Here is a 288,358-nt window from a genome sequence, read left to right as displayed (position 1 = left end):
ACATTCAAATTCTGTAACACATTTTCATATAGGTACCTCTTGCAATGTTCTCTAATGCAGTTAGCTCATTCCTTACATACATATCATTCAATGAAAGTTATCTAGGCTTAAACAAGGTACGTCTGTCATATTAAAATCAATACAACTATGGTAATGTCATGTTCATATATATAACACTAGCAATGTTCTATACTGCAGTTAGCTCATTCCTTACGTACATATGGTCCAATGAAAGTTATCTAGCTTTAAACTAGGTAAACTATCAACATCTACCTTTATTAGTGTTAGTGTTAGTGTTAGTGTTAGTGTTAGTAATATTAGTAGTGTTAGTGTTAGTATTAGTATTAGGCTTAAACAAGGTACGTCTGTCACATTAAAATCAATACATCTATGGTAATGTCATGTTCATATATATAACACTAGCAATGTTGTCTAATGATGGTAGTTCATTGCTTCCATACATATGTTTATATATTGGATATAATTTCTACTTAAACATGGCACCAATGATATTCAAAGCAATACAACTATGGTAAGTTCATTTTACATAACTTTTCTAATAATGAATACTATAAACATCTACCTTTATAAGTATTAGTATTAGTATTAGTATTAGTATTAGTATTAGTATTAGTATTAGTATTAGTATTAGTATTAGTATTAGTATTAGTATTAGTATTAGTATTAGTATTAGTATTAGTATTAGTATTAGTATTAGTATTAGTATTATTGTTAGTCTTAATCTTAGTCTTAGTCTTAGTCTCAGTCTTAGTCTTAGTCTTAGTCTTTTTCTTAGTATTTGTATTAGTATTAATGTTAGTAGTGTTAGTAGGGTTAGTATTAGTATTATATTTATTTATTCTTGTGGATGCACTGATGTTCAGCTAACATTTTTGGATACTAAAGTTATCTCAAATTCTGTAACACATACTTTGGATATATATACGACAAGCTGTTAGCTCCTTCCTTACATACATATGGTTATATATCGAAAGTCATATAACTAACAGTATTTATGACTACCAATGTTGTATAGTGCAGTTAGCTCATTCCTTACATTCTTATGGTTCACTGAAATTAATCTAGGCTTAATCATGGCACATATGTTAAACTATGGTAAGTTCATGGTTATGTAAATAACACTAGCAATGTTGTCAAATGACGGTAGCTCATTCCTTACATACATATGGTTCTATTTCAGAAGTAATTTCTACTTAAACATGGCACCAATGTTATATTCAAAGCAATACCACTATAGTAAGTTCATTTTACATATTTCTCACAATGAAAACTATCAGCATCTACCTTTATTAGTATCAGTATCAGTATCAGTATCAGTATCAGAGTATCAGTAGCAGTATCAGATTTATATATTCCTGTGGATGCAAAAGGCAAGGTATCATTATTGAATACTGAACATTCAAATTCTGTAACACACATTTTCATATATATACCTCTTGCAATGTTCTCTAATGCAGTTAGCTCATTCCTTACATACATATCGTTCAATGAAAGTTATCTAGGCTTAAACAAGGTACGTCTGTCATATTAATATCAATACAACTATGGTAATGTCATGTTCATATATATAACACTAGCAATGTTCTATACTGCAGTTAGCGCCTTCCATACATACATATGGTTCTATATCGAAAGTCATATAACTAACTTAGGATGTATGACTACCAATGTTGTATAGTGAAGGTAGCTCATTGTTTACATTCTTATGGTTCAATGAAATTTATCTAAGCTTAATAATGGCAAATATGTTAAATTAAAAGCAATACTAAGTTCATGGTCATGTATATAACACTAGCAATGTTGTCACATGATGGTAGCTCATTCCTTACATACATATGGTTCAATTTCAGAAGTAATTTCTACTTAAACATGGCACCAATGTTATATTCAAAACAATACCACTATAGTAAGTTAATTTTACATATTTCTCACAATGAAAACTATCAGCATCTACCTTTATTAGTATCAGTATCAGTATGAGATTTATTTATTCCTGTGGATGCACAAGGCAAAGTACCATTTTTGAATACTGAACGGTCAAATTCTGTAACACATTTTCATATAGATACCTCTTCCAATGTTCTCTAATGCAGTTAGCTCATTCCTTACATACATATCGTTCAATAAAAGTTATCTAGGCTTAAACAAGGTACGTCTGTCATATTAAAATCAATACAACTATGGTAATGTCATGTTCATATATATAACACTAGCAATGTTCTATACTGCAGTTAGCTCATTCCTTACATACATATGGTCCAATGAAAGTTTAGATAATACTAGCCTTAAACTAGGTAAACTATCAACATCTACCTTTATTAGTGTTAGTGTTAGTGTTAGTAATATTAGTAGTGTTAGTGTTAGTATTAGTATTAGGCTTAAACAAGGTACGTCTGTCACATTAAAATCAATACATCTATGGTAATGTCATGTTCATATATATAACACTAGCAATATTGTCTAATGATGGTAGCTCATTGCTTCCATACATATGTTTATATATTGGATATAATTTCTACTTAAACATGGCACCAATGATATATTCAAAGCAACACAACTATGGTAAGTTCATTTTACATAACTTTTCTAATAATGAATACTATAAACATCTACCTTTATAAGTATTAGTATTAGTATTAGTATTAGTATTAGTATTAGTATTAGTATTAGTATTAGTCTTTTTCTTAGTATTTGTATTAGTATTAGTATTAGTATTACTGTTAGTAGTGTTAGTAGTGTTAGTATTAGTATTATATTTATTTATTCTTGTGGATGCACTGATGTTCAGCTAACATTTTTGGATACTAAAGTTATCTCAAATTCTGTAACACACATACTTTGGATATATATACGACAAGCAATATAATGAGCTGTTAGCTCCTTCCTTACGTACATATGGTTATATATCGAAAGTCATATAACTAACTTAGGATTTATGACTACCAATGTTGTATAGTGCAGTTAGCTCATTCCTTACATTCTTATGGTTCACTGAAATTAATCTAGAATTAATCATGGCAAATATGTAAAACTATGGTAAGTTCATGGTCATGTAAATAACACTAGCAATGTTGTCAAAGGACGGTAGCTCATTCCTTACATACATATGGTTCTATTTCAGAAGTAATTTCTACTTAAACATGGCACCAATGTTATATTCAAAGCAATACCACTATAGTAAGTTCATTTTACATATTTCTCACAATGAAAACTATCAGCATCTACCTTTATTAGTATCAGTATCAGTATCAGTATCAGAGTATCAGTATCAGATTTATTTATTCCTGTGGATGCAAAAGGCAAGGTACCATTATTGAATACTGAACATTCAAATTCTGTAACACACATTTTCATATATATAACTCTTGCAATGTTCTCTAATGCAGTTAGCTCATTCCTTACATACATATCGTTCAATGAAAGTTATCTAGGCTTAAACAAGGTACGTCTGTCATTAAAATCAATACATCTATGGTAATGTCATGTTCATATATATAACACTAGCAATGTTGTCTAATGATGGTAGCTCATTGCTTCCATACATATCTTTATATATTGGATGTAATTTCTACTTAAACATGGCACCAATGATATATTCAAAGCAATACAACTATGGTAAGTTTTTTTACATAACTTTTCTAATAATGAATACTATAAACATCTACCTTTATTAGTATTAGTATTAGTATTAGTATTAGTATTATTGTTAGTCTTAGTCTTAGTGTTAGTCTTTTTCTTAGTATTTGTATTAGTATTAGTATTACTGTTAGTAGTGTTAGTAGGGTTAGTATTAGTATTATATTTATTTATTCTTGTGGATGCACTGATGTTCAGCTAACATGTTTGGATACTAAAGTTATCTCAAATTCTGTAACACACATACTTTGGATATATATACAATATAATGAGCTGTTAGCTCCTTCCTTACATATGGTTATATATCGAAAGTCATATAACTAACTTAGGATTTATGACTACCAATGTTGTATAGTGCAGTTAGCTCATTCCTTACATTCTTATGGTTCACTGAAATTAATCTAGGCTTAATCATGGCACATATGTAAAACTATGGTAAGTTCATGGTTATGTAAATACACTAGCAATGTTGTCAAATGACGGTAGCTCATTCCTTACATACATATGGTTCTATTTCAGAAGTAATTTCTACTTAAACATGGCACCAATGTTATATTAAAAACAATACAACTACAGTAAGTTCATTTTACATATTTCTTACAATGAAAACTATCAGCATCTACCTTTATTAGTATAGTATCAGTATCAGTATCAGTATCAGTATCAGTATCAGTATCAGTATCAGTATCAGTATCAGTATCAGTATCAGTATCAGTATCAGTATCAGTACCAGTATCAGTATCAGTATCAGATTTATTTATTCATGTGGATGCACATGGCAAGCTAACATTTTTTAATACTGAACATTCAAATTCTGTAACACATTTTCATATAGGTACCTCTTGCAATGTTCTCTAATGCAGTTAGCTCATTCCTTACATACATATCATTCAATGAAAGTTATCTAGGCTTAAACAAGGTACGTCTGTCATATTAAAATCAATACAACTATGGTAATGTCATGTTCATATATATAACACTAGCAATGTTCTATACTGCAGTTAGCTCATTCCTTACGTACATATGGTCCAATGAAAGTTATCTAGCTTTAAACTAGGTAAACTATCAACATCTACCTTTATTAGTGTTAGTGTTAGTGTTAGTGTTAGTGTTAGTAATATTAGTAGTGTTAGTGTTAGTATTAGTATTAGGCTTAAACAAGGTACGTCTGTCACATTAAAATCAATACATCTATGGTAATGTCATGTTCATATATATAACACTAGCAATGTTGTCTAATGATGGTAGCTCATTGCTTCCATACATATGTTTATATATTGGATATAATTTCTACTTAAACATGGCACCAATGATATTCAAAGCAATACAACTATGGTAAGTTCATTTTACATAACTTTTCTAATAATGAATACTATAAACATCTACCTTTATAAGTATTAGTATTAGTATTAGTATTAGTATTAGTATTAGTATTAGTATTAGTATTAGTATTATTGTTAGTCTTAATCTTAGTCTTAGTCTTAGTCTCAGTCTTAGTCTTAGTCTTAGTCTTTTTCTTAGTATTTGTATTAGTATTAATGTTAGTAGTGTTAGTAGGGTTAGTATTAGTATTATATTTATTTATTCTTGTGGATGCACTGATGTTCAGCTAACATTTTTGGATACTAAAGTTATCTCAAATTCTGTAACACATACTTTGGATATATATACGACAAGCTGTTAGCTCCTTCCTTACATACATATGGTTATATATCGAAAGTCATATAACTAACAGTATTTATGACTACCAATGTTGTATAGTGCAGTTAGCTCATTCCTTACATTCTTATGGTTCACTGAAATTAATCTAGGCTTAATCATGGCACATATGTTAAACTATGGTAAGTTCATGGTTATGTAAATAACACTAGCAATGTTGTCAAATGACGGTAGCTCATTCCTTACATACATATGGTTCTATTTCAGAAGTAATTTCTACTTAAACATGGCACCAATGTTATATTCAAAGCAATACCACTAGTAAGTTCATTTTACATATTTCTCACAATGAAAACTATCAGCATCTACCTTTATTAGTATCAGTATCAGTATCAGTATCAGTATCAGAGTATCAGTATCAGTATCAGATTTATATATTCCTGTGGATGCAAAAGGCAAGGTATCATTATTGAATACTGAACATTCAAATTCTGTAACACACATTTTCATATATATACCTCTTGCAATGTTCTCTAATGCAGTTAGCTCATTCCTTACATACATATCGTTCAATGAAAGTTATCTAGGCTTAAACAAGGTACGTCTGTCATATTAATATCAATACAACTATGGTAATGTCATGTTCATATATATAACACTAGCAATGTTCTATACTGCAGTTAGCGCCTTCCATACATACATATGGTTCTATATCGAAAGTCATATAACTAACTTAGGATGTATGACTACCAATGTTGTATAGTGAAGGTAGCTCATTGTTTACATTCTTATGGTTCAATGAAATTTATCTAAGCTTAATAATGGCAAATATGTTAAATTAAAAGCAATACTAAGTTCATGGTCATGTATATAACACTAGCAATGTTGTCACATGATGGTAGCTCATTCCTTACATACATATGGTTCAATTTCAGAAGTAATTTCTACTTAAACATGGCACCAATGTTATATTCAAAACAATACCACTATAGTAAGTTAATTTTACATATTTCTCACAATGAAAACTATCAGCATCTACCTTTATTAGTATCAGTATCAGTATGAGATTTATTTATTCCTGTGGATGCACAAGGCAAAGTACCATTTTTGAATACTGAACGGTCAAATTCTGTAACACATTTTCATATAGATACCTCTTCCAATGTTCTCTAATGCAGTTAGCTCATTCCTTACATACATATCGTTCAATAAAAGTTATCTAGGCTTAAACAAGGTATGTCTGTCATATTAAAATCAATACAACTATGGTAATGTCATGTTCATATATATAACACTAGCAATGTTCTATACTGCAGTTAGCTCATTCCTTACATACATATGGTCCAATGAAAGTTTAGATAATACTAGCCTTAAACTAGGTAAACTATCAACATCTACCTTTATTAGTGTTAGTGTTAGTGTTAGTAATATTAGTAGTGTTAGTGTTAGTATTAGTATTAGGCTTAAACAAGGTACGTCTGTCACATTAAAATCAATACATCTATGGTAATGTCATGTTCATATATATAACACTAGCAATATTGTCTAATGATGGTAGCTCATTGCTTCCATACATATGTTTATATATTGGATATAATTTCTACTTAAACATGGCACCAATGATATATTCAAAGCAACACAACTATGGTAAGTTCATTTTACATAACTTTTCTAATAATGAATACTATAAACATCTACCTTTATAAGTATTAGTATTAGTATTAGTATTAGTATTAGTATTAGTATTAGTATTAGTCTTTTTCTTAGTATTTGTATTAGTATTAGTATTAGTATTACTGTTAGTAGTGTTAGTAGTGTTAGTATTAGTATTATATTTATTTATTCTTGTGGATGCACTGATGTTCAGCTAACATTTTTGGATACTAAAGATCTCAAATTCTGTAACACACATACTTTGGATATATATATGACAAGCAATATAATGAGCTGTTAGCTCCTTCCTTACGTACATATGGTTATATATCGAAAGTCATATAACTAACTTAGGATTTATGACTACCAATGTTGTATAGTGCAGTTAGCTCATTCCTTACATTCTTATGGTTCACTGAAATTAATCTAGAATTAATCATGGCACATATGTAAAACTATGGTAAGTTCATGGTCATGTAAATAACACTAGCAATGTTGTCAAAGGACGGTAGCTCATTCCTTACATACATATGGTTCTATTTCAGAAGTAATTTCTACTTAAACATGGCACCAATGTTATATTCAAAGCAATACCACTATAGTAAGTTCATTTTACATATTTCTAACAATGAAAACTATCAGCATCTACCTTTATTAGTATCAGTATCAGTATCAGTATCAGAGTATCAGTATCAGATTTATTTATTCCTGTGGATGCAAAAGGCAAGGTACCATTATTGAATACTGAACATTCAAATTCTGTAACACACATTTTCATATATATAACTCTTGCAATGTTCTCTAATGCAGTTAGCTCATTCCTTACATACATATCGTTCAATGAAAGTTATCTAGGCTTAAACAAGGTACGTCTGTCATTAAAATCAATACATCTATGGTAATGTCATGTTCATATATATAACACTAGCAATGTTGTCTAATGATGGTAGCTCATTGCTTCCATACATATCTTTATATATTGGATGTAATTTCTACTTAAACATGGCACCAATGATATATTCAAAGCAATACAACTATGGTAAGTTTTTTTACATAACTTTTCTAATAATGAATACTATAAACTACCTTTATTAGTATTAGTATTAGTATTAGTATTATTGTTAGTCTTAGTCTTAGTGTTAGTCTTTTTCTTAGTATTTGTATTAGTATTAGTATTACTGTTAGTAGTGTTAGTAGGGTTAGTATTAGTATTATATTTATTTATTCTTGTGGATGCACTGATGTTCAGCTAACATGTTTGGATACTAAAGTTATCTCAAATTCTGTAACACACATACTTTGGATATATATACAATATAATGAGCTGTTAGCTCCTTCCTTACATATGGTTATATATCGAAAGTCATATAACTAACTTAGGATTTATGACTACCAATGTTGTATAGTGCAGTTAGCTCATTCCTTACATTCTTATGGTTCACTGAAATTAATCTAGGCTTAATCATGGCACATATGTAAAACTATGGTAAGTTCATGGTTATGTAAATACACTAGCAATGTTGTCAAATGACGGTAGCTCATTCCTTACATACATATGGTTCTATTTCAGAAGTAATTTCTACTTAAACATGGCACCAATGTTATATTAAAAACAATACAACTACAGTAAGTTCATTTTACATATTTCTTACAATGAAAACTATCAGCATCTACCTTTATTAGTATAGTATCAGTATCAGTATCAGTATCAGTATCAGTATCAGTATCAGTATCAGTATCAGTACCAGTATCAGTATCAGTATCAGATTTATTTATTCATGTGGATGCACATGGCAAGCTAACATTTTTTAATACTGAACATTCAAATTCTGTAACACATTTTCATATAGGTACCTCTTGCAATGTTCTCTAATGCAGTTAGCTCATTCCTTACATACATATCCTTCAATGAAAGTTATCTAGGCTTAAACAAGGTACGTCTGTCATATTAAAATCAATACAACTATGGTAATGTCATGTTCATATATATAACACTAGCAATGTTCTATACTGCAGTTAGCTCATTCCTTACGTACATATGGTCCAATGAAAGTTATCTAGCTTTAAACTAGGTAAACTATCAACATCTACCTTTATTAGTGTTAGTGTTAGTGTTAGTGTTAGTGTTAGTAATATTAGTAGTGTTAGTGTTAGTATTAGTATTAGGCTTAAACAAGGTACGTCTGTCACATTAAAATCAATACATCTATGGTAATGTCATGTTCATATATATAACACTAGCAATGTTGTCTAATGATGGTAGCTCATTGCTTCCATACATATGTTTATATATTGGATATAATTTCTACTTAAACATGGCACCAATGATATTCAAAGCAATACAACTATGGTAAGTTCATTTTACATAACTTTTCTAATAATGAATACTATAAACATCTACCTTTATAAGTATTAGTATTAGTATTAGTATTAGTATTAGTATTAGTATTAGTATTAGTATTAGTATTAGTCTTTTTCTTAGTATTTGTATTAGTATTAGTATTAGTATTACTGTTAGTAGTGTTAGTAGTGTTAGTATTAGTATTATATTTATTTATTCTTGTGGATGCACTGATGTTCAGCTAACATTTTTGGATACTAAAGTTATCTCAAATTCTGTAACACACATACTTTGGATATATATATGACAAGCAATATAATGAGCTGTTAGCTCCTTCCTTACGTACATATGGTTATATATCGAAAGTCATATAACTAACTTAGGATTTATGACTACCAATGTTGTATAGTGCAGTTAGCTCATTCCTTACATTCTTATGGTTCACTGAAATTAATCTAGAATTAATCATGGCACATATGTAAAACTATGGTAAGTTCATGGTCATGTAAATAACACTAGCAATGTTGTCAAAGGACGGTAGCTCATTCCTTACATACATATGGTTCTATTTCAGAAGTAATTTCTACTTAAACATGGCACCAATGTTATATTCAAAGCAATACCACTATAGTAAGTTCATTTTACATATTTCTAACAATGAAAACTATCAGCATCTACCTTTATTAGTATCAGTATCAGTATCAGTATCAGAGTATCAGTATCAGATTTATTTATTCCTGTGGATGCAAAAGGCAAGGTACCATTATTGAATACTGAACATTCAAATTCTGTAACACACATTTTCATATATATAACTCTTGCAATGTTCTCTAATGCAGTTAGCTCATTCCTTACATACATATCGTTCAATGAAAGTTATCTAGGCTTAAACAAGGTACGTCTGTCATTAAAATCAATACATCTATGGTAATGTCATGTTCATATATATAACACTAGCAATGTTGTCTAATGATGGTAGCTCATTGCTTCCATACATATCTTTATATATTGGATGTAATTTCTACTTAAACATGGCACCAATGATATATTCAAAGCAATACAACTATGGTAAGTTTTTTTACATAACTTTTCTAATAATGAATACTATAAACATCTACCTTTATAAGTATTAGTATTAGTATTAGTATTAGTATTAGTATTAGTATTAGTATTAGTATTAGTATTAGTATTAGTATTAGTATTAGTATTAGTCTTTTTCTTAGTATTTGTATTAGTATTAGTATTAGTATTACTGTTAGTAGTGTTAGTAGTGTTAGTATTAGTATTATATTTATTTATTCTTGTGGATGCACTGATGTTCAGCTAACATTTTTGGATACTAAAGTTATCTCAAATTCTGTAACACACATACTTTGGATATATATACGACAAGCAATATAATGAGCTGTTAGCTCCTTCCTTACATACATATGGTTATATATCGAAAGTCATATAACTAGCTTAGGATTTATGACTACAAATGTTGTATAGTGCAGTTAGCTCATTCCTTACATTCTTATGGTTCACTGAAATTAATCTAGGCTTAATCATGGCACATATGTAAAACTATGGTAAAGGTATCCCCTGTGCAAGCACCGAGTCATGTCTGACCCTTGGGGTGACGCCCTCTAGCGTTTTCATGGCAGACTCAATACGGGGTGGTTTGCCAGTGCCTTCCCCAGCCATTACCATTTACCCCCCAGCAAGCTGGGTACTCATTTTACCGACCTCGGAAGGATGGAAGGCTGAGTCAACCTTGAGCCGGCCGCTGGGATTGAACTCCCAACCTCATGGGCAAAGCTTTCAGGCGGCTGCCTTACCACTCTGCGCCACAAGAGGCTCTTAAAATTATGGTAAGTTCATGGTTATGTAAATAACACTAGCAATGTTGTCAAATGACGGTAGCTCATTCCTTACATACATATGGTTCTATTTCAGAAGTAATTTCTACTTAAACATGGCACCAATGTTATATTCAAAGCAATAGCACTATAGTAAGTTCATTTTACATATTTCTCACAATGAAAACTATCAGCATCTACCTTTATTAGTATCAGAGTATCAGTATCAGTATCAGATTTATTTATTCCTGTGGATGCAAAAGGCAAGGTACCATTATTGAATACTGAATATTCAAATTCTGTAACACACATTTTCATATATATACCTCTTGCAATGTTCTCTAATGCAGTTAGCTCATTCCTTACATACATATCGTTCAATGAAAGTTATCTAGGCTTAAACAAGGTACGTCTGTCACATTAAAATCTATACATATATGATAATGTCATGTTCATATATATAACACTAGCAATGTTGTCTAATGATGGTAGCTCATTGCTTCCATACATATCTTTATATATTGGATATAATTTCTACTTAAACATGGCACCAATTATATATTCAAAGCAATACAACTATGGTAAGTTCATTTTACATAACTTTTCTAATAATGAATACTATAAACATCTACCTTTATTAGTATTAGTATTAGTATTAGTATTAGTATTAGTATTAGTATTAGTATTAGTATTAGTATTAGTATTAGTATTAGTATTAGTATTAGTATTAGTATTAGTATTAGTATTAGTATTAGTATTAGTATTAGTATTAGTATTAGTATTAGTATTAGTATTATTGTTAGTCTTAGTCTTAGTCTCAGTCTTAGTCTTTTTCTTAGTATTTGTATTAGTATTAGTATTACTGTTAGTAGTGTTAGTAGGGTTAGTATTAGTATTATATTTATTTATTCTTGTGGATGCACTGATGTTCAGCTAACATTTTTGGATACTAAAGTTATCTCAAATTCTGTAACACACATACTTTGTATATACAATATAATGAGCTGTTAGCTCCTTCCTTACATATGGTTATATATCGAAAGTCATATAACTAACTTAGGATTTATGACTACCAATGTTGTATAGTGCAGTTAGCTCATTCCTTACATTCTTATGGTTCACTGAAATTAATCTAGGCTTAATCATGGCACATATGTTAAACTATGGTAAGTTCATGGTCATGTAAATAACACTAGCAATGTTGTCAAATGACGGTAGCTCATTCCTTACATACATATGGTTATATTTCAGAAGTAATTTCTACTTAAACATGGCACCAATGTTATATTCAAAGCAATACCACTATAGTAAGTCCATTTTACATATTTCTCACAATGAAAACTATCAGCATCTACTTTTATTAGTATCAGTATCAGAGTATCAGTATCAATATCAGATTTATTTATTCCTGTGGAAGCAAAAAGCAAGGAACCATTATTGAATACTGTACATTCACATTCTGTAACACACATTATCATATATATAGCTCTTGCAATGTTCTCTAATGCAGTTAGCTCATTCCTTACATACATATCGTTCAATGAAAGTTATCTAGGCTTAAACAAGGTACGTCTGTCATATTAATATCAATACAACGATGGTAATGTCATGTTCATATATATAACACTAGCAATGTTCTATACTGCAGTTAGCTCATTCCTTCCATACATATGGTCCAATGAAAGTTATCTAGCCTTAATCTAGGTAAACTATCAACATCTACCTTTATTAGTGTTAGTGTTAGTGTTAGTAATATTAGTATTAGTGTTAGTATTAGTATTAGGCTTAAACAAGGTACGTCTGTCACATTAAAATCAATACAACTATGGTAATGTCATGTTCATATATATAACACTAGCAATGTTCTATACTGCAGTTAGCGCCTTCCATACATACATATGGTTCTATATCGAAAGTCATATAACAGGATGTATGACTACCAATGTTGTATAGTGAAGGTAGCTCATTGTTTACATTCTGATGGTTCACTGAAATTTATCTAAGCTTAATAATGGCAAATATGTTAAATTAAAAGCAATCCTAAGTTCATGGTCATGTATATAACACTAGCAATGTTGTCAAATGATGGTAGCTCATTCCTTACATAAATATGGTTCTATTTCAGAAGTAATTTAAACATGGCATCAATGTTATATTCAAAGCAATACAACTATGGTAAGTTGTAACTATAAGGATCTACCTTTATTTTAGTATTAATATTAGTATTAGTATTAGTATTAGTATTGGTATTGGTATTGGTATTGGTATTGGTATTGGTATTGGTATTGGTATTGGTATTGGTATTGGTATTGGTATTAGTAAGCATCAGCATCACTATCAGTATCAGTATCAGTATTAGTATCAGCATTAGTATTAGTATTAGATATATTTATTCATGTGGATGCACATGGCAAGCTAACATTTTTTAATACTGAAGTTCGCTCAAATTCTTTAACACATATTGGATGTATATATGACTAGCAATGTTATTATAAGCAATATAATGAGGTGTTAGCTCCTTCCTTACATACATATGGTTCTATATCGAAAGTCATATAACTAACTTAGGATTTATGACTACCAATGTTGTATAGTGCAGTTAGCTCATTCCTTACATTCTTATGGTTCACTGAAATTAATCTAGGCTTAATCATGGCACATATGTAAAACTATGGTAAGTTCATGGTTATGTAAATACACTAGCAATGTTGTCAAATGACGGTGGCTCATTCCTTACATACATATGGTTCTATTTCAGAAGTAATTTCTACTTAAACATGGCACCAATGTTATATTAAAAACAGTACAACTACAGTAAGTTCATTTTACATATTTCTTACAATGAAAACTATCAGCATCTACCTTTATTAGTATAGTATCAGTATCAGTATCAGTATCAGTATCAGTATCAGTATCAGTACCAGTATCAGTATCAGTATCAGATTTATTTATTCATGTGGATGCACATGGCAAGCTAACATTTTTTAATACTGAACATTCAAATTCTGTAACACATTTTCATATAGGTACCTCTTGCAATGTTCTCTAATGCAGTTAGCTCATTCCTTACATACATATCATTCAATGAAAGTTATCTAGGCTTAAACAAGGTACGTCTGTCATATTAAAATCAATACAACTATGGTAATGTCATGTTCATATATATAACACTAGCAATGTTCTATACTGCAGTTAGCTCATTCCTTACGTACATATGGTCCAATGAAAGTTATCTAGCTTTAAACTAGGTAAACTATCAACATCTACCTTTATTAGTGTTAGTGTTAGTGTTAGTGTTAGTAATATTAGTAGTGTTAGTGTTAGTATTAGTATTAGGCTTAAACAAGGTACGTCTGTCACATTAAAATCAATACATCTATGGTAATGTCATGTTCATATATATAACACTAGCAATGTTGTCTAATGATGGTAGCTCATTGCTTCCATACATATGTTTATATATTGGATATAATTTCTACTTAAACATGGCACCAATGATATATTCAAAGCAATACAACTATGGTAAGTTCATTTTACATAACTTTTCTAATAATGAATACTATAAACATCTACCTTTATAAGTATTAGTATGTATTAGTATTAGTATTATTGTTAGTCTTAGTCTTAGTGTTAGTCTTTTTCTTAGTATTTGTATTAGTATTAGTATTACTGTTAGTAGTGTTAGTAGGGTTAGTATTAGTATTATATTTATTTATTCTTGTGGATGCACTGATGTTCAGCTAACATGTTTGGATACTAAAGTTATCTCAAATTCTGTAACACACATACTTTGGATATATATACAATATAATGAGCTGTTAGCTCCTTCCTTACATATGGTTATATATCGAAAGTCATATAACTAACTTAGGATTTATGACTACCAATGTTGTATAGTGCAGTTAGCTCATTCCTTACATTCTTATGGTTCACTGAAATTAATCTAGGCTTAATCAGGGCACATATGTAAAACTATGGTAAGTTCATGGTTATGTAAATACACTAGCAATGTTGTCAAATGACGTTAGCTCATTCCTTACATACATATGGTTCTATTTCAGAAGTAATTTCTACTTAAACATGGCACCAATGTTATATTAAAAACAATACAACTACAGTAAGTTCATTTTACATATTTCTTACAATGAAAACTATCAGCATCTACCTTTATTAGTATAGTATCAGTATCAGTATCAGTATCAGTATCAGTATCAGTATCAGTATCAGTACCAGTATCAGTATCAGTATCAGATTTATTTATTCACGTGGATGCACATGGCAAGCTAACATTTTTTAATACTGAACATTCAAATTCTGTAACACATTTTCATATAGGTACCTCTTGCAATGTTCTCTAATGCAGTTAGCTCAATCTTTACATACATATCATTCAATGAAAGTTATCTAGGCTTAAACAAGGTACGTCTGTCATATTAAAATCAATACAAGTATGGTAATGTCATGTTCATATATATAACACTAGCAATGTTCTATACTGCAGTTAGCTCATTCCTTACGTACATATGGTCCAATGAAAGTTATCTAGCTTTAAACTAGGTAAACTATCAACATCTACCTTTATTAGTGTTAGTGTTAGTGTTAGTGTTAGTAATATTAGTAGTGTTAGTGTTAGTATTAGTATTAGGCTTAAACAAGGTACGTCTGTCACATTAAAATCAATACATCTATGGTAATGTCATGTTCATATATATAACACTAGCAATGTTGTCTAATGATGGTAGCTCATTGCTTCCATACATATGTTTATATATTGGATATAATTTCTACTTAAACATGGCACCAATGATATATTCAAAGCAATACAACTATGATAAGTTCATTTTACATAACTTTTCTAATAATGAATATAGTATTCATTATTAGAAAAGTTATGTAAAATGAACTTACCATAGTTGTATTGCTACCTTTATAAGTATTAGTCTACCTTTTAGTCTACATCTACCTTTATAAGTATTAGTATGTATTAGTATTAGTATGTATTAGTATTAGTATTATTGTTAGTCTTAGTCTTAGTGTTAGGCTTTTTCTTAGTATTTGTATTAGTATTAGTATTACTGTTAGTAGTGTTAGTAGGGTTAGTATTAGTATTATATTTATTTATTCTTGTGGATGCACTGATGTTAGCTAACATTTTTAGATACTAAAGTTATCTCAAATTCTGTAACACACATACTTTGGATATATATACAATATAATGAGCTGTTAGCTCCTTCCTTACATATGGTTATATATCGAAAGTCATATAACTAACTTAGGATTTATGACTACCAATGTTGTATAGTGCAGTTAGCTCATTCCTTACATTCTTATGGTTCACTGAAATTAATCTAGGCTTAATCATGGCACATATGTTAAACTATGGTAAGTTCATGGTCATGTAAATAACACTAGCAATGTTGTCAAATGACGGTAGCTCATTCCTTACATACATATGGTTATATTTCAGAAGTAATTTCTACTTAAATATAGCACCAATGTTATATTCAAAGCAATATCACTATAGTACGTTCATTTTACATATTTCTAACAATGAAAACTATCAGTATCTACCTTTATTAGTATCAGTATCAGTATCAGTATCAGTATCAGTATCAGTATCAGAGTATCAGTATCAGATTTATTTATTCCTGTGGATGCAAAAGGCAAGGTACCATTATTGAATACTGAACATTCAAATTCTGTAACACACATTTTCATATATATACCTCTTGCAATGTTCTCTAATGCTCATTCCTTACATACATATCGTTCAATGAAAGTTATCTAGGCTTAAACAAGGTACGTCTGTCATATTAATATCAATACAACTATGGTAATGTCATGTTCATATATATAACACTAGCAATGTTAGCGCCTTCCATACATACGTATGGTTCTATATCGAAAGTCATATAACTCTTAGGATGTATGACTACCAATGTTGTATAGTGAAGGTAGCTCATTGTTTACATTCTTATGGTTCAATGAAATTTATCTAAGCTTAATAATGGCAAATATGTTAAATTAAAAGCAATACTACGTTCATGGTCATGTATATAACACTAGCAATGTTGTCAAATGATGGTAGCTCATTCCTTACATACATATGGTTCTATTTCAGAAGTAATTTCTACTTAAACATGGCACTAATGTTATATTCAAAGGAATACAACTATGGTAAGTTGTAACTATCAGGATCTACCTTTATTAGTTTAAGTATTAGTATTAGTATTAGTTTTAGTATTGGTATTGGTATTAGTAAGCATCAGCATCACTATCAGTCTCAGTATCATTATTAGTCTTAGTATCAGCATTAGTATTAGTATTAGATTTATATATTCATGTGGATGCACATGGCAAGCTAACATTTTTTAATACTGAAATTCGCTCAAATACTTTAACACATATTGGATGTATATATTAGCAATGTTATTATAAGACAAGCAATGTAATGAGGTGTTAGCTCCTTCCTTATATACATATGGTTCTATATCGAAAGTCATATAACTAACTTAGGATTTATGACTACCAATGTTGTATAGTGCAATTAGCTCATTCCTTACATTCTTATGGTTCAATGAAATTAATCTAGGCTTAATCATGGCACATATGTAAAACTATGGTAAGTTCATGGTTATGTAAATAACACTAGCAATGTTGTCAAATGATGGTAGCTCATTCCTTACATACATATGGTTCTATTTCAGAAGTAATTTCTACTTAAACATGGCACCAATGTTATATTCAAAACAATACCACTATAGTAAGTTCATTTTACATATTTCTCACAATGAAAACTATCAGCATCTACCTTTATTAGTATAAGTATGTATCAGTATGAGATTTATTTATTCCTGTGGATGCACAAGGCAAAGTACCATTTTTGAATACTGAACGGTCAAATTCTGTAACACATTTTCATATAGATACCTGTTCCAATGTTCTCTAATGCAGTCAGCTCATTCCTTACATACATATCGTTCAATGAAAGTTATCTAGGCTTAAACAAGGTACGTCTGTCATATTAAAATCAATACAACTATGGTAATGTCATGTTCATATATATAACACTAGCAATGTTCTATACTGCAGTTAGCTCATTCCTTACATACATATGGTCCAATGAAAGTTATCTAGCCTTAAACTAGGTAAACTATCAACATCTACCTTTATTAGTAGTGTTAGTGTTAGTGTTAGTAATATTAGTAGTGTTAGTGTTAGTATTAGTATTAGGCTTAAACAAAGTACGTCTGTCACATTAAAATCAATACATCTATGGTAATGTCATGTTCATATATATAACACTAGCAATGTTGTCTAATGATGGTAGCTCATTGCTTCCATACATATGTTTATATATTGGATATAATTTCTACTTAAACATGGCACCAATGATATATTCAAAGCAATACAAGTATGGTAAGTTCATTTTACATACCTTTTTTTAAAAATGAATACTATAAACATCTACCTTTATAAGTATTAGTAAGTATTAGTATTAGTATTAGTATTAGTATTAATGTTAGTCTTAGTCTTAGTGTTAGTCTTTTTCTTAGTATTTGTATTAGTATTAGTATTACTGTTAGTAGTGTTAGTAGTGTTAGTATTAGTATTATATTTATTTATTCTTGTGGATACACTGATGTTAGCTAACATTTTTAGATACAAGTTATCTCAAATTCTGTAACACACATACTTTGGATATATATACGACAAGCAATATAAAGAGCTGTTAGCTCCTTCCTTACATACATATGGTTCTATATCGAAAGTCATATAACTAACTTAGGATTTATGACTACCAATGTTGTATAGTGCAGTTAGCTCATTCCTTACATTCTTATGGTTCACTGAAATTAATCTAGGCTTAATCATGGCACATATGTTAAACTATGGTAAGTTCATGGTCATGTAAATAACACTAGCAATGTTGTCAAATGACGGTAGCTCATTCCTTACATACATATGGTTCTATTTCAGAAGTAATTTCTACTTAAACATAGCACCAATGTTATATTCAAAGCAATATCACTATAGTAAGTTCATTTTACATATTTCTAACAATGAAAACTATCAGCATCTACCTTTATTAGTATCAGTATTAGTATCAGTATCAGTATCAGAGTATCAGTATCAGTATCAGATTTATATATTCCTGTGGATGCAAAAGGCAAGGTACCATTATTGAATACTGAACATTCAAATTCTGTAACACACATTTTCATATATATACCTCTTGCAATGTTCTCTAATGCAGTTAGCTCATTCCTTACATACATATCATTCAATGAAAGTTATCTAGGCTTAAACAAGGTACGTCTGTCACATTAAAATCAATACATCTATGGTAATGTCATGTTCATATATATAACACTAGCAATGTTGTCTAATGATGGTAGCTCATTGCTTCCATACATATGTTTATATATTGGATATAATTTCTACTTAAACATGGCACCAATGATATATTCAAAGCAATACAACTATGGTAAGTTCATTTTACATAACTTTTCTAATAATGAATACTATAAACATCTACCTTTATAAGTATTAGTATGTATTAGTATTAGTATGTATTAGTATTAGTATTATTGTTAGTCTTAGTCTTAGTCTTTTTCTTAGTATTTGTATTAGTATTAGTATTACTGTTAGTAGTGTTAGTAGGGTTAGTATTAGTATTATATTTATTTATTCTTGTGGATGCACTGATGTTCAGCTAACATTTTTGGATACTAAAGTTATCTCAAATTCTGTAACACACATACTTTGGATATATATACAATATAATGAGCTGTTAGCTCCTTCCTTACATATGGTTATATATCGAAAGTCATATAACTAACTTAGGATTTATGACTACCAATGTTGTATAGTGCAGTTAGCTCATTCCTTACATTCTTATGGTTCACTGAAATTAATCTAGGCTTAATCATGGCACATATGTTAAACTATGGTAAGTTCATGGTCATGTAAATAACACTAGCAATGTTGTCAAATGACGGTAGCTCATTCCTTACATACATATGGTTATATTTCAGAAGTAATTTCTACTTAAATATAGCACCAATGTTATATTCAAAGCAATATCACTATAGTACGTTCATTTTACATATTTCTAACAATGAAAACTATCAGCATCTACCTTTATTAGTATCAGTATCAGTATCAGTATCAGTATCAGTATCAGTATCAGAGTATCAGTATCAGATTTATTTATTCCTGTGGATGCAAAAGGCAAGGTACCATTATTGAATACTGAACATTCAAATTCTGTAACACACATTTTCATATATATACCTCTTGCAATGTTCTCTAATGCAGTTAGCTCATTCCTTACATACATATCGTTCAATGAAAGTTATCTAGGCTTAAACAAGGCACGTCTGTCATATTAATATCAATACAACTATGGTAATGTCATGTTCATATATATAACACTAGCAATGTTAGCGCCTTCCATACATACATATGGTTCTATATCGAAAGTCATATAACTAACTTAGGATGTATGACTACCAATGTTGTATAGTGAAGGTAGCTCATTGTTTACATTCTTATGGTTCAATGAAATTTATCTAAGCTTAATACTACGTTCATGGTCATGTATATAACACTAGCAATGTTGTCAAATGATGGTAGCTCATTCCTTACATACATATGGTTCTATTTCAGAAGTAATTTCTACTTAAACATGGCACTAATGTTATATTCAAAGCAATACAACTATGGTAAGTTGTAACTATCAGGATCTACCTTTATTAGTTTAAGTATTAGTATTAGTATTAGTTTTAGTATTGGTATTGGTATTAGTAAGCATCAGCATCACTATCAGTATCAGTATCATTATTAGTCTTAGTATCAGCATTAGTATTAGTATTAGATTTATATATTCATGTGGATGCACATGGCAAGCTAACATTTTTTAATACTGAAATTCGCTCAAATACTTTAACACATATTGGATGTATATATTAGCAATGTTATTATAAGACAAGCAATGTAATGAGGTGTTAGCTCCTTCCTTATATACATATGGTTCTATATCGAAAGTCATATAACTCTTAGGATTTATGACTACCAATGTTGTATAGTGCAATTAGCTCATTCCTTACATTCTTATGGTTCAATGAAATTAATCTAGGCTTAATCATGGCACATATGTAAAACTATGGTAAGTTCATGGTTATGTAAATAACACTAGCAATGTTGTCAAATGATGGTAGCTCATTCCTTACATACATATGGTTCTATTTCAGAAGTAATTTCTACTTAAACATGGCACCAATGTTATATTCAAAACAATACCACTATAGTAAGTTCATTTTACATATTTCTCACAATGAAAACTATCAGCATCTACCTTTATTAGTATAAGTATGTATCAGTATGAGATTTATTTATTCCTGTGGATGCACAAGGCAAAGTACCATTTTTGAATACTGAACGGTCAAATTCTGTAACACATTTTCATATAGATACCTGTTCCAATGTTCTCTAATGCAGTCAGCTCATTCCTTACATACATATCGTTCAATGAAAGTTATCTAGGCTTAAACAAGGTACGTCTGTCATATTAAAATCAATACAACTATGGTAATGTCATGTTCATATATATAACACTAGCAATGTTCTATACTGCAGTTAGCTCATTCCTTACATACATATGGTCCAATGAAAGTTATCTAGCCTTAAACTAGGTAAACTATCAACATCTACCTTTATTAGTAGTGTTAGTGTTAGTGTTAGTAATATTAGTAGTGTTAGTGTTAGTATTAGTATTAGGCTTAAACAAAGTACGTCTGTCACATTAAAATCAATACGTCTATGGTAATGTCATGTTCATATATATAACACTAGCAATGTTGTCTAATGATGGTAGCTCATTGATTCCATACATATGTTTATATATTGGATATAATTTCTACTTAAACATGGCACCAATGATATATTCAAAGCAATACAAGTATGGTAAGTTCATTTTACATACCTTTTTTTAAAAATGAATACTATAAACATCTACCTTTATAAGTATTAGTAAGTATTAGTATTAGTATTAGTATTAGTATTAATGTTAGTCTTAGTCTTAGTGTTAGTCTTTTTCTTAGTATTTGTATTAGTATTAGTATTACTGTTAGTAGTGTTAGTAGTGTTAGTATTAGTATTATATTTATTTATTCTTGTGGATACACTGATGTTAGCTAACATTTTTAGATACAAGTTATCTCAAATTCTGTAACACACATACTTTGGATATATATACGACAAGCAATATAAAGAGCTGTTAGCTCCTTCCTTACATACATATGGTTCTATATCGAAAGTCATATAACTAACTTAGGATTTATGACTACCAATGTTGTATAGTGCAGTTAGCTCATTCCTTACATTCTTATGGTTCACTGAAATTAATCTAGGCTTAATCATGGCACATATGTTAAACTATGGTAAGTTCATGGTCATGTAAATAACACTAGCAATGTTGTCAAATGACGGTAGCTCATTCCTTACATACATATGGTTCTATTTCAGAAGTAATTTCTACTTAAACATAGCACCAATGTTATATTCAAAGCAATATCACTATAGTAAGTTCATTTTACATATTTCTAACAATGAAAACTATCAGCATCTACCTTTATTAGTATCAGTATTAGTATCAGTATCAGTATCAGAGTATCAGTATCAGTATCAGATTTATATATTCCTGTGGATGCAAAAGGCAAGGTACCATTATTGAATACTGAACATTCAAATTCTGTAACACACATTTTCATATATATACCTCTTGCAATGTTCTCTAATGCAGTTAGCTCATTCCTTACATACATATCATTCAATGAAAGTTATCTAGGCTTAAACAAGGTACGTCTGTCACATTAAAATCAATACATCTATGGTAATGTCATGTTCATATATATAACACTAGCAATGTTGTCTAATGATGGTAGCTCATTGCTTCCATACATATGTTTATATATTGGATATAATTTCTACTTAAACATGGCACCAATGATATATTCAAAGCAATACAACTATGGTAAGTTCATTTTACATAACTTTTCTAATAATGAATACTATAAACATCTACCTTTATAAGTATTAGTATGTATTAGTATTAGTATGTATTAGTATTAGTATTATTGTTAGTCTTAGTCTTAGTCTTTTTCTTAGTATTTGTATTAGTATTAGTATTACTGTTAGTAGTGTTAGTAGGGTTAGTATTAGTATTATATTTATTTATTCTTGTGGATGCACTGATGTTCAGCTAACATTTTTGGATACTAAAGTTATCTCAAATTCTGTAACACACATACTTTGGATATATATACAATATAATGAGCTGTTAGCTCCTTCCTTACATATGGTTATATATCGAAAGTCATATAACTAACTTAGGATTTATGACTACCAATGTTGTATAGTGCAGTTAGCTCATTCCTTACATTCTTATGGTTCACTGAAATTAATCTAGGCTTAATCATGGCACATATTGTTAAACTATGGTAAGTTCATGGTCATGTAAATAACACTAGCAATGTTGTCAAATGACGGTAGCTCATTCCTTACATACATATGGTTATATTTCAGAAGTAATTTCTACTTAAATATAGCACCAATGTTATATTCAAAGCAATATCACTATAGTACGTTCATTTTACATATTTCTAACAATGAAAACTATCAGCATCTACCTTTATTAGTATCAGTATCAGTATCAGTATCAGTATCAGTATCAGTATCAGAGTATCAGTATCAGATTTATTTATTCCTGTGGATGCAAAAGGCAAGGTACCATTATTGAATACTGAACATTCAAATTCTGTAACACACATTTTCATATATATACCTCTTGCAATGTTCTCTAATGCAGTTAGCTCATTCCTTACATACATATCGTTCAATGAAAGTTATCTAGGCTTAAACAAGGCACGTCTGTCATATTAATATCAATACAACTATGGTAATGTCATGTTCATATATATAACACTAGCAATGTTAGCGCCTTCCATACATACATATGGTTCTATATCGAAAGTCATATAACTAACTTAGGATGTATGACTACCAATGTTGTATAGTGAAGGTAGCTCATTGTTTACATTCTTATGGTTCAATGAAATTTATCTAAGCTTAATACTACGTTCATGGTCATGTATATAACACTAGCAATGTTGTCAAATGATGGTAGCTCATTCCTTACATACATATGGTTCTATTTCAGAAGTAATTTCTACTTAAACATGGCACTAATGTTATATTCAAAGCAATACAACTATGGTAAGTTGTAACTATCAGGATCTACCTTTATTAGTTTAAGTATTAGTATTAGTATTAGTTTTAGTATTGGTATTGGTATTAGTAAGCATCAGCATCACTATCAGTATCAGTATCATTATTAGTCTTAGTATCAGCATTAGTATTAGTATTAGATTTATATATTCATGTGGATGCACATGGCAAGCTAACATTTTTTAATACTGAAATTCGCTCAAATACTTTAACACATATTGGATGTATATATTAGCAATGTTATTATAAGACAAGCAATGTAATGAGGTGTTAGCTCCTTCCTTATATACATATGGTTCTATATCGAAAGTCATATAACTAACTTAGGATTTATGACTACCAATGTTGTATAGTGCAATTAGCTCATTCCTTACATTCTTATGGTTCACTGAAATTAATCTAGGCTTAATCATGGCACATATGTAAAACTATGGTAAGTTCATGGTTATGTAAATAACACTAGCAATGTTGTCAAATGATGGTAGCTCATTCCTTACATACATATGGTTCTATTTCAGAAGTAATTTCTACTTAAACATGGCACCAATGTTATATTCAAAACAATACCACTATAGTAAGTTCATTTTACATATTTCTCACAATGAAAACTATCAGCATCTACCTTTATTAGTATCAGTATCAGTATCAGTATGAGATTTATTTATTCCTGTGGATGCACAAGGCAAAGTACCATTTTTGAATACTGAACGGTCAAATTCTGTAACACATTTTCATATAGATACCTCTTCCAATGTTCTCTAATGCAGTCAGCTCATTTCTTACATACATATCGTTCAATGAAAGTTATCTAGGCTTAAACAAGGTACGTCTGTCATATTAAAATCAATACAACTATGGTAATGTCATGTTCATATATATAACACTAGCAATGTTCTATACTGCAGTTAGCTCATGCCTTACATACATATGGTCCAATGAAAGTTATCTAGCCTTAAACTAGGTAAAAAATCAACATCTACCTTTATTAGTAGTGTTAGTGTTAGTGTTAGTAATATTAGTAGTGTTAGTGTTAGTATTAGTATTAGGCTTAAACAAGGTACGTCTGTCACATTAAAATCAATACGTCTATGGTAATGTCATGTTCATATATATAACACTAGCAATGTTGTCTAATGATGGTAGCTCATTGCTTCCATACATATGTTTATATATTGGATATAATTTCTACTTAAACATGGCACCAATGATATATTCAAAGCAATACAAGTATGGTAAGTTCATTTTACATACCTTTTTTTAAAAATGAATACTATAAACATCTACCTTTATAAGTATTAGTAAGTATTAGTATTAGTATTAGTATTAATGTTAGTCTTAGTCTTAGTCTTAGTCTTTTTCTTAGTATTTGTATTAGTATTAGTATTACTGTTAGTAGTGTTAGTAGTGTTAGTATTAGTATTATATTTATTTATTCTTGTGGATACACTGATGTTAGCTAACATTTTTAGATACTAAAGTTATCTCAAATTCTGTAACACACATACTTTGGATATATATACGACAAGCAATATAATGAGCTGTTAGCTCCTTCCTTACATACATATGGTTCTATATCGAAAGTCATATAACTAACTTAGGATTTATGACTACCAATGTTGCATAGTGCAGTTAGCTCATTCCTTACATTCTTATGGTTCACTGAAATTAATCTAGGCTTAATCATGGCACATATGTTAAACTATGGTAAGTACATGGTCATGTAAATAACACTAGCAATGTTGTCAAATGACGGTAGCTCATTCCTTACATACATATGGTTCTATTTCAGAAGTAATTTCTACTTAAACATAGCACCAATGTTATATTCAAAGCAATATCACTATAGTAAGTTCATTTTACATATTTCTAACAATGAAAACTATCAGCATCTACCTTTATTAGTATCAGTATTAGTATCAGTATCAGTATCAGAGTATCAGTATCAGTATCAGATTTATATATTCCTGTGGATGCAAAAGGCAAGGTACCATTATTGAATACTGAACATTCAAATTCTGTAACACACATTTTCATATATATACCTCTTGCAATGTTCTCTAATGCAGTTAGTTCATTCCTTACATACATATCGTTCAATGAAAGTTATCTAGGCTTAAACAAGGTACGTCTGTCATATTAATATCAATACAACTATGGTAATGTCATGTTCATATATATAACACTAGCAATGTTCTATACTGCAGTTAGCGCCTTCCATACATACATATGGTTCTATATCGAAAGTCATATAACTAACTTAGGATGTATGACTACCAATGTTGTATAGTGAAGGTAGCTCATTGTTTACATTCTTATGGTTCAATGAAATTTATCTAAGCTTAATAATGGCAAATATGTTAAATTAAAAGCAATACTACGTTCATGGTCTTGTATATAACACTAGCAATGTTGTCAAATGATGGTAGCTCATTCCTTACATACATATGGTTCTATTTCAGAAGTAATTTCTACTTAAACATGGCACTAATGTTATATTCAAAGCAATACAAGTATGGTAAGTTCATTTTACATACCTTTTTTTAAAAATGAATACTATAAACATCTACCTTTATAAGTATTAGTAAGTATTAGTATTAGTATTAGTATTAATGTTAGTCTTAGTCTTAGTCTTAGTCTTTTTCTTAGTATTTGTATTAGTATTAGTATTACTGTTAGTAGTGTTAGTAGTGTTAGTATTAGTATTATATTTATTTATTCTTGTGGATACACTGATGTTAGCTAACATTTTTAGATACTAAAGTTATCTCAAATTCTGTAACACACATACTTTGGATATATATACGACAAGCAATATAATGAGCTGTTAGCTCCTTCCTTACATACATATGGTTCTATATCGAAAGTCATATAACTAACTTAGGATTTATGACTACCAATGTTGCATAGTGCAGTTAGCTCATTCCTTACATTCTTATGGTTCACTGAAATTAATCTAGGCTTAATCATGGCACATATGTTAAACTATGGTAAGTACATGGTCATGTAAATAACACTAGCAATGTTGTCAAATGACGGTAGCTCATTCCTTACATACATATGGTTCTATTTCAGAAGTAATTTCTACTTAAACATAGCACCAATGTTATATTCAAAGCAATATCACTATAGTAAGTTCATTTTACATATTTCTAACAATGAAAACTATCAGCATCTACCTTTATTAGTATCAGTATTAGTATCAGTATCAGTATCAGAGTATCAGTATCAGTATCAGATTTATATATTCCTGTGGATGCAAAAGGCAAGGTACCATTATTGAATACTGAACATTCAAATTCTGTAACACACATTTTCATATATATACCTCTTGCAATGTTCTCTAATGCAGTTAGTTCATTCCTTACATACATATCGTTCAATGAAAGTTATCTAGGCTTAAACAAGGTACGTCTGTCATATTAATATCAATACAACTATGGTAATGTCATGTTCATATATATAACACTAGCAATGTTCTATACTGCAGTTAGCGCCTTCCATACATACATATGGTTCTATATCGAAAGTCATATAACTAACTTAGGATGTATGACTACCAATGTTGTATAGTGAAGGTAGCTCATTGTTTACATTCTTATGGTTCAATGAAATTTATCTAAGCTTAATAATGGCAAATATGTTAAATTAAAAGCAATACTACGTTCATGGTCTTGTATATAACACTAGCAATGTTGTCAAATGATGGTAGCTCATTCCTTACATACATATGGTTCTATTTCAGAAGTAATTTCTACTTAAACATGGCACTAATGTTATATTCAAAGCAATACAAGTATGGTAAGTTCATTTTACATACCTTTTTTTAAAAATGAATACTATAAACATCTACCTTTATAAGTATTAGTAAGTATTAGTATTAGTATTAGTATTAATGTTAGTCTTAGTCTTAGTCTTAGTCTTTTTCTTAGTATTTGTATTAGTATTAGTATTACTGTTAGTAGTGTTAGTAGTGTTAGTATTAGTATTATATTTATTTATTCTTGTGGATACACTGATGTTAGCTAACATTTTTAGATACTAAAGTTATCTCAAATTCTGTAACACACATACTTTGGATATATATACGACAAGCAATATAATGAGCTGTTAGCTCCTTCCTTACATACATATGGTTCTATATCGAAAGTCATATAACTAACTTAGGATTTATGACTACCAATGTTGCATAGTGCAGTTAGCTCATTCCTTACATTCTTATGGTTCACTGAAATTAATCTAGGCTTAATCATGGCACATATGTTAAACTATGGTAAGTACATGGTCATGTAAATAACACTAGCAATGTTGTCAAATGACGGTAGCTCATTCCTTACATACATATGGTTCTATTTCAGAAGTAATTTCTACTTAAACATAGCACCAATGTTATATTCAAAGCAATATCACTATAGTAAGTTCATTTTACATATTTCTAACAATGAAAACTATCAGCATCTACCTTTATTAGTATCAGTATTAGTATCAGTATCAGTATCAGAGTATCAGTATCAGTATCAGATTTATATATTCCTGTGGATGCAAAAGGCAAGGTACCATTATTGAATACTGAACATTCAAATTCTGTAACACACATTTTCATATATATACCTCTTGCAATGTTCTCTAATGCAGTTAGTTCATTCCTTACATACATATCGTTCAATGAAAGTTATCTAGGCTTAAACAAGGTACGTCTGTCATATTAATATCAATACAACTATGGTAATGTCATGTTCATATATATAACACTAGCAATGTTCTATACTGCAGTTAGCGCCTTCCATACATACATATGGTTCTATATCGAAAGTCATATAACTAACTTAGGATGTATGACTACCAATGTTGTATAGTGAAGGTAGCTCATTGTTTACATTCTTATGGTTCAATGAAATTTATCTAAGCTTAATAATGGCAAATATGTTAAATTAAAAGCAATACTACGTTCATGGTCTTGTATATAACACTAGCAATGTTGTCAAATGATGGTAGCTCATTCCTTACATACATATGGTTCTATTTCAGAAGTAATTTCTACTTAAACATGGCACTAATGTTATATTCAAAGCAATACAACTATGGTAAGTTGTAACTATCAGGATCTACCTTTATTAGTTTAAGTATTAGTATTAGTATTAGTATTAGTTTTAGTATTGGTATTGGTATTAGTAAGCATCAGCATCACTATCAGTATCAGTATCATTATTAGTCTTAGTATCAGCATTAGTATTAGTATTAGATTTATATATTCATGTGGATGCACATGGCAAGCTAACATTTTTTAATACTGAAATTCGCTCAAATACTTTAACACATATTGGATGTATATATTAGCAATGTTATTATAAGACAAGCAATGTAATGAGGTGTTAGCTCCTTCCTTACATACATATGGTTCTATATCGAAAGTCATATAACTAACTTAGGATTTATGACTACCAATGTTGTATAGTGCAGTTAGCTCATTCCTTACATACATATGGTCCAATGAAAGTTATCTAGCCTTAAACTAGGTAAACTATCAACATCTACCTTTATTAGTAGTGTTAGTGTTAGTGTTAGTAATATTAGTAGTGTTAGTGTTACTATTAGTATTAGGCTTAAACAAGGTACGTCTGTCACATTAAAATCAATACGTCTATGGTAATGTCATGTTCATATATATAACACTAGCAATGTTGTCTAATGATGGTAGCTCATTGCTTCCATACATATGTTTATATATTGGATATAATTTCTACTTAAACATGGCACCAATTATATATTCAAAGCAATACAAGTATGGTAAGTTCATTTTACATAACTTTTCTAATAATGAATACTATAAACATCTACCTTTATAAGTATTAGTAAGTATTAGTATTAGTATTAGTATTAGTATTAGTATTAATGTTAGTCTTAGTCTTAGTCTTAGTCTTCTTCTTAGTATTTGTATTAGTATTAGTATTACTGTTAGTAGTGTTAGTATTAGTATTAGTATTATATTTATTTATTCTTGTGGATGCACTGATGTTAGCTAACATTTTTAGATACTAAAGTTATCTCAAATTCTGTAACACACATACTTTGGATATATATACGACAAGCAATATAATGAGCTCCTTTCTTACATACATATGGTTCTATATCGAAAGTCATATAACTAACTTAGGATTTATGACTACCAATGTTGTATAGTGCAGTTAGCTCATTCCTTACATTCTTATGGTTCACTGAAATTAATCTAGGCTTAATCATGGCACATATGTTAAACTATGGTAAGTTCATGGTCATGTAAATAACACTAGTAATGTTGTCAAATGACGGTAGCTCATTCCTTACATACATATGGTTATATTTCAGAAGTAATTTCTACTTAAACATAGCACCAATGTTATATTCAAAGCAATACCACTATAGTAAGTTCATTTTACATATTTCTAACAATGAAAACTATCAGCATCTACCTTTATTAGTATCAGTATCAGTATCAGTATCAGTATCAGTATCAGTATCAGTATCAGTATCAGATTTATTTATTCCTGTGGATGCAAAAGGCAAGGTACCATTATTGAATACTGAACATTCAAATTCTGTAACACACATTTTCATATATATACCTCTTGCAATGTTCTCTAATGCAGTTAGCTCATTCCTTACATACATATCTTTCAATGAAAGTTATCTAGGCTTAAACAAGGTACGTCTGTCATATTAAAATCAATACAACTATGGTAATGTCATGTTCATATATGTTCATATATGTTCACTAGCAATGATCTATACTGCAGTTAGCTCATTCCTTACATACATATGGTCCAATGAAAGTTATCTAGCCTTAAACTAGGTAAACTATCAACATCTACCTTTATTAGTGTTAGTGTTAGTAGTGTTAGTAATAGTAGTGTTAGTGTTAGTATTAGTATTAGGCTTAAACAAGGTACGTCTGTCACATTAAAATCAATACATCTATGGTAATGTCATCTTCGTATATATAACACTAGCAATGTGTCTAATGTAGCTCATTGCTTCCATACATATGTTTATATATTGGATATAATTTCTACTTAAACATGGCACCAATGATATATTCAAAGCAATACAACTATGGTAAGTTCATTTTACATAACTTTTCTAATAATGAATACTATAAACATCTACCTTTATAAGTATTAGTAAGTATTAGTATTAGTATTAGTATTAGATTTATATATTCATGTGGATGCACATGGCAAGCTAACATTTTTTAATACTGAAATTCGCTCAAATACTTTAACACATATTGGATGTATATATTAGCAATGTTATTATAAGACAAGCAATATAATGAGGTGTTAGCTCCTTCCTTACATACATATGGTTCTATATCAAAAGTCATATAACTAACTTAGGATTTATGACTACCAATGTTGTATAGTGCAATTAGCTCATTCCTTACATTCTTATGGTTCACTGAAATTAATCTAGGCTTAATCATGGCACATGTTAAACTATGGTAAGTTCATGGTTATGTAAATAACACTAGCAATGTTGTCAAATGATGGTAGCTCATTCCTTACATACATATGGTTCTATTTCAGAAGTAATTTCTACTTAAACATGGCACCAATGTTATATTCAAAACAATACCACTATAGTAAGTTCATTTTACATATTTCTCACAATGAAAACTATCAGCATCTACCTTTATTAGTATCAGTATCAGTATCAGTATGAGATTTATTTATTCCTGTGGATGCACAAGGCAAAGTACCATTTTTGAATACTGAACGGTCAAATTCTGTAACACATTTTCATATAGATACCTGTTCCAATGTTCTCTAATGCAGTCAGCTCATTCCTTACATACATATCGTTCAATGAAAGTTATCTAGGCTTAAACAAGGTACGTCTGTCACATTAAAATCAATACGTCTATGGTAATGTCATGTTCATATATATAACACTAGCAATGTTGTCTAATGATGGTAGCTCATTGCTTCCATACATATGTTTATATATTGGATATAATTTCTACTTAAACATGGCACCAATGATATATTCAAAGCAATACAACTATGGTAAGTTCATTTTACATAACTTTACTAATAATGAATACTATAAACTTATATTAGTAAGTATTAGTATTATTATTAGTATTAATGTTAGTCTTAGTCTTAGTCTTAGTCTTTTTCTTAGTATTTGTATTAGTATTAGTATTACTGTTAGTAGTGTTAGTAGTTTTAGTATTAGTATTATATTTATTTATTCTTGTGGATGCACTGATGTTAGCTAACATTTTTAGATACTAAAGTTATCTCAAATTCTGTAACACACATACTTTGGATATATATACGACAAGCAATATAATGAGCTGTTAGCTCCTTCCTTACATACATATGGTTATATATCGAAAGTCATATAACTAACTTAGGATTTATGACTACCAATGTTGTATAGTGCAGTTAGCTCATTCCTTACATTCTTATGGTTCACTGAAATTAATCTAGGCTTAATCATGGCACATATGTTAAACTATGGTAAGTTCATGGTCATGTAAATAACACTAGTAATGTTGTCAAATGACGGTAGCTCATTCCTTACATACATATGGTTATATTTCAGAAGTAATTTCTACTTATAGCACCAATGTTATATTCAAAGCAATATCACTATAGTGTTCATTTTACATATTTCTCACAATGAAAACTATCAGCATCTACCTTTATTAGTATCAGTATCAGTATCAGTATGAGATTTATTTATTCCTGTGGATGCACAAGGCAAAGTACCATTTTTGAATACTGAACGGTCAAATTCTGTAACACATTTTCATATAGATACCTCTTCCAATGTTCTCTAATGCAGTTAGCTCATTCCTTACATACATATCGTTCAATGAAAGTTATCTAGGCTTAAACAAGGTACGTCTGTCATATTAAAATCAATACAACTATGGTAATGTCATGTTCATATATGTTCATATATGTTCACTAGCAATGTTCTATACTGCAGTTAGCTCATTCCTTACATACATATGGTCCAATGAAAGTTATCTAGCCTTAAACTAGGTAAACTATCAACATCTACCTTTATTAGTGTTAGTGTTAGTGTTAGTAGTGTTAGTAATAGTAGTGTTAGTGTTAGTATTAGTATTAGGCTTAAACAAGGTATGTCTGTCACATTAAAATCAATACATCTATGGTAATGTCATGTTCATATATATAACACTAGCAATTGTGTCTAATGATGGTAGCTCATTGCTTCCATACATATGTTTATATATTGGATATAATTTCTACTTAAACATGGCACCAATGATATATTCAAAGCAATACAACTATGGTAAGTTCATTTTACATAACTTTTCTAATAATGAGTACTATAAACATCTACCTTTATAAGTATTAGTATTAGTATTAGTATTAGTATTAGATTTATATATTCATGTGGATGCACATGGCAAGCTAACATTTTTTAATACTGAAATTCGCTCAAATACTTTAACACATATTGGATGTATATATTAGCAATGTTATTATAAGACAAGCAATGTAATGAGGTGTTAGCTCCTTCCTTACATACATATGGTTCTATATCAAAAGTCATATAACTAACTTAGGATTTATGACTACCAATGTTGTATAGTGCAATTAGCTCATTCCTTACATTCTTATGGTTCACTGAAATTAATCTAGGCTTAATCATGGCACCTATGTAAAACTATGGCAAGTTCATGGTTATGTAAATAACACTAGCAATGTTGTCAAATGATGGTAGCTTATTGTTTACATTCTTATGGTTCAATGAAATTTATCTAAGCTTAATAATGGCAAATATGTTAAATTAAAAGCAATACTACGTTCATGGTCATATATATAACACTAGCAATGTTGTCAAATGATGGTAGCTCATTCCTTACATACATATGGTTCTATTTAAGAAGTAATTTCTGCTTAAACATGGCACTAATGTTATATTCAAAGCAATAGAACTATGGTAAGTTGTAACTATCAGGATCTACCTTTATTAGTTTAAGTATTAGTATTAGTATTAGTTTTAGTATTGGTATTGGTATTGGTATTAGTAAGCATCAGCATTACTATCAGTATCAGTATCATTATTAGTATTAGTATCAGCATTAGTATTAGTGTTAGATTTATATATTCATGTGGATGCACATGGCAAGCTAACATTTTTTAATACTGAAATTCGCTCAAATACTTTAACACATATTGGATGTATATATTAGCAATTGGATGTATATATTAGCAATAAGACAAGCAATGTAATGAGGTGTTAGCTCCTTCCTTACATACATATGGTTCTATATCGAAAGTCATATAACTAACAGGATTTATGACTACCAATGTTGTATAGTGCATAGCTCATTCCTTACATTCTTATGGTTCACTGAAATTAATCTAGACTTAATCATGGTACATATGTTAAACTATGGTAAGTTCATGGTTATGTAAATAACTAGCAATGTTGTCAAATGGTAGCTCATTCCTTACATACATATGGTTCTATTTCAGAAGTAATTTCTACTTAAACATGGCACCAATGTTATATTCAAAACAATACCACTATAGTAAGTTCATTTTACATATTTCTCACAATGAAAACTATCAGCATCTACCTTTATTAGTATCAGTATCAGTATCAGTATGAGATTTATTTATTCCTGTGGATGCACAAGGCAAAGTACCATTTTTGAATACTGAACGGTCAAATTCTGTAACACATTTTCATATAGATACCTCTTCCAATGTTCTCTAATGCAGTCAGCTCATTCCTTACATACATATCGTTCAATGAAAGTTATCTAGGCTTAAACAAGGTAAACTATCAACATCTACCTTTATTAGTAGTGTTAGTGTTAGTGTTAGTAATATTAGTAGTGTTAGTGTTAGTATTAGTATTAGGCTTAAACAAGGTACGTCTGTCACATTAAAATCAATACGTCTATGGTAATGTCATGTTCATATATATAACACTAGCAATGTTCTATACTGCAGTTAGCTCATTCCTTACATACATATGGTCCAATGAAAGTTATCTAGCCTTAAACTAGGTAAACTATCAACATCTACCTTTATTAGTAGTGTTAGTGTTAGTGTTAGTAATATTAGTAGTGTTAGTGTTAGTATTAGTATTAGGCTTAAACAAGGTACGTCTGTCACATTAAAATCAATACGTCTATGGTAATGTCATGTTCATATATATAACACTAGCAATGTTGTCTAATGATGGTAGCTCATTGCTTCCATACATATGTTTATATATTGGATATAATTTCTACTTAAACATGGCACCAATGATATATTCAAAGCAATACAACTATGGTAAGTTCATTTTACATAACTTTTCTAATAATGAATACTATAAACATCTACCTTTATAAGTATTAGTAAGTATTAGTATTAGTAGTATTAGTATTAGTATTAGTATTAGTATTAATGTTAGTCTTAGTCTTAGTCTTAGTCTTTTTCTTAGTATTTGTATTAGTATTAGTATTACTGTTAGTGTTAGTAGTGTTAGTATTAGTATTATATTTATTTATTCTTGTGGATGCACTGATGTTAGCTAACATTTTTAGATACTAAAGTTATCTCAAATTCTGTAACACACATACTTTGGATATATATACGACAAGCAATATACTGAGCTGTTAGCTCCTTCCTTAGATACATATGGTTATATATCGAAAGTCATATAACTAACTTAGGATTTATGAATACCAATGTTGTATAGTGCAGTTAGCTCATTCCTTACATTCTTATGGTTCACTGAAATTAATCTAGGCTTAATCATGGCACATATGTTAAACTATGGTAAGTTCATGGTCATGTAAATAACACTAGTAATGTTGTCAAATGACGGTAGCTCATTCCTTACATACATATGGTTATATTTCAGAAGTAATTTCTACTTAAACATAGCACCAATGTTATATTCAAAGCAATACCACTATAGTAAGTTCATTTTACATATTTCTAAAAATGAAAACTATCAGCATCTACCTTTATTATTATCAGTATCAGTATCAGTATCAGTATCAGTATCAGTATCAGTATCAGTATCAGTATCAGTATCAGATTTATTTATTCCTGTGGATGCAAAAGGCAAGGTACCATTATTGAATACTGAACATTCAAATTCTGTAACACACATTTTCATATATATACCTCTTGCAATGTTCTCTAATGCAGTTAGCTCATTCCTTACATACATATCTTTCAATGAAAGTTATCTAGGCTTAAACAAGGTACGTCTGTCATATTAAAATCAATACAACTATGGTAATGTCATGTTCATATATGTTCATATATGTTCACTAGCAATGATCTATACTGCAGTTAGCTCATTCCTTACATACATATGGTCCAATGAAAGTTATCTAGCCTTAAACTAGGTAAACTATCAACATCTACCTTTATTAGTGTTAGTGTTAGTAGTGTTAGTAATAGTAGTGTTAGTGTTAGTATTAGTATTAGGCTTAAACAAGGTACGTCTGTCACATTAAAATCAATACATCTATGGTAATGTCATCTTCGTATATATAACACTAGCAATGTGTCTAATGTAGCTCATTGCTTCCATACATATGTTTATATATTGGATATAATTTCTACTTAAACATGGCACCAATGATATATTCAAAGCAATACAACTATGGTAAGTTAATTTTACATAACTTTTCTAATAATGAATACTATAAACATCTACCTTTATAAGTATTAGTAAGTATTAGTATTAGTATTAGTATTAGATTTATATATTCATGTGGATGCACATGGCAAGCTAACATTTTTTAATACTGAAATTCGCTCAAATACTTTAACACATATTGGATGTATATATTAGCAATGTTATTATAAGACAAGCAATATAATGAGGTGTTAGCTCCTTCCTTACATACATATGGTTCTATATCAAAAGTCATATAACTAACTTAGGATTTATGACTACCAATGTTGTATAGTGCAATTAGCTCATTCCTTACATTCTTATGGTTCACTGAAATTAATCTAGGCTTAATCATGGCACATGTTAAACTATGGTAAGTTCATGGTTATGTAAATAACACTAGCAATGTTGTCAAATGATGGTAGCTCATTCCTTACATACATATGGTTCTATTTCAGAAGTAATTTCTACTTAAACATGGCACCAATGTTATATTCAAAACAATACCACTATAGTAAGTTCATTTTACATATTTCTCACAATGAAAACTATCAGCATCTACCTTTATTAGTATCAGTATCAGTATCAGTATGAGATTTATTTATTCCTGTGGATGCACAAGGCAAAGTACCATTTTTGAATACTGAACGGTCAAATTCTGTAACACATTTTCATATAGATACCTGTTCCAATGTTCTCTAATGCAGTCAGCTCATTCCTTACATACATATCGTTCAATGAAAGTTATCTAGGCTTAAACAAGGTACGTCTGTCACATTAAAATCAATACGTCTATGGTAATGTCATGTTCATATATATAACACTAGCAATGTTGTCTAATGATGGTAGCTCATTGCTTCCATACATATGTTTATATATTGGATATAATTTCTACTTAAACATGGCACCAATGATATATTCAAAGCAATACAACTATGGTAAGTTCATTTTACATAACTTTACTAATAATGAATACTATAAACTTATATTAGTAAGTATTAGTATTATTATTAGTATTAATGTTAGTCTTAGTCTTAGTCTTAGTCTTTTTCTTAGTATTTGTATTAGTATTAGTATTACTGTTAGTAGTGTTAGTAGTTTTAGTATTAGTATTATATTTATTTATTCTTGTGGATGCACTGATGTTAGCTAACATTTTTAGATACTAAAGTTATCTCAAATTCTGTAACACACATACTTTGGATATATATACGACAAGCAATATAATGAGCTGTTAGCTCCTTCCTTACATACATATGGTTATATATCGAAAGTCATATAACTAACTTAGGATTTATGACTACCAATGTTGTATAGTGCAGTTAGCTCATTCCTTACATTCTTATGGTTCACTGAAATTAATCTAGGCTTAATCATGGCACATATGTTAAACTATGGTAAGTTCATGGTCATGTAAATAACACTAGTAATGTTGTCAAATGACGGTAGCTCATTCCTTACATACATATGGTTATATTTCAGAAGTAATTTCTACTTATAGCACCAATGTTATATTCAAAGCAATATCACTATAGTGTTCATTTTACATATTTCTCACAATGAAAACTATCAGCATCTACCTTTATTAGTATCAGTATCAGTATCAGTATGAGATTTATTTATTCCTGTGGATGCACAAGGCAAAGTACCATTTTTGAATACTGAACGGTCAAATTCTGTAACACATTTTCATATAGATACCTCTTCCAATGTTCTCTAATGCAGTTAGCTCATTCCTTACATACATATCGTTCAATGAAAGTTATCTAGGCTTAAACAAGGTACGTCTGTCATATTAAAATCAATACAACTATGGTAATGTCATGTTCATATATGTTCATATATGTTCACTAGCAATGTTCTATACTGCAGTTAGCTCATTCCTTACATACATATGGTCCAATGAAAGTTATCTAGCCTTAAACTAGGTAAACTATCAACATCTACCTTTATTAGTGTTAGTGTTAGTGTTAGTAGTGTTAGTAATAGTAGTGTTAGTGTTAGTATTAGTATTAGGCTTAAACAAGGTATGTCTGTCACATTAAAATCAATACATCTATGGTAATGTCATGTTCATATATATAACACTAGCAATGTTGTCTAATGATGGTAGCTCATTGCTTCCATACATATGTTTATATATTGGATATAATTTCTACTTAAACATGGCACCAATGATATATTCAAAGCAATACAACTATGGTAAGTTCATTTTACATAACTTTTCTAATAATGAGTACTATAAACATCTACCTTTATAAGTATTAGTATTAGTATTAGTATTAGATTTATATATTCATGTGGATGCACATGGCAAGCTAACATTTTTTAATACTGAAATTCGCTCAAATACTTTAACACATATTGGATGTATATATTAGCAATGTTATTATAAGACAAGCAATGTAATGAGGTGTTAGCTCCTTCCTTACATACATATGGTTCTATATCAAAAGTCATATAACTAACTTAGGATTTATGACTACCAATGTTGTATAGTGCAATTAGCTCATTCCTTACATTCTTATGGTTCACTGAAATTAATCTAGGCTTAATCATGGCACCTATGTAAAACTATGGCAAGTTCATGGTTATGTAAATAACACTAGCAATGTTGTCAAATGATGGTAGCTTATTGTTTACATTCTTATGGTTCAATGAAATTTATCTAAGCTTAATAATGGCAAATATGTTAAATTAAAAGCAATACTACGTTCATGGTCATATATATAACACTAGCAATGTTGTCAAATGATGGTAGCTCATTCCTTACATACATATGGTTCTATTTAAGAAGTAATTTCTGCTTAAACATGGCACTAATGTTATATTCAAAGCAATAGAACTATGGTAAGTTGTAACTATCAGGATCTACCTTTATTAGTTTAAGTATTAGTATTAGTATTAGTTTTAGTATTGGTATTGGTATTGGTATTAGTAAGCATCAGCATTACTATCAGTATCAGTATCATTATTAGTATTAGTATCAGCATTAGTATTAGTGTTAGATTTATATATTCATGTGGATGCACATGGCAAGCTAACATTTTTTAATACTGAAATTCGCTCAAATACTTTAACACATATTGGATGTATATATTAGCAATTGGATGTATATATTAGCAATAAGACAAGCAATGTAATGAGGTGTTAGCTCCTTCCTTACATACATATGGTTCTATATCGAAAGTCATATAACTAACAGGATTTATGACTACCAATGTTGTATAGTGCATAGCTCATTCCTTACATTCTTATGGTTCACTGAAATTAATCTAGACTTAATCATGGTACATATGTTAAACTATGGTAAGTTCATGGTTATGTAAATAACTAGCAATGTTGTCAAATGGTAGCTCATTCCTTACATACATATGGTTCTATTTCAGAAGTAATTTCTACTTAAACATGGCACCAATGTTATATTCAAAACAATACCACTATAGTAAGTTCATTTTACATATTTCTCACAATGAAAACTATCAGCATCTACCTTTATTAGTATCAGTATCAGTATCAGTATGAGATTTATTTATTCCTGTGGATGCACAAGGCAAAGTACCATTTTTGAATACTGAACGGTCAAATTCTGTAACACATTTTCATATAGATACCTCTTCCAATGTTCTCTAATGCAGTCAGCTCATTCCTTACATACATATCGTTCAATGAAAGTTATCTAGGCTTAAACAAGGTAAACTATCAACATCTACCTTTATTAGTAGTGTTAGTGTTAGTGTTAGTAATATTAGTAGTGTTAGTGTTAGTATTAGTATTAGGCTTAAACAAGGTACGTCTGTCACATTAAAATCAATACGTCTATGGTAATGTCATGTTCATATATATAACACTAGCAATGTTCTATACTGCAGTTAGCTCATTCCTTACATACATATGGTCCAATGAAAGTTATCTAGCCTTAAACTAGGTAAACTATCAACATCTACCTTTATTAGTAGTGTTAGTGTTAGTGTTAGTAATATTAGTAGTGTTAGTGTTAGTATTAGTATTAGGCTTAAACAAGGTACGTCTGTCACATTAAAATCAATACGTCTATGGTAATGTCATGTTCATATATATAACACTAGCAATGTTGTCTAATGATGGTAGCTCATTGCTTCCATACATATGTTTATATATTGGATATAATTTCTACTTAAACATGGCACCAATGATATATTCAAAGCAATACAACTATGGTAAGTTCATTTTACATAACTTTTCTAATAATGAATACTATAAACATCTACCTTTATAAGTATTAGTAAGTATTAGTATTAGTAGTATTAGTATTAGTATTAGTATTAGTATTAATGTTAGTCTTAGTCTTAGTCTTAGTCTTTTTCTTAGTATTTGTATTAGTATTAGTATTACTGTTAGTGTTAGTAGTGTTAGTATTAGTATTATATTTATTTATTCTTGTGGATGCACTGATGTTAGCTAACATTTTTAGATACTAAAGTTATCTCAAATTCTGTAACACACATACTTTGGATATATATACGACAAGCAATATACTGAGCTGTTAGCTCCTTCCTTAGATACATATGGTTATATATCGAAAGTCATATAACTAACTTAGGATTTATGAATACCAATGTTGTATAGTGCAGTTAGCTCATTCCTTACATTCTTATGGTTCACTGAAATTAATCTAGGCTTAATCATGGCACATATGTTAAACTATGGTAAGTTCATGGTCATGTAAATAACACTAGTAATGTTGTCAAATGACGGTAGCTCATTCCTTACATACATATGGTTATATTTCAGAAGTAATTTCTACTTAAACATAGCACCAATGTTATATTCAAAGCAATATCACTATAGTAAGTTCATTTTACATATTTCTAACAATGAAAACTATCAGCATCTACCTTTATTAGTATCAATATCAGAGTATCAGTATCAGTATCAGTATCAGAGTATCAGTATCAGTATCAGATTTATTTATTCCTGTGGATGCAAAAGGCAAGGTACCATTATTGAATACTGAACATTCAAATTCTGTAACACACATTTTCATATATATACCTCTTGCAATGTTCTCTAATGCAGTTAGCTCATTCCTTACATACATATCGTTCAATGAAAGTTATCTAGGCTTAAACAAGGTACGTCTGTCATATTAATATCTATACAACTATGGTAATGTCATGTTCATATATATAACACGAGCAATGTTCTATAATGCAGTTAGCTCCTTCCTTACATACATATGGTTATATATCGAAAGTCATATAACTCTTAGGATTTATGACTACCAATGTTGTATAGTGCATAGCTCATTCCTTACATTCTTATGGTTCACTGAAATTAATCTAGACTTAATCATGGTACATATGTTAAACTATGGTAAGTTCATGGTTATGTAAATAACAATGTTGTCAAATGGTAGCTCATTCCTTACATACATATGGTTCTATTTCAGAAGTAATTTCTACTTAAACATGGCACCAATGTTATATTCAAAACAATACCACTATAGTAAGTTCATTTTACATATTTCTCACAATGAAAACTATCAGCATCTACCTTTATTAGTATCAGTATCAGTATCAGTATGAGATTTATTTATTCCTGTGGATGCACAAGGCAAAGTTCCATTTTTGAATACTGAACGGTCAAATTCTGTAACAAATTTTCATATAGATACCTCTTCCAATGTTCTCTAATGCAGTCAGCTCATTCCTTACATACATATCGTTCAATGAAAGTTATCTAGGCTTAAACAAGGTAAACTATCAACATCTACCTTTATTAGTAGTGTTAGTGTTAGTGTTAGTAATATTAGTAGTGTTAGTGTTAGTATTAGTATTAGGCTTAAACAAGGTACGTCTGTCACATTAAAATCAATACGTCTATGGTAATGTCATGTTCATATATATAACACTAGCAATGTTCTATACTGCAGTTAGCTCATTCCTTACATACATATGGTCCAATGAAAGTTATCTAGCCTTAAACTAGGTAAACTATCAACATCTACCTTTATTAGTAGTGTTAGTGTTAGTGTTAGTAATATTAGTAGTGTTAGTGTTAGTATTAGTATTAGGCTTAAACAAGGTACGTCTGTCACATTAAAATCAATACGTCTATGGTAATGTCATGTTCATATATATAACACTAGCAATGTTGTCTAATGATGGTAGCTCATTGCTTCCATACATATGTTTATATATTGGATATAATTTCTACTTAAACATGGCACCAATGATATATTCAAAGCAATACAACTATGGTAAGTTCATTTTACATAACTTTAATAATAATGAATACTATAAACATCTACCTTTATAAGTATTAGTAAGTATTAGTATTAGTATTAGTAGTATTAGTATTAGTATTAGTATTAGTATTAATGTTAGTCTTAGTCTTAGTCTTAGTCTTTTTCTTAGTATTTGTATTAGTATTAGTATTACTGTTAGTGTTAGTAGTGTTAGTATTAGTATTATATTTATTTATTCTTGTGGATGCACTGATGTTAGCTAACATTTTTAGATACTAAAGTTATCTCAAATTCTGTAACACACATACTTTGGATATATATACGACAAGCAATATACTGAGCTGTTAGCTCCTTCCTTAGATACATATGGTTATATATCGAAAGTCATATAACTAACTTAGGATTTATGACTACCAATGTTGTATAGTGCAGTTAGCTCATTCCTTACATTCTTATGGTTCACTGAAATTAATCTAGGCTTAATCATGGCACATATGTTAAACTATGGTAAGTTCATGGTCATGTAAATAACACTAGTAATGTTGTCAAATGACGGTAGCTCATTCCTTACATACATATGGTTATATTTCAGAAGTAATTTCTACTTAAACATAGCACCAATGTTATATTCAAAGCAATATCACTATAGTAAGTTCATTTTACATATTTCTAACAATGAAAACTATCAGCATCTACCTTTATTAGTATCAATATCAGAGTATCAGTATCAGTATCAGTATCAGAGTATCAGTATCAGTATCAGATTTATTTATTCCTGTGGATGCAAAAGGCAAGGTACCATTATTGAATACTGAACATTCAAATTCTGTAACACACATTTTCATATATATACCTCTTGCAATGTTCTCTAATGCAGTTAGCTCATTCCTTACATACATATCGTTCAATGAAAGTTATCTAGGCTTAAACAAGGTACGTCTGTCATATTAATATCTATACAACTATGGTAATGTCATGGTCATATATATAACACGAGCAATGTTCTATAATGCAGTTAGCTCCTTCCTTACATACATATGGTTATATATCGAAAGTCATATAACTCTTAGGATTTATGACTACCAATGTTGTATAGTGCATAGCTCATTCCTTACATTCTTATGGTTCAGTGAAATTAATCTAGGCTTAATCATGGTACATATGTTAAACTATGGTAAGTTCATGGTTATGTAAATAACAATGTTGTCAAATGGTAGCTCATTCCTTACATACATATGGTTCTATTTCAGAAGTAATTTCTACTTAAACATGGCACCAATGTTATATTCAAAACAATACCACTATAGTAAGTTCATTTTACATATTTCTCACAATGAAAACTATCAGCATCTACCTTTATTAGTATCAGTATCAGTATCAGTATCAGTATGAGATTTATTTATTCCTGTGGATGCACAAGGCAAAGTACCATTTTTGAATACTGAACGGTCAAATTCTGTAACACATTTTCATATAGATACCTCTTCCAATGTTCTCTAATGCAGTCAGCTCATTCCTTACATACATATCGTTCAATGAAAGTTATCTAGGCTTAAACAAGGTACGTCTGTCATATTAAAATCAATACAACTATGGTAATGTCATGTTCATATATATATAACACTAGCAATGTTCTATACTGCAGTTAGCTCATTCCTTACATACATATGGTCCAATGAAAGTTATCTAGCCTTAAACTAGGTAAACTATCAACATCTACCTTTATTAGTAGTGTTAGTGTTAGTGTTAGTAATATTAGTAGTGTTAGTGTTAGTATTAGTATTAGGCTTAAACAAGGTACGTCTGTCACATTAAAATCAATACGTCTATGGTAATGTCATGTTCATATATATAACACTAGCAATGTTGTCTAATGATGGTAGCTCATTGCTTCCATACATATGTTTATATATTGGATATAATTTCTACTTAAACATGGCACCAATGATATATTCAAAGCAATACAACTATGGTAAGTTCATTTTACATAACTTTTCTAATAATGAATAGTATAAACATCTACCTTTATAAGTATTAGTAAGTATTAGTATTAGTATTAATGTTAGTCTTAGTCTTAGTCTTAGTCTTTTTCTTAGTATTTGTATTAGTATTACTGTTAGTAGTGTTAGTAGTGTTAGTATTAGTATTATATTTATTTATTCTTGTGGATGCACTGATGTTAGCTAACATTTTTAGATACTAAAGTTATCTCAAATTCTGTAACACACATACTTTGGATATATATACGACAAGCAATATACTGAGCTGTTAGCTCCTTCCTTACATACATATGGTTCTATATCGAAAGTCATATAACTAACTTAGGATTTATGACTACCAATGTTGTATAGTGCAGTTAGCTCATTCCTTACATTCTTATGGGTCACTGAAATTAATCTAGGCTTAATCATGGCACATATGTTAAACTATGGTAAGTTCATGGTCATGTAAATAACACTAGTAATGTTGTCAAATGACGGTAGCTCATTCCTTACATACATATGGTTATATTTCAGAAGTAATTTCTACTTAAACATAGCACCAATGTTATATTCAAAGCAATATCACTATAGTAAGTTCATTTTACATATTTCTAACAATGAAAACTATCAGCATCTACCTTTATTAGTATCAGTATCAGAGTATCAGTATCAGTATCAGTATCAGTATCAGAGTATCAGTATCAGTATCAGATTTATTTATTCCTGTGGATGCAAAAGGCAAGGTACCATTATTGAATACTGAACATTCAAATTCTGTAACACACATTTTCATATATATACCTCTTGCAATGTTCTCTAATGCAGTTAGCTCATTCCTTACATACATATCGTTCAATGAAAGTTATCTAGGCTTAAACAAGGTACGTCTGTCATATTAATATCTATACAACTATGGTAATGTCATGTTCATATATATAACACGAGCAATGTTCTATAATGCAGTTAGCTCCTTCCTTACATACATATGGTTATATATCGAAAGTCATATAACTCTTAGGATTTATGACTACCAATGTTGTATAGTGCATAGCTCATTCCTTACATTCTTATGGTTCACTGAAATTAATCATGGTACATATGTTAAACTATGGTAAGTTCTGGTTATGTAAATAACACTAGCAATGTTGTCAAATGATGGTAGCTCATTGTTTACATTCTTATGGTTCAATGAAATTTATCTCTTAATAATGGCAAATATGTTAAATTAAAAGCAATACTACGTTCATGGTCATGTATATAACACTAGCAATGTTGTCAAATGATGGTAGCTCATTCCTTACATACATATGGTTCTATTTCAGAAGTAATTTCTACTTAAACATGGCACTAATGTTATATTCAAAGCAATACAACTATGGTAAGTTGTAACTATCAGGATCTACCTTTATTTAAGTATTAGTATTAGTATTAGTATTAGTTTTAGTATTGGTATTGGTATTGGTATTAGTAAGCATCAGCATCACTATCAGTATCAGTATCATTATTAGTATTAGTATCAGCAGTAGTATTAGTATTAGATTTATATATTCATGTGGATGCACATGGCAAGCTAACATTTTTTAATACTGAAATTCGCTCAAATACTTTAACACATATTGGATGTATATATTAGCAATGTTATTATAAGACAAGCAAGGTACGTCTGTCACATTAAAATCAATACAACTATGGTAATGTCATGTTCATATATATAACACTAGCAATGTTCTATACTGCAGTTAGCGCCTTCCATACATACATATGGTTCTATATCTAAAGTCATATAACTAACTTAGTATGTATAACTACCAATGTTGTATAGTGAAGGTAGCTCATTGTTTACATTCTTATGGTTCAATGAAATTTATCTAAGCTTAATAATGGCAAATATGTTAAATTAAAAGCAATACTACGTTCATGGTCATGTATATAACACTAGCAATGTTGTCAAATGATGGTAGCTCATTCCTTACATACATATGGTTCTATTTCAGAAGTAATTTCTACTTAAACATGGCACTAATGTTATATTCAAAGCAATACAACTATGGTAAGTTGTAACTATCAGGATCTACCTTTATTAGTTTAAGTATTAGTATTAGGTTTAGTATTGGTATTAGTAAGCATCAGCATCACTATCAGTATCAGTATCATTATTAGTATTAGTATCAGCATTAGTATTAGTATTAGATTTATATATTCATGTGGATGCACATTGCAAGCTAACATTTTTTAATACTGAAATTCGCTCAAATACTTTAACACATATTGGATGTATATATTAGCAATGTTATTATAAGACAAGCAATGTAATGAGGTGTTAGCTCCTTCCTTACATACATATGGTTCTATATCAAAAGTCATATAACTAACTTAGGATTTATGACTACCAATGTTGTATAGTGCAATTAGCTCATTCCTTCCATTCTTATGGTTCACTGAAATTAATCTAGGCTTAATCATGGCACATATGTAAAACTATGGTAAGTTCATGGTTATGTAAATAACACTAGCAATGTTGTCAAATGACGGTAGCTTACATACATATGGTTCTATTTCAGAAGTAATTTCTACTTAAACATAGCACCAATGTTATATTCAAAGCAATATCACTATAGTAAGTTCATTTTACATATTTCTGACAATGAAAACTATCAGCATCTACCTTTATTAGTATCAGTATCAGTATCAGTATCAGTATCAGTATCAGTATCAGTATCAGTATCAGAGTATCAGTATCAGTATCAGATTTATTTATTCCTGTGGATGCAAAAGGCAAGGTACCATTATTGAATACTGAACATTCAAATTCTGTAACACACATATTCATATATATACCTCTTGCAATGTTCTCTAATGCAGTTAGCTCATTCCTTACATACATATCGTTCAATGAAAGTTATCTAGGCTTAAACAAGGTACGTCTGTCATATTAATATCAATACAACTATGGTAATGTCATGTTCATATATATAACACTAGCAATGTTCTATACTGCAGTTAGATCATTCCTTACATACATATGGTCCAATGAAAGTTATCTAGCCTTAAACTAGGTAAACTATCAACATCTACCTTTATTAGTGTTAGTGTTAGTATTAGTATTAGGCTTAAACGTCTGTCACATTAAAATCAATACATCTATGGTAATGTCATGTTCATATATATAACACTAGCAATGTTGTCTAATGATGGTAGCTCATTGCTTCCATACATATGTTTATATATTGGATATAATTTCTACTTAAACATGGCACCAATGATATATTCAAAGCAATACAACTATGGTAAGTTCATTTTATATAACTTTTCTAATAATGAATACTATAAACATCTACCTTTATAAGTATTAGTAAGTATTAGTATTAGTATTAGTATTAGTAATAGTATTAATGTTAGTCTTAGTCTTAGTCTTTTTCTTAGTATTTGTATTAGTTTTAGTATTACTGTTAGTAGTGTTAATATTAGTATTATATTTATTTATTCTTGTGGATGCACTGATGTTCAGCTAACATTTTTGGATACTAAAGTTATCTCAAATTCTGTAACACATACTTTGGATATATATACGACAAGCAATATAATGAGCTGTTAGCTCTTTCCTTACATACATATGGTTATATATCGAAAGTCATATAACTAACTTAGGATTTATGACTACCAATGTTGTATAGTGCAGTTAGCTCATTCCTTACATTCTTATGGTTCACTGAAATTAATCTAGGCTTAATCATGGCACATATGTTAAACTATGGTATGTTCATGGTCATGTAAATAACACTAGCAATGTTGTCAAATGACGGTAGCTCATTCCTTACATACATATGGCTATATTTCAGAAGTAATTTCTACTTAAACATAGCACCAATGTTATATTCAAAGCAATACCACTATAGTAAGTTCATATTACATATTTCTAACAATGAAAACTATCAGCATCTACCTTTATTAGTAGTATCAGTATCAGTATCAGTAGTATCAGTATCAGTATCAGTATCAGATTTATTTATTCCTGTGGATGCAAAAGGCAAGGTACCATTATTGAATACTGAACATTCAAATTCTGTAACACACATTTTCATATATATACCTCTTGCAATGTTCTCTAATGCAGTTAGCTCATTCCTTACATACATATCGTTCAATGAAAGTTATCTAGGCTTAAACAAGGTACGTCATATTAATATCTATACAACTATGGTAATGTCATGTTCATATATATAACACGAGCAATGTTCTATAATGCAGTTAGCTCCTTCCTTACATACATATGGTTATATATCGAAAGTCATATAACTCTTAGGATTTATGACTACCAATGTTGTATAGTGCATAGCTCATTCCTTACATTCTTATGGTTCACTGAAATTAATCTAGACTTAATTATGGTACATATGTTAAACTATGGTAAGTTCTGGTTATGTAAATAACACTAGCAATGTTGTCAAATGATGGTAGCTCATTGTTTACATTCTTATGGTTCAATGAAATTTATCTTTAATAATGTTAAATTAAAAGCAATACTACGTTCATGGTCATGTATATAACACTAGCAATGTTGTCAAATGACGGTAGCTCATTCCTTACATACATATGGCTATATTTCAGAAGTAATTTCTACTTAAACATAGCACCAATGTTATATTCAAAGCAATACCACTATAGTAAGTTCATATTACATATTTCTAACAATGAAAACTATCAGCATCTACCTTTATTAGTAGTATCAGTATCAGTATAATTTCTACTTAAACATAGCACCAATGTTATATTCAAAGCAATACAACTATGGTAAGTTGTAACTATCAGGATCTACCTTTATTAGTTTAAGTATTAGTATTAGTATTAGGTTTAGTATTGGTATTAGTAAGCATCAGCATCACTATCAGTATCAGTATCATTATTAGTATTAGTATCAGCATTAGTATTAGTATTAGATTTATATATTCATGTGGATGCACATTGCAAGCTAACATTTTTTAATACTGAAATTCGCTCAAATACTTTAACACATATTGGATGTATATATTAGCAATGTTATTATAAGACAAGCAAGGTACGTCTGTCACATTAAAATCAATACAACTATGGTAATGTCATGTTCATATATATAACACTAGCAATGTTCTATACTGCAGTTAGCGCCTTCCATACATACATATGGTTCTATATCGAAAGTCATATAACTAACTTAGGATGTATGACTACCAATGTGGTATAGTGAAGGTAGCTCATTGTTTACATTCTTATGGTTCAATGAAATTTATCTAAGCTTAATAATGGCAAATATGTTAAATTAAAAGCAATACTACGTTCATGGTCATGTATATAACACTAGAAATGTTGTCAAATGGTAGCTCATTCCTTACATACATATGGTTCTATTTCAGAAGTAATTTCTACTTAAACATAGCACTAATGTTATATAAAAGCAATACAACTATGGTAAGTTGTAACTATCAGGATCTACCTTTATTAGTTTAAGTATTAGTATTAGTATTAGTTTTAGTATTGGTATTAGTAAGCATCAGCATCACTATCAGTATCAGTATCATTATTAGTATTAGTATCAGCATTAGTATTAGTATTAGATTTATATATTCATGTGGATGCACATGGCAAGCTAACATTTTTTAATACTGAAATTCGCTCAAATACTTTAACACATATGGGTTGTATATATTAGCAATGTTATTATAAGACAAGCAATGTAATGAGGTGTTAGCTCCTTCCTTACATACATATGGTTCTATATCGAAAGTCATATAACTAACAGGATTTATGACTACCAGTGTTGTATAGTGCAATTAGCTCATTCCTTACATTCTTATGGTTCACTGAAATTAATCTAGGCTTAATCATGGCACATATGTTAAACTATGGTAAGTTCATGGTTATGTAAATAACACTAGCAATGTTGTCAAATGATGGTAGCTCATTCCTTACATACATATGGTTATATTTCAGAAGTAATTTCTACTTAAACATTATTAGTATCAGTATCAGTATCAGTATGAGATTTATTTATTCCTGTGGATGCACAAGGCAAAGTACCACTTTTGAATACTGGTCAAATTCTGTAACGCATTTTCATATAGATACCTCTTCCAATGTTCTCTAATGCAGTTAGCTCATTCCTTACATTCTAATGCAGTTAGCTCATTCCTTACATTCTAATGCAGTTAGCTCATTCCTTATCGTTCAATGAAAGTTATCTAGGCTTAAACAAGGTACGTCTGTCATATTAAAATCAATACAACTATGGTAATGTCATGTTCATATATATAACACTAGCAATCTTCTATACTGCAGTTAGCTCATTCCTTACATACATATGGTCCAATGAAAGTTATCTAGCCTTAAACTAGGTAAACTATCAACATCTACCTTTATTAGTGTTAGTGTTAGTATTCGTATTAGGCTTAAACGTCTGTCACATTAAAATCAATACATCTATGGTAATGTCATGTTCATATATATAACACTAGCAATGTTGTCTAATGATGGTAGCTCATTGCTTCCATACATATGTTTATATATTGGATATAATTTCTACTTAAACATGGCACCAATGATATATTCAAAGCAATACAACTATGGTAAGTTCATTTTATATAACTTTTCTAATAATGAATACTATAAACATCTACCTTTATAAGTATTAGTAAGTATTAGTATTAGTATTAGTATTAGTAATAGTATTAATGTTAGTCTTAGTCTTAGTCTTTTTCTTAGTATTTGTATTAGTTTTAGTATTACTGTTAGTAGTGTTAATATTAGTATTATATTTATTTATTCTTGTGGATGCACTGATGTTCAGCTAACATTTTTGGATACTAAAGTTATCTCAAATTCTGTAACACATACTTTGGATATATATACGACAAGCAATATAATGAGCTGTTAGCTCCTTCCTTACATACATATGGTTATATATCGAAAGTCATATAACTAACAGGATTTATGACTACCAATGTTGTATAGTGCAGTTAGCTCATTCCTTACATTCTTATGGTTCACTGAAATTAATCTAGGCTTAATCATGGCACATATGTTAAACTATGGTAAGTTCATGGTCATGTAAATAACACTAGCAATGTTGTCAAATGACGGTAGCTCATTCCTTACATACATATGGTTCTATTTCAGAAGTAATTTCTACTTAAAATGGCACTAATGTTATATTCAAAGCAATACAACTATGGTAAGTTGTAACTATCAGGATCTACCTTTATTAGTTTAAGTATTAGTATTAGTATTAGGTTTAGTATTGGTATTAGTAAGCATCAGCATCACTATCAGTATCAGTATCATTATTAGTATTAGTATCAGCATTAGTATTAGTATTAGATTTATATATTCATGTGGATGCACATTGCAAGCTAACATTTTTTAATACTGAAATTCGCTCAAATACTTTAACACATATTGGATGTATATATTAGCAATGTTATTATAAGACAAGCAAGGTACGTCTGTCACATTAAAATCAATACAACTATGGTAATGTCATGTTCATATATATAACACTAGCAATGTTCTATACTGCAGTTAGCGCCTTCCATACATACATATGGTTCTATATCGAAAGTCATATAACTAACTTAGTATGTATAACTACCAATGTTGTATAGTGAAGGTAGCTCATTGTTTACATTCTTATGGTTCAATGAAATTTATCTAAGCTTAATAATGGCAAATATGTTAAATTAAAAGCAATACTACGTTCATGGTCATGTATATAACACTAGCAATGTTGTCAAATGATGGTAGCTCATTCCTTACATACATATGGTTCTATTTCAGAAGTAATTTCTACTTAAACATGGCACTAATGTTATATTCAAAGCAATACAACTATGGTAAGTTGTAACTATCAGGATCTACCTTTATTAGTTTAAGTATTAGTATTAGTATTAGGTTTAGTATTGGTATTAGTAAGCATCAGCATCACTATCAGTATCAGTATCATTATTAGTATTAGTATCAGCATTAGCATTAGTATTAGATTTATATATTCATGTGGATGCACATTGCAAGCTAACATTTTTTAATACTGAAATTCGCTCAAATACTTTAACACATATTGGATGTATATATTAGCAATGTTATTATAAGACAAGCAATGTAATGAGGTGTTAGCTCCTTCCTTACATACATATGGTTCTATATCAAAAGTCATATAACTAACTTAGGATTTATGACTACCAATGTTGTATAGTGCAATTAGCTCATTCCTTCCATTCTTATGGTTCACTGAAATTAATCTAGGCTTAATCATGGCACATATGTAAAACTATGGTAAGTTCATGGTTATGTAAATAACACTAGCAATGTTGTCAAATGACGGTAGATTACATACATATGGTTCTATTTCAGAAGTAATTTCTACTTAAACATAGCACCAATGTTATATTCAAAGCAATATCACTATAGTAAGTTCATTTTACATATTTCTGACAATGAAAACTATCAGCATCTACCTTTATCAGTATCAGTATCAGTATCAGTATCAGTATCAGTATCAGTATCAGTATCAGAGTATCAGTATCAGTATCAGATTTATTTATTCCTGTGGATGCAAAAGGCAAGGTACCATTATTGAATACTGAACATTCAAATTCTGTAACACACATATTCATATATATACCTCTTGCAATGTTCTCTAATGCAGTTAGCTCATTCCTTACATACATATCGTTCAATGAAAGTTATCTAGGCTTAAACAAGGTACAACTATGGTAATGTCATGTTCATATATATAACACTAGCAATGTTCTATACTGCAGTTAGCGCCTTCCATACATACATATGGTTCTATATCGAAAGTCATATAACTAACAGGATGTATGACTACCAATGTGGTATAGTGAAGGTAGCTCATTGTTTACATTCTTATGGTTCAATGAAATTTATCTAAGCTTAATAATGGCAAATATGTTAAATTAAAAGCAATACTACGTTCATGGTCATGTATATAACACTAGAAATGTTGTCAAATGGTAGCTCATTCCTTACATACATATGGTTCTATTTCAGAAGTAATTTCTACTTAAACATAGCACTAATGTTATATAAAAGCAATACAACTATGGTAAGTTGTAACTATCAGGATCTACCTTTATTAGTTTAAGTATTAGTATTAGTATTAGTTTTAGTATTGGTATTAGTAAGCATCAGCATCACTATCAGTATCAGTATCATTATTAGTATTAGTATCAGCATTAGTATTAGTATTAGATTTATATATTCATGTGGATGCACATGGCAAGCTAACATTTTTTAATACTGAAATTCGCTCAAATACTTTAACACATATGGGTTGTATATATTAGCAATGTTATTATAAGACAAGCAATGTAATGAGGTGTTAGCTCCTTCCTTACATACATATGGTTCTATATCGAAAGTCATATAACTAACAGGATTTATGACTACCAGTGTTGTATAGTGCAATTAGCTCATTCCTTACATTCTTATGGTTCACTGAAATTAATCTAGGCTTAATCATGGCACATATGTTAAACTATGGTAAGTTCATGGTTATGTAAATAACACTAGCAATGTTGTCAAATGATGGTAGCTCATTCCTTACATACATATGGTTATATTTCAGAAGTAATTTCTACTTAAACATTATTAGTATCAGTATCAGTATCAGTATGAGATTTATTTATTCCTGTGGATGCACAAGGCAAAGTACCACTTTTGAATACTGGTCAAATTCTGTAACGCATTTTCATATAGATACCTCTTCCAATGTTCTCTAATGCAGTTAGCTCATTCCTTACATTCTAATGCAGTTAGCTCATTCCTTACATTCTAATGCAGTTAGCTCATTCCTTATCGTTCAATGAAAGTTATCTAGGCTTAAACAAGGTACGTCTGTCATATTAAAATCAATACAACTATGGTAATGTCATGTTCATATATATAACACTAGCAATCTTCTATACTGCAGTTAGCTCATTCCTTACATACATATGGTCCAATGAAAGTTATCTAGCCTTAAACTAGGTAAACTATCAACATCTACCTTTATTAGTGTTAGTGTTAGTATTAGTATTAGGCTTAAACGTCTGTCACATTAAAATCAATACATCTATGGTAATGTCATGTTCATATACATAACACTAGCAATGTTGTCTAATGATGGTAGCTCATTGCTTCCATACATATGTTTATATATTGGATATAATTTCTACTTAAACATGGCACCAATGATATATTCAAAGCAATACAACTATGGTAAGTTCATTTTATATAACTTTTCTAATAATGAATACTATAAACATCTACCTTTATAAGTATTAGTAAGTATTAGTATTAGTATTAGTATTAGTAATAGTATTAATGTTAGTCTTAGTCTTAGTCTTTTTCTTAGTATTTGTATTAGTTTTAGTATTACTGTTAGTAGTGTTAATATTAGTATTATATTTATTTATTCTTGTGGATGCACTGATGTTCAGCTAACATTTTTGGATACTAAAGTTATCTCAAATTCTGTAACACATACTTTGGATATATATACGACAAGCAATATAATGAGCTGTTAGCTCCTTCCTTACATACATATGGTTATATATCGAAAGTCATATAACTAACAGGATTTATGACTACCAATGTTATATAGTGCAGTTAGCTCATTCCTTACATTCTTATGGTTCACTGAAATTAATCTAGGCTTAATCATGGCACATATGTTAAACTATGGTAAGTTCATGGTCATGTAAATAACACTAGCAATGTTGTCAAATGACGGTAGCTCATTCCTTACATACATATGGCTATATTTCAGAAGTAATTTCTACTTAAACATAGCACCAATGTTATATTCAAAGCAATACCACTATAGTAAGTTCATATTACATATTTCTAACAATGAAAACTATCAGCATCTACCTTTATTAGTAGTATCAGTATCAGTATCAGTAGTATCAGTATCAGTATCAGTATCAGATTTATTTATTCCTGTGGATGCAAAAGGCAAGGTACCATTATTGAATACTGAACATTCAAATTCTGTAACACACATTTTCATATATATACCTCTTGCAATGTTCTCTAATGCAGTTAGCTCATTCCTTACATACATATCGTTCAATGAAAGTTATCTAGGCTTAAACAAGGTACGTCATATTAATATCTATACAACTATGGTAATGTCATGTTCATATATATAACACGAGCAATGTTCTATAATGCAGTTAGCTCCTTCCTTACATACATATGGTTATATATCTAAAGTCATATAACTAACTTAGGATTTATGACTACCAATGTTGTATAGTGCAGTTAGCTCATTCCTTACATTCTAATGCAGTTAGCTCATTCCTTATCGTTCAATGAAAGTTATCTAGGCTTAAACAAGGTACGTCTGTCATATTAAAATCAATACAACTATGGTAATGTCATGTTCATATATATAACACTAGCAATCTTCTATACTGCAGTTAGCTCATTCCTTACATACATATGGTCCAATGAAAGTTATCTAGCCTTAAACTAGGTAAACTATCAACATCTACCTTTATTAGTGTTAGTGTTAGTATTAGTATTAGGCTTAAACGTCTGTCACATTAAATCAATACATCTATGGTAATGTCATGTTCATATATATAACACTAGCAATGTTGTCTAATGATGGTAGCTCATTGCTTCCATACATATGTTTATATATTGGATATAATTTCTACTTAAACATGGCACCAATGATATATTCAAAGCAATACAACTATGGTAAGTTCATTTTATATAACTTTTCTAATAATGAATACTATAAACATCTACCTTTATAAGTATTAGTAAGTATTAGTATTAGTATTAGTAATAGTATTAATGTTAGTCTTAGTCTTAGTCTTTTTCTTAGTATTTGTATTAGTTTTAGTATTACTGTTAGTAGTGTTAATATTAGTATTATATTTATTTATTCTTGTGGATGCACTGATGTTCACCTAACATTTTTGGATACTAAAGTTATCTCAAATTCTGTAACACATACTTTGGATATATATACGACAAGCAATATAATGAGCTGTTAGCTCCTTCCTTACATACATATGGTTATATATCGAAATTCATATAACTAACAGGATTTATGACTACCAATGTTGTATAGTGCAGTTAGCTCATTCCTTACATTCTTATGGTTCACTGAAATTAATCTAGGCTTAATCATGGCACATATGTTAAACTATGGTAAGTTCATGGTCATGTAAATAACACTAGCAATGTTGTCAAACGAGGGTAGCTCATTCCTTACATACATATGGTTCTATTTCAGAAGTAATTTCTACTTAAACATGGCACCAATGTTATATTCAAAACAATACCACTATAGTAAGTTCATTTTACATATTTCTTACAATGAAAACTATCAGCATCTACCCTTATTAGTATCAGTATCAGTATCAGTATCAGTATCAGAGTATCAGTATCAGTATCAGAATTATTTATTCCTGTGAATGCAAAAGGCAAGGTATCATTATTGAATACTGAACATTCAAATTCTGTAACACACATTTTCATATATATACCTCTTGCTAATGCAGTTAGCTCATTCCTTACATACATATCGTTCAATGAAAGTTATCTAGGCTTAAACAAGGTACAACTATGGTAATGTCATGTTCATATATATAACACTAGTAATGTTCTATACTGCAGTTAGCGCCTTCCATACATACATATGGTTCTATATCGAAAGTCATATAACTAACTTAGGATGTATGACTACCAATGTTGTATAGTGAAGGTAGCTCATTGTTTACATTCTTATGTTTCAATGAAATTTATCTAAGCTTAATAATGGCAAATATGTTAAATTAAAAGCAATACTAAGTTCATGGTCATGTATATAACACTAGCAATGTTGTCAAATGGTAGCTCATTCCTTACATACATATGGTTGTATTTCAGAAGTAATTTCTACTTAAACATGGCACCAATGTTATATTCAAAGCAATACAACTATGGTAAGTTGTAACTATCAGGATCTAACTTTATTAGTTTTAGTATTAGTATTAGTTTTAGTATTGGTATTGGTATTGGTATTAGTAAGCATCAGCATCACTATCAGTATCAGTATCAGTATTAGTATCAGCATTAGTATTAGTATTAGATTTATTTATTCATGTGGATGCACATGGCAAGCTAACATTTTTAATACTGAAGTTCGCTCAAATTCTTAAACACATATTGGATGTATATATTAGCAATGTTATTATAAGACAAGCAATAAAATGAGGTGTTAGCTCCTTCCTTACATTCTATATCGAAAGTCATATAACTAACAGGATTTATGACTACCAATGTTGTATAGTGCAGTTAGCTCATTCCTTACATTCTTATGGTTCACTGAAATTAATCTAGGCTTAATCATGGCACATATGTAAAACTATGGTAAGTTCATGGTTATGTAAATAACACTAGCAATGTTGTCAAATGATGGTAGCTCATTCCTTACATACATATGGTTCTATTTCAGAAGTAATTTCTACTTAAACATGGCACCAATGTTATTTTAAAAACAATACAACTATAATAAGTTCATTTTACATATTTCTTACAATGAAAACTATCAGCATCTACCTTTATTAGTATCAGTATCAGTATATTTATTTATTCCTGTGGATGCACAAGGCAAAGTACCATTTTTGAATACTGAACAGTCAAATTCTGTAACACATTTTCATATAGATACCTCTTCCAATGTTCTCTAATGCAGTTAGCTCATTCCTTACATACATATCGTTCAATGAAAGTTATCTAGGCTTAAACAAGGTACGTCTGTCATAGTAAAATCAATACAACTATGGTAATGTCATGTTCATATATATAACACTAGCAATGTTCTATACTGCAGTTAGCTCATTCCTTACATACATATGGTCCAATGAATGTTATCTAGCCTTAATGTAGGTACCTTAAAGTATCAACATCTACCTTTATTAGTGTTAGTGTTAGTAATATTAGTAGTGTTACGTCTGCCACATTAAAATCAATACATCTATGGTAATGTCATGTTCATATATCAATATATCAGCTAACATTTTTGGATACTAAAGTTATCTCAAATTCTGTAACACACATACTTTGGATATATATATGACAAGCAATATAATGAGCTGTTAGCTCCTTCCTTACATACATATGGTTATATATCGAAAGTCATATAACTAACTTAGGATTTATGACTACCAATGTTGTATAGTGCAGTTAGCTCATTCCTTACATTCTTATGGTTCACTGAAATTAATCTAGAATTAATCATGGCACATATGTAAAACTATGGTAAGTTCATGGTCATGTAAATAACACTAGCAATGTTGTCAAAGGACGGTAGCTCATTCCTTACATACATATGGTTCTATTTCAGAAGTAATTTCTACTTAAACATGGCACCAATGTTATATTCAAAGCAATACCACTATAGTAAGTTCATTTTACATATTTCTGACAATGAAAACTATCTACATCTACCTTTATTAGTATCAGTATCAGTATCTGTATCAGAGTATCAGTATCAATATCAGATTTATTTATTCCTGTGGATGCAAAAGGCAAGGTACCATTATTGAATACTGAACATTCAAATTCTGTAAGACACATTTTCATATATATACCTCTTGCAATGTTCTCTAATGCAGTTAGCTCATTCCTTACACACATATCGTTCAATGAAAGTTATCTAGGCTTAAACAAGGTACGTCTGTCACATTAAAATCAATACATCTATGGTAATGTCATGTTCATATATATAACACTAGCAATGTTGTCTAATGATGGTAGCTCATTGCTTCCATACATATCTTTATATATTGGAAATAATTTCTACTTAATCATGGCACCAATGATATATTCAAAGCAATACAACTATGGTAAGTTCATTTTACATAACTTTTCTAATAATGAATACTATAAACATCTACCTTTATTAGTATTGGTATTAGTATTAGTATTAGTATTATTGTTAGTCTTAGCCTTAGTCTTAGTCTTACTTAGTCTTAGTCTTTTTCTTAGTATTTGTATTAGTATTAGTATTACTGTTAGTAGTGTTAGTAGTGTTAGTATTAGTATTATATTTATTTATTCTTGTGGATGCACTGATGTTCAGCTAACAATTTTGGATACTAAAGTTATCTCAAATTCTGTAACACATATACTTTGGATATATATACGACAAGCAATATAATGAGCTGTTAGCTCCTTCCTTACATACATATGGTTATATATCGAAAGTCATATAACTAACTTAGGATGTATGACTACCAATGTTGTATAGTGAAGGTAGCTCATTGTTTACATTCTTATGGTTCAGTGAAATTTATCTAAGCTTAATAATGGCAAATATGTTAAATTAAAAGCAATACTAAGTTCATGGTCATGTATATAACACTAGCAATGTTGTCAAATGATGGTAGCTCATTCCTTACATACATATGGTTCTATTTCAGAAGTAATTTCTACTTAAACATGGCACCAATGATATATTCAAAGCAATACAACTATGGTAAGTTCATTTTACATAACTTTTCTAATAATGAATACTATAAACATCTACCTTTATAAGTATTAGTAAGTATTAGTATTAGTATTAGTATTAATGTTAGTCTTTTTCTTAGTATTTGTATTAGTATTAGTATTACTGTTAGTAGTGTTAGTAGTGTTAGTATTAGTATTATATTTATTTATTCTTGTGGATGCACTGATGTTCAGCTAACATTTTTGGATACTAAAATCTCAAATTCTGTAACACACATACTTTGGATATATATACGACAAGCAATATAATGAGCTGTTAGCTCCTTCCCTACATACATATGGTTATATATCGAAAGTCATATAACTAACTTAGGATTTATGACTACCAATGTTGTATAGTGCAGTTAGCTCAGTCCTTACATTCTTATGGTTCACTGAAATTAATCTGGGCTTAATCATGGCACATATGTTAAACTATGGTAAGTTCATGGTCATGTAAATAACACTAGCAATGTTGTCAAATGACGGTAGCTCATTCCTTACATACATATGGTTCTATTTCAGAAGTAATTTCTACTTAAACATGGCACCAATGTTATATTCAAAACAATACCACTATAGTAAGTTCATTTTACATATTTCTGACAATGAAAACTATCAGCATCTACCTTTATTTGTATCAGAATCAGTATCAGTATCAGTATCAGTATATCAGTATCAGTATCAGTATCAGTATCAGTATCAGTATCAGATTTATTTATTCCTGTGGATGCAAAAGGCAAGGTACCATTATTGAATACTGAACATTCAAATTCTGTAACACACATTTTCATATATATACCTCTTGCAATGTTCTCTAATGCAGTTAGCTCATTCCTTACATACATATCGTTCAATGAAAGTTATCTAGGCTTAAACAAGGTACGTCTGTCATATTAATATCAATACAACTATGGTAATGTTCATATATATAACACTAGCAATGTTCTATAATGCAGTTAGCTCCTTCCTTACATACATATGGTTATATATCGAAAGTCATATAACTAACAGGATTTATGACTACCAATGTTGTATAGTGCATAGCTCATTCCTTACCTTATGGTTCACTGAAATTAATCTAGACAATCATGGTACATATGTTAAACTATGGTAAGTTCATGGTCATGTAAATAACACTAGCAATGTTGTCAAATGACGGTAGCTCATTCCTTACATACATATGGCTATATTTCAGAATTTCTACTTAAACATATCACCAATGTTATATTCAAAGCAATACCACTATAGTAAGTTCATTTTACATATTTCTAACAATTAAAACTATCAGCATCTACCTTTATTAGTAGTATCAGTATCAGTAGTATCAGTATCAGTATCAGTATCAGATTTATTTATTCCTGTGGATGCAAAAGGCAAGGTACCATTATTGAATACTGAACATTCAAATTCTGTAACACACATTTTCATATATATACCTCTTGCAATGTTCTCTAATGCAGTTAGCTCATTCCTTACATACATATCGTTCAATGAATGTTATCTAGGCTTAAACAAGGTACGTCTGTCATATTAATATCTATACAACTATGGTAATGTCATGTTCATATATATAACACGAGCAATGTTCTATAATGCAGTTAGCTCCTTCCTCACATACATATGGTTATATATCGAAAGTCATATAACTAACTTAGGATTTATGACTACCAATGTTGTATAGTGCAGTTAGCTCATTCCTTACATTCTTATGGTTCACTGAAATTAATCTAGGCTTAATCATTGCACATATGTTAAACTATGGTAAGTTCATGCTAGTGTAAATAACACTAGCAATGTTGTCAAAGGACGGTAGCTCATTCCTTACATACATATGGTTCTATTTCAGAAGTACATCCAATATGTGTTAAAGAATTTGAGCGAACTTCAGTATTAAAAAATGTTAGCTTGCCATATGCATCCACATGAATAAATAAATCTAATACTAATACTAATGCTGATACTAATACTAATACTGATACTGATACTGATAGTTAGTATTAGTATTATATTTATTTATTCTTGTGGATGCACTGATGTTCAGCTAACATATATTATGTTCAGCTAACATTTATTAGTTTTAGTATTCGTATTCGTATTCGTATTCGTATTCGTATTCGTATTCGTATTCGTATTCGTATTCGTATTCGTATTCGTATTCGTATTCGTATTCGTATACGTATTCGTATTCGTATTAGTATTAGTATTAGTTTTAGTATTGGTATTGGTATTGGTATTGGTATTGGTATTGGTATTAGTAAGCATCAGCATCACTATCAGTATCAGTATCAGTATCAGCATTAGTATTAGTATTAGTATTAGTATTAGTATTAGTATTAGTATTAGTATGTATTTGAGTATCAGCATTAGTATTAGTATTAGATTTATTTATTCATGTGGATGCACATGGCAAGCTAACATTTTTTAATACTGAAGTTCGCTCAAATTCTTTAACACATAAGAAGTAATTTCTACTTAAAAATGTCACCAATGTTATATTCAAAGGAATAAAACTATAGTAAGTTGTAACTATCTGTAACTTTCAAGATCTACCTTTATTAGTATTAGTATTAGTATTAGTATTCGTATTAGTATTAGTAGTGTTAGTGTTATTGTTAGTGTTAGTTTTAGTGTTAGTGTAAGTTTTAGTATTAGTATTAGTATATCAACATCAGCATCAGTATCAGCATCGGCATCGGCATCAGCATCGGCATCAGCATCAGTATCAGTATCAGTATCAGTATTACTATTAATAGTAGTATTAGTGTTAGTGTTAGTGTTAATGTTAGTAGTATTAGGCTCATTCCTTACATACCTATGGTTCAAAAGTTATCTAACCTTAAACAAGGTACGTTTGTTATATCAAAATCAATACAACTATGGTACTGTCATGTTCATATATATACCTCTACCAATGTTGTCTAATGCAGTTAGCTCATTCCTTACATACATATGGTTCAATGAAAGTTATCTAGGCGTACAAAGTACGTCTGTCATATTAGGCTTAAACAAGGTTTGTCTGTCTCAAGACATCAAGGTACTATAGTAAGTTGTAACTATCTGTAACTATCAAGATCTACTTTTATTAGTATTAGTATTAGTATTAGTATTAGTATTAGTATCAGTATCAGTATCAGCATCAGCATCAGCATCAGCATCAGTAGCAGTAGCAGTAGCAGTATTAGTATTAGTATATCCTAACTAACTTAGGATGTCTTACTACCAATGTTGTCTAATGCAGTTAGCTCATTCCTTACATACATATGGTTCAATGAAAGTTCAATGTTTCAATAATATCAAAATCAGTACAACTACGGTACTGTCATGTTTATATATATACCCCTTCCAATGTTCTATAATGCAGTTAGCTCATTCCTTACATACATATCGTTCAATGAAAGTTATCTAGGCTTAAACATCTGTCATATTAAAATCTGTACAACTATGGTAATGTTATGTTCATATATATGACACTAGCAATGTTGTCTAATGCAGTTAGCTCATTCCTTAAATACATATAGTTCAATGAAAGTTATCTAGGCTTAAACATATATGACTAGCAATGTTGTTTATAAGCAATTTAATGAGTTGTTAGCGCCTTCCTTACATACATATGGTTCTATATCGAAAGTCATATAACTAACTTAGGATGTATGACTACCAATGTTTTATAGTGTAGTTAGCTCATTGTTTACATTCTTATGGTTCTTACAAGAGTAAGAGTAAGAGTATTATTAGTATTAGTATTACATACAAGAGTAAGAGTATTATTAGTATTAGATATATGAGGAAAGAACGGTGGCAGGAGTACGGCAGCAGGAGGAGGCGGGAACTCCTTCTACTTTTATCTTATTTTATTTTCATTCCCACTGCCCTTATCCTTTTGTCTGAAATACAGAGGAGTTTGTTTTTTACAATTTGTGCCTGGACTGAGCCAAGCCAGCTGCAAAATAAGAAAATAAGAAAGGAGCATTCATTTAATTGCTTGTAAGGGAAACTCCCTAAGATCGGGGCAAAAAAATGGCCATGCTCCCTTTTTGAGCAGTCAGAATGTAGAGCTGAGAAACAATTAGACCATTTCCTGAAGACAAAGAGTCTGGAATCTACAGAATCTGCTCCCCTCAGTAACAGGTATTTGTTATTGGAGCAAGAAGCCCTCTCGTCGGATAGTGAAGTTGTTGCCAGCCCCTCGAGACTCTCTAATGAGGGAGTAACCTGCTTGGAGCCTCTGAAAACTTGGTCGGAACAGGCAAGTGATTTGGACCTTCTTATCAGACAGTCCTCCTTGATAACCAAAACCATACTAAATCTGTATACGAAAATTGATGAAATAAACATAAAACTTTCTGATTTAAAGGAAACCCTAAACAATCTTACTACTGACTTCTTAAAGGGACAGAGGGTCATAGTTAGCCAAAAGAACTCACCAGCCGGAGTGCTTAACTCACAAAACATCATCCTCAGCTCTGATACTAACTTCAAAAGTAACTCCAAACTGAACCAAACGAGTTATCTTTGGTCTCATTCCAGAAATGGGAAAAACTCCCGCGTGTCACAACAAAACCAGCTGGCATTCCTGGTAGGAAATTACGGTGCTAACTACAACAAGTGGAATAGTAAACCAGCTGTGATTAATTCCCTCAAGCAAATTCTTCAATGTAACCTCTCAGCTATTGACATTGCTAATCTTCACTGGTTGCAAAGTATGAACTTCTATAAAAGGTTAATAATTACCTTTTGTGGGGGTGTGGCCAAGATGTCGTTCTGAGAGGGTTGCAGGGCATCTGCTCTGCTATCTCTGAGGCTTGATAGGGGTCAATTGCGGAATCAATTGGCAGAAAAGAGGAGGGGTACGCAAACCCCACCTCACCTTTCTACCCAGGAGGTTCTTGGGGCCGTCTCCAATCCTTTAGGGAGTATATCTCCCTGGATTATAGGCTGTCAGCGTTCCAGGTCCAGAGGACGACTGCCATATTCAATCTCGGACTTTCTTTTCTCTCTTTAATCTTAAATCTTAAATCTTCAACCCTACACGATTTACTGCAAATGAATGTTGTGAACTGAGGGAAGGACATCGGCTGAGTTCCAAAACATCATTTACTGCAAGTGTCTCTTGTTTTTTTTTTTCTCCATCTCTCTTCCTGCATCAAAGCCCTTTGTTTCCCCCCTCCTTTTACTCTGCTCTGCCTGAAGCCACCTTGTTATGAGGCAGGCTAACTCTCCTAACTAAGCAGAAGAAGGACTCAAATCAACTCAAACTAATTGGCAAAAGCTCTTACTGCAATTGTTTTGGTTTTCGGAGATAAGAGATAAGAGCTGTGAATGGGAAGATCTCACGAGAACTCTGTTCCAGCACGAGAATATCTGCCTTACTGACTTCAATACGTCATATGCCTGTGCCGGAACGTTAGAGGATAAAACAGAGGACCTCTACTGGCCACTTGTAAAATTGTTTGAGGCTGGCTGTTGATTTTTAAGTCAAAAACATGTCTATGTTAAAAAGATTGTCTCATCTAATAGAGAAACAAACCCAAGATTTCAAAGCATTTACAGAAGGATTGGTCAAAAATATCTTCAAGGAGATCCAAGATGGCAAGGAAGAAGTCTCCAACAGGAATGATGGATCAATAACAGTGGCTGATGACAGCTCTAAACAAGGTGGAAAATCAACAGTAGAAGAGAAATCTGAAATTCTGGAGATGGAAAAGGGGATGTCAGAGTTCTGCAGCCCAGATAAGGACACCCTTTTTAAAAAGACATACAGCCATCTCAAAGCAACAGTGTACAAAAATCAATCAAAAGATATATGGATCTGTAGTGAAAGTAACCGATTTAAAGGAGCTATTTGGGGAAAAAATTGTATTGATACTGGAGTCCAGGAGGTGCAACGGCCTCAAGATTTCTCGATGCATATTCTGCGGGAAAGAGTACAACTGCACTTTCTACACCAAAGGCCAATGGGACAGAATATAAGTCTACGGGAACGACAAGATGTAGCAAGCCTCAATATGAGACCGCCTTAAGAAGATCGAAAGCTCATATTGTTCTGTGTTTAATGTTAAGCATTTAATCTAAACCTGGAAACTTTACTATTCTCTGTATTAATAACTTATACTGTATTCTATATTTCTATTTTTATGAAAAAGGGGAAGCAGTGTTTTTTTTCTCGTTTCTTTTCTTTTGTAGGCATATAGGTAATATAATCGTTAGTGCTGGAAATATAAAACGGGGTTTCCCCCCCCTTATTTTTTCTTTCTTAGTGTATTGTTATAGGGCCAAAGCTCACACTGATCTGTAGAAAACGTTTAATGTTAAGCTCTCAACTTAAATCTGAAAATATACCTGTCAGGATGGCTCTTAGAATGGGTCAAGTATAAATTGTTTTGTAGATGTATCTGTATTAAGCTATGAAATCCTCTTGTAACTTTTTTTTTTTGTACATCTTTAAGGCAAAGCCCTACTTTCTTTTCCCTTCATTAGGGTATTGATATAGGGCCAAAACTCATACTGTTTAATGTTAAGCATCTAACTTAAACCTAGAAATATCTGTCAGGACAGCTCTTAGATTGTATCAAGCAGTTAACTTGAGGTCTACGATCTCTCAAGTAAATTGATTATTAACAACTTCTCTTTTGTATATCTAAATAGGCCTTCTTTTTTAAATGCAGTGGAAATGTGGATGGCTCTTAGACTCAGCTTTGGACAAAAGTTTATATCATTGTGTAGTTAATCTGGGATCGTACATTTTCAAATGATGATTATATTTTACTGTTCTTTGTATTAATAACTTGTACTGCATCTTTATATTTCTATCTTTATGAAAATAAAAAAAAACCTTGTATATAAAAAAAAAATTACCTTTCGTCAGCACAGGACCAAAGCCCTACTTCTGCGTAAAAGAGAACTCTTTGCCCAGTTTCAAATTTCACTGTCAAGAGTTTTTAAAGACTCCATTTGCCTTCCCTTATGCAAAGAGAAAGCAAAGCAATTGCCTGGGAGAAACAAGGGAGAAACAAGATGCCACTAGCATCTCGAATAGTGAAAGAAACTACAAACAACACTGTTCCGGACTCTCTGCCCCGTTAGGCAGTTCTCAAGGAGTAAGTGCCAAAATGAGACAAACAACATCAAAGGCAAAAAGCCCTAAAGAGTCAACTATTAACCAAGTACTCGATATGTTGTCTGATCTACTCATGATATGTTAAGTCTGATCTACTCTCCTCCCTCATGTGAATCCATGCCACCATTAGAATCCTCATTAGAATAAATGGTGAAGGAAACAGTTCCCTCCACTATTTTTGCTCCAGTCCAAGACATTCTTCTAGGTACTCCCCACTACTCCTAATCTCCTAGCCAACGTGAATGTTGGTGTTCCTGACAATAGGCTTCAACCTATGCAACTTCAACAGGACATAGAACTGTACTCTCCCGCTTTGCACAAACTATAAGAGAGGGACGCTCAAACCCAGGACCACTCAAAACACTTAGCACAAGAAATCTATGAAATAGGAATGCAGGACATTGCCTCACAAGAACTGACCAGAGCACAACATCCTAGTGCAAATAAAAGCATGGTAGCATTCCCCTCAGAGGATCTCAGCCTCCAACCTCCAGTCTATTTGATGCCAGGATAGTTTATCCAATCTGAGACCATGTCCTGCCGACACCATTCTGAATCTAATTTCTTGGAACATTGCGGGGTGGAACCATAAACTGGGGGATTCAGACTTTCTCTTCTTCTTCCAAAAATATAATTTGGTCTTTCTGCAAGAAACTTGGTCCGAGGCCAAACCTTCACTCCCTGGTTATGCTTCTTTTCACCTTCTGGCTGAAAAAGCCATTCAGGGTAGAAACAAGGCGGGTCTTGTAACGTTTGTCAAATTGAACCTTCTTGTATCCATAACCCTGCTTAGGGACTGTCCACCACAAGCCCAGGCCTTGCTGTTAAGAACTGATCCCCTCTAATACTGATAAACGCATACATTTCGCCAGCCAAAAATCCAGAAGGACTCTTGAAGTGGGAACATTTAATATACTTTTTATCCCTCTTAAAAATGGACTATCCTGCTTCTAACTTTATACTGGTGGATGACTTTAATGCACGCATTGGTCACAAATCTCTTGTTGTTCCCCCTATTACGTTTATTGATTCTAGTTCAAATAGCGCCTCTGGACCATTCCTGGATCTCTGTAGTACAGTGGTCCCCAACCTTTCTGAGGCTGGGGACCGGCAGGGCATCGGGCCGCGCCCACACGGGCCATGCCCACACATCGGGCTGTGCCCCCGTGGGCCACGCCCGTGCATCGGGCCGTGCCCGCGGGCCGCACCCGTACGGGCCACGCGATGCGCGTCCCGGCCCTGATTCCCTCTCCCTACCCTCTTGCAGTAAGAAGCTTGTGGCCTGGGAAGTTTTTTACTGCAGGGGGGGTGGGGAGAGGGAGCCGTGGCCCGGCACCATGGCCTTTGCGGCCCGGCATCGGGCCGCAACCCGCAGGTTGGGGACCACTGCTGTAGTAAATTCAACTTAAAAATTCTAAACAGGTCGGTCAAGTTTCCTAGCTCAAACTATTACACTCATTATTCTAGTTTAGGCCACAGTGTTATTGACTACATGTACGCCTCTAAGGAATTTGTAAATAATATATGCAACTTAGAAGTCGGTTATAGGACAGAAAGTGATCACATGCCCTTGTTGTTATCTTTCTAGGCTAAGCTTTCCCTAGTACCACCCATCGCTATACCACCCACTGTACCACCCACTGCTAAAGAGTAGTCTGCTGAAAAAAATTTCCTGGTCCCCAAAGGTTGCCTTACAGATCAAATACTTTTTAAAGAATCCATCTATTAGTTCAATAAGGGATCAAATATGTAAAACAAAGTCTCCGACTTCTCTATTCATTTCTATGATGATTTAATATTCACTGGCCCAATTTGGGAAAGTATCTACTAAGCCTTCAAACTATCCATCCTCATGGTTTGACAAAGAATATCTATTGAAAAAAAGAGAATTAAGGGCTCTTTTCAAAGTAGCGGTCAACTCAGGGCTATGGTCCTGTATATAACACTAGCAATGTTGTCAAATGATGGTAGCTCCTTCTTTACATACATCGGAAGTAATTTCTATATCGGAAGTAATTTCTACTTAAACATGGCACTAATGTTATATTAAAAGCAATAGAACTATGGTAAGTTCATTTTACATATCTTTTCTAATAATGAAAAGAATCAGCATCTACCTATATTAGTATTAGTATTAGTATTAGTATTAGTATTAGTATTAGTATTAGTATTAGTATTAGTATTAGTATTAGTATTAGTATTAGTATTAGTATTAGTATTAGTATTAGTATTAGTATTAGTATTAGTATTAGTATTAGTATTAGTATTAGATTTATTCTTGTGGATGCACTTATGTTAAGCTAACATTTTTGGATACTGAAGTTTGCTCAAATTCTGTAACACTCACATACTTTGGATGTATATATGACTAGCAATGTTGTTCATAAGAAAAGGAATGTAATGAGCTGTTAGCGCCTTCCTTATAGGAAGACGCGAGAACTCTTCCCCCACCTGCAACCCTCTGAGTCCGGTTCTGGAGAAAGGAGCGTATCCAGCGCAAGGCTGTGCTCCGTATCCCCGTGCCGGCGAGGCGATGGATCAGAAGGTCCACGATGTCAAAGGCCGCCGATAGATCCAAAAGGACCAACACGGCCGACCCGCCTCTGTCCAGCTGGCGACGGAGATCATCCAAAAGGGCGACCAACACCGTCTCCACCCCGTGGCCAGGACGGAAGCTCGACTGATATGGATCGAGTGCCGAAGTTTCCTCCAAGAATGCCGAGAGCTGGTCAGCTGCAGCCCTCTCCACCACCTTGCCCAGGAACGCCAGATGCGATACTGGGCGGTAGTTGGCAGGGTCCTGCGGGTCCAGCGTTGATTTTTTTAGGAGAGGGCAAACCACTGCCCCCTTTAGCCACTCAGGAAACTCCCCCGAACTTAGGGAGGAGTTGATGATGTCTCTGAGCTGGCCTCCTATCCCCTGACCGCCTCCCTTGAGGAGCCAGGAAGGGCAGGGATCAAGGGGGTAAGTGGTTGCCCTGACCGAACGCAGCAACTTGTCCACTTTGGAAAGAGAGAGCCGCCTGAAGCCATCAAACCTCACTACCAAAGGCGGCCAACAGGTCTCCAGTTCATTTACTGTATTAATTGTGGCGGGAAGGTCGCGACGGAGTGACAAGACTTTATCCACAAAATGGCTCGCAGCCGAGTGCCAATTGTCTAGTATTTTGGCGCCCCTCAAGGGCGGTGAGTGATCTAACTACCCTGAATAATTGGGCCGGGCGAGAGCTTGCAGACGTGATTTCCGTGGCAAAAAACTCTCGTTTAGCCACTTTCACCGCCATCTCTACCATTCCCAGGAAGGGCTTTAAGCTTGCACCTACTGCTTCAGTGACTCCATCCAGCCACCTCATTCTCTGTCGTCCCCTTCTTCTTTTGCCCTCGATCACTCCCAGCTTTAGGCTCTTCTCCAGGGAGTCCTTCCTTCTCATGAGGTGGCCAAAGTATTTGAGTTTCATCTTCAGGATCTGGCCGTCTAAAGAGCAGTCAGGGCTGATCTCCTCTAGGACTGACTGGTTTGTTCGCCTTGCAGTCCAAGGGACTCACAAGAGTCTTCTCCAGCACCAGAGTTTAAAAGCCTCAATTCTTTGATGCTCGGCCTTCCTTATGGTCCAAATTTTGCAGCCATACATTGCAACTGGGAAGACCATAAAAAAGGTGTCCCCTGTGCAAGCACCAAGTCATGTCTGACCCTTGGGGTGACGCCCTCTAGCGTTTTCATGGCAGACTCAATACGGGGTGGTTTGCCAGTGCCTTCCCCAGTCATTACCGTTTACCCCCCAGCAAGCTGGGTACTCATTTTACCGACCTCGGAAGGATGGAAGGCTGAGTCAACCTTGAGCCGGCTGCTGGGATTGAACTCTCAGCCTCATGGGCAAAGCTTTCAGATGGATGCCTTACCACTCTTCGCCACAAGAGGCTCTATGGGAAGACCATAGCCTTGACTAAACGTACTTTTGTTGGCAGGGTGACGTCTCTGCTTTTTAGGATGCTATCTAGATTTGCCATAGCTTTCCTCCCCAGGAGCAAGCGTCTTTTAATTTCTTTGCTGCAGTCCCCATCTGCAGTGATCTTGGAGCCCAGGAAAATAAAATCTGTCACTATCTCCATTTCTTCCCCATCTATTTGCCTGGAATTCAGAGGGCCGGATGCCATGATCTTTGTTTTCTTGATGTTGAGTTTCAAGCCAACTTTTGCACTCTCCTCCTTCACCCGCATCAACAGGCTCTTTAGTTCCTCTTCACTTTCTGCCATTAGAGTGGTATCATCTGCTTATCTGAGGTTGTTGATATTTCTCCCTGCAATCTTGATCCCAATTTGTGACTCCTCTAATCCTGCCTTTCTCATGATGTGCTCCGCATACAAGTTGAATAGGCAAGGCGACAGTATACAGCCTTGCCGAACTCCTTTCTCAATTTTGAACCAATCAGTGATTTCATGTTCAGTTCTCACTGTTGCTTCTTGACCTGCATATAAATTTCTTAAGAGACAAATAAGATGCTCTGGTATTCCCATTTCTTTAAGAACTTGCCACAATTTGTTGTGCTCCACACAATCAAAGGCTGTAGCATAGTCAATGAAGCAGAAGTAGATGTTCTTCTGGAACTCCCTAGCTTTCTCCATGATCCAGCGTATGTTGGCAATTTGATCTCTAGTTCCTCTGCCTCTTCGAAATCCTGCCTGTACTTCTGGACGTTCTCGGTCCACATATTGCTGGAGCCTAGCTTGTAGGATTTTGAGCATAACTTTGCTAGCATGAGAAATGAGTGCAATGGTGCGGTAGTTTGAACATTCTTTGGCATTGCCCTTCTTTGGGATTGGAATGTAAACTGACCTTTTCCAATCCTGTGGCCATTGTTGAGTTTTCCAAATTTGCTGGCATATTGAGTGTAGCACTTTTACTGCATCGTCCTTTAAGATTTTGAATAGTTCAACTGGAATGCTGTCACCACCACTAGCTTTATTGTTGCTCGGACTTCCTAAGGCCCATTTGACTTCACATTCCAGGATGTCTGGCTCCAGGTCAGTAACTACCCCATTGTGGTCATCAGGGATGTTAAGCTCGCTCTTGTATAGTTCTTCTGTATAATTTTGCCACCTTTGTTTAATCTCTTCTGCTTCTGTGAGGTCCCTACCATTTTGGTCCCTTATCATACCCATCTTTGCATGAAACGTTCTCTTCATATCTCCAGTTTTCTTGAAAAGATCTCTGGACCTCCCCATTCTATTGTTTTCTTCTATTTCTTTGCACTGTTCATTTAAGAAGGCATTCTTATATCTTCTAGCTTTTCTCTGGAATTCTGCATTCAATTGGGTGTATCTTTCTCTTTCTCCCTTGCCTTTCACTTCCCTTCTCTCCTTAGCTATTTGTAAAGCTTCCTCAGACAGCCATTTTGATTTCTTGCATTTCTTTTTCTTTGGGATGGTTTTAGTTGCTACCTCTTGTACAATGTCGCGAACCTCCGTCCATAGTTCTTCAGGCACTCTGTCTATCAGATCTAATTCCTTAAATCTATTTGTCACCTCTACTGTATATTCGTCGGGGATATGATTTAGTTCATACCTGAGTGGCCTAGTGCTTTTCCCTACTTTCTTCAATTTAAGCCTACATTTTGCAACAAGAAGCTCATGATCTGAACCACAATCAGCTCCTGGTCTTGTTTTTATTGACTGTATAGAACTTTTCCATCTTTGGCTGCAGAGCACATAGTCAATCTGATTTCTGTGTTGACCGTCTGGTGATGTCCACATGTAGAGTCGTCTCTTGGGTTGTTGGAAAAGAGTGGGCCATTTCGCACGGCTTCAAAATAGCACAATGGTTGCTAATTGGAAACGCTACTAATTTGCCATAACCCACGACGTTGTAGACAATCTGCAACAATCCTGAAACCGACCCGCCAAAAGCGCTTCGTTGTGGCACTTTCAGGGGAATCCAGAAAAGTGGATTCACCCTCCGGATAGCAATACACTCCTGCAACCAATCTGCAACACTAGCGCTAAAGACCTGTGCGTTACCATTGTTGCTGGTTCTTCAAAGTCCCTCCCCCTGGCTCTCTCCTCCAAACTTCCGGCGAAGCGATCGCCATTTTTTTTTCTCCGAGCGAGCGGGGATAAACGCACCGGCGAGCCTCTTTCTGTTTAGAGGCTTCCCTGGCTTCAGTCCTTCACCTTTAGTCACTAAGCACAAACCACTTAAAAGCCCGTTTGCTGAAATAAAGTCCCTTTATTTTTTACACATAAATTCAGCCGAAAATCGAGCCCGTGAGAAGGGGGGGGGAATTTTTTTTTATCACTCGAGGCAGCGTGCAAACGATCATACAATCAAACGACAGCTCACATTAGGCAGCTGGATGGGTCTCTCCGTAGCAACGAATCTACCTAGATTCGTTGCTATGGGTCTGTTTTTTTTTTTAAAACCTTTCTTAAAGGGAAAGGGGCTGTTTGGGAGCATGCTAACGGCTGCCCATTGGCTGCTTGACGGCCAGGGGCGGGACGAGCTTGGCAATAGCGCTTCCTTTCTAGCGATTTCTGCCGAGACCGGAAGCCTGTGGGAAACGCTAAAAAACGCAACTGATTCCACTACAAAGCCAGGTGTGCAAAATGACGAATTCCACTATTTTAAATGGCGATTTTTCATTCAGTGACCAATTTGCAACAAAGATCCCCGTGCGAAATTTGCTATGACCATTGTATTCTCTTGACAAAATTCTATTGTATTCTCTTAACAAAATGCAACAAATGCAACAAAGATCCCCGTGCGAAATTTGCTATGACCATTGTATTCTCTTGACAAAATTCTACCAGCCTGTGCCCTGCTTCATTTTGTACTCCAAGGCCAAACTTGCCTGTTATCCCGGTTATCTTTTGGCTTCCTACTTTAGCATTCCAATCCCCCATGATGATAAGCACGTCATTTTTTGGCGTTGCTTCTAGAAGGTGTTGTAGGGCTTCATAGAACTGATCAACTTCATCCTCTTCAGCAGCAGTGGTTGGGGCATAGACTAGGATCACTGTGATGTTGAATGGTTTGCCTTGGATTCGAACTGAGATCATTCTGTCATTTTGGGGATTGTATCCTAAGACTGCTTTTCCTACTCTCTTATTGATTATGAAGGCTACTCCATTTCTTCTGCGAGATTCTTGTCCACAGTAGTATACCTGATGGTCATCTGAATTAAATTCACCCATTCCTATCCATTTTAGTTCACTGATTCCTAAAATGTCGATGTTCAGTCTTGTCATTTCTTGTTTAACCACGTCCAGCTTGCCTTGGATGCACTTATGGTAAGCTAACATTTTTGAATACTGAAGTTCGCTCAAATTCTGTAACACACATTGGATGTATATATGACTAGCAATGTTGTTTATAAGACAAGCAATGTAATGAGCTGTTAGAGCCTTCCTTACATATATATGGTTCTATATCGAAAGTCATATAACTAACTTAGGATGTCTGACTATCAATGTTGTCCAATGCAGTTAGCTCATTCCTTGGTATTGGTATTGGTATTGGTATTGGTATTGGTATTGGTATTGGTATTGGTATTGGTATTGGTATTGGTATTGGTATTGGTATTAGACTGGAATGTAATGGTGGATGGATATGAACTGTTCAGAAAAAACAGAATAGATCGAAGAGGTGGAGGAGTGGCACTGTATGTGAGGAAAGGGCTTACCTGTCAGGAAATTCTAGTGAAGGAGAGCATATCTACAATGGAAAGCATCTGGGTGAAAATAAGCAAGGGGAAAACAAACAGTGTGGTGGTTGGTGTCTGCTACCGACCGCCTGACCAACGAGAGGATGTGGATGCTGCAGTTTGTGAGCAGCTTGAGAAAATATCCAAGCGGCAGGACCTTGTCATCATGGGTGACTTCAATTTCCCAGATGTGTGCTGGGAAACAAACTCTGTGAAGCGTCCTCAGTCATGCAAGTTTCTGACCTGCCTGGCTGACAATTTCATTTATCAAATGGTAGATGAACCCACAAGAGGTTCAGCCATATGGACTTAATACTGACCAACAGGCAAGAGTTGGTGGATGAGGTGACGGAGGTGGGGACCCTAGGGGGAAGTGACCATGTCCTCATAGAATTCCTTTTGAGATGGGGAGCCAAGGAAGCTTGTAGCCAGATGCGGATGTTGGATTTTCGTAGGGCAAACTTTAGTAAACTCAGAGACATGATGAGTGTCATACCATGGACGAGAATGCTGGAAGGGAAGGGAGCATGTGAAGGGTGGGCGCTACTCAAACAGGAGCTATTGCATGCTCAATCAATGACTATCCCAGAAAGATGAAAACACTGCAGGAGCTCTAAGAAGCCTATTTGGATGAACAGAGAACTTCAAGAGGAACTAAGAAAGAAAAGAAAAATGTTCAGGAAATGGAGGGAAGGACAGAGCTCTAAAGAAGAGTACCTACATATTACTAGGCACTGTAGATCAAGCATCTTCGCCATCCCTAACGGTTCCAATAATCCAAAACCCTACCCACCCTGAGGCATACTTTCCCTCACCCTAAACCTAATTTGAGAACTTGACCACTTGAATATTCGTATTTTTATATAATTTGTACAAGTAAAATAATGTGAAAACATATTTATAGACTTCTTGGCCTTTCCCAAGCATGTCACAGCAAGTTCCCCAGCCCTAACGCTTCCACTAAACCAAAAACCTACCCATCCCGAAGCATTCTTTCCTTAACCATAACCCTACATTGAGAACTTAACTGGGTGAATTCACATTTTTTACATAAGATTTACAGGTAGAATAATGGGAAAAAATACTTAGACACTCCTTGGCCTTCCCAACAACGTGAAAGCATCTTCCCCAGACCTAACGCTTCCAATAAATCAAAAACCTACCCAGCCTGAAGCATAATTTCCCTAACCCTACCGCTAAGTTGAGAACTTAACCGGGTGCAAATTCCTATTTTTTACATAATTTTTACAGGTTAAATAATGGAAAAAATATTTATAGAATCCTTGGCCTTTCCCAACCAAGTCACAGCAACTTCCCCATCTCTAACACTTCCTTGAAGCCAAAAAGAAACCCACCCTGAAGCATATTTTCCCTAACCCTAACCCTAAGTTGAGAACTTAACTAGGTGAAAATTCATATTTTTACATAGTTTTTTAGGTAAAATAATGTGAAAAAATACTTATACACTCCATGGCCTTTCCCAACCACGTCACAGCATCTTCCCCATCTCTAACGGTTCCAATAATCCAAAAACCTACCCACCCTGAGGCATACTTTCCCTCACCCTAAACCTAATTTGAGAACTTGACCACTTGAATATTCATATTTTTTATATAATTTGTACAAGTAAAATAATGTGAAAACATATTTATAGACTCCTTGGCCTTTCCCAACCACATCACAGCATCTTCCCCAGCTCTAACGCTTCTAATAATCCAAGAACCTACCCACCCTGAAGCATAGTTTCCCTAACCCTAGCCCTAAGTTGAGAACTTTAACCAGGTAAAAATTCACATTTTTTACATAAGATTTACAGGTAGAATAATGGGAAGAAATACTTAGACACTCGTTGGCCTTCCCAACGATGTCAAAGCATCTTCCCCAACCCTAATGCTTCCAATAAACCAAAAACCAACCCACCCTGAAGCATACTTTCCCTAACCCTAACCCTAAGTTGAGAACTTGACCGGGTGCAAATTCGTATATTTTACATAATTTTTCAGGTAAAATAATGTGAAAAAATACTTAGACACTCCTTGGTGTTTCCCAACCATGTCACGGGATCTTCCCCAGCCCTAACACGTCCAATAATCCAAAAACCTACCCATCCTGAAGCATACTTTCTCAAACCATAACCCTAAGTTGAGAACTTAAGCAGGTGCAAATTCGTATTTTTTACATAATTTTTACAGGTAAAATAATGGGAAGAAATATTTATAGAATTCTTGGCCTTTCCCAACCACATCACAGCATCTTCCCCATCTTCAACACTTCCAACTTAACTGGGTGAAAATTCGTATTTTTTATGTTTTTGCCACATCGATCACTATTTCCCTCACAAGAGAAGACCGAGGAGAAATAAGAGTTAAGCAGTTCAGCCCTCTCTTTATCATCTGTTATAATTTCACTTTCCTGTCCTCGCAGAAATATAAAGATTCTTAACATATATTGCTTCTTAACATTCTTAACATATATAAACGGTAATGACTGGGGAAGGCACTGGCAAACCACCCCGTACTGAATCTGCCATGAAAACGCTAGAGGGCGTCACCCCAAGGGTCAGACATGACTCGGTGCTTGCACAGGGGATACCTTTACCTTTAACATATATTGCTACACCCCCCCTTCTTTTATTGTCGGCCCCACACCGTTGACTCATGTTCAATGTGTCATCTACTAAGACCCTTAGATCCTTTTGGCACTTGCTACTGCCAAGACACGTCTCCCCCATCCTATATTGGTGTGTTTGGTTTTTCCTGCCTAAATGCAGAACTTTACATTTGTCCCTATTGAACTTCATTTTATTCAGTTTAGCCCACTTCTTGAGCCCATACATCTTCAGCCCCCACCCACTCCTTATCCCCCATGGGGAATTCTTTCCAGTTTGGTGTAGTGGTTAGGAGTGCGGACTTCTAATCTTGGCATGCCGGGTTCGATTCTGCGCTCCCCCACATGCAGCCAGCTGGGTGACCTTGGGCTCGCCACAGCACTGATAAAACTGTTCTGAGCGAGCAGTGATATCAGCGCTCTCTCAGCCTCACCCACCCCACAGGGTGTCTGTTGTGGGGAGAGGAAAGGGAAGGCAACTGTAAGCCGCTTTGAGCCTCCTTCGGGTAGGGAAAAGCGGCATATAAGAACCAATTCTTCTTCTTCTTCTTCTTCTTTCCAGTCCACCAAATATTGCAGTCTGCCATGATGCCAATGGGAGTCCAAGATTTGCGGAACTTAACACATTTGCTTATTCACAAAGATGGAGATGGGGCTTTCTTCAGTAGGCTGGAATGAAATATAGTGTGGACATTTTTGTAGGCCTTTGGCAAGCCCAGTTCCACAGTAACATCACGAATCACCTTGATCACTTTAAAGGGACCTACAAACTGTGGGCCTAGTTTGCGGGAGGGTTGCTGGCACTGGAGATTCTTAGTGGACAGGTAAGCCTCATCTCCCACTTTCCACACTGGCACAGGGCTCCGTTCCTTATCTGCTTGCTGCTTATAATTGTCCTTTGCTAACTCAAGGGTTTGGACAATACCTGGCTAAGCTTCCACAATGCGCTCAGCCCATGCTTTCACATAGGGTGCTCTCAGGAGCAGGAGTCCAAGTGGGTGCTGCCAATAAATCCGTCCCATAGACAACCTGGAATGGATACATTCCCGTGGCAGAATGCACCCCATATAGGCGAACTCAGCTAGGGGGAACAATGACAACCAGTCTGTTCATTGGTAATTAGAAAAAACAATGCAAGTATTGTTCCAGCACCTGATTAATCCTCTCAGTCTGTCCACTGGACTTGGGATGGTAACCTGATGTCAGTGCCTGTTCTACTCCCAGCGTTTTTAACAATTCCTTCCAAAATGTCGCAATGAACTATGGGCCCCAATTGGACAGACAGTGTTTTGGCAATCCATGCAATTTGTACACATGTTGAACAAACAGACCAGCCAGTTTTTGGGCTGAGGGGATGGTGGCACAGGGAATGAAATGAGCTTGCTTAGAAAACTCATCCACTATCACCTATATCACAGTCTTTCCTTGGCTAGGGGTTGGTACATGATAAAGTCCATAGATATTTCCTTCCAGGGCCCATTCGAAGTCTGGAGGGGTTGTAAGAGCCCTTTTGGTTTACCCCCAGGATTTTTTGCAGTAATACGAGTGGAGCAACCTTTTAACATAGTTCTCCACATCAGTATGTAAGGTGGACCACCAATAATGACGTCTGACCAGATGTAATGTTTTCACAAACCCCAAATGCCCTGCCGGCTTTGAATCATGGCATAACTGTAAAACCTCCCCCCGTGCCGCTGTGGGAACATACAGCTGATTGCCTTTGCAAAACACTCCAGGGCTTTTCGCACGCCTTCAAAATTGCACAATGGTTGCCAATTGAAAACGCTACTGATTTGCCATTATGCACAACGTCGTTGACAATCTGCCACACACCTGAAACCGATCCGCAAAAAACGCTTCCTTGTAGCGCTTTCAGGGAAATCCCCAAAAGTGGATTCACCCTCCGGAAAGCGCTACACTCCTGCAACCAATCTGCAACACTAGTGGGAAAGTTCTGTGTGTTACCATTGTTGTGGTTTCTACAAAAGTCCCCCCCCCCTGGCTCTCTCCTCTGATCTTCCGGCGAAGCGATCGCCATTTTTTTTTCTCCGAGCGAGCAGAGTTCAACCCACCAGCGAGCCTCTGTTTAGAGGCTTCCCCGGCTTCAGTCCCTCCCCAGAGCTGTTTAGTCACTAAGCACAAACAACAGAGAAGCCCGTTTGCTGATGTATTTTCCCTTTATTTTTACACTGTTTTCGGCCGAAAATCGGGCCCGTGAGGGGGGGGGATTTTTTTTTTCACTTGGGGGGAGCGTGGCAACGATGAAACAACAGCTCAAACACACCTGCCAGCTGGATGGGTCTCTCCGTTGCAACGAATCAACACAGATTAGTTGCAATGGGTGTGTTTAAAAAAAAAACCCTTTCTTAAAGGGAAAGGGGCTGTTTGGGAGCATGCTAATGGCTGCCCATTGGCTACTTGACGGCCAGGGGCGGGACGAGCTCGGCAATAGCGCTTCCTTTCTAGCGATTTTTGCTGAGACCGGAAGCTTGTGGGAAACGATGGAAACGCAACTGGATTCCACTACAAAGTCAGGTATGCATAATGACGAATTCCACTATTTTAAATGGCGATTTTTCGTTCAGCAAACAATTTGCTACAAGGATCCCGGTGCGGAAAGCCCCTCCCTCTTTTTCCTGGAGGGAGGAACAGAGCTTAGCGAATTCACTGTCATCTGACAAGTCTTTTTGGATCCAGCTGATGCTTTGCTGTGTGTCACTGCAGCCAATCCCAACTGGGCGGGACTGAACACCGAATCTATCAATGGTTCTTTTTTACTTTCTTACTGTGGGAGGCGTGACAGGGCATTGGCCAAAAAGTTCAGTTTGCCTAGCAGATGTTTCAGGTTGAACAAGAAGCGTGAAAAGGATTAATCCCGCTGAATCTGTTTGGCAGTCAATTTGTGCAGCTGCTGCAGGGCTTGCAGATTTTTGTGATCAGTTGAAAGGAGTGGGGGCCCCTTCCAATCAATGACGCCAAGTAGACAATGCCAATTTAACCACGGCAGCCTCTTTCTCCCAGATTGCCCAATTATGTTTGGTAACATTATATTTCTTGAAAATATACGTGAGGTGTTGTAAATGCCCATCCTCTCCATTCTGTAGGATCACCGTCCCCATAGCCACATCCCTAGAATCTACTTGGATCACAAAGGGTTTTGCTGGGACCATGTGCTGGAGCATGGGCTCTGAGGTGAACAGCCTCTTTAATTCCTCAAACGCTCTTTGGCGCTCCTCACTCCACAGTAAAGGAATGCTCAGCTTTACAGCCCTGGTTTGTTTTTAAACAAGTCAGTTACGGGGAGCTTCACTCAGATGAAATTCGGGATGAAGGTCTTATAGAAATTAACGAAGCCTATAAAACTTTGCAATTGTTTATGATATTCCTGGCTGATGAGTCTTTTATATTTGCTTAACCTCCAGGTAGCTGTTGGAGATCTTCGGAGATTATAACTGATCTCCAGGCAATAGGGCAATGGGAGGATGTGATGAAAGGGATAAAGGTGGAAGTGCTGAATAGTAATGCTGTGCTTCCTAGTCGTGTATACTGGATTGCTTCTGTTGTTAAGATTGCAAGCTACAAGGCACTGATACGTTATGAAGACTTTGAAAATGATTCATCTGGGAGAAAATGGGAGAAAATGGCCCATTTCCAAGCAGATTGTATGACATTATACCTCATTGAAGTCTGTCCCTTCCCTAAACCCAACCATTCTTAAACTCCACGCTTAAATTGCTAGGTATTTTGCAACCCAGAACTAGCAACCCTGGTTTTGACTTGATGGCACAATTATTATTAAAAGTCCTTATCTGTCTGTAGTTGTTACAGCCTGGGCTACATTATCATATGTGAGCCTTAGAACAAAGTAAACCTCTGGTTAATTTTACCACAGCGCTATTTATATGCAAGCCTGTGAAATTCAAATGGATGGCAAATTGAATTTGATTGCCTTTATGGGTTACACAGATGTGTCCTCAAGTGGCCACCAGAGGGCAGGCAGATCACCCTGTTTCTCTTCCTCCCTCCCTCCCTGTCCTCCCTCCCCCAATTCCAAACCTTGCTCAGCTGAGATTTGGCAGTTCTTTACTGCAGCCTTCAAATGCTGAATTTTTTGCCAGTCCAATTCTACTACAGAATAAGGACCTAGTTCCTGACTATCAGACCTGAGGGGACAACTACTGAGAAAGGGGGCCAGGAAGCTCTGAGGCTAAAACTACCAAGGAGGCACAGCAGATAAAGTTAGTGTCAAGAAAAAAAATAAAATTAGGGATGCACCCTGAATTGCTGAAGATTTTGCGGGGAGCTGTTGTTTTGTTCTACTTGCTTCAGAAGGAGGCTGTAGGATCGGCGAGGGAGAGACCACAAACAGGTATCATTCACCTCCAGTGGTACTACTGTCTCATGAAAAATATGTGCAAAACGTGTGAGTGATTGTCAGGATCTGCTGGACAGAAAGCATGTATCAGTAAGTGTAGCTGTATGTGGGAGCAGGCATGCTCGGACAGCATGAAAGGGGGCTAGGAAGTGGAAGCATGAAAGGGTATGATATGTGTGAGGGGTCATAGGCAGGTATGCCTTGAGTGCAAATGAGGTTCAAATGTGACAAAGGCATTGGGGATAAAGTTCTATCAGATAATTCGTCTAGAGTTCTGAAATTAAGGATTTGGTGTGGATGCATTATTGCAAAATTTCATCTGTAAATTGAAAGATTTAGTCTGTTCTCACAGATTAACTGTATCTATCAAACAAAGATCAAGTATGTACCTGTCAGAAAAGCAGCTGTTAGTTCTGACATCTTTAACCGCTCCTATGGAGCACATAAAATAAAGCCCTAAGGGCTATTGGGGAGTTAGGGTGGGCTCTGTCCCTGATAACAACTTGGAGGGGTGAATCAGGAGCCGCAAAGCGGCTCCTGATTCGACCCTCCAAGTGCCACTCAAGGGCCAAGAGGCCAATGGGGAGGCGCGCGAAGCGCCTTCCCATTGGCCCCTCACCAGGACAGACCAAAATTCCATTCACCCAGCCCAGTCTGGCTGCCAGTCTGCTCCTGACCACCGCAGGGATAGGAGGGATAAGGGGGATAAGAACACAGGCTGCGCCAGCCCTTTTTGCCCCAAGGCTGTCCTAACTGTCATGTCGAACTGCAAATTGCCTCAGAACCCTGACAGAACTGGCAGGAGGTCCCCCCCCCCCCTTCAGGCATGCTGCGAAGGAGCCTCTGACAGGCCCTGACTGAGGGGAGGGAGGCATTTTCCTTCAGAGAGCAACGCAGGGGAGCCTGAGGGCCTTCCTTTTGATGGGTGGGGGGACTTTCCCCTTCTGCCAAACAGTTGCCTGACAGGGAGGCCACAGAAAAGCCCCTTCTCACTTAAAATACTACTCTGCCCGGAGGTTAGACACAGCCAAGCCATGTGTTTCTTCTTTGCAACTCTCAGCAGATTTGAGGCCACTGCACAGCGTTATTCTGCAGAAGAAACTGGCTGTTTTGTCTCCTGTTTCATCTGCACAACAACCCTGTACAGTAGGCCTCAAGTCTTTCAATTCAACAACAACCTGTGTGGGAAGCCTTAAATGTTTCTTCTCTACCACAACCCTGTCCAAAGTAGCCCTTTCTGCCTGGGGAGCTGATCTTTATACTCTGCAGGTGAGCTGTAATTCCAGGAGCTCTCCAGGCCCCACCTGGAGGTTGGCTACCCCTGGGTTGGAAATATTCCTGGAGGTTTGGAGGTGGGACTTCAAAATCGTACAATGCCTCAGAGTCCAGCCTTCAAAGGAGCCTTTTTGCTTGCAGTTGGTAGGGAGTGGTGCAGGGGTGTCCCTCCTGGCCTATGGGTTATGACAAGCCCTTACCAGCAACTGTTTGTATTCTGGGGTGCAGACAGGCAGACCAGCATCAGTCCTGTGAGTCTGGAAAGTGCAGGAAGATCTAAATAAATATTTACAGCCTGAAACTGTAAATAGAGAACAAGTAAATGTCTGGAGACACATGGTAACAGAATGACTTATTGGCCTGTCAAATAACCTTGGCCTGGCAAATTAAAAAAAAACAGTATAAAAAACCTTACTAAGGTCAAGACTGCTGTGCACAGAGAGTCTTCCTCTTAGGGTTGCCAGCTTCCCTGTGAGGCTCTCTACCCCACCTCCCTCATGGGGAGTCTGCTATGGGGAGAGAAAAGGAAGACAATTGGAAAATGCTTTGAGACACCTGAGGCCTGCTGGGTCACTGCGGCCCATTCCCAGTTCTCTCAGATCTCTCACAACCCTACATAACCTCACAGGTTGACTATTGTGGAGAGATGAATGGAAAAGGTGTTTGTTGTCAATGAGGAGCATGTGGTGTGCAAGACAGGATCCAGTCAGTGCTCAGTTAATAGATAAGGAGATATGGATATGTGTAGCAGGGTTTCCAGCTTCAGGTCTGGAAATTCTTGGAGATTTTGGGGTACTGGTTGGGAAGGTGAGTTTGGAGGAGGTGATGGACCTCAGTGGGGTACAAAGCCATAGCCAGCCTCCAAAGCAATCATTGTCTCTCAGGGAACTGATCTGTATTGTCTAGAGATAAATTGTCATTCTGGGAGAACTCCAGTCCCAACTTGCGAGGTTTCTTGGGTTTTCCCCAACCTGTGAAAAGATGTATGTGGGGAGGGTACAAAGGATGCTTGACAAGAGGAACACTTATTGAGGCCTGTACTACTTCTGAGCAACTTGTGCTAATATAACAGAAAATGTAGGCTCCCTCAGGGGACACTGTGCTTCTGTGTAAAGGCCAATGCTCTTGATAAGTCCTCATGTTTGCCTCTTTGTTTCAGATGTGTGAGAAGTGTTTTCTGCCTCACAGATTCACCTGAGCTTGATTCTGAAAGCAATTATAGTGTATATGTAGAAGACTTCAAACTTTCTCCCACTGTACCATGTTCATGCCCCATGGGGAGCTACTCCCGGAGAAAACTTGCACATAGCCATCAAGTATCTATACAGGGGTGTGTGGGTCTGTGAAGTAACTGCTTGTGTACTGTGAAATGATGGCATAACTTCTCCAGATATTTTGCATTTGTGGTGCAGCTCCAGCTGCTATAGGAAAATATCATTGGTGATTTGCTGTGACCTGTGCCTAGTAATGGACCTCTTAAGTAAACATTTTGCGTATAAGCAGAGTTTGAGGGTTGGATGAAGGTTGTGAATGACCTGGGTTGGGAAATTCCTGGAGGTCTGGAAAGTGGATGGGGAGGGTTTGGAGAGGGGAGGGATTTCAGTGGAGTCCACCTTCCAAAACAGCTGTTTTCTCCAGAGGAACTGATCTATGTAACCTGGGGACCAGTTGCAATTCTAAGAGATCTCCAGTCACCACCTGGAGACTAACAATCCTATACATGAAATACCAGACCAGGGCATTTCTTTGTACCCAGGCTTTGAAGTGAGGAGTCCTGTTTATTTTATCTGTTTTCATAGTCTGCTTCTTGCCTAAGGTGCATTCTGCTGATGGTTACTGAAAGTTTTTATTTTTTGCTGTCCCTGGCTTCCTATAATATTGTTAATTCTTATGCTGTTTATTTCAGGATATTGTTTTATTTTATTTTACTTTGAAGTCATTTTAGGCAATCAAATGTTTCTTATGGTAGAGTTCTACATCTGGGGCTGCAGAGTTCTACATTTGGGTCACAAAAATAAGAAGCATGCATACTGGATGGGGGGATACACTTCTCAGTAGCAGTGTGTGCAAATGAGATCTTGGGGTACTTGTGGACTAACCTAAATATGAGCCGACAGTGTGCTGTGGTGGTAAATAAGGCAAATGCAGTCTTGGGCTGTATCAACAGAGGCATCACATAAAAATTGCAAGTCTGGCCAGTGTCATAGTCCCACTGGCCAGAGCACACCTGGAGGACTATGTGCAGTTCTGGAGGTTTCACTTCAAAAAGAATGTGGATGAAATGTGGACCAAGCCTTATCAGGAAAGGCTAAGGGCCTTGGGAATGTTCAGCCTGAAGGAGATTGAGAAGGAGCATGATTGCTCATTAAGGGCCTTTTTGCACGGCTTCAAAATAGCACAATGGTTGCTAATTGAAAACGCTACTGATTTGCAATGACGCACGACGTCGTTGACAATCTGCAACACTCCTGAAACCGACCTGCAAAAAGCGCTTCATTGTAGCGCTTTTAGGGAAATCCCAAAAAGTGGATTCACCCTCCGGAAAGCGCTACACTCTTGCAACCAATCTGCAACACTAGCGATAAAGACCTGTGCGTTAACATTGTTGCGGTTTCTTCAAAGTCCCTCCTCCTGAGCCTGTCCTCCAAACTTCCGGCGAACTGTTCGCCATTTTTTTTTCTCGGACCGAGCACAGATCAACGAAGCAACGAGACAGCGCCTGGCTTTCCAGCACGATCACTTTCGGAAATTGTGCCCGAACGCCACAATAGTATTTCAAAAGCACAGTAGCACACACCGTCACGGTCCCAAAATATGCCCAAATCTTAAAACCCCATCTACCATCGGCCAGTCCTAGCGGAGTCAACGTACAGGGATCATTTTTAAAAACTTTCCTCTGAGCGTGGCAACGAATGTTCGCCGCCCGCAGTCTCCTGTTTAGCTTTGAGGGGTTCAATAGATATGATGCGATGTGATATCATGAGGGGCGGTTTATGTGTAGTGGGTCTTTGTGTGGTTCCGGGTGCGTGGTTGTGCTTGGGTGCGGACAACCCCTTCCATCGGCGGCTAGACCTCCGGCTAGCGGAGTCGCCGTCCCCCGTTCATTTTAAAAAACTTTCCTCTGAGCGTGGCAACGAACATTCGCCAGTAACATGTCATGTTTGGTTGATTTAAGCTTTGGCTGGCGAATATTATTGGGGAACTGTCGAGTACTGTTGCACTTGCTCTGGGTGGACACCGGCATGCATTTGTGTAATGGCAGACATTTCAGTAAAATGGCTCCTGCTGCATGTCCATACTGCTCTTCTCGCGTGTAAACGAATCAGCGCATGCGAGAAGTCAAACAATAAGAGCGCCAATCTGGCCATTAGGGGCAGATCCTGTTCCCGCGCGAGGAGTTTTGAATGTGACATGTGACCTCGTGTGGCCAATGTGCGTGTCCCCTACTGCCCACCACCAATCAGGAGCCGACTAGTCCCTTTGTCTTTGTGTGCGGGAAGGTATATGATCCGTTGCACCCTGCACCTCGCACCTCCATTTTGCTTAGCCACTTGCGAAGGCAGTATGGACTCCGGTTCACAGTCGTCGTCCGTCCAGGCAACCGGCAGGGGGCCAACATGGAGGGACGCCGAGATACGGGACCTGATGGCGATTTTCACCGAGGAGAAAATACAGGACGTCTTCCGATCCTCACATCGGAACCGGGAGGTGTTCGAACAGGTGGCGATTCGGATGCGTGCCCTGGGCCACCACAGGACCGGCCTTGAATGCCGGTCCAAAACAAAAACTATGCGGGCAGAGTACATGCGGGCCGTGAACCACAATAAGGGTTCCGGCAACGCTAAAGTAACCTGCCCGTATTTCAAGGAGCAGCGGGCACTGTACGGCGAGGGGGACGGAGACGGCTGGCCAAAGCGCGTTGGGAGGAGCCTCAAGGTCATCCGTAGGCCGGCTGCCCCAGTGGAGGAACCACCCGCTGCGGAGGATCCCGGAGAGGGCACCTCGTCGACCGTCCAGCCTCCACCCCAGGTCCAGCAACGCGGTGCGGACCTCATAACGCTGGACCTACTTGCCCTCGTTCCTGGGGAGCCAGAAGACATTTCGCAGCAGACGCCCCTTGCCTCCGGTAAGCACTTTTATTTTAATTTTATATTTAATTTTGTGCAAATGTGTGTTCTGACGTTTGGGAATCGTTTTCTCGTGTATTCGTTGCAACGCATAATATGCTAGGCTGTTTGTAGACTGCTTGCTATGGTAGCTATTTGAAACGGTTATGGTTAACCAACAACCCCAAAAGATTTGCAGCATGCCTCAGCTATAGGCCTTCTGCAGTACTTTGGTTCACTACTTTGGGAGCATGCTGTGTGGTTCAGGTTGTATGCTTGCTCCTTTTTCACTATTGTCTGCTGTTGTCCACAGAGACACAGATGCCAGGGACGGAGCCCCTCGAGTCTCCAGCAGCAGTGGACGTGGATAGCGATTCGGGGGCATCAACAAACATTGGTAAGTATTAGTGACAATAATGGGGGGGGGTGCTGTTTAAACTGCTTTGTGCTTTTATGTTTGTGCAGGGGGCAGCAGCACTGCTAGGAGAAAGAAGAGAGTCCCTCTACGTTGCTGGTGTAGGTTTTGAAGCTTGCTTTGCCACCCTTCGGTCCTAGATCTGTTTTTTTTCTTTTTTGCAGATTTCATGCCCGGAACACAGGAGGAGGAAGAGCGTGGGGTGCTTGGACCTCTTGCCCAGCGCAGGCGGCTACAGATTCAAGATGGTGAGCGTGCACGAACTGTTCCTTTCGAGCCATAGCTGCAGGACAATGTCGCAAACCACTAACCATGTGCTCCCTTTGCATTGTTGTGAGTCTTGCTGTGAAAATAGGCAAACAAAAAAGCCCACCATGGGCAGACAAACACTAACCATGTGCTCACTAGGCATCGTTGAGATTCTTGCTGTGAAAATACGCAAACAAACACTAACCATCTGCTCCCTTTGCATTGTTGAGAGTCTTGGTGTGAAAATAGGCAAACAAAAAAGCCCACCATGGGCAAACAAACACTAACCATGTGCTCCCTGGCCATTATTCAGAGTCTTGGTGTGAAAACAGGCAAACAAAAAAGCCCACCATGGGCACCATGGTGGGTTTTGATTGTATCCATAGTACTAGCAGTTCTGTTTCTCATTTTTGCCAACAGAGGTTCTTTCAGATGAGGAGGAACCACCCCCGGGTCCTGCCAGCCCACCACCTAGAGGTGCGCTCCCAGCAGAGGAGAGGCTTATGAGGGAACGTGCCAGGCTGAGGCGCATCTCCCTCTTGACCAACGTGGGACAGAGGCTCCTTGAACACTGCCAGGAGGAGACACGGCGTGCTGCAGCCGCCGACCAAGCCATGCTCACCCTCATGGCCCAGGAGGGGAAAAAATTGAGGGCAATCCTTAGGGATTCGAACCAATCCCTACGCGAAAGCGTGGAGGAGGTGCGACTAATAAGGAGACTGATGGAGAGGGCGGTCCTGGTCATGGAAACGGCCAACCCGCCACAAATCACCGTCCATGTCCCCCCCCCCCACACCAACACCACCACCTCCAGCACCCACCCCACCGACCCCGTCTCAGAATGCCGCCACCCAAACAAGAAGGAGGACTGTTCTCGGGAAGAGAATAATAAAACCAGCGGACAAGTTCTCCCCCTCCTAGTTTGGGCCAGTTTTTCTTGTTAATTTTATCTGTGTTTGTTGTTGTTTGTAAAATAAAGTTTATATTTTTGACTCTGTCTCTGTGTACCCTACTGTAGAATCAGGAAGGCCAAAAGCGGCCTCTCTAGTGATTGTGTATATTCTGGTTCTGTTGTGTGGGTTGGAGGGGTGTCAGTTCAAGGAGTTTTAGGAGTGTGGGGTGAAAGGTGTGCGAGTGTAAGGAGTCACACTGGAGTCTTTTTCAGAAAATTTGTAATAACATTTTAGTTAAAAAAAAATTTAACAGGGGAAAAACAGTAGGGAATGTAACTTGGAGCCCCACCACCACCACCCCCCAACACACACACAGAAAACAAAACTCAAGTCCCACTGCTCCCCTCACCAGCCCCTTTCCCTCCGCCCTCTGTCATCTCCCTCAGCCTTTTGCCCAACCGGGTCACCGTGCCCCTGACTTTACGCCTGAAGAGGTCTTCCTCCTCCTTCTTCTTCACTGTGTGGGGAGGAAAAACAGGTACACATTAGTGCCACAGATATTTTTTAATCTGGAGTTTACATGGATACAGTTTTTAGTGGCCTTAGCCACAGTATGCGGAGAGTTGGGTGGTGGGGAACATAACCTACGTTCTTCCTCCTCCCTCTGCTGCCTCTGCCTCTCCAGCTCCCCTCTCAGGTCAGCCACTTCTGCCTGCCCTGCAAATGGGTTAAAAACAAATGGTAAGCCATATATGTAGGCTAAAGTGACACAATCCACACCCAAGCACAGGTGCAGTACTCACAGTCCCTCCGCTGCTGCTCTACGAGCCCCTCCAAGGATGCCAGCCTGGCCTCCATGGCACGCATCCTGGCCTCCACTGTTTCTGCTATAGAAATCAAATAAAATGAATTCAATCACACTTCTAATGGAAGCATCACAGCAGGCTCCCTTATGGCTTCATGGGGGTACACACACATGGGTCTCCCTCAAAGAATTATAACTCTCACCTGCAGCCTGTGCTGAGGTGGAAGGCCCCTCTTCCTCCTCTTCCTCATGCTCAGGTACTTTGGCCACTGCAAGGTTTGCTGGTGATTGTGTGGCTGGGCGAAGAAAAAGAGAATTCATAACTAAAAGCACACAAACCAAAGATAATACACAGCTGATGGCCACACCACAATCAGAGCCAAAGTGCATTACCAAAGTGGTTTGACAGTACTGGCTGGCGATGTCAGCAGGAGTTGACAGCATCTTAATGCTTTCTCAAATATAATGGAGACAGTAGGGGAAAGAGTAGAGCCTCATAGAGCCTCTTGTGGCGCAGAGTGGTAAGGCAGCTGTCTGAAAGCTTTGCCCATGAGGCTGGGAGTTCAATCCCAGCAGCCGGCTCAAGGTCAACTCAGCCTTCCATCCTTCCGAGGTCGGTAAAATGAGTACCCAGCTTGCTGGGGGGTAAACGGTAATGACTGGGGAAGGCACTGGCAAACCACCCCGTATTGAGTCTGCCATGAAAACGCTAGAGGGCGTCACCCCAAGGGTCAGACATGACTCGGTGCTTGCACAGGGGATACCTTTACCTTTTTAGGGGAAAGAGGCATCTAGACATTCAATGCATGCTTTAGGGTAAAACATAACGAGGGCAGCACTCACCCATATGTCGCCTCATCTCCAGGGGGGGCTTCCCAGCCTTCTCCCAGATCTTGACCATCAGATCGTGGAAGACTGTTCTTCCACTGGGCTGCGGAACCCCCCCCCCCACTGTTCTATACTATTGAGGAAGTCCAGCTTTATCCTCTTGAATTTCGTCCGGACCTGCTCCCAGGTCCGGACGTAGCCCCTCTCCTTCAGCCTGGATGCCAACACCAGGTAAGCACCCTTGGTGTGGCAGTGGGTGCTGGCCATAAGGCGGCCAACGCTTTTGGACTGGAGAACCAGCTCCAGAAGTGCCTCAGCCTCGGCGCGCTGCCAGAAGGAGCCCTTCCGTGGCTTCGGCATCTTTGGAATGACGGTTAGGCAACGAAAATGCGTTGCTCCGATCGGCCACCCCAATTTTAAATGTATCAAAGCTGCCCACCAATAAAATTATTCCTTGGAACATCAGTGGTTTTATCCTCCAGTTTGACAGGGGTCGCCAATACTTCCTGGCTACCCGCCTCCTCAACCTTTCCCTGTTCAGCGCTTCCGTACTGTGTTTGTCAACTTCAGCGTGGAGTTAGCATTTAGGTCTGTCAAAGTGCTTTTGGACCAGAGATTCCCCGTTTTTTTGCTGGCTAAATAGACAAACCGCACAAGACAAGGTTAAACAAAGAACATAAAACTTTATTTAACAACAGAGTAGAAAAAACAATCAAACACGCCTCCTATTTCTGTATAGGTGAGTGGCTATAGCGTCCCGAACCTTGCACCCCTCCGCATAGATCCTTTTTTTCCTGGCTTCAGGGATGTCTGGTGTATCCTCAAGGACTAGAGGTTCTGGTTCAGCCACAGGGAAGGGGATGTTATGTCCCTTGTCCTCGCAGATGTTGTGCAAAATGTCACATGCGATGATCAACGGAGTCACATTGTCTATATGCACATGGAGTCGTGACATCAAGCAACGGAACCGAGACTTCAAACGTCCAAAGGCACGCTCCACGACATTCCTTGCGCGGGAGTGACTGAGGTTGTAGTGGCTCTGCACGTCTGTCCTTGGCCGCTTATAGGGAGTCATGAGCCAGCGGCGTAATGGGTAGGCTCCATCCCCGAGCACCAACACCGGTACACGCACGCCCTCAATGGTGGCGGTGGGGTTTCCTGGAACAAAGACCCCTTCGTCCATGGCTTTCCTGAGGTTAGATTCCCTAAAAACAAGGGCATCATGCCTCCTCCCACTCCACCCCACCTCGGCATCTATAAACCGTCCGGAGAAGTCCACAGTTCCTTGCAGGAGAACAGAACAAAAGTCCTTCCTGTTCCCGTACTCCTTTATGCTTCCCCCGGGTGCATGGATAGGGATGTGGCTTCCATCGACGGCTGCGAAACAATGCGGAAATCCAAGCCTGGCAAACCCGTCCATACTCTGAAATAAGGGAAAGAAAAGAATAGAAACCATGGCATGTTAGCGTGGGGTGCATCGCGTATTCGTTGCTCACCTGTCAAACAAGAAAAAAAATTTAAAGGGCAAAGGGGATAGAATGACACTCACCACTCCAAGCCGGTCTCCGAGGCACACCACTTTGCTGTACAATTCCGCCTCCATGGCGAGGCAGAACTCCTGCAGGATCTCGCCAACCGTTGTGACTCCTAGTCCGAATTGCTGGGCTACTGTCCGGAAGTACTGCGGGGTGGCCAAGTACCACAAGGCGGCTGCCACCCTTTTTTCCACTGGAACAGGGCGCCGCATGCCAGTTACTTGCCTTTCCATGCGGCCACGGAGAGCCTCCACGAGTTCAAAAAATGTTCCCCTCGACATTCTGAAGTTGGCAATCCAGTGGTCATCATCCCAGCGAGACCACACAAAATTTTCCCACCAGTCAGAGGATCTTTCGTCCACCCAGAACTGTCTGGGTTACCGGACCTCTGCCAGAGCTTGCCAGCGCTTCTTAGCCGCCATGGTTGCCCTTAGAGAACGTCTTCTACTGGTGGTCATCGTTCCGGCCATACGTTGTCGGTAGTCCTCGATAGCAGCCCTCCTATGCCACACGATGGTATGGATACGCTGGACTACCGCAAGCATCTGAGCCAACAATTGAAAAATAATCCTCTCCATTGCAACGTTAACCTGTGCTGCGGGCAGTAGGCTACGCAAACAAAGAGTGAGGCCGACCACGTGTCTGCCTAGGTGCATATAAGCAGGTAACCTGTGGGCTACTGTGGGCGGGGATTAACCAATCAAACATATCAATGCATCAACCTCTGGTTCATAGAAAACAATAGAAAACCCGTTCCAACGGCGCCAATGATTTGACGATGATGCGTTGCTACGGGGTTTTCGGGGTTTTTTTTTTAAAAAGGGAACCCCAACAAATTCGGCTTCAGGGTGGAGGTCAAAGGTGTCCCTGCAGTTTGATTGACGGCCACGGGAGGCCAGAAGCGCTAAAAAGGGACCTCCTTTGTGGCGATAAGACGGAGACCGGAAGCCTGTGGGTAACGAAACTGGTGAGAAGTGAAACTGCCAAATTCCGCAAAAACCGCAGCTGTGCGTTACGGGCGATTTTCGCTAGTTAAAGTGGCGATTTCACAAACGGCAACCAAATAGCCACTTTGAGCTCTGTGCGAAATGGCCCTAAGTATTTGAAAGGTTGTCACTTGAAGGAGGGCAGTAAATGATAAGACCCACAGTAATGCATTTAAACTTTATGTAGATTTCAGAGAGGGGAAAATGTCACAGTCAGAGTAGTTCTGCAGTAGAATAGACAACCTAAGGAGGGGGTGAGCTCCCCCTCACTGGCAGTCTTCAAGCAGTGGCTGGACAGATCTTGGATCCTTTATGATCCTTTGGATGCTTTAGGATGCTTTGGGCCGATCCTGCGTTGAGCAGGGGGTTGGACTGGATGGCCCCTTCCAACTCTATGATTCTATGATGGAGAAGGGGGTGAAATAATATTTTCTTAATTATTGTTCTGTAAAGAGAAGCTTAGTGTATCAGATTGTTTTGTAACAGAAGGCTCAGAAATTTGTTCTTATTCTTGACTGTATACTGCCAAGGCTGATATGTTCTATTCTCAAGGCCAGTGGAAGTAGAATTGTTGATATTAAACCATTGGAGTCAGGGTGACTTAGCATAATGGCAATGGGGTGGTCCTGTGGATGTGCAAGGGGTGGAGGCCCCAAGTTATTGGTTTGACTCAAAGGACATCATCTTTCCCTGCCTTCAATGGAATATTATAAAGTCACATGCAATCCTTCGTTCTGTACACAGATTTGGGAAATTTGGGATATGCCCCTGTGTCTATATTTCTGCTACAGTAAAAAATATAAAAAGTTCTTCTCTCAGTGTGATTTTGGGGATGGCAAAGGGACCTAATTTAGCTGTTTGGCTATCATTTAGGTGTATTCTTCATTGAACAGGGGGTTGGTTGGCTTGTATGACCCCTTCCAATCCTATTATTCTATGATTCCAGTAATAAGAGGGCATGCACTGGTTTCTTCCTGTGTGCATTATTAGTAGATGAATATGTAACAAACATTCTGGAACTTATGCATGAGATTGCAAGCATGAAATCTAGTGGCTTGTGAATGCATCTCTTAGTCACCTGTCACAAATTCATGGGTGCAAATGAATTTATTTAATTTATTTATTATTTGATTTATTCCCCGCCACTTCCAAAACCGGCTCGTGGCGGGTTACAATGTCATAAAACCCCCATTAAAATCCCTATTAAAAGACATACAAACCCAACATGGCAGAAAAACCCACTCCCAACCCCCACTACTTGAGGGGTAGGGAAGGAGGTCAAAGCGATGTACTACTCATACCCGGGGGGAGGGAGGCGTAGATCTACCTTGCTGACCCCGGCCTCAACCACAGACCTGGCGGAAGAGCTCTGTTTTACAGGGCCTGCGGGACACAGAAAACTTCTGCAGAGCCCGTAGCTCACCCGAGAGCTCATTCCACCAGGTAGAGGCCAGGACCAAAAAGGCCCTGGTTGAGGCTAGGTGCACTTCCCTGGGGCTGGGAACGGCGAATACATTTTCACCCGCAGAGCATAAGGCCCTGTGGGGGGCATAGGGCAATAGGCAGTCCCTCGGGTATGTGGGTTCCAACCCGCGTAAGGCCTTAAAGGTTAAAACCAAAACCTTGAACTGGATCCGGACAGCATTAGGCAACCAATGCAGCTGCCTCAGCACAGGCTGGAGATGGGCCATCCAAGGTGTACCAGTAAGGACCCTAGCAGCTGCATTTTGCCAGTATAGATTTGCTTCTTTTACAAAACATCTTTTCCCAGAGCAAAGAGACAGTGCTGGTTTGTCTTCATATCAGAGGTGATTCAGAAGAACCCATGCTCCTGTGTGACAATGAAAGCTATTTGTGACAGGTGACCATGTACAGCACCCTATAAAATGTATGTGAACAGTGCAGCAAACTGTAGAAAAGCTCCAAGAGGACTTTGTGAAAAGATTTGTAGGTATGTTAGCAGAAAGAAGCAACAAACTGCCTTGTGGCACTTCAAAGAGGAACAGATGAATTCTGGCATAAGCTTTTGAGGACTGAAGCCTACCTTGCTAGTTGTTTGTCTTCACAGCTGGCAGATATATATGCATGAGCACAGAGGGGAGGAAACTGAACCGTGGAGCTAAACTGATGCTGAAATGCAAAGGATGGAAGTGGACATATGACTTCCATATGCAGAGCATAAAAATGTGTAAGATAAGTTAGGAATCCCCAATCTTTGTGGTCATTTTTGGAATTCTGAGAGCAGGCAACAGGAATCACAACAGAATGGTAATGGAGGCACCTGTTTCAGCATGAGTGCTTCCTGAAAGCACAAAAATGATGCTTCCTGGTTCACTGAAATTAAGGCAAGCCAGTATTGGTTCTTTGTTTTGGTGAGATATAGAATCATAGAGTTGCAAGGGACCTACAGGGTCATCTAGTCCAATCCCCTGTGAAAAAGACATATACGTTCTCAATGTAGCGGTTGCAACAAAGTCCCTCCCCCTGGCTCTCTCCTCCAAACTTCTGGTGAAGCGATCGCCTTTTCCCCCCCTCAGAGCGGGGAAAGCAACGAACCAGTGAGGCTTCATTCGCCCAGCGAGGCTTCTTTGGCTACAGTCCCTCCACAGAAGTGCTTTAAAGCTCCCCTAAGTCCCCAAGCACAACACAGCCCACTGTTCGCCAGTTCCCTTTAATTTTGGCCAAAAATCGCACCCGTGGGGGGGGATTTTTTTTCCACTCGGAGGAGTGTGGTAACGATGAATCACCAGCTCATACGCCAGCTAGATGGGTCTCTCCGTTGCAACGAATCAACGCATATTTGTTGCAACGTGTGTGTGTGTGTGTGTTTTTTAAACCTGTGCTTAAAGGGAAAGGGGCTTTTCAGGAGCATGATAACAACCGCCCATTGGCTGTTCCATTTGATTGACGACCAGGGGCGGGAACAAGCACAGAAAAAAATCGCTTCCTTTCTAGCGATTCCTGCGAGACTGGAAACCTGTGGGGAACGAATGAAACGTTACTGGATTCCAATACAAATGAAGGTATGCGGAACGCCGAGATTTCACTATTTAAAATAGTGTTTCTGCTTTATGAAAGCAATTGGCAACATTTGGCCCTTGTGCGGAATGGCCCCCAGTTTGAGCTGACCCTGTAGTTCCAAATTTCCATCTGGAGTGAAGGAATGCGGGGCAGCCGTCTTGTCCTGGCTGGATGCCTGGGATGCATTGTGATCAGGATGCAGGCAATCTCATATAGTGAGCAGTCTCTGGCCCATTAACAGCTCTGCGGGGCTCTTGCCCATGGCTGACATTAGCATCACATGCTTGTGAGCCAGGAAGTGGATGAAGCATTGGTGTCAATCTCCCTGGATTGGGTGGGAAAGTGCGCCTTTGGTCATGTGGGCCATGTGCTCCACTTTTTCATCTGTGGATGGGTAGAAGGGCGCACAGGTTACATGCCAGACAAACCGCTCCTCAAGGAACTCCTTGAACTCTGATGAGGTGAACTGAGCCCTGTTGATGGAGGCAATAGTGTCCAGAAACCCATGAGTTGCGAAAATATGCTGCAAAACCCTGATGACCATAGCGGACATCATGGCAGACACAGGAACCTCCTCCATCCATTTAGAAAAAGAGTCCGTGATTATTGAAAACGTATGTCCCTGGAAGGGCCTAGAAAAGTCAATGTTCAGTCTAGACTAGGGATTCTTAATTGACTCCCATGGCTGCAAGATGGCTTGGGGAATTTCTGGTTAGCATTCCTGGAATGTAGTACACTGATGAACCCAGGCTTTGTCAATGCTTGGCCACCATATGAAGCTGTGGGTGAGCGCTTTCATGTGCATGATTCTGTGGTGGCCATCGTGGAGTGCTTCCAGGACTGGCTTGTGCAGCCTTAAGGGGACCACAACTCAATGATCCCACCACAAACAGCTCTTCTGCACTGACAGTTCAGTTTGTCTGGTAACAAACGGGGACATGTCAGGATCTTGCTTACCATTAGGCCACCCCCTCTACCCCCAGCTGAGGACATGGAAGAAGAGCCTGTCTCTGGATGAGTGCACAGCAATATCCACAGAACACAGTGGCAGGTGAGGCAGGGAGTTGATGAGGAGAATGCTGGATGCCAGAACAGGATCTGTATTGACCTGGGGCAGTTCAGGTAGCTGAGTGCATGGCTGATGGATTTTCCTGGGTGATGTTCAAGTCATAGCTTCCTGCAGGGGGACAGGATCTGTGGCATTTGTAAAGAGTCCCAGGAATGGCTTGTGGTCTGTAATGATGGTGAAATGATGGCCAAAGAGGTAATCATGGAACTTCTTGATTCCAACAACTATGGAGAATGCCTCCTTGACAATTTGCATGTAATTACGCTTGGCAGAGGAGAAGGTCCATGAATAGAAAGCCACCAGAGCTTTGTCAGTTAGTGCTGCCATGTTGTATGAAAGGATGATGGACTAGGTCTTGCCAAAGTGCACCAAAATGCTGTCCAACATGATGAGGCACTTGATGGCTGTGAAGACAGACCACTGAGCAGGGCGCCAAGCCCAGGGAGTCTTTGTATTGAGATGCTGATGTAGAGGCTGTGTGATTGTGGCCTTGTTGGGCAGGAATAAATGATAAAAGTTCAAGAGGCCCAGGAGGTCTTGCAGGCCATGCTTGGATTGTGTTGGAAGAGCATTCTGGATTGCCTTTACCTTGTCTGGTGTAGGTGGATTCTGGTGCTGTCGATCAGGAAACCCAGGAACTCCATGGATGGAATGCTGAGATGACACTACTTGCACTTTATCCTGAGGCCTGCAGAACTGAAGCAATGTAGAACTTTTCAGAGGCAGTCAGCAAGCTTGTGTTTGGTGCACCTGGTGAGTAAGATGACATCAAAATTGTGGATGATGCTGGGGATGCCCTTGCAGAGAACTTCCATTACGTTGTAGAAGATCCCCGATGTAACACACCAGACTGCACCAGATTGGAATGTGCTACAGTGTGTGATGATAGTTTGAGCTTCAGTTGAAGCATTTAATACCGGTAGCTGTAGATAAGCTTGGACAAGGTCTACTTTGGCAAAGACCTTGCCTCCCAACCAGAGATACCAAAAGATGGCTGGATACGAATGCTGTTGCAGTGCATTATTAATTGTGCACTTGGTAGTCTGCGCAGATGTGGACATCCCTATCAGGCTTAATAAGGATTTCCCATTGTGTATTAGAAACCAGTTCTAGGATGCCCTGTTGCAATATTTTGCCCTGCTCCGTGTCTATTTTGGATTTAAGGGCACTCACCTGGCCTTGAGGTAGATGGCTGCCACCTATGAGTTGAAAGCCAGGGAGAGTAGCGGAACAGTATAGCAGCTCAATTTGCTGTCAAAAATGGCAGGAAACTAATGGCAAATATACTGTAATGATGAGACCTAGAGCCTATGGATGCCACCGATGGTAATCCCAAGTGGCCCCTCTACTCAAGGCTAATGGTAATCCTAAACAGCTCCACCCACTCAAGGCCAAGGAGACTTGTGAAGGTTCCCTTGATTATAACCAGGGATAGGGTTCCTGAAAAACCCTTGAAAGAGACCTGGAAGTCTACAGTGCCATGGACTGGGACTTGGGCATGCTGAAACTCCCTTACAATGAGGTGTGGTGGCCAAAGAGCCCCCCCCCCCATGTTATGGTAAAGTCTTTTGAAGTTTGCGCTGGAGATTATAGAAAGTGCAGACTCAGTGTTCAACTCTATTATGCATGCCTCCCCCTTCCCTGAATGCTCACCAAAAGATGGATCCTCGGCTTGGGGACGATCCATGTCAAGTTGACCATGATAGGATTTTGGTGTCAGACAGCAGCAGGTCTATGCTGTGTAGGAGGAGTTTTGTTGTTGTTGTTGATGTTCTTGATGAACAGTTTTTAAGGCATCGTCTCATTAATACCTCTGATAGGACTATAACTTGGCTGCTGAGAAACTTAGTAACTCTTAAAGAGAGAGAAACTATCCCCAGGCAGTAATCACTAGAGCAAGAGAGAGAGCGAGATTGACCAGCAGGTATGAACCTCTTAATAACCTTTTCTCCTTATTCACATAAAATTAAGAATATTATTTCTAGACACTGGCACATGATCTCTCATGTAAAAGGATGTGAAACGAAACTCATTTTTGTTTGGAAACGGGGGAGGAACATTAAGGAGTTCATCACAAAACCTATCACCTTCGGAGATCTTGAAAAAAGGGAGCAAAAAAGGGAGGAAGGAAGATCCAGGAAACTACAGACCAGTGAGTCTGACCTCGTGGGGAAGATAATGGAGCAGATATTAAAGGGAGCGATCTGCAAACATCTGGAGGACAATTTGGTGATCCAAGGAAGTCAGCATGGATTGGTCTCCAACAGGTTCTGTCAGACCAACCTGGTTTCCTTTTTTGACCAAGTATTATTATTATTATTAGATTTATTTCCCGCCTCTCCCGACAGGCTCGAGGTGGGTCACAACAACTAACCCCATTAAAATTCCCATTAAAACATCAGTCTACTAACATGACGGCTAAAAATCCCATACCTCCCCCCCCCCAGTAACAGGTTTGCTGGATCGTGGAAATTCGGTTGATGTCGTTTACTTGGATTTTAGTAAAGCTTTTGATAAGGTTCCCCATGATGTTCTGATGGATAAATTGAAGGACTGCAATCTGGATTTTCAGATAGCTAGGTGGATAGGGAATTGGTTAGAGAACCGCACTCAAAGAGTTGTTGTCAATGGTGTTTCATCAGACTGGAGGGAGGTGAGTAGCGGGGTACCTCAGGGCTCGATGCTCGTTCCGGTACTTTTTAACATATTTATTAATGATCTAGATGAGGGGGTGGAGGGACTACTCATCAAGTTTGAAGATGACACCAAATTTGGAGGACTGGCAAATACTCCAGAAGATAGAGACAGAGTTCAACGAGATCTGAACACAATGGAAAAATGGGCAAATGAGAACAAGATGCAGTTTAATAAAGTGCCATGCAGTGTAAGTTCTGCATCTGGGTCAGAAAAATGAAAAGCATGCCTAGTAGATGGGGGATATGCTTCTAGGTAACACTGTGAGAATGAGACCTTGGGATACTTGTGGACTGTGAGCAGGCAGTGTGATGCAGCGGTAAAAAAGGCAAATGCCATTTTGGGCTGTATCAACAGGGGCATCACATCAAAATCACAAGATGTCATAGTCCCATTGTATACGGCACTGGTCAGACCACACCTGGAGTTCTGTGTGCACTTCTGGAGGCCTCACTTCAAGAAGGACGTAGATAAAATTGAAAGGGTACAGAGGAGAGCGACAAGGATAATCTGGGGCCAAGGGACCAAGCCCTATGAAGATAGGTTGAGGGACTTGGGTATGTTCAGCCTGGAGAAAAGGAGGTTGAGAGGGGACATGATAGCCCTCTTTAAGTATTTAAAAGATTGTCACTTGGAGGAGGGCAGGATGCTGTTCCCGTTGGCTGCAGGGGAAAGGATGCACAGTAATGAGTTTAAACTACTACAACGATATAGGCTAGATATCGGGAAAAAAAATTTCACAGTCAGAGTAGTTCAGCAGTGGAATAGGCTGCCTAAGGAGGTGGTGAGCTCCCGCTCACTGGCAGTCTTCAAGCAAAGGTTGGATACACACTTTTCTTGGATACTTTAGAGGATGCTTTGGGCTAATCCTGCATTGAGCAGGGGGTTGCACTAGATGGCCTGTATGGTCCCTTCCAGTTCTTTGATTCTATGATTCTATGATTCTATGATTCTATGATTCTATGATTCTATGATTCTATGAGTCTACCAGCTACCAGCTGGTTGTTTTAAATGTGGAACGTTTCAAGCCTGTAAATTTATGGAGAAAGCTAGGAGCATTAAATTACAGATTGGAGACTGTAACATTACCATAAATATATTTTTAATTGTAACACAACTGGAGTAATTTACTTAATTAGGTGCACCTACCCGAAGATTTCCATTGGAATGTCTACACGTGCTCTCAATACGTATATTAGAACATGTGTCCAGGTTAAAGCATGGTGTCATTGAGGCCCCCTTCACTGAACCTTTCCTGGATAACAATCATTCTTGGGATCAGCTGAAATTCACAGGCATACAACAGATACAACAACAATAAGTAAACATTGGCATTTTATAAGGATTTATATCATGTATCTTTTATCTTTGTAGTTTATTTCCAACGAACATTACTTCCAACAAACATTATTAGAGAAGACTGAGATTACAATATTGAGGTATTCCTATTTTTATTTTTGTAATTTTTATTTTTATATTGAATTGACATGTAGGATCGGGATATATTTATCTGGTATATATCATACATTTATATTTAAAATTTACTGATGAAGGAAGCGAAAATGGAATATACCTGGGAATCTATTTTGAAATTGTTTTGAACACTGTGATATTTTAAACATTAAATTATTTTGCCATCACTGCCAGCTTGAGACTTTTTTCTTCTATTGTAATATGGCTGTTGCATTTAGCACGGCTGACAGCTTTCTCCATGCCCCCAACTCAGCCTGTGTTTCTTCCTGTCTCTTAAATCCACCAGTACAGCAAAGAGGTAGGTGTGTGTGTGTGTGTGTGAGGAGGCTGGCTTGCCCCAGGCCATCTGTCACTGGAGTTGTAGTTTGCATATGTGAGCAGACAATAGGCCCCTAAGGTGTTTCCCCCAAGTACCTTTGATGTTGTTCTAGTAGCTTGGTAGCAGGATCCTGGAGGACTGCAGGGAGAGGGTTGAGGGTTGTTTTGTTTTTTGACTTTTGCTATCCCCCCCCCTCCCCCCGCCTGGCAGAATCATTCTCCAGAAAGGATCCGCATAAAACACAATTTAAAAGAGGGAGAGAAAGAGAGAGAAAGAGGTTGTGAGCAAAGGTAAGTAAGGCTACAATTCCTCCCTCTGTGGGAGCCAACAACCCCCACCCCTACCCTGCTTACTTCCTCCATCGTCGCAACATTTTTTTGGGAAGGCCAAGAGGGGAATGGGGTGGGTTGTGGCTGCTGGGGAAAGAAAGTAAGTTAGTGAGATAGAAAGGACAGAAAGAAATGTAGAGATAAAGAGACGGAGAATAAGACAGAGAGAATTACAGAGAAAGAGATAATGAAAGAGAGAAGTTAAGAAAAGGAGAGAAGTAAAGGAAGAGAGGGGAAGAAAGAGGGAGAGAAATACAAAGAAAACGTAAGACTGGAAGGCAGAGGGATAGTAAGAGAGGGAGAAATTCACCATTTGGGTGAGGCTTCCCCAGGGCACACAGCAATTTAACTCTCCCAGGGAAAGGGGGCAAAGCACGCCCCCTTCCTCCCTGCTCCAGCAGGCTGCCACAGCCACACACACCCCTTCCTTGGGCTAGAAAAGCCTTGGCCAGCCAGGAAAGCAGCTGTCCAAGGCCTGTCAAACACACGCATGGCCATGTGACTCTCCCTGGGAAGGGTGGGAGGCCAAGCATGAGAGCGGGAAGACAGACTTTCCCATTGTGCTGGGAAGCCCTCTGCTAGGCAGCATGAGGGCTTCCTGGCACAATGGGAAAATCAAACACCCCCCCCCCCCTCTGGCTCTTGTTGGGCCACATGAGGAATTCCCAGCCCAATGGGAATGGAGGCCACCACTACCACCACCACCACCCCACACCCAGGGCACTTACATGTGGCCTAGTCAGCGTCCAGGGGCAAACTGCCGGCAATGCTGACAGAGAGCCCCTAGCTGGGGTGGGAGGGCGGGTCTGTCAGGACTGTGGGCCCAATGATTGGCCCAATGATTGCGCCAAAGTCCTCAGTGGGCATGGCCTGTCCAAGGCAGGGCCCAATTGGGCCATGCAAATAGGCCACACCCAGTCTCCTCCCACCCACTCACCCCTTAGGCTTTTATTTTAACAGCAAAGCGCTGTTAAAGTTACTGCCCTCCCCTGAGGCTCAGGGCGGTTTACATAAAACATAGAGAATAATACATGGAACTTAGTTTTCTATAACAACAACAACAATATTAACATTATTAACTTTAACCAGGGAACTGGTGCAAACAGGTCCAGGGCAGAACGTATGGATGGATTCCTGTGGGAGAGAAGCAGGGGCCTGTCAGGGCTGACAGACCAGCAACGACACTTCTGGATTAATAGAAAGCTTTATTGCTAAGCAGATCAGAACACCTAGACGTCCATAGTTGTATCTAATCAATACACAAAATGCATTCACTTTTACAGGTTCAAATTGCCACCCAAAACTGACCATTTTCCCAGAGAGCAAAAGCCCCCTCATGCAGGTGCCATTCTGGGCTTGCGTCCAGGAGTGATAACCGGCTCTTCTTAGCCTTGAATGTTACACAGCTATCAAAGATAACACAGTCTAGCATAATTGTTACAATAACTAAATCACCACACAGATATTTCAGGGCTACACAACAAGAAAGACAAGAACACAGTGATACAAGATGGAACCACTCAAGTCAAGCGTAAATCATGGCAGCAATCATGTGATTCTGACATTCTGCCCTTCTAAAAACATTTCCCCCATTAATTAACCTCCTTCTGCAGGCCTTGGGCGCAAAAGGAATTTACGATGGAACTCTTTCACCAACCTCGCCGCCTGCACATTCCCGGCTTCCACCCACTCATGGTCCCCCATAGGAAATTCCTTCCAGTCCAATAAATATTGAAGTCTTCCCCTATGCCACCGAGAGTAGAAAATCTGATTCACTTCATAATGTGTCCACGAAAACAGGGATAGGAGCAGCTGAATCAGGATGCCAATGGTCTGGAGGCGGGGCTCTTTTCGGCAAGCTAGAATGAAAGATAGGATGAACATGTCTATAAGTCTTAGGTAAAGCAAGTTCCACAGTCACAGGATTGACAATACGTATTACTTTAAAAGGACCCACAAATTTAGGCCCCAGCTTGCGTGATGGTTGTTGACATTGAAGGTTTTTTTGTAGATAAGTACACCAAATCTCCTACAGTCCAAGAAGGAGCTGCACAACTCTTTTTATCAGCAAATCTTTTATAGTCCTGTTTAGCTTTCTCCAAGCTATTCATAATAAGAGGCCAAGCAGAAGCAATGTTCGCAGCCCAATTTGAAATCCTGTGTACAATCCTCACTATGCACCCAAGTGGGCACTGCTGTCAAATCAGTTCCATACACCAGTGGTCCCCAACCCCGGGCTGCCACCACCTTGCATGCATCCCCCCCCCCCCGCAGTGTCCTTAGCCAGCTTCCCTGGCTTGGCCTGCCACACTCGAGCCCTGTGCAGAGAGAAGCAGGATAGGGCCTTGGAGTGGGCCCCGGAGTGGAGCGGAGCCCATGGCGCACCTCCCTCTTGTGGGAGAAGGGCAGCCTGGCCTGGCAGGTGGATCCACGGTGTTTCTTGGCTGGGCAGATTTTCTATCGCTCACAAAATGGCGCGCGTTCCAAATCTGCGCAGCGATTGGCAGTGCGGGCCGGACACAATGCAGGCTCTTTTTTCAGTGGCGGCGGTGGCGGCGGCTCCCGGAGCCCAGTGCCTAGTCGAGCCGCTGGGAACTCCTCACTCACTCGCGCCCCCTCCTGGCTTGCCAGCCAAACCCCCTTCTCCTTCTCCTCCCTTCCTGAGCGCTGCCATCTCTCATGCTTCCGAGCCAGCTCTAAGAGAGATTCCAAGTTATTCATAACGGGAAGTTGCTTTTACATAAATCACACCTGCTTCCCTTTGGCTAAGTCTGTCTGGCTGGTTGCAAGTTCAAGATAAATTTTAGAAGGAGGGTTAGCTTGTGGATGCGCTTTTTTGAGTGGACTATTAAACATATTAAGGTTGACTCAGCCTTCCATCCTTCCGAGGTCGGTAAAATGAGTACCCAGCTTGCTGGGGGGTAAACAGTAATGACTGGGGAAGGCACTGGCAAACCACCCCATATTAAGTCTGCCATGAAAACGCTAGAGGGCGTCACCCCAAGGGTCAGACATGACTCGGTGCTTGCACAGGGGATACCTTTACCTTTTTATTAAACATATTAGTCTTATTGTACATGCCAACCCCCCTCCTAAGAACACAACCCTCAAACTGAATCATATACCAGAAAATTTCTGAAAAATTCTTTATATTCGTTTTTGTGGCGTATCTGTATCTTATTTTGAAGGGATGTTTAAATGCTACCATAGCAACCAGAGTCACAGAGCATTAGGGCAGTGGTCACCCCCCCCCCCGGGTCTCAGTACAATTTCAGTAAAATTGTCAAGCACTGACCAGTCCCCGGTGATAAAAAGGTTGGGGACCACTGCCATACACCACTTTGAAGGGAGACACCCCTGTGGACGAATGTACTCCATTATTATAGGCAAACTCAGTCAGGGGCAACACGGCCAGCCAGTCCGACTGCTGATGATTGATGAAGCAGCGCAAATACTGTTCCAAGATCTGATTTAATCTCTCGGTCTGCCCATTTGTCTCAGGATGGTACCCTGATGTTAGGGCTTGCTCCACACCAAGCAGTCTCAAAAGCTCCCACCAGAACTTGGCAACATATTGGCTTCCTCTGTCTGAGAGGCACTGATCCGGTAAACCATATAGTTTGTACACGTGTTCTACAAAAAAGGAGGCTAGTTTAGGAGCAGAAGGCAATCCAGCACAAGGGATGAAGTGAGCTTGTTTTGAAAAAGCATCTACCACCACTCAGATGACAGTTTTCCCATGACTAGGGGGAAGGTCAGTTATAAAGTTCATGTTGATCTCCTTCCAAGGTGCAGAAGGTGTAGGCATTGGCTGCAAGAGACCCTTTGGCTTGCCCCCCACCAGTTTAGAGGTTAGACAAACAGTACAACCTTGTACATATTTTTCTACATCAGAGCGCAAAGAGGGCCACCAATAATGTCTGTGCACCAAGTGCAGGGTTTTCACAAAGCCAAAATGCCCTGCTGTCTTTGAATCATGAAAGAGTTTTAAAATGTGCTTTCTGGCGGCCGCAGGCACGTACAATTTTTTACCCTTACAAAATAACCCCTCCTTCTCCTGCAGTAAATCCCGGAGGCAAGCAAATTCAGGATCCATGGTGACGTCTTTCTGGAGCCATTTCCCCAGTGTGGGGGCTCCTCCCTTGGTTTGGCTGCGCATCACAGCCAGCAGCCCTAATTGGGAGGGGCTGAAAACTCTATCCACCAATGGTTCATTCTTACACTCATACTGTGGGAGGCGCGACAGTGCATCAGCCAAAAAACTCATTTTGCCTGGAAAGTGCTTTAGGGTAAAGTTTAAGCGAGAGAAAAACTCATCCCACTGCATTTGCTTTGCTGAAAGAGTGCTGGGTTGCCTTAAGGCTTGCAAATTCTTATGATCAGTCCATACTTCAAAAGGGACCACAGACCCCTCAAGGCGGGGTCTTGATAACGTTCCCCATGATGTTCTGATGGATAAATTGAAGGACTGCAATCTGGATTTTCAGATAGTTATGTAGATAGGGAAATGGTTAGAGAACCACACTCAAAGAGTTGTTGTCAATGGTGTTTCATCAGACTGGAGGGAGGTGAGTAGCGGGGTACCTCAGGGCTCGGTGCTCGGCCCGGTACTTTTTAACATATTTATTAATGATCTAGATGGGGTGGAAGGACATCAAATTGAAGATGACACCAAATTGGGAGGACTGGCAAATACTCCAGAAGATAGAGACAGAGTTCAACGAGATCTGAACACAATGGAAAAATGGGCAAATGATGCAATTTAATAAAGATAAGTGTAAAGTTATGTATGAGCCTCTTGTGGCGCAGAGTGGTAAGGCAGCCGTCTGAAAGCTTTGCCCATGAGGCTGGGAGTTCAATCCCAGCAGCCGGCTCAAGGTTGACTCTGCCTTCCATCCTTCCGAGGTCGGTAAAATGAGTACCAGCTTGCTGGGGGGTAAACGGTAATGACTGGGGAAGGCACTGGCAAACCACCCCGTATTGAGTCTGCCATGAAAATGCTAGAGGGCGTCACCCCAAGGGTCAGACATGACTTGGTGCTTGCACAGGGGACCTTTACCTTACCTTTAAAGTTATGCATCTGGGTCAGAAAAATGAAAAGCATACCTACTGGATGGGGGATAGTAAGGATGGAGCACTTTGAGATCCTGAAAACTTGGGGGCTGCTCCGTCGGCAGTTTTGGTGGCCAAAGGCCCAGGGGGATGTTGAACAATATATTAAGGGATGCCCAGTGTGCATCACCCACAAACGGGGTATGGCAAAGCCCCAGGGACTCCTCAAGCCCCTGGAGGTTCTGGGACACCCCTGGGAGGTCATCTCCCTGAATTTCATCATGGATCTGCCACCTGGTGTGAGGAAAACTGTGATCTGGGTCATGGTGGACTTGTTCTCGAAGCAGGCTCACTTTGTGCCCTGTGCCAGGCTTCCCTCAGCCCCGAATCTGGTGGACTTGTTTATTGCCCATGTGGTACGACTTCATGGGTTCCCACGCAAGATAATTAGTGACTGCATGAGCCAGTACATTGCCATATTCTGGGAGGCTCTCACAGACCTGGCAGGGGTGTCCCATAGGCTCAGCACCGCTTACCACCCAGCCACCAATGGCCAGGCCGAAAGGGTGAATCAGGTTCTGGAACAGTACCTGTGGTATTTCTTGAACTCCCACCAGGATGATTGCTCTCTCTCACGGAGTACACGTACAGCAATATGGCACACATCAGCACGGGCCGTGCCCCCTTCGAAATTGTCCATGGATACACTCCCCCCCCATTCCCCACCTTCACGAAACCCCCAGGCGAGGCAGCCGCCCTCCCACCTAGGGTTGATGACTGGGCTGTGAAGATGCGGGAGACTTGGGGAGAGGTGTCTGGCACTTTGGATAAGGCTAAATCGGACTTTAAGAAATGGGCAGACCGGAAGTGCCAACCACCCTCCCACCTACAAGGTGGGGGAATATGGTGTTCATCTCCAACAAACACTTGAAAAAACGGTGCCTTAGTAAGAAACTGAGCTACACGTTTTTGGGTCCATTCAAAGTGGTGGGCATTGTGAATGAGGTTGCGGTAAAGGTGGAGCTGCCCTTCAGCATACAAGAGGGTTCACCTGGTTTTCCATGTCAGTTTGCTGAAACCCACACCTCCTCCTGATGTGGCATCCCACACAGCCCCCCGCCTCGAGTGATGGTGGGGGAAGAGACCCACTATGAACTCAGGGGTTCCCGGACTCTGGGGGACAATGACGGCCCACATCCTGGTGCGAAAGTTCCATGAGCGTTTCCCTGACAAGCCAAGTCCCTACTCCCTGATCTTGGGGGTAGGGAGGGGCTTGGAAGGGGAAGAGTGTCATGAACCCCTGTTCATGCCCCCTCCTCTTGCTGCATTCTCCTCATTGCTCTCTTCTGCATCCTCTCAATGTTGTCCATGTCCAATTTGAAGTGTGGCCTCTAGAACTGCACATGGTGCATTCTGACTAATGCAGTATACAGCAGGACCATGACACCTTGCCATTTTGATGTGATATCTGTGTTGATACAGCCCAAGACTGTGTTATGCAAGACCACAAGGGAGTCCAGGCCATAGGGCCCTTACCCCACTTACCAAAGATGAAAAACGAAGAGTTGCACACCAAGTTCCGTTTTTATCATATCAAAAGCATTAAAATGGGAGAGTGGCAATAATGTCAGCTCGATAAGCACAGAATCACACATTTAATTAATACCCTTTACCAATTGCAAAAAATCCCTCCCATTGCCCTTTTTACTTAGGGTACTCTGAGTTACAATCTTTCCCACTCGCCTATTATTACTTAACCCTATTTCTTAAATTTTCGGGGGCAGGGGGATACATTTCTTTAAAAAATAATAATGTGGGGGAGGAGGTTCTGATATACATGGCCAAATGGATGTTTGCCTGTTGACCCTTGTTCTGTGGTTTAGAACTTCCCCAAAAAGTTATGTCCATTCCCGGATCTACCCAGCCTTGGTCAGCCATTTCTCGTAAAAGTAGGCTGTGGTTGGATGTCAACACACCCTGTTTTAGAAGTCAGGGGATTGTGCTGTGTCTATGTCTGTCCACACCTGTTTGCGGTGAGCATTTAGTTAGACTTTTTTTTTTTTAATTTTATTATTTATTGTTATATAAAGCGTTTACAGAAAGGTAAAAAAGAAAAAAGCGACCAGCTAATAAGTAATTATTAATACATAGTCTATACATAGTCTATACATGTATACCATACATAGTATAGTCTGATATTATCTCAAGAAATATGTAGTCAATTCCCATTGCATAATAATCCTAATCTAACAGTTACTGCTGTCTTTCTTAAGAAAGTCCAGGTAATCGCTCCACTGTTCGTCATATTCTTCTGGTGGTTTCTTATTAACCATGTTAGTGAGTCTTGCCATTTTTGCTAAGTCCGCTAATTTGTCTAGACATGTAGAAATAGTTGGGGTCTCAGTTGCCTTCCAGTGCTTCGCCCACACCAACCGCGCCGCCGTAGTTCCATAGAAGAAGAGGATTCTAGAGGAACTTGGTAAAGCAGTAGGATGGAAACTTAGCAACATAGATTCAGGCTTCATTGGGTATCACATTTTAAATATTTCCTGTAACACCATATGTATTTTAGCCCAATACTTTTTGCTTTCTCACAATTCCACCACATATGATAAAAGGAACCTATTGCTTTATTAGATTTCCAACATTTATTATCAAACCTATCTGAGATTTTTGCGATGACCTTTGGAGTAATATACCATCTATAAAACATCTTATACCAATTTTCCCTTAAAATCTGGCTGTTGGTTTGTTTAGGAATTTTGATCCATACTCGTTCCCATTCCTCCATAGCAATTATGGAGCCCAAATTTTGCATCCATTTAATCATACAGTTCTTAACTTCTTCCGACTCGGTCTCATATTTCAAAAATAGTTTATAGATCTGGCCCTGTAGGTGTGGTTTTTTGAGCAATAACATGTTTTCGAAATCACTAAGAGGCGAGTTTTTGTCCACACGAATCTCAAAGTCTGTTTTTAGTCTAGATTGATTGTACTCCATCCATCGTAGCTCATATCCTTCTTTGTTTAATACTTGCAGACTTTTGAGCTCACCCGTTCTCGTTAACAAGACCTTGTACATTGGGCATGTTATTCTTTTTTGCTGCTGTCTGGAAAAATACGCATCTATTGGCGATTTTAGTAGGTATGATGGAGATCAAAGTCTTTTTTTCGTATTTGTTCCAGATCTTTAAGAGAGATCTTGTCCAAAAGTTGACCTTGGGTTTTTCCTTTCCTTTTGTTTTCAGGGAGGGCCAGAGCATTTCATGAAAACTTTGCTTGCTATCTGCCTTTTCCAACACCAAGTCTCTTGTCATTGGGTCAGTTATCCAATCTGCCACTGCTGTCAGTGTTGCCACATGTAGGTATAATTTTAAATTTGGGACGCCCTGTCTTCTTGTCATCTCGTAAGATTTTAAAGGCAATTCTTGGCCTCTTATAGTTCCAGATAAACTTATTTATTTCAGACTGCCATTTATTTACCACGGAGGTGTTGATATCTATTGGTAGGATTTGAAAAAGGAAGTTAAATTTTGGTAATATTGACATTTTTACTGTGGCCATTCTTGCTGACCACAAAAAGTTCAAGCTGTTCCACTTCTTAAGGTCCTGTTGGATTTGTAACCAAAGCTCCCCATAGTTGTTTGCAAACAAGGTCTCAGAACGGTTTCCAATTTGGACTCCTAGATATTTGACCTTCTTGGGGTTGATCTCACACCTTAATGCCCTTTTGATTATCTCTGTATTCAAGTCAGACATGCCAAATAACCTTAGTTTTAGAGAGATTTACCCTGTATCCAGAATGTTTCCCAAAAGTATTTATCTCTTCAAACAGCAATTCTAAGGTGGAGACTGGATTGGTTAATACACAAACAACATCATCAGCATAACTTTTGAGTTTAAATTCTTCTCCAGCAATCATAAGTCTCAAAAGCTTTGCGTTTGCTCAAATTTTTCAAGCTAGAGACTCCAATACCAGGTTGAATAGTAGGGGGGAAAGCAGACATCCTTGTCTGGTTCCCTTCCCAATTTGAATAGAATCCTTAGTTAACATTCCGTTAACCAAAATTCTTGCCTCCTGCTTAGAATATACATGCTTAATTAAATTCCAGAAATTATCCACACATTTTAGTTGGGTGAGAGTGGCCAATAAAAACTTCCATTGCACCTTGTCAAAAGCTTTTTCAGCGTCTAAGAACACAAATGCCGCTTGGATTCCTTTAGCACCTCCATTGCATTAAGGACAAATCTGACGTTGTTTTTCATATGCCTCTTGGGCATGAATCCTGTTTGGTCTGGATGGATGATTTCATTAAGGCATTTCTTCAGTCTTTCTGCTAAGCGAAAATTTTATAATTCACGTTAAGTAGTGATATTGGTCTATAAGCATGCGGCGATGATGAGTTCATGCCTTCTTTGTATATGAGTGTTATCGATGTTTGCTGCCACGATTTGGGGAGTGATTTTCCAGAATTGCCCACTACCTCATTCAGCATCTGTGTCAGAACTGGTAATAATATATAATTTAATTTCTTATAATAATCTGGGCCTGGAGCCTTGTTTAATTTCATAGCTGTTACCGCTTCAGCCAGTTCCTGGGCTGAGAATCTCTGATTTAATATGCTCATTACAGATCGTTGCTCATCTGTAAAGGTTAAGGATGAGATGCCTCGGGTGTGGCCAAGATGTTGTCCTGAGAGGATTGCAGTGCAATCACTGAAGCCTGACAGGGGCCAATTGTGGAAGCAATTGGCAGAAAAGAGGAGGGGTACGCAAACCCCACCTCACCTTTCTACCCAGGAAGTCCTAGGGTAGCGATCCCCAACCTGTGGGCTGCGGACCACATGTGGTCTGTCGACTAACTGGAGGCAAAGGACGCCTTCTCCCTCCCCCGGGCCTTTACTACATCCATGATCCGGCAGGCGCACATGGGACTATCTCGTTGCAGAGAAACAAGCTCAGGGTTCCCATTGATTTGTCATTGTCATGAGTTAAAATTTCCATGAAAATAAAATGTTATGGCGTGCCTGTATCTTATTTTGAAGGGATGTTTAAACATTACCATAGCGACCAGAGTCAGAGAGCGTTAGGGCAGTGGGCCTCAGTAAAATTGTCAAGCGTTGAGTGGTCCCTGGTGATAAAAAGGTTGGGGACCTCTGTCCTAGGGAACTCTTGGGGCCTTCTCCAATCCTTTAGGGAGTATATCTCCCCGGATTACAGGCTGTCAGCGTTTTGGGTCAAGAGGACGACCGCCATATTCTATCTTGGACTGTTCTTTCTTTCTTTCTTTCTTTCTTTCTTTCTTTCTTTCTTTCTTTCTTTCTTTCTTTCTTTCTTTCTTTCTTTCTTTCTTTCTTTCTTTCTTTCTTTCTTTCTTTCTTTCTTTCTTTCTTTCTTTCTTTCTTTCTTTCTTTCTTTCTTTCTTTCTTTCTTTCTTTCTTTCTTTCTTTCTTTCTTTCTTTCTTTCTTTCTTTCTTTCAGAATCTGCCTTAACCCTCCACTACGATTTACTGCAAATGAACGCTGTGAATTGAGGGGAGGACATCTGCTAAATTCCAAGACATCAATTAATGCACAGAGACTGCAAGTATTTCTCCGTTTTTTTGTTTCTCTTTCCCCCCCCTTTTGCTCTGCCTGAAGCCATCTCGTTATGAGGCAGGCTAATTCTCTTTCCTAAGCAGAAGAAGGACTTAAATCAACTCAAATTAATTAGCAATAGCTCTTACTGCAATTGTTTTGGTTTTCGGAGATAAGAGATAAGAGCCGTGAATGGGAAGATCTCACGAGAATTCTGCTCCAGTATGAGAATATCTGCTTTACTGACTTCAATATGTCACATACCAGTGCCAGGAACGTCGGAGGACAAAACAGACTTTTGCTCTCGCTTAGGACTGTATAGGACCTCTACTGGCCATTTGCAAAACTGTCTGAGGTTGGTTGCTGACTTACGAGCCTAAAACATGTCTATGTTAAAAAGAATGGCTCATCTAATAGAGAAACAAACCCAAGATTTGAAAGCATTTACAGAAGGATTGCTTAAAAATATTTTCAAGGAGATCCAAGACGGCAAGGAAGAAGTCTCTAACAGGAATGATGGATCAATAACAGTGGCTGTTAATTAATTTGAAATTTTGGAGATGGAAAAGGGGATGTTGGAGCTTTGCAGCCTAGATAAGGACACCCTTCTTAAAAAGACATACAGCCATTTCAAAGCAACAGTACACAAGAACCAATCAAAAGATATATAGATCTGCTGTGAAAGTAATCGATTTAAAGGAGCTTTTCGGGAAAAAAATTGTATTGATATTGGAGTCCAGGAGGTGCAACTGCCTCAAGAGTCATCGATGCATATTCTGCGGGAAAGAGTACAACTGCACTTTCTACGCCAAAGGCCAACTGGACAGAACATAAGTCTACGGGAACACGATGCAGCAAGCCTCAATATGAGACCCCCTTAAGAAGACCGGGGAAAGGAAAGGAGAAGCAGTGGTTGAAATCTTTTCTCTTTTTTTTCTTTTCTTCTGTAGGCACGTAGGCAATATAATCGTAAGTGCCGGAAATATAAAACAGGGTTTCCCCCCCTTTATTTCTTCTTTATTAGTGTATTGCCATAGGGCCAAAGCTCCTACCGTTCTGCAAAAAATGTTTAATGTTAAGCATTTAATTCAAATCTGAAAATATACCTGTCAGGATGGCTCTTAGAATGTGTCAAGTATGAAATGTTTTATAGATGTATGTGACACTAAAAGGGACTGTAAAAATTACTAAAAATTATGTTAACAAACGTTCGAAATGTGGTAACAAAGTAGGTTTCTTTTCCTATATATGGCGGAAATGTGAAAAAGCTTATAAGTTTGGGGCAAAAGTCTATACCATTGTGTAGTCAACATGGGGTCTCAGATTTCCTATGTAAGCTGAATCTGTATTAAAGGAAAAGAGAAGCAATGACTGAAATCCTCTTGTTATTCTCTTGTACATTTTCAAGGCAATGTCACAAAAAGTGGGGCTTTTTCCCTTCTTTCTTTCTTTTTTTTTTATTAGGGCATTGTTACAGGGCCAAAGCTCATATTATTTTACAAGAAATTTTTAATGTTAAGCATTTAATTTAAATCTGGAAATATCTGTCAGGATGTGTCAAGCAGTTAATATGGGGTCTAAGATCTTCTAAGTAAGCTAAATCTGTATTATTAAATATATCTCCGCAGTGACTCCCAGTCTAAACTTAAAGCATAACTAAAAGGAGGCACCTAATCGAGGAGGTGTAAATGTAACCAACGAAGACTTTATTTTACCATTTTTTTGTATTAACAACTTATACTATCTCTTTTTTATAGAAGACTGGGGAAGGGAAAGGAGAAGCAATGCTTGAAATCTTTTTTATTTTTCTTCTGTACAACTAAGTAGGCCTCTTTTCCTAAATGTGGTGGAAATGTGGATGGCTCTTAGACTGTGTTAAGTATAAATTGTTTTATAGGTGTTATGGGACACCAAAAATGACCGTTAAAATTATTAAAAACTATGTAAACAAATGTTGGAAAGGTGGTAACAAAGCAGGCTTCTCTTCTTAAACGTGGTGGAAACGTGAAAAAGTTTATAAGCTTTAGGCAAAAGTTCATACTATTGTGTAGTTAATGTGGGGTCTTATATTTCCAAACGAAGACTATATTTTACTATTCTCTTTATTAATAACTTACATTGTCTCTATTCTATATTTCTATCTTTGTGAAAATAAAAAAATATATAATAATAATAATTTAAAAAAGGATGAGAGCCTCTTGTGGCGCAGAGTGGTAAGGCAGCTGTCTGAAAGCTTTGCCCATGAGGCTGGGAGTTCGATCCCAGCAGCCGGCTCAAGGTTGACTCAGCCTTCCATTCTTCCGAGGTCGGTAAAATGAGTACCCAGCTTGCTGGGGGGTAAACGGTCATGACTGGGGAAGGCACTGGCAAACCACCCTGTATTGAGTCTGCCATGAAAACGCTGGAGGGCGTCACCCCAAGGGTCAGACATGACTCGGTGCTTGCACAGGGGATACCTTTACCTTTACCTTTAAAAAAGGATGAGATGCCTCTAAGGTACTCCATACAGTCAGGTACAGTTCCTTCATCTATTTGGTATAAATTTTGGAAAAGGTTTGAGAGACATTATTGTATTACCGGTTCTGTATGAAAGTGATTGTCTCCACATTTGAGGCTGGATATGACACTTTTGTTATGATTTCCTTTTAATTTATATGCCAGCCATTTTCCGGGTTTGTCAGCATGTTCAAAGTTCTTTTGTTTTAACCAATCTAATATTTTCCTCATATCTTCGGTTTCCAATGCATCTCGTTTTAGTCTTAAGAGAGTTATTTGTTTGGCTATCTTCTTAGACGGATGAGCTTGGTGTTGGAGTTCTAGTTGCCGAATTGACCACACAATTTCATTCAGCTCTTTTTCTTTCTTTTTCCTTTTGGCGGTGTTCAGGCTTATCAGTCTTCCTCGTATATACGCTTTACTCACATCCCACACCGTGGATAAAGGAATCTCTTTTGTGCAGTTAAACTCGAAGAATTCTTTTAAGTCGGTTTCGCACAGATTTAGATTCTCCGTGTCTTCTAGGATATATTCATTCATTCTCCATCTTCACATACCAGCTCTGCAAAAGGAGAATTCTGCCCATATTGGGTTATGATCTGCAAAGGTATTAGGGAGTATTTTCATATTTGCCACTTTTGGTAATAACGATTTTGAGCACCAGCATTGTTCTATTCTGGAGTATGAGGAGTGTCGTGAAGAATAAAAAGTGTACTGTTTGCTTTTGGGATGGAGTTCTCTCCAAGGATCTATTAGTAAATTGAGGTGAATGTTGCGCTTGGTCGATTTCTGAAAATGTGCTCCCTGTCGGTTATGTGATTTATCCAGCGAGGGGTTCATTACTGCATTAAAGTCTCCAATTATAATCCACTGTTCGGTGGTAGTTTCTGTGTGCTTCTGAAAAAATTCTTCGAAAAACTTGTCCTTTGCATTGTTGGGAGCATATATGTTTGTCAATGTGTATTTCTGACCATCTGGTAGCTGTATATCAAGTGTTAAAAAGCGGCCATCATTATCTTGGATTTTCTGATCAGCCTTGATGTTGGGGTTTGTGATATAGATTATCACCCCTCTTTTTTTCACTGTGGCAGAAGCTGCAAATTCTCTTCCTAATTTTCTTGTTAATAACAAATTTAGATTTTTCTTTCGCACATGTGTTTCCTGTATACAGCAGATGTCTGCTCTCAGTTTTTTCAGTTGATTAAAGAATTTGGTATGTTTAGACGGTGAATTCAAGCCATTAGCATTTACGGATAGCACCTTTAGCTTCTCCATTCTTTCGTGTTGATGTGGTTGCTCCTTGTGCTCCTTGTGGAAGGGTGGCTTGTGTTCCTGTTGCTTGTGTTAAATGGGATGATCTATCGTCACAAAGTTGAACTAATCGGCATGTGGTTTCCACTCTTGTTGGAGAGGTCTTAGGTGATCCTGCCCCTGAGGCGCCTTGAGATAAGTTGTCCGCAAGCTCTTGAGCCTGTTGGAGCATTCAAATAGTTTTTCTTCCCGATGGTAATATCACTTCCAGGGCAAATGGAATTCTCCAGAAGTATCTTATCTCTTTGGCAATTAGGATCTGTTGCAAAAAATGGAATTGTGCTCTTTTCCATAGTGTATCTGCTGGCAAATCTTAAAAGATTTGTGTTTCTTGGTCTGCCAATTTCAGCGTCGTCTTCCGATGCTTTTGGAGCAAGTTATTTCTTACTACTTTACTGTCAAAACTTACAAGGATGTCTCTTGGTTGTTTCTTGCGTGCGGCCGCCTTTGAGTACACTCTATATACTTTGTCAATCCGGATCTCTTCCTCCTCTAAATAATCTTCGAAGCTTTCAGTAATTTCCTTCCTCAGGTCTGTTTTCCCAAATTCTCCTGGCACGCCTTTAATTTTTATGTTCCTGGCTTTGGATTCTACTTCCAGGACTGCAAACTTGTCTTCTGCTACTCTCTCCCGCTACTGCTGATTATCTTCCAAATGCTGGATTCTCGTTTGGTGTGTTGCCAGCTGATTTGTGTTTTTGTCAACTACTTTTTTCAAACCATCGATTCTGTCTGAGAGCTCTTTCTTGGAGTCTTGAACCTCCTTTTCAACCTTTTTGACTGCTTCCAGTATCTCTGAATTACCCTTACATAATAGGCACATCTGTGCATTGGTTAGGTTTTCAATATCACCTTCCTTCTCTTCTGCTTCTGTTCCCCCAATCTGTTTCTTTTTTCCCCCCGCTTCTGCCTCCTTCCTTGCTTCAGCCATCTCCTTTTTCCGCTTCCAAAAATTGGTTATAGTGGCTTCAGATTTAGGAGATCTGGTTTGCTTTGGGCGAGGTCTTAGTCTGTCTGTCATCAAAGATTTTGTTTTGTTCAAGGGCCCACAGTGTAGTTTGACTTTATGACCACTTTCACAATGTCAGGACAGTAAACAGAGTTTTAAATACAGAGTTATAGATTAATATATATTGCTTTTGACTGGAGGCGGAGACATGGCACTTGGATAGCTCGAATACTTTGAGCTCCTGTTCTACTGAGGGTCAATCGCTCCTGTGATTGACAGAATCGGGTTTTGGGTACGCTAACCCACCCACAATCTTCTCAGGAATTCCTTGTGAATCTCTGGGGCCTCTCTGTTCCGGAGGTAAATTAATATCCCACTGGAACGTAAGCTCAGTGTGCACAGGGTCCAGAAAGTGCCGTCCGCCATTTTAAAATCTTTTTCTCTTCTTTCAACTCTGCAATCTACAAAGCTCTTATTTCAATCTACAAAGCTAATTGGATACTTCCCTGCAAGACCTTTGACTCATCACAACTCTGGAGTGAAAACATCTGGCAGACATCAGATCGAGCCTATAAACAGTGAGTGGGGTTTCCCCCGGCACCCTCTCCCCTGGAATAAACTCTCGGCGTGGAAAGCTGTTTTCTTTAATTTAAGCAAGCTAGAGTGACAGGAAGATAAGCGAATCTACTTTGATCCTCTACTACGATTTAACTGAGGGGAGGACATCTGCTAGATTCCAAGACATCAATCAACGCACAGAGATGCTTTTCTGCTTCTTCGTCTCTACTTTTCCCCCCGTTTCTGGCTCTGCTTGAAGCCATCTCGATATGAGGCAGGCTAATTCTCTTTTCTAAGTAGTAGAAGGACTTAAATTAACTCAAACTAATAAGTAACAGCTATTATTGCATTTGTTTTGGTTTTCGGAGATAAGAGATAAGAGCCGTGGGTGGAAAGATCTCGCGAGAACTCTGTTCCAGTACGAGACATTGCTTTAATATCAAAACAGACTGTTGCTTTCGTTAGGACTCTGTAGGACCTCTACTGGTTATTTGCAAAATTGCAAATATATTTCGGAGACAACATATGCAAAATTGCCTAAGACTAACAAAATTCTAAGCCTGGAATATGTCTATGCTAAAAAAAATTGCTCATCTATTAGAGATACAAACCCAAGACCTGAAAGAATTTACAGATGGCTTGCTTAAAAATATGCTCATGGAGTTTAAAGGCATTAAGGGAGAAGTCTCTAACAGGAATGATGAACTAATAATAGTGGCTGATGATAGCTCTAAACAAGATGGAAAATTACCAGCAGAAGAGAAATCTGAAACTATGGAGATGGAAAAGGGGATATCGGAGCCTTGTAGCCCAGATAAGGACACCCTACCTAAGAAGATATACAGCCACTCCAAAGCAACAGTACACAAGAACCAATCAAAATATATATGGATCTGCGGTGAAAGCAATCGATTGAAAGGAGCTTCTTGGAAAAAAATCTGTACTGATATTGGAGTCCAGGAGGTATCACTGTTTCAAGATTTACCGATGTATACTCCGAGGGAAAAACTACAACTGCATTTTCTCAGTCAAAGGCCAACTGGACAGAACATAAGTCAATGGGAGCAACAAGACGCAACAAGCCTCGATATGAGACCCCCTTAAGAAGCTTGGGGAACGGAAATGTGACACAGTGGTTGAAATTCTTTTCCTCTTTTCCCTCCTTTCCATAGCTATATAGGCAATATAACTAGTTAAGAAGTTAATCTGGGGTCTAAGATCTTCTTTTTTTATGATAATTTTATTGTTTATTATTATATAAAGCATTTACAGAGAAGTTGTAAAGAAAAAGCGACCAGTTGATATGGTTTGCCATCTCTTTTAACATAGATATTTAGTTCTCATCACATATTATTCCTAGTCTAAAAGTTTTTACCATTTTTCTTAGCCAAGTGATTGTTAATACATATGAGATCTGTTATAGGAATACATTCTGTTATTATCTTAAATGATATTAGGTCAGTCTCCTTCACTACTGTTGTCTTGTTAATGCCTATAAAATATGGTTTGTCATCCTCTTTTGGCATACATATTAACATACATATTCAATTCCCATCGCATATTAATCCTGATCTAGGAGTTATTACCATCTTTCTTAACAAAGTAGTTGTTGATACATAGGAAGGTATAATCTATTATAAGGATATATTCTATTATTGTCTTAAGTGATATAAAGTCAGTTCCCTTCATATATTAGACCTGTCCTAAAGGTTGCTACTGCTTTTTTTTTTCTCACAAGAAGCCAGGAGAGTACTCCATTGTTCAGCTCATCTTTCAGGTGGTCGCAGAGAATGAAATTGTATTTTTTTCCATAGTAGAGTGTTTCTGATTGTCCTTCTGTCAGGGCCAGAGAAATCTCTTGCTTGATTCTTGCTTGTAATCGCCTTTGAGGGGGCTCTGAATCCTTTGTCAATCTGGATCTCTTCCTCTGGTCGCACAGAAATATCTCCTGATAGCTTCCTAGTTGCTGTCGCTTTTGAATAGACTCTTTTTATTTTGCTGATCCAAGTCATTTCCTGCTCTGAATAGACTTCCAGGTTTTTGGTACTTTCCTTCCATGAATCTGTTTTCCCAGGTTCTTTAAAGATACTTTGGGTTTTTACATCTCTGGCACTCTCTCCCTCCAGTTGGTTAACTTCCAGACATTGAAGTTTCACTTGATTTACTGTTAGCTGAGCTGCGTCATCAGCTGGTCTCTCCGGATCTTGGGCTCCATCCAAAAGCTCCCCCTTAGTCCCACGAATTTCCTTTTCCAGCTTATTGACTGCTTTCAGTATCTCTGAGTTTCCTTTGCATAACAAATGGAAAAGCTGTGCCTTTGTTAATTCTCCAGTTGTTAATTCTTCCATAGTTCTAGGCAGACACAAACTATAAACAGAAAGTCTCGTGAGGTCTCGCGGGAGCACGAGCGATCCCAAATTATCAGTTTGTCGATCTCCGTATCAAGTCAAATTCTCCCACTGAACGTTCACCCATAAATCTTCAAAGCACTCTCTTTGTTTGGTTAATGGGTGTAATTAGCTGGGAGTCTCTCACTCGGGGAAAGAAGGAATTCGCTTGTAAATTGGTTGAGGGGGGGGAGGGAAGAGCTTGTGAGAGGAGAGAGAGAAAAGCCAGAAAGCTTTCAATTCTTACTGTTGTAGGTTCCAGCTTCTGTCAGCTTCTGCTCCTATCGATCTGGTAAATGATGGTCTGGGAAGAATGTGAGGTCGGCTGGTCGTTTCAAGCTTGTAAAGTTGTTTGCAACAAAGACGCCATCTTGACCTTGAGCTCAAGCCGCTATTAATCCAGGGAGGTCTTGCTTCTCCCTACGGATCTGTAGGACCCTCAGGTCACCGTTCCCGGTTCCTGGGGCGACTGGTGAGCAGATTTGCGTATCTGTTCAGGTCTGCCAGGTGCATAAGCCCCTGACCCTCGGCATGGCTTAAGAGCTGAACTGAAGTCCAGCTTTCTTATGGCGCCATCTTGAGGTCTCGATCGGGTCTAAGATCTTCTAAGTAAGCTGAATTTGTATTATTAAATTTAATTTCGTAGTGTCTACCAGCCCAAAATTAAAGCCTAACTAAAAGGAGACACTTAATGGAATGGGTTTATATTATCATGTAAGTGTGGGGTTTTAGATTTCCTATGTTAGCTGAATTTGAATTATCTAATATATCTCTGTAGTGACTTTCAGCCTAAACTTAAAGCATAATTAAAAGGAGGTACCTAACTGAGGAGGTGTAAATGTAACTAACGAAGAATTTATTCTACTATCATTTTTGGTATTAATAATGTACACTTATATAACTTAATAACCTTAACAACCCATATATATATATTTGTTTCTTTTCTTTCCGTACAACTAAGTAGGCTTGTATTTTTTCCTTTTTTCTTTTCCCTAGTGGAAATGTGGAGGGCTTTAAGACCACGTTAAGTATAAATTGTTTATGATTGTTAAAATTTTTTAAAAAATGTAAACAAATGTTGAAATGATGGTAACAAAGTAGACTTCTCTTTTTAAATGTGGTGCAAACGTGAAAAAGTCTATAAGCTTTGGGTAAAAGTCCATAATATTGTAGCCAGTCTTATAATCTTAAATGAAGAAAAGAGGGTTTTCAAGAACAATGGAGCCCTTATCTGATTTACCTAAGAAAATAAGTTAAAAGGGGATTGAAACGGGGTATCAAGTGTATTAAACGAAGAGTATAATCTTTATTTTCTGTAGCAATAATGTAGACTACTTGCATTGTATTATCTGTAAATATTATACAAGGGGATTGAAACGAGGAACTAAATGTATTAAATGAAGAGCGTAACCTTTTTTCTTTTTTTTTGTACTAACAATGTAGATTGCCTGTATTTCACTATCTTTAATCCTGGAAAATAAAAATAAAAATTTTATTTAAAAAAAATATATATATTGCTATTATTTCTTCAAATTTGAGGACTTACTTTAACACATTGCTATAATCATTAGATCAATACTTTAACAGAATAACAGCCTAAGCATTCATACACTCTGTTCACCTGTTATCTGTGAGCCCTATTAAACTTTTCTACCAATGTAATGGCCTTAATTTGTTGATTCAATCAAACTTCTGGTTGGTGGGACCGACTCCCTCTTTGGACCCTGCAGGTAACAGAACAAAACAACAAAAAAGCGTAGGAGAGAATGGGGGAGGGGATAAGGGGGGTAGAGAAATATGTCCTTCCAGAATAGACTGTAACTCCAAAAATAGATTAATCCACCAGGCGTATAATAAAATGAAAGGAGATATTAATTTTTTTTGAACTATTATAGAAATAACAGCCACAGACAAACAGGAACTTCGTCTAAAAAAGAAAGTGACAAAAGAGGAGAGGGGGGGCAAGATGGTGAAAATAAAAGTAGAAATGTGTAAAAAAAGAAAACGTTTTTTTTTTTATTTTTTGGAATATCCCCCCAAAAAGTTTAATGCCCCACAGATTAATTCCTGGAATATTATACTAAAACGGGTGATAAGAGGTAAGTGTAAAAAAATAAATAAATAAAAATGTGGGGACATAAAAGAGACAGAAAAAAACAAGGAAAAAAGGCAAAGTCGGCAAATTATAATCCATTCAGGCAGGCGCAGATTAGACATCTAAGATGGGTCCTTCCTCCATTGCAGTATTCATTAACTCCGCTGCATACATACACCACAGATCTCGGACAAAGTGTCTCGCGAGAGTTCAGAAGTTTAGTAGTTATCAGTTAAGAGATCTCTGTGATTTATAAACTATTCCTGCTGAGTTCTCTGTCGGTAAGAATTTAAGCTCTTTCTTCTCTTTGTTCTACCGAGTGTATTTAGCTGGCTTTGCTTCCCGTCTGAAGAGAACATTCCCTTGCAAATTGGTTAAGAGGGGGAGGGAGGCTGATGCCCTGCTTTAAAGCAATAGAAAACAGACAAAGGACTCACAGTCTTTATGCTGATGATTCCACTCCTTTTGTTAGTTACTCAAGCTGTGAAGAGATAGCCGAGGAGTAGAGATAGCCAGAGAGAAGTGCAGGATTTCATGCAGCTGGTCGCCTCAGGATTAGAGTTTTACTTTCGATTGCGGCTGCCGTTGGGGCCCTGAACACAAACCGCAGTGATCCGGAGAACTTATTCTCCACGGATCTGTAGGACCCTCTGGATGCCATTCCCGGCTCCCGGGGCAACCACGAGCAAGGTTTGCGCACCTAGCTCAAATCTGCCAGGTGCTTCTGCTCCTGACCCTCTGCTTGGTTCGAGAGCCCATTAAAAAACGAGCTGACACAGCGCCATCTTCCAATCGCTTCTGCATTTAGTTAGACTTTTTAGGAGAAATGATTGCCAAACTATGTCGGACAAAGGGTTGCCACGCTATTTCAGAGAAACAGTAAAAAAACATGTAGCCTTTTGAACTCTTGCTCCTAAGTAATATTCTTGTGTATGCCTACTTGCAATTTTTAGCTATTTCCAGCATAGCAAATTGAAGGATAAAAGAGGAGGGGGTAGCAAATGGATAAAGAATAATCTCTTATCATTACCACAAGCAAAATGAATTTCTATTCATTTACCGCTGCATCATACTGTCTGCTTAGCACACAAGTACCCCAAGATCTCATTCACACATTGCTACCCTTAAAGTGTGTGTCCCATCCAGTATTCATGCTTCTCATTTTGTGTTGCAGAACTCTGCACTTCTCCTTACTGAATTGCATTTTGTTTTCATCTGCCCACTTTCCCAGCATGTTCAGATCTCACTGAACCCTATCTCTATCTTCTGTTAGTTACTTTTCCCAATTTGGTGTAATCTGCAAATTTAATGAGTAGTTTTCCACCACCTCATCCAGATCATTGATAAAACTGCTGAGAAGTACTGGACTCGGTATCAAACCACTGCTCACCTCCCTCCAATCTGATGAAATACCATTGACAACTACTATTTGGGTGTGGTTTTCTAACCAGTTCCCTATCCACTTGATTATCTGAAAACCCAGTCTGCAGTCCTCCAGTTTACCCATCAGACAACCAGGGTGAACCTTGTCAAAAGCCTTACAGAAAGCCAGATAAACAACAACTGAGTTTCCGCAATCTAGGGTGTAAACTGCACGGAACTTTTATTCCAACCCCAGATCGATTCAGTCCCTGCCCTCTACACAGAATGTGATTTCCGTTTGGATTTGGGACGATTTAAATTTTCCTTCTGCAGCAAGAAGAATTGATCCGGAGTGACCCTACCTTTATTGTGCGATATCTCAGAGTGCTGTTAATGCTCAATATCTATTTGGGAAAGAGAGCTCCGTGGTAGAGAACCTCTGATAGGCTACACCTGGTCATGTGACACGCTTGCCTTAAAGGAGAAGCCCCTAATTTCTCTCAACTTCTGTCGGTCCTGGATTTTTCCTCCCTCCTCTGCGTTTTTTGATCTTCTCCCCCACCCCTCCAAGAAAAGAAAGGCTCTCTGCTTGGCTCCTCTCCCCCCACCCTTCAAGAAAAGAAAGAGGCTTGGCTCCCCCCCCACCTTCTGAACTACCTTAACCACATGCAGAAGACTTTCCTGTTTCAATGGGGGGGGGAGAGAGAAGAAGATCCAAGTTCAAAGCGATCTCAATTCAACAGGATTGACAATGGAATAAAGAAAGTAAGTGCAGACTCTGCCTAGGTGTAAACTGCACGGAGCTTTTATTCCAACCCCAGGTCGATTCAGTCCCTGCCCTCTACACAGAATGCGATTTCTGTTTGGATATGGGGCGATTTAAATTTTCCTTCTGCAGCAAGAAGGATTGATCCGGAGTGACCCTACCTTTATTGTGCGATAGAGTGCTTTTAAGCCTCAATATTTAAAGGCTGTTTTGAATCTGGGCTCTCCTCCGTGGTAGAGGACCCGTGATTAGCCACAGGTGGTCATGTGATAAACTTGCCCTAAAGGAGAAGCCCCTAATTTCTCTCAACTTATTTAGGTCTTGGATTTTTTGTTCTGCCTTCTTCGATTCCCCCCCCTTCAAGTAAAGAAAGGATTTTTTCCTCCCTCCTCTGACTTCTTCGATCCTCTTCCCCCCTTCAAGAAAACAAAAAAAGAGTCTTCATTTGCCTCCTCCCCCCTTCTGAACTACCTTAACTACGTGCAGAACACTTTCATGTTTCAATGGGGAGGGGGGGGAAAAGATCTGAGTTCAAAGTGATCTGAATTCAACAGGATTGACAATGGAATAAACAAAGTAAGTGCAGACTCTGCCCTAGTAAGCCAATCACTCACTCAAAGCAGGCAACCAAGTTGGTCTGACTTCCCTTGATGAACAAATTGTCCTTCCATGCAACCGTCACCTCTAGGCTGGACTTCTGTAACTCGCTCTATACTGGCCTGCCCTTATCCTTGATCCGTAAACTACATTTAGTCTAGGATGCAGCTGCCAGGGTCCTCACATCAAAACCTCGGAGGTCCCACATCCAGCCCATCCTCCAGCAGCTGCGCTAGCTTCCAGCTGAATTCCGGATCAGGCTTAAGGTTTTGGTTATCACCTTCAAGGCCATACGCGGTCCAGGCCCAGCATACCTGAGGGATTGCCTCTCTGCCTACACCCCTCAAAGAGCCTTGCGCTCTACCTCCTCCAACCTCCTGGTAGTCTCTGGCCCCAAGGAAGCCAGCTTGACCTCAACCAGGGCCAGGGCCAGGGCCTTTTCCATTCTGACCCTCACCTGGTGGAACGAGCTCCCAGAGAAGATCAGGGCTCTGACAGAACTAAAGCAGTTCCACAGGGCCTGCAAAAGGGAGCTCCTCCACCAGGCATTTGGTTGAGGTCGACCTGTCCATCGCTTCCAATTGGCCCCCAAGCCCTTCCCTCCTACCATGACTGTTAACAAATCCACCCAACCCCTGAGTCTCAGTACGAGTTGAGCTAAGGCTCTTGCAGTTTCACCTTCCTTTAATGTTATTGTTGTTATTGTTATTATGTAAATGTTATTGTTGTTACCACCTTACTGTTAATTCTTGGAGCGGCACGTCACGGACCGCAAGCAGCTGTCTAGATACGACTGGCTGACGGGTGACGAGCTGTGGCCCGAGAACCTGCCTGTGGGGGTGCCAGACCATGGGACGGCGACGGCACTGGAAATCCAAGAACTTCAGGCTCAGATGAGCCGTGTGGGTGATTGGCTGCACTCGGTGTCCGGTGAATTGGGGCCGGATTCTCAGCGTGAGGCAAGGCGCCTCCTCCGGGATTTACAAGCAACCTCTGGACGACTGGGGGTGCGGCAATCCTCTGGGGCACACTCCACCCTCAGAGACCACATGGTGGCGGCGGCCGGGATCGGGGCCCAAGGCACCCAAGGAGCGGCGCATCACTCCTCCTCCAAAGATGAGGGCGAGGCCGAGCAGGGTGCTGGAGCGGTGGGTGGAGGAGCGGAGCCACCGGCGGGTGCTCCCAAAGGAGGGGATGGAGGTGATGGAGCTGGCAGTGGCCAAGGCGCCAGAGCTGGAGCAGTGGTGGCGGCTGCGGTGGCGGTGGCCGCAGTAGCAGCGGGCGCGGGAGCATGGCGAGGAGTACGTCCACGAGACAGGGGAGCTCGGCAGCAACCGCGAGGGGCGGCCCATGACTGGGCAAATGCCCCTCCAGGCAGGTTGCCTCCTCAGCTTCAGGGCACAGAGATTCGCCGTGCCTACCGCTTCAAGACCAGATTCACCGGGTATCCCGCAGCGTTCCCGGGGTTCCTGGTGCATCTCCAAGCGTACATGATGGTTGTGGGTTTCACTTTCCACGATGACGCCGAGCGCATTCATTTTGTGGGGGACTGCATGGATGGGGAGACGGCAAAGTGGTTCATCGATCTCTACCGCTACAACCCCAGAGCCGTGCGGAGCTACTATCGTTTCATAAGGGCAATGCACCAGATGTTTGTGGATCCTTTCGAACGCGAGACGGCGGAAAGCAAGCTGAAAGCCATTAAGCAAGGGTCACAGACGGTGGCCCAATACTCCTGGGAATTCTGGAAACTGGCGGCGTCGGTTCCGGAATGGACCGAACCTCAGTGAGTGCTAGCTTTCTGGGAGGGCCTGACCGAAAGCTTGGCTTGGAAGTCCCTACACCTGGACAACCTGAAGACTGAGATGGGATGGGTGCGCCTGGCTGGAGACATTGAGCAGCGCCTGCTGCTGGCTGCAGGGCTGGGCGGTGGAAAAGGAAAGGCAGCCCCGAAGACCTCCACACCGAAGAAGCCAGCTCAGAAGGGGAAGGTGGATGCCACGGAACGGGCCCATCGCCGAGAGAAGGGGTTGTGTTTGGGATGTGGCCAAGCCGGGCACTTCCTCGCACAGGGCCCCACGAAGAAGGCAGCAGCGGCTGCAGGGGAAAACTGCCCCGAAATGAGCACTGGGGCGGCCACTCGCAGTGCAACCGGTTCCAAGAAACCCGTGCCCAAGAAAGTTGTGCAGTCTCTGTTGGCGCCGGCAAGCGCCTCCCCATCTAATTTGGCTTCCAGCGACAGCAGCCTGGTTGGGGAATCGAATTCGAGTGAGCAGTCGGGAAACGAAAGCGATCTGCTGTAAGAGTGCCTCGCCAGCAGGTCCCGGGCAGGGGCAAACGTTCAGTGAGTGATTCCCCTTTAGCCCTACTACCAGCCACCCTAACCGAGCCAGACTCTGGGAAGCAAGTGGGGGTGCAGTGTATAGTGGATTCGGGCTGCACCAAAACCTTGGTGAGCCCAGCAATGGCTGAGACTTTGGGGATGGGCAGAGAGCCTTTGGAGAAGCCCTTGCGCATCGCCCAGCTGGATGGGAAATGCGCCCCGGGGGGGAGGCAATCGATAAAACGCTCCCCATAGAACTGGACATTGACAAACATTGGGAGCGATTCAGCCGGTGGTGGCCCCCCGCTCGGCTTTCCCATGCGTTTTGGGGCTAGATTGGCTACGGGAACATGACCCCCCACAGTATAGTGGAAGATGGGGTCTGTGAAATTTTCGGATCCCGGGGTGCAAGCGTCACCGGCGGCCCGCGCTAGCTGCAGGGCCAACTCCCGTCACTGCGGCGGTGGCGGAGGTGAGGGCGAGCTGTCTGCCAAAAGAGTATCAGGACTTTGGGGACGTTTTTGCCGAAACTGAGTGCAACCAGCTACCTCCCCACCGCAAGACTGATTGTGCAATCGAACTTAAGCCGGGGGAACCACTCCCAAAAGCCAAACTTTATTCCATGAGCCCTAGGGAAATGCGGGAACTGAGGGACTTCCAGGACAAGAATTTGGTGCGTGGCTTCATCAGGCCGGCCACTTCCCCACTAGCCACGCCTCTTCTTTTTGTAAAAAAGAAGGATGGTTCTTTGCGCCTCTGCACAGACTACCGAGGGTTGAATGCGGTTTCTACGTGTAATGCCTACCCCTTGCCCCTCATCAAGGATTTGTTGGGACATTTGGGGAGGGCAAAGTTATCACCAAGTTGGATTTGCGTGAGGCTTACTACAGAGTGCGGATCAAAAAGGGACTGCCTTTAACACGCCCCTGGGCCAATTTGAGTACACCGTCATGCTGTTCGGCCTCGCCGGCGCTCCGTGCGTGTTCATGAATATGGTTAACGAGATTATGCATGATTTATTGTACCAAGGAGTACTGGTGTACATTGATGACATTTTGGTGTATTCAGACAACCTGGCTGAACACGTGTCGTTGGTTCCAGAGGTACTGCGGAGGCTCCGCAAGCACCAATTGTTTGCCAAACTGTCCAAGTGCGAATTCCACCGCAACTCGGTGGAGTTTTTGGGTTTCCGGGTTTCCAGGAAGGGGATAGAGATGGACCCGGGGAAAGTGAAAGACTTGTTAGCATGGGAACCCCCCAAAACGTGCAAACAGCTCCAGAGCTTCTTGGGGTTTGCCAATTTTTACAGAACGTTTATCCCCAACTTCGCCAGGGTGGCCCTTCCCCTAACGGACTTGTTGAAAACAAAGGATGGGGGAAAAGCGGCGGCGCGCCCTGGTGCCCCTTTGAACTGGACTCCGGTCTGTCAGTGTGCTTTTGACAAGTTAAAGGGATTGTTCACCTCTGAGCCCGTGCTGGCGCACGCAAACCCTGCAAAGCAATTCACTGTCCAAGTGGATTCCTCGGATGTTGCCATGGGGGCTGTGATCCTGCAAGAAGGGGGGGATGGCAAGCTATACCCCATCACCTACTTGTCAAAGAAATTTTCTGGCCCTGAGAGGAATTGGGCGATTTGGGAAAAAGAGGCTGCGGCTGTTAAATTGGCGCTAGCCACATGGAGACACTGGCTGGAGGGGGCGGCGGTCCCATTCGTGGTTTGGACAGATCATAAGAACTTGCAAGCCCTCAAACAGCCCCGCTCCCTCTCCACCAAGCAAATGTGATGGGCGGAGTTTTTCTCTCGGTTTGACTTTACTCTCAAGCATCTGCCGGGGAAAATGAACTTTTTGGCGGATGCGTTGTCGCGCCTCCCGCAGTACAACAGCGAGCGTGACCCATTGGTGGACACAGTGTTCACGCCCTCCCAGTTGGGATTGGTAGCATTGACGCGCAGCAAAGCAAAGGGAGGGATCCCCGTCCCTGGGGGTTGGGTCCAGAAGGACGTCCTTTCTGACGGGGAATTTCCTGCACTCTGCTCATCGCTGGAGGAAAAGGGGGGTTTGTTCCTGAGAGACAATCGGTTGTATGTCCCAGGCGGGACCAAGGGGGAGATCCTGAAATTGTGTCATGACTCCAAGTCTGCTGGCCTCTTTGGCTTCGTGAAAACTCTACACCTAGTCCGGCGGCACTACTGGTGGCCCTCCCTACGGGTGGATGTGGACAAATACGTCCAAGGGTGCCCTGTTTGTTTGACTTCCAAATCCATGGGGGGAAAGAAAAGGGGGTTGCTACACCCGTTGCCTACCCCGTCCTGCCCGTGGTCAGACATCACAATGGACTTTATTACTGACTTGCCCCTTAGTCATGGAAAGAACGTAATTTGGGTAGTGGTTGATCCTTTTTCCAAACAAGCCCACTTCGTGCCCTGCTGTGGAATGCCCTCGGCGGCCAAACTGGCGTCCCTGTTTGTCACACACGTATATCGCCTACATGGAATTCCTAGGAGACTGCTCTTGGATCGGGGCCCCCAGTTCGTTGCCAAGTTCTGGCGGGAGCTTTTGAGACTTCTGGGGGTGGAGCAAGCGCTTACTTCTGGGTACCATCTGGAGTCCAATGGCCAAACGGGAAGGGTGAATTAAATTATGGAGCAATACCTTTGCTGCTTTATCAACCACCAGCAGAATGATTGGGTGTCCTTGCTCCCGCTGGCCAAGTTTGCTTATAATAATGGGGTCCATGCCTCCACTGGAGTCTCCCCCTTTAAGGTGGTTTATGGCACGGACCTTTGGGCTGTGCCCACTTGGGAATTAGCATCCCTCGAGGCTCCATACGTCCAGAAATGGGTGGGGGAGATTTCCAAAGCCTGGCCCATGATTGTCTCCTGTCTGGATGATGCCAAGCAAGCTTACAAAGCTCAGGCGGATAAAAAACGGGCGGCCAACCCGTCCTGGGTGGTGGGGGATCAGGTCTACTTGTCCACAAAAAACCTGCGCTGTCAGCAACAGTCCTGCAAGTTGGGGGCTAAATTCGAGTTACCAAGTTCGAGTTACCATTTCGAGTTACCAAGCTGATAAATGATGTGACCATGGAACTGGCTCTGCCTAAGACTTATAGGAATGCGCACCCTGTTTTTCATTCCAGCCTGCTGAAACGTGCCCCTCTGCCTGACGCCTGGCACCCTCCCCGATCAACACCTGTTCCTGTTTTCATCGATAAGGACACTCACTATGAAGTTGACAAAAAGCTGGACTCCCGGGTGCACAAGGGTTGCCTCCAGTACCTGGTGGAGTGGAAAGACTTCCCCATGGGGGATAGGGAGTGGGTGTGGGCTTCTGACGTCAAAGCCCCGCGGCTTCTCCGCGCTTTCCATCGTGCCTTTCCTTTGTGTCCTAAATCTGTGGATGCGGGATAAAGGGGAAGGGGTCCTTTTTGGAACGGAGGAATGTCAGGATCAGTGCCATGAATCTGCCATGAATCTCTATATTAGCTTGAGCATCTCCATGTTTGCTTAGCCTTAGTTTTACCTTTCGCTTTTGGGGTCTCTGTGTAACCTTGACCCATTATATTTAGCTGTCTGCCTGAAATCGAAACTTGTCTGCTGTACCCTGCTATCATGATTTGCTGTGAACTATTTGTCTTTTGAACCGGCCAGCAAGGCCTGCTCTTTAAAACAAAAACAGTTATCTTGTCAGTGGGCGCCAGGCAGCCCAAGGACGTGTGAGTTGTAACACTCCCTGGTTTATTGCACCTGGTGCTCTCTCCCCCCTCCCTTGGGAACCTTCACGTTTTGGGCGGGAGAAACCTCTTGAAAAGGGTCTGCAAATGTATCTTCGGGCAGAATTGACTTCGCTAGTTTTAGTGTCTGAAGTAACTTCTCAATAAAAGCTTTCTTTTCATAGAAGTACGTTGTGAGTTCTTCCAGCACTTGACACAACCGAGGTCAGATTCACTGGCTTGTGGTTTCCTAGATCATCTCTCCTCCCCTTTTTGAAAACTGGGATAACATTCACTCTCCTCCAGTCTTCTGGCACCTCTCCAGTCCCCCAAGAGGTCCTAAAGATAACGAACAAAGGTTTTTGCAAGCTCTCCAGCAAGAGAGGAATGGGAAGGCGACTGTAAGTCGCTTTGAGCCTCCTTCGGGTAGGGAAAAGCGGCATATAAGAACCAACTCTTCTTCTTCTCTTCTTCTTCTTTGAGAACTCTTGGGTGCATACCATCCAGCCCATGGGATTTGAACTCATCCAGCGCAGGCAGGTGTCTCTCAACCACCTCTCTGTCCATATCAATTCAACACCCAGATACTATACCTTGCCTATTACCATGCCCAGATGGATCTATATTATTCTGGGAAAACACAGAAGGAAAATAGGTTCTGAGCCTTTTTGCTTTCTCTGTCCTCTGTCAGTCTCGCCCTCTTCACCCAACAGCGGGTGGCCTTATTAACCTTATATATCTGAAGATGCTTTTCTTTTAATACTGAACTTCCCAGCCAGTCTCAGCTCACTCCCAGCTTTGGCCTCTCTGATGACTAACCTGCAGTGCCTAGTAACCTGCAGATACTCTTCTTTAGAGGTCTGTCCTTCCCTCCATTTCTTGAACATTTCATTAGCTCCTCTTGAAATTCTCTATTCACCTGATAGGCTTCTTGGATCCCCTGCCATGTTTCCATCTTCCTGGAATAGTCATGGCTTGAGCATGCAATAGCTTTAATGAGAGCTCACCCATCACTTGCTCATTTCTCTTCAAGCATTCTTTTCTATGGGATGACTCTCATCATGTCTCTGAGTTTATTAAAGTCTGCCCTACAAAAGTCAAACAGACATGTCTGACTATGAACTTCCTTGACCCACCCATCTCAAAAAGAATTCTAGGATATTGTCATCCCTCTCAGGATCCCCACCTCTTTCACTTCATCTACCAGTTCTTACCTGTTGGTCAGTGTCAAGCCTCTTATAGGTTCTTCCATCATTTGATAAATGGCTGTTAGCCAGTCAGGTCAGAAAGTTACATGAGTCTGGATGCTTAGCAGAGTTTATTTCCCAGCACACATCATGGAAATTAAAGTCACTCATAAATAGAAGGCCCTGATCCCTGGATATCCTATCAAGCTTCTCAAAAAGGGCAATACCCATGTCTTCACAATTGTCAGGCAGTCTGTAAAGGTAAAGGTAAAGGTATCCCCTGTGCAAGCACCGAGTCATGTCTGACCCTTGGGGTGATGCCCTCTAGCGTTTTCATGGCAGACTCAATACGGGGTGGTTTGCCAGTGCCTTCCCCAGTCATTACTGCTTACCCCCCAGCAAGCTGGTACTCATTTTACCAACCTCGGAAGGATGGAAGGCTGAGTCAACCTTGAGCCGGCTGCTGGGATTGAACTCCCAACCTCATGGGCAGACAGCTCCAGACAGCATATCGCTGCCTTACCACTCTGCGCCACAAGAGGCTCAGGCAGTCTGTATCAGATGTCAAATACTCTTTGTTTTGCTTTCCCTTATTTTCACCCAAATACTGTTGACTGGAGTGTCAATCTTCTCTAGTATTTCTTGACAGGCAAGCCCTCTTCTCGTGTACAGTACTACTCTACCTCTTCTTTAACCTTTTCTGTTTTTTTTAATAACTCATATCCATCTGCTACTGCATTCCAGTCATGGGAATCATTCCATCAAGTTTCTGTAATGCCTACTAAATCATATTTTTCTGTCTGCATGAGAAGCTTGAGTACTTCCTTTTTATTGCCCATCCTTTGGGCATTAGTATAGAGGCACCTAAAACCTCTTACCACCATTTGACCCATCCTTCCTAAGCGGGCCACTGCTATTTGCGCTCCTACATTAGATTCCCTATGTTGGATGTCTCCTTCTCCTTGTGGCTTCAGTTTAAAGTTGTCCTGATGAATCTCCTCAGGGTCCTGCCAAACAAATTCTTCCCCAATTTGCATAAGTGAAATCCATCCTTTGCTAGTATGTCTTCTAGAAAACCTATTCCATGGTCTCAGAATCCAAATTCCATCTGTTGGGATTCCGTAGGCATGCAAGGAAGGGCCACAAGAGCCAAGCTCAGACACAGACTCTTCTGCCCATCCAACTTACAATCTTCCAAGTTCACAGAATTAGCATTTCTGTCAGATGGCTATCTAGCTTCTGCTTAAAAACTTCCATAGAGGGAGAACTCACCATCTCCCGAGAAAACCTGTTCCACTGAGGAACTGCTCTGTCAGGAACTTCTGGATGTTTAGCCAATAATTATTTTGAATTAATTTCAACCTACTGGTTCTGGTCTGAACCTCTGGGGCAACAGAAAACAACTCTGCTTCATCCTCTGTGACAGCCCCTCAAGTGCTTGATGGCTATCATATAATTTCTTAGTCATCTTATCTCCAGGCTAAATATACCAAGCTCTCTCAACCTTTCCTCATACTTGGTCTCCAAACCCCTCACCATTTTCATTGCCCTCCTCTGGGACATGCTCCAGTTTGTTTACATTCTTCTTCAAATGTGGTTCCCAAAACTGAACACAGTGCTCAAGTGAGGTCTAACTAGAGAAAAGTAAAGCGGTAACATCACGTTGTGCAATCTGGGCACTATACTTCTTTTGATACAGTCCAAAATCCAATTTGTCTTTTTAGTCACTGAGTCACACTGCTGACTCTTGTTCAGAGTATGGTCTACTATGACCCCTAGATCCTTTTTGCACATACTATTTTCAAGATAAGTCTCCCCATTCTATAATGATACATCTGATTTTTCTATATAAATGGAGAATTTTACATTTATCACTATTGAAATTCATTTTAGCCCAGTTTTCCAGTCTGTTAAGATCATCCTCACCTGGTATTTGTCATCTCCTTCATGTTTGTCCTTTTGACAAGATGAATAAAATAAGCAATTATCAATTAGGTTTAAATCCCAGGAGATCCCAGAGGACCAAGCTATATGTGATGCTGGGATCCCGTGATTGGAAATCCAAACATTTTACATGGCCCAAAGTAGCAGGTGATGGAAGACGACAGTGTCAGGATCAGCTCCTCTGATCTCTGCCATGATTTATTCATAGCTGAAGTAACCCCATTTCTCCTGGTAGTATGATGTTTGTACAACCTTTTATATTCCTTTTATGGCCTAGGCCTGGTTTTCACAATCCTGTGCTATTTCTGCTAGCTGTGTTTTATGGTTCTGGCCTCTGCCTAGTTTGCAGGGTGAACCTGAGGGACTCCATCTTTGTGTGCTGTGCTCTTGCTGTCTTTCCCATGTAACCAGAATGCTTATGGCTTTGTAGTATTCCTTTAATCAGATCTACTTCCAATTAAAGCTTTCTTTTTATAGAAGCTTTGTTGTGAGTTTTGTCTGCCTCTGACAGACAGTCTGGATGAGGGCTACAAGAGAAAAAAATACAGGTGCTTTTATTGGACCTGTCTTTCTCTCCCATGGGGCTGTTAAAACCCAAACAGAAGAAAGAGACAGGTGTCTTTGTTATTCCTGTCTTTTTTCCAATGGGGTTCTGAACAGCAAGAGTGGGGAGACCATTCTAGACCAGAAGGAAAGGCAATGAGAAAAGATAAGAGCCGAAATGACTCAAAATGTTGGGTGCAGTGCAAAAACTTTCACACTGAACAGCCCCATATTAAACCCCCATTAGACTCTGCTGAAAAGATGTAACTGGGTTTTCTGGTTGCTGCAGGGCAAGTGAGGGGCAATTCTAGTCTGCTCCTGAAGAAGTGGATTTCAGTGCAGAAACAGAGGAAAAAGTCGACCTTTTAAAAATACAAATCCAAATGATATTGCTAGTGAAGAAACAGTCTCAGCCTAGCCTACATCACAGGGTTGTTGTGGGGCTAAAATAGAGAGGAAAGTATCTTGCCCTACATTTCTTTCAGAAAGGGTGAGAAAAATATACTTAGCTAAAGATAATCTGGGGACGGGTCTTCCTTCTGGATAAAGCAAACATTTCTAATTTTTATTTCTTACCCAGCAGGTTGGACCCAAGACGGTATATCAATGACATGGGCCAAACCTCAGTCCTGGGCACGAAAGATACGGGAGACCTCAGTAAAAGACAAGAACTCAGAGATTATCCATGAATTTGTTGAGGGAAGTCTGGCCATTGACACTCTAGCAGAGAATGAAGCTCAGATTTTGGTGAGTATCATGCAAGAGACTGTGTACGATCTAGGACATTTAGAAAGGCTGGAACAGCTTCTGGCTCAAGAGAGTTCTTTCTCTTTCTATAGCCCTGCATGGAGAATCTGGGTCAGGGAACAGCAACTGTCATCCTCTGTGCCAAATCTGGCCCAAGGTGTGCCATCACTGGTCCTGCCTCACTTGCACTCTCGCTCGCTGTCCTTTGCTTTAAAATTGCTTGGTGGGAAAGAGACAGAAGAACCAGCTATGCCGTAGCACAGCCTTTTGCAACTTTTCTACCATTGAGAAACTTCTGAAACAGTCTTCAGGCTTCAAGAAACCCCAGAAGCTTCATTGTGAAAAATATGGTTGGGAAGCATAACGGTGTACATGTCCATCTAGGGCACCATCATTCTTCGTTCATTCATATTTATATATCATCCTCCCCGAAGGCTCACGGTGGTTTACATATAACTGTAACTGAAACTATACATGGAACTGTACATATCCTTATCCATGGTTCCTCTATATATTTGTGAAACAGCCTGGGGGTGGGGGGTGGGATGGGTCTGGCTGTCCAAGATGGAATAGGGCCAGTCAGGGTGCAGCCTGGCTGCACCCTGATTGGCCCTGCCCCTGCAGCTCCTGCCCTCCGTCCCTGGACTCTAGCCTCTTTGCACTCAGACGTGCCTCAGTGCTTGGAGCCAGCAGCAGGTACGGAGAGAGGGCCCTAGGCAAAGGGTTGTGGTGGAGGGCTTCCTAATGAGGGCCTCTTGGCCTGCTAAACAGGACCTGCTAATGAGGGCCTCTTGGCCTGCTAGTCTGGGCCTGGTAACCAGGGCCTCCTAGCCTGCTAGGCTGGGCCTGGTAATGAGCTCTGTCCCTGGCCTGCTAACAAGCTGGCCAGCCCCTGCCCGCCTCACTTGATCTGGCTGTGGGCTGTGGCCCAAAGCCACCTTAAGCTGCCTGACTAGGGCCCAGGGGAGGGGGCCCTTTCAAAGCCCGTTCTTAGGAGTTTACACCAAATTGGGAGGACTGGCAAATACTTCGGAAGATAGAGACAGAGTTCAACGAGATCTTTTCTTGGACGCTTTAGGATGCTTAGGGCTGATCCTGTGTAGAGCAGGGGGTTGGACTAGATGGCCTGAATGGCCCCTTCCAATTCTATGATTCTATGAGAAAAGCCCTTTAAATCCCATGGAGGTGCAGGAATGCTAGGCTCCAAGTGGGAAACAAAGAGAAATGCTGGATGGCAGTAGTTGCTAATAACAAACATAAAATAATTCATAAACTTAATAGCAAAATGTACTTGAAGAAAATCTTTCAGTCGTTACATTCTTCAGTTCAATATCAAAGTAAATAAAAGACAGTTGCATGTTACAAACAAACATGAAAACATTGGTTGGCAAAGAACTTACAGTGGATTTCTCAATTACTCCCTCTATGTCAGCTTTTTCAACTTTTTTACAATTGAGAAACCTCTGAAAAATCCTTCAGCCTTCAAGAAACCCAAATTTCAGTACCTGGTTCATCATTTCAAGTAGAGGTTTTACCAATTCTTGTTAAACCACTGACAAGCCATCAGGTCCTGGCGATTTATTTAGTTTTTGCTTACCAATGGTTGTCTCAAACTCTTCTAAACTAATTTCACTATTTAATATTTCCCTCTGTTCTTCAGTTAAACTTCTTATTTTTTGTTGTTCAATGTAATTTCTAATTTGATCTATTTTCGGTTTTTCCTGTTTATAAAGATTGGAAAAAAAATTTACAAACTCACTGTTAATTTTACTTGGATCAAATATTAATTCATGTCCAGACCTAATTCTGTTAATGATTCTGCTTTCTTTATGTTTTTTCAATTTCCAGGCTAATAATTTTCCAGGTCAATTTGAGGTTTCGAATGTTCTTTGTTTGAGACCCTCCCGATTCCACTCTAATTCTTTATCCATAATTGCTTCCAATTCCTTTTTAATAATATTAATCTCTTTAACAATAGATCTAGTTTTCTGTATTTGAAGTTGTTTTTCCTTATATTGAATTAGTTCTAATAATTCTTTTTGTCTCTTTTCCCTCTTCTTTCTAATAATTGCACTTTGGTTGATGAAGAAACCCCTCATAAATGCTTTCCCTGCATCCCACGCATTGCCTATACTTGTATCGTTATTCCAGTTAATTTCCATATATTCTCTAATTTTTTTCTTTACCTTTTTCTATCACCTCCATATTTTTTAATAATCTCTCATTCAATCTCCATCCCCTCTTTTTCCTTCTACTCTCTTTATAGGTCATTCCTATCGCTTTATGATCTGAAAAGAACCTAGGGTGAAATTCCATATCAATGGCTTCGTTCGTAACTCTCTTTGTTGCCCAAATCATATCAATTCTGGAATTGGAGTTAAATCTGTTTGAGTAGTATGTATACTCTCTCTGTCTTGGATTTCACTCTCTCCATATATCCTTCAAACCTAATTGACTTACCATCTTGTGAAAATTTTTGGGAAGTGATCCATCCCTTTTGTCTTTTATATTAACTTTTTTGGTACTATCTCTATCTAGTCCTTTATCTATTACTCCATTAAAGTTACCCATCAAGATCATATCCTCATTGGGTAACTCTAGTAATTTCTTTTCCAATTTTTTATAAAAACATGCTTTCTTATCATTCAGTGCATATATACCAACACAAGTCATCTTAACTCCGTCTACCACAATCTCAATTATTAAGATCCTACCATCCTTATCACTATAAATCAATTTTGAGCTTAGTTTCTCTTTAACATAAAAAAATTACTCCTCTCTTTTTCTTACCATAACAAGAAGCAAATTCAAGACCTAAATTTCTCCTTATCAACAACCTTCTATAGTTATTACGTATATGTGTCTCCTGTAAGAATATTTTTGGGGGTTTCTCAATGGTATAAATTTTGGAAAAGGTTAATGTAGGGCTTCTGGCTCACACCTCTTATGTGCTGTGCGCAGTAGCCTTAGCAGCCAAGGCTTCTTCCAGTGCTTTCTGAAAGTCAGGTCCCTTCTGGCAGGGGCTGCATTCTTTCATTGCATAGGCTGTAGAGGAGACAATCCTCTACAGAGCATTCACTCTGTTTCAAGGAAGTTGCAATGACGTGCAGGTATGTGGAGGGTGGCAATGTAGGCAGTGGTAGAATGAATGATGCCTTGCAATCTTGGCAGGCTGTGGCTCAAAATGCTTCTTTAACATCTTGACTATCATCTCATATGATGATTCTCAGAGCTTAGCCAGTGCCAGCAAATTTGAAAGTAAGTTTGAAGGTAGCAGATGCTCAGAAGTGTGCTTCTTCCTGGGTTCAGAGATGTCATTCACCTCAAAGAAAAACTCAATCCAAGTGATGTAAGAATCCAATTGGTGGGAACACTTGGAATTAACTTTTCAATTTGACCAGTTGTGGCCAAGGCAACAGCTTTTGGTTGAGCCTCTGTGGGCTAGAGTGCCACAACCAATCAGGTGGCCATGTGGCAGAAGAGCACCACAGTGAAATCTCTCTGGTGTGGCATCACAGCCAAATCGGAACATCTTCCTGAGGAGGCAGAATGCAGATGGTCCCTGTGGCCTTTGTGCAGCAACTGATTTCAAGGGTAGCTGGACCTGGTCTCTCTGGGGTGGCACCACAGCCAGTTGGATGGTCACCTCAGATGGCAGATGCGGGTGGTCCATGTAGGCTTATAGGGTACCCAGGGCACTGAACACTTGAGGTAGTTCTTTGTCAGTGGCAGAACCAGATGCTTGCTAGGGCTGGCTGCCTAACACAGTGCTCCTATCTTCATTGCTAATATTAAGTCCATGGGTTTGACAAGACACAGATAGTTTATTCAGAGCTTTTTATTAACATCAACTCCCACCAGAAACACCAAACAACAGAACATTCAACTCAACACTGCCAAAACATACTTGTGGAGTCCCACAAGGAGCAGTCCTTTCTCCTATCCTATTCAACATCTTCATATTCAACCCTCTTGCACAACTGGTGTGGAAGTTTGGGCTGGGTTGTCATCAATACGCAGATGACACCCAGCTCTTCCTCCTGATGGATGGCCACCCCGACTCTCCCCCAGAACCATTAGCTAGCTGCCTGGAAGCAGTGACGAGATGGCCCAAGCAGAGTTGTCTGAAGCTCAATCCTTCAAAGACGGAGGTCCTGTGGCTGGGTAGGAAGGGCCCAAGTGAGGAAGTGCATCTGCCCACCCTGGATGGTGGGATCACACCCAGGTTCCTGGCCTCACTCTGCCAGGAACCTGGGTGTGATCCTGGATGCTTCCCTTACAATGGAAGCCCAGGTCGCAAAGATAGCGCAGCTGGCATTTTACCATCTCTTCCAAGCCAAGCTACTAGCGCCCTACCTGGCCCTGGAACACCTAGACTGTCCATGCGATGGTCACCTCTAGACTGGATTTCTGTAATTTGTTCTACGCAGGCCTGCCCTTAGCCTTGACCTGGAAACTACAGCTGGTCCAAAACGCAGTGACCAGGGTCCTTACAGCAATACCATGGAGATTCCACATCCGGCCCATTTTCCACCAACTACAGTGGTTATCAGTTGAATTCCAGATCAGGCTAAAGGTTCTGATAATTACCTTTAAGGCCATATACGGTCAGGGCCCAGTATAACTGAGGGACTGCCTCCTTGCATATGCCCCCAAAGAGTTCTACATTCTGTCACCACTAAATGGCTAATGACCTAAAGAAGCCCGCTTGGCCTCGACCAGGACCAGAGCATTCTCTGTCCTAGCCCCCACCTGGTGGAATGAGCTCCCGGAGGAGATCAGGGCCCTGACGGAGCTAAAACAGTTCCGCAGCAAAAGGGAGCTCTTCCACCAGGTATTTGGTTGAGACTAGGCATAACCAACAACATCTGTAGGGCCCCTGCTCCCAGAAATCCATCCCCTGTTAGTACTGTTACAACTGTTACAATTATCAGTTTGTAGTATTAATGTTATAGTTATCTATATGTTGTGGATTGTTTCTTGTATTGTTTCTACATTTTATGTAAACCACCCTGAGTCTCCGGGGAGAGCGGTATATACACATAATAAACAAACAAACAAATAAACAAACAAATACATAAATGAACTGATTGATCCTCAGTGGAGCCCTGTTATTGGGCAACAGTAGTTGCAACAGATTGGTTAAAGCAAATAATATAGGCCTCCCATTGGCTGAATTATGATCCCAAGAAAGTGAACACTTGTTGGCATTGTCTATTGTTTACATATACAATACAAGTGTCGTTCTCAAGTTGTCTTTGTTTTCATAGGAGGACAACCATACCTACTATCTATCCCGGATTTTCAGTCCAGGCGAAGCACAAGCCAAGGACCTCTGGGTGAACATAGCAGAAGCCAACAGGACGCAAGTCAGGGTCCATGGGATTTTGTCCAATGCACACAGGCAGGCTGCGGTTAGTCCTCTCTTCACCTACTACTATCAATTCCATGGCCATGGTCTGTTTCCCTGTTGAGACCACTCCATCCACACCAGGGCCTCCCAAATTCAAAGAGAGAACTGGGCCGAAACCAGAGGTGAGGGGAAGGAGGGGTCAATAAGGGACATATCTGCACAGTCTAACCTCACTACAGTAAGGGCAATAACACTGCCTGGCTAAAAAGATGGATGCGCCTGCCCAAACACAGCAAAGGCTGAGTCCCTGGAAAGAGGAGAGACTTATTTTTTAAAAACTATTAAACTGAACACTTGCTAGCATTTTTGGAAGTGAATTTTCATTTTGTCCTGATCTGGTGGTAGTCTTTTTCCTCTTTCTATGACCCCCCCAAAAAAAGAAAGAAAAATTTACTAAGATTCTAAGTAGGGTTGGGCGCTTCGGTGCCTGAAGGGGCCAGTGTCTCCTGGTGCAGCGAGTGCCGTACCACAGTGGGGATGGGAGGCACGGGCATCAGTGCACTGGCGGGCATGCGTACGCAGGCGCGGAGGTCCACACCTGCCTGTGTGTGCCCGCTAGTGCATTGATGCCCGCGCCTGTCCTTCGTGGCATGGTGCTCGCTGCACCAGGAGAGACCGGCTGCTTCGGGTGCCAAAGTACCCAACCCTAACAAGTTCTTATTGTTACTATATGGCACTGACATAACTACTGCATCATGTGCATTTCTGCCTTTTTTCCAGGGGTATAAATCACATAGGTCACTGCTGACAGCCCATTATTCTCCTTATTAGAAATTAAGCCCGATGTAGTAAAAATACAGCGGGCACTAGCGGGCAGTGGGTGGGTGCGGGAGGGCCCACCCGGGACCTTGGTCCTACTGGGAGGAAGGGAAGGCAGGCAGGCAGGCAGGCATAGAGAAAGGGGGAGAGAGAGAGAAAGGGGGAGAGAGAGACAGAAGGGGGAAAAGGAGAGTAAGCATTGGAAGGAAGAATGTAAGAAAGAAAGGCAGAAGAGGAAAGGAGGGATGGGAGCAATAAACGAGGGCAAGAGATGGGTGAAGGGATTGATAGAAGGAAGAAAAAACGAAAGGGAGAAAGAAAGAAATGGAGACAGACAGAAAGAGAGGGAGAGGGAGAGAAACAGGGAGAGAGAGAGAGAGGCAGAAAGGAGAGAGAGAAATAGAGGAAGTCAGGAAGGAAGGAAGAAGGAAGGCAGGCAGGCAGGAAGGGAGGGAGGTGGAATAGAACGGGAAAGGGCAGGGGGGAAGGAGGGAGGGTGAAGGGTCTGTGGGGGGTTTGTGGGGGAGTCGTGAAGGGGGGAGAACTGGGAGGGGGGATGGGGGGAGGAGGGTGGGGTAGAGAGGGGTGGGTGGCTGGGTGTATTGGGTGGGGAAAGCAGCGGCAGGTTGCAGGGCGACTTGTGTGGGAGTGGGCGGCGGAAGCGTGCGGTGGGTGGGTGGGCGTGTGGAGGTGGGGAAGCGTTGGCAGAGCAGTGGGGGATCACGAGGGCGACTTGTGGAGGGGTTGGGTGGCGGATGATGGGGTGGGTGGGCAGCTGTGGGGGGGCAAGGAAGCGTTGGTGGTGGGGGCTCGCAGGGGCGACTTGTGGCGGAGGTGGCGGAAGAGGGCGGTGGGTGGGTGGCTGTGTGTGTTGGGACGGGGAAGTGGTGGCGGAGGACAGCCCCCCCCTTGAGGGGTGAATGGCTGGGTAAGATGCTTACCTGGGCTCCATCTGGTCTTGGCTTGGGCCGGCAGTGTCCAGGCGGCTGGTGACCTTCAGGGGGGGGCAAACGGACAGGGCGTCGAGGTAGTGACACGTCGAGGCAGTCCCTTTGGCAGCGGCAAAGGATCCTGGCAGGCTGGCTGTAGGCAGCTTGTGGGCTTTGGGGTCGGCAAAGGGACAGGCCCGGTGCGTCAGTGACGCGATGGGGCTGTTCCTTTGCGGGGGTCAAAGGCTCCCGGCCCTGGACTGGCTGCAGGCGGGGTGGGGCGGGGTGGCTCGGCAGCAGCGCGATTTCCACCCCACCTCCACTAGGCCAGCCATGTCGGGCAGCTAGCCATCACAGCGGTGGTCAGAGTAGAAATGGCGGCATGGCAGGAAGACGGCGGAAGTGGGGTGGGTGGGTGGGTTGGGAGGCGCTGCATGCCTCCCGATTCGTCAACTTTAGACCAAGGGGCCAATAGGATTGGGCCCTCCGCTTGTTATTCCAGGGGGAAGGGGCCAATGGCTGCCCTTCCCCATCATGGACAAGGCCCACCCCAAGGGTCCTTAGCCTTTTATTTATACTGCTCCCGCAGAGCGGTTACAGATTAGTTTTTTTATTGTGACCAAATGTTTTCCATGCAATTCAATCTCATATGAATGTAAAAAAATCCTAATTCCTGTCTTTTCCTGTGTATCTCTGGGACTTGGGCACTTTCATTATGCTGTATGTTAATTTGCCCTCTAACCTTATCTATAAGTCTGAACTGATTATTTTCATTCCATGACATTGTATCTGAGGAAGTGTGCAGGCGCACAACATCTCATACATTGAATAAAACTTTGTTGGTCTTAAAGGTGCTACTGGAATCTGCTTCTGACCAACACAGCTACCCACTTGAATATATCAATACTGAAACACTTTTCTTAACTGCTGAAACAACACAAAGCTGCTATTTGTATTGCTGAGTGCTATTTTTTTTGATGACCCATAAAACATCAGTCTGGGATTTTTTAAAACTTAAATCCTGAAGAGATAAACAAAAGGAAAGAATTAAATGTAAATTTAATTAAATGTAAATGCATGTAAAGTGAGCTCATGTTATGATTTTAAACATGTATTTGGGGCCAGCTTCATTGCAGTGCTTTCCTCCTTAACTGGGGTTTAATTGACCTCAATATCATTTTAGTGAAACTTTCACATAAAATTATAATAGGAGATTGGTTAAAACACCGCAATTCAATTGAAAAAAATTTTGTATGAGAATTTGGTGTCATCTGCAAACTTGATGAGTAGTTCCTCCACCATCTCATCTAAATCATTAATAAATATGTTAAAAAGTAACGGACCGAGCCCTGAGCCCTGAGGTACCCCACTACTCACCTCCCTCCAGTCTGATGAAACACCATTGACAACAACTCTTTGAGTGCGGTTCTCTAACCAATTCCCTATCCAACTATCTGAAAATCCAGATTGCAGTCCTTCAATTTATCCATCAGAACATCATGGGGAACCTTATCAAAAGCTTTACTAAAATCCAAGTAAACGACATCAACCGAATTTCCACGATCCAGCAAACCTGTTACTTGGTCAAAAAAAGGAAACCAGGTTGGTCTGACAGGACCTGTTGGAGACAACAGAGGGATAAGCAGGCATCGTAACTCACCAAGCAGTGCATCTGGAAGATGCTGGTGCCTTGGTTCAGAGGGTTTATGCAGTAGTTCAGAAGAATAGATGGAGGAGAGTAGTCGAGTCAGTCTGTGGAGGAACAAAAGTAGTATCAGAGATATACTTGTAGCCTGTAGATTTCTGTGTAAGTATTGGGTAGGTGTTTGGTGGGGAGGGGTTTCTAGGAGCGAGTGGGATAAGGTGAGGGAAGTGGGAGACAGTGTCGAAGGCACAGGCTGTACGGTAGGTTTAGTTTCAGGCAGGCAGTCCAAGGAGGTTGCTGGAGATGCATGTTGTGCTGTCAACAGTGGTGTTGCAGGCTGATGAGGACGGGTCTGTGAAAGAAGAAGGGATGTGTAAGTATGAGGTAGAGTAGTAAGCAGGAATGGCAGCAGTACTGAGAAGTGAGAAGTGAGGCACTATGTAATTGAGGCCCCATGGGGAATGTGTGTCAGGAAGCAGTTAGTGGAGTTAGTGGAGTTAGTGGAGTAGATGAAAGGCTGTAATCAGGGGAAGCATCTGTAGATGTATTAGGCTGTTAATTAGATGTGGAGGAGTCTATGTGTTGGAGGAGAAGTAAGAAGTAAGAAGAAGCGTGGTGGGTTTTCATCCGGCAAGACATTTAGGGGGATGGAGAAAAATAGGGACAGGGATAGTGAGGGGTAGAGTGGCATATCCCATGGGGAAAGGGATAGTGTTGGCCATGGATGTATGCATAGTGGCAAGGAGGGCAGCACAGGGCACTGTGGGCATGTTGGAGCAGCTGGTGGATGGAGAATTGTAGGCAGTACCCAGGGAGCGGTGATGGAGAAGTGCTGGCTGTGAAGTCACAGGGCTGTCTCAGGATGGTGGGAGACGTTGCAAGTGGAGGCAGCACCCAGCGCGATGAGTTGTGAGTCTCTGTGGAGGCATAAAAGTGGTGTTAGGAATCTGAATGGTTTGTCAATTAGGAAGGGGTGGATTAGGGAGGGGTGGGACAGACAGGGGAGGGTGGCATCTGTGAATTTTCCTGCCATGTCTGCCTAGCGTGATCACCCTTCAGAAGGAGGAGAAGATGGACAGGAAGTCTTCTATTCAGGCAGGAAGCAATGCAAGAAACAGTTCAAAGAAGTAGAGCACTGTTTGGGAGGGAATATAGATGTGTGAGATTTAGGCCACAGATAGGGAAGTATAGGGCGTAAGCAAAATGCAAGGAGTAAAAATAAGGGAGTCGAAATCAGAGATTCAGGCAGCAGGTAGAGAAGCAGGGAGATGCAGCAGGCTCTGGATGCATGCCAGGAAGTAACAATGTGATTGGAAGGGTTCCCCCATGATAGTGAGGGTGGGGGGAGACAGAATGAGGCTGTGCTGGACATGGTAATCGTAAATGATATAGAGAGATAGTGACAGAAATAGCAGGGAGACATCAAAAGCACAAAGGAGGAAATGGTGGTGGGAAGCATGCAGATGAACACGGTAGGGAAAAGGCAGAGGCTGAAGGAGAGAGTTGTCTGAATGAAGAAGAGAGATCCCTCAAGGATGGAGAGAAGAAGGGAAGAATGCAGAGGGGGTGGAAGGCAGGAGTAGGGTAAAGAGGTGGGCAAAAGATGGGTGAGTTAAAGAGTGAATGGAGAAGAGAGGGAGAAAGGTAGCAGCAGATGGAGAGGAGTGAGGGCACAAAAGAAAGAGAAAGAGAAAGGTTTGAGAGGGCTCCTTGCCCCCACCCAGCCCCAGCAGCGGCGCGACCTTCCCCCCTGTGCCCCCTGCCCTCCCGGCTGCAACACGGTCTTCCCGCCAGGCCTAGAAGCACAACTGTCACAGGAAGACAGACTCACAACTAGGCTTTTGTATTAAGAGAAATCTTTATTAGAAGTAGTTCTGAACACTCTAATATCTGAAGTCGAAACTAATCGATACATGGACAGCAAGAGTTATCAATGCATTTCTCCTGTCTAAATGTCCCCACTTTCCCAGGGTGGAATTACCCCCCCCCCCCGCTTCCAGGTGCCATCCTGGGCTTCCTGTCAGACCGTCTCTGGCTCTGGCGTCCTTGGTGGAATTGGTACCCTTCTTTGTAGATAACAAAATACAGGGCAACATTTGCAATTAAGTGTCACAGCAGGAGAGAATGCACATTGCAGTGTGAAATAGCTCAGGGTCATAAAAGGGGTTACAAAGGTTCTACAAACACACAATCTATAAAAGATGGAGTCTCTCTGGTCAATCTCAGAAGATGGCAGAGATCAGGGGACTGATCCTGACATTCCGCCCTTCCAAGAGGGTCTCCCCCTCGCACTTCACCCACTATCGACAGATCTAGGGCATTGGAGAAACTCACGGTGAAACTCCTTGATGAGCCTGGGAGCCCATACATGTCCTGCCTCCACCCATTCCCTGTCCCCCATGGGAAATTCTTTCCAATCAACCAGGTATTGTAATTTTCCCTTATGCCACCGAGACTCCAAAATATTGTTCACTTCGTAGTGTGTGTCTTTATCTACAAATACGGGGATAGGAGCAGCAGAAGCAGGATGCCAGTCATCAGGAGGCGGGGCTTTCTTCAGCAAGCTGGAATGAAAAACGGGATTAACATGTCTATAAGTTTTGGTAAGGGATAGTTCCACATTCACAGCATTGATTAGTCTCTTGACAGCAAAAGGACCTAGAAACTTGGGGCCCAACTTGCGGGAGGGTTGTTGGCTGTGTAGATTCTTGGTAGACAGATAAGCTAAATCCCCCACCACCCAGGAAGGTGCTACCACCCTTTTCTTGTCTGCTTGAGCCTTATACGAGCGTTTGGCCTCCTCCAAACAATCCACAATCTGCGGCCAGGCAGCAGCAATCCCACTGGCCCATTTCTTAACATCTGGGGAACTCAAGGGTGAGAATTCCCAAGTAGGCACAGCTGTCAAATCTGTGCCGTAGACCACCTTAAAAGGAGAGACCCCCCCATGGATGAGTGCACTCCATTATTATATGCAAATTCAGCTAACGGGAGTAAGGAAACCCAATCAGACTGCTGATGGTTGATGAAGCAACTGAGATATTGTTCCAGAATTTGATTCACCCGTTCTGTCTGGCCATTAGTCTCTGGGTGGTAGCCCAAGGTGAGGGCTTGGTCAACCCCTAGCAAACTCAGGAGCTCCCGCCAGAACTTGGCAACAAACTGTGAGCCCCTGTCAGTCAAATTCTGTGCAGTTTATAAACGTGTTCAATAAACAGAGGTAAGCCTGCACAAGGAATGAAGTGGGCTTGTTTTGAAAATGCATTCACCACCACTCAAATGACTGATTTCCCATGGCTGAGTGGGAGGTCCATGATAAAGTCCATTGTGATCTCTCTCCAGGGGGCCAAAGGCGTGGGCAGTGGCTGCAGCAACCCCCCGCTGTTTTGGACGTGAGGCACATTGGACACCCTTGCACATACAGTTCCACATCTTTGCATAAAGTGGGCTACCAATAGTGCAGCGTTTTCACAAAGCCAAAATGCCCCGCCGCTTTAGAGTCATGGCACAGTTTCAAAACGGCTCGCCGTGCCATTGCGGACACAAACAGTCGATCCCCCCAGAAAAACAACCCCTCCTTCTCCAGGAGCTCTGGGTGGAGGTGGGCAAAGTCTGGATCACTGGTGATGTCCTTCTGGACCCAACCCCCCAGGAGAGGGAGCTCTGTCCAGTGCATTTACTTTGGTGAGAGTGAACGGGGCTGTTTCAGGGCCTGAAGGTTCTTATGATCAGTCCAGACAATGAAGGGGTGGGTGGAACCTTCTAGCCCATGCCACCATGTGGAAAGGGCAAGTTTTACAGCGGTGGCTTTCTTTTCCCAAATTGCCCAATTTTTTTCCGGCCCTGAGAATTTTTTAGAAATATATAGGCGAGGGGGTGCAACCGGCCATCCTCCCCCTCTTGGAGGATCACTGCCCCCATGGCCACGTCTGAGGAATCTACTTGAACCGTAAACGTATTGCTTGGGTCTGCATGAGCCAGCACCGGCTCCGTGGTGAACAAGGCTTTCAGGCTTTCAAAGGCAATTTGACACATTTCCGACCACACTAGTGAGGTGCGTGGTTTGGCTGCCTGTTTCACCCCCTCTTTTGTTTTTAGAAAGTCCATAAGAGGCAGCGCCACTTTGGCGAAATTAGGAATAAATGAATGGTAAAAGTTTGCAAATCCTAGGAAGCTTTGTAGTTGCTTGCGCGGGCAAGGTGGTTCCCAGGCCCACAAGTCCCGTACCTGCCCTGGGTCCATTTCAATGCCTGCTGGGGACACTCTGTAACCTTGGAAGTCTAAACAGTCTTTATGGAACTCACATTCGGACCGTTTTGCACTTCCCACACTAACTGCACATGCTCAGAGGGCTCTTCTGAGTACAGAAGAATATCATCCAAATATACCAGGGCCCCTTTATATAAAAGATCATGCATAACTTCATTAATTACATTCATGAACACGCTGGCCAAACCGAACGGCATGACAGTATATTCAAATTTCCCGTAGGGTGTGTTGAAAGTGATTAGGTATTCATGTCCCTCCTAAATTTGCACCTGGTAGTAGGCTTCCCTCAAATCCAGCTTTGTGAAAATCCGTGCTCTCCCCAAATGACTCAGTAAGTCTTTGATCAAAGGCAGTGGGTAGGCATTGGATGTGGAGATGGCATTCAGGCCCCTGTAATCCGTGCACAATCTTAGAGTGCCATCCTTCTTTTTTACAAAGAGCACGGGTGCCACCATCGGGGAGGTTACGGGGAGAATGAAACCTCTGGCCAGATTTTTGTCTAAAAATGCGTGCAGCTCCTGCATTTCTCGCGGGCTCATGGAATACAATTTGGCCCGCGGGAGGGGATCCCCTGGTTTAAGCTCAATGGCAGTCCATTTTACGATAGGGGTGGCAGCTGATCACACTCTTTCTCTGCAAACACATCCTGCAGACCCCAATAGTCCTTCGGAAACCTTGGTGGCCCGGCATGACACACTGCTGCGTGCTCACGCCGCCCTTCCTTTACAGGCTTCACCGGTTTGGTTCGGCAGTGTCCCTGGCATCCTGGGTCAGTGAACCAAATTATGCAGGACTGCCAACGAACACTGGGGTCATGCTTGCGTAACCAATCCAGCCTCAAGACACACGCAAACGCAGAACTGGGAGCGACCACTGGTTGGATCTGCTCCCAATGCTCTGCAATGTCTAAGTCCAGAGGGCGGGTGTGGGTCATCGCTTCTCCCCTTGCACACACTTCCCATCCATTTGGGCGAACTGGAGCGGTTTATGCAGCAGCTCCTCTCCCACTCCCAGAGTTCGCACTAGGGGCGGATTAATCAATGTCCAAATACACCCCGAGTCTAGGATACTTTGCACCCCCATCTTCTTCCCTGTCTTGGGAACTGTCAAAGTCACTTGGAGGAAGAGTAGGGGGAGAGGACTCACCAAACGCTTGCCCCTGCCTCGGACCTACTGGCAGGGCCACCTCACAGCAGGTCGTCCTCGTTTCCCGACGGCTCCCTGGAGGTGCCTCCTTCGTCCGCTCTGCTGTCGCTGGTGGAGGTGGGCGTATAGACGATGGGTTCCAGGAAAGGGGTTAGGAGCGCTTTCGCTGCCTTTTCCCTGTGGATGCTCCCTTGGTTGGGGCTCCGGCCGGTTTGCTGGTTGTGGGCTTGCTTGGAGACTTCTCTCTCGCAAGCGCTGCTGACTTCTTGGAGGGGCACTGAGCCAGGAAGTGCCCCTATCCCCCGCAGCCCAGGCAGAGCCCTTTCTCCCAGCATCGGGTGTGCTCTGCTGCATCTGGAGCCTTTGCGGCGGGACTTCGCTTAGGAGTGGACGACTTGACTCCCGCTTTGGGCTTTTCTCCTCCGAGTTGGGCTGCCAAGCGCATCTGCTTCTCCTCTTCCCCAGCCAGTCATACCCAGCCCATCACGATTTCGGGAACTCCCATGTGTACTGGCCCACCGTCATCGAGCCCTGCTTCAGGTTCCTCAGGTTCTCTTCAGCCGTCTCTGCTTCGAAAAGGTCTTCAAACCTCTCCCTCATGCAGCGGATGAAGTGGTCATAATCTCAGACTTCTGCTTGGGCGTACTGGTAGAGGCTCACAAACCAGCCCTGGCATCTCCCAGCGGCGGGGCGGGTGGCCCAGCCCGAGCATCCTCTCTAGGTGAGGCACCAGCATGGAGCCGCTCTGTCACCCAGCTGCTGGTCTCTGCACGCTGTCCTGTGCCCAGGCGGGGCACCAGCATGGATTTGTCTCCAACAGGTCCTGTCAGACCAACCTGGTTTCCTTTTTTGACCAAGTGACAGCTACAGGTCCTGTGGGAGCATCCAGCATTACGCAGGGCCTGCAAGATGGAGCTCTTCCACCAGGTCTATGGCTGAGGCTGGCGCGTGAAGGAAGATCTGGACTCCCCCCCTTCCCTCCCCTTTCTGGGAGTATTAAGAGCTGATTAAAGTGAGGGCCATTCCGCACCGGAATCCATGTTGCAAATTGTTTGCGGAATTAAAAATCGCCATTTTAAATAGTGGAATTCGTTGTTAAGCATACCTGCCTTTGTAATGGAATCCAGTTGCGTTTCTATCATTTCCCACAGGATTCCGGTCTTGGCAAAAATCGCTAGCCAGGAAGCGCTATCGCTGAGCTGTGTCCTGGCCCGGGCCGTCAAGCAGCCAATGGGCGGCCGTTATCATGCTCCCAAACAGCCCCTATCCCTTTAAGGAAGGTTTAAAAAAAACCACACACACATGTTGCAACGAATATGCGTTGATTTGTTGCAACGGAGAGACCCATCCAGCTAGCAGGTGGTGTTTGAGCTGCCGTTTCATCGTTGCCACGCTCCCCGCGAGTGAAAAATAAAATTCCCCCCCCCTCACGGGTGCCGAAAATAGTGTGAAAAATAAAGGGAAAATAAACCAGCAAACGGGCCTCTGTGATGCTTGTGCTTGGTGACTTTAAACAGAGGGACTGCAGCCGGGGAAGCCTCGCTGGGTAAACGAAGGCTTGCCAGTACGTTGATCTCCGCTCGCTCGGAGAAAAAAAAATGGCGATCGCTTCGCCGGAAGATCAGAGGAGAGAGCCAGGAGGAGGGACTTTGCAGGAACCACAACAATGGTAACACCCAGAACTTTTCTGCTAGTGTTGCAGATTGGTTGCAGGAGTGTAGCGCTTTCCGGAGGGTGAATCCACTTTTTGGGATTTCCCTGAAAGCGCTACAACGAAGCGCTTTCTGCGGATCGGTTTCAGGAGTGTTGCAGATTGTCAATGACGTTGTGCATAATGGCAAAACTGTAGTGATTTCAATTAGTAACCATTGTGCTATTTTGGACGAATGCGGAACGGCCCTGAGAGATCAGTCCCTTCATCTACCCTGAGGTCTTAATAGGATTAGTATGTTTTTTTGCCGCCCAATGATTGGGCGACCTTAGTTTTTAGTTTTTTAGTCGGTGGGTCAGTTGATTATAAATTATATGCATTTTATTGGGTTTTTTAATGTTTGGGGTTTTATTGTAAGCTGCCATGAGCCCTTGTGGGAGTGGCGGGATATAAATGTAATAAACAAACAAACAAACAAATAAATACCTGGACCAGCCCCGCCCACTCTCCACCCACTTAGCTCTTAACCAATTATTTATACCGCTCCCTGAGTAGCAAGTAGTAGCAAGTCCTCCCACAAAGGCCAACCTGGAAAGTGCCTGCCCCTGAATTTACTCACAGAAATCAAGATTCAACTGGCAATATTGTTGTAGTTGCCTAGCAATGACCACAGAGGAAATTTGTTTCTTAAAGTTACAGTTAAAGTTATTTGGGGGGATGGTTTAATCCTATTTTTAATTTAATAATTCAGGGTGTTTTGTTTTGTTTTGTAAACTTGGGACTTTTTCAGGTTTGTAGATTATCTGCTTTGTCTGTTAGGGGCTCCGGTTTCAATATTTAAGTGTCCACAGATTTGGCAACATTGAAAATTAGATATATTGATGATTAAATTTGCAAAATTTAGTCTGAATCTGACTTCCCTTTGTACAGAATATGGATTTATTTTTCAAGATCAGTTTGGTCTTAATCCTGTTGCAAAGATGTGATTAAGAACATATCTGAAACAACATCCACCAGATTCCCTGCCTTCATACTGTTATTCCCATCTATCTTCCTACAGAGAGTCACCATATCATTTGACTTCCCCTTTTATGGGCATCATCTGCGGCACGTTATCATAGCAACAGGAGGTGAGCCTCACTGGGTACCACACTGGGTATGAGGGATGATGTTTTGCAAAGGTTTAGAGAAAACAGGTGGATAGTTTTACGGATGGAGAAAAGGCTTCAAAAACAATGTGGCATTGATTTTGTGGATGCAAGTGCTGTGGGTCATCTCCATCCTTTTCAGCTAAAATATTATTAGTAACAGGCTACTGTTACTAATAATAAGAGGGCAGGAAACAAAAGCCTCACTCTACCACACTGTTGTCTGCGACCTAATCCAGATGTTCTTTCCCCGTTTCCTGATATGAGAGCAAGAAGAGTGATAAAGGAGAATCCCTCTGATGGGATCCTCAAATCATAAATCATGACAAACACACAAATCACCATAAAAGCAAAGAAAATAACAATTCAACGTTATAAAAACCTCCCAAACCAAAACAAGATCAAAATCAGTATAAAATGTCTAGTTAGACAGAGAGAGAGACAGACAGATATGATTGCTGCAGCTGAAAAACATTCAGGGAAGATACTTGGATGATAAAAATGGGCTTAACTGTGTGCTTAACTGCGTATGTACCAGATGAACTCTCATGGAATGACGATTCCAAACACAGGATACCAGGTAGCATAGCATTCCAAGCATAGGATACCACCTGATGTATTCCCACTACCCCATTTCTCTTTTAGTTCTAAAATATCCTAAACTGATCATATTATGGTCATGGTCAAGGAGCCCAAGCAAGCTCCTTTGGACCCAGTAAAGTGTACCAATTTCCTGATCTCCATGGTTGGGTCCTGGCTAGGGGGCAGACGGCACCTTCAGAGGGAGAATCCATGCCAGCCTGTGGCCTGCTCATCAACAATTTCTTCTGTGTTCATATGTAGAAAAGGAGGAACTAGTATCTCATCACACAAGGAAGGGCAGATAAGAGCAGACCTGATTAGGGTCTGGTCCATGTGTGGCTTGAAGATCTTCTGAAAATCATAAATAATCCACCATGAGGTCTTTTATTGGATCTAAATAAAATATAAATATTTTAATAAAATTAAAAAAATATGTATTTCAATGACCTCCTTGATTTGTATGCTGGAAAAGTGAGTTGTGATCCAGGCATTGCTGGGGAAGAAATTAGCAGACTGGGCCAACCAAATGCCTATAAGGGACAATAGTAGTGTAATATGGAACAGGGACATGACTTGCTTCTTTTTTGGTTTCCTGCCAGGGTTCATCTTTATGGGTGATGTCATTCACCAGATGCTGACAGCCACACAATACATTGCCCCTCTTATGGCTAACTTCAACCCCAGCTACTCCCGCAATTCCACTGTCAAATACTTCGACAACGGTGAGAGTTTGGGGAGGGAGGATTCCTTTCCATTCATGCACCTGTCTTCACCATACACATAAACAATTTGGAACAAATCCTTGTTTTTCCCTGTCTTCCGCAACAATCTGATTTTTTGCTGGTGAAAAAGGCAGATCACGGTGGGTATCATAGAACCTGAACGGACAAAAGCAGTTATGAGACAAAGGCAGAAATTAAGAAAGAAATGTGGGTGTCACTGAATGAAAAAGCAGCCTGAATCCAATCTAAGATTCAAACAAATCCTCCACATAGTTCCTCCACAGCTATTACTAGCAAACTGAGCCAAGGACAAGAACAAATGTATATTGCCTTTGTTATCCCTGCTTGAGTTCTGCTGCTGTCTGTGTGTTCAGTACTGGAAGACAGGGGATAGGGGGTAGGGCTGCCAGACCCAAGTTGGGAAACTCCTGGAAAATTGGGGCTGGAGCCTAGGTAGGACAGGGACCTCAGTGGGGTACAGTGCCATAGAATCCACCTTCCATTTTCATCGGGGGAACTGATTATAGTCTGGGAATGAGCTGTAACTCGTGGTAATCCCCAGGTCCCAACTGGAGGCTGGCATCCCTAAACTGAATGCTTGCAAAATATGAGTACCACTGAACCAAAAGTGCATTGTGCACCATAGCTCATACTGGGACATCTGTGGCTGCTTTTACAATGACCAAGTGCTGTATCTTGGCTAATTTGGCTTTGTTGTGATTAATCAATGATAAGGGTGAGACTCTGAGGGGCTTTTCGCACGCCTTCAAAATCTCACAATGGTTGCCAATTGAAAACGCTATTGATTTGCCGTTATGCACAACGTCGTTGACAATCTGCCACACACCTGAAACCGATCCGCAAAAAGCGCTTCCTTGTAGCGCTTTCAGGGAAATCCCCCAAAGTGGATTCACCCTCCGGAAAGCGATACACTCCTGCAACCAATCTGCAACACTAGCGAAAAAGACCTGTGCGTTAACATTGTTGCGGTTTCTACAAAGTCCCTCCCCCTGGCTCTCTCCTCTGATCTTCCGGCGAAGCGATCGCCATTTTTTTTTCTCCGAGCGAGCGGGGATAAACGCACCAGTGAGCCTCTTTCTGTTTAGAGGCTTCCCCGGCTTCAGTCCCTCCCCAGAGTCACTAAGCACAAACAACACTTTGGACACAAACAACAGAGAAGCCCATTTGCTGATGTATTTTCCCTTTATTTTTTACACGAAAATCGGGCCCGTGAGAGGGGGGGGGATTTTTTTTTTTCACTCGGAGGGAGCGTGGCAACGATCAAATGACAGCTCAAACACACCGGGCAGCTGGATGGGTCTCTCCGTTGCAACGAATCAACACAGATTCGTTGCAATGGGTGTTTTTTTTTTTTTAAACTTTCTTAAAGGGAAAGGGGCTTTTTGGGAGCATGCTAACGGCTGCCCATTGGCTGCTTGACGGCCAGGGGCGGGACGAGCTTGGCAAGAGCGCTTCCTTTCTAGCGATTTTTGCCGAGACCGGAAGCCTGTGGGAAACGCTACAAAACGCAACTGGATTCCACTACAAAGGCAGGTATGCATAACGACGAATTCCACTATTTTAAATGGCGATTTTTCATTCAGCAACCAATTTGCTACAAAGATCCCGGTGCGGAAAGCCCCTGAGAATTACTCACCAGGAAAAACAGTTCCAGTCTCAGTAAAACCCTCTGTGGAAGTGTGATACTCATGTCCAGGGTCATCTGTGGGGCTGGGAGGAATCTTCTCTCAGGTCAGACTGGCCAGTGTTCCAAGGTGCAGTTTCATGCACCTTCCTACCTCATGGCTTTGGAGCCAATCTAAATTGGTAGGTTTGCCAGCTTCCAGTTGGTAGATGGAGACCTCTCAGAATTATAACTGGTCTCTAGGTTTGAATCTGCACAGAACTTTTATTCCAATCTCAGTCCCTCTTGTCTATACTGAATGCGGTTTCCATTTCCATTTTGGCTGATTTAAATTTTTCTTCTGCAACAAGCATGTTTGATCTGGAGTGACCCTATCTTTTCTCCGCAATATCTGGAGTGTATATAACCCTCAATATTTGAAAAATTGGCATGGCTAAAGGTGCAGCTCTTTGCTTGTCCCGAAATAACTTGCTGCCACACTGTAGAAAAGCCCTGATTGGCCAGGGCATCAGTTTAAAGATTTCCTCGTTCCCAAGCTGCAAGGTTTCTCTTAAAGGGGAAGCCCTAACTTCTCTCAGCAGAGGCTCCCGAAGCCCTAACTTCTTTCAGCAGAGATTTGCCTTTAGGTTTTTTTCTCCTTCCTCTGCTGTCTCCAATCCTCCCCCCACTTCAAGAAAAGATGCTCCTGCTGCGCTTGCCCCCCCTTCTGAGGTTCCCTAATCACATGCAGAACACTTTCTGTTTCAATGGGGAGGGGGGTAGGATAGAGAAAGACCCGAGTTCAAATCGATTTGAATTCAGCAGGATCCACAATGGAATAAACAAAGTACAGAATCAGCCCTTGTTACAGCAATCTGTTCCCCTGGAAAAAAAATGGATGCTTTGGGAGGTGATCTCTATGGCATCATACCAACAGGTCCTTTCTCTCCCCAAATCCCATCCTTCCCTGCCTCCACCAAAATCTCCAGGTGTTTCCCCATCCAGATCTGGCAACCCTCTTTTGGCATCATACTCACAGGTTCTTCCTCTCCCCAAATCCCATCCTTCCCAGGCTCCACCTTCAAAATCTCCAGGTGTTTCCCCATCAAGATCCAGCAACCCTCTTTTGGTAATATCCACCAATTCTTTCTTTCTCCTGAATTTAATTCCTCCTTTCCCAAGGAGCATGATTTCATGGAGATCAGTGATCTGCGGTATGAGAGTGGAGGTAGGAAAGTTCCAGTCTGCCATTGGAAAATGTAGTCTAGGTCCAAATCAATGTCTTATTTTGATCACTTCCTTGAGGAATCCAGAGTTATGTTGCCCTGTGAGCACCAAAGTTTCTAATCCAGGGGTGAAACAACTCTAAAGGTTGTGGGCCAGAAAGGACCTTGACCATAGTCCCCAGACCCTACCCTGTGAAACTGCCAGGCCCCAAGACACCCCCAGGCCGAAAGGTTTTAAATTGGGTTTCTTCAGCCAAACCAACAATGTCTTTGTTGGTTTATGGAAGATTGCATGACCCTACCTTGTGATTGTGAGGACAGGTGGTTGCTGAGTTCATGCTTCCATGTGTGACAGAAGAACTTTCTGTTTCCTTGTCCCTTCTTGTCTCCCCATAGGGACAGTCTTTGTTGTTCAGTGGGACCAAGTATATCTGGAAGGGAAGGAAGACAGAGGCCGCTTCATCTTCCAAGCAGCTTTGCACATTGATGGCAGAATTGTCTTTGGCTACAAAGAGGTAAGTGGTCCAGAACTGAGGAATAGAATGAATGACATGGATGGGTCTCCAGGGTACTCCTACCTTCTGGAGTCCAAATCCAACCACTGAAAAAGAGAGATTCTCAGGATAGCAGAAGATTTCATGACCTGTATGTACTGCTAGTGTATTCAAAAGCCTTTTAACCTTTTCTGGTTCCAGATCCCTATGTCGGTCTTGGAAATTAGCTCCATGCAACACCCCGTCAAAGCTGGCCTTTCAGATGCTTTCATGATTGGCAGCTCCTCGCTTGGTGAGTCTGGCCTGCTTGGTGTGTGTGTGTGTGAGGGAAGAATGGGACAGTGGAGAGAGATAGGAAACAGAATTCTAAGCATCAGAATATTTGCAAAAATATATTGAATATAATTACTTGACTGAGATACAGAAGGAGGGTGGATTTCTTTTAACTTCTGAGGGCATATCTACAGGACATGCTGGGTCTCAGGTAGATGACTAGATTTGCAGTCAGACATAGGGAGAACTCAGCTTAAAAAGTGGTTGTTCACTTGGCACTGGGCAGGGGGCAGAAGGAACTTTTCCTCCCACCCTTCTTTTGCCAGCAGAAAGGGGAGGAAGGGGCTTTTTATCCCACAGGAAGTGTCAAAAGCATGGGGGCAATCCAGAAACTGCTCCTCTAATGGCAGTGCTACCTTGCAGCCCTGAGGGAATGTGTATTTTTAAGGTGAGTTTTTCTAATGTGGTTCCAGTCAAACACCTAAACCCAGCACATATTAGCTGAATTATGTTCACACAGTACTGTTGTTTTGTGTAGTATGATTTATTCTGCAGAATGAGGAGATAGGAAGCTGAAAGCACCTATTTTATTACTTTTTTATTACTCACATTTTATTACTTAAAAAGTCTCTACAAAAAGCCCAGGCAAACCCAATCCCATCAGATTTCAGAAGCTAAACAAGGTCACCTTTGGCTAGCGCTTGGAAGGGTGACCTCCAAGGAGTTGTGACATGGGGGCAGACAAAGGCAAACCACCTCTGAACATCACTTGCCTGGCAGCCAGACCAAGCTATATTACACACATACCACATGAAAAACAAATACATTAAATAAGCACAATATAACCTTTATTTCTTGAGACAAAGAATATACTGTCTCTCCAGGCTTGCTTGAAGTAGTTAACAGTATTAGAACACCAAGCGTGAAGACAATTAAAAACCAATCACATCAATAAAAACGTATCCATAAAAATCCGAGTTCATAACAGAATTCCAGATATTAAAAATGCCAATAAAAATAGTCAATAAAGTAAGGTGACCAGTTTTCAACATTGGTAAAGCGGGACTAAAGCGGGGAGGTTCTTGATTAAAAATTTGGTCTACGTGGAGCAACAAAAAGTTTCATAGAAAGCATAGAACGACCACTGGTCTACATACCGAGAGGGGTCCTTCTCCTCAGGGGTCAGGAGGACAGCTGGATGGGTGTTTCCCATCTCTCCTTGAGGGAGGCAGATCATTTGAATATTTTGCCTTCCTGGGAAACGCCCCTCCGAAGCCAGTCGAAAACTTCCGGAGCGTCCAGCTTGACATCACCTTCTTGGCTCTACAAAGCAATCTGCATTAACTTGCACAAACAACATGGAAGACAACAGAACCCCCAACAAACTCACATCCCGTCTAACATAGAACTTGAACATGCAAGGCACCAGAGAAATGCTGCTGTGATGGACCACCCTATGGGCGGGGCCAGCTGTCCTCCTGACCCCTGAGGAGAAGGACCCCTCTCGGTATGTAGACCAGTGGTCGTTCTCCCTCCGGGTCAGGAGGACAGCTGGATGGGACATACAAGAGCAGTCCCTAACCCAGGGAGGGTCCAACTGTGTCCATCACATGCGACAGAACTCTTCGGCCAAATGCCGCCTGCTCTGTCTCCCTATCATGAATCTTATAATGCCTGACAAAAGTAGAAGGAGTAACCCAGGTTGCAGCTCTGCAAACCTCTTCCACCGAAGCACTCTTAGCGAACGCTGCTGAAGTTGCAGCACTCCTCAGCGAGTGTGCTGTGATGCCCTGTGGAACCTCCTTCCCGGCAGCCCTGTAGGCCTCCACTATGCAGGACCTGACCTGCTTACTGATAGCTGCCTTGGTCAGCGCACCTCCCACCTTAGTCCCTGACGTACAGACGAACAACGAGTCCGTCTTCCTGATCTCTGCCGTTCTCTTAATGTACACCTTGAGAACGCGCCTGACGTCTAACATGTGCCACTGCCTTTCCTGCTCTGTGACCGGATTGGGAAAAAAGGTGGGCAAATTAATTTCCTGGGCCAAGTGAAACCGGGAATCCACCTTAGGCCGGAATGAAGGGGTCAATCTCAGAATGACCCTGGCTTTCCTGAACCTGCACAATTCCCTATCCACTGATAAGGCCGCCAGCTCGGAAACCCTCCTAGCAGAAGTGATTGCCACTAGAAAAATAACCTTCCTACTTAGCCACTGCAACCCCACTGTCTTGATGGGCTCGAAGGGTTCCTTCGCCAATGCTGAGAGCACCAACCCCAACCGCCAGGTAGGGAACAAGTGCCTGGGAGGTGACTCTAGACTATACGCCCCCTTTAAGAATCGCACCACATGCGGGTGCCTGGACAACGGGATCCCCCCTTGCAGCCCCAGCACCGTGGAGAGTGCTGCCACCTGCCTGCGCAGGGTACCCGATCGAAGACCCGCTGCCCTACCATCCTGCAGGAACTGCAGAATGCTACTAATTTTTGGCGAGGACGGAGAAACCGCCCTCCTTCGACACCATCTCACGAACGCCCTCCAAGAACAATTATAAATTCTCGTGGTAGAGTCTCGTCTGGAGGCTAGTATGGTGTCCATGACTGCAGCACTGTAGCCCTTCACTCTCAACGCCGCCCGCTCAGTCTCCACGCGGTCAATTTCCACCACCCTGGACGAGGGTGGAGACAAGGCCCTTGTGACAACAGATCCGGAGACACTGGTATCGTGAAGTGCGGGCGAACGGCTAGCTGCACAATGTTCGAGAACCACCACCTCCTGGGCCACCATGGAGCGACGAGGATGACCTCTGCCCTCAGTTCTTGCACCCTTCTTAAGAACCTTGGAAGGACGGGAAGCGGTGGGAATGCGTACAGAAGACCTGGAGGCCATACTGCTGTCAATGCGTCTGTCAACTCCGCAAGCGGATGCCAAAACCGGCTGCAAAACCTGTCCACCTGGCGGTTGTGAACAGTCGCGAACAGGTCCATGACCGGTCGGCCCCACTGCACCGAGATCAGGTGAAAGGCTTGCCTGCTGATCGACCACTCCGCCTCCTGGATCTCCTGACGACTCAGCCAGTCTGCTTGCGTGTTCTCCAGACCCTGTATGTGCTCCGCACGGACGGATGCCAAATGCTTCTCCGCCCAACGCATCAAACGCTCGGCCTCCTTCTGCAACTTCCCGGACCTTGATCCGCCTTGGTGGTTGACATACGCCTTTGCGGCCACGTTGTCCGTACGCACTAGAACATGCTTGCCCTCGAGCGACTTGCAGAAGAACTCCAGCGCCAGGCGAATCGCCCTCAGTTCCAGCAGGTTTATCTGCTCTGAGGACTCCGTCTGCGACCACGTTCCCTGGGCCGGCGTTCCGTTGTACATTGCTCCCCATCCGAAGAGACTTGCATCGGTGAACACCTGGTGAACTTGATCGTGCAGAAATCTCTTGCCTGTTCTCAAGTTGGCTTTTACCGTCCACCAGCACAGCTCCTTCTTGACCTGGCGATCGAGAGACACTAAGAGATCCCTCTTCCGCGAAATCCGCTCCTGAAATGGTCTGAGCGTTCTCTGCAGAGGCCTGGCTCGAGCTCTGGCCCACTGTATGACTTCCGTGCAGGACACCAGCACTCCGAGAGTCTTTGCCAGCTGTAGCAAGGAGGATCGCCTCGCCTGGACCACCTGGGCCATCAACTGAATCGTTTTCAGCATCTTCTTCTGAGGGAGAAAAAGTGCACATTGAACTGTGTCTATAACCACCCCCAGATGCTCTATCCTCTGTGACGGAACTAACGAACTCTTTTCCCTGTTGATTAAGAAACCGAAGTGTTCGAAAACTGAAATTGCTCTGTCCGTGAACTGGCTCGCTAACTCGAGCGACGGCGCTCTGATCAACAGGTCGTCGAGATACGGATGAATATGGATGCCCTCCTGTCGTAAAATGGCTACCATATTCACTACTAACTTCGTGAACACTCGGGGGGCGGTGGAGAGCCCGAACGGGAGAGCCCTGTATTGGTAATGCCGCCCCTCTACGCAGAAACGCAAGAAGCGCCTGTGTTCCGCCGCTATGGGTACATGCAGATAGGCCTCCTTGAGATCTAGGGAAGTCAGGAACTCCCCTCTTTGCAGTGCTTCCGCAATTGACTTCAGCGTTTCCATCCTGAACTTCTTTAGGGGAATAAACGTGTTCACGAACTTTAGATTGAGGATCGCTCTCCAATCCCCGGTCTTTTTGGGTACGGTGAAGAGAAGGGAGTAAACTCCTTGTCCTCTCTCCTCCTGAGGAACCGGCTCTACCGCCTTTATCTGAATTAAATGTTCTATTGCCTTCAACATGCGATCCCTTTTCTCGGGAACCTTGGACATCGGGGAAGGAAAAAACTTGTCCGGAGGTACTTGCGCAAACTCTATGTGGTATCCTGATCTTATCAGTCTTTGAGACCATGCATCTATCTCGGGATCCATCCATTGTCGCTGGAAATGCGCTAACCGTCCCCCTACTGGTAAGGGCCGCGAGTCATGCTTGATTTCCTTTATCGGCATCTGCGCGTCCCGATCTCTGCTGTCGGAACCTGCTACCTCGAGCGCTGAACGCCCCTCTACGAAACGACTGCCTTGACTGGCCCCAAGATCCTCTCCTGCCTTCCGGTCTAAACCTGGGACCAGACCCTTGATTCCGGAAGGCAGCCGGAAAGGGCTTCCCATCCCTGCGAATACGCCGTGGGAAAGCCTTCTTCTTATCCCTGGTTTCTACCAAAACTCTATCCAGGGAATCTCCAATTAATTTGTCGCCCTGAAAAGGATAAGCCGCAACCGTGGTCTTAGAATGGGCGTCAGCCGGCCAAGCCTTCAACCATAAAAGTCTCCTGGCCACTGCAGTAGATGCCATGGCTCTTGCTGCGAACACCACAATGTCTAAGGAGGCATCCGCACTAAACGCTGAGGCCTTTAGAATCCTATTCGTCCCCTCCTGCAGTCTGCCTTCTGACTCCGGAATTAGCGTAAGTAACTTCCTACACCAAGCCATAGAGGCCCTAGCCACCACGGATGCTGTGGTGGCCGCTCTGATAGCCATTGCCATGGCTTCGTGCGCCTTACGCAATGCTGTTTCTGACTTGCGATCCATTACATCCTTCAGATGTCCTTCGCCATCCTCCGAGACCAAACCTGACGACTGCAGCGCTGCCACTGGACCATCAATCACCGGTACCTGCAGGAAGGACTCAGCATAGTCAGGCAGAGCATACATTTTCCGAATAAACGAAGGGAACTGCTTGGACACTAAGGGCTTCTCCCACTCTGCTCGAATCTTCCTCTCAAAGGATTCTGGCATGGGAAAATTCCTCAGATTTGTCTCTGGTTTAGGAAAAAATTCACCACTGCCCCACGGTCCATAATACTTCCTAGCCTGCTTGCTAGGTGGTTCCTCAGAACCTGTCTGTTTCAATTCCAAAATAGAAATGGACTTGTTAAGTAGAAATTGGAAATCCTCAGCATTAAAGAAACGCTCAGTTTGCTGAGGCACCTGAATAGGCTCCACCTCATCCTCATCAGTAATGAAATCACACTCGTCCCTTTCTCTTGCTTCCAAATCCTCCTCCGAGGAAGGAGATTGTTGTGGGGAACAATGGAGCCTCTTCTGCGCTGCCCTAGTGGGCCAGCGAGCCCTGGCGCGAGGCCTCCTAGGAGATCTCCTCTGCGATCCACTCCTCCTGGAAGCTCTAGACTCAGGGGATGAAGACCTAGACCTCGAAAATGAAGGCCTATCCACAGCAGGTAACATATGTTGGCACACCTTAGCTATTTCAGCCTGCACGGCAGTTTGGACCATAGAAAGCAATTCAGGAGGTAAAGGAAGGTGGCCAGAATTGGCCTCAACGTTACCAGTCTCTTGTCTGCCGCTGTGTGTAGATGAAGTGGAAGCCTCCGCCTCAGGTTGCCTTCTGGCCGCTGTGGAGGTTCCCTGGTCCGGCCCTGCATCTGCAGCCGCTGGTTCAGCCGGCTTAGGAGGGCCTCGTGCACGTTTTGCGGGCCTGGCAGACTTGGAGCGCTGTCCTTGCTCCCCTGCCCCCTTCTGCGACGATTCGGCCCCGCTCGTGCCAGCCACCACCCCACTGGGAGCCAGGGAGCAATCTAGGTGGCTTTCCTCATCCTCTGAGGAGAACGCGCCCTTTCGGCGCTCCGCCACCATTTCGGCGCGATTCCAAAATGGCCGCCGACCACGAGCCGAACACGTGGTCGCCACCGCGGAGCTCAACCTCGCTGCCCGATTCGGCGCAGCCTAGAGGGAGCTCTGCTTGTCGATGCGACCCGCAAACGACCGCCGCCGCAATCTGCGGCCCAACGGCTGTTCCTCGGCTGCGAGCCGATTACGCGGCCGCCGCCGCGGAGCTCTACCTCGCTGCCCGATCCGGCGCAGCCAGGAGGGAGCTCTGCCCGCCGACGCCGGCCTCTGCAATTTCCAGCCCGAACGGGCTCCCCGGCTTCGAGCCGACCACGCGGTCGCCGCCGCAGAGCTCGACCTCTCTGCCCGATCCGGCGCAGTTAGAGGGAGCTCTGCTCGACGATGCCGGCTTTGCTGTCCTGAAAACACCCTAACTAGCCTTGCCTTGCTCACACAACAGACGGGACACTAAATCACGTCTGCTCCCTCGCGAGGCAGGAAGAAGACTGGCTTCGGAGGGGCGTTTCCCAGGAAGGCAAAATATTCAAATGATCTGCCTCCCTCAAGGAGAGATGGGAAACACCCATCCAGCTGTCCTCCTGACCCGGAGGGAGAACGCAAAAATAGTATTGCAATATATAGTATTGTAGTAGTATTGCACAATAGTATTGTAATATATATATTAATTTCAACATAAGTACAATTTGCCAGGTGCCCCCAGATGTCCCTCCAAAAGTGGGACAATCTGGTCACCTTACAATAAAGGCAAGTGTGGACATAAAAGCATGTAAAATAGAACAATGTAAAATGGTACTGATAAAACAGTCTTCAGACTAGAAAACTAAATTGGCACTGTTTGTTAAAAGGGTTAAAAGAAGTTTTTTTAATATATATATATTTTTTTCATAAAGACAGAAATATAGAAAAGTGACAGTATAAGTTGTTAATACAAAGAATAGTAAAATATAGTCTTCATTTGTTACACTTACACACCCTCCATTAAGTGCCTCCTTTTAGTTATGCTTTGAGTTTAGGCTGGGAGGCACTGCGGAGATATATTTAATAATACAGATTCAGCTTACATAGGAAATCTAAGACCCCACATTAACTACACAATGGTATGAACTTTTGCCCAAAGCTTATAAGCTTTTCACATTTCCACCAAATTTAAGAAAAGAAGCCTACTTTGTTACCATATTTCCAACATTTGCTAACATAGTTTTTAACAATTTTAACAGTCATTTTTGGTGTCACATAACACCTATAAAACAATTTATACTTGACACAGTCTAAGAGCCATCCTGACAGATATTCAACACCATATTTCAGATTTGAATTAAGTGCTTAACATGGAACATTTCTTGTAGAACTGTATAAACTTTGGCCCTATAACAATACACTAATAATCCTCACGGAGCGGATTAAATAAAAGAGTAAGGGCTCCGTCGGCGGGCCCTGTCCGGGATGAGGAAGGGTGCCGGTTGGCCCCTTCCCCCAGACTGACACTCGGAGGGCCAAATCGGCAGGTGCAAAGCGCCTGCCAATTGGGCCCTCCGAGTGTCAGTCTGGCGGCAAAGGACCAATTGCCAGCCATGCACAGTGCGGTTCGCAATTGGTCCCTTGCTGCTGGACTGATGAATCGACCGCCCCATTACCTGCAACCCTTGCAAGGTCGCAGGTTGCTGCCGCCGCTGCCAATACATCGTCCCCCGGCCCAGCCAGCCAGCAGCGGCCGCCGGGGGACGCTTCTGGGCAGCCGCCGGCGCTGACGCGACCCACCACGGAGCGCCAGCTGCCCAGCTGCCGCGACACTGGCTGAGGCTGATCCCGCCTGCCACGCACGCTCAGGATGCGCCGCCGCCCACGGGACACAGCCTGAGTGCCCAGCCAGCTTCCCAGCCGCAGCTCGGGAATCCTGCACAAGTCACTACAGCCTGTCCACTTCCTCCTGCCCTCCAGCTCGCCCACCGCTCGCCCCCCAGGACACCAGGTAAGCCACGAGGTCCCACCCCTCCTGGACGACCCCGGACTTCCCAAGCCCCGCCGCACAGCCCCGCCGCCCTCATCGTGCGCCCTGCTAGCGCCCGCTGCATTTTGCCTGCAGCGGGCTTATTTTCTAGTACACTAATAAAGAAGGAAAAAAGGGTATAAATCCCCACTTTATCGTGACATTTTCAACACTTCAGCTTACATAGGAAATCTAAGACCCCACGTTTACTACGCAATAGTTCGGCCTCGCCGGTGCTCCGGGCGTGTTCATGAACATGATTAATGAAATTATGCATGATTTGTTGTACCAGGGGTTTTTGGTGTACTTTGACGACATTTTGGTGTATTCAGATTTTGTCCAAAATTTATACGCTTTTTCACATTTCCACCACATTTAGGAAAAGAGGCCTACTTAACCACATTTCCAGACAGTTACTTTTGGTGTCACATACCACCTATAAAACATTTTATACTTGACACAGTCTAAGAGCCATCCTGACAGATATTCAACACCATATTTTCAGATTTGAATTAAATGCTTAACATTGAACCTTTCTTGTAGAACAGTATGAACTTTGGCCCTATAACAATACAGTAATAAAGAAGAAAAAAGAGGAAAAAACCCACTTTATCATAATATTTTCAGCACTTACAATTATATTGCCTTAAAAGTGTACAGAAGAAGAATAAAAAAAGATTTCAAACATTCCTTCTCCTTTCCCTTCCCCACTTTCATATTGAGGCTTGCTGCATCTTGGTGTTCCCATAGTCTTATGTTCTGTCCAGTTAGACTTTGGCGTAGAAAGTGCAGTTGTACTCTTTTCCGCAGAATATTCACCAATGAATCTTGAGGCGGTTGCACCTCCTGGACTCTGATATCAATACATTTTTTTTCCTTTAAATTGATTACTTTCAAAACAGATCCATGTATCTTTTGGTTGATTCTTGTATACTGTTACTTTGAAATGGCTGTATGCCTTTTTAAAAAGGGTGACCTTATCTGGGCTGCGAGGCTCCAACATCCCCTTTTCCATCTCCAAAATTTCAGATTTCTCTTCTTCTGATAATTTCCCATCTTGTTTAGTGCTGTCATCAACCACTGTTATTGATCCATCATTCCTGTTAGAAACTTCTTCCTTGCCGTCTTGGATCTCCTTGAAAATATTCTTAAGCAAACCTTCTGTAAATGCTTTCAAATCTTGGGTTTGTTTCTCTATTAGATGGGCCATTCTTTTTAACATAGACATGTTTTAGGCTTATAAGTCAGCAACCAACCTCAGACAATTTTGCAAATAGCCAGTAGAGGTCAGCAAGTTGAATTTAGTATAGCCAAACAAGGTGTTCTTTAAGAGCTGGTCGCACATCAAGATTTCCTGGCACTAGTAGATGATGTTTTGAAGTCAGTGAAGCCAATAGTCTCGGCCTGGAGCAGAGTTCTCGTGGGATCTTCCCAGTCACGGCTCATCTCTTATCTCCGGAAACCAAAACAATTGCAATCAAAGCTATTGCTAATTAATCTGAGTCTACTTAAGAAAATTAGCCTGCCCCAAATTGGAGTAACGAGGGGGAGGGAAAGAGAGAGGCTAAAAGAGCCTCGGAGATAGATAAAAAATACTTGCTGTGCCGAGAGATGAGACAATCCTCCAAGTCTCCTTGTGGCTGCTGTGATTTATTGAGGCGTTGATGAATGGCTTTTGTTGAGACTGCCAGATGCTGTCCTCCACTTGCAGCGTTCACTTGCAGTAAATAAATCATAGAGGAGGGTTAAAGCAGCTTCTTTTGAGAGAGAAAGAAAGAAAAATAGTCCAAGATAGAATATGGCAGTCGTCCTCTAGCCCTGAAATGCCGACAGCCTATAATCCAGGGAGATAAACTCCCTAAAGGATTGGAGACGGCCCCAAGAGTTCACTAGGACTTCCTGGGTAGAAAAAGTGAGGTGGGGTTTGCATACCCCTCCTCTTTTCTGCCAATTGCTTCCACAGTTGGCCCCTGTCAGGCTCCAGTGATTGCACTGCAATCCCCTCAGGATGACATCTTTAGCCACACCCTCGAAGAGTTAGTTTTTGATGTTCTAATTTTATATTTGCCTTGGAGGTTTTGGGAGGATTTCAAAAGTGATATCTTCCACCTGCAGTCCATCTGAAGTCACATAATCCATTGTATCATAGCACTGCACTAAATGAGTAGTTGGATTCACACATTACAAGACTACAGAGGTTGAATCATGCTTTGTAACAGTCAGGCATGAATTGCATTTTCTTCTCAATTCAGATCAGGACCTGATTCATATCAGGACTACAGTGAATGTAGAGAAGGGTCTTCAGCTTCCCCTCCTCAAAGGGTTACCTAACCTGAAATGGTCTTGGGGATGCTATTTGGCCTACAATAGGGAAAACCACAAATATCTACTGCAGACCAACATAGCTGCCCATCTAAAGCTATCTTCCTTGAAGACCTGTTTGGTCTTGAAATTGACGTATGATGTCCAGATACTAGCAAACTTGGATCTCTGGACAGTTATCCTGTCAGTTAGCTGTTTGAACTAACCTTTTTCTCAGCAAAGAAAATACTTTATGGTTGCCTAACAACTGCAGTGGCATAGTCTTCAACCACATTGCCCTTTCCGACTTAACAGTAAACACAGGGGAAGATGCTAGAAAATAGAAATTTACCCAATGACTGCATGCTATGGAAAAAAGTTAGTAGATGACTGTGCCCCACAAAATGGGGTGAAATAATTTCTGGATTTAATGTCCTTCCTAATCTGTTTTAGGACACCAGCGCCGGACCATCTATGAATATCACCGTGTGGAGTTGGACATCAGCAAGATCAAAAGCACATCTGCAGTGGAGTTCATTCCTTTGCCTAGTGAGTCACAACAAACAGGCTACTCCCTTTACTGCAGGGATTGTTGGGCACATAAGCCCTGTTGCCTTAATATGGACCAGTTGGAATCTCCCTAGAGTCAATTTCAGAAATACTGAATTGTAACTGTTAGATCTGTGGGTTCAGAAGTGGACTGGAAGTGATTTGAGCTCTTTATTGTGACCCCAGCATGGTACAAGAAGAACTGAACCAACCCCTACTGAACCAACTTATATACACGCACAGACAATAGGATCTTCCTGCCAGCACAAGCTGGCAGTTTCACTTTAAATGCAGGTGGGACCTAGCTTTACATTGGCTAATTGCAGTGCAGATTTACAATCCTGCCTTGGACTTCAAGCTCAGTAATGAGCAGATTCACATACACAGCACCCCTCCCCCCTTATATAGTCACTTAAAAGGTGGTAGACAGAGTCCTGTAGGTACCAGGGTGCCATGTGAGTCCATGTAGACGGGCGTAGCTCTGGTGTGGTAGCCAGTTCGATGATGCCTTGTGTAGATATAGGAACCCCAGGAATGATGGTCTTCACTTCAGCTGGCATCTGTGCTGATGAGTTCTGGGCAGTGACAGGCAGGAAGGGCTGTTGTGCACCTGTGATAGTGGTTGTGGCTGCTGGGCTCAGTGGTGCCTCTCAGATGGCTGGTCTGGATTTGTGGTGGTGTACCTGGTCCACATGTCAGTGGAGATTGTGGCTACCAGAGGCTAGGATGCTATAGGAAACAGGTCCGGTTGCCTGTGTGATGCTGGCTGGGATCCAGTTGGGGCCATCTATGTAGATCCAAACGTAGACTGGGTTGTCCAGGCAAAGTTGCGAAGCACAGTGAAGCTCTCTTGCCTTTCTGACTGGCTTGCAGTGTGGTCGGGGTGCAACTGGTCTAGGAAGGTGCAGAGTCTCCGGCCCATTAACATTAACAGAGCCAGGCTTCTTCCCTGTTGCTCACAATGAAGTTGCATACTGGCAGGCTGGATTGGCACTGCTGCCAATCTCCCTGTGATAGTTTGGACAACACGTCTTTGGTCGTTTGGAGAATGTGCTCTGCTTGCCTGATTGTTTTTTTTTAAAATAATTTTGTTATTTATTATTATATAAAGCATTTACAGATAAATTGAGAAGAAAAAGCGACCAGCTGATATGGTTTGCCATCTCTTTTAACATACATATTCAGTTCCCATCACATATTATTCCTAATCTAGAAGTTTTTACCATTTTTCTTAGCCAAGTGATTGTTAATACATATGAGAATATGATCTGTTATAAGAATACATTCTGTTAGTTCTTAAATGATATTAGGTCAGTCCCCTTAAATTGGCCCTGACCCAAGAGTTACTACTGCCGTCTTGTTAGTGCCTATGAAGTATGGTTTGTCATCCTCTTTTAGCATACATATTGACATACACATTCAATTCCCATCGCATATTAATCCTGATCTAGGAGTTATTACCATCTTTCTTAACAAAATAGTTGTTGATACATATGAGAGTATAATCTATTATAAGGATATATTCTATTATTGTCTTAGATGATATAAAGTCAGTTCCCTTCATATATTGGTCCTGTCCTAAAAGTTACTACTGCTGTCTTTCCCACAGGAAGCCAGGAGAATACTCCATTGTTCAACTCATCCTTCAGGTGGTCGCAGAAAATGAAATTGTGTTTTTTTCCATAGTAGAGTGTTTCTGATTGTCCTTCTGTCAGGGCCAGAGAAATCTCTTACTTGATTCTTGCTTGCAGTCGCTTTTGAGTAGGTTCTGAATATTTTATCAATCTGGATCTCTTCCTCTGGTCGCACAGGAATATCTCCTGATAGCTTCCTGGTTGCTGTCGCTTTTGAATAGACTCTTTTTATTTTGCTGATCCAAATCATTTCCTGCTCTGAATAAACTTCCAGGTTTTCGGTGCTTTCCTTCCTTGAATCTGTTTTCCCAGGTTCTTCAAAGGTACTTTGGGTTTTTACATCTCTGGCTCTCTCCCTCTCCTGTTGATTAACTTCCAAACGTTGAGTTTTCGTTTGATTTATTATTGACAAAGCTGTATCAGCTGTTCTCTCCGGGCCGTCGGCTCCGTCCAAAAGCTCCCCCTTAATCCCACGGACTTCCTTTTCCAGCTTATTGACTGCTTTCAGTATCTTAGAGTTCCCTTCGCATAACAAATGGAAAAGCTGTGCCTTAGTTAATTTCTCCATAGTTCCAGGCAGTCACAAATTAAAAACAGAAAGTCTTGTGCGGTCTCGCGGGAGCACGGGCGATCCCAAATTATCAGTTTGTCGATCTCCGTATCAAGTCAGTTACCCCCACTGAACTTTTTTCAACAAAACTTCAAAGTTCTCTTTTTGTTTGGTTAGTGGGTATAATTAGCTGGGAGTCTCTCACTCGGCGAAAGAGGGAATTCACTTGTAAATTGGTTGAGGAGGGGGGGGAGAAGTGCTTGTGGAAAAAGAAAGGGAAGAGCCAGAAAGCTTTCAATTCTTACTGTTGCAGACTCCAGCTTCTGTCAGCACTTCTGTCAATCTGGTAAAAGATGGTCTGGGAAGAATGTAGGGTCAGCTGGTCGTTTCAAGCTTGTAAAGTTGTTTACGACAAGGACGCCATCGTGACCTTGAGCACAGGCCGCTATTAATCCGGGGAGTTCAGTCCCCCTACCTCCCCACGGATCTGTAGGACCCTCAGGATGCCATTCCCGGTTCCTGGGGCGACCGGCGAGCAGATTTGCGTATCTGCTCAGGTCAGCCAGGTGCAGAAGCTCCTGACCCTCGGCATGGCTGAAGAGCTGAACAGAAGTCCAGCTTTTATGGCGCCATCTTCAGTCGACTCCCCTGCTTGCCCGATTGTTGACGGGTGGAATGGTGCTGAGGTTATCTGGTGAATCAGGCACTGCTCCAAGAACGGCCGCAGTTCATGGATTGCAAAGAGGTGCTGCAGGGACCTTATGACCACAGCTGATGTCATCGAGGTTTACGGGAATGATCTCCAGCCATTTGGAGAATGAATCTACCTCGACCAGGAATGTGTGTCCCTGGAAGGGGCTGGCAAAGTCTATGTGCAGGCAGGACCAGGGATTCTTGGCTGACTCCCACAGCTGCAGCAGCACTTGAGGCATCGCAGGGCGGCAATCCTGGCAGGTGGACTCAAAGCTCTTATCTATCCTGGGCCACCAGACGTAGTTGCGAGTCAGCACCTTAATTTGTATGATGCTGGGATGGCCATTGTGCAGTGCTTCCAGGACTGGCTGGTGCAGCTTGAGTGGCACCATAACTAGGTGCTTCCACAGCAGACAACACTTGTGTGCCAACAACTCAGTCTGCTGGGCAATGAAGTCCAATTCCTGTTTGTACATAAGCCACTCCCTCAATATCAAGTTGAGAACACAGGTGATGAGGTGGTCTTTGGCTAAGTGGACAGTCTGCAGAGTGCAGTGGCAGTTGTGGGAGGGAATCGAGCAGCAGAAGCTCCGTAGTTGGCGCAGGGGCTGTGTTGACATGAGGCCATGGCAGGTGGCTGAATAGACTTTTTGGCCCAGTGTTCGAGGTTGAAGTTGTAGCCATGCAGAAATATGGACCCCTGCAACATCCATCAGGAGAGGATTTGGGGTATCTGTTGGTCTGTCATGTAGAGGCTGAGCAGGGAGTTGTGATCTGTGACAAACGTAAACCAGTGGCCGTAGAAGTAGTCATAGAATTTCTTTATTCCAGCAATGATGGCGAGCACCTCTTTATCTATTTGTGCATAATTGCGCTCAGCTGAAAACAAAGTCTGTGAGTAGAAAAACCCAGGAGCCTTGCTCCCGTTTGGTAGGTAGTAGCTCAGTACAGCTCTGATTCCATGTTGGGAGGCATCGCAGGCCAATATAATATACTGAGTTTCATCGAAATGCACCAGTACACTATCATAAGTAATCAGGTATTTGACTGACTTGAATGCGCATTGCTGATTAGGGAGTCTTCTTGTCGAGGGGCCGATGCAGAGACTCCTTGCTTGGGAGCACGAGGGGAATAAAAGACGAAAACTGTGGGTCAGGAACTAAGGGTTCATGACATTCCTCAATGGTGGCCTTGTTTTGCAAGAATGAGTGGTAGAAGTTCTGGAAGCCCAGGAAGTCTTGTAAATTGTGTTTAGAGGTTGGTGGTGGTGCATTCTAGATGGCCTTCACTTTGTCTGTAGTCAGGTGGATTCCTGTGGCATTGATGAGGAACCCAAGGAACTCTACCAAAGGCAGACTGAGATGACATTTTGCCCACTTTACCTTCAACCCGCCTGCACAGAAATGTGCAAGATCTCTTGGAGGTGGCCAGCAAGCTCGAGGACTGTGCTCCCTGCCAGTAAAACATCATCAAACTATGGAATCACTCCCAGAATTCCCTTGAGGATGCCAAGAGAGCCAGTTTGGTGTAGTGGTTAGGAGTGCGGACTTCTAATCTGGCATGCTGGGTTCAATTCTACGCTCCCCCACATGCAACCAGCTGGGTGACCTTGGGCTTGCCATGGCACTGATAAAACTGTTCTGACCAGGCAGTGATATCAGCACTCTCTCAGCCTCACCCACCCCACAGGGTGTCTGTTGTGGGGAGAAGAATGGGAAGGCAACTGTAAGCCACTTTGAGCCTCCTTCGGGTAGGGAAAAGAGGCATATAAGAACCAACTCTTCTTCTTCTTCTTCTTCTTCTTCCTCCATCATGTTCTGGAAGATTGCCAGAGCCACACTGACACTAAATTGTAGGCACTTGACCTGAAATGTCCACCGATGGGTGACAATTGTTTGTGCCTTGGCTGCAACATCATCAACTAGCAGTTTTTGATAAGCATGGGCCAGGTAAGTGTTTGGCGACCTTGCTCCGTGCCAGTGACACCAATGGGTGGCTGATAACAGGGACTGGATATGAGTGCTGTTGCGGCACATTGTTCAGCAAGCATTTATAATCCACACAGATGCGGAAGCCCCCATTAGGTTTGATGGGGGTGACTATTGGGGTCTCCCAACATGCATTCAGCTCTGGCTCGAATGCCCTGTGCCAGAAGCTTGTCAAGCTCTGCATAGATGTGAGGCTTAAGTGCAAAGGGAACCCATCTGGCCTTGAGGCAGATGGGCACAACCTGGTGGTCAACAACTAGGGAAATTGGTGGACTGGTGTAGCAGCCAAGTGAGTAATCAAAACCAGCTGGGTATTTGCTGCAAATATCTCTAAGGATGTAGACTGGAGCCTTTGGATCCTGCTGATGGTGATTCTAAGAAGCTTGACCCAGTCCAGGCCAAGGAGACTGATACGTCCCCCCCTTGACAATTTCTAATGGCAAACGGCCTGAAAAATTCGGAAACCAAACATGAAAATCCCCCATGCCCCTTATTGGAATGAGTCCTCCCTGGTAGTCCTTGACAGAGAGGGGGGGGCATTTGGGCAGAGGTGCCTGAGGGTCACTATGCTGCCCTAGCTGGTCATGCCCAGTGCCAGCCGTACTGGAGGAGCCTGGGCTGCAAAGCCTAGCCGGAACAAAGTCGAAGTCCAGTCTGCGTCGTCAGGAGGTAGATAAACACAGTGCAGCGTAAGGCAGAGAATAGTTGAAACAGAGCCAAGGTCAAAGTACAGATACCAGGTATTCAAACAAAGCCAGTCCACTTTACCAAATGCGTCATCAAAACCGGTGCCGGGAGTCAGAGGAGCCAAAGGAAGCCAGAGATAATCAGTGCAATATACCAGAAGACTAGTCAAGCCGATGCCAGGAGTCACAGGAGCCAAAGGGAGCCAGAAGAATGCACGGGTTCAAACCGGTCTGGAGGGTATCTGCATAAACTGCATCCACACTGAAGTCTGTTGCTGCTTCTCTTAAATGCAGCCCAGCTAATTCACTGCACCTGGGGAATGACTCACTCCGTCCTCCCCCGAAATGCTTCCAGCTGGGCCCCATCTATGTTGACAGCTCTCCTGCAACCTCCGGCTCCTTTGGTGTTCTGCCAACCCCTGAGTTGCTCGGGCGATTCCTCTGAGTCGGATTCAGACTGCTGCTGCTGTGTCAGTATCCATGATCTTTCATGAGCCAGTCCTGGCTGACTGCAGCAGCCCTCCCCAGCGTCCTGTCAGACTCCCCTGATTCTTCAGCCAGAGCTGAATCAGCTGCCGGGTCCAGTTGCTCTGGCAACTCCAGGGAGACAGGAGGTGGCAGCGGGGGCATGACAGTCACATTCAAAATGATTGAGAGTGATGACCCATTGTCCAGTTCCATGGAACAGGGAGCCCCCTCACTGCTCACTGACAGATGAATCTTCTTCTTAGGGCCGTTCTGTGTAGAATGAATAAGACTGTGCACTTACTGTTGGTCTCTAAACAATGTCAGTGGATGGCAGGCTCTTGCTGTATAGTTGAATTTTTTTTTAGTGATCGCTGTTGGCCCACTTGGCATGGCGTGCCCCAATCGGTTGCAGATCAGTCGTGGTGGCTGGCTGTGTATGGCACAGTCAGGCAATGTGCCCCTTCTTGCTGCAGGCCCAGCAAATGGTGTCGCAGTACTTGCATGCACTCCACACATGCTGGCCTCCACAGACAGCACATGGCCCTGCTGGGGTTGCTGGAAGGTGGCGTGGACTAGCAGTGCTGTGGTTCACTTTAGCCATGTCTCCCTTGGAGCTGGAGTCTCTGCTAATGGACAGCTGTAGTTGGTTGTGCTGCTCATGAGCACTGGGACAACAGGTGGTCTCAGACAGCCCAGGTGCTGTGGGCAACATCTTTGGTGTTGGCAGTGTCCTATATGTAGTGCACCTTTGAAGGTCAGCCCCTTCTTCCCAAAAAGCCCCTTCTCTGGGTGGCCTTGTCCTGGAGACCACAGACACATTGATCTCTGTGTGCCTCCTCGAGGTTGGAGAAGTGGGAATCTCAAGTGAGGTTGTGGAGGGTAGCTGTGTGGTCAGCAATGGACTCACCCTCCCACTGCACTTGTTGAAAGAATATGTGGCAGCAGGTGATCTCCCCTGGCTGAGGGTTGTAATGTTCCCAGATGTGCCAGAGGTCATCCAGGTCTGCAGCATCCACATCGTCTGAAGTGAAGAAAGTGCAAGCTCATAGATATGGAGTCTGCACAAGCTCAGGAACACTGACCCTTTCCTCGCCCCATCAGTGATGCTATTGGCTATGAGGAGATGGTGGAACCGCTTCTTGTAGGATTGCCAATGGGTAGGATGGCTGAGATCGAAGGTCTTGATCTGGCTGAAGGTAGCCATTGCATTCATTCTGCTGAGTCTGCTCCCCAGAAGGCCAGAGGTCGGGTACCAATGGTCTCAAGTGATTCAGCGGTGGTTTGTCCCTCCTTGGAGGTAGGGCTCCGCTTGAGTGATTCAGCTGGCTGATAGTCCCCCCTCAGAAGGCTGGGCTCTGCATCTGTGAAATTCAGTGACCATGCGCTCTGCTTGTCCATTAGTGGATGGATGAAATGGGGCTAATGTGACATGTCAGGAAGCAGGCCTAATGTCTGACGAAGTTAACTGTAGCCCATTGTCAGAGATGATAGTGTCTGGCAACCTGTGATTTCCAAAGAGATGGTGCAGGACACGGATGACCACAGCAGAGTACACTGCTGACACTGGAACCACATCCAGCCACTTTGAAAAAAGAGTCCACAATTATAAAGAATGTGTGCCTCTAAAATAGGTCTGCCAATCTGATGTGCAATCTGGACCAGGGATTCTTACCTGTTTCCCAGGTCTGCACTGGAGTTTGGGGCATTTCTGGCCAGTGCTCTCGGCAAGCAGGCACTGGTGAATCCAGGCTCTGACCATTTTGTCTATGCCAGGCCAATATACATAGCTGTGGCTAGCACCATGTGCCCAATTCCTAGATGACCCTTGTGCAGTTCTTCAAGGAGTTGCTGGCACATGACCCAATTGGCCCCACCACAAGCCCCACCTTGTGTGCTGACACGATCTGTGGGGCGATGAAAGGGGGAAAGTCCAAGTCCTGCTTACACGCAGTGATGGGTTTAAACTTCAAGTACAATGATATAGGCTAGATATCAGGAAAAGGTTTTTCACAGTCAGAGTAGTTCAGCAGTGGAATAGGCTGCCTAAGGAGGTGGTGAGCTCCCCCTCACTGGCAGTCTTCAAGCAAAGGTTGGATACACACTTTTCTTGGATGCTTTAGGATGCTTAGGGCTAATCCTGCATTGAGCAGGGGGTTGGACTAGATGGCCTGTATGGCCCCTTCCAACTCTATGATTCTATGATTCTATGACAGGGCAGGGGGTATTCACAAGAACTTTGTGATTCTGAATTGGCTGTTAGTATTTGTTCCAACGAGATGCTAGCAGCCAGTTTAATATAAAAAAAAACATATTTACACATGCAGTCTGTTTACATGTGTAATATTTCATGGGACTCACAGAGTCAAGTGAGATTATGGCTGAGTTCCTGTAAAAAGAAAAAGCGCTGTCTTTTTTCCTTTTCATGCAAGTCAAACCATGACCTTAAATGAGTTCATAACTCCCATGTTGTTCTGTTTATGTAAGTAAACATTTTGCATGAGCAGTCCCCCCCCCTTCATAAGCTGCCAGCATATTATCTGCCTAATTCAAGCAAAGTGTCAGCTTTTGGTTATGTTCCAAGGAAAGGGAGTTCCAAAGCTGTGGTGAAGCCATCAATAACACATCTCTCCTTGCCCTTCCTGTCTGTATATAGCATATAGATTACACTCTTAGAATGTAAAAGGATATAGGAGGAAGCGCTCTGTTTGGTATGCCAGTCCCACTGAATGGTGTTCTCTGGTTTCCTGGGCCACGGAATTGTTAGTCTGTTTTCTGCACTGTGCTTGAGTTCTGTTGCTGTTGATTCTTAACACTTTTCTTCTCTTTCCTTTGCCCTACTTTCTATATTAGAGCTGGTTCACACATCACAAAATCCACATACAGTATTTGCTGGCGTATAAGACTACTTTTCCCCCCTGAAAAACATGCCTCCAAGTGGGGGGGTCGTCCTATACGCAGGGTGCACTTCAGTTGGGATAGACATAACTGCCCATAGTGGCCCATAGTACTGTAATGTAATGTAACAAAATTTATATTTTGAGTGGAGATGTTGGGGGGGTCGTCTTATACGCCTAGTCGTCTTATACACCGGCAAATACGGATAGTTCCCATGTAGACTGTTGACACACATACCAGGTTGGCTGTCCATCCATAACTTCAAGTGCTCTCCTCAGGCCACATCCTGAGAGAGCCCTGACAGATCTGCTCGGGGAGAACTTGGTGGGTTTCTGGGGTGGGGGCAGGGGCCCTGTTGATGCTGTTGACTGATTGTGCCTGGCCTCAGTCAAATGCTTGGAGCTCGCCTTTGCAGGCCCTGAGGAACTGCTTTAGTTCCGTCAGGTCAAGCGGGCTTCCTTGGGGCCAGGGACCACCAGGAGGTTGGAGAAGGTAGAGCAAAAGGCTCTTTGAGGGGTGTAGGCGGAGACGCGGTCTCTCAGGTACACTGGGCCCTCACCACATATGGCCTTGAAGGTAATTACCAGAACCTTTAGCTTGATCCGGAATTCAACTGGCAACCATTGCAGTTGATGGAGGATGAGCCGGATATGGGATCTCCATGGTGTTGCTGTGAGGACCAGCTGTAGTTTCCAGGTCAAGGCTAAGTGATGGTCAGTTCTTGTGTTTAAGATGAGCTCTAAGGCTCACTTGGGTTGGGAGAAGTTAATTCCAATTAGTGGGTAGCTTCTTGTGACTGAGGGGCCAAGAGATTTTGATCTCTGGCCACCCCGGCATTTTATCAGCTGTGAGACATTTTGGCATGGGGATTATTCTGGGGGGAAGGGATTTGAGATTGGGCACTGGTCGTATCACTGACTTTTAACCTTGGGTGAGCGTTTCTCAACCCCACCACCCAGAACAGACTCAGAGGGGATGCAGGAAAAAAGGAGGGAAGACTTTTTAGAAATTGTAGGTTTGTAAAGCTAACTGTGAGGAATAGCTAGGACCCTCACCTGAGGGTTTCACCTGATCCACTAAGAACCACCCTGAACCTGGTGGCCTTTAAATCAAGTCCTATCTCTCTACCAGGAAAGCTGGCCTTCAATGGAGAAGAGGCACAGCCCCTGCAGCTGGTTTTAAACTATTAACCTACCATTAAGCGTAGTTCCCACTTGCCTGTTCTCTTATGAACGCAATCCTGAACGGGCTATTTAGGAAAGGAACTGTGTCTGATCTAAAAAATTGGAAAGCCTTTAAAATGTTTCCTAAAACTATGTACTTTACTGTCTATTTAGAGGGGCAGTCCTAATTGGGCACCCCAAGAAGAACCAAGCATAACGTGACCACCCGTCCCTCATTTGCTGGGACTGTCCTGGGTTTTTGCCAAAAACCTCGCGTCCCGCTGAAGGGCCAATCTTGTCCTGCGGCATGCTTATCAGCCAAGATGGCGCCTCTGCCCTGGCCATGTTGCTTCTTTGTTTGTGCCCAGCCTGAGTTTACCTAAGTGTCGCCCTCCAGTGCTGTTCTCAGCACCACCCACGTCTCTCTTGATTGCCTGTCATGTCTTTCTTGGCTGCCATGTCTCTCTTGATTGCCTGTCATGTCTTTCTTGGCTGCCATGTCTCTCTTGATCGGCTGCTGTATCTCTCATCATTGGCTGCTGCTTGGACTCTTCCTGTTTTGTTTGGTGGGTCCAGGCAGCAGCAGGTGGAGGCGAGGTGACGTGGGAGTCAGACTGCGAGTGAGGAAGAGAGTTTTGGGATTTTCTGTCTGCCTTCTAGTGAGCCTTCTCCCTCCCTTCCGAGCCACATGGGTGTTTGTTTGGGTAATTTCTGCCTGCCTGGCTGGCTTCTGGTGAGTCCCGGACCCCTCCCCCCCCAGTTGCATGGTTGTTTGTTTGGGTAATTTCTGCCTGCCTGCCTGGCTTCTGATGAGTCCTGGGCCCCTCCCCCCAGCTGCATGGTTCTTTGTTAGGGGAATTTCTGCCTGACTGCCTGGCTTCTGGTGAGTCCCGGACCCCCCCCCCCCAGCTGCATGGTTGTTTGTTTGGGTAATTTCTGCCTGCCTGCCTGGCTTCTGATGAGTCCTGGGCCATATGGCTGTTTGTTTGGCCTTTTTTCTGTTTGTGCAGGCCTTAGGTTATTCCAGACCTCCATGGTTCCTCTATATATTTGTGAAACAGCCTTGGGGGAGGTACGTGTCCGGCTGCCCAAGTTGGAATAGGGCCCTGCCCCTACAGCTCCCACTCTCCCTGGGCGCTAGCCACGTTCCTCTCAGAGACATTCCAAAGACAGAGAGAGACACACAAAGCCTTGCCAGACCGCACATGAGCCCTCATTCCCTCCTATTGCTCTTGCTGCGAGGGAGAGACACAGGGAGAGCTGCTGTAGGCTGCTGACAGAGACACAGAGAGTGCCGCCCCTGCTGTGACAGAGGGGGAGAGAGACAGACACAGAGAGCTGCCCCAAACTGCACATCAGCCCTCCTTCCCTCCTAATTACCTGCTATGCCTTCTGCTGTGAGGCAGCCAGAGAGAGAGAGAGAGAGAGAGAGAGAGAGAGAGAGATCTGCACCTCCCAGTGTCCCCTAGGTCCTAGCGCCTATTGCATTCCTGCTTTCAATGGGCTTTCTTGCTAGTCTGTAAATAATTAGTTCATTGGAACACTCTTTTACATACCCAGCTGCTTGTTATAAGGTCTTTTAAGGAGAAGTTAAAAATGTATTCCTGTGTTGTTGAAAGACGGTGCTGGTGTGAATAACTTAGGAAAGCAAAGTAGGGAAAGAATTGAAATCACTACTCTCTCCATATACCATCCATAACTATAGCATATTTATTTTTATATTTATCCCAACTGGCCACTCACAAACATGCCATAACTAAAACTGCTTGGTGACTGCTAATAGGGGTATACTGGATGGGGAAACTGAGGCATGACAACCAAACATAGGTTTCTCCAGCAGGGCAAAAGACTCCATCCCAAGGCCACTGCAGGTTAGAAAACTTGGGGTGGGGGCGGTTTCTGAATCCCCCTCTCCCTGTGCACTGTAGTCCTGATGTGCATCAGACCCACGTGTTATTTGCCCCATTGGAAGCAGTGACAAAATGGATCAAGCAGAGTCGTCTGAAACTCAACCCTGCAAAGACGGAGGTCCTGTGGTTGGGTAGGAAGGGACCATGGGAGGAAGCGCACCTGCCTACCCTGGAGGGTGTGCAGCTCCTAGCGACTCACTCCACCAGGAACCTGGACCTGATCCTGGATGCTTCCCTTACAATGGAAGCCCAGGTCACAAAGGTAGCACGGCTGGTATTTTACCACCTCCACCAAGCCAAACTACTAGCGCCCTACCTGCAACCAGAGCACCTAGGCACAGTGATCCATGCGATGGTCACCTCCAAATTGGATTTCTGCAACTCGCTCTATGCAGGCCTCCCCTTATCCTTGATCTGGAAACTACAACTCCGATCTTCAAAAAAGGGAGGAAGGATGACCCGGGCAACTACAGACCAATGAGTCTGACCTCTGTTGTGGGGAAGATAATGGAGCAGATATTAAAGGGAGCAATCTGCAAACATCTGGAGGACAATTTGGTGATCCAAGGAAGTCAGCATGGATTTGTCTCCAACAGATCCTGTCAGACCAACCTGGTTTCCTTTTTTGACCAAGTGACAGGTTTGCTGGATCGTGGAAATTCGGTTAATGTCGTTTACTTGGATTTTAGTAAAGCTTTTGATAAGGTTCCCCATGATGTTCTGATGGATAAATTGCAATCTGGATTTTCAGATAGTTAGGTGGATAGGAAATTGGTTAGAGAACTGCACTCAAAGAGTTGTTGTCAATGGTGTTTCATCAGACTGGAGGGAGGTGAGTAGCGGGGTACCTCAGGGCTCGGTGATTGGCCCGGTACTTTTTAACATATTTATTAATGATCTAGATGAAGGGGTGGAGGGACTACTCATCAAGTTTGCAGATGACACCAAATTGGGAGGACTGGCAAATACTCCGGTAGATAGAGACAGAATTCAACGAGATCTGAACACAATGGAAAAATGGGCAAATGAAAACAAGATACAATTTAAGAAAGATAAGTGTAAAGTTCTGCATCTGGGTTAGAAAAATGAAAAGCATGCCTACTGGATAGGGGATACGCTTCTAGGTAACGCTGTGTATGAACGAGACTTTGGGGTACTTGTGGATTGTAAGCTAAACATGAGCAGGCATCACAATGCAGCGGTAAAAAAGGCAAATGCCATTTTGGGCTGTATCAACAGGGGCATCACATCAAAATCACAAGATGTCATAGTCCCATTGTATACGGCACTGGTCAGATCACACCTGGAGTACTGTGTGCAGTTCTGGAGGCCTCATTTCAAGAAGGACATAGATAAAATCGAAAGGGTACAGAGGAGAGCGACGAAGATGATCTGGGGCCAAGGGACCAAGCCCTATAAAGATAGGTTGAGCGACTTGGGAATGTTCAACCTGGAGAAAAGGAGGTTGAGAGGGGACATGATAGCCCTCTTTAAGTATTTGAAAGGTTGTCACTTGGAGGAGGGCAGGATGCTGTTTCCGTTGGCTGCAGAGGAGAGGACGTGCAGTAATGGGTTTAAACTACAAGTACAACAATATAGGCAAGATATCAGGAAAAAAATTTTTTTCCAGTCAGAGTAGTTCATCAGTGGAATAGGCTGCCTAAGGAGGTGGTGAGCTCCCCCTCACTGGCAGTCTTCAAGCAAAGGTTGGATACACACTTTTCTTGGATGCTTTAGGATGCTTTGGGCTGATCCTGCATTGAGCAGGGGGTTGGACTAGATGGCCTGTATGGCCCCTTCCAACTCTATGATTCTATGATTCTATGATTCTATGATTCTATGATTCTATGATTCTAACTGGGGCAGAATGCCGTGTCCAGGATTCTCACTAAGACATCATGGTGATATCATATCCGGCCGGTACTCCAAGAATTCGGCTAGCTCCCAGTTCAATTCCGGATTAAGCTTAAGGTTTTGGTAATCACCTTTAAGGCCATACACAGTCTGGGCCCAGTATATCTGAGAGACCACCTCACTGCCTATACCCCCAGAAGAGGTCTAGGCTCCGCCACCTCCAACTGGCTACGGATCCCTGGCCCTAAAGACGCACACTGGGCTTCAACAAGGGCCAGGGCCTTTTCAGGTGAGCTACTCTCCACAAGCCAGTAAACAGTGGGAGAACTGAAACTCTTACTGCCACCTGTAACAGTCCTAAACCAAATCATTCTTAGGAACTGATAACAAGTGCATCAGGTTGGGGGAACCCTACTTGTTAAAAATGTAAAATCTAGTTTGGAGTTGGTCTGAACATATGTAAATTTCTCTCCCATCCAACAGGATGAAAAGAAATGTCCAAAAGCTATATTCAGATACTACCTATGTGTATGGCCGGGTAACATTTAAATGTATCTGAAGTAGTGTGCGGGCACATGAAATACATTGAATAGCCTGAACTTGCTTTTTGTTCGTAAAGCCAAAGATTAATGATATTTTAATTGAAAAGTGGCACTGGGTTTTTTTCTTAACCCCTTCTTTTTCCTGCTAGTTTTCTGCTCAGAATATATGTATGAACACACCAGCAAGCTGTTTTTTGACCCATAACCAACCATGGGTTGGAAAGCAACTCACAATTTCTCCACTGAGTCTGACAGCATCTTACAGCATTAGAGGATGAACTTGGAAAGGAGGGCACATCAAATCTATAAATACAAGAAGAGATACAGTTTACTTATGGCACTTGAGAAATAACAAATAATAGAAATTTGAATTTCATGCCTCATTAGATTGTCTGGAGGAGATGAGTTTGGGTGGGATGCATGCTGAAAGCTAAAGAAACAATGTTTTTGCCTTTCTTTTGATTTCTTTTCCATATGAACAAAATAAATGTCTTAAGGTTGTTCACGCATCTCTGCAGTGCACCAAATTTGGCCCTAAGAGCTGGGAAGGAATGACAATAATTTTTAAAGAGTGGAAAGAAAATCCAGGATTCAAGCACAAGCTGAATAGCGATTGATTATATCAGCACAAAACTATTTTCGGCAAAGATGTGCTGAATGATTCTCTGGGGGTGCGGGTGGCCAGTCTTGTTAAAATCGTTTTAGACAATGGAAGGACTTTGAGATTGATTTTCCTTGTCTTAAAAAATACTTTAATGATTATGAATGTCAAGAATAGGCATTGCCATTATTTTACAACTGGGGATCATTTTGTACCAGTTTATTCTAAGAAGAAAGCTTTTCTTTTAGGAAACATTGCAGCCCTTCTATCTTTCTGGCACACTGGAATTTCCCTCAAAGTGGAGGGGAGATATTTACTTTCCCCTTTCAAAATAAGTCTCCTGTTCAAAACTGTCAGAATCCACAGATTACTGCCATATGCTTAGCCTATGTGTAGCCATTTCTGTCTGCATTTTGCCCTGACCTGTCTGCTACCCATGTGTTAGTGTAATAACTGTTGTTATAGTTGAAGTAGTAACACTGGGCGCTTCAAGGCCAACGCTAGGCATGTTATCATTTGTTGGATGCTTTCCCAGATGGCACCTGGACATGACTGCCTATTTTGTCTCTGTGTGTGAACATTGTTTGAGCGGGAAAGTTGGAGGGATAAGAACTGCGTTTTTTAATTGACACGTCAGATTCGGCTTTGTTTTCGTCCTGGATAGATCTGCTAAAAAAACTCTTTCTTTATTAAGAAGCTATTTGTTTTCAAGTCTGTCATCCTGACAAAAACAGTCTCAGTCAAAAGGCTGCAATCTTCTTCTGTAAATAAATACATAAAATGGGACACACATACCTGGTTGGCTGTCTGTCCAACAAATGGCCAATTGGTAGGCTGCCCCACCCCTGGTCGCATCCTCCTCCAGTGACAGCCCATCCTCCTTGGCTGACTGCAAGAGATAAGGCAGCCAGTGAGCGCAACTTGGGAGGAGTGGGGAGGGCCTGGCACCATGGTTGGTGGTGTCCAGAAGGTTGCCCAACTGGTGACTGGGACCTGGGAGGAAAGGGGGGGGTGAGCCTTGGCCTTGCCAGTTTGTGGGGGGGCAGAGAAGGATGCAACCCCTGCCACCAAAAGGCCCTCTCCAGGCCTCGGTGGGCCTGCCCGGATCAGGGGGGAGGAATGGAGTCCCTGCCAGCTTTGCACCCCACCCTGGCCTCTCCAGATCTTAGTGGGCCTGCCCAAGTCGGGGGGTGGGGAGGGAGGGAATCCCTGTCAGCATTCCCCCCCTGCCCTGCAAACTCCGTTAAATTCTTAACTTGTCTTGTCGACAGCTTCATTTCCCAGAAAGTAGAGAGGGGAACCAGGAGCTCTGCTATTTTATGCCTGGAGGTCTGGAATAACCTAAGGTCTTGGAGACACCAGGGGTTGCCAAGAATACAAACCGTTTCCCCCCCCCCCCTAAAATAGCTTTCAGCTGGGCTGGGAGGGGGGAGAGACTCACCGGCAGCCAGGGCAAAGAATACAAACAGCGTTTTTTGGCTTTTTTTTTCTAAAGTGTTGGAGTGCCTCAGTCCGGCCAGGCTGCCTAGGCGGGGGGCGGGGAGGAGAAAGAGACTCACTGGAGAACGCAGCCATGCAGGGCAAAGAATACAAACAATGTTTTTTGCGGGGGAGGGGTTGTAAAATGCTGGAGTACCTCGGTCCGGCCAGGCTGGCTGGGGGGGGGGGAGGGACTCACCGGGACACGCAGGCAGCCAGGCAGTACAAAGGAAAAAGACCTTGTTCTGCCTCGCAGTTCCACGGGCTAGCTCTCTAGCCTCCTCCACGTGCTGCCGCTCTGATCTGGACCCGCCGAACAAAGAAGGTGGAGTCCGAGCGGCAGCCAATCAAAACACATGGCAGAAAGTGAGTAGTGGGAGGGGCTGAGCCCAGCACTGGAGGGAGGGGCTTTGAGTCTATGTATAGTCGGGGTAGGCAAGGCAAACTCCGAGGACAGCGTGGCCAGGGCCGTGAACGCCAGGAGACAAAGGAAAAAAGCCGGATGCCATCTTGGGAGGCCCACGATGACGCGGGACAATTTAACAATGCCTTGGGATGTGGGACTAATCAGGAAATCCTGGGACTGTCCTGCCATTCCCGGGACATATGGTCACATTAAAGTAGTGGGCACACTTGGTAGCAGTGACCATGTGCTTTGGAATTTTCAATCGTGAGAAAGAGAAAACCTTTACATAGTTGTACATATAGACTGGACTTCAGGAAAGCTGATTTTCACAGACTTAAAGGTATGTTGCGTAGAGTCCTGTGGTCAGAAAGACTTAAAGAGATAGGAGTCCAAGAGGACTGGGAGTTTCTTAAATGTGAAATACTAATGGCTCAGTCACAAACAATTCCCTTGAGAAGAAAAGATGGAAGGAGCCTATGGAAGCCAAGCTGCCTCCATAAGCAGTTGTCAAAAGATTTGAGGAATAAAAAAATCATTTAGGAAATGCAAGGAAGGCCTTATTACCAAGGATGAGTATAAACAAATAACCAATAATTGTAGGAGGAGTGTTAGAAAAGCTAAAGCTCAATATGAGCTTATGCTAGCAAGAAATGCTAAACATAACAAAAAAGGCTTCCTTAGTTATATTTCAAGCAAGAAAAAGAATAGGGACACCATAGGACCACTGTGAGGACAGGAAAGTGAAATTATAACAGATGATGAAGAGAGGGCTGAACTGCTTAACTCTTATTTTTCCTCGGTCTTCTCTTGTGAGGGAAATAGTGATCGATGTGGCAAAAACGTATCACAATGCAGGGGATGGGAATGGTGGCCTAGGATCACTGTTGGAACAGTCCACAACCTAGTTTCTTTAAATGAAATAAAGTCTTCTGGGCCAGATGAACTGCATCCAAGAGTACTAAAAGAACTTGCAAATGTCATCTCTGAATCTTTGTCCATTATTTTTGACACTTCTTGGAGAACAGGTGAGGTGCCAGATGATTGGAGACGGGCAAATGTTGTCCCCATCTTCAAGAAAGGGAAAAAGGAGGATCCGTGTAATTATCGAACCGTCACCTTGACTTCTGTAGCTGGCAAAATTTTGGAACAAATAATCAAACACTCGGTCCTTGAGCAGTTGGAACAGAGAGCTGTGATTTCTAAGACTCAGCATGGGTTTCGCAAGAACATTTCACGTCAGACCAACCTTATCTCTTTTTTTGAGAAAGTGACTATCTTGCTGGATCAGGGGAATGCTGTGGACATAGTTTATCTGGATTTCAGCAAAGCTTTTGATAAGGTTCCACGTTATATTCTTGTTCACAAGTTGATAAAATGCAGTATGGATGATCTTGATAGGCTTGAGAAGTGGGCTAAACTGAATAAAATGAAGTTCAATGTAAAGTTCAAATGTAAAGTTCTGCATTTAGGAAAAACCAAATACACCAATATAAGATGGGGGAGACTATTCTTAGCAGTAGCATGTGCGAAAAGGATCTAGGAGTCTTAGTAGACCATATATTGAACATGAGTCAGCAGTGGGACTCAGTGGCTAAAAAGGGAAATGGAATTTTGGGCTGTATCAAACTGAGTATCGTTTCCAGATCACAGGAGGTGATGGTACCACTTTGCTCTGGTTTGGCCTCAGTACACTGTTCAGTTTTGGGCACCCCAATTGAAGAGGGATGTTGACAAAATAGAACGTGTCCAGAAGAGGGCAACATAGATGGTGAGGTGTTTGGAGACCAAGACATATGAAGAAAGGCTGTGGGAGCTTGGTCTGTTTAGCCTAGAGAGGAGACAACTGTGAGGGGAGCTGATAACCATCTTCAAGTATTTAAAAGGGTGCCATATAGAGGATGGAGCAGAATTGTTCTCTCTTGCCCCAGAGGGACAGACCAGAACAAATGGGATGAAATTAATTCAAAAGAAATTCCATCTAAACATCCAGAAGAAGTTCCTGACGGTTAGAGCGGTTTCTCAGTGGAACAGGCTTCCTTGGGAGGGGGTGGGTTCTCCATCTTTGGAAATTTTTATACAGAGGCTAGATAGCCATCTGACGGAGAGGCTGATTCTGTGAAGGTAAAGGGGTGGCAGGTTACAGTAGATGAGCGATTGGGATGTGAGTGTCAAAGAATCATAGAATCATAGAGTTGGAAGGGGCCATACAGGCCATCTAGTCCAACCCCCTGCTCAACGCAGGATCAGCCCAAAGTGTCCTGCATAGTGCAAGGGGTTGGACTAGATGACCCATGAGGTCCCTTCCAACTCTATTATTCTATGATTTTAAAAGGCCTGTTTCAGCCTCTCCAGGCTTCAGTAGGCCTGCCTGGGGCAGGTGGGGGAGGGAAGGCTAGCGCACGTTGTATTTTTAATTACAATGGACCTTTTTGCTAGTAAAATAATAAAGAAAGTTTCGATTCGGGACTCAGTCTATGATGCTTCTGTGACATTCCAGGAATGGACATGTTCTTATTTTTTTGGGGGGGCGAGAATTAACCTTTTACCTGGTTTTATGTTGTGAGTGAAATTTACCGGAGTTCAGCCCTAGATCCTAATGACCAGAGCCAAAGATCAGTTCTGAAAAGTGACCAAAATTTTTTTCTGGACGCGCACTCCTGGGGTACACCGACACAATTGTTAATAGGGCTGTCAAATTTGGCTTAGGAAATTCCTAGAAATTTAGGGACAGAGCCTGGGAAGAGTAGAATTTGGGGAGGGATGTGATTCTGTAAAGAATGCTCACCAAATCAGCCATTTCCTCCAGGTGAATTATCTGGAGTCTGGAGATTAGTTGTAAATCTGGGAGAATTCCAGGCCCCACCTTCAGGATGGAAAGTCTAGCTTCTTGAATTAAAACAATGCAACTTTCAGGCTAGGCTTAGTACCTCTCATTTGAGTATTGGCCCTCACTTTTCTGTTCTGCCTTTCAGACTGCCTCCAGCATCAGAACTGTGAAGTCTGTGTGACGTCAGACTTAACCTTTAATTGCAGTTGGTGTCATGTCCTGCAAAGGTAAAGCACATCCATATATGGATAGAAGATATATGGTCAACCCTCGATCAAATGACATTTATTTATTTGTTTGTTTGTTTATTAGATTTTTATACCGCCCTTCCATACGGCTCAGAGCGGTTTACATATAACATTGGGCTGATCCTGCGTTGAGCAGGGGGGTGGACTAGATGGCCTGTATGGCCCCTTCTAAATCTATGATTCTGTGATTCTGTGATCACGGGGGGATACATAGAACAGAATAATATATAACATAGTCAAATACAACAACCATAATCTAACAGTGGTTCTGAATAACACAATTTCAGCTTTCTTAAATGAATAAGTCAGGATATAGGCCCGATAAACAAAAACAATATAACAGGAACGATAAGATTGTAGCAAAGATTTTTTGATTGGATGAGACACAATTTTCATATCTGCATCTTTCAGAGAGAATGCAAGCCTGGAGTAGTTCCAGAAAGGTAACCATGTTAGCCTGCTGCACCCAATATAATTTGGAGTCTTGTGGTGACTTAAAGATTAAGAGTCTAGTATAGGTTTTTGTGAACTAGAGTGCACTTCATCATATGTGTATGAGTATCCATCTAGCTGGGCATTTTTACTCCATATATATGGAGAAAAAAACATGAAGTGTAGGCTCAAAGGCCATGAGATATACCAAGTACAAGAAAAGGTGTACTTTTGTATGAAAGACTGTAAGAAAGCAAACGTTATTCCGAACTTCAAAAAAGGGAGGAAGGATGACCCAGGAAACTACAGACTAGTGAGTCTGACCTCTGTTGTGGGGAAGATAATGGAGCAGATATTAAAGGGAGCGATCTGCAAACATCTGGAGGACAATTTGGTGATCCAAGGAAGTCAGCGTGGATTTGTCTCCAACAGGTCCTATCAGACCAATCTGGTTTCCTTCTTTGACCAAGTAACAGGTTTGCTGGATCGTGGAAATTCGGTTGATGTCGTTTACTTGGATTTTAGTAAAGCTTTTGATAAGGTTCCTCATGATGTTCTGATGGATAAATTGAAGGACTGCAATCTGGATTTTCAGATAGTTAGGTGGATAGGGAATTGATTAGAGAACCGCACTCAAAGAGTTGTTGTCAATGGTGTTTGGGGGAGGGGCAAACAGAGCATGATATCACATCTGGTGGGAGTGTCTGGGTGATATCTTGTGACTTCTTGGGGTGTGGGAGGTAGGTGCAGTCTGCTGACATCACTTCCCAAGCCTGAGGAATATGCCTCTTGACAACCTCTTTGTCCATGTCAACCTGCCACCCAGATGTTATCCTTGGCTACTGCCAACTCTAGATGTGCCTAAACCCTTTGGTCTGTGGGAAAAAACAGATGTAAAATAGGCGCTGAGCCTTTCTGCTATCTCTGCATCCTCCGCTAGAGTTTGTCCATCTGCACCCAACAGTGGGCCTATTGCCTCTTTTACTTTATGTTTGCTCCTCACATAACTGAAAAATCTTTTCTTGTTACAATGGGCTTCCCTGGCCAATCTTAGCTCACTCTCAGCTTTGGCCTTTCTGATGATTGATCTACAGTGCCTAGTAACCTATAGGTACTCTTATTTAGAGCTCTGTCCTTCCCTCCATTTCCCTCCATTTCCCTTTTCTTTCTTAGTTCTTCTTGAAGTTCTCTGTTCATCCAAATAGGCTTCTTAGAGCTCCTGCAGTGTTTTCGTCTTTCTGGGATAGTCATTGATTGAGCATGCAATAGCTCTTGTTTGAGTAGCTCCCACCCTTAACATGCTCCCTTCCCTTGCCAGGTTGCACATCACCACTGGACCCTCCCCTTCCCTCCCTTCCGTGCTGCAGCGCTGGCTGTTTCGGCCTGGAACGGCCATTTCGGACACTGAAGCGCACAACCCTACTCTGAAGCCACCATTTTTCTACAAAGGAACTGATCTCTGGAGCAACCTTTCTGAACCTTTTTACCATTGAGAAACCCCAGTCTGTTTTATCAGACTGGAGGGAAGTGAGTAGCGGAGTACCTCATGGCTCGGTGCTTGGTCCGGTACTTTTTAATTAATGATCTAGATCAGTGGTCCCAAACCCCGAGCCGCGGCACGCTGTTGTGCCGCGAAGGCCTCAGCGCCGTGCCTCCCTCTCCCTGCCCTCCCCCCAGCAAGAAATTTGCCAGGCCGCGAGCAAATTGGCTGCCAAAGTGGCCGATTAGCTTGCGCCCCGGCAAGCTTCTTGCTTCAGGAGGGGCGGGGGGGAAGAGGGACCCGCGGCCGCCGGCATGCACAAACGCGCATTTTCACAGTCAGAGTAGTTCAGCAGTGGAATAGGCTGCCTAAGGAGGTGGTGAGCTCCCCCTCACCTGCAGTCTTCAAGCAAAGGTTGGATACACACTTTTCTTGGATGCTTTAGGACGCTTAGGGCTGATCCTGCGTTGAGCAGGGGGTTGAACTAGATGGCCTGTATGGCCCCTTCCAACTCTATGATTCTATGAGATTTGAAGGTGGGGTCTCAAGTGTCTAAGGGGATGTAGGAGCTTTTGCCATGTAGCCAGCCCCCAGGAAGGCCACAGATCAACTCTTTGCTAGATGGCCAGGAATTAAGCACATGATTAGTCTTCATATTCCAAGTTTTTAATCTGGCTAGCCCACATTCCAGATTTCTTAAAACTAGCAATCATTATCCTGCATTTCTGTGGGAGAAATGCAAATGCCTACAAACTGGAAAGCCTGTACATTTCTCTTTGTGCAGCACCCAAAGGATAATATGTTTTAAAAGTTTTTTTTTTAAATCCTACCCTTTCCCAGGACCTCAGAGAATCTAAGCAGTTTCTAAGCAGAATCTAAGCAACTCTGTTTTCCAAGCTTTCTGACTTTGCTAGAAAATCATAATCAGTTCCTTTCCAGCATGCTCACACAATCACAAGGTTCTTCCAGCCCAGCTGTGTTGGATGAAATCTCCAGTTCCTTAGGGGAAGTCTTTTTCAATCTCATTTATTCATCCGCATATGCACAATGCCCATCTGGGACTTCTGATTACTTTAAAAATAACCCATCCCTCCCACATAGCATAAGGCAAGATGATCTTGTTCTAGGTCAATTTATATATTTTGAAGCAGAAGTCAATATCAGAATAAGAGCTCATGAATGTCACAACTTGGATATTGCTTCCTGAAGACTGAGCTTTGTTGACTGGGCATCTGCTATCAAATGAATTTCAGAAAACTATACTTTGTGGGTTCTCCAAAGAAACCTCACCAATTTCTATCTTGAAAGCTATTTAGGTTTGGGGTGATGTAAAGCAGCTAAGGATCCCTAAACATTATTATTATTATTATTATTATTATTATTATTATTATTATTATTATTATTATTATTATATTTATATTTATATTTATATTTATATTTATACCCCGCCTCCCCCCGAAGGCTCGAGGCGGCTCACATAACCCCGTCCCCTAAAACCATAAAATGACAATAAAAACCAATAATTTACAGTAATTGTAACAGCAATGGCGTAATCTACTCATTTGCTCTCCGCATCCTCATCTACGGCGGGGGGTGACGCTCTCTACCGCCAGTTTGTGAGGGGGGGGCTGATCTTCTTTCCGCCCGGCCTCAGTTATAAGCCTGGCGGAAGAGATCCGTCTTACAGGCCCTGCGGAATGCTGGTAATTCCCGCAGGGCCCTCAGCTCTTCCAGGAGCTCATTCCACCAGGTTGGGGCCAGGACCGAAAAGGCCCTGGCCCTAGTCGAGGCCAGGCGGGCTTCCTTGGGGCCGGGAACGACCAGTAGGTTAGCCCCCGCAGAGCGTAAAGCCCTGCGGGGGATATAGGGCAAAAGGCGGTCCCTCATATATGCTGGGCCTAGACCACGGATGGCCTTGAAGGTCAAAACCAAAACCTTGAACCTGATCCGGAAGGCGACCGGTAACCAATGCAGCTGCCTCAGAACTGGCTGGATGTGAGCCCTCCATGGTGTAGCTGTGAGGACTCTAGCAGCCGCATTTTGGACGAGTTGCAGTTTCCGGATCAAGCCCAGAGGCAGGCCGGTGTAGAGCGAGTTACAGAAATCTAGTCTAGAGGTGACCGTCGCATGGATCACTGTGGCCAGGTGTTCGGAGGACAGATAGGGCGCTAGTAGCCGAGCCTGGCGAAGATGGAAAAATGCCCGGCTAGCTACCTGTTTAACCTGTGCCTCGAGTGTTAGTGAGGCATCAATGGTCACCCCTAAATTCCTGGCCTGAGATGCGATATTAAGTTGCGTCCCGGCCAGAAAGGGTAAGCGCGCTTCCTGATCTGCCCCCCTACGGCCCAACCACAGAACCTCCGTCTTGGAGGGGTTGAGTTTCAGGCGACTCTGCTCGAGCCATCCAGCTACGGCTTCCAAACATCTGGCAAATGGATCTGGGGGGGAGTCCGGGTGGCCATCCATGAGGAGAAAGAGCTGGGTGTCATCAGCGTACTGGTGGCAACCCAGCCCATAGCTCCGTACCAGTTGAGCCAGAGGGTGCATAAAGATGTTAAATAATGTAGGAGAGAGCACCGAGCCCTGTGGGACCCCACAAGGGAGCTGGTAAGGGCCCGATACTTCCTCTCCCACGGCTACCCTCTGTGTCCGGTTTTGGAGGAAGGAGCGTATCCAGCGTAACGCTGTACCCCTTATCCCCATACCGGCAAGGCGGCTCGCTAGCAGCTCGTGATCGACCACGTCAAACGCGGCCGACAGATCTAAAAGAACTAGCACAGCAGAGCCACCTCGGTCAAGCTGGCGACGGAGGTCATCCAACAAGGAGACCAACACAGTCTCCACCCCATGACCAGGGCGGAAGCCAGACTGGTATGGATCGAGTGCCGAAGTATCTTCCAGGAACGCTAGGAGCTGGTCCGCCGCAGCCCTTTCCACCACCTTACCCAGGAACGCTAGATGCGCTACTGGGCGGTAGCTTGCAGGGTCATGTGGGTCCAGGGATGGCTTCTTGAGGAGACGGCACACCATCGCCTCCTTCAGCACCTCAGGAAACTCCCCCAACTGGAGAGAGCAGTTAACAATATCCCTGAGCTGCTCACCTATCCGTCCATCCCTCCCCTTAAGGAGCCAAGACGGACAGGGATCAAGGGGGCAGGTGGTTGCCCTCATCCTCCCCAGCAACCCGTCCACTTCGGATAAAGAGAGCCGCCTGAAGCCATCAAACGTTACCTCCAAAGGCGGCCAACGGGCCTCTAGTTCCTCTGTCTGTTTGTCTCCTCTGTCTGTTTTTATAGATCTCGGGGACTGAGAATTCAGATTTCTTCAAGTTAAGCAACATTCCATCACTCAAATCTTGCACAGATTTCCCATATCAATCTGATATTCTGAACTGTAGGCTGTTCTGTAGGCTAAAGCTGTCTTGCAGAGAGAAGAAAGTGCTGTTCCCATATATATTTTTTCTGCACCATGAGTTCTTCCATTTCCCCTGCTAAAATACAGCAACACACATTCAAGAAAGCTCCTGTGCAGCCCTGGGACCCAATTTCATCACCTTTCCAAAATTATTACTCTTTGATTCATTGACAAATGGCAGGGTGGTAGAACTGTCAATACACAGGTATGTTTTTGCAAAGTCCATGCATATGTTCCTTTCTCCATAGGTGTTCCAGTGGATTTGATCGATACCGTGAAGAGTGGTTGACATATGACTGTGCACGAGAGGTGAGATTATAATTAAGGAAATGGGAAGCACAAAAAATGATTGCAACCCTGGCTCACACTTAACTATCACTTCCTCCTCTGCCTCTTTCCTGATTGTCAGGATGCTATGTTCCTGCCATGATTTATATTAGCTTATTTAGCTTGCTAGCCTTGTTGGAATCTGTTAGTTTATTTAGCCTGTTCACCATGTTTTATTACCTCAGTGTTCTGGTCAGCTCTTCCTGCATTCACAACTCTCCCTCATCTTGTTCCTCCCACCTCACCCCCAATCATCTCCATTCTGTCCTGGAATGCAACCTTGGGATCTTCCTATCTGGTTGTTGTGTCTGTTTGAAGTTTTCCGGGGCGGATGGAGAGGCGTGGAGCGAGGGGTTAGCTTAGAAGCTAAGTAGGGTTGGTCCTGGTTCATATTTGGATGGGAGACCACCAAGGAAGTTCAGGACCACTATGCAGAACCAGGCAATGGCAAACATCTCTGAACATCTCTTGCCTTGGATACCCTACAGGGCTGCCATGATTTGGCAGCAACTCGACAGCACTTTTCACCTCCACTATAGACGATTAACATTTTATTTATGTTATTTTCAGTCTGCTTTTCTCACTGGGACTCAAAGCAGATTGCACAGTGTTAATTAATAAAGTCAACAAGATGAGACATCCAAAAACAATGCAATAGGACTGGGATTGCAGGAATCTGCACAGGGCTGAACATGAATGAGCTATAGGAAGCTATGCATTTTCTTGTTTTGTCTTCCAATTTTCCCTATCCCGTTTAGCTAGTAAAATTGTCTTTTTTATATACAGTACAACTGCCTTGTCTGGTCTCGCCATTGTTACCCAAATTGCTGGGGAATTATGAATATAGCAAGAGGCAGGGTAACACAGGATCTTTTACTACCAGTTTTTATGGGGTCCTTTCCCTGGAAGAAACCCTCCTTAAATGAAGAAGACAATTAAGCTTCACTCAGGGGATTTATTTGGGGAAAATTTTGGGATACACTCAAAACACACACAGAAGCAAAAACATACATACACAAAGTTCTACAGGGCGGGGGGGAAGATACTGCACCTTTCTTGGATCCAAGCAGCCAAGACACAGGGTTCACGACATCAGGGGTGGACAGGATGCTGGGTGTGGAGGGACAACACACACACACATACAGAGTGTGCGCAAGGCTTGATATATGTTTGAAAAATCCGGGCCAGCCCCAGGACTGCCCACTAGGAGGTCCGTGATTGTTGATTGGTCTCTGGTATTATGAGTACCTGATAGGTGGGTTTGAACTGTGAAGTCACTAGAGTGGGAGGTGTGGAATAATCTCATAAAGTAGAACAATACCTTGGCTAGGTGTAATGTGTCGCTAATGGCCCTGTCTTTGTTTTATCAGGAAGGACAGGGGGAAGACATTTGGGGATAAGAGATGCTGCTAGGCAGAAGTTACACTGGGCAAGAGAGACAAAAGAAGTTGCAATTAGTACCTTGAAGGGATATTCCGTTCCTTTAGATAGTCTAATGGTCTTTGGCTGGGGAGGGGGGTGATTTAGATAACATGCACATTTAGCTCAGTCAGTTGGGCAAGGAGGAAATGTAGTGAAGCCCAAACAGGATGGAGACCTAGCCTGGCTTCCTAGGTTTCTTAAGGGGCCCTACTGACTCCATAGTCAGTCTCTGCCAGGCTGGTTTCTGTGTGTGCCAACCTGCTCAGAGTCCAGTCATGGGCTTCTGTGCATGAAGGTATCTCTGTCCGAGGCACCCTTCCATTATGGGCTACCTCTCGGGTAACATCATTTATACAATAACTCTGCTATTTTTTATTCCATTAATTCCTCTAGTAGTATTTACCAACACTTTGAAACACAAGTCTTTATTGCAACATAATATGTCTGAAGACAATGTTTGATTTCAAAGTCAAAGTCAAAGACCTTTATTGGCATAACATTGGACATGTATATAAAAGACAAAGCTAGATCACTTGCAGAAAATCCCATGGAGGAATTTTGCAATGCCTTGAGTTACTTGAGGATTGCGATCCAGTAAAAGAGAGTGCACTAATGTTGAGGGACTGTGGATCTTGCTCGCCCGCATGAGGGGATATATGTAATTTTCTCTAAGATGGTTGTGTTGCTCACAGAGGAGACGAACATGCTCTACTGACTCAGGTTTCTTGGCGGGACATGAGCAGAGTCTGTCGGCATATTGGATTTTAGCATATCGACTTCTCGTCACTGCTATTGGTAGAAGGTTTGGCCTTGCTAGCATAAACAATTAGTTCAGGGAAGATGATTTGAAAGATGTAAAGTACTCCGGGATCCTTCTTGCTGGGGGATAGATATCAAAAAAGATGGGAGAGCATGTTCTGCGTGCTCCGGCAATAGTGTTCTGATAGTCATTATCCAAGATGCGTTGCCTGATGGTGTTGTAAGCTTGGTTCTCTTCAAGGTTTTCCAAAAGTTCAATAGACAGTCCTAAAGACTGTAGTTAGATGTTAATCTTCATGAACCAGGGTGATAGAAACTTATCATACAACATAAGATAGGCTAAGCTCCCAGCTTGGGCTCTAAAATTCAGGCGGAGCCAGTATTTAAAGATACGGAGCCAGGCTAGAGAGGCCAATTGGGTGATGCCAGTCTCCAAGTATATTGTGGATGCAGAAATGCATTTGGGGAGACCCAATAATCGATGAAGAAAGGCAGATTACAACCTCTCTACTCCTACAGGGAGGTCTATATCCCATACTGGTATGCCATAGAAAAGTTTTGTGATCAGCATAGTTTGAAAAATCTTAATAGCAGCAGGGTGGTTTTGGCCTCCCTTAGACCCATTATGCACGGGGGCTTTAACGCACATTCGGGGTGGAATGGCGGCGACTAAAATCACCGATAACGCATGATGCCGGCTGCAACCGGCCGCAGCTTCGGTGCATGCCGCCGAAAAAGCTGCGTTTGCGAAACGCGGAAGAAAGCGCAGCTTCCGGGTGACCGGGGCGCAACCAGAAGCGGCGCCCGGATCGCCGCATACATAATCGGTTACTCTGGGTTTTGCCGTCTTCCCCCTCCGCATTTTCCATGTGACCCGAAATCGCCGTTTCGGCGGCCGTGCATAATGGGCCTTTGAGAAGTAAAATCTAGCTATTGCATTTGCCTTGAGATTTGTGCAGGTTGATGTTTGGTTCCAATGTAGGGTCTATTTCAAAGAGTGGTGGAAATGGACTCCTAAGTATTTAAAATGGTGCACTTGCTCAATGAAATGTTAATTTATTTGCCACTTGGTGAGCTTTCTGGATTTAGAAAATACAACTATTTTAGATTTGGTGAAGTTGATCTGGAGTTGATTTTGATTACAATAGCTTGACAAAACTTGAAGAAGGGTTTTTAGGCCAACCTTAGTACAAGAGAGGAGGACTGCATCGTCTACATACAAAAGGAGAGGGACCGGAGAGCTTCCCAGCGTTGGGGTGTGGCAACGGATTTCCATAACATTTTCAGCCAGATCAGATACATAAAGGTTGAATAGATATGGGGCTAACACCTTTGTTGGCAGGGATTCTGTCGGAAAGTTTCCCATCCCTGGCACTGCGGATTTGGCAACCAGTATTAGTGTGGAGGTTACGAATGAGGTACAAAAGTCTGGAATCCATCCCCATGTCTGATAGTTTTTTCCAAAGTTGAGTTCTAGGGATGGAATCGAAGGCAGCTTGCAGATTGAGAAAGTGGCATAGAGCTTGCCCTGTTTGGCACAGGTGTATTTAGCCGCTAGATGGTAGAGGGTCATGGCATGATCGAGCGTGGACTTTCCTGTCATAAAACCGATCTGTTCTGGCTCCACCTTAGTAGCTGACCACTCCACTAATCTGGATCTAAGATAGCTAGCATAGATTTTACCAGGGACAGAAAGAAGACTGATAGGTCTGTAGTTAGCTGGGAGGTTTGGGTCGCCTTTTTTGAAAATCGGGACGACTACTACTTCTTTCCAAGAGGCAGGGAAGGAACCGCTGGAATTTATTTTGGTGAAAAGAGAAGCAAGGAGAGGGGCCCAATAGTTAGCAAATTTTTGCAAGATTGCCACATTGGAGTTTGGAAATGAGTTCTCAGATTTCATTTTCTTCAACTGGAGATCAGTGGGGAAACCCGGGTGTTAACAATTCTTCATTTCCATCAGATGGCAGGTTGGAATCATAGAAGACTTTGGAGAAATTATCTATCCATGTTAATAGTGGAGTTTGGTGCAGATCGAGTGCCTCCAAGGCCCTGGCCCACAAGTTGCCAGAACAGCCGGTTATCACAAGTTTGAAGAGCCCGTGTTAGGTTGTCCCAGGCCTTGGTTAAGGCTAGTTGTTTTTTGGACTTAGGCTGTAGAATTTATTTCTGGCTTCAAAATATTCTTTGAACCCTTGAGGTGTGTATATATGTTTACTATAACTAAACAATTTCCTCAGCTTCTGTTTCTCAACCCTACAGTGTTTATCAAACCAGCAGTGTACAGAGGCAGAGGAATGTGATTTTTGGCAGGGAGACCTGTTCAGGCACAGTTCAGCTGATTGGGTAGCAAAGGTCGAATAGTTTTGAAGGGCATCATTGATGGTACTAGCCGCTACCACGCAGTGCAAGTGAGTGCAAGTGAGGCATTTTTGTCAAAAAAGTAATGGGCTCACACCTCAGATTTGGTAGACCATCTGTGAGATCTGATCTCTTCAGGGAGCTCATTCCCCAAGCTGGGGACCTGAACAGAGAAAACTCTGGCTCCTTTTCCAGTTCCGGCAAGCAGAGAAAGCAGGCATGTCACCGGCAGAGTAAAGATAAGTTCTGTTTATTTTATCCTGCTAAATCAACTTCTCCCGTGCCATACCAACCGTATTGCCTATTAGACTGACAATCAGGATGGAGTGAGACTGAGAACTGTAGTTTGTTTATCCAAACAACACTGAGAGACGCTGGCGAACTGAGAAACTCTGTATCCCACTTTTTAAGTTTGATTTTTCTGTTTGATTCTGCTGAATCATGTACCATTATTTTGGAGTTAGCTTTGATCACCTTTCACGCCACTGCTTGACTAAATGGAATGCCTGCTAGTTTCTTTGGTGTGCCATCCATTGGCTCTCCATTTTACTCTCCATGTTGGCCAAAGGACCTGGCATCCACAATGAATAGTTAGTATGCAGAGCAACAGGTGTGCTACTCCTCACACCACCAATTTCCATTTGTTATAGACTAGGTGATCACTTAATTCCTTATAACATTATAGTGGCTGAAAATCCTATATATGAAATCTCCAAACTTGTTATAGCTGGGGTGACATTTGGAATTTTAAAAATTGAGAGTGTAGCCACAAAAAGGATGCCACAGGAAACTGTTGCAAAATGGCTGCCATGCTGGAGACAGCTTTTTCTATCCTTGCAGATGCAAAGGTTGTATTTCTGAAGTACTTCCTACTCCACTGAGGTGGAAGAAAACCATATTCTAAACAAGGGCAGCAGCCAAGTTAACAGTTTGATTTGGTTTGTTGTTTCAGTCAGAAGAGAAGACTTGTGCAGACTTTGAAGAGGATGAATATTACTACTCATCACCCCCCAACAGCAGTCCCTTCACACTGTTCAGGGAAGATGTCACTACTACCAATTCCCATTTTGTTGACAGCCTAACCACTGAAGGTAACTCTTGGGATCAGAGGTTATACCTGCAGACAGAAGGATAGACCTGATGGTATATCTTATGCCCAAGGAATGCATGCACAATTTTTTTTAAAGGAAGGTTCCATTAATGACAAAGTGCAAGACAGGTGGTGGCATAACCACATTTCAAAGCAAATGGAGAACGCATGCAGTGGGTCCAATCATGGCTTAAAAGACAAAAAATACAAGGTAAAAGCCATATAGCAGAATAACTAAAGCATCAGATGAGAATTCAAATTGTTGGCAAAACTAAGTCAGACTGTACTGCAGAAATGGTCTGAGAGAATCATAGAATCATAGAGGTAGAAAGAATCTCCAGGGTCATCTCCAGGGTCATCTAGTCCAATCAATGCAAAGTGCAGGAAATACACAACCACCTGTCTACCCACAGTGAACCCAATTCCATGCCCAGATGATGCCATCTCAAAAAAACCAGAATCCCTGGCCAGTCTGGCCTGGAGGGAATTCACCTACTGGCCACAATGTGGCGATCGACATTTCCCTGGGCATGCAAGGAAGGGCAACACGGGCTAGCACCAACACAATCCCTCTTACAACCTGCCTAAGTTCACAGAATCTCTGCCAGATGTCTATCTAGCCTCTGCTTAAAAACTTCCTCCCAAGGAAGGTTGTTCAATAGAAGGACCACTCTGTCTGGAACTGGATGTTTAAACTGGATTTTTAGCCAAAAATTCTTTCGAATTAATTTAAACCCACTGGTTCTGGTATGACCGTCTGGGACAATAGAAAACAACTCTGTTCCATCATCTATGTAACAGCCCCTCAAGTATGACTGTCATATCACCTCTTAGTCATCTTCTCTCCAGGCTAAGTAGAACGAGCTCTCTCAACCTTTCTTCATACGTTTTGGTGTCAAAACTCCTCATTATTTTTGTTGTCCACCTCTGGATGCACTCCATCTTGTCTATATCCTTCTTCAATTGTGGTGCCTAAAACTGAACACAGTAGAGGTATAATTAGAGCAGAGTTATACAATCTGGATACTCTACTTCTTTTGATACAACCCAAAATCTCATTTGCCTTTTTAGCCACCGAGTCACACTGCTGTTCAGTGTATGATCTACTAAGACTCCTAGATCTTTTTCACACATACTATTGCCAAGATAGGTCTCTGCCATCCTACAATGATGCATTTGATTTTTCCTATCTAAATGCAGAATTTCACTATTGAAATTCATTTTAGTCCTGTTTTCCAGCCTGTCAAGATTATCATGTATCCTGATTCTGTCTTTTGCTGTGTTTGCTACCCCTCCCAGTTTAGTATCATCTGCAGATTTAATAAGCCTCCCTTCTGTTCCTTCATCCAAATAATTTATAAATATGTTGAACAACACAGGGCCAGGGACAAATCCCTGAGATGCTCCACTCATCCTCTCCAAGAAGATTACGAACTATTAACAAGCACCCTTTTGGTGCAATCTAGACATTGGTTAACAGTAACGGGATCCATACTGCATTTTACCAACTTGTCAACAAGAATATCATGTGAAACCTTATGAAAAGCTTTACTGAAATCAAGAAAAATATATCCATAGCATTCCCCTGATCCAGCAAGGTAGTAACTTTCACAAAAAAGACATAAGGTTAGTCTGCCATGACTTACTCTTTAGAAAGCCATGCTGACTCTTACAGCCACCTGCTCTAGCTGCTCAAGGACTGACGATTTGTTATATAATTTCTAAAAATAGACAACAAGCTGATGGGTTGTCCTCCTTTTTCCCTTTCTTGAAGATGGGACATAATTTGCCCCTCTCCAAACTTCTGCCCCTTCACCTGTTCTCCAAGACTTGTCAAAAATAATGGACAGAGGTTCACAAATTATATTCACAAGTTCTTTAAGTACACTTGGATGCAATTCATCTGGATCAGTGGACTTAGTTTCATTTAAAGAAACTAGGTGTTTATGGACTAGCCCTACAATGATCCTAGGCGTCTACTCCCATCATAATGTGATATGATTTTGCCACAATAAGTATGATTTCCATCGCAAAAGAAGACTGAGGAGAAGTAGGAATTGAGCAGTTCAGTCCTCTGTTACAATGTCACTTTCTTGTCCCTACACTTTGAACATAGCTAAAGAACCCTTTCTTGTTGTGTTTAGTATTTCTTGATAGCTTCAGCTCATACTGAGCTTTAGCTTTTCTAACACTCTCCCTACAAGCATTGGTTATTTGTTTATCCTTGTTCATCCTTGGCTATAAGACCTTTCTTCCATATCCTAAATGAGTCTTTTATTACTCAAATATTTTGAAAACTGTTTATGGAGCCACCCAGGCTTCTTTAGGCTCCTCCTGTATTTCCTTCTCAAGGGAATTGTTTGCCTTCAGTATTTCACTTTTAAGAAACTCTCATGCAGTCTAAACATCCAGAAGAAGTTCCTGACAGAGCGGGTTCTCAGTGGAACAGGCTTCCTCAGAAGGCGGGGGGTTCGCCATTTTTGGAAATTTTTAAACAGAGACTAGATAGCCATCTGATGGAGAGGCTGATTCTGTGAAGGCTTAAGAGGGGGCAGGTGACAGTAGATGAGCGATAGAGCTGAGAGTGTCCTGCATAATGCAGGGGGGTTGGACTAGATAACCCATGAGGTGCCTTCCAACTCTATGATTCTATGATTCATCCCTCATAGTTATCCAATGAGGAAGCTTGGGATTTGGGTCTGGTTCTTCCTCCATTCCCACCTCAAGTGATGATGTATCAGTTTCATCTACATGTCCTCACACCCTCCTCCCTCTTCCCTCTGTATTTTTCAAAAATTGATCACATAACAGGGAAAATTAGAAGTAACAATGATGCCCACTTTCTGGGAATGCTCCAAAAAGTTGTTGTTGTTGTTAGGTGCGAAGTCGTGTCTGACCCATTGTGACTCCATGGACAATGATCCTCCAGGCCTTCCTGTCCTCTACCATTCCCCGGAGTCCATTTAAGTTTGCAACTACTGCCTCAGTGACTCCATCCAGCCACCTCATTCTCTGTCGTCCCCTTCTTCTTTTGCCCTCAATAGCTCCCAGCATTAGGCTCTTCTCCAGGGAGTCCTTCCTTCTCATGAGGTGGCCAAAGTATTTGAGTTTTATCTTCAGGATCTGGCCTTCTAAGGAGCAGTCAGGGCTGATCTCCTCTAGGACTGACCAATTTGTTCGTCTTGCAGTCCAAGGGACTCGCTAGAGTCTTCTCTGGTACCAGAGTTCAAAAGCCTCAATTCTTTGACGCTCGGCCTTCCTTATGGTCCAACTTTCACAGCCATACATTGCAACTGGGAAGAACATAGCCTTGACTAGACGCACTTTAGTAGGCAGGTTGATTTCTCTGCTTTTTAGGATGCTGTCTAGATTTGCCATAGCTTTCCTCCCCAGGAGCAAGCGTGTTTTAATTTCTTTGCTGCAGTCCCCATCTGCAGTGATCTTGGAACCCAGGAAAATAAAGTCTGTCACTACTTCAATTTTTTCCCCATCTATTTGCCAGGAATTGAGAGGGCCGGATGCCATGATTTTCGTTTTCTTGATATTGAGTTTCAAGCCAACCTTTGCACTCTCCTCCTTTACCTGCATCAAGAGGCTCTTTAGTTCCTCTTGGCTTTCTGCCATTAGAGTGGTATCATCTGCATATCTGACGTTGTTGATATTTCTCCCTGCAATCTTAGAATCATAGAATCATAGAGTTGGAAGGGGCCATACAGGCCATCTAGTCCAACCCACTGCTCAACGCAGGATCAGCCCTAAGCATCCTAAAGCAAAAATCTTGATCCCAATTTGTGACTCATATAACCCCGCCTTTCTCATGATGTGCTCTGCATACAAGTTAAATAGGCAAGGCAACAGTATACAGCCTTACCGAAGTCCTTTCTCAATTTTGAACCAATCAGTGATTCCATGCCCGGTTCTCACTGTTGCTTCTTGACCTGCATATAGGTTTCTCAAGAGACAGATAAGATGCTCTGGTATTCCTATCTCTTTAAGAACTTGCCACAATTTGTTGTGCTCCACATAGCTTTAGCATAGTCAATGAAGCAGAAGTAAATGTTCTTCCCTAGCGTTCCCCATGATCCAGCATATGTTAGCAATTTGATTTCTAGTTCCTCTGCCTCTTCGAAATCCTGCCTGTACTTCTGGAAGTTCTCGGTCCATATATTTCTGGAGCCTAGCTTGTAGGATTTTGAGTATAACTTTGCTAGCATAAGAAATGAGTGCAATGGTGCGGTAGTTTAAACATTCTTTGGCGTTGTTGCCCTTCTTTGGGATTGGAATGTAAACTGACCTTTTCCAATCCTGGAGTTTTCCAAATTTGCTGGCATATTGAGTGTAGCACTCTTACTGCATCGTCTTTTAAGATTTTGAATAGTTCAATTGGAATACTGTCACCTCCACTAGCTTTATTGTTGCTCAGACTTCCTAAGGCCCATTTGACTTCACATTCCAGGATGTCTGGCTCCAGGTCAGTGACTACCCCATCGCGGTTATCAGGGATGTTAAGGTCACTCTTGTATAGTTCTTCTGTATAATTTTGGCGCCTTTCTTTACTCTCTTCTGAATCATAGAATCATAGAATCATAGAGTTGGAAAGGGCCATACAGGCCATCTAGTCCAACCCACTGCTCAACGCAGGATCAGCCCAAAGCATCCTAAAGCATTCTGCTTCTGTTATGTCCCTACCATTTTGGTCCTTTATCATACCCATCTTTGCATGAAATGTTCTCTTCATATCTCCAATTTTCTTGAAGAGATCTCTGGTCCTCCCTATTCTATTGTTTTCTTCTATTTGTTTGCATTGTTCATTTAAGAAGGCAATCTTATCCCTTCTAGCTATTTTCTGGAATTCAGCATTCCCTTCCCTTCCCTTCTCTCTCAGCTATTTGTAAAGCTTCCTCAGACAGCCATTTAGCCTTCTTGCATTTCTTGTTCTTTGGGATGGTTTTAGTTGCTACCTCTTGTACAATGTTGCAAACCTCCGCCCATAGTTCTTCAGGCTATCTATCAGATCTAATTTCTTAGTTCTTAGCCCATAGTTCTTCAGGCTGTCTATCAGATCTAATTTCTTACATCTATTTGTCACATCTACTGTATATTCATTAGGGATATGATTTAGTTCATACCTGAGTGGCTAGTGCTTTTCCCTACTTTCTTCCATTTGAGCCTAAATTTTGCAACAAGAAGCTGATGATCTGAACCACAATCGGCTCCTGGTCTTTTTTTTTACTGATTATATAGAACTATTCCGTCTCTTGCTGCAGAGCAAATAGTCAATCTGATTTCTGTGTTGACCGTCTGGTGTTGTCCATGTGTAGAGTCATCTCTTGGGTTGTTGGAAAAGAGTTTTGCTATGACCATTGTATTCTCTTGACAAAATTCAACCAGCCTGTGCCCTGCTTCATTTTGTACTTCAAGGCCAAACTTGCCTGTTATCCCGGTTATCTTTTGGCTTCCTACTTTAGTATTCCAATCCCCCATGATGATAAACACATCATGGATGGTCAGCTTCATCCTCTTCAGCAGCAGTGGTTGGGGCATAGATCTGTATTACTGTGATATTGAATGGTTTGGCTTGGATTCGAACTGAGATAATCTTTTGGCTTCCTACTTTAGCGTTCCAATCCCCCATGATAATAAGCACATCATTTTTTAGAATCATAGAGTTGGAAGGGGCCATACAGGCCATCTAGTCCAACCCCCTGCTCAACGCAGGATTAGCCCTAAGCATCCTAAAGCATCCAAGAAAAGTGTGTATCCAACCTTTGCTTGAAGACTGCCAGTGAGGGGGAGGTCACCACCTCCTTAGGCAGCCTATTCCACTGCTGAACTACTCTGACTGTGAAAAATTTTTTCCTGATATCTAGCCTATATCGTTGTACTTGAAGTTTAAACCCATTACTGCGTCCTCTCCTCTGCAGCCAACAGACACAGCATCCTGCCCTCCTCCAAGTGACAACCTTTCAAATACTTAAAGAGGGCTATCATGTCCCCTCTCAACCTCCTTTTCTCCAGGCTGAACATTCCCAAGTCCCTCAACCTATCTTCATAGGGCTTGGTCCCTTGGCCCCAGATCATCCTCGTCACTCTCCTCTGTACCCTTTCAATTTTATCACAACAGAGGTCAGACTCACTGGTCTGTAGTTTCCCGAGTCATCCTTCCTTCCTTTTTTGAAGATCGGAATAACATTTGCTCTCTTCCAGTCCTTCGGGACATCTCCAATCCTTAAAGAGGTTCCGAAGATGATGGACAAGGGCTGTGCAAGTTCTCTGGAAAGTTCTTTGAGTACTCTCGGGTGCATTTCATCCGGACCAGGGGGTTTGAACTCATCCAGTGCAGCTAAATGCCTCTCGACAACCTCTCTATCCATGTTAACCTGCCACCCAGACACTGTCCTTTGGCTACGGCCATCTCTAGATGTGCCTAAACACTTTGACCTGTGGGAAAAAACAGATGTAAAATAGGCACTAAGCCTTTCTGCTTTCTCTGCATCTTCCGTTAGAGTTTGTCCATCCGCACCCAACAGTGGGCCTATTGCCTCCTTTACTTTACGTTTGCTCCTCACATAACTGAAAAATCTTTTCTTGTTACAGTGGGCTTCCCTGGCCAATCTTAGCTCACTCTCAGCTTTGGCCTTTCTTATGATTGATCTACAGTGTCTAGTAACCTGTAGGTACTCTTCTTTAGAGCTCTGTCCTTCCCTCCATTTCCTGAACATTTTCCTTTTCTTTCTTAGTTCCTCTTGAAGTTCTCTGTTCATCCAAATAGGCTTCTTAGAGCTCCTGCAGTGTTTTCGTCTTTCTGGGATAGTCATTGATTGAGCATGCAATAGCTCCTGTTTGAGTAGCGCCCACTCTCCACATGCTCCCTTCCCTTTCAGCATTCTCATCCATGGTATGACACTCATCATGTCTCTGAGTTTATTAAAGTTTGCCCTACGAAAATCCAATATCCACGTCTGGCTACAAGCTTCCTTGGCTCCCCATCTCAAAAGGAATTCTATGAGGACATGGTCACTTCCCCCTAGGGTCCCCACCTCTTTCACCTCATCCACCAACTCTTGCCTGTTGGTCAGTATTAAGTCCAGTAATTTTTTGCCATTGCTTCTAGAAGGTGTTGTAGGGCTTCATAGAACTGGTCAACTTCATCCTCTTCAGCAGCAGTGGTTGGGGCATAGACCTGGATCACTGTGATGTTGAATGGTTTGCCTTGGATTCGAACTGAGATCATTCTGTCATTTTGGGGATTGTATCCCAAGACTGCTTTTCCTACTCTCTTACTGATTATGTAGGCTACTCCATTTCTTCTGCGAGATTCTTGTCCACAGTAGTATACCTGATGGTCATCTGAATTAAATTCACCCATTCCTGTCCATTTTAGTTCACTGATTCCTAAAATGTCGATGTTCAGTCTTGTCATCTCTGGTTTGACCATGTCCAGCTATCCTTGATTCATGGATCTGACGTTCCATATTCCTATGGAATAAAAGTCTTTACAGCATCAGACTGTCTTTTCGCCACCAGTTCCCTTCACAACTGAGCATCCTTTCGGCTTTGGCCCAGTCGCTTCATTCATTCTGGTGCTACTCGTACTAGCCGTCTGCTCATCCCCAGTAGCATATTGGACACCTTCCGACCTGAGGGGCTCATCTTCCGGCGTCATATCGTTTTGCCTTTTGAACCTGTCCATTGGGTTTTCATGGCAAAGATACTGGAGTGGTTTGCCATTTCCTTCTCCAGTGGATCACCTTTTGTCAGAGCTCTCTGCTACGATCTGTCCATCTTGGGTGGCCCTGCACGGCATAGCTCATAGCTTCACTGAGCTACGCAAGCCTCCTTGCCACGGCAAGGCAGTGATCCTTGAAGGGGGTTGCATGATCATAGAGCCAAGAAAGATTAAATCATCTATACATTCCCTGTTCTCGTTGTCAATCGTGACTTTCGTGCTACTGCCAGTAGTTGTCATGATCTTGGTCTTTTTTATATTTATATATCCATTGGGTTTTCATGGCAAAGATACTGGAGTGGTTTGCCATTTCCTTCTCCAGTGGATCACTTTTTGTCAGAGCTCTCCCTGCACGGCCCCGTACGGCATAGCTCATAGCTTCACTGAGCTATGCAAGCCCCCTTGCCACGACAAGGCAGCGATCCTTGAAGGGGTCCAAAAAGTTACCTTAAGTCAAAAAAGAGAATTCTATATTCCTCTCCCTGCTTCCCTCTATCTCCCCTTCCAGCATCTAAATATGCTTCCATGATTTAAGGTGCAATGGGACACTTTGTAACTTTTGTGGAGATAAACAGCTGTGTAATGGCAGCCAATGTGTTTTGTCTTCATGCATGCATGGTGATTGAGCACACATCAACAGAAGACACTTCCTCCCCTTGTTTGGATGATCTGAGTGGCACCAGAATCAAGGTGTGATTTAAAAAGAAATTACATTGTGAGTGCATTATGGCGTATGCTCAGACCAAAAACAGATGGGGGGAAGCATGATGGGAAGTGAGACCACCCATTCTCCTAACGAAAATGCAAAACACATCCCAAAATTGGAGTCCTGACCAGTGACTTGAGAAAACCACAGAGGCAGAATACCAGGTGCAAATTTAGAGTCTACATTTGGAATCCAATATAGTGAAAACACACCAGTAAATAACTGCAGAATTAGTCTGCAGATAGAATATGAATAATGCAAAATATGAGCAGCAACAGGCAGAGCCTGGAGCCCTGTGACCTCTCATTTTAGAAATTAGCCAGTAGAAATCAAGATGCACTTTCTCCAATAAATAGGACATTTTCCAGTCTAACCTAATTTTCTCCATCATGAGTACTGACTTATTCCCCAGGATCTTATGCATAATATGCCTCTTTTAGTACCAATGCTGTATCCCCTCTGAGAATAGTGACAGGTACCAGTTCAATTTTGCTGTTTAATAGTCCCTATCATGAGCTGCTAATTATGTAGAAAAGAACATTAGTAATTGCCCTTCAGTAAGCACGGAGGAAGAGGAAAGAATTATTTTGTGGCAGCTGTGACTTTGAATAGAGCTATTAAAAGACAAAGGAAGCACCTCCACTGCAACTGTCATGATTTCCCAAATAATTTTTAATAAATCTGGACAGAGGAAAAAAAGGGGGTATACTTTTTTTGTTGCCAACATATTCAAGCATAGAGTTAATTTCTAGTCTTGGAAGAAGCTTACAATAGTCAGTTATGCCAGGGCAGGAAAATTTATTTGTAGAAGCAGCAAAGTGTGGGATGGAAAGTAAGTGAAAATGGGGCTCAAGCAATATCCAGTCTGTGTGGACATCAATTATGGTTACTCAGGGCAGGAATAGATCTTCCCAGTGACTTAAGGGTAGCTGGTACCCAATTCAGATCAAGGCTGTGTGAAAGAGAGATTTAACCCTTCCCCTGCATGATTTCTAAGGTTGTCAACCTTCAGGTCGTGGCTGGTGATCGGAATTACAACTGGTCTCCAGGCTACAAAAATCAATAACCATGGATGAATTTACAGTTTTAGAAAATGGACTCCATGGCATTATATCATAGGCATTTTACTGGGTTCCCAACTGCCTTGGCAAATGTCAGGAGACTTGAGGGATGGTGGCTAGGGAAGGCAGAGTTTGAGGAGGGTGAGATGTTACAAGGGTTTCCAGAGCCTCTCTGGTCACTTCCAGATGATGCTGTAGGTGGCCTCCCCAAGGTCTTTAGCAGAGACTACAGCAAATTTCTAAAGTAAATCTTTTACCCCTCAGTTTCTTTGGGGCAGGTAATTGGGGTAGAAATGGGTAATTCTCACCTCAGACTGGTAAATAGGAGGACAAGTCTGCTCCTGGTAGACTTTGGCCTTTTTGTTGGAAAATGCAAGATCTATTTTTCAATAGTATTTTTCAATAGTATATGAAGAATAACCTACAGGGGGCATCAGAGTTGTAAATTTAGCATAGATTAGGAACTTCCCAGCATTTTTCAAATAATCTCCACCTGATTGGCTCACATGGAGACTTCCTGCTCCTTTGAGCAAACTTTCTCCCCGATTCCCTCCAGAACTGAATTAAGGACCATAGGGTCATTCCACACAACTTAAATATAGCATGCTGCTAACCTCTCGCAGGCTCCATATTTTTGACATTTTGCATGATGTCTTCCACATCCCACCTCCTTCCAGCTAAACTCTCGCTACATCCTTTGAAATGTAGCGAAAATTGGGGAATAGCAAAACGTGGATTTCCCTGTAAAAAAAACATTAGCTGACAGTGAGCAACCAGCTCTCAACCAGCCAAAGAAACATATGGAGAAGTAGCGTGACATTCACCTTTGAAATGTCCCGCCCTCTCTCCAGCCTCCCTTATTTCCAGGAACGGGAATTCCTTTATTTAAAAAAAATGTCAGACCGCCTGGAACAACTGTTTATGTGCCTACTTGAGGTTATAAAAAAAAACAGTACCTTTCCCTGGCAGTGAATCAGCCTCTCCGTCAGATGGCTATCCAACCTCTGTTTAAAAATCCACCACCTCCTGAGGAAGCCTGTTCCACTGAGAAACCGCTGTCAGGAACTTTTTGCTGGATGTTTAGACAGAATTTCTTTTGAATTAATTTCATCCCATTGGATCTGGTTCATCCCTCCGGGGCAAGAGAGAACAACTCTGCTCCAACCTCTATATGTCAGTCTCTTAAATACTTGAAGATGGCAACTGGATCCCCTCTCAGTCATCTCCTCTCCAGGCTAAACAGACCAAGCTCCCCAAACCTTTCCTCATATGTCTTAGTCTCCAAACTTCTCACCATCTTTGTTGCCCTCCTCTGGACACGCTCCAGCTTGTCTACATCCCCCTTCAACTGTGGTGCCCAAAACTGAAGACAGTACTCCAAGTGAGTCCGAACCAAAGCAGAATAAAGTGGTACCATCCTTTCCCTTAAATGAACAAAAGTTGTTTGAGAGATGCCTAAGGAATTTTGACCATGGGTTTCCCCCACACACACTGATGAAAAGTTATGTGGGAGCTATTCAGACCCTTGGCACTTATCTCTTTTTCTTCATCATCACCTGTTGTGATTCCTCCAATTTTAATTTTAAAATTTATTTATTTATAAATATATTTATTTATTATATTAATATACTGCCCTCCCCTGAGGCTCAGGGCGGTTTACATAAAATGAGGAAACAATACAGATAACTCAGTCTCTATGAACAAACAATAACAATACAGTGATAACAAGAACAATATAATAGAACGGGAGAACAGTGATGAAACATTAAATCAACTGTAGCATACGGACAGCCCCATGGATTGGACGAATTGGCAATGGGAAGTGATTGATTTAGGTTGACCTCAACCAAATGCCTAGTGGAGGTGCTTGCTTTTGCAGCTCCTGAGGAACTTTGGAGATGGAGAAAGCTGGTTGAGGTCAAGTGGAGTTTCTGGGGGCTAGGGATCAGTTGATGGTAGCAGAGCTCTTTGAGGGTTGTAGGCAGGGAGGCCGGCGCAGCTGCTGGAGGATGGGCCAAATGTGGGACATCTGTGGTATTGCTGTGTTCTGGATGTTGTAGTTTTCAGACCAAGGATAAGGGCAGGCCTGCGTAGAGTGAGTTGCAGAAGTCCAGTTTAGAGGTGATCATCACATGGATCACTGTGGCTAGTTATTCTGGGGCAAAGTAAGGTGTTATTAGTTTGGATTGGTGAAGGTGGTAAAATGCCAGCTGCGCAACTGTCATGATCTGAGCCCCCACTGAGAGGGAGGCATCCAGAATCACACCCAGGTTCCTGGCGGAATGGGCCCCTGATAACTACACTCCAGCCAGGTTGGGTAGGTGCACTTCCTTGCTTTGGCCCTTCCTGCCCAGCCACAGACTTTCCTACTGGTCATCACTCCAGTAGGAAAGCACGAACTTGTCCCACTAGTCCTCTTATCACCCTCATCTGCTTTGCGAACCACACCTCTGAAAGAGCGAACCACCTTTTCCTTGCGGCCATGCGAGCCCTCCTAGAGGCATCCATGTTCAGGCTTGGCCCAGTGATGGCATGTCTGTGAAGATAGCTTCTCCTAATCCTGATCATCCTCTCCCTGAAAGCACCATTTTCCTCCCTCATATTCTGGATGATTGCACAGGCATGTGCAATGAGTGTGAAATCAGGGTGCGAAGGAGATTCTCCATTGCAGCTTTGAAACTAAAGCAGCCAGCACAACCAGGAGGACAGTGAACAATGCGGGGAAGGTGTGCTTATGGGAGGCTTTGTTCAGGTGTTGGGGGGGGTCATTTGGATGTGCATGTTCTGTAAACTGTTCTTTTTTCAAAGTTTCTAAAACAGTGAAGCGGTTCAACAATCCTGTGATTTAATGAATATGCAGGAATGCGTTCAAACTCATAATTATGGATTTTTAAAAAATTCATGATGGCAAACGGCGGGAAAATTAGGCTAGGGAGGTATGTGGCCGTGATTGGCCGCACAACTAGATTAACAGCAGATGGCAGGCTAAAGCAGGAAAAACATTCAACACTCTACTGGCTCAACTGGAAGCAGGTGAGAAACGCAAGAAGCACTACAAGTGAAATTTTTTATGGCGATACAGTTGTCAAGTGTGAAATGTTGGTAACATACTAAGAACTATCACGCAAGAACTGGCAGTGCACACCTCGCTATTTTGCCCATTGTGCGGAATGCCCCCCCTCCTTTTACAAAGCTGTTTCTATTCTGTGAGATGCACAAGTAGAGTTCCTTAGTCAGGCCATGGAGACTTTTACGATGCTACTGATATTCTTGTTATTTGGATCTCATTTACGTCTTCCACCGGAATGAATGAGCCCAAAGGATTTCTGCCAGAGGTAATTGTGTTAAAAGAAACAGAACTCTTCTTTCTATCTGACTAATTCCTTCTAGTGGAGGAAACGGTGGTAAAACAGGAGTGAATTTATCGGCTACCCCCTAGAATGACTTCAGCAAATGAACATGCCATGCTTTACTTGATCTGAACTAACAGTGTAAGCAGATCAGCAGGGAACAGATGACCCAGACTGAAATCAAGTCATATGGTCTATATATTTATGTGCATATGTATGAGAGAGCAAGAGAGAGAAATATTAATCTCCATTCTATCCTTGGAAAGAAGCTTACTGTAAAACACAAAAAACAAACCTGTAGTACTAATCAAGATGGATAGCCATGTTAGTCTATCTGTAGCAGTAGAAAATAATAATAACATCTAGTGACAGGGTTTGAGTTACATTAGTCTGCAAGTGCGATTTACGGACCAGTCCTAAACAGAGTTGAACCTAGTGTCAGCTGAGCTCTGGGTTGGGAAATAGATACGGTTGCCAGGTACTTCCTGGCAACTGGCGGGGGAGACTTACTGAGCAGGAGATCCAGCAAATGTTGCCATACCATGTCTATGTCACTTCCTATATGACCTGGAAGTGCATTATCAGCACTATCAGGCCAAAGTATTTGGCCAAAAACTTTATGATAAATTTGGCTTCTTCCATAGAGTTTTTCCCAACTACCAGATCATTACCCTGATGTTGCAAACATGATGATATGTCTGAGTCACATAGGAAGTAACATCATCACGCCAGTGCCATATGGTTAAATCTGGTATTTAGCCAAAAACCCTATAGTAGAAGCATCTCACAGACCGTTTATGCACTGGAGGTTTCATGCCAGGCTGCAGGCTGTAGTTTTAGTCATGGCAGATTGCCTCAACTATTCCTGTAGCCTCACAGGAAAGCATTTTGTCTAGTGCATCTCATCCACCTCTGATTTGTGCTCCTGCACAATCATCAGAAAGGTCAAAGCTGAGAGAGAGCTAAGATTGGCCAGGGAAGCCCATTGTAACAAGAAAAGATTTTTCAGTTATGTGAGGAGCAAAAAGGAGGCCATAGGCCCACTGTTGGGTGCAGATGGACAAACTCTAATGGAGGATGCAGAGAAAGTAGAAAGGCTCAGCGCCGATTTTAAATCTGTTTTTTTCCACAGGTCAAAGGGTTTAGGCACTTCTAGAGATGGCAGTAGCCAAGGGATAGTGTCTGGGTGGCAGGTTGACATGGACAGAGAGGTTGTCGAGAGGCATTCAGCTGCACTGGATGAGTTCAAATCCCCTGGGCCGGATGAAATGTACCCGAGAGTGCTCAAAGAACTTTCCAGAGAACTTGCACAACCCTTGTCCATCATCTTCGGGACCTCTTTAAGGACCTACCAAATTGGGAGGACTGGCAAATACTCCAGAAGATAGAGACAGAATTCAACGAGATCTGAACATAATGGAAAAATGGGCAAATGAGAAAGATGCACTTTAATAAAGATAATTGTAAAGTTCTGCATCTGGGTCAGAAAAATGAAAAGCATGCCTACTGGATGGAGGATACGCTTCTAGGTAACACTGTGTGTGAACGAGACCTTGGGATACTTGTGGATTGTAAGCTAAACATGAGCAGGCAGTGTGATGCAGCGGTAAAAAAGGCAAATGCCATTTTGGGCTGTATCAACAGGGGCATCACATCAAAATCACAAGATATCATAGTCCCATTGTATACGGCACTGGTCAGACCACACCTGGAGTACTGTGTGCAGTTCTGGAGGCCTCACTTCAAGAAGGACATAGATAAAATTGAAAGGGTACAGAGGAGAGCGACGAGGATGATCTGGGGCCAAGGGACCAAGCCCTATGAAGATACATTGAATGTTCAGCCGGGAGAAAAGAAGGTTGAGAGGGGACATGATAGCCCTCTTTAAGTGTTTGAAAGGTTGTCACTTGGAGGAGGGCAGGATGCTGTTCCCGTTCGCTGCAGAGGAAAGGACATGCAGTAATGGGTTTAAACTACAAGTACAACAATATAGGCTAGATATCATGGAAAAATTTTCACAGTCAGAGTAGTTCAGCAGTAGAGTAGGTTGCCTAAGGAGGTGGTGAGTTCCCCCTCACTGGCAGTCTTCAAGCAAAGGTTGGATCTTGGATGCTTTAGGATGCTTTGGGCTGATCCTGTGTTGAGCATGGGGTTGATGTCAAGCATTGCAAGAACTCACAACAAGCTTCTTTAAAAGAAAGCGTTTATTGAGAAGTTACTTCAGTCGCCTAAGCTAGAAAAGTCAATTCTGCCTGAAATCACATTTGCCACCCCTTTTCAATAGTATTCTCCCGCCCAAAGCTTGAAGATTCCCAAAGGAGGGGGAGAGAGGGGCACCAGGTGCCATAAACCAAAGTGTTACTTCTTACACGTCCTTGGGCATCTCCGGACGAGATAAATGTTTTGGTTACAAAAGACAGACCAGGCTGGCCGGTTCAAAAGACAAATAATTCACAGCTCCCTGAGATAACAGGCTACAGCAAAATAGTTTCGATTTCAGGCATGCAAGCATGATATATGGGACTTGGATTATAAAGAGGCCCCAGCAGGAAAAGTAAAATGCAAATCAACCAAACATGGAGAAACCCAGGTCAACCCATGGCAGGACCAGGCACTGATCCTGACATTCCTACGTTCCAAAAATGTCCCCCTCCCCTCACCCCGCATCTACAGGTTGAGGGCAAAGAGGGTAAGCCCGATGAAAAGCACGGAGCAACCGTGGGGCTTTCACATTCGCAGCCTCCACCCACTCTCTATCCCCAGAGGGGAAATCGTTCCATTCCACCAGATATTGGAGGCCCCCCTTATGAACCCGAGAGTCCAGAATTTGGTCAACTTTGTAGTGGGTGTCCTTATCGATGAAAACAGGAACTGGCGTTGAGCGCGGGGGGTGCCAGACATCTGGCAGGGGGGCACGTTTCAGCAGGCTGGAATGAAAAACCGGATGCATATTCCTATAAGTTTTAGGCAACCCCAATTCAACAGTCACATCATTGATTAGTCTGGTGATACGGAAAGGACCCACAAACCTGGGCCCCAGCTTGCGGGACTGCTGTTTTTTATCCGCCTGGGCTTTATAAGATTGTTTAGCCTCTTCCAGGCAGGAGATGATAGAGGGCCAAGCCTTGGAAATGTTACTAGCCCATTTCCCATCCCCCCCTTCCTGGAGGATCACCGCACCCATGGCCACGTCCGATGAGTCCACTTGCACCGTGAACTGTTTGGCGGGGTCTGCGTGTGCCAGTACGGGCTCTGATGTAAAGAGGTCCTTCAGTTTCTCGAAAGCCCCCTGGCAGAGCGGGGACCATTTGAGCGGAGCCCCTGGCCGCGTCGCCGCTTTCCCCCCTTCCTTGGTTTTTAGCAAGTCAGTTAAAGGGAAGGCCACCCTAGCAAAATTGGGGATGAACGTTCTGTAAAAGTTGGCAAACTCTAAGAAGCTTTGGAGTTGTCTGCGTGTCTTGGGCAGTTCCCATGCGAGCAGGTCTTTCACTTTCCCCGGATCCATCTCAATTCCCCCGCTGGAAACCCTGAAACCCAAAAACTCCACCGAGTCACGGTGGAACTCACACTTAGACAGTTTGGCAAACAACTGGTGCTTCCGCAGACGCCGCAACACTTCTCGGACCAGGACCACGTGCCCCGCCGGATCGTCAGAGTACACCAAAATGTCATCAATGTACACCAGGACCCCTTGATACAGCAGGTCATGCATTATTTCATTAATCATGTTCATGAACACGCCCGGAGCGCCAGCGAGTCCGAACGGCATGATTGTGTACTCGAACTGTCCTAGGGGGGTGTTGAATGCTGTTAAATATTCGTGCCCCTTTTTTATGCGGACTCGGTAATAGGCTTCCCGTAAATCCAATTTGGTGAAGATCCTCGCCCTTCCCAAATGTCCCAACAAATCCTTGATCAGAGGCAAGGGGTAGGCGTTGCAGGTAGAAACAGCATTCAACCCACGGTAGTCTGTGCAGAGGCGCAGGGAACCGTCCTTTTTTACAAAAAGAACCGGGGTGGCCAGTGGGGAGGTGGCCGGTCGAATAAAGCCCCTGGCCAAATTCTTATCCAGGAACTCTCTGAGCTCCTTCATCTCACGAGGACTCATAGAGTAAAGCTTGGCTTTTGGGAGCGGCTCCCCTTTCTTGAGCTCAATCGCACAATCAGTCTTGCGGTGGGGGGGGGCAGCTGATTGCACTCAACTTCCGCAAACACATCCTCAAAATCTCGATACTCTGTAGGGAGTTTAGGTTCCCCCACCTCCACGAGTGCAGCAGTAACGGGCCCTTCCCCCGACGCTTGGGGCGTCGGTGTCGTTTACACCCGGGAGCCGCAAACTTCACTGTCCCCTTCTTCCATTTCACAATGGGATCGTGCTCTCGTAGCCAATCCAACCCCAACACGCATGGGAAAGCTGATCGGGGAGCCACCAACGGTTGTATCTGCTCCCAATGTTTGTCAATGTCCAGATCGATGGGGAGGGTCCTTGCGATGGCCTCCCCCCTGGGGCACACTTCCCGTCTAACTGTGCGATGGGCAATGGTTCCCTTAATGGTTCCTTCCCCACCCCTAAAGTCTCGGCCATCGAAGGGCTCACCAGTGTTTTGGTGCAGCCCGAGTCCACGATGCATTGCACCCCCACCTGCTTCCCCGAGTTGGGCTCAGTGAGGGTGGCCGGCAACAGTACCAAGGGGGAGTCACTCACCGAACGTTTGCCCCTGGCCGGGACCTGCTGGCGGGGCGCGTTCACAGCAGGTCGTCCTCTTTTCCCGACTGCTCGCTGGAGTTCGTGCCCTCTCCCGGGCTGCTGTCGCTCGAATCCGCCGTCACCGGCATGGAGCCCGCTGGAGCCAGCAGTGACCGGACTACCTTCTTGGTGGCTGGTTTCTTTGTTGCCGCGCTCTGGGCGGGGGCGCCTCCCGCCGGCTTGGCATCGGTGGTGGTTGTCCCAACCGTCTTCATCAGGCACTGAGCAAGGAAATGCCCGGCTTGGCCACAGCCCAGGCACAGCCCCTTCTCACGTCGGCGAGCCCGCTCGCTGGAATCCACTTTGCCCTTTGGCTTCGGTTTCTTGGGTGTTGAAGTCTTCACCGCCGTCTTCTCTTTTCCTCCGCCTAAGCCGTCGGCCAACATCAGGTGATGCTCCATCTCTCCTGCCAGATGCACCCAGCCCATCACTGTTGCAAGGTTGTCCAGGTGCAGGCACTTGCAAGCCAAGTTTCCAGACAGCCCTTCTCGAAAAGCATGCACCTTCTGGGGCTCTGTCCACTCCGGTACCGAGGCCGACAATTTCCGGAACTCCCAGGAGTACTCCGCCACCGACATCGATCCTTGCTTGATTGCCTTGAGCTTTTTCTCCGCCTTCTCTCTCTCGAACGGGTCCACGTACATCAGGCGCATCGTTCTCATGAAGTGGTCGTAGTTCCTCACCGCCCTTGGGTTGTAACGGTAGAGGTCGATGAGCCATTTCGCTGCTTCACCATCCAAGCATTCGCCCACGAATTGAATGCGCTCGGCGTCGTCTTGAAAGGTGAATCCCATATCCATCATGTAGGCTTGGAGGTGGACCAGGAACCCCGGGAAAGCCGATGGGTCCCTGGTGAATTGAGATTTAAACTTGTAGGATCTGCGCATCTCGACTCCCCATAGTTGTGGGGGCAGTCGGGCTGGGAGGGCATTGGCCCAATCTTGCCCCGCTCCTCTCAGCTGCCTCGCACCTCTGGGACGCGGGCGCACTCCGCGTCCTACTCCTACGGCCGCCCCCACGCCCACTCCTGCCGCGGCGGCTGCTCCTGCCGCGGTGGGGGCTCCTGCCGCGGCGGCGGCTCCTGCCGCAGCGGCGGCTCCTGCCGCAGCGGCGGCTCCCGCTCCCTGAGCCGCCCCGGCTCCTCCAGCCCCAGCCTGGTCCCCGTTGTGGGCGCCCGCTGGAGGTTCCTCTCCCCCTCCTGCAGCCGCTCCACCCTGGTCACCAGCATCCTCCTCTTCTTCTGAAGAGTGGGCCGCGGCCTCCGCTGCTCCCAGGACAATGATTCCGGTCCCGGTCCCGGTTGCCGAGCTCGCAACCGTCGCCATGTGTTCTCAAAGGGTTGAGTGCGCCCCCGAGGATCGCCGACCTCCCGGCCGTCGGGCGGCTGCCTGTAAATCCCGTAGGAGGCGCCTCGCCTCACACTGGGAATCACTGGCCCCAATTCGCCCGACACCGAGTGCAGCCAATCACCCACACGGCTCATCTGCATCTGTAGCTCCTGCAACTCCAGTGCTGCCGCCGCCCCTCGATCTGGCACACCCACGGGAAATTTTTCGGGCCACAGCTCATCGCCCGTCAGATGGTCGTACTTGGACAACCGCCTACGTTTGGTAACGTGCCGCTCCAAGAACTCTGAGGGTCCCGGAGTAATGTCACTCAGGACCTTCGCCATCCCCGAGCCGAAGGACCCCGAGGCGGCAAAGTCATCCTGCGTGTCATCCGCATACAGGTCTCCCTCATCTTCCTGCTCACTGTAAAGGTTACCTTCGTCCTGCATGATTACAGGCGTAAGGTGTTGTGAGAATTGACTTAATGTCAAGCGTTGCAAGAACTCACAACAAGCTTCTTTAAAAGAAAGCGTTTATTGAGAAGTTACTTCAGTCGCCTAAGCTAGAAAAGTCAATTCTGCCTGAAATCACATTTGCCACCCCTTTTCAATAGTATTCTCCCGCCCAAAGCTTGAAGATTCCCAAAGGAGGGGGAGAGAGGGGCACCAGGTGCCATAAACCAAAGTGTTACTTCTTACACGTCCTTGGGCATCTCCGGACGAGATAAATGTTTTGGTTACAAAAGACAGACCCGGCTGGCCGGTTCAAAAGACAAATAATTCACAGCTCCCTGAGATAACAGGCTACAGCAAAATAGTTTCAATTTCAGGCATGCAAGCATAATATATGGGATTATAAAGAGGCCCTAGCAGGAAAAGTAAAATGCAAATCAACCAAACATGGAGAAACCCAGGTCAACCCATGGCAGGACCAGGCACTGATCCTGACAGTTGGACTAGATGGCCTGTATGGCCCCTTCCAACTCTATGATTCTATAATAAAATCAGAGTCCAGTAGCACCTTTAAGACCAACAAAGATTTAGTCAAGGCATTTTCGTGCTGTGGTGGCACCATTTAGAAGGGGCCTGACACCCGATCCAGTTTCGAAAGGATCATTGGAACCTGGGACAGCCCTATGCCTGAAACAGTGGCAGATCCTGTTAGCTCTCTTCTTTTCTTAGTTCCAGTTCCACATTTAGTATATTTTGGGGAGCCAAAACAAATGAGCAGATGCCTTTTCATGCCAACCCCAATACCACATGGATGTTGAGGAAGGTCCCGCTCCACCATTATTGCCTGTATCTGTTTTTTCAGCAGTTTCTGAGGGGCCAGATTTCCATCAACAGATAATGGAGCAACAGGCTGTAGATCCTTGGACTCAGGAACAGGTCCAGTGGCTGCAGGAACATTCACAGTGTCAGGCTGACAGACTGGAAACAATAACTTCTATGGAAGAAAGTGTTTATTTTCTAAGCAGATCGATACCTTTGACTATCAAAGCCAAAACTGGCGAATACAATAAATAGACCTTGCAGTGGCCTATGGCCTAGTGCAGAGGTCCCCAACCTTTTTATGGTTGAGGACCGGCTCCGGGGGTGGGAAAGAGCCAGTGGCCCAGGTGCTGCGCATATGCGTTTTCACCACCAGGGGGCGCTAACGTTTGTGTCCGCCGGCATGCCGGTGGCCGCGCCTGCCTCTTCCCCCCCTCTCGCAGCAAGAAGCTAGCTGGCCACAAGCGAAGCGGCCACTTCTCTCGTGGCCTGGTGAGCTTCTCGCTGCAGGGGGGGGGAGAGGTAGGCATGGTCGCCGCTGGCCCATTACCGAGACCTTCGCGGCCTTCAAGCTTCACCACCCTCAATCCTACCAGATGCACCATGTTTTCCATCGTTCCCTCCTTCAGCCTGTGGCAATCAAAGATTCCCGTTCACCGGCACCTGCTCTGCTGGCTCCTGTCTTGGTCAATGGGGAAGAAGACTTTCTATTATGGCAGATTTTAGATGCTTGGATTTGCTGGGGCCCTCTGCAATACTTCATTGATTGGGAGGGCTACAGACCTGATGACTGGTCCTGGGAATCTGCTGGAGATGTGCATGCTGCCAACGTGCAGGCCTTTCACGCTCATTTCCCTGCCAAGCCCAGACCTGACCCACAGGAGGGGGCCCCTCTGCTGCCACTGACCCTTGAGCAGCCGCCCCTAGAGCAAGAGCAGCTTTCTGAGTTGAACTTTGGAGCAAGAGCCTCTGCCACCACCACCTATAAGGCAAGAACTGCCCCCCTGCCTCCAGTTTCAATGCAGCTGCCAGTGACACTGACAGAAGGAGATGGGAGGAGCAGCGAGCCTCAGGGACATGATTGAGGCACTGAACAAGTAACTGGGCCCCAGCCAGGTTGATACTCTGCCTTCTTCACTGGCAGTGCCCTCACCCCACCTCAGCCCAGTCAGCTCGCCAGAGCATTGTAGGAGGCTATGGCGAGCAGACTTTACAGTGTGCCGCAGGAGCACATGGCTCATGGCGTGCTGTCAGAGTAGATGGGGCCCAGGTGAGGACACTTCAACTGATGCCACCTGAAGCCCCAGGATGGATTGTTCAGCTTATTAAGGAAGGTTGCACTTAAGCAAGCCTTCAATGGTGTTTCCTTGTGGGTGCAACCTGTGCATTGAACCTACCCATTGCCGGGACTTCTTTTCTTGTCTCACCTTTGCATCAGTGAAACTCTGCCCAACTGACTCGCAGTTGCTGGACTCCTGGTTTTTGGCTATTGGCTACAGTTTTATAATCTGGACTGACTTGGCTTGTGGACTCTGCCTTCCTGGGTCCTGACCCTGGCTCGCTGAACAACCTTTGGCTCACCCTGGGACTCAGCTTTGCTTGGTTAATGCTAAGACCCAGATTGGACTTTGACTTTGCAATTAGGTTGGCAATTACGTCTTGGCTTATTGGCCAAGACTGTACTCTTCGGGACTTGCATCTGGTGTGGTCAGCTAGGGCAGCAGAGATTTGGAAAAAGGAACAAAAATTGTAAGTGTTCATTACATTATTATTATTGTTGTTGTTATCCTAACCATTAGTGGCTCCTAATATTTCTAAAGAGCCACTATGGGCGGAGTGCTGTCTGGGAAACATCCGGTGTCTGGCCTGTGCTTTCGCCTTCTGGCCCCTGGAACACCTGCCTCCAGAAGCTGGCCGCAAGGCACTCACGCAACCTTGTGCCCAGATGCTGGCTGGCTGCCGAGGAGGGTGCTCCTGGGGTGCCCTGCCTCAGCTGTCGATTGACCCGGCCCCCAGCGCATGTGGTAGGCCGAACAGCTGCGGGGCTGTCAGCCCAGCTGCCAATGTCTGTGGCAGCCCGGCCAGTTGCAGAGCCATTGCCCTGCCATACACTGGTACTGGTTGCTTGGGCACGGTGCAGTACGGCAACTGGCTCCAGGGCCATTGGCACCGCAGCCAGCAGGAGCACCAGGTAAGGTGGCAGCGGCGCCATCATGGTGGGCCCGCTGCTATCGCCCTGGATGCAACAGGCTTTCAGTCTAGTTATAAAAATAAAAATTGTTTGCCGCCAACCCGTTGCCAGTCCTCCCAATTTGGTGTCATCTGCAAACTTGATGAGTAGTCCCTCCACCCCCTCATCTAGGATAGAAAAGATAGAGACAGACTTCAACGAGATCTGAACACAATGGAAAAATGGGCAAATGGGAACAAGATGCAATTTAATAAAGATAAGTGTAAAGTTCTGCATCTGGGTCAAAAAAATGAAAAGCATGCCTACTGGATGGGGGATACGCTTCTAGGTCACACTGTGTGTGAACGAGACCTTGCGGTACTTGTGGATTGTAAATTAAACATGAGCAGGCAGTGTGATGCAGCGGTAAAAAAGGCAAATGCCATTTTGGCCTGTCTCAACAGAGGCATCACATCAAAATCACAAGATATCATAGTCCCATTGTATACGGCACTGGTCAGACCACACTTGGAGTATGCCTACTGGATGGAGGATACGCTTCTAGGTAACACTGTGTGTGAACGAGACCTTGGGATACTTGTGGATTGTAAGCTAAACATGAGCAGGCAGTGTGATGCAGCGGTAAAAAAGGCAAATGCCATTTTGGGCTGTATCAACAGGGGCATCACATCAAAATCACAAGATATCATAGTCCCATTGTATACGGCACTGGTCAGACCACACTTGGAGTACTGTGTGCAGTTCTGGAGGCCTTACTTCAAGAAGGACGTAGATAAAATTGAAAGGGTACAGAGGAGAGCGATGAAGATGATCTGGGGCCAAGGGACCAAGCCCTATGAAGATAGACTTGGGAATGTTCAGCCTGGAGAAAAGGAGGTTGAGAGGGGACATGATAGCCCTCTTTAAGTATTTGAAAGGTTGTCACTTGGAGGAGGGCAGTCCTGCTTACACGCAGTAATGGGTTTAAACTTCAAGTACAACGATATAGGCTAGATATCAGGGGAAAAAATTTCACAGTCAGAGTAGTTCAGCAGTGGAACAGGCTGCCCCCCCTCACTGGCAGTCTTCAAGCAAAGGTTGGATACACACTTTTCTTGTATGCTTTAGCATGCTTAGGGCTAATCCTGCATTGAGCAGGGGGTTGGACTAGATGGCCTGTATGGCCCCTTCCAACTCTATGATTCTATTCTTTGATTCTATGATTCTATGATTCTATGGTAATTCTCCACTCGTAGAGTATTCTGATTCTGGCGTAGATAATTGAGACGGTTGGCCTCTGTTTTAGAATCATAGAATCATAGAATCATAGAGTTGGAAGGGGCCATACAGGCCATCTAGTCCAACCCCCTGCTCAACGCAGGATTAGCCCTAAGCATCCTAAAGCATCCAAGAAAAGTGTGTATCCAACCTTTGCTTGAAGACTTCCAGTGAGGGGGCGCTCACCACCTCCTTCGGCAGCCTATTCCACTGCTGAACTACTCTGACTGTGAAAAACTTTTTCCTGATATCTAGCCTATATCGTTGTACTTGAAGTTTAAACCCATTATTGCGTGTCCTTTCCTCTGCAGCCAGCAGAAACAGCATCCTGCCCTCCTCCAAGTGACAACCTTTCAAATACTTAAAGAGGGCTATCATGTCCCCTCTCAACCTCCTTTTCTCCAGGCTGAACATTCCCAAGTCCCTCAACCTATCTTCATATGGCTTGGTCCCTTCGCCCCAGATCATCTTCGTCGCTCTCCTCTGTACCCTTTCAATTTTATCGATGTCCTTCTTGAAGTGAGGCCTCCAGAACTGCACACAGTACTCCAGGTGTGGAGGTGTTTTGACATAGGCATCAGGTGTTTTGACATAGGCATCAACAATGTATTGCTGAGTTAGTTTACCTGCTGCAAGAAAAGGATTAAATGTGACTCGGACGGAAAGACGGTACTGGTAGTACCGCATCTGAGTCACGTGTGCGTGGGTGTGCACTCTGTTGGTGGAGGTGTGCAATGGCTATAGGTTGCTGTTGGAGGGGTATGTCTATTCCCCAGCTTTGGTCTCCTAATGGGAACAGTAATGGGTAGACCATGGGCTCCAGGTTTGGATCGAGGATGGAGATGCGTTCGGTATGTGCAGGGTGATTAGTAGATGGCCTGCAGCAGTGGATGAGCAAGTTGTGATGTAGAGGTGGGCATCCATCGTCAGCCTCAAAGATGATAGCAACCTCATTAGACCAAGGGGCATTGTAACGGCGTGGATCATGTTCCCTGTCTTGAAGGATGGCCATGGTGACAGTGGATGGAGTAGCATGTTTTTGGCGAGCTTCTTGGATGCACTCCTGTTTGACTTCATGGAGCATTTTGCAGGCCTGTGCAAAAGGGTTGTTTTCAGCCATGAAGTTGCTTAGTTGTTGTAGGATTGGGTTACAGGACTCATTCTCAGGGCGTTGTAGTCGTTCTCTTGCCGCTTGCAAGGAATCTAGAATGTATAGCTGTGCGTAGGAACGAGGTTCTCCAGTGTTTGGATGTAGTGCGCCAGCCTGGTGGTAGATACTTCCTCATATCCTGAAGCAGGTGAGGTGGAGCAGCAATAGAGGCACCCATGGAAACAGAAAGGTGCTGGATGAGCAGGGTGTACATAGGGGTGTGTCTCCACAGAGATCCCTGGTGAGGTGGAGCAGCAATAGAGGCACCCATGGATGCAAATGCCAATGAACTGTTGATGGAGTGAATGTTGGTTATGAAGTTGGTGGAGTGGTCATGTTGTCTGGTGAGCAGGTCAGTGATGAGTGTGGCAGTGTGAATGGGTGGGAGGGTAACTGCCCCCTTAGTGCAGCATCTTGACTAGTGGTGTCCAGAATGTTTTTTTCCAGCAAAGTGTTTTGCCTGGCAGGATAGGCATGTTTCTGTGAGGTTGCCAGAGCAGTGTGGTTTTGAGGATGGCTGGGTGTCTGGCATGGTGAAAGCTACAGATAGATGTCCTTGTAGAGTGGGAGCGAGAGAAGGATTGTCTTGTGAAGTGGACAAATTGCTGTCTTTGCCGTGTTCTGGACTGTGTTGCTGTGTTCTGTCAGTTGTTGGAGATGGTTGGCAGTCTTTAGGAGGGGCAGCAAGGGTTTGTCTTCGTCGCTCACTGCATCTTTGGTAGGCTTCAGCAGTCTTTTGTGCAGTGTGTGTGGCACGGTATTTGCGGCTTGCAGCAACGTGAGATTTCCTTATGTCTTCTGGTGTGTGTTGGCATTTTGGCCGTGGCATTGTGAGGTGGTTGTTGTTCGATGTATGGGTAGGAAAAACCTGGCAAAGGGAGGAGTGGGTTGTAGTGGTTGAAGGGAGTGAATGGAATTTGAATGCAATGGGTGGTGTGGCAGGTGTACTTACCAGTCCAATGGTTGTGTTCACAGAAGGTGTGTAGGTCTGAAGTAGACTGTATGAAGGAGGAGTATTTAATGGAGGCGTAGTAGGTGGACGTGTAGGCAGGTTGTCAGGGAGCTGTTGACTGGAGAGAGACGGGGAAAGGGGTGGTAAGTGTGGTGATGTTGAGTGGGTAGTGTATAGGAGGAAATTCATAGAGGAGTATGAAGGGAAGTCATGATAGCTAACTGAGGAGTTGTGGGTTGGAAACAGAATGGTACTGGATGAGCGGGGGGTTGGCTGTATATAGGGGTGCGTCTCCACAGAGAAGGCAATGCGTGGACTGGCCGTAGAGAAGGGTGGGTGGCCATAGAGGAGGGAAGGTGTGAGGCAGCGGAGGGATGGACAGGTAGCAGGACTCACCAATCAGCGTGTGGCGGGAAAGCAGGACCCCCGTTTCAGGGGGAGGGTAGGAGTGCTGGAGTCAGGAGTGTCTGGAGGCTGGGTAGAAGCTGGAGAGGTTGGGAGGCAGGCAGGCAGCTGTGGGGAGGAAACAGAAGGGGCAGGATGAGAGTTGGGTTGGCCATAGAGAGGGGTGGATTTCCATAGAGGAGGCAAGGTGTGAGGCAGTGGAGGGATGGACAGGTAGCAGGACTGACCAAGTGGCGTGCGTTCAGAAAGCAGGATGCCCTCATGGCCAGAGTTATGGAGAGGCAGCAGGGTGAAGGGTAGTAGGGTTAGGAAGCATGGTTTGGGATGGAAGGATTGTCCCAGGGAACGGGAATAGGTTAGGATTGGAACTCACCAAGGGAGCGCAAACTGCAGTGCAGTGGGTTGTGACGGCAGAGCAGGAGGAGGTGTGAAGCAGGTGTGTTGCTGAGTCAGTCTGCAGAAGGGGGGAAAGCGGGAGTAGCATTAGTTTCGTAGTGTAGCAGTGTATGTGTTAGTGTGAGCAAGAAGTTTGGTGGGTAGAGGTTAATAGGAGAGGGTTGGAGAAGGGGAGGGAAATGGAAGAGATTTGCAAGGGGTAGGGCAAATGGAAGATGTGGGTTCAGGTGAGCAGTCCAAGGTGGTAGGCGAAGATGCAGAGCATGTTGGCGACGGTGGCCTTTCAGGCGGAGTGCATAGGGTCTCTGAAAGGAGAAGGCAGAATGTAAGGAGGGGGGAAAGGGAGAGATGTAAATGGTCAGGTGGGCTTGGGACATGATAGTAGGAGGTCTGTGGCACAGAGAGACATAATCCTGCTTTTATGATTTCTCACGCAGCACATGTATTAGATTTTGGAGGAGAAGGGTAATTAAATATAGTAGTGTGTGTCAGTATTGTTGAGGAATGATGCTTCTGTGTCACTGTATGCCATGGCAACCATAGTATGTGATCTGGAGAGGTGTCTGTATAGCCGAGGAAGCAAATGCTGTCTCATGGGCAGCAACCCAAGCACAGGCTTGCATGATCCACAGGCAGTGTCTCAACTGAAAGTCGCACAAGTGCTGTAGTAAGGGCCGTATAGATGTAGTGGGTCAGAAGAGAGCTGTAAGGTGGGTCAGGCATCAGACCATAGCTGGGAGGGGGGTTGACTTGGGGCAGAATATTGTAGCAGTCGTAGTGTGCTGTTGTGTATGAAGGCCATTTTCAGGCCAGGGGTCTTGGAAGAGGCAGTATGTAGAGCACTGTTCTGGTTAGATTAGGAATGCAGGTGTTTGTGAAGTGTAAGACAGCTGGAAGTGGCAGTGGCAATGGTCCCCGCAAGCAGGAGGTTGGGTTCTGGCCGCAGCAGAGGGATCAGTGCTGGAGCAGGGGGGGAAAAATAATTTCATGGTGACCACAAAGTAGGAGTATAGAGTCAGATGGCAGGGGCAAATTGCAGAGGGGGGCATCTCCCTGCCTTTCTGCCCTTGACTCTGGCGTCTGTGCGTCTGTGCCTCACCTTCTCTCGCGTATGTGTCTTTTTATGTCTCTGTCTGCCTCTGTATCTCCTGCTGTCTTTATGGTAGTCTACATCTGCTTATGGGCATCTGGCAACCCATCCATCCCTGTGTTTGCGAACAGTGTTGCCGCTATCCCACTCTGAGCTGTCAGACTGTCTGGCTGTCATGGCTGTCTGGCCCTTCCTTCCTTCCTTCCTCTCTCTCCCTCTCAACTCGTTCGTCCCTCCCTCCCTCCCTGGACTCCTCCCTTCCCCCCCTCCAGTGTTTTGTGCTCTCTGGCTACTGTCTGGGTGTTCCCACCTATGGCCACCTCTGTCTCCAAATTCCATGGTCTCTCTGTCTGCCTGTCCTTGGCCCTTTACCAAGCGACCCATCCATGCATCCATCCCGGGATTTCCCTGCTCCTTCCTTCCTTCACTCCCTCCTTCCCTCCCTGGACTCCCCCCCCCCCTTGTCTTTCGTGTTCTCTGCCTCATGTCTGTCTGTTGTCACCTGTAGCCATGTCTGTCTGCCTATGCCAAGGGCTCTCTGTCTGCCTGTCCTCGGCCCTTATACCAATCCACCCATCCATGCATCCATCCATTCTGGGATTTCCCTGCTCCTTCCTTCCCTCCCTCCCTCCCTCCTTCCCTCCCTGGACTCCCCCCCCCTGTTGTCTTTCCTGTTCTCTGCCTCCTATCTGTCTGTTGCCACCTGTGGCCACCTCTGTCTGCCCAGTCCATGGTCTCTCTGCCTGTCTGTTATGTTCCTCCTTCTCCCCCCCCCCCCCACCTTAGTCCTTTGGTGTTCCTCGCTGTCTGTGTGCCTTCTATCTCAATCGGTGTCTCTCTGTCTGGCCAGTCCTCCACTTCCTGTCCTGTCTCAGCTCCGCCCCCAATCTGAGCAGCCCTCCAAGCATCCCTTCCAGCCTGCTGTCTTCCAGGCCACTTTTAATATGTCTCCCGGCCTGAATACCCTCCTGGGTATTCTGTCCTCCAGCATGTTGGCCCACTCCCCCCTTCATGTTCCTCCTTTCCCTCCCTGCTTGCTCCATTTCCCAGGATTCTTCCCCCCCCCCCCCGTCTTGCATGTTCTCTGTTTGCTGTCTGTCTGTTCCCACCTGTGGCCATTCCATGGGCTCTCTGTGTTCCAGGCCGCTGTTTCTATGTGTCTCTGTGTGTCTGTCCTTGGGCCCGAGACCCATCCAGGCACCAAGCACAGTATTTCCACGCTGTATGGCAGAAATACCTCTGTCTTCCAGCGGCCTGACTGTGTGTCTGTCCCTCAGCGTGTTTGCGATCCTGCCCTCTCCGCTATTGTGACTCGTGAGGTTCCTCCTCCCTTCCGGGCTTCTCTCCCCCCTCTCCCTCCGTCCTCCATCAGGCCCTTCTTGTGCTGCCTTCTGGCAAGGTCCTTACTGTCTGGTGCTCTCTCTCTCTCTCTCTCTCTCCCCGTGGTTGCCTCCCCCTCGGGGGCTGTCGCCGCAGCGCTCCTGGGCCTGCCCTCAATCCTCGCAGCCTTCGAGGAAGCCATTCTGGGAAGGCCCAGCCGTCTCCCACCCAGCCCTGTCACGGGGAAGCGTAAGGTTGTGGGGTTGCGAGGCTTGCTGTGCAGACTGGACTTGGGGGTGTAGTGTTCCTTAGTGGCGAGCAGGAGGGCGGGCTGCTAGAGGCAGCGTCATTGTGGTGCTGGTGGGGCGTCTGGCGACGGCTGCTGCGTGGCGTAACGGTCGTGGGGGGGGGCCTGACTGGCGCAGGAGCGTAGTGTCGGTGCCTGAAGCTCTCTGTGGGCTTGGCGCCTATTGTCTTGAGGGGCAGGGTTGGAGAGGGTTTGGGAGGGCGTGTGCAGGGCCGGAGAAGTTTGAATCACAGTGAGTGGGCAGATGGACCAATCAGGAGGCGGCTTGTGTCTCCTGTTTGGCTGTGCAGCCGTAAGGTTGGTGGGGCACGGAAGGGGCTTTTGTAAAGTGGCTGTGCGCTTGGCAGAGGTGAGTACTGGGGCCGTAGGGGCCGGGAGGCGCCTCGCATCAGCCGACAGTGTCAAAATGTAGGCAGCGGCCGGAGGAGGCACAGGGCTCGACGGCGCTCCCAATTGTGTGCTGTGATGTAGGGCGCTTGGCAGAGGTGAGGAGTGGGGCCGTAGGGGTAAAAAATGCAGGCAAGGGCCGGAGGAGCCAATTGGGAGATGCTTCGCGGCTTCCAATTGGCTCCTGTGCTGTCAGTCGAGGACCAAGGGGCCAATCGGGAGCCAATCAGGAGCCTGGCGATTGGCTCCTTTGGAGTTTTTATCACGGACTGGTCCTGCCCTTTCTCCATCCACAATGCCCTTAGGGCTTTTTCTACCGCTCTGTGGAGCGGTTTACAGATAGTTTCTGAAATAGATTCTCAGCTGCAGACCTTCATCCTTGCTCATATTTGACTGTAAAGAATTGATCTCACTGATCCTGTTGTCTTTTTTTCTAACCCCCTTTCTTTTTTGTCTTGTTACTGTTGTAGTTTCTAATGAAAATACTGATTAATATTCTCTCTTGTGTCTTCTCCCCCATGAAATTTTCTCCTGCAGGTTTGAGAAATAATGACCTCCCCACAGAGAAAGTGGGGTCCCACACTGGAACAATTGTGGGGATTCTGCTGGCAGTCCTGTTCATTGCTGCTGTCATCCTGGCTGGCATCTATTTCAGCCTCGGTTTCAATCTTACTTCCAGAGCTTCTTGGTTCTTCTTTGAGGTGATTTTGAGACTCAGTTCAACCCTTGCAGCAACAAGTCTGTTTGAAAATGTGGTGACCAAAATTAACCTATTGAATCCAGCCAAAGCTTTGCTTGCTCTGAAATGGGAGAACTAGTAAACTTGAAGCAGGATATAACTTAGGGTTGCTGACCTCCAGGTGGGGTCTGGATAACTCCCTGAGCTCTCTCTACAGCTCCCTTCCATTACCAACTGGTACTCTGAGCCAAGGACAGGAGAAATTTTTTTTAATGGTAGCGTCATCATTTGTAGTGAATCATAGAATCACACAACATCATAGAGTTGGAGAGGGCCATATAGGTCATCTAGTCCAATCCCCTGCTCAGCCTAAAGCATCCCTGATAAGTATCTGTCCTGCTGCTGCTTAAAGACCACCAGTGAGAGGGAGCTCACCACCTCCTTAGGCAGCCGATTCCACTGTTGAACTATTCTGTGTAATTTTTTTTCCTGCCGGTACAGTTCTATACATAGTATTTTTTCTAGACGTTACCATTCTACATGTAGTTTAAACTCCTTACTATGGGTCCTGGCCTCTGCTGCCAATAGGAACCACTTCCTGCACTTCTCCAAGTGAAATTCTTTCAAAATCAATCATGTCCCCTCTCAATTCTATCTAGAGTTTCCTAGAACTATCCTGCATCAATTCCAGATTTTTACCAGAAGTGTTGTAGCACTATACCCACTGCTGGCAACTCTAGTTTAAGCATTAGGGCAAAGCTAGCCAAACAGTGGCTCTGTAAGAGTGCTTGTTGGCATGAACAGGAAAACGTCTTTAAAAGCAAGTTGGTTAACAAATGGTTAACATCTGACACCATCAGAATTAGGGTTGTGCATTGAGGCCCCGATTTGGACCGTTTCGGATCTGAATTGGCCCAGATCGTTTCGGATCCGAAACGGCCCGATTCGGACCAGTTCGGATCCGAATCAGACGATTTGGACCAGTCCAAATCGATTCGGGGCCAATGCAAGTCAATGGAGGCCATTGACTTGCATTGGAAAGGCTCCCAAATCGATTCGGAACTGTCCGAGCTGATTCGGGGCCAATGCAAGTCAATGGAGGCCATTGACTTGCATTGGAAGCCTCCCGAATCGTTTCGGACGATTCGGGGCCAATGCAAGTCAATGTCTCCATTGACTTGCATTGGAAAGCCTTCCCCCGCCTTCCCCGGGGACTGGGAGGGAGGGGGTGCAAGTTGCACCCCTGAAACTTCTTGGGGAGCTCAGGGAGGGTCTTTACAAAGGTAAATCCCCCCCGGGCTTCTTCTTGAACATCGTTGAACTCCTTCTCCTCTACCCCCCCCCCTTTTTTGGAAGGGGGGTAGGAAGGGGATCTTATTATTGTGCCACCATGTTGTGACATTTTAAAGTCTTTTAATGGGAGTTTTAATGGGGTTTTAAGACACTCCCAAATGGCTCATGGCAGGAAATAAATCGAAATAATAATAATAATAATAATGATAATAATAATAATAAATTGCCAATTTCCTTGTTCTGAAATCATTTTTCTCACGCCTTGGGAGCCCATAGAATTATTATTATTATTATTATTATTATTATTATTATTATTATTATTATTATTATTATTATTATTATTATTATTATATTTATACCCCGCTTCCCCCCGAAGGCTCGAGGCGGCTTACATAACCCTGTCCCCTAAAACCATAAAATGACAATAAAAATTTACAGTAATGGCAACCGCGATGGCGTAATCTACTCATTTGCTCTCCGCATCCTCAACTACGGAGGGGGGTGACACTCTCTACCGCCAGTTTGTGGGGGGGGGTGATCTTCTTTCCTCCCGGCCTCAGTTATAAGCCGGGCGGAAGAGCTCCGTCTTACAGGCCCTGCGGAATGCTGGTAATGCCCGCAGGGCCCTCAGCTCTTCCGGGAGCTCATTCCACCAGGTTGGGGCCAGGACCGAAAAGGCCCTGGCCCTAGTCGAGGCCAGGCGGGCTTCCTTGGGGCACGGAACGACCAGCAGGTTAGCCCCCGCAGAGCGTAAAGCTCTGCGGGGGATATAGGGCAAAAGGCGGTCCCTCATATATACTGGGCCTAGACCACGGATGCCCTTGAAGGTCAAAACCAAAACCTTGAACCTGATCCGGAAGGCGACCAGTAACCAATGCAGCTCCCTCAGAACTGGCTGGATGTGAGCCCTCCATGGTGTAGCTGTGAAGACTCTAGCAGCCACATTTTGGACGAGTTGCAGTTTCCGGATCAAGCCCAGAGGCAGGCCAGTGTAGAGCGAGTTACAGAAATCTAGTCTAGAGGTGACCGTCGCATGGATCACTGTGGCCAGGTGTTCGGAGGACAGATAGGGCGCTAGTAGCCGAACCTGGCGAAGATGGGAAAATGCCTGGCTAGCTACCTGTTTAACCTGTGCCTCAAGTGTTAGTGAGGCATCAATGGTCACCCCTAAATTCCTGGCCTGAGATGCGATATTAAGTTGCGTCCCGGCCAGAAAGGGTAAGCGCGCTTCCTGATCCGCCCCCCTACGGCCCAACCACAGAACCTCTGTCTTGGAGGGGTTGAGTTTCAGGCAACTCTGCTCGAGCCATCCAGCTACGGCTTCCAAACATCTGGCAAATGGATCTGGGGGGGAGTCCGGGTGGCCATCCATGAGGAGAAAGAGCTGGGTGTCATCAGCGTACTGGTGGCAACCCAGCCCATAGCTCCGTACCAGTTGAGCCAGAGGGTGCATAAATATGTTAAATAATGTAGGAGAGAGCCCTGAGCCCTGTGGGACCCCACAAGGGAGCCAGTAAGGGCCCGATACTTCCTCTCCCACGGCTACCCTCTGTGTCCAGTTTTGGAGGAAGGAGCGTATCCAGCGTAACGCTGTACACCTTATCCCCGTACCGGCAAGGCGGCTCGCTAGCAGCTCGTGATCGACCACGTCAAACGCGGCCGACAGATCTAAAAGAACTAGCACAGCAGAGCCACCTCGGTTAAGCTGGCGACGGAGGTCATCCAACAAGGAGACCAACACAGTCTCCACCCCATGACCAGGGCGGAAGCCAGACTGGTATGTATTGAGTGCCGAAGTATCTTCCAGGAACGCTAGGAGCTGGTCCGCCGCAGCCCTTTCCACCACCTTACCCAGGAACGCTAAATGCGCTACTGGGCGGTAGCTTGCAGGGTCATGTGGGTCCAGGGATGGCTTCTTGAGGAGAGGGCACACCATCGCCTCCTTCAGCACCTCAGGAAACTCCCCCAACTGGAGAGAGCAGTTAACAATATCCCTGAGCTGCTCACCTATCCGTCCATCCCTCCCCTTAAGGAGCCAAGACGGACAGGGATCAAGGGGGCAGGTGGTTGCCCTCATCCTCCCCAGCAACCCGTCCACTTCGGATAAAGAGAGCCACCTGAAGCCATCAAACGTTGCCTCCAAAGGCGGCCAACGGGCCTCTAGTTCATTAACTGTATTAACTGTAGCTGGAAGGGAGTTGTCAGGATTGCTGCTGAATCCTGCCATGAGTTAGCATGAGTCTCTCCATGATTATTTGTTTAACCTTTTCCTTGCTTTGTACTTTAGGCCCCAGGCCCATATATTATGCTTGCATGCTTGCTTGAAACTCAAACTATGTTGTGCGCCCTGTTATCTCAGAGAGCTGTGAATTATTTGTCTTTTGAACCTCTTGGCCGGGTCTGCCTTTTGTAACCATAACATCTTATCTTGTCTCCGGAGAAGACCAAGGACGTGCGAATTGTAACACTGTGTTTTATGGGACCTGTTGACTCCTTTCCCCCTCCCTTGGGAACTTTCAACTTTTAGGCGGGAGAATTGCCTTGATAAGGGAAGGCAAATCTGTCCTCAGGCAGATTTGACTTTTTTAGCTTAGGTGTATGAAGTAACTTCTCAATAAACGCTTTCTTTATTAAAGAAGCTTGTTGTGAGTTCTTACAATGCTTGACATTAAGTCAAATCACACAACACCTTTCGCCTGCCCAAATGCAGGACGAAGGCAACAATTATGGTGAGCAGGACGAGGACCTGTACGGAGACTACACCCAGGACGAGCTGGGTGCATCTGGCTCCTTTGGTTCGGGGATGGCCAGAGCTCTGGGCGAAGCAACCCCGGGGGCTTCAGATTTCCTGGAGAGGCACATCACTGAGCGCAGGCGGTTGTCGAAATATGACCGCTTGACCGGGGACGAGCTGTGGCCAGACAAGCTGCCCGCGGGGGTCCCAGACCAAGGGATGGCGGCGACCCTAGAGGTGCAGGAGCTGCAGCAACGGATCAGCCGGATGACCGACTGGTTGCAGGCGGTGTCGGGAGAACTGGCGCCGGAATCACAGCGTGAAGCGCGAAGCCTCTTGCGAGAGATGCAGGTGGAGCCCCGAGGGGTGAGCGGCCGACGGTCGGCGGGACTTCCAACCCTGCGAGAATGCATGGCGACGGCTGAGGGCGCCGGGGCCGAGGCCGAAATCGCGGCGCTGGCGGCCGCAGAAGCAACCGCGCACCTCCTGGACGAGGAGGAAGACTAAAGCGACTTGGAAGCCGCTGCAGCCGCCAGGAGAGAGGAGCTCCAGGCGGAGGCTCGAGGAGAGGCCGCGGCAAGAGCAGAGGGAGCTGGAGCAGCACGAGCAGCGGCGGCGGCCAGAGCAGTGGTGGCAGCCGGTGGAGCCACGGCGGCGGGTGCTGCGGGAGGAGCAGCGGCGGCTGAAGTGGCTGCGGGCGTCTTGCGCGGGATGCGCCCGCATCCCCGAGATGCAAAAGCGCTGGGGGATTGGGGCCCTGGCCGTCTACCCCCGCACCTCCGCGGAGTGGAAATGCGGAGCACTTACAAATTCAAGGCTCGTTTCTCTGGCGACTCGACGGCCTTCCCAGGATTCCTGGTCCACCTGCAAGCCTATATGATGGACATGGGTTTCACGTTCCAAGATGATGCAGAGCACATCAGGTTCGTGGGTGAATGCTTGGAAGGAGAAGCAGCCAAGTGGTTTATGGATCTTTACCGTTACAACCCGAGAGCAGTGCGTAACTACAACCATTTCATCAGAACCATGCGCCTGATGTACGTGGAGCCGTTCGAGAAAGAAATGTCCGAAAAGGAACTCAAGGCACTCAAACAAGGGTCGAAGACGGTGGCAGAGTATGCGCGGGAGTTCCGGAAGCTGTCTGCAGCGGTTCCAGACTGGACGGAACCACAGAGGGTGAACGCCTTTGTGGGGGGACTCTCCGGGAACCTGGCTAGCAAGTGCCTCCTGATAGACGACCCAGTGACCGTGATGGGATGGGTGCACCTGGCTGGAGAGATGGAAAGCCGGCTGCTCCGTGCGGTGGAGTTCAGCGGAGGCAAGGAAAAGGCGGGAGCAAAGACCTCAACCCCCAAGAAGACCAAGCCTAAACCCAGAGTGGATCCCAGCGAACGGACCCGCCGTTTCGAGAAAGGATTGTGCCTGGGCTGCGGCCAGATGGGCCATTTCCTTGCCAAGTGCCCAGCGAAGGCAGGAAGCACCAGTCCGACCGAGGCCAAGCTGGCGAGTAGCGCACCTGCTCGGGGATCGGCCACAAAGAAACTGGCTCCTAAGAAGACCGTCAAGTCCCTTCTGGCCCCGGCTGGAGGGGTGCCTGCTGCAGGAGACTCCGGAGACAGCAGCCAGGAAGAAGGACAGCAATCCGAGGAGCCGTCGGGAAACGAAGACGACCTGCTGTAAAGGCAGGTCCCAGGCAGGGGCAAACACTCGGTGAGTGACTCTCCTTTGGTTCTTTTGCCTGCCACCCTCACGGAACCCAACTCGGGGAAACAAGTGGAGGTGCGCTGTATTGTGGACTCGGGCTGCACCAAAACCCTGGTAAGCCCCGCGTTGGCCTTTGAGGGAGCCCCTACCCGTTACCCAGCTGGATGGGGAGTGCGCCCCGGGAGGGGAGGCGACAGTAAAAACGCTCCCCATGGACTTGGACATTGACAAACATTGGGAGCAGATTCAGCCCTTGGTGGCCCCCCACTCCGCTTTTCCTTGCGTGTTGGGTCTGGACTGGCTAAGGGAGCATGACCCCACAGTGAAATGGAAGACGGGGATCGTAAAATTTTCTTCTCCAGGATGCAAACAGCACCAACGGCCCCTACCGGGCCTGGACGGGCTGGTCGTGACTGCGGTGGCGGGGGCTGGGGTGCCAACGCTCCCAAAGGAGTATCGAGGGTTTGAGGATGTTTTCGCGGAAGCGGAATGTAATCAGCTGCCTCCCCATCGCAAGACAGACTGTGCGATCGAAGTAAAAAAGGGAGAGCCCTTGCCCAAAGCCAAATTGTACTCCATGAGCCCACGGGAGATGAAGGAGCTCAGGGATTTCTTGGACAAAAACCTGGGTAGAGGTTTCATTCGGCCGGCCACCTCCTCCTTGGCGGCCCCGGTCCTCTTTGTGAAAAAGAAGGACGGTTCCCTCCGCCTTTGCACGGACTATCGTGGGTTGAATGCCATTTCCACCTGCAACGCCTACCCCTTGCCGCTCATCAAAGACTTGCTGGGGCACTTCGGAAAGGCGAGGATTTTTACAAAATTAGACCTGAGGGAAGCTTACTACCGGGTCCGTATGAAGAGGGGGCACGAGTACTTGACAGCGTTCAACACCCCCCTGGGCCAAATTGAGTACACTATTATGCCGTTCGGCCTCGCCGGCGCTCAGGGCATTTTCATGAATATGATAAATGAAATTATGCATGATTTGCTGTACCAGGGGGTGTTGGTGTACATTGATGACATTTTGGTGTATTCAGACAAGCCTGCTGAGCACGTGAAATTAGTCCAGGAGGTGCTCAGTCGGTTGCGGAAGCACCAGTTGTTTGCCAAACTGTCGAAATGCGAATTCCATCGGGAGGCGGTGGAGTTCCTGGGGTTCAGAGTCTCCAAGGCAGGGATTGAAATGAACCCGGGGAAAGTAAGGGACCTATTGGCCTGGGAGTCGCCCAAGACTCGGAGACAACTCCAGAGTTTCTTGGGGTTCGCCAATTTTTACAGAACATTCATCCCCAACATTGCCAAAGTGTCCCTGCCCCTAACAGACTTGTTAAAGACCAAGGAGGGGGGAAAAGCGGCGGGTCGGCTGAGCGCCCCACTCCAGTGGTCTCCGCTCTGCCAGGAGGCGTTCGAGAAACTGAAGCGCCTGTTTACGTCTGAACCGGTGCTAGACCACGCTGACCCTGCCAAGCAATTTACGGTGCAAGTAGACTCTTCGGATGTAGCCATGGGGGCTGTGATCCTCCAGGAAGGGGAGGACAGGAAATTGCACCCGCTTGCCTATTTATCTAAGAAGTTTTCGGGGCCCGAACGCAACTGGGCGATCTGGGAAAAGGAAGCGGCGGCGGTGAAACTGGCCCTCGCTACCTGGAGACATTGGCTGGAGGGGTCTGCGGTTCCGTTCATGGTTTGGACGGATCACAAAAACCTGCAAGCACTTTAACAACCCCGCTCCTTGTCCGCGAAACAGATGCGGTAGGCGGAGTTTTTCTCCCGGTTCAACTTCTCCCTCAAGCATCTGCCCGGCAAACTGAACTTCTTAGCAGACGCCCTTTTGCGCTTGCCGCAGTACAACAGCAAATGAGACACATTGGTGGACACGGTGTTCACGCCCGCTCAATTGGGGTTGGCTGCCGTAACTCGCAGCCAAACAAAAGGGGGCAGTTCAGTACCTGGTGGGTGGGTCCAGAAGGAGGTTCTACAGGACGGGGAGTTTACCTCGCTACAGCCCGCTCTGGTCAACAAGGGGGGCCTGTTTTTCAAAGACGAGCGCCTTTACGTCCCCGCCGCGGCGCGGGGGGAGGTTTTGAAGTTGTGCCACGATTCAAAGACCGCAGGGCACTTCGGTTTTGTGAAAACTCTGCACTTGGTCAGGAGACACTACTGGTGGCCATCCCTGAGGGGGGATATAGAGAAATATGTGCAAGGGTGCCCCACCTGCGTGGCTTCCAAACCGTTGGGGGGCAGAAAACGGGGGTTACTGCAGCCCCTGCCCACCCCCTCCTGTCCCTGGTCCGACATGACAATGGACCTTATAACGGATTTGCCCCTAAGCCAGGAAAAAAACGTGATTTGGGTCGTGGTGGATGCTTTTTCGAAACAGGCTCACTTCATCCCCTGCGTGGGATTGCCTTCAGCGTCCAAACTTGCCTCCATGTTCATTACAAACGTTTTTAGACTACATGGTATCCCTAGGAGATTGCTCTCGGATCGGGGCTCCCAGTTCGTTGCCAAGTTCTGGCGGGAGTTTTTGCGATTGCTGGGGGTGGAGCAGGCCCTTACTTCAGGCTATCATCCAGAATCCAATGGGCAGACTGAACGAGTGAATCAAATACTGGAACAATACTTGCGCTGCTTTATTAACCATCAGCAGAAAGATTGGGTCTCCCTCCTGCCTTTGGCCAAGTTTGCCTATAATAACGGGGTTCATGCGTCCACTGGGGTGTCCCCGTTCAAGGTGGTCTATGGAACGGACCTACTCGCGGCTCCCACCTGGGAGCTAGTTTCCCCCCAGGCCCCTGATGTGACCAAATGGGCTAAAGACATTGGTGAAGCCTGGCCGTCGATTGTCTCCAGCCTGGAAGAGGCTAAACGTTCTTATAAATCCCATGCAGACAAACGCCGTGCTCCTGCTCCGGCATGGGTTGTGGGTGACCAGGTCTACCTCTCTACAAAAAACCTGCGTTGTCAGCAAAAATACCGCAAATTGGGACCCAAATTCGTGGGACCTTTCCCTGTTACCAGAGTGATCAATGCTGTAACTGTTGAGTTGGGGCTACCCAAAACTTACAGGAATATGCATCCGGTTTGTCATTCCAGCTTGCTGCGACGAGCCCCCCTGCCGGACGCCTGGCACCCTCCGCACTCAAAGCCTGTTCCAGTCTTTATAGACAAAGACACCCACTACGAGGTCAACCAAATCTTGGACTCCCGCATTCATAAAGGGCGGCTTCAATACCTAGTGGACTGGAAGGATTTCCCCTCGGGGGAACGGGAATGGGTGGAGGCTAATGATGTAAAAGCCCCTCGCTTGCTCCGTGCGTTCCATCGAGCCTTCCCGCTGTGCCCTCGACCAGTTGATGCGGGGTGAGGGGTGGGGGCTAATTTTAATGCGGAGGAATGTCAGGATTGCTGCTGAATCCTGCCATGAGTTAGCATGAGTCTCTCCATGATTATTTGTTTAACCTTTTCCTTGCTTTGTACTTTAGGCCCCAGGCCCATATATTATGCTTGCATGCTTGCTTGAAACTGAAACTATGTTGTGCGCCCTGTTATCTCAGAGAGCTGTGAATTATTTGTCTTTTGAACCTCTTGGCCGGGTCTGCCTTTTGTAACCATAACATCTTATCTTGTCTCCGGAGAAGACCAAGGACGTGCGAATTGTAACACTGTGTTTTATGGCACCTGTTGACTCCTTTCCCCCCTCCCTTGGGAACTTTCAACTTTTAGGCGGGAGAACTACCTTGATAAGGGAAGGCAAATCTGTCCTCAGGCAGATTTGACTTTTTTAGCTTAGGTGTATGAAGTAACTTCTCAATAAACGCTTTCTTTATTAAAGAAGCTTGTTGTGAGTTCTTATAATGCTTGACAGGAGTGGCAGAGCGACAAGACTTTATCCGTGAAATGGCTCGCAAATGCCTCACAGCTGATGGTCAAATTCCTACTATTTTGGCGCCCATCTTCCAGGGCGGTAAGAGATCTAACAACCCTAAATAGTTGAGCTGGGCGAGAGCTAGCGGATGCAATTTCCGCGGCAAAGAAGTCACGTTTAGCCGCTTTCACTACCATCTCATACGCCCTCATAAACGTGCGATGAGATGTTCTTGTAGCATCGTCACGGGCCTTCTGCCACACTCGCTCTAGTCGTCTCAATTCCCTCTTCTTCTCCCGGAGCTCCCCAGTATACCAGGGTGCCTGCTTGAGTCGAGGGCAGAGAAGACGTCTAGGAGCAATCTCGTCTATGGCAGCCAACAGGCGGGACTGCCAGTCCTCCACCATGGCCGCTAACGAGATGCCGGGAGGTTTCGGGTCCCGCAGAGCATTCTGGAAACCAATTGGATCCATGAGTCTCCTTGGGCGGGCAAAAATGTGCCCGCTGCCCAACTGGGGAGGGGGTGGGGTCTTGATCCGAGACCGCAGGGCATAGTGGTCTGACCATGGTACGGCCAAAGCTGTATCCAGAACCACCTCTATCCCTGCCCCAAAGATCAGGTCGAGGGTGTGGACAGCCTGATGGGTGGGCCCAGCAACAAATTGTGAGAGCCCCAGCGTCGCCATGGCCGACACTAGGTCCGAGCCAAGTCCTGGGGGTAGCGTGTCCGCATGGACATTGAAGTCCCCCAAGATTATAAGCCTGGGGTACTGCAAGGCCCAGGCGGCCGCCGCCTCCAGCAGACTCGGCAGGACATCTGGTTGGACGTTGGGCGGACAGTATACCAACCAGATGGCCAAGCTCTCGACTGAGTCCAACCCAATACCGACGCACTCCACTCCCCTGATGTCTGGGGCCGGGAGAGCCCTGTAGGAGAAATCCTCCCAGACCAAGATTGCCACCCCCCCTCGCCTCCTATGGACCCGGGATTGGTGCAGGACCGCAAACCCTGGGGGGGCAAGTTCCTTTAAGGCGACCGTTTCGCCAGCCCTCGCCCAGGTCTCAGTCACACACGCAAGGTCGGCCCCAGACTCCGCGAAAAATTGTTGCAGAGTTGAGGCCTTGTTGTTGATTGATCTTGCATTGCACAGGACCAAGACCGGGTCCACCCTTGCCTCCTCCCCTGTATATCTGGGGATGGGACGGAGGTTAGAAGGGCAGCGAGCATGCCTCAGGCGTCTGCCGTGTAACCACGGCTTGGCCCAAGGACTAACACAAGTGCTCTCTGACCTTCTCTTGTCTAACCTCCTCCCCCAGCCATATCACCCTCGACCCATTATGGATGAGATCCCGGCCCGAACTTGGGCCCCCCCTCGTGGCGGTACCCCTCCAATCATACTCCCAGGGGAACAAACCCTCAGCTAACTAGCTGCCCTAGAACCCTAGCATTAATACTCCTAGGTCGCACTGAAATATCCCACCCTAGCCCCCCAACCCAATTCCACCCACTAAACCCACCCTAACCTCCCTCCCTAACCTTATCTCTGCAAGCCAGCAGTCCTATTTCACCAGCAGGCTAGGGCCTAGTCAGATCCCGCCTCGAGGGGGTTCTCACGACCTTGCCCCACACTGGTTCCAATAGATCCCTGCTAGGGCACCTTAACTTATCTTAGAATGGGACCCCTTGGTCCAATCATCTTGAAACTTGCAGGGGAGCTCTAGGGGGGTCTTCCCTCAGTCCCCTGCAAGTTTCAGGAAGATTGCACCAAGGAGTCCCATCCTGGGGGCTTCCAAGGAACATTCCCCATAGAAGTCTATGGGGAAACAAGTTCAGCCTAAAGAACCTGACACTCCATTGTAACCAATGGATCGGATAGGGGCACCCTCTTTGGGAGCCCCTAGGATTGGACCCCTTGGTCCAATCTTCTTGAAACTTTTAGGGGACTCAGGGAAGATACTCCCTGAGCTCCCCAAGAAGTTTCAGGGGTGCAACTTGCACCCCCTCCCCCCAGCCCCCGGGGAAGGCTTTCCAATGCAAGTCAATGGAGACATTGACTTGCATTGGCTCCAAACAGAGCAGGCCAGGAAGGGACTCTCTCTCCCAGGTGCAGGGGAACCTGTGGCTGGCAGCCTAAGCAGCCTCCAGGTGAGAACTGCAGAACCAATAAGGTCCACTGAGTTCTCACCTGGGTTCCCCTGCAGAGGAGAGGGGGGCCCTGCACTGGCCTGTGGGGGGGGGATATCCTTGCACCACTAGGAACACTAGTGGCTCAGGGATGTCAACCTCCAGGGGAGACCTGGAGATCCCCCCAGAAACCCCCAGTGAAGCTGTAAAGTTTCATGGCGCCTATGCACTAACCCGGAAGGGCCTCAGAAAGCAAATGGAGGAGCTCAGAGGCGAATCTGGATGCTCCATCCATGCTGTGGACTCATCACTGGCTCTCCCATCCAGCCTCCCCCCTCTAACAAATACAAAGCAAGAGGAAGACTTGCTTTTCACAACTCAAAGGTGTATCAAAGCAGCTTCCAGTCACCTTTCCCTTCCTACGCTTGGGCCACTGCCCTCAAACACCACAAATCCAACTGCTCTACTCAGGCCACATCCTGAGAGAGCCCTGACAGTGCTGTTCTGGGAGAACAGCCCTGGCAGCAGGAAAAAGACACATTCCTCCCCCAGAAGTCCACACACGGCGCAGTGGACACTGGTGGGGAATCCAACAACCTAACAGGCCACCGCCTTAAACCACCTCTAATTCAACTGCTCTACTCAGGCCACATCCTGAGAGAGCCCTGGCAGCAGCAAAAAGACAAATCAGCGCGCGCACAACAACAAACTCCTCCTGGGCACCCACTGAGAAATACTCAGTTACTTCTTGGGTTTAACATGAGCTCTAAGGCTCACTTTGGGACTGGGAAAAGTTTTCCAAATGGGTGGCATAGTCGGTGGAAGTACATGTTGTCGGCCAGACGAAAGGGGTACCCACCCACGGCCATGAGCGCAGCTAGGTCATGGTTCGCGGCCCTACACCCTGCCTCAAACCCCGCTTTTGGCATGCCACTGCCAGCCCAGGCAAGCATCTCCACCATGGTCGCTTGCCTCCCTCTAACTCCACCCGCCCCCTGAGAAGAACTCTTAGGGAGAGCTCTCGAGGTGGAGGTCCCAGGTAGACTCTCCAGCCCCGTGCTGGTAGGTTGTGCCTGCGCAGGCACCCCACTGCCAGCCTGTCTCTCCCCCTGAAGCAGGACAGCCTGGTGGTGCCTCTTCAGGTGGTTCATGAGGCCGCTAGTCATGTAGTGATGCTCTTGCCTTCCACAACTAACCCTCTGCCTACAGAGCTGGCACTCTGCTAGGTGGGTTCCCTCCACTGTCTGGAAGTAATTCGGACGACGCAGTCTGGCTCGCAGCCTGCAAAGTCCTCTGAGCTGCCTCCTGTGAGGAGCTCGGGCCGGACACACCGTGTCCTGAGGTGGGGTCAGAAGGAGGTGAGAGAGCGGGAAGGGGTCAAGATGGCGGGGCAGGGGGTGCCACCTCCATCTCTCCCTCTTGCACCACCTCTACCATCTGCTCCTGTCCCCCCCCCAACTGAAGCCTGCTGGATCCTGGAGGAGAAAGGGAAGTAGACTGGCGGGCCAGTCCCTCACCCATCTCCTCCAGGGCTTTCTGCACCCCCGAGGTGATGCCTGGGGACATGAAGGACAAGCCACTCATGTCCCCAAGGCTCACCCTGAGGGAGAGATCAGGCAACTCCTCCTGATGCCCCCATGCCTCACTAGCAAAAGGAGCGGCACGAGGGGCTGCCTGATCAGCAGGTCCCACAGAAGTGCCAGCAAAGACCCCTGCCTGACGTACCTTAGAAGGGGGCGCCCTGGCAGCCGCCTCAATAAAGAGACCCTTGCAGACACTCTTTATTGCACTACTCCGGCCAGAGTGGTGGAAGGTCGACCCAAGACAGGCCTTCTTCACTCCCCTCCACCCTTCTAGTTTTCTGTAGGGCCTTTCCCCCAGGGCCCCTAGCCTGACCTTCCTTCTTCCCACTCATGTTCCCTTGGACAAACTTTTTCTACTAACTGTAATCTAAGAGACAGGGAAATTTGAGGCCCTACCACTAACTGCCCTAACACCTGTTTCTAAGGAAACCTTGAAACTTATAAAACCCTTATAAAACCCTCCCACCAGCTACCTGTTTAGTTTTTTTAGACCCTAAGCTGACCTAACTTCTATGGAGTTTTCCTGTTCTCTCTCTTGTTTTTTTTGTTGTTGTTAAACTAAAGGAACCTGTCTGGGCCTAGCTAAGTTTAACTGGCTCTACCTAACCTACAGCAGGGAAAAATTAGAAAAAACAAATAAAGCTTTTTACACTTTTAAAGTGTTTTAAGCTACCTGAGTGTTACTAGCTAGAAGGAAGGCTGGAGCAGATTTGTGCACCAAGCCGCCACCTGATCTGTTAAGAAGAACCCCTAAACCTGTTGGCCTCTAAATCAATTCCTGTCTCTACCAGGAAAGCTGGCCTTCAATAAGGCACAGCCCCTGCTGGTTTAATTTTTTTAATTATTAAGAAAGTACTATTTTAACCTAAAACCCAAATCACTGTTCTCTTATAAAAAATCCTATCTGGCTACTTAGGAAAGAAACTATCTATTCTAAAAAATTATTTGCACTTTATAATTTCTCCTAACACTATGGATTTTACTGCCTATTTAAATGGCCACTAATTGGGCACCCCAAGAAGAACGCAGCAATTCCCCCCAGGAAGGGAACAATCTATGAAACAAACACCAACCAGCTACCAGCCACCCAGGGCACTCCCCCAAAGGTGGCAACCGAGCAAAAGTGGCCCTGCAAGGCCCAAACTGCCAAACCAAGCCTAGCCTAGGCCAACCAAACAGCTTCTACAGACAAACAACCAGCAGCCACCCAGGGCACCCCCCCAAAAGTGGCTACCAAGAAAAACTTGCCCCGCAGGGCCCTAACCAAACAAGCTAACTCTACCTAGGCTAACCAAAGAAACAGCTTCAACAAACAAGCAGCAGCCACCCAGGGCACTCCCCCAAAGGTGGCTGGCAAAAACTGGCCCTGCAAGGCCCTAAGCTAAACCAACCTAAGAACAAACACAACCCCCCCCTAAACTGAAACTAGCCCCCCACCAAAAAACACCTACAACTATTAAACAACCAGCTGCCACCCAGGGCATGAAGCCCAAAGGTGGCAACTGAGGAAACCTGTGGGGAAAAAACCAAAACAACAACAACAACAACAACAAAACCAAAAAAAAAACAACCAGAAACAATGCAACTTTACAATACAAGCCCCAACCCCCACCCTCAAAATACTTTTACAAAAAACAAAACAGCAAACAGTTAACACAATAAAAACAGCAAATACAATTCCCCAACCCTCCCCCAGGCCCTCACCCACAGAAACCCAAAGGCAAAAAACTTTTGAAAAGAGGAGGGAGAGAGATGGAGGAGGGAAAAAAGAGAAAAATAGGAAAGGAGAAGAAAAAAAACCCTAAAACAAACTATTGAAGTCTTCTCCAGCGCAGTCCACAGGCCAGGTCCAGAGGTCCACCAGGAGTCCAGGAGGCAGGCAGGCAGGCAGGCCGCTCTACCAAGCAGGGAGCTTAGGAGCAGCACAGCCAGACAGCCAGCCAGAGCTCAAAGCAGCCCCTTGCTTTAAGTAGCCTCCTCCTGGGCAGGCTACAAAGCAAGGGGATTTAAAAAGCAAAAGTCTTCAGTGAGTGGCCAGAATGCCTAAGCTGAAAAGCCACAGGCATTCTGATTGGCCACTCACTCCCCCCTCCCCCCCATTTTAGGTGGCAAAAAGTTAAAGAAAGGGGGGGAAAGGCAGCTAGAGGCAACAGGCAAATGGCTGCCTGGCCTCCCTCCGACTCTGCCAAATCGATTCGGACCCAAATCAATTCGGCAGCCTGAATCGCCAAATCTCGGCAATTCAGACCGTTTTCGAGCCGGCAGGGCCCGATTCGGACCGTTTTTGTTTCGGAAACGTCCAAATCGGGCCAGATTCGGGCGATTCGGATGTTTCCGAAGCCAAATCACCCATCCCTAATCAGAATTGCTGAAAAATAAAGAGCAGCAAAAGCTGCTGGCAAGAGAGACGAATTCAGGGGGGTAAATGCACATTTTCAACGAGCTGCCAGACAAGATAAGGAAGTGTATTGGAAGCAAGAATACAAGCGACTGGAAGAGGAGTGCACTAGAGGCGACACCAGAAGCCTCTTTGCTCGGGTGAAACAAATCCGGAGCACCTTCATTGCTCATGAAGTCACCATCAAAGACAAAAATGTAAAAGACTTGACTGACCAAGCCAACATCAAGGATTGATGGCGACAATATGCAGAAGAATTATATGCAAACACCAAGGTGCCTCAGTCACCAGCCAGAAACACCCAACATGAATTGGAAGTGACTATAGAAGTGATCTGGGCTCTGAAACAGCTCCCAAATAATAAGGCTAGTGGCATAGATACCATTCCAGTGGAACTACTCAGATCTGTTCCACTAGCAGCAATCACAGCATTATGCCAAAAAGTCTGGGAAACTGGCATATGGCCAATAGGTAAAGGTCCCTTTTTATCCCCTTACTAAATAAAGGTGATGCTCACAACTGCTCAAACTATCGAACTATAGCCCTGATCTCCCATGCGAGTAAAATATTATTGAAGATCATTCAGAACCATTGATGCTCAGATACTGGATGTCCAGGCTGGTTTTCAACATGGTTGCGACACCCGAGACCACATTGTAAATTTGAGCTGGATTCTTGAAAAAAAAAAAAACATGAATAACAAAAGGCCATATATCTATGCTTTATTGATTATTCTAAAGTGTTTGACTGTGTTGATCACAAGAAGCTATGGGATGCCTTATATGAATTGAGAGTGTCATCCCACTTAACCCACCTCATTATTTAATGGTACACCAACCAGGAGGCTACAGTACAAACAATATATGGAGACACTGATTGGTTCAAGGTCAACCAAGGAGTAAGACAAGGGTGTATCTTATCACCCTTTCTTTTTAACCATTATGTGGAGGTAATTATGCGGAAGCTTAATCTGGAAGAATCTACGATTGGAGTCAAAATTGGAGGTCGTAACTTCAATAATCTCCGCTATGCAGATGATACAACACTCCTTGCTGAATCGGAGCGTGATCAGAAGACCCTGATAAAGAGACTAAAAGAAGAAAGTGAAAAGATGTGAATATATATAAATATAAAAAAGACCAAGATCATGACAACTACTGGCAGTAGCACGAAAGTCACGATTGACAACGAGAACAGGGAATGTATAGATGATTTAATCTTTCTTGGCTCTATGATCACGCAACCCCCTTCAAGGATCACTGCCTTGCCGTGGCAAGGAGGCTTGCGTAGCTCAGGGAAGCTATGAGCTATGTCGTGCAGGGCCACCCAAGACGGACAGATCGTAGCAGAGAGCTCTGACAAAAGGTGATCCACTGGAGAAGGAAATGGCAAACCACTCCAGTATCTTTGCCATGAAAACCCAATGGACAAGTTCAAAAGGCAAAACGATATGACGCCGGAAGATGAGCCCCTCAGGTCAGAAGGTGTCCAATATGCTACTGGGGATGAGCAGACGGCTAGTACTAGTAGCGCCAGAATGAATGAAGTGACTGGACCAAAGCCAAAAGGATGCTCAGTTGTGGAAGTAACTGGTGGCAAAACGACAGTCCGATTCTGTAAAGATTTTTATTCCATAGGAACCTGGAACGTCAGATCCACGAATCAAGGCAAGCTGGACATGGTTAAACAAGAGATGACAAGACTGAACATCGACGTTTTAGGAATCAGTGAACTAAAATGGACAGGAATGGGTGAATTTAATTCATATGACCATCAGGTATACTACTGTGGACAAGAATCTCACAGAAGAAATGCAGTAGCCTTCATAATCAATAAGAGAGTAGGAAAAGCAGTCTTGGAATACAATCCCCAAAATGACAGAATGTTCTCAGTTTGAATCCAAGGCAAACCATTCAACATCACAGTAATCCAGGTCTATGCCTGGATCTATGAAGTTGAGTAGTTCTATGAAGCCCTACATCACCTTCTAGAAGCAATGCCAAAAAACGATGTGCTTATCATCATGGGGGATTGGAATGCTAAAATAGGAAGCCAAAAGATAACCAGGATAACAGGCAAGTTTGGCCTTGGAGTACAAAATGAAGCAGGGCACAGGCTGGTAGAACTTTGTCAAGAGAATACAATGGTCATAGCAAACACTCTTTTCCAGCAACTCAAGAGACAACTCTACACATGGACATCACCAGACGGTCAGTTGAAAATCCAAAGAGAGCTTTATTAAACAGAGTCCACACAACGCTAAAGCAAGCCAAGATCTTCCTAAGCAAAGATCTTGATAATAACAAAGAACAATAGGCAATACAAGGCAGATATAGCGTCCTCTCCAAAAGGGAGGGGTATGAAGGCATTTTGGCAGGAGAGCGAGAGGGCACCAAAGGTGCCGGGGTTCACAGGATGCCAGATGGCCAGGAATCTAATCTAGGCTGTTGAGACTAGGCTGTCTCCACAAGGACACTTATAATGAGATTGATATATCAACAGCGGAAAACTCCTACTGGGAAAGAAAGGGAGGCTTGGAGCCAGAGGACAGATTTACAGGTTAACAACCCCCGAGCTTTGCCAGGCCCGTGAGAAACAAAACTAAAGGGCATGAATCGAGGTTCTTGACACCCATCATATAAGCTAGGGGATTGGATGTGGAGGGAATGCTCATGAGGAATGCTGATGAAGGGTTGATGGGGTTAGAACAAAGCAGAAAAGCCTTTAAATGAAAGCCAGGTGAAACATATGCCTAGCTACGTTGTCACCTACCAGTGGTCCCCAACCCTTGGGCCAGGGACCAGTACCAGTCAATGGATCAGTCAGTACCGGGCCACAACTCCTCCTCATCCTCCTCCCCGGCTGCTGTCTTGGGGGTTGCCCTGCCACTCTGCCACCGGCTCACCTTTGGTGCTCTCCAGTGGCCGCCATGGCTGGGGCTCCCGCTTGGTGTGGCACTGCGCAGCTGCTGCTGGCAGCACCCCCCAATGGGCGGCGGGAAGTCAGGCGGCGGGAAAGTAAGTGGAGCAGGAGCTCAGGCAGCGGCAGTGATGTCCCTCGGCAAAAGACTACCCCCCCGGGCCTCACTAAAATTGTCAAGCGTTGACCAATCCCCGATGATAAAAAGGTTGGGAACCACAGAGCCATGAATTGGTGGGTTGAGATAGTAAAATAAAAAACTTTTGAAGAACTGAAGCAATTAGAGTCGTTCTACAGGCAAGTTCCCTCACAATTCAGATGTTTCTTGAGGGTTAAAAAAGTTAAAACAGTGAACGAAGCCACTAATACATTAGATGAGATTGAGGGGAACTTCGGAGGGATCTCTTTTCCCACCTCCCATCAAGTAAAATAAACTTAGGGGCACCTCAGAGAAAATCAAGCCATCAAATACTAACACTGCCAACTGGAGCACTTCCATACAAAATAAACAACTGGGATAGCATGTTATCACTGTCAGCAAGAGAGACATATAAAGGCTTATTGTCCAAAAGTTTGGCTTTTACACATTTGCACAATGATTTTAGGCCTAACATTGTCAATATAGTAGAAAGGACAGAAACATACATTGAAACCACAGACTCTGAGCCACAGGAAATACAAACAAGCCAGCAAGGGCTTTAAGAGGAATATTTAGGAATATTTAGAGCTCGTAACTGTAAATGGTGAATGGCTGGAGAAACATAGGGGCTGAAGTGACTTTACTAAAGCCAGGCCAGATAAATAAAAATTAGTATTTGCCAGGAAGGTTCTACAAATAAAGAATTTCAAGCAGAGCTAACTTGGGAGTTCAAATACAAAGCCTTTACAGGAAAGTGAACAATAGGAGGATTTTTTTGGGGGGATGGGGGGAACTAAGGGCCATTCCGCACAACTTAAATGTAGCCAAAGTCTTACCTTTTGTAAACACTAAATTTAATGTTCCACATGACGTTGTAAAAAAACTGCAGAACTCCCGCCAAACTCCAGCTACAATTGGAATTTTATAGCGCTTAGGGGGAAATCCAGAAAAGTAGATTCCCCCCGAAAAAACCGCTACACTTCTGAGCACAAGCCACAACACAACAGCGAAAGACACGTGCATTCTCAAAATAGCAGTAGAAAGAATGTCCCTCCTTAGCTCTCGTGCCCGAGCTTCCAGAGACGTGATCGCCATTTCCCCCCCCTTAAACCGGTGAAGGCAACGAATAAATGAGGCTTCTTCGGCTGAAGTCCCTCCACAGAAGTGCTTAACAGTAAAACAAAGCTCCCTTCTGCAATTGTCTTTAGTTTCCGAGCACAATACAGCCCCCTGTTTGACACTGCCTGTAATTTCAGCCAGAAATTGCACCCATGGGGGGGGGTTACTTGAAGAGTGTGTAAATGATTAAGCACCAGCTCCTATGCCACTGAAAAAGGTCTTTCTGAGACACTGAATGAACAAATATCATTGCAACTGTTTTCGGGTTTTAAAAAAACAGTTTTTAAAGAGAAAGGGACTTTTAGGGAGCATGAACACAACAGTTCATTGGCTGTTTTGTTTGATTGACGGCCAGGGGCGGGAAGTAGCGCGGAAAAATATCGCCTCCTTTGTTGCGATTCCAGCGAGACTGGATACCTGGAATAGACTGCTACTGGGACTTCAACATTCTGCTAGAACTGAAGGTGTGTGGAATGACGAAATTCCACTATTAAATATAGTGTTTCTGCATACTGCAAACATTTAGCAACATTGGTCGTTGTGCGGAATGGCCCTAAGTGTTCTAGTTTTATTAGGCAACAACTTGACCTTTCAGTCAAGAACAATAACAGCAGTTGCCAGCAGTAGGCTTCAGAAGGGCAGGCATCACCAGCCAAGCAGCAGACAGAAATAGTGCAGTGCAGTGGGTGAACTCTGATGGAGGTCCTTGTCCTCCCCAGGCTCTACCTCCAAATCATCTGGAAGTTCCCAATCTGAAATTAGCAACCCTGTTCCCAAGCAAGGCCATTATGAGCTAATTTTTTTAAGGTCCTGTGATGTCCTTTTCACCATCTGAACCTTCTCCACCATCCTATGAGAACAAATTATATGCCTTGCCCTACTCCATGGATTAGCAAGCCACTTCTAGAGAAGCAGATTCAGATCCTTTGTTCTGAAGCTGACTGAGTGGCCTTGGTACAAGTTGTGCTCTCTCTCTTTCCCTCTTTCAGCCAAACACATTTAGCTGGAGGTGGTGGTGGTGGTGGTATAAGGGAAGGTAGAACCATATACCCTGTTCTGAGATCTTTGGAGGAAGGGTGTGATAGAATTGTGTTATATTTTAAAGGAAGGATTCATTTAATTTCTTTGCATTTATGTATATAATGCTTTTTCCTGAACATGAATAGTTTTCTAGAGGCTGTTGCATTTTTTTGCACAACTGGCTTTATTGGACAATAGTTTCCCCATTAAGCTTCTTGATGGCTCAAATCCTATCCCCAAACAGTTTGCTAGAGCCCATTGTACTTTTTCATACAACAGGAATTATTGCTAGTACAGTGCCATATTTTTTGGCATTGTGTGTATTACTCAAAGAGTTCCTATGTATCTTTGTACTAATGTGCTGCTCTCTTTTTCTCATACCACAGCGAAGGCCACATCATTGGCCTGCCATGAATTTCAGAAACCGCACAACATATACTGAAGTGGAGCCAGCTGGTCATGAGAAGGAAGGTTTTGTCGAAGCCGATCAGTGCTGAGAGTAATACTCCAGTTTCATTTCTCCCACACCTTTAAAACTTCCAGGATTTTCCTGAGTCACGTCTCTCCTATTTATATCATTATGAACCAGAACTGGAGGAACAGTTAAAAAGGGAATGAAAAAAGAAAATATGGTTGAAAAAGAAAGACCCCCCCTCCAAACTGAAATGGAAGCATGAAGATCACAGAAACAAGGGGGAAAACTACAATAGAATCAGGACTTTATACAGTGGTGTAGCATGTGTAGCCATATTCAGCTGGTTATAATGCCAGTGAAAAGTGACCTCTGCTTTTCATAGATCGTATAATTGGAATGTATGGGTGACCAGAAGGCTATTTTTTTTTCTTAAAACAAGCATACCAGCAATCATGCATAGCAGAAGAGTGCAATATCATGCGTTCTCACGTGTGGTGAAATATAGCTGAAAAGAGCTCTCATCCTGTCTCCCTTACATTCATGATGAGCTTCTTACATCTTTCTGTTTTGTAACATTTATTTATTTATTAGATTTTTATACCGTCCTCCCATACGGCTCAGGGCAGTTCACATAAAACATTGCATGGGTAATACATAGAACAGAAACATATAACACAGCCATAAATAACATCAACAATACTTTAACAGTAGCTTCAAATAGAATGATAACTTAGGCAAAGCCCCCAAGAAGGTCAGGCTACTTCAGATCGTGGAAGGAGTGTCTGACCGGGGGGGGGGGGGGCAGTGGATGTTGTTGTGTCAGTTGAACTCAAGCAAATACCTGGTGGAGGAGCTCCCTTTTGCAGGTCATGTGGAATTGTGTGTGTTCAGGCAGTGCCCTGATCTCTTCAGGGAGCTTGTTCCACCAGGTGGGGGCCAAGACAGAAAAGGCTCTGGCCCTTGTTAAGGACTGACATGCTTATTTGGGGCCAGGGATCACCAGCCAGTTGGGGGTGGTGGAGTGTAGTGCTCTTTTGGGGGTGTAGGCAGAGAGATAGTCTCTCAGGTACACTGGGCCCAGACCACATATGGCCTTGAAGGTCAGAACCAAAACATTTAGCCTGATCTGGAATTCGATTGGGAGCCAGCTGAGTTGTTGAAGTATAGGCTGGATGTGATCTCTCCATGGTGTATTGATGAGAATCCTGGCCGCAGCGTTCTGAACCAATTGTAGTTTCCAGATCAAGGATAGGGGTAGGCCTGCATAGAGCGAGTTGCAAAAGTCCAGTCTAGATTGACATCTCTGTATATATTTTCAAGTATCAACCTGTCTGACAGGGCTTAATTGACAGGGCTTAATTGACAGTCCCAATTTCCCACTGAAGGAAGATGCATTAGGCTGCAAGAAGGCATCAAAGTACATGGTTTTGATTGGTAGAAGGCAAGTCATGGCTAACCTTTTTAACCGGCACCAAAAAAAACTATGTTCCTGAGCCAATCATGTGCACTTCCTAGTAGCTAGTCCTTAAATAGATAGCTGTCACCAATTCCTATCTGCGGGTATTAGATTAGTCAAACATTTAGTAAAAGCTTTCCATTTCCTTCCCATGTTCCATATCTGAGCTGCCATTTTCAGGTCCCAGGGAGTTTGTTGATCTCCCTGCGGTTGTTTTAATTAAACAAGAAGCAAAGATGTGAGTCAGTGGCAGCTGCACACTGAAAGTTACATAGTCATTGAAATCTTTATATTATCCTAGGCTGAGAAGTTGAAGAAAATAAGTAGAATCATAGAATCATAGAGTTGAAAGGGGCCATACAGGCCATCTAGTCCCACCCCCTGCTCAACGCAGGATCAGCCCAAAGCATCCTAAAGCATCCAAGAAAAGTGTGTATCCAACCTTTGCTTGAAGACTGACAGTGAGGGGGAGCTCACCACCTCCTTAGGCAGCCTATTCCACTGTTGAACTACTCTGACTGTGAAAAATTTTTTTTCCTGATATCTAGCCTATACCGTACTTGTAGTTTAAATCCATTACTGAATGTCCTTTCCTCTGCAGCCAACGGGAACAGCATCCTGCCCTCCTCCAAGTGACAACCTTTCAAATACTTAAAGAGGGCTATCATATCCCCTCTCAACCTCCTTTTTTCCAGGCTGAACATTCCCAAGTCCCTCAACCTATCTTCATAGGGCTTGGTCCCTTGGCCCCAGATCATCTTCGTCACTCTCCTCTGTACCCTTTCAATTTTATCTACATCCTTCTTGAAGTGAGGCCTCCAGAACTGCACACAGTACTCCAGGTGTGGTCTGACCAGTGTCGTATACAATGGGACTATGACATCTAGTGATTTTGATGTGATGCCTCTGTTGATACAGCCCAAAATGGCATTTGCCTTTTTTATCGCTGCATCACACTGCCTGCTCATGTTTAGTTTACAATCCACAAGTACCCCAAGGTCTCATTCACACACAGTGTGACCTAGAAGCGTATCCCCCATCCAGTAGGCATGCTTTTCATTTTTCTGACCCAGATGCAGAACTTTACACTCATCTTTATTAAATTGCATCTTGTTCTCATTTGCCCAATTTTCATTGTGTTCAGATCTCGTTGAATTCTGTCTCTATCTTCTGGAGTATTTGCCAGTCCTCCCAATTTGGTGTCATCTGCAAACTTGATGAGTAGTCCCTCCACCCCCTCATCTAGATCATTAATAAATATGTTAAAAAGTACCAGGCCGAGCCCCGAGCCCTGAGGTACCCCGCTACTCACCTCCCTCCAGTCTGATGAAACACCATTGACAACAACTCTTTGAGTGCGGTTCTCTAACCAATTCCCTATCCACCTATTTATCGGAAAATCCAGATTGCACTCCTTCAATTTATCCATCAGAACATCATGGGGTACCTTATCAAAAGCTTTACTAAAATCCAAGTAAACAACATCAACCGAATTTCCACGATCCAACAAACCTGTTACTTGGTCAAAAAAGGAAACCAGGTTGGTCTGACAGGATCTGTTGGAGACAAATCCATGCTGACTTCCTTGGATCACCAAATTGTCCTGCAGATGTTTGCAGATCGCTCCCTTTAATATCTGCTCCATTATCTTCCCCACAACAGAGGTCAGACTCACCGGTCTGTAGTCTCCTGGGTCATCCTTCCTCCATTTTTTGAAGATCGGAATAATGTTTGCTCTCTTCCAGTCCTTTGGGACATCTCCAGTCCTTAAAGAGGTCCCGAAGATGATGGACAAGGGTTGTGCAAGTTCTCCAGAAAGTTCTTTGAGCACTATCGGGTGCATTTCATCCAGCCCAGGGGATTTGAACTCATCCAGTGCAGCTAAATGCCTCTCAACAACCTCTCTATCCATATTCACCTGCCACCCAGACACTATCCTTTGGCTACGGCCATCTCTAGATGTGCCTAAACACTTTGACCTGTGGGAAAAAACAGATGTAAAATAGGCACTAAGCCTTTCTGCTTTCTCTGCATCTTCCGTTAGAGTTTGTCCGTCCGCACCCAACAGTGGGCCTATTGCCTCCTTTACTTTATGTTTGCTCCTCACATAACTGAAAAATCTTTTCTTGTTACAATGGGCTTCCCTGGCCAATCTTAGCTCATTCTCAGCTTTGGCCATTCTTATGATTGTTCTACAGTGCCTAGTAACCTGTAGGTACTCTTCTTTAGAGCTCTGTCCTTCCCTCCATTTCCTGAACATTTTCCTTTTCTTTCTTAGTTCCTCTTGAAGTTTTCTGTTCATCCAAATAGGCTTCTTAGAGCTCCTGCAGTGTTTTCGTCTTTCTGGTATAGTCATTGATTGAGCATGCAATAGCTCCTGTTTGAGTAGCGCCCACCCTTCACATGCTCCCTTCCCTTCCAGCATCCTCGTCCATGGTATGACACTCATCATGTCTCTGAGTTTATTAAAGTTTGCCCTACGAAAATCCAACATCCGCGTCTGGCTACAAGCTTCCTTGGCTCCCCATCTCAAAAGGAATTCTATGAGGACATGGTCACTTCCCCCTAGGGTCCCCACCTCCTTCACCTCATCCTCCAACTCTTGCCTGTTGGTCAGTATTAAGTCCAGTATGGCTGAACCTCTTGTGGGTCCATCTACCATTTGATAAATGAAATTGTCAGCCAGGCAGGTCAGAAACCTGCATGACTGAGGACGCTTCGCAGAGTTTGTTTCCCAGCACACATCTGGGAAATTGAAGTCACCCATGATGACAAGGTCCTGCCGCTTGGATATTTTCTCAAGCTGCTCACAAAGTGCAGCATCCACATCCTCTCGTTGGTCAGGCGGTCGGTAGCAGACACCAACCACCACACTGTTTGTTTTCCCCTCGCTTATTTTCACCCAGATGATTTCCACTGTAGATATGCTCTCCTTCACTAGAATTTCCTGACAGGTAAGCCCTTTCCTCACATACAGTGCCACTCCTCCACCTCTTCGATCTATTCTGTTTTTTCTGAATAGTTCATATCCATCCACCATTACATTCCAGTCATGAGAATCATTCCACCAAGTTTCTGTGATGCCTACTAGATCATACCTTTCCATCAGCATAAGAAGTTCCAGATCTTCCTTTTTATTGCCCATGGTTCGGGCGTTAGTATAAAGACATCTGAATCCTTTTACTTTTGGTTCCCTATGAGATGGTGTCAGACGTTGAAAGAACTCACAACTAGCTTCTTAATGAAAAGAAAGCTTTATTGAGAAATACTACGAACATCCAGACTGGCAAAGACAAATCTGACTTGAGGGCAGATTTGCTTCCCCTTAACAATACATTTCTCCCGCCCAAAACTTGAAAGTTCCCAAGGGAGGGGGGCAGGAGGAAAGAAACACAGGCAATTAAAATAACGAGACATTCTCATGGCCTTGACTGGGCGATAACAAAACTGAGCCCAGCCGAGAGGCCTCAACAAAAGATAGGAGTTAACACAACATATGCATCACCTCTAACAACTAGCATGAATATAGGACCTGAAACTGCCAGGCACCAAGCAATATAACTGTCATGGAAGAACCCAGGCTAATTTATGGCAGAGATCCTAATGATCCTGACAGCTGGCCTTGCCGGTTGGGCTGCCTCCGATCGTTTTCCTTTCATACACTCCCTATGTCGATCGTCTCCTTCCCCTAGTGGCTTTAGTTTAAAACTCTCCTGATGAATCTACCCAGGTTCCTGCCAAACACATTCTTCCCCAGTTTCGATAAGTGCAGTCCATCAGATGCTAGTAGGCCTTCCTCAAGAAAGCCTATCCCATGGTCCCAGAAACCAAATCTCTCCTGCTGGCACCAACTTGACTGAGATACTGCTAGACCAAATTATACAATTTTCAAAGAGGGGGCAAACAGTGGTCATGGGTGACTTCAATTACCTAGATATCTGTTGGAAGACCAACTCTGCTAAAAATACAAATACTGTTAATTTCCTAACTTGTCTTGCTGACAGCTTCATTTCCCAGAAAGCAGAGAGGGGAACCAGGGGGTCTGCTATTATAGACTTGATTGTCATCAATAGGGAAGAACTGGTAGATGAGGTAGAAATAGTGGGCACACTTGTACTTTTTGGTATTTTCAATTGTGGGAAAGAGAAAATCTTTTAGTTGGATGTATAGACTGGACAGGAAAGCAAATTTTTACAGACTTAAAGGTATGTTGGGTAGAATCTCATGGTCAGAAAGACTTAAAGAGATGGGAGTCCAAGAGGGCTGGGAGTTTCTTAAAAGTGAAAAACTGAAGGCTGAATCACAAACAATTTCCGTTTAGAAGGGTGTAAACTGCACGGAGCTTTTATTCCAGCCCCAGATCGATTCAGTCCCTGCCCTCTACACAGAATGCGATTTCCGTTTGGATTTGGGCCATTTTAATTTTCCTTCTGCAGCAAGAAGGATTGATTCGGAGTGACTCTACCTTTATTGTGCCATATTTCAGAGTGCTGAAAATCCTCAATATCCATTTGGAAAAGAAAGCTCTTTGGTAGAGAACCTCTGATAGGCCACACCTGGTCATGTGACACGCTTGCCTTAAAGGAGAAGCCCTTAATTTCTCTCAACTTCTGTCGGTCCTGGATTTTTCCTCCCTCCTCTGCCTTTTTCGATCCTCTCCCCCTCCCCTCCAAGAAAAGAAAGAGGCTCCCTGCCTGGCTCCTCTCCCCCCCCCCTTCAAGAAAAGAAAGAAAGAGGATTGGCTCCCCCCCCTTCTGAACTACCCCAACCACTCGCAGAAGACTTTCTTGTTTCAATGGGGGGGGGGGAGAGGAAGACCCGAGTTCAAAGCGATCTGAATTCAACAGGATTGACAATGGAATAAAGAAAGTAAGTGCAGACTCTGCCCTGGATAGCCCAGGCTAGCCCAAATTTGTCAGATCTCAGGAATCAAGCAGAATTGGCCCTGGTTAATATTTTGATGGGAAACCACCAAGCAAGTCCATGGTTGCTACACAGAGGCAGGCAATGCTAATCACCCATGTCCTGTAAACTAGCGATTCCCAACCTGTGGGCCGTGGTCCCCAACCCCTGGTCCGGGGACCGGTACCAGTCCGTGTATCAGTCAGTACCGGGCCGCGGCTCCTCCTCGTCCTCCTCCCCGGTTGCTGCCTCGGGGGCTGCCCTGTCACTCTGCCACTGGCTCACCTTTGGTGCTCTCCAGTGGCCGCCATGGCTGGGGCTCCCCCTCGGCGTGGCACTGCGCAGCTGCTGCTGGCAGCATCTCCAAGTGGGTAGTGGGAAGTCAGGGGCGCCAGCAGGAAAGCAAGTGGAGCAGGGGCTTAGGCAGCAGCGGTGACGTCCCTCAGCAAAAGACTACCCCCCCCGGGCCTCAGTAAAATTGTCAAGCGTTGACCGCTCCCTGGTGATAATTAGGTTGGGGACCACTGATTTAGGAAATGAAAGGAAGGCTTTATTACCAAGGATGAGTATAAAAAAATAACCAATAATTGTAGGGAAGGTGTTAGAAAAGCTAAAGCTCAATATGACTGTTTACGCACTGGGAACTTCACTGCCCCCGCTGCCATGCAGGAGTATAAATCGGGGGTGGATGAAGCACACCGGGCCAAATGCTCCCCTGTGTGAGTGCAGAAAGAGGTGGGGCAATTTGCCACAACTAAAACTCCAGCCTGTAGCCTGGCACCTCCAGTGCATAAACGGTCTATGAGCTTAGGCTAGCAAGAAGTGCTAAACATAGGGGGAAAAGGCTTCTTTAGTTATAGTTCAAGCAAGAAAAAAGACGAGGGACACAGTAGGACCACTGCTAGGACAAGAAAGTGAAATTATAACAGATGATGAAGAGAGGGCTGAACTGCTCAACTCCTAATTCTCCTCAGTCTTCTTTTGTGAGGGAAATAGTGCTCAATGTGGAAAAAAGGTAACACAACAGAGGAGATGGGAATGGTGGCCTAGGATAACTGTTGGGGCAGTCCACAAACACCTAGTTTCTTTAAATGAAATAGTCTTCTGGGCCAGATGAATTGCATCTGAGGGTACTAAAAGAAATTGCAGATGTAACCTCTGAACCTCTGTCCATTATTTTTAACACTTCTTGGAGAACAGGTGAGGTGCCAGATGATTGGAGGCGGGCAAATGTTGTCCCCATCTTCAAGAAAGGGAAAAAAGAGGATCCGGGTAACTATCAACCTGTCAGCTTGACATCTGTAGGTGGCAAAATTTTGGAACAAATCATCAAACAGTCAGTCCTTGAGCAGCTGGAACAGAGAGCTGTGATTTCTAAAACTCAGCACGGGTTTCGCAAGAACAAATCATGTCAGACCAACCTTATCTCTTTTTTTGAGAAAGTGACTACCTTGCTGGATCAGGGGAAGGCTGAGCAATTAATAATATCCCTGAGCTGAACTATCTGCTGGCTGTCCCCTTTGAGCAGGCAAGACGGGCAGGGATCAAGGGGGCACCCTCACCACCCCAGCAGCTTATCAACTTTGGATAATGAGAAAGTTACTACCTTGCTGCATAAGGGGAATGCCATGGATATAGTTTATGTCAATTTCAGTAAAGCTTTGATAAGGTTCCACATGAGATTTTTGTTGACAAGTTGGTAAAATGCGGTATGGATCCTAATTCTGTTAGATGGATCGATAACTGGTTGACAGATCGTATCCAAAGGGTACTTGTTAATGGTTCAGCATCCTCTTAGAGAAGAGTGACAAGTGGAATACCCTACTGTATTCTGTCCTGGGTCCTGTGTTGTTCAACATATCTGTAACCGCTCCATGGAGCGGTATAAATAAAACAGTGAGGGGTGGGGGGGCGCTGTCCAGGATGGGGGGGCAATGATTGACCCCTGGCCCCAGACTGACAAGCGGAGGGCCCCATCGCGCCTCCCTATTGAGCCCTCCACTTGTCAGTCCGGGACCAAGGGGACAATCAGCAGCCATGAGCAGTGTGGCTACTGTTTGGCCCCTGCCCCAGAACTGACCAGCTGGGAGGTGCGCAACGCCTCCCAACCAGCCCCCCCCTACGTAGCTGACTGCCTCATGGCGGCCATTCCTCTGACGGCCGCCAAGAGGTGAGGTAGGCCGACAGGCAACAGGAAGCTGGCCCGGGGGGGGGAGGCCTTCGCGGCTGGCCTAGGAGCTGGGCCGGGAAGCTGGCCCAGGGGGGGGCGGAGAAAGGCTGGCCAGGAAGTGGGGGGAGACAGCTTCGCTTCTCCAGCCGCGAATCTGGGAGGCTGGGCATCTTTGAGTGTGGTTCTCTAACCAATTCCCTATCCACCTATCTGAAAATCCAGATTGCAGTCCTTCAATTAGTTAATACAGACTTGTTTAGCTCAGTTTTATTACAGTTATAGACCAGCACATGATGATGCAAAACATCCATTAAATCCAGGAGAACATTTTATAACATAGTAATACAAAATAGAATACATAAGAAGAAGGTACATAAACATATCTGTCCAGTTCACTTGAAACAGACCATTCTATTATGAATTTTCTTCCCTGCTGCACAGAACTTGGTAACACTATAGGTTGTATCATTATCTATATCTGTAAGCAGCGGAGAAATGTAAATTTCTCCTGAACGCCCTGGGAATCTGCCTAACAGTGGAAGAACTAAACTAATTTGAATGTCATTATAATATTGACATGGAAGGAGAATATGTTCCATGGTTTCTATATGTCCATAGGTACACTTCCTTTCGATATAGGGTATTTTTCTAGATCTTCCTTCTTCTTTTTTTGAGATTTTATTGTTTATTGTTATATAAAGCATTTACAGAAAGGTAAAAGAGAAAAAAACGACCAGCTAAAAAGTAATTATTAATACATAGAATCATAGAATCATAGAATCATAGAGTTGGAAGGTGCCATACAGGCCATCTAGTCCAACCCCCTGCTCAACGCAGGATTAGCCCTAAGCATCTTAAAGCATCCAAGAAAATTGTGTATCCAACCTTTGCTTGAAGATTGCCAGTGAGGGGGAGCTCACCACCTCCTTAGGCAGCCTATTCCACTGCTGAACTACTCTGACTGTGAAATTTTTTTTCCTAATATCTAGCCTATATCGTTGTACTTGAAGTTTAAACCCATTACTGCGTGTCCTCTCCTCTGCAGCCAACGGAAACAGCATCCTGCCCTCCTCCAAGTGACAACCTTTCAAATACTTAAAGAGGGCTATCATGTCCCCTCTCAACCTCCTTTTCTCTGAAAATCCAGATTGCAGTCCTTCCACTTATCCATCAGAACATCATGGGGAACCTTGTCAAAAGCTTTACTAAAATCCAAGTAAATGACATCAACCGAATTTCCCCGAAACAGCAAACCTGTTACTTGGTCAAAAAAGGAAACTAGGTTGGTCTGGCAGGACCTGTTGCAGACAAATTCATGCTGACTTCCTTGGATCACCAAATTGTCCTCCAGATGTTTGCAGATCGCTCCCTTTAATATCTGCTCCATTATCTTCCCCACAACAGAGGTCAGACTCACTGGTCTGTAGTTTCCCGGGTCATCCTTCCTCCCTTTTTTGAAGATCGGAATAACGTTTGCTCTCTTCCAGTCCTCTGGGACATCTCCAGTCCTTAAAGAGGTTCCGAAGATGATGGACAAGGGCTGTGCAAGTTCTCTGGAAAGTTCTTTGAGTACTCTCGGGTGCATTTCATCCGGACCAAGGGATTTGAACTCATCCAGTGCAGCTAAATGCCTCTCGACAACCTCTGTATCCATTTTAACCTGCCACCCAGACACTATCCTTTGGCTACGGCCATCTCTAGATGTGCCTAAACACTTTGACCTGTGGGAAAAAACAGATGTAAAATAGGCACTAAGCCTTTCTGCTTTCTCTGCATCTTCTGTTAGAGTTTGTCCATCCGCACCCAACAGTGGGCCTATTGTCTCCTTTACTTTATGTTTGCTCCTCACATAACTGAAAAATCTTTTCTTGTTACAATGGGCTTCCCTGGCCAATCTTAGCTCGTTCTCAGCTTTGGCCTTTCTGATGATTGATCTACAGTGCCTAGTAACCTGTAGGTACTCTTCTTTAGAGCTCTGTCCTTCCCTCCATTTCCTGAACATTTTCCTTTTCTTTCTTAGTTCCTCTTGAAGTTCTCTGTTCATCCAAATAGGCTTCTTAGAGCTCCTGCAGTGTTTTCGTCTTTCTGGGATAGTCATTGATTAAGCATGGAATAGCTCTTGTTTGAGTAGCGCCCACCCTTCACATGCTCCCTTCCCTTCCAGCATTCTCGTACATAGTCTATACATCGTACATAGTCTATACATCATCTATACATGTATACCATACATAATATAGTCTGATATTATCTCAAGAAATATGTAATAAGTTCCCATTGCATATTAGTCCTAACCTAACAGTTACTGCTGTCTTTCTTAAGTTTACCGAAAAATAGAGAAAAAAAAGGAAACAGCCAGCTGGCAGAGTATTCATTAATCCATATAAAAACACAATCCATTCGTATCGTGAAAAGTACGTACTCAATTCCCATCACTTAAGTTATAGAGAAAAAGAGACAATCAACTAACCAAATAATTATTGATACATATGAAAGTATAGTTTGCCATCCTCTTTTAACATACATATTCAGTTCCCATCACATATTAGTCCTAATCTAGAAGTTATTACCATCGTTCTTAGCAAAGTAATTGTTGATACATATGAGAATATAATCAGTTATGAGAGTATATTCTATTATTATCTTAAGTAATATAAAATCAGTTCCCTTCATATATTGGCCCTAACCTAAGAATTACTGTTGTCTTTCCCACAAGAAGCCAAGTAAATGCTCCCTGTTCATCACATTCTTCAGGTGGTTGCAGAAAATGAAATTGTGTTCTTTTCCATGATGTATCTGCTTGCAGGTCTTGAAGTATTTGTGTTTCTTGATCCACCCAACTCAGTGGTATCACCTGATGGTTTCTGTATAGAGTATTTCTAGCAGCCTTGCTGTCAAGGCCAAAAATGTCTCTTGGTTGATTCTTGCATGCAGTCGCCTTTGAACAGGCTCTGTATAATTTATCAATCCAAATCTATGTAGTGTTCCAGGCTTTTTGTGATTTTCTTCCTTAAATCTGTTTTCCCAAGTTCTTCTGGGACGTCTTTAATTTTAATGCTCTTAGCTTGTGGTTCTGCTTCCAATGTTCTCTCCCACTCCCATTGTCTGACTTCTGGACATTGGTATGTTGCCAGCTGATTTGTGTTTTCATCAGCTGTTTTCTTCAAACCGTCGATTCTATCTGAGAGCTCTCTCCTAGTACCTTGAATTTCATTTTCAATCTTTTAAACTGCTTTCAGTATCTCTAAGTTGCTTTTGTTTAACAAATAAAACATCTGTGCATTTCTTAGATTTTCCATTTCTGTGAGCAGTATGCAATAACAGCGTCTCGCGAGAGTTCGGGTGCTCAGACGTTATCAGTTAGAAAAATCTCCATATTCTGTCAGAAACTTCCCCTGAGCTCTCATTAATAAATTCTCAAGCTCTTCCGTTGTCAGTTTTAACGAGTGTGTTTAGCTGGCTTGCGTCCTGTCCAAAGAAAGAATTCTCTTGTAAATTAGGAGCTATTGCATGGTCAATCAATGACTATCCCAGAAAGACGAAAACACTGCAGGAGCTCTAAGAAGCCTATTTGGATGAACAGAGAACTTCAAGAGGAACTAAGAAAGAAAAGGAAAATGTTCAGGAAATGGAGGGAAGGACAGAGCTCTAAAGAAGAGTACCTACAGGTTACTAGGCACTGTAGATCAATCATCAGAAAGGCCAAAGCTGAGAGTGAACTAAGATTGGCCAGGGAAGCCCATTGTAACAAGAAAAGATTTTTCAGTTATGTGAGGAGCAAACATAAAGTAAAGGAGGCAATAGGCCCACTGTTGGGTGCGGATGGACAAACTCTAACGGAAGATGCAGAGAAAGCAGAAAGGCTTAGTGCCTATTTTACATCTGATTTTTCCCACGGGTCAAAGTGTTTAGGCACATCTAGAGATGGCCATAGCCAAAGGACAGTGTCTGGGTTGCAGGTTAACATGGATAGAGAGGTTGTCGAGAGGCATTTAGCTGCACTTGGTGAGTTCAAATCCCCTGGTCCAGATGAAATGCACCCGAGAGTACTCAAAGAACTTTCCAGAGAACTTGCACAGCCCTTGTCCATCATCTTCGGAACCTCTTTAAGGACTGGAGATGTCCCGGAGGACTGGAAGAGAGCAAATGTTATTCCGATCTTCAAAAAAGGGAGGAAGGATGACCCAGGAGACTACAGACCGGTGAGTCTGACCTCTGTTGTTGGGAAGATAATGGAGCAGATATTAAAGGGAGCGATCTGCAAACATCTGGAGGACAATTTGGTGATCCAAGGAAGTCAGCATGGATTTGTCTCCAACAGGTCCTGCCAGACCAACCTGGTTTCCTTTTTTGACCAAGTAACAGGTTTGCTGGATCGGGGAAATTCGGTTGATGTCATTTACTTGGATTTTAGTAAAGCTTTTGACAAGGTTCCCCATGATGTTCTGATGGATAAATTGAAGGACTGCAATCTGGATTTTCAGATAGTCAGGTGGATAGGCAATTGGTTAGAGAACAGTACTCAAAGAGTTGTTGTCAATGGTGTTTCATCAGACTGGAGAGAGGTGAGTAGCGGGGTACCTCAGGGCTCGGTGCTTGGCCCGGTACTTTTTAACATATTTATTAATGATCTAGATGAGGGGGTGGAGGGACTACTCATCAAGTTTGCAGATGACACCAAATTGGGAGGACTGGCAAATACTCCGGAAGATAGAGACAGAGTTCAACGAGATCTGAACACAATGGAAAAATGGGCAAATGAGAACAAGATGCAATTTAATAAAGATAAGTGTAAAGTTCTGCATCTGGGTCAGAAAAATGAAAAGCATGCCTACTGGATGGGGGATACGCTTCTAGGTAACACTGTGTGTGAACAAGACCTTGGAGTACTTGTGGATTGTAAACTAAACATGAGCAGGCAGTGTGATGCAGCGGTAAAAAAGGCAAATGCCATTTTGGGCTGTATCAACAGAGGCATCACATCAAAATCACAAGATGTCATAGTCCCATTGTATACGGCACTGGTCAGACCACACTTGGAGCACTGTGTGCAGTTCTGGAGGCCTCACTTCAAGAAGGACGTAGATAAAATTGAAAGGGTACAGAGGAGAGCGACGAAGATGATCTGGGGCCAAGGGACCAAGCCCTATGAAGATAGGTTGAGGGACTTGGGAATGTTCAGCCTGGAGAAAAGGAGGTTGAGAGGGGACATGATAGCCCTCTTTAAGTATTTGAAAGGTTGTCACTTGGAGGAGGGCAGGATGCTGTTTCTGTTGGCTGCAGAGGAGAGGACACACAGTAATGGGTTTAAACTTCAAGTACAACGATATAGGCTAGATATCAGGAAAAAGTTTTTCACAGTCAGAGTAGTTCAGCAGTGGAATAGGCTGCCTAAGGAGGTGGTGAGCTCTCCCTCACTGTCAGTCTTCAAGCAAAGGTTGGATACACACTTTTCTTGGATGCTTTAGGATGATTAGGGCTAATCCTGCGTTGAGCAGGGGGCTGGACTAGATGGCCTGTATGGCCCCTTCCAACTCTATGATTCTATGATTCTAGTTCGGGTGGAAGGAGGGGGGCTAAATGCCTGGCTTTGAAGGAGAGAAGATCAAACAGAGAACTCACTGTTGTTGCGTTCCTCAGACTTCTGCTCTTTTCAAGCTGGAGAAAAAAAAAGATGATCTGGGGAAAATGCAGGCTTTTATCAGCTGGTTTTTCCAGGCTTAAAAGATTATTTATGACAGGGTCGCTATTATGACTCCCAGCACAGGTAGCGGTGATCCGGAGAACTTAGTCTCCGCGGATCTGTAGGACCCTCAGGATGCCATTCCCGGTTCCTGGAGCGACCTGCAAGCAAGATTTGCATACCTTGCTTTGGTCAGCCAGGTGCTTCTGCTCCTGGCCCTCTGCCTGGCTGGGGAGCCCGTTACAGATTGGGGCTAGCATGGCGCCATCTTCAGTCGTCTCTAGATCTTCCTTCTAATACAGCCGAAGGGAAGACATCACAGCATGCCAAAGTGAAGGCCCTCCTATGACTAGGTACTTCAAGTTTGGCCAAATATGTCATAGGGAAAGATGATAATGAAAGATGGATTATTAGAAAGATCCTGTTGCATTCTATGTCAGTTAATCTCTGCTTAACAGCATCTTTGGCCTGATCATATCCCATGCTCAGTAGGAATTCAGGAGAGAACTCCAAGAGTGCAATTTTAGCTCTCACGTTTCATTGCCATAAAGATTGGTACCCATCCTCAGTTGTTAGTGAGGCAAGGCCACAAGGGAAAAAGGATAGTCTAAGCCAGTAATTTAAAGCACTCAGCCATACCCTAGCCTCCATCTTCATAAAACCTGTCTCAAGTCTCATAGCATTGAAGAAACACTTTGGCACTTGAAGAGCAGATCTTATAAATTTAGATTGAACCCTCTCCAAAGGAGCACAATTTGAGAAGGGGCCCAACTATATGCCATATAGCAGTTGTGACACTGCCTTGGCTTCAAACAATTTGAGTGATGTAGGTATATATTGTTAACCTTTTGATCTCAAAAATTTAAGAATGGCATTTACACTTTTCTGTGCACTGCTGGCCACAGAAGTCTCCATGGGCTTTCCAGCTACCAGAGGTCTGAAAAACCACCACTAAGTATTTGAAGTGACAGACTTGTTCAATTATATGCCCATCAATGATCCAGGAATGTCTCTTAGGTTTTTTGGCAAATGACATAATTTTGGTTTTCTGGTAATTTAATTCTGAATGGTCTTTTTTACAGTACAGTAATAAAGCTTTCAGGACTCTTTTAAGTCCAACAGCTGTTTTGGCTAAAATTATTGCATCATCTGCGTAGAGCAAGGTTGAAAGGTGTCTTCCAGCAAATTTCAGGGTGGTGGTGGAAATTGATATTCCAAAGGTCAATATTCCAAAGATATGATATTCCACCATATAATTAATGTATATGTTAAAAAGAAGTGGGGCCAATATGCATCCTTTGGCACCCTTTGGGCTTTTAATAGCTCTGGAGAGATGACCTCGGGGGTTGCATCGTACTTTAAGGGAAGTTTCCTTATGCAGCCTCTCCAGCCAAACTCCCCTGGCCGCCCTTCCCCCATCACGCCGCCGCCGCTTCCCTACGCCCACAGACACGCGCGCACACACACACACAGCCTCTCCAGCCAAACCCCCCATGGCCACCCCACCACCACGCTGCCGCCGCTTCCCCACACCCACAGACACGCACACACACACACAGCCACCCACCGCACTCTCCCACCCCTTCCCCCACCCCACACACCCACGCACACACTCCTCTCTACCCCCTCTTCCCTTGCCACCTCCCCCTCCCGATTCACCCCTCCCTCGCGATTCCCCCCCAACATTCACCCCCCTGTCCCCTCCCCTTTCACCTACCTCTCTGCTTGCCTTCCTTCCTTTCTTCCTTCTTACTTCCTGACTTCCTCTATTTCTCCATCTCCTTCCTGTCTCTCTGTCTCTCCCTCTCACTTGCTTCCTGTCTTTCTCCTTTACTTCCTGTCTTTCTCCCTTCTACCCATCCCTTCAACCACACCTTGCCCTTTTTTCTCCCTCCCATACCTCCTTTCCTCTTCTTCTTTCCTTTCCTACAGTCTGCCTTCCCATCTGCTAGGGCCCGCTGTATTCCTTCTACACCGGGCTTAATTTCTAGTATTAAATAAAGGAGAAGGCAATCAAGTGAGGAATTTTCAATTTTTCCCATAGTTTGGTTCGTGAAATGGAGTCAAAAGCAGCTTTAAAGAATGAAAGCAGCATAAAGGGGAGATATATTAGTCAAGTCAAGTCATATTTTATTGCATGTAGCCATAGGCCATTACAATACAAAAGGAAAATATAAAATGATTTAAAACATTTCAAATCAGTAATAAAAAGAATGTGCAATCTCAGACAACAATCACTTAACATCATAAAAACATTTCCAGAGTACATATGTCCACCTATCCTATAGCTCCTCTAGGTACTTGCTCTCTGCAGCACCACTCTGGCCCTTTTCTTTCCTGCAAGGGCAAATAATGACATTTTGTTAGAAGCAAATGAATTAGTATCTGCTAACAAAAACACAAGTTTTTCCTGGTCGGATTTATCATTTAGCCCATCTAGTAGGCCAGCAAGAAATTTGGCCCTAGAATCTGTATACAATGGGCAAGTGAGAATGTAATGTGGGAGATTCTCCAGAACTAAAGCTCCACAAATACAGAAGCATTGATCTTTTGGTGTTTTATGGTATCGCTCACTCAGTACAGCTGTTGGCATTGTTTGAAATCGTATGGAGGTAAAAGCTACACTGAGACTATGAGTTGAAAGATAGACTAAATAGAAAGATCTCAAATTATTTGTTTTGAATAATTTGTACCAGGGTGAACTTTTAGATTGCAGGATTAATGATCTATCAATCAAGGCATCTGAGATAAATACCCAGTCTCTGAGTTGGTTATTATTTCCTGAAGAGTTTAACAGGTCATCTGGGATGGAATAACGTGACAAAATGTTGTTTAAAAGTCTGGAGCGAGAAGGATCTTTGGCCAACAAAAGCTTAAAAGATTGTTCACTAAGTGAATTTGAACTTGATGTTCCATGCTTACATTTCTTCCATACTTTTATAATGGCCAAATGTATGCAAGCCCTAATTGAGGGCAGGCCAGTTTCTGCTCTGATAAGAGCTGCTGATGTCCCCTTTGGAAGGACTAAGATAGCCTGAGAAAGAGATTTTGAATAGTTTCTAAGCTGGTAATAATATCTTCCTTCCAACCCCAGATTTCAGCAGCATACAAGAGGTGAGGGACGACCTTGCTAGTAAATAGTTTCAAGGCTGGGAAATGGGAGATGTCCTCCCTTTGTGTAGTAGAATCTCAGAATAGACCCAACTAACCTCAGTGCAGAGGACTTTATGGTTTCTAGGTGTGCATTCCAATTCAGGGTCTCTTTAAATGTGACTCCCAGATATTTGAAAGAGCTATATTGTACAATAGGGTGCCCATGTATACTCCAGGGTGATTTTTTTGGTCTTTTTCTAAATGCAATTATTTTTGTCTTCTCATAATTAATGTTGAGTGACTCCTCCTTGCAGTATGCACCTAGTTCTTGCAGCAGCCTTCTTAGTCCTATTTTAGTAAAAGAAATTAGGGCCATGTCATCAGCATACAATAAAATGGAGATTTTTTGTTGGCCAAGAGATGGTGGAAAAAATGGAGACCGGAAAGCCTCTTAACTATGTTGTTTATATACAGATTGAATAGGAGGGGAGCCAATACACAACCCTGTTTGACTCCTTTATTTGTTGGAATTCTGTTAGTTAAAGATCCTGATGTTCCTACCCTGATTTGTGCATGTGTGTCTGTATGTAACACGTAATAAAGAGAGTAGCCGTCTGTCAATGTTTGTTCCTGCTAACTTTGACCATAAGCGGTTTCTATCAATGGAGTCAAAAGCTGCCGCCAGGTCAATGAATGCTACATATAATGATTTTGTTGGGCCATTTATACCAGAAAAGGCTAGTTGATATAAGGTTTGGCAGTGATTAACTGTACTAAGACCTTTTCTAAAACCTGCTTGTTGGGGATGTATAATCTGATTTTCATGCACCCAGTCTTCCAGTTTATGTAGCAAAAATTTGCTATACAATTTTGCTGATATATCAAACAGGCTTATTGGTCTGTAATTTTGTGGATCCGTTCTGTCACCTTTCTTAAAAATAGGGACAATAATACTCAACTTCCATCTAGATGGCATTAGATCCGATTCATTTATTTGTGCAAAAACTTTGGCTAGCATAGGTGCCCACCATTCTGAAAGGGCTTTAAACAAGTCTGGGGGAATCAGATCTTCCCCGGGTGCTTTTCCAGAGGTCAGTGAGAAAATTAACCCCCTAATTTCTACCTCTGTTATTGGGGGCCAAACTGGAAGGTCTAAGATGTCAAGGAAAGTATTTTGCATCTGTGACATATTCGGTGTAGATGAATTAACTCCAAAAACCTTGCTAAAATAATCAAACCAAACTTTCCCTGGGATTTGTGCTTCAAATTGACGCAATGAACTACTTAAACCATTAGAGACTAGTTCCCAGAACTGAGGATCATTCTTTTCATAGACTGACAATTCCAACTCATTCCATAACTGTCTAGCATGATCCATTTTCTTTTGTTTAAGTAGGCGTTTATATTGAGATCTGAGTTGAAGAAGATGGGACATTAAAACACCAGAGTTACCATTCCTGACCTATCTCATGCAAAAGATCAAGGCTTTTTTGAATGCTTTGCATTCTTGATCAAACCATCCATTGCTTGTATAAGGTGTAGCTTTTACTGGTCTATTGTTTATTAACAGTGGTTTGAGGCGATTGACTATAGTCTCATAGCATTTAATAGCGTCATTACTAGAATGTAAAAGAGTTAATCGCAGGGACTCCGATTCTAAATTTTTAAAGGTTTTAAGTAATTTGTTGTTTAGTTGTTCAGACCATTTAGCTCTTCTGAAACCTGGAACGATATCTTCTGCAAAACCTTGTACTGGTTTCAGTAGGATATTATCACTGGTATACAACAATAATCTCAGAGGACAATGATCACTCCAAAGGCAATTACTGACCTCAAAATAAGATACTAAATTCAATCAACTAGGCGATATAGCAATATAGTCAATTGTACTTGCCCGACAGGTTGACAGATAGGTAAAGGTACCACCAGTTGTGTCATAATTGGTACCATGCAAAATATGTAAATCAAATAAAGAAAGAAATTCCAAAAATTTCAAACCAAACTTATTAACAATTACATCCTTTGATAAACGGTCCAGAATGGTAGCATGAAGAGCAATTTGGGCATTGGTCTCTGGTCTTATATCTCTTAAACCAGACCCTATTCAACCATTAAAATCACCACAAATAATAAACTGGGCTTTTGGATAGTGGTAAATCAAAAATTCCATTATAGTGGCCAAAGAGTCCCAGGGATTCTCCTTATCCTGATTTAAGGAACTCTTGGGTGGTATGTATACATTGATACACACTAAATTTCCGGAATAAAAACCCTTAATTAAAATTGTCTGGAATTGGTTGGAACAACAGTTTACTAAAACTTCCACATCAACTTTTAAGTCAACATTTACTAATATTGCTAAACCTCCACTACCCAGGCCCTTTGGATTGATCCTAACTGCTGGGACTGAAAAGGCTTGATAACATTGGAGGGTAGGGGAGATATATTGCAGAAAATATGTTTTTCAATAAGATGGTGCAATACCAGGCATCGGTCGCTAGTAGATCAGCCCTCTCTAAAACAAGCTTGCTCTTCTGCAAGTATGGTTTTGTCGGGAACCCGCTTGTTAACTGAAAAACAGGGTGCCCCTTTGAAGAAAACGTCACGCCAGGCCTGGTGAACGATACAACAGGAACAAGCTTTATTTCAGCAACGTGGAGTCCGCTGGTATGGAGTAAGAGCTTCCACCGAACTCCAGGTGGAAGCTCCCTTTTATACAAAACCCACCTCCTTAGGCTGTATTGCCCCACCCAGTACTTGCGGAGGGAACATGCTGATACAATCATGACTCATGCACATATGCGAGGTTTTCCGGGGTTCCTGATGGCCCATTTTCCTGGAACAAAGGGCCATCTCCGGGCCCTTGTCGAAAGGTGGAGGGGGACATTGAGGTTCTTTAGCGGCCATTGCCACCTCAACGATCGGGTGGGGCGCCCAGCTGCCGGCTTGCCTATGATCACCATGCCCTACCTCCGTGATCGCGGGCGCCTCTGATGTCGGGGTTCGGTCCCGTTCCCAAGCCACCAAGGACCGAACCACGACATTCTGCCCCCCCAAAGGTCCATTCTCCAACCCCCCGGGGCGGCCAGGATACCGCTTGTGGAAACGTTCAGTGAGTCGGGGCGCAAGGACGTCCGCTGCCCAGACCCATTCCCGGTCCCCCAAAGCGAAGTCCTTCCATTCCACGAGGTACTGCAACTTCCCCCTGTGGAGTCTAGAGTCCAGGATATCCGCCACCTCGTGGTGCTCCCCCCCCGGCAGGACCTCGGGCGCTGGCGGGGAAAACACGGGGTGCCAAACGTCACCGTCCGGAGTTTTTTTTAGAAGGCTCACGTGAAAGACGGGATGGATGTGCCGGAGGTTCTTGGGGAGCTTGAGCTTGACCGAAACTTCGTTGATCGGGGCCAAGACCTCGAAAGGCCCCAAAAACCGAGGGCCTAGCTTCTTGCTGGGCAAATTCAACCGTAGGTTCCGGGTGGAAAGGTAAACTCGATCCCCCGGTCGGATCTCCTCAGCTGGTCGTCTCTTCCGGTCGGCGTCCTCTTTCTGCGCTGCCTTGACTTTGTGGAGCTGCTCCTGCAGCGACTTCCAGCAGCTCCCGGCACGCTTCCCCCACTCGCGAAGGTCGGCCGATTCCCGGGCGGGGACCTCTCCAAGCTCCGGGAAGTGTCTCAGGTCTGTCCCGTAGACGACGGCAAAAGGCGACATCTCCGTGCTGCTGTGGTCTGCGTTGTTGTACGCGAACTCGGCCAGGGGGAGCAGGGGCACCCAGGTGTCTTGATGATAGGAACCGAAACACCGCAAGTACTGCTCCAGTACTTGATTAACCCGCTCGGTCTGCCCGTCCGTCTGGGGGTGGTAAGCGGAGCTCAGCCCTTGCTCGATGTCTAACAGGCGCAGGAAAGCTTGCCAAAACCGGGACACGAATTGTGAGCCCCGATCGGAAATCACCTTGTCCGGCAGCCCGTGCAGTCGGAACACGTGATCCAGGAACATCCGAGCCAACTGTGAAGCACTGGGGACACTGGCGCAAGGAATGAAATGGGCCTGTTTGGAAAATAGATCTACCACCACCCAGATCACCGTTTTCCCCTTGCTGGGAGGCAAGTCTGTTATAAAGTCCATGGAGATCACTGACCACGGCCGGGTCGGGACCTCGAGCGGGTGCAGCAGACCTTTCGGCTTGCCAACCCCCGGCTTGCAGGTCAGGCAGACAGGACAACCACTGACGTAAGCTTTTGTGTCCCGCCGCAGACTGGGCCACCAAAACCGCCGCCGGGCCAACTTCCAGGATTTTACGAAACCGAAGTGCCCGGCGGTCTTAGCATCGTGGCAGAGGCTGAGGGCTTCCCGTCGTAGCCCTTCCGGGACGTAGACAGCCTCCCCCCTCCGCCAGAGACCGGAGTCCAAAATCAAAGAGTCCCGGAGCTCAGCCAGCTCCTCGTCTGCCCCATAGGCTGCCACTAGGCGGTCTCGGAGCGGGGCGGTCGCCGGGTCGGGCTCCCATTCCTCCCTGGCCCGCCGCCTAGTGACGACCCCCCGTCCCAGCTGCTCCTCGCCAAACACGGACCTGGTGCAGGGAGCGTACCCCTCCCCATAATGCGGCAGACGGGAGAGGGCGTCCGCGAGGAAATTCTCTTTGCCGGGGATGTGACCAAGCTTGAAATTGTACCGCGAAAAGAACTCCGCCCACCTCATCTGCTTAGCGTTCAGGGATCGCGGTTGCCGGAGCGCCTCCAGATTCTTGTGATCTGTCCAGACCTCGAACGGCTCCTCTGTTTCCTCCAGCCAATGCCGCCATTCGGTGAGGGCGAACTTAATCGCAAACGCCTCCTTCTCCCAGGTAGACCAGTTCCGCTCCGTTTCGGCGAATTTTCGTGAGAGGTAGGCCGCCGGCCTCAGCTGTCCCGCCTTGTCTCGCTGCAGGAGAACCGCCCCGGCTGCTGCGTCGCTGGCGTCGACTTGTACCACCATCGGCTGGGTTGGGTCGACGTGCAGTAGCGTGGGCTCAGACGCGAAAGCTTGCTTGAGGGCCAGGAACGCTGCCTCCGATTTCTCATTCCAGCCGAGCGCTGCGCTGGGCCGCGTGGCGCGAGGACCTCTCCCCTTGGTACCTAGCAAGTCCGTGAGGGGAGCCACTACGGAGGAGTATCTGGGGATGAAGCCTCTAAAAAAGTTAGCAAACCCCAGGAAGCTTTGTAGCTGTTTCCGGGTGCGGGGCCTTTCCCAGGCCAGTACCGCCTGCACCTTCTCGGGGTCCATAGCTATGCCCTGGGCTGAGATGCGGTAGCCCAAATAGTCCAGGGAGGGACGGTGGAATTCGCACTTAGCCAGTTTCACGTATAGGTGGTTTGCCAGCAGGCGCTTTAACACCTCCCTCACCAGGGTCACGTGCTCTTGGGGATCTTGGCTGTAGATCAGGACGTCATCCAAATAAACCACCACCCCCTGAAACAGAAGGTCCTGCAACACCTCATTAATTAGACTCATGAAAACCCCAGGTGCCCCGCTTAAGCCGAACGGCATCACTTTAAATTCGAATTGTCCCAATTGACAGTTAAACGCTGTTTTCCACTCATCCCCCTCCCGGATGCGTACCCGGTAGTACGCCTCCCTTAGGTCCAGTTTAGTGAACAGAGTCCCTTTGCCCAGCCGGGCCAGCAAATCCGGGATCAGCGGGAGGGGGTAAGCGTTCCCCGCTGCGATGGCGTTGAGGCCCCGGTAGTCCTGGCACAGCCGTCGGGACCCATCCTTTTTCCGGACGAACAAGACTGGAGCTCCCATGGGACTGGAAGCGGGCCGGATGAAACCTCGGGCCAGATTTTTATCCAAAAACTCCCGGAGGTCCTTGAGCTCACCCTCACTCATCTTGTAGATGCGCCCTTTGGGTAGTACCGCCCCCTCTGGGATGTTGATAGCGCAGTCCGTGCGGCGGTGTGGGGGTAGCTCGTCCGCTTCCCGCTCGCTGAAAACGGCTGCGAGGTCTCGGTACTCTGGCGGGACCTCGGGCTCTGGTTTCTCCTGCTGCGCCGCCGCCGCTCCCCTGGGACGCGCCGCCGTCCCCTTGTGGCTGGAATTCTCGTGGGGGACCCGATGCCGTGCACCCACCGTCAAGTCGAACTTCAGGGTCCCCGCCCGCCAGTCCACCACGGGGTTGTGTTCCTTCAGCCAATCCAGGCCCAACACCGCCCGATATCCCGCTACGGGGACCTGGATCAGCCACCGCAGCTCTTGGTGGTCCCCTATGTGGATGGCGATAGGACCCACCTCTTCCCCGAAAGGTCCCCCCTGAATCGGGCTGCCGTCCATCTGGACGAAAACCAGGGGAACCTTCCGAATGCGCTTCGGTAGCCCCAAAGCCCGGGCTATCTGGGGGTGGACCATGCTGTGGTCGCATCCAGAGTCCAAAAGAGCCTCCCCCACCCAACTTAGTCCGTTCTCCGGGTTCCGGAGCTCTAAAATTACCACGTTCGGAGGTCGCGCCTCATGCTGCAGGGGTTTTCCCTCGCACCGCGGGACCTGCTGCCCGGCGCCGTCTACAGCAGGTCCTGGCCGTTTCCCGTCGCCTGGGCGCTTCCCGGTTTCGTTGCGGAGGTCCTCCGCCCGGCGTGCCTGCTGGGGGCGTGTCGCACCTCCCCCCTGGGAGAGCCCGCGGTCCTCCCCCCCTTGCCGTTGGCACGCTGCTGCGAAATGTCCTGACCCCCCGCATTTCAGGCACAGACCTTCCCGGCGTCTCCTTTCCCGCTCGGGGTTCGGGGGTCGTTTGGGGCGAGAGTTGTCGGGGCCCGGTCTCGGCGCCTCGGCTGACCCGCCTTTGGCCTCCCGGGGGGGTGCGGCGGCCCAACCCAGGCTGGCTTCCAGCTTGGCGACCACAAAACACCACCCCTCCAGTGTAGACAGATCTTCTTCCGTCCCCTTGATCACGGCCCATTCCCTGAGCTTCGGGTTAAGGCCCTCCCGGAAGTACTCGATTTGGGTCTCCTCGTTCCAGGAGAACACCTTGCCTGCTTCCCTCCGGAAAATGTCTATATAGTCCATAACCCCCCTAGTACCTTGTCGAAGTCCCTTGATCCGACTCTTTGCCTTGTCCTCAGCCTGGGGGTCCTGGAATCGTCGGTGGAGCGCGACCACGAAGTCCTGCAGGTCCCGAGTTGCCGGGTCGCCGCGCTCGGCCAACCCTAGGTACCACTGACCCGCCTTGCCCTGGAGACACGATGCCACCCCCCAGACCAAGTCCTCGGAGTCCTCATACCGGTCTCCATACCTCCGGGCATGCGTCAGCGCGTGGAGGAGGAACTGCGGGAGGTCGTCCGGCGTCCCGTCGAAACGCGCCTTAAGCTCTGGGGGGGAACGTTTTGGAGAGTAGTCCGACCCCCTCCGGATCCGGGATTCTCGGCGTCCGCCGTCTCGTCCTGCTCCGCTCCACCGGCTACCAACTTGCCCAACGACGCCGTGCCGCTCCCTGCCTTGCACGTCGCTCCTGCGTTGGTCCGGCTCTCGCCGCCCCGTCGGCTCACCCGCTCCCCCGAGATCCTCTGCTATCTCGCCTCTCCGCTGGCCGTCTCGCCTACTCGGGACTGAAAACTGCTCCGGGTCGGGGTCCGGGGCCCGCTCACCAGTACCGGGCTCGTCCTCGTCGCTGGAGACGTCCTCACTCGACGCGATCCCCTCCGCCGTTGTATTACCAGTCCCCCCGGGCCCGGCCCGAGCTTGCTCACGGGTTTCAGCTGCCTGCAAGCGCCTGGCCAAGTCCGCCATGGCCCGCCGCAGGTCCTCTAGGGATTCCTCAGGTCCTACCGGGCGAAGCGCCTGCCTCAGCTGGGTGTCCCAGGTTGGGGCCAACCCCCCAGACCTCGGTGCGCTCCCCGCCGTGCTTGGGAAGCCCATGGCCCGGCGCCTTCCCTTGGCCGCCGCTGCCGAGGGTCTCGGGGTCCCGGACAGCTGCTCCTGGCCCCCCGATTTTCGGAGGAAATCTCCCGGGGACATTAAACTCATGTTCCCGGGGTTCGTGGGGGTCGAGACCGCCCCGTTGCTTGAAAACGCCATCTCTGGATCCGTCCCGATAAGCGCTCGGATGCGATGCCGACCCTGGAGTTCGGTGGGAAGCTCTTACGATGTCGGGAACCCGCTTGTTAACTGAAAAACAGGGTGCCCCTTTGAAGAAAACGTCACGCCAGGCCTGGTGAACGATACAACAGGAACAAGCTTTATTTCAGCAACGTGGAGTCCGCTGGTATGGAGTAAGAGCTTCCACCGAACTCCAGGTGGAAGCTCCCTTTTATACAAAACCCACCTCCTTAGGCTGTATTGCCCCACCCAGTACTTGCGGAGGGAACATGCTGATACAATCATGACTCATGCACATATGCGAGGTTTTCCGGGGTTCCTGATGGCCCATTTTCCTGGAACAAAGGGCCATCTCCGGGCCCTTGTCGAAAGGTGGAGGGGGACATTGAGGTTCTTTAGCGGCCATTGCCACCTCAACGATCGGGTGGGGCGCCCAGCTGCCGGCTTGCCTATGATCACCATGCCCTACCTCCGTGATCGCGGGCGCCTCTGATGTCGGGGTTCGGTCCCGTTCCCAAGCCACCAAGGACCGAACCACGACAGGTTTCCTGTTCTATCCAGTCTTGAAATTTGGATTGTAAATGTCTTGCATATAGTTTGCTGATAATATTGAGGAGACTAATAGGTCTGTAATTTGCAGGATCATTTTCTTCCCTTTTTAATATATTGGGACAATAATTGCGAGCCCCCAATCCTTTGGAATAAGTCCATTAGTATAAATGCAAGTAAAAAGTGAAGCCAAACCCAAAAGTCCAGATTGTTTTTTATGGCCTTTGCAGGGATTAGGTCTTCCCCTGGAGCTTTCCCTAAGATGAACTGTGCTATTAGACTCTTTATCTCAGCCTCAGTCAAAGGTGCCCGTGCTGGTAGATTTTCTATAGATTGATTAGGGCATTCTCTATGTGACAGTCCGCTATAGATGATCCCTTTCTTTGGGAGCATGATGTGAAATGCCAGAATGAAGCTGAATCATTGGATTTAACAACTTGTATAAGACGTGACCAGTTATTTTTTATGGCTTCCTTTTTCTTATAAGCTAACAGTCTTTTTTGATGGAGAAGATCCATTGCAGTTGTTGTAGTATTAGATATAAATACCTGATAAGTAGAAACAAGAACTTTCTTAGCAGTGACACAGTCCATATCAAACCACAATCTTGAATGATAATGCTTCCATCTTACAAATATATTGTCTTTGTGGGATAAATTCTGGTAGATTTCTTGAGTAAGAACACTATGGGGCTTTTCGCGCGCCTTCAAAATCGCACAATGGTTGCCAATTGAAAACGCTATTGATTTGCCGTTATGCACAACGTCATTGACAATCTGCCACACACCTGAAACCGATCCGCAAAAAGCGCTTCGTTGTAGCGCTTTCAGGGAAATCCCCAAAAGTGGATTCACCCTCCAGAAAGCGATACACTCCTGCAACCAATCTGCAACACTAGCGAAAAAGACCTGTGCGTTAACATTGTTGCGGTTTCTACAAAGTCCCTCCCCCTGGCTCTCTCCTCTGATCTTCCGGCGAAGCGATCGCCATTTTTTTTTCTCCGAGCGAGCGGGGATAAACGCACCAGCGAGCCACTTTCTGTTTAGAGGCTTCCCCGGCTTCAGTCCCTCCCCTTCAGTCACTAAGCACAAACAAGAGAAGCCCGTTTGCTGATGTATTTTCCCTTTATTTTTTACACTGTGTTCGGCCGAAAATCGGGCCCGTGAGAGGGGGGGGGATTTTTTTTTTTCACTGGGAGGGAGCGTGGCAACGATGAAACGACAGCTCAAACACACCGGGCAGCTGGATGGGTCTCTCTGTTGCAATGAATCAACACAGATTCGTTGCAACGGGTGTGTTTTTTTTTTTAACTTTCTTAAAGGGAAAGGGGCTGTTTGGGAGCATGCTAACGGCTGCCCATTGGCTGCTTGACGGCCAGGGGCGGGACGAGCTTGGCAATAGCGCTTCCTGGCTAGCGATTTTTGCCGAGACCGGAAGCCTGTGGGAAACGCTACAAAACGCAACTGGATTCCACTACAAAGGCAGGTATGCATAACGACGAATTCCACTATTTTAAATGGCGATTTTTCATTCAGCAACCAATTTGCTACAAAGATCCCGGTGCGGAAAGCCCCTGTAATTTTCCAGAAAAGCAACTGGAGTTTTAGCTGTTATCAGAGTAGTTCAAAGGCATTGTAGGCAATCTGTGTCCAGTAAGTCAGTTGTTGATTGATTTAGTTGGAGAGTCCACTTAGCAGGGCAATAGGATCTGCATGCTGGCATTAAGGCAGGCTGATAACAGTCCTCAATATGCAACCTTTGAGTAAGAACATTTAAATTAAGCATGACTGGAAAATGGTCACTGACAAATTTGGGAATAACTTTTAAGGTCAACATATGGAAGAAGATCCCTAGATACAATAATGTAGTCGATAGTGCTCATTCTAGCCCTCGATAAATAGGTAAATTCAGCAGGATGGTCTCCCTTTATGGCACCATTTAGTATATGGAGATTTAGCCTATACGGCATTTGGGCTAAGCAGAAATCTGAAAAGTTTGGAGTCTTATCATTGGAGCATCAAGTGAGAAGAGCTCCAGTGTTTTCATGCTAAGGAGGCAAACATTTATTTTGCTTATAAAGAGTATTGTCATCTGGGCCCAATCTGGCATTAAAATCCCCTCCAAGACTATAGATGCATCTACAGGGAAAGATGATGCAGGAGAAGGCCCTTCGGGATTGGCCGGACCACCCTACTGATGTTTTCTTCTACCTCTTTGGAATTTCTGATGCTGTTAAAGGTTGTCCTGATGGATTCCCAACCATTCTTGTTTTTAATGTTACTTTATTGGTTTGCTAGGTTGGTGTTTCAATAAAATTTATCTTCTACCAATCTTGGTCATATAGTTTTCCTTGATGTATTAAAATGCCTTTAACTCTAATGTAGGGCCATACATGCTAGCATTCACTCTTCAGCCATGGTTTAGTGCGTGGCGGGGACCATCTTCATCCTGGTGACTCAGTCCACCAACTTTCCATGACCCACCACCTACCACAAAGTCCTTGGTGGATTGTAATGCAAAAACATGACTTCAAGGTTCCTGGGTGGCCATTTGGAAAGTGGCCCATTTGAATGAGGAAATCATGCAGTAATATTGTTTAACATGTCAATTCATGATATATCTCCACAGTGTCAGGAGACATCTAATCCCAGTATAAACCAATAACCAATGATGGCAGAGAGAGTGTGAGAAAAGCTAAAGCTCAATATGAGCTTAGGCTAGCAAGAAGTGCTAAACATAGCAAAAAAGGGTTCGTCAGTTATATTTCAAGTAAGAAACAGATTAGGGACACTGAAGGACCACTGTGAGGACAAGAAAGTGAAATTATAACAGATGATGAAGAGAGGGCTGAACTGTTTAACTCCTAATTCTCTCCAGTCTTCTCCTGTAAGGGAAATAGTGCTAAATGTGGCAAAAATGTAACACAACATGGGGGATAGGAATGGTGGCCTAGGATCACTGAGGGAGCAGTCAAGAAAAACCTAGTTTCTTTAAATGAAACAAAGTTTTCTGATGAATTGCATCCAAGGGTACTAAAAGAAGTTGCAGATCTCCTCTCTGAACCTATGTCCATTATTTTTGGCATTTCTTGGAGCCATTCCTTGAGCAGCTGAAAAAGAGAGCTGTGATTTCTAAGACTCAGCATGGGTTTTGCAAGAACGAGTAATGTCAGACCAACCTTATCTCTTTTTTTGAGAAAGTGACTACTTTGCTGGATCAGGGGAATGCTGAATTTCAGTAAAGCTTATGATAAGATTCCACATGATGACAAGCTGGTAAAATGCGGCATGGATCCTAATTCTGTCAGGTGGATTGGTAACTGGTTGACTGATCATACCCAAAAGGTACTTGTTAATGGTTTAGCATCCTCTTGGAGAAGAGTGATAAGTGGAGTGCCCCAGGGATCTGTCCTGGGGCCTGTGTTGTTATAAATTATTTGGATGAGGGATTAGAATGGATACTTATAAAAATTGCAGATGATACTAAACTGGGAGGGGTAGCAGACACAACAGAAGATAGAATTAGAATACAAGATGATCTTGATAGGCTCAAGAACTGGTCTAAACTGAATAAAATGAAATTAAATAGGGACAAATTAGTTGGCCAAGACCATGCATGTGGAATATTTCTGCTGCGTGGAACAGAATAGGCAGTCCAGAGGTGCCCCGGTGACATGCCCCTACTTTGACATCCAGAGGGGCATTTATGGTGTCTGCTGGGGTGAAGCAGCCCCAGTGGTTTGACCAGAGCCTCAAGCTCATCAAGCGGAAGCAGCCACCTGTGCAGAGCACCCTGCAGCAGGACAACAAACCGGACAAGAGACCCTCAACAGGTGTCAGGAACCAGACAATAGACACCACAGTGAGACCCTGTCAAGCCAGTCCTCGAGACTACCAGTAGTGAAGTCCAAAAGGAAGCTTTATTCAAGAGTCTAGCACAAAGGCACTACAAGCAAAGTTCGTTGAATCAAACGTCTTCGCAGAGACAAAACACCATAACCCCCAAAGGACATTTATACAGTAGACCAGATAGGGGAGTAGGGAAGAGGGTTACCTAGGCAGGAAGGTACAAGGCGGGAAGGTGCAAGGGCGGGAAGGTACAAAGACAGGAAGGGCTGTTGGTTTTCAGCAGGGCCAGCTGGCTCCACTTTGAAGTGAGACGATTACAAGTGTTGATACTTTGCAGACACTACAAGGTCATTAGGAGCAGGATGAGAACAGGAAAAGATAACACTCTCTATCAGCCAGACACTTTGGTATGCAAAGGAGGGCTAGGGCTATGGCTAGCAGTGGTTTTATTGCTTTATGGCCATGGCCCGGGAGACTCCGGGGAACATGGGTGAAACATGGGTCATGAATCCGGGTTCATGACAACAGGAAGGTCTCTACCCCGCATCCAGACCAAGCCAGAGAGGACCCTGGGCCTCATTGCCATCCTGCCCAAGGAGGAAGAGAGCCTCAGATAAGCAAGGATCTCCTGGGTTGCAGGTGGACGTGCTTGGCAGGCAGCAGTTGTTTGAATGATGATTCATACTAGCACCTGATGGACAGCACTTATCGAAGCGGGGGAAGAATGTGTTTGGCAGGAATCTGGGGAGATTCATCAGGAGAGTTTTAAACTGAAGCCACAAGGGGAAGGAGATGATCAACATAGGGAGTGTAAGGAAGGAGACCGATCGGGGGAAGCCCAACCGGAAAGGCCAGTTCATAGGGAACCAAAAGTAAAAGGATTAAAATGCCTTTATACTAACGCCCAAAGCATGGGCAATAAGAAGGAAGAGCTGGAACTTCTCATGCTGATGGAAAGGTATGATCTAATGCACGCTCAATAAATGACTATCCCAGAAACACTGCAGGAGCTCTAAAAAGCCTATCTGGATGAACAGAGAACTTCAAGAAGAACTAAGAAAGAAAAGGGAAATGTTCAGGAAATGGAGGGAAGGACAGAGCTCTAAAGAAGAGTACCTACAGGTTACTAGGCACTGTAGATCAATCATCAGAAAAGCCAAAGCTGAGAGTGAGCTAAGATTGTCCAGGGAAGCCCATTGTAACAAGAAAAGATTTTTCAGTTATGTGAGGAGCAAACATAAAGTAAAGGAGGCAATAGGCCCACTGTTGGGTGCGGATGGACAAACTCTAACAGAAGATGCAGAGAAAGCAGAAAGGCTTAGTGCCTATTTTACATCTGTTTTTTTCCCACAGGTCAAAGGGTTTAGGCACATCTAGAGATAGCAGTAACCAAAGGATAGTGTCAGGTTAACATGGATAGAAAGGTTTTCGAGAGGCATTTAGCTGCACTGGATGAGTTCAAATCCCCTGGTCCGGATGAAATGCGGAGAACTTGCAGAACCCTTGTCCATCATCTTCGGGACTTCTTTAAGGACTGGAGATGTCCCAGAGGACTGGAAGAGAGCAAACGTTATTCCAATCTTCAAAAAAGGGAGGAAGGATGACCCAGGAAACTACAGACCAGTGAGTCTGACCTCTGTTGCGGGGAAGATAATGGAGCAGATATTAAAGGGAGCGATCTGCAAACATCTGAAGGACAATTTGGTGATCCAAGGAAGTCAGCATGGATTTGTCTCCAACAGGCCCTGCCAGACCAACCTGGTTTCCTTTTTTGACCAAGTAACAGGTTTGCTGGATCGGGGAAATTCGGTTGATGTCATTCATTTACTTGGATTTTAGTAAAGCTTTTGACAAGGTTCCCCATGAGGTTCTGATGGATAAGTTGAAGGACTGCAATCTGGATTTGCAGATAGTTAAGTGGATAGGGAATTGGTTAGAGAACCGCACTCAAAGAGTTGTTGTCAATGGAGAGGTGAGTAGACTGGAGAGAGGTGAGTAGCGGGGTACCTCAGGGCTCGGGGCTCGGCCCGGTACTTTTTAACATATTTATTAATGATCTAGATGCGGGGGTGGAGGGACTACTCATCAAGTTTGCAGATGACACCAAATTGGGAGGACTCTATCTTCACTCCGGAAGATAGAGACAGAGTTCAACGAGATCTGAATACAATGGAAAAATGGGCAAATGAGAACAAGATGCAATTTAATAAAGCTAAGTGTAAAGTTCTGCATCTGGGTCAGAAAAATGAAAAACATGCCTACTGGATGGGGGATACGTTTCTAGGTAACACTGTGTGTGAACGAGACCTTGGGGTACTTGTGGATTGTAAACTAAACATGAGCAGGCAGTGGTGATGCAGCGGTAAAAAAGACAAATGTCATTTTGGGCTGTATCAACAGGGGCATCACATCCAAATCACAAGATGTCATGGTCCCATTGTATACGGCACTGGTCAGACCACACCTGGAGTACTGTGTACAGTTCTGGAGGCTTCACTTCAAGAAGGACATAGATAAAATTGAAAGGGTACAGAGGAGAACGACGAAGATGATCTGGGGCCAAGGGACCAAGCCCTATGAAGATAGGTTGAGGGACTTGGGAATATTCAGCCTGGAGAAAAGGAGGTTGAGAGGGGACATGATAGCCTTCTTTAAGTATTTTAAAGGTTATCACTTGGAGGAGGGCAGGATGCTGTTTCTGTTGGCTGCAGAGGAGAGGACACGCAGTAATGGGTTTAAACTTCAAGTACAACGATATAGGCTAGATATCAGGAAAAAAGTTTTCACAGAGTAGTTCAGCAGTGGAATAGACTGCCTAAGGAGGTGGTGAACTCCCCCTCACTGGCAGTCTTCAAGCAAAGGTTGGATGCACACTTTTCTTGGATGCGTTAGGATGCTTTGGGCTGATCCTGCATAGAGCAGGGGGTTGGACTAGATGGCCTGTATGGCCCCTTCCAACTCTATGATTCTATGATCTTCAAAAAACGGAGGAAGGAAGACCCAGGAAACTACAGACCAGTTAGTCTGACCTCTGTCGTGGGGAAGATAATGGAGCAGATATTAAAGGTAGCAATTTGCAAATCTGGAGGACAATTTGGTGATCCAAGGAAGTCAGCATGGATTTGTCTCCAACAGGTCTTGTCAGACCAACCTCATTTCCTTTTTTGACCAAGTAACAGGTTTGCTGGATCGTGTCATTTACTTGGATTTTTGTAAAGCTTTTGATAAGGTTCCCCATGATGTTCTGATGGATAAATTGAAGGACTGCAATCTGGATTTTCAGATAGTTAGGTGGATAGGATACCGCAGTCAAAGAGTTGTTGTCAATGGTGTTTCATCATACTGGAGGAAGATGATTCTATGATTCTATGGTTCATTGCTCCATATGGAATGTGCAGGGCAGGGATGCTTATCCCTCTGGCTCCTCTGCCTTTATCCAATATTGCACATGCTCCCGTGGTTGGTATGGGCATACCTTCTTCTGGGCATACCTTCCTCAGAGTTTTCTGGTGTCCTTTTGGGCTGTTTGTACAGGGAATGCTATTTTATTTTTAAACAGAAACTCTGCTGCTTGAGGACTCTACTCAATTTTGTCACCTGGTCTCGCAGGAGGAAGGGGGAAGACAGGGATGGTGTCTCCACTTCCACTTAGATTGGTGATCTGTCTTGTGACTCCTGGGGATTAGACAAGGGTGAAGATGGCTTGCCTTTGGCCCAAAGGATCTGACCTTTTGGCAAAGGCTTTAAAAAAAATTTGCATGGTAAAAACTTCAGCTTTTCCTCTGTTTGTACATTCTGAAAGTTAATACATGTGTTCTTTATAAACTACATCCCACCCACACAAATAGTTCAGCCAGACGTTCAGCACAGGGTGAACCTCCCTGTGACACGGGAAGAACCTGCAGGTAAGTAGAAACAGTCTATTTGAGTGATTGCTAATGTTTTCCCTTCAATAGGAATGTTCAGCGGATTAACCAGGGGTGTGAAAATGGGGCACTCCTTTTTTCCTCCGTGTTAGAGTCTGAACTCCCCTCATGGAAGAGTGGCATGCGCAGTTCGTACAGAATGTGAGGTCAAATCATAAGCCACCATTGTGTTAAACATTTATCAGGTGATATAAGAGCCTCTTGTTGCTCAGGGTGGTATGGCAGCCAACATGCTGTCTGAAGCTCTGACCATGAGGCTGGGAGTTCAATCCCAGCAGCCAGCTCAAGGCCTTCCGAGGTCGGTAAAATGAGTACCCAGCTTGCTGGGGAGTTAAACAGTAATGACTGGGGAAGAGAATGGCAAACCACCCTCTATTGAGTCTACCAAGAAAACGCTAGAGGGCATCACCCTAAGGGTCAGGCATGACTAGATGCTTGAACCTTTACCTTTACCTATGACCATATATGGTCATATTCACTCTCCCCACCCCACACACACAGTGGCCAATGATGGGCCTGGAGGGGATGGAAAGATGAATGATCCTGGCTGGGCGTGTACACAGCTACGCTTGCCAATGATGATTGTACCACTCCTGGGGTTTCTCAAAGCCTGATGAATGTTCCGTGGCTTTCTCATTGGTAAAAAAAGTTGAGAAAGTTTGTGGTTGAGAACTGGCTTTGCGTAGTGGTTAAGAGTCATAACCTCTAATCAGGAGAACTAGGTTTGATTCCCCACTCCTCCACACATCTTCAATATCTCCACATATCTTCATATCTTCCAATCTTCAAAAAAGGGAGGAAGGATGACCCGGGAAACTACAGACCAGTGAGTCTGACCTCTGTTGTAGGGAAGATAATGGAGCAGATATTAAAGGGAGCGATCTAGATGAGGGGGTGGAAGGAATAATCATCAATTTTGCAGATGAGACCAAATTGGGAGGACTGGCAAATAATCCAGAAGATAGAGACAGAGTTCAACGAGATCTGAACACAATGGAAAAATGGAAAAATGAGAACAAGATGCAATTTAATAAAGATGTGTGAAGTTCTGCATCTGAGTCAGAAAAATGAAAAGCATACCTACTGGATGGGGGATACGCTTCTAGGTAACACTGTGTATGAACGAGACCTTGGGGTACTTGTGGATTGTAAACTAAACATGAGCAGGCAGTGTGATGCAGCGGTAAAAAAGGCAAATGTCATTTTGGGCTGTATCAACAGGGGCATCACATCCAAATCACAAGATGTCATAGTCCCATTGTATACGGCACTGGTCAGACCACACCTGGAGTACTATGTGCAGTTCTGGAGGCCTCACTTCAAGAAGGACGTAGATAAAATTGAAAGGGTACAGAGGAGAGTGACGAGGATGATCTCAAGCCAAGGGACCAAGCCCTATGAAGATAGGCTGAGGGACTTGGGAATGTTCAGCCTGGTGAAAAGGAGGTTGAGAGGGGACATGATAGCCCTCTTTAAGTATTTGAAAGGTTGTCACTCGGAGGAGGGCAGGATGCTGTTTCTGTTGGCTGCAGAGGAGAGGACACGCAGTAATGGGTTTAAACTTCAAGTACAACGATATAGGCTAGATAAAATTTCACAGTCAGAGTAGTTCAGCAGTGGAACAGGCTGCCTAAGGAGGTGGTGAGCTCCCCCCTCACTGGCAGTCTTCAAGCAAAGGTTGGATACACACTTTTCTTGGATGCTTTAGGATGCTTTGGGCTGATCCTGCGTTGAGCAGGGGGTTGGACTAGATGGCCTGTATGGCCCCTTCCAACTCTATGATTCTATGATTCTATATAGCCAGCTGAGTGACCTTACTCCAGTCACAGTTCTGTCTGAGCTCTCTCAGCCTCACCTTCCTCACAAGGTGATTACCCTACAGCTGTACCTTTTGGGTAGTAAAAAGTGCTGTACACAAAACAGCTCTTCTTCTGTCCCGGTTAAAGCATATACCTATTCTACCCTTCCCTTCCAAGTTTTGGTCTTGTTTGTGTGAAGAAGCAAGACACAGCTGGTCATTCTGCTTCACTACCAACACTCCATTTTCAGATAGAAGAAATACCTGTCTTTGCCCTATTTAAAAAACACCCTCTGATTTAGAAGCTCTTTCCTCCAGTCAGATCCCATGTAGAGCGGTGATTATCATTTCAGACTGTGACTGGAGAGACCACTGTTCAGATCCTAAAGCAGCGGATGAGCTCAGGCCAGCCATTTTCTATCAGTCTAATCTACTTCACTGGGTTGCTGTGAGTAGGTTTGCCAGATCCAGATTGGGAAATTTGGGGAGTGGAGCCTGAGGGAGACAGGGTTTGGGGGCAGGGATGCCAGTCCCCAGGGGGGACCTGGTGATCAGTTCTCCTGGAGAAAATGGCTAAGGTTCCTCCCTGCCCCAAATCCTGCCCACTCCCAGCTCCACCCCCAAAGTTTCCAGGTATTTCTCAACCCAGAGCTAGCAACCCTATCTGGGAGACAGGAGGGGCTTCAAAGGAGTACAATGCCATCTCCAGCCACCACCTGGAGGGTGGCAACCTTAGCTCTGAGCATAACATGGTGGAAAGGAAGAATTATGCTCACAACTTTGAGCTCCTTGGAAGAACTCCATTAGAATCAGTGTCAAGGAGATATACACTCTGCATTTCCTCAGGAGCACTATAATCCGTTTTTCCTTCACA

The 288,358-nt window shown here is 43.2% G+C and overlaps 2 protein-coding genes across 4 annotated transcripts; both read left to right on the top strand.

The window, feature by feature from the left end:
* The first annotated feature begins 82,314 nt into the window (after positions 1 to 82,314).
* On the top strand, positions 82,315 to 252,737 carry PLXDC1 (plexin domain containing 1). 3 transcript variants are annotated; one of them, XM_077314907.1, is made up of 13 exons: positions 82,315 to 82,618; positions 136,066 to 136,229; positions 141,500 to 141,643; positions 153,102 to 153,171; positions 154,371 to 154,493; positions 157,740 to 157,858; positions 158,039 to 158,129; positions 169,031 to 169,126; positions 188,968 to 189,049; positions 194,645 to 194,705; positions 200,215 to 200,353; positions 230,537 to 230,700; positions 251,967 to 252,737. In XM_077314907.1, exons 1-13 carry the CDS (start codon positions 82,519 to 82,521, stop codon positions 252,075 to 252,077), a joined length of 1,464 nt encoding a protein of 487 aa, XP_077171022.1. In that variant the 5' UTR covers positions 82,315 to 82,518; the 3' UTR covers positions 252,078 to 252,737. The 3 variants fall into 3 exon arrangements, with proteins under 3 accessions (XP_077171022.1, XP_077171020.1, XP_077171023.1); XM_077314905.1 differs by having other exon boundaries at positions 136,063 to 136,229; XM_077314908.1 differs by lacking the exon at positions 230,537 to 230,700 and having other exon boundaries at positions 136,063 to 136,229.
* On the top strand, positions 87,290 to 89,661 carry LOC143826504 (uncharacterized). Its single transcript, XM_077315341.1, has 4 exons — positions 87,290 to 88,025; positions 88,319 to 88,402; positions 88,585 to 88,668; positions 89,090 to 89,661. Exons 1-4 carry the CDS (start codon positions 87,404 to 87,406, stop codon positions 89,611 to 89,613), a joined length of 1,314 nt encoding a protein of 437 aa, XP_077171456.1. The 5' UTR covers positions 87,290 to 87,403; the 3' UTR covers positions 89,614 to 89,661.
* Positions 252,738 to 288,358: the final 35,621 nt, after the last annotated feature.

The sequence above is a fragment of the Paroedura picta genome, chromosome 16 (genome assembly GCF_049243985.1).
Source record: "Paroedura picta isolate Pp20150507F chromosome 16, Ppicta_v3.0, whole genome shotgun sequence".
Classification (NCBI taxonomy): Eukaryota; Metazoa; Chordata; class Lepidosauria; order Squamata; family Gekkonidae; genus Paroedura; species Paroedura picta.
Note: the sequence above shows the minus strand (reverse complement) of the source record. Positions and strands in the feature narration are given on the sequence as shown.

Excerpts from the sequence above, each read along its gene's own strand:
- PLXDC1 (XM_077314905.1), top strand. The coding sequence starts at position 82,519 with ATGCACCCTGAATTGCTGAAGATTTTGCGGGGAGCTGTTGTTTTGTTC. Across the intron at positions 141,644-153,101 it reads ATGCACACAGGCAGGCTGCG|AGAGTCACCATATCATTTGA; the intron begins GTTAGTCCTCTC and ends ATCTTCCTACAG. Across the intron at positions 189,050-194,644 it reads TGGTGTCATGTCCTGCAAAG|GTGTTCCAGTGGATTTGATC; the intron begins GTAAAGCACATC and ends CTTTCTCCATAG.
- LOC143826504 (XM_077315341.1), top strand. The coding sequence starts at position 87,404 with ATGATCCGTTGCACCCTGCACCTCGCACCTCCATTTTGCTTAGCCACT. Across the intron at positions 88,026-88,318 it reads GCAGACGCCCCTTGCCTCCG|AGACACAGATGCCAGGGACG; the intron begins GTAAGCACTTTT and ends TGTTGTCCACAG. Across the intron at positions 88,669-89,089 it reads GCGGCTACAGATTCAAGATG|AGGTTCTTTCAGATGAGGAG; the intron begins GTGAGCGTGCAC and ends TTTTGCCAACAG.